The sequence below is a fragment of the Leopardus geoffroyi genome, chromosome D2, assembly GCF_018350155.1.
Source record: "Leopardus geoffroyi isolate Oge1 chromosome D2, O.geoffroyi_Oge1_pat1.0, whole genome shotgun sequence".
In the NCBI taxonomy this organism is placed as follows: Eukaryota; Metazoa; Chordata; class Mammalia; order Carnivora; family Felidae; genus Leopardus; species Leopardus geoffroyi.
The window spans coordinates 55,230,163-55,475,748 of record NC_059334.1 but is presented as its reverse complement, the minus strand read 5'-3'; the positions used below and the strand labels follow the sequence as shown (position 1 = coordinate 55,475,748).

Genomic DNA, 245,586 nt, shown 5'->3' with positions numbered 1-245,586 from the left:
TGCTCTGAGCTTGGGATGGAGCTCAGGCAGGCCAGTTCAGACCTTCCTAAGTCACAGTACTCCCATAGGTTTGCAGCCCCTCTCCTCACAGAGGCACCCTAGTGTCCATCTTCTGCCTTCGCTGCCCTCTCCAGCTCAAGTCCGACATTGCCACCTGCCTACTAGATAGTTCCATCTTCCTGTCCTAGTATGCCATCAAACTGAAATCAGAATTATTTCTTAGATGCCCACACTAGGTCTTTCTTGGGACTTCTCTATTTCTCTTAATGCCAACATGGTGATATCAGTCACCTAGGGGATCATCTTTGGCTACTTTGTGCCTAGCAGGGAGTCAGTTTCTGGCTCTCAGTGATTAATAAACATTTGTCGAATGAAGGAATGAGTAAATGAATGAAACGTCTCTTCCCTTCCATTCTCATAGTCACCTCCCTAGCGCTAGCTCTCATTACTTCATACCCAGACTATTACAGTCACTCCTCAACTGGTTCCTCTGCCTCTGGCCTTTGTTGGTGGTAATTCACCCTGCTGCTGCCACCAGACAGGTTGTTCTTACATGCCACCTCTGTCGTACCACTCCCTTATTTAAAAACTTTTGGTGACTCCTCACTGGCTAATCAAATTGAAAATCACGAGCTTGGCTTACAAAGCCACTGTGCTCTAGCTTTGTGCCTAAACTGAGCACATTCCCAGACCCTCTGTTCTCTTCTCACACGTCTCGTACTTGACAATCTCTGTGATGATCTTCAGGCTGCTGCCTCAGTCTGGACTGACATTGCCATTTTCACCTGTTCTCCAGAGGAGGGAATATCTAAGCTAACACCAGAAGCATGACTGGAAGGAGAACCATCACTCTCTTATTTAACAAATAGTTGCTGAATTTGCACTCTGGCGGCCACTGAGGCTGATGCATATTGATCCTGCCCTTGCTTCCAAGGAGAGAGTCAGGTACTTTGGACCGTCCACAGGTTCTCCGGAACCCTGGAATGGCCTCACCCTCAGCCTCCTTGGTCACACTGAGTTTTAGGTGTTAACCTGTATCCTCAGTTTTCTGGCCACCCTTGGGTTTAACCTGCTGACCCTGCAGGGGAAATGGGTTGTTTTTTATCCCTAGTGGTTGCCTTGGAGCTAGCTGACCGGCAAAGGCTATCGAATGCAGCTCCTTGTCTGGACCCCCCCTTCCTACAGGTCACCCCTGGTCTGGAATCAGACTTTGTGTTATCGATTTCCTTCCCCAGGTCCCTGACCCAAACCATTCCAGTCAGTCCTACCAAGGACTAAGTGGACTTCCAAACGAACAGGACAGCAGGGGGGCCTGGCCCTCCCAAGTGACATCATGACACTGTGGAAAAGGCCATTTTAGAGTAAGCAACTCCAATATATTATAATTTTTTAAGTTTATTTTTTTTTTTTAAGAGAGACAGAGATAGTGTGAGTGTGGGAGGGGCAGAGAGAGAATCCCAAGCAGGCTATGCGCTGCCCATACAGAGCCCAACACAGGGCTCAAACTAACGAAACTGCGAGATCATAACCTGAGCCGAAACAAAGAGCTGGACACTTAACTGACTGAGCCACCCACGTGCCCCATAAAATTTTTTAAAAAACAGTTATAGAACAGACATATGTCACCTGGTCTTATTTTTTTAATAATTCTGCGTGGAAGGAAATTTGGCAAGATATACATAAAATTATAATGGAGAGGTTTTATTTATTTTTAAAATTTTTTTAGTGTTTATTTTTGAGAAAAAGAGGGAGAGAGAGTGTGAGCATGGGAGGGGCAGAAAGAGAGAGAGTGAGACACAGAATCTGAAGCAGGCTCCAGGCTCTGAGCTGTCAGCCTGATGCGGGGCTCAAACCCACAAACCACGAGATCATGACCCGAGCCGAAGTCGGATGCTTAACCGACTGAGCCACCCAGGTGCCCCGGTTTTTAATTTTTAATTTTTGTTCATCAATAGTTTCTAAATTTTTCACAATGATCATATCTTTACAAAATTTTTTTTTTAATGTTTATTTGTTTTTGTGAGAGAGAGAGAGACTGAGACAGAGACAGAGTGTGAGCGGGGGGAGACAGAATCCAAAGCAGGCCCTGGGCTCTGAGCTGTCAGCACAGAGCTGATGCGGAGCTCAAACTCATGAACCATGAGATCATGACCTGAGCTGAAGTCAGACGATTAACCGACTGAGCTACCAGGGGCCCCCACAATGATCATATCTTACCAGGAGAATATTTAAGGAAAAATAAACTTGGTGGCACGAAATGCTGGGATATTAAAAACATCACTGTATAGTTTATGTTATATAAATGTGAATTACTAACACAATAGTTTTGTCATTTTCTCTTTCAGAGAGTTCATAATTATGTTCCTTGCTAATTATATCACCTGTTAGAGGGGGTGTCTTAGAAACACAGAGGTTAGTGTTTGCTTACAAAACTGGAAGTCCTCATTTCTCCCATGTTGTCTGCCCAGGCCTCTCTGTCATAGCCACCAGATCCTGGCATCTATCAACCCCTGCGCGCATGAAACCCCGGGTGAGGGAGCTCTCCTGGCCTGGCCTACAGAAGCTTAGACAAGAATTGCCACAGAAGCATCAAAACAATAGAATGTGATGTCGTGGGCATCCCAGGGGGAAATAACGGGAGGTTGAAATGCACTTTTGCATCATTGATTTTCCCTGCTGATTGAGCCCTGTTTATCTCATTTGGCAGATCAGCCTCAAAGTGCATGAACTATTTGTGCCTCATTAATTTCCAATAGATTGATTTTGCTAGGATTGCGAATTGGCCATCTTGAATTGCAGCCTGCAGAAGCCAGCCCAGGCTCAGCCTCAGGGGCAGGAACACATGAACAGCAGCCGTCGCTGTAGCCTTCACCACCAGAAGAAGAGACTAGAGAACTGGTCTGAGGCCACAAAGACAGCAGTGCCTTAAATTTTCTCTGCAACTGGGCAAGATAAAATATGGAGCCACAAGAAAGCAAACAAGGGTCATCCAGGCCCTTTTTTTTTTCTTTCTTGCCCATGTATCCACCTTGATATCTCCCTCCCCAAATGCCTCTCTCTGTCACCGCAGACCCCCTCTAAAGGTAAGAAGAATAAAGGTAACATTTTTAAAAGAAACACATAAAATAAATTTGAAGACTAGCTTATAAAACAATGAACGCTGAACTCCTTACAACATGAGGGTCAGAGACAAAAACAGAATATAAAATACAAAATACAGAATATACTAAAACTGAACATACAACATGACATTGCTTCCTAAAAAGTATACGGAGGGGAAAAAAAGATTCAAAGGAAAAAGGCTGAGTGGGGATAGTGGTAGCTTCAAGCAGTAAGGATATGGGTGGTTATCATTTTTTTCCTAAGGTTTTCTATATTTTCAACACTGTATGAAGTGATTAGTAGTATATTTACCCTGAGAAAAATTTTATAGAAATATATAAAGTAATAATACACACGTAAATAAAGGGGCCTGTGCCTTTCATTTGGCAGGGTATATTGGCCTCTGCCAGTTAAAATACCAGAAACCTAATTCAATTTAACCTGGAAGTCCTCAAAAAATTAAACAGGGGAGCACCTGGGTGGCTCAGTCAGTTGAGCGTCCGACTTCGGCTCAGGTCATGATCTCGCAGTTTGTGAGTTCCAGCCCCGTGTCGGGCTCTGTGCTGACAGCTCAGAGCCTGGAGCCGGCTTCAGATTCTGTGTCTCCCTCTCTCTCTGCCTCTCCCCTGCTCACACTCTCTCTCTCTCTCAAAAATAAATACACATTTAAAAAATGTTTTTTTAAATGTGACATCAAGGGGCACCTGGCTGGCTCAGTCAGTTAAGTGTCCGACTCTTGATTTCGGCTCAGATCATGATCTCACAGTCATGAGATGGAACCTTGCCACAAGCTCTTCGCTGAGTGTGGAGCCTGCATTGGGTTCTTTGTCTCCCTCTGTCTGCCCCTCCCTTACCCACGCACGTGCTCTCACTCTGTCTTTCTCTCTCTCAAAAATAAATAAACATTAAAATAAAAAAAGTTAAACACAGAGTTAACATATGGCCCAGCAATTCCACTCCTAGGTATATACCCAACAGAACTGAAAACATATGCCGACACAAAAAAAAACGTTCATAACGGCATTATTCATAATAAACAAAAAGTGGAAACAATCCAGATGTCTATCAACTGATGAAAGGATGAACAAATGGTGGTAATGTGTACAGTGGAAGGCTAGCCAGTCGTCAAAAGGAACACAAAATACTGACACACGCCAGAGCAAGGATGAACCTTGAAAACATGCTGAGTGACAGAAGCCAGACACAAAAGGCCATACATTGTATGATCCCATTTATATGAGATGTCCAGAATAGGCAAATCTACAGACAGAAAGTAGATTAGTGGTTGCCAGGGACTGAGGGGAGAAGGGAAATGCGGATAGATATAAGGTTTCTTTTTGTGGTGATGAAAATGTTCTGGAATTTGACTGTGGTGATGGTTGTACAACCTTATGAGTATACTGAAACCACTGGATCATATACTTTAAAAGGATAAATGTTCTGGTACATGAATTATATCTCAATTAAAAATGTTTATTTATCCATTTCAAGAGAGAGAGAGAGAGAGCAGAGGAGGGGCAGAGAGAGAGAGAGAGAGAGAGAGAGAGAGAATCCCAAGCAGTCTCCACACCACCAGCGCAGAACCTTATGCAAGGCTCAAACTCACAAACCGCGAGACATGAGTTGAAACCAAGAATCGGTCGCTTAACCGGCAGAGACACCCAGGCGCCCCTATATCTAAATTTTAAAAAAAATTTGTTCTGGAACACTGTCTTGTAATTGCCTGTATATGTATTCGTCTCTCCCAGGAGGTTGTGGGCATCTTGAGGATAAGGTGCTGTCATTGTTCTCTGGTTTTCCAACACTGAGTAGAGGACCTGGAACACAGTGGGCACATGATATTGGTTAACTGAATGATTTGAGAGTCCTCTTCCCACAATCCCAGGGCTACCTGGCTGGCTCTTCTCCCCACCCTCATTGAACCATCTGGGTGTTAGAAACTCTAATCCAGGTATAGTATATTCTGGAACCAAAGAGTGGCGTGGCTTATGGTTTGAATACCAACTGGTGGGATCACATTGTTTGACCCCATTGAGGCTTGTCTTGGAGGCATATTGAGTTCAGTAAAAGGGCTGCCACTGACCCCTCGGGGGTCCTTACTCTCCCCCTATTGCAGTATTCACCAGGAATAACCCTCCTTCTTTGGAGGTGGCAACAGATTCTGGGAACCTCATTTTAATAGGCTTTCTGGTTATTCCCTACTTCTAATTAGGGTCAAATGAAAAAGTCCTTGGTTCTTTTGACCAAGGGAAGAGATAGTTATCTCTGTCCGTGACTCTCTTGTATAAAGTCCAGTTGCCCTCAATTCCTTGGCTGTAGGACATGACTCTTTCAGATTTCCTCCTTCTTACAGGGCCAGATAGACAGGTAGGCCGTGTGAGCACTGCTGAAATTGCCAGTTTGAAGAGGGCTCCAAACATCGCAGGAAATAGGTGACTTTCCCAGACCTCCTGTCACAGAGAGCCACGTATGTCAGGATGAATTGCTTGGTTCGGCCTGGTGGGGATGCAGGTGGTAAGATCCCTAAGGTGATGGCATAGTGACTAGAGGTGGTCACTAAACCACTGTTCACAAAAGTGGGTCAAGGTTTAGGAGACAGGTTTAGGAGATAGGGAAGGCAAGTTTGGGGACAGAACAGATTTGCTGAGGTAACAGAGAAGGGGCTGACACCTGATAGGCACTCCTGCCATCTTCTCTTCTGCCCTTTCCCCACACAGCATTCGGCATCTCCTCTTGATAAATGCTGGCAAAGAGTTATTAACCTTCCCAGGGCACCCATGTGACTCAATTTGGCCCTGTGTAATGAGTTCCTTCAGTGAACTCTTCCAGTCACCCCTGACAAGCTTCCAACAGCTCCCAGAATGTCAGTTATTCCGTTAACACCATTGTTGTTGATTTTTTAACCTTGTTAAGGTTACAATAGTTTAGTGAGGCTAGTTGCCCTGTTTCTGAAGTTGTATACATTTTTTGTGCCTCAGGGCATTCCATGCTGTCTTTTCCCCTCACTTGCTGTCTCTCTCACTTTCTCTTGCTCTTCCCGTGTCACCCTCTTTTTCCTCCTCCTTCCTCACTCCTCCTTCCTGGCTTCCTCCTTTTCATTCTCAGAGAAATGTCTAAGAGTTGGCAACTGGGTTCCACCAACCCTAAAAATACTTCCCTCAGATAAACCCTTCATTAACGAAATTACTTCAGAGTAGTAAGACTTCTAAAGTAAACCCAGAGTATTCTAATCAGTGTATCCCCTGCCCAGTCAGGTGGCCCCCTCCTCTTGTCCTTCTCCCAAACTCCTGACCTAGTGCAGGCTCTTCCATTAATTCAGTGACAGTGGATTGAAGTGTGTTTCTGTACTTGTGATTTCTCTCAAAGGTCCACCCAGGTCAACATTTTAAATGTCTTTTTTTGACTAATAGCATAAAACAATCTCAAAACCAAACCTTATGCACTTGGTCAAATACAATTGTACAGAATTGGTATTCTATTACATACACGTGTTTTCATCCAAGCAACAACACCAGATATGTTGGAGCAAGTGGCTTTAGACTGATAAACAGAGGCCCGTCTCGAGACTCTTGGGGTTACTGGTTCAAACTCATCTCGGCCCTGCCTCTCAAGTACAGTGATCCCTACAGCTCCTCTCGTTTCCATCTGGTCCCATAGACTTTTCCTGACCAACCTCTACACATCTCACCAAACTTCCCTAACGTAGCATCTGCCAGTGCCGACCTCCAAAGAATATGGAATTCTTGGGTCTGGCATTCCACAATCTTCCAAGTCAGTTCTGTGCCCTGAGGCATGAAAGTATAGATTCATTTTTCTCAGTCATTAATCAGCAAGAAACAAGAGAAATCTATTCTTTAAGGATGTTTTGCTCTTTCCACTACTTGCTTCACTTTCTTCAAGATGTTACCAAAAAAATTAGGTGCAGGGGCACCTAGGTGGCTCAGTCAGTCAAGCATCCAACTCTTGATTTCAGCTCAGGTCATGATCTCATGGTTTGTGAGTTCGAGCCCCACATCGAGCTCTGCACTGACCATGCAGAGCCTGCTAGGGATTCTCTCTTTCCCCTCTCTCTCTGCCTTTCCCCCTGCTCACATGTGTGCTCCCCCCTTCTCTCAAAATAAATAAATAAACATTAAAAGAAAAGAAAGAAAGAAATTAGGTACAAATGGTCACCAGGGCTTTAGTGATGTATCAGCTAAACTCTTTGATACATAATTCCCTTTCCCTCATCCTATTTTGTTCTGCCTCCCCTCCTGGTGTTCTCCAGCTTATATGTCTGAAAATGATAATGGCCCCTCTTTTGTGTAACTGGGGAAACAAGTTAACAAAGCCAACGCATTTTAGGAAAGCATCTTTCACAACTTGGCTTCCTAGTTATATTAGTAAAAATATCCACTTACCAAGTACTCACTCGTCAGGCAGTGTGTAAGCACTTTATATGCATGCTTTCATCTACAGCTCACAAGTGACCCTTGGAGGGCTGTGTTTTCCTCACGTTGCAGATGAGGGATCCAAGAGCTTACATGAGAGTTCCATATTAGGTGTTGGGGCCAGGATTCTGTCCACAGGCTCAACCACCATGCTCACTGCCATCTCTAGATCGTGTTGTTTATTTCCCTCTCCTCCAGACTGCATGACTCTAAAGATGGAGGAAAGGCTGACAACTCTGGGCTATCCTCTGCAAAGTCCTCCTCCCTCATCCCCTAATTCCTCACACTACAGCCTGCTTGGGGGATGAGGGAATAAACATCCTACAGCATGTTTATGATCGACTCTCCTGCCTGATATTTTTATTTCTCTCCAGCAGTGGAAGGACTGCTGGGAATAATCTGATGCACATGAAGAGAAAGCGAGGAGTTACTAATAAGATTAAATTAAGTTTAAGTACATTTTTAACAGTGTGTAAAAGCACAGCGCTAAGCATTGTTAGAGATGAGCAGACACAAGCCAGAACCTCATGGAATTTATAATCTGGTGAGTAGAGAGGATGAGGAATAGGACTATACACATATGTATATGAGTTCATGCCAAATATGGTAAATTCCATGACAAAGGAAAAAGTGAAATGTTGTAGGGCTGGAAGGCAGAAGTGCCCCCATTTCCCTGGGAACCAGGAATGAGTGTATGACATAAGAGATGGGATGGAAAATGGAAAGCCCTGAGCTTTACTCCAGGCTTGGTCACTGATACACAGAGAAGGCCTTGGTGTTTCTCCCCCCAGAACAGGCCCCAGAACTTACAAGGCCCATACAAAATGAAACTGTGGGGCCCCTTGTTAAAAAATGAATTTCAAGATGGCAATAAACTGAGAGTGGGACTCTTCTCAGCACAGACTGTGCACCTGGCCTTCCCTATGCCTCGGACCTGGGCCTTTGCTTCCTCTGGGGTTACCTTTGGGAGGTAGGGAGCCAGGTCTCACCATCCCAGCACAGGGTCCGTGACTCAGGTAAATCAGTGAACCGGAGACAAGAATGAATTGACACATTTATGCCTGCTGATTTCTTGGGTGGCTTTCAGTGTTAAGATGTTATTAGACCATGACCTGAACACTTCTTGGAGGAGACATTTGAGATGAGTCTTGAAGGATAGTAGGATTTTTCTTTCTTTCTGTTCTCCCTCTTCACTCCTGTCCTTACACTATCTTTCCATTTGTCTCATAAACACACAGACTAGAGGGGTGCCTGGGTGGCTCAGTTAGTTAAGCATCCAACTTTGGCTTAGGTCATGATCTTGCAGTTCATGAGTTTGAGCCCCACGTCAGGCTTTGTGCTGTCAACGTAGAGCCTGGAGCCTGCTTTGGATTCTGTGTCTCCCTCTCTCTCTGCCCCTCCCCCCCCCCCACTTGCACACTCTCTTCTCTCTCTCTCTCTTTCTCTCTCAAAAAAATAAATAAATTTACACACACACACACACACACACACACACACACACACACACACACACAGACTGGAACCAGCAGAGTTCAATATCCGAGGGATGACTTGAAGACAGACCACAAGATTCCTCAAGACACTTTCCCACTTACAGGGATGGCCTTGCCTGTAGATAAAATTTCCACAGGTAGAATCTGGTTTTTCATTTTCAAATTATTTTATTGTATTTTATTTTTTTAGAGAGAGAGAACACATGTGCATGAGCAGGGAGGGGCAGAGGGAGAGAGAATCTTTTTTTCTGTTTTTGTTTTTGTTTTTTAGAGAGAGAGAGTAAGCACAAGTGGTAGAGGGAGAGAGAGAATCTTAAGCAGGCTCCACACTCAGTGCAGAGCCCAACATGGGGCTTGATTTCACAAGCCTGAGATCATGACCTGAGATCATGACCACCGAGGCACCCCTTGTTTCATTTGAATTAAACAATTTAGTAGATGTTTATGAAAAAAAATCAGAAAAATATAGACGAGCAAAAAAAAAAAAAAAAAAAACAACAACCAATTACTCATAATCCCATAAGAAATATTTCTAATGGGATTACAGTATTAAAGTAGTTTTCAACCTGGGGCGCCTGGGTGGCTCAGTCGGTTAAGCATCTGACTTTAGCTCAGGTCATGATCTCATGGTTCATGAGTTCGAGCCCGGTGTTGGGCTCTGTGCTGATGGCTCAGAGCCTGGAGCCTGCTTTGGATTCTGTGTCTCCCTCTCTCTCTGCCTCTCCCCTGCTCACGCTCTGTTTCTCTCTCAAAAATAAACATTAAAAATTAAAAAATGTTTATTTTTTAAAATTTATTTATTTTTTAACATTTATTTATTTTTGAGACAGAGAGAGACAGAGCATGAGCAGGGGAGGGTCAGAGAGAGAGGGAGACACAGAATCTGAAACAGGCTCCAGGCTCTGAGCTATCAGCCCAGAGCCCGACGTGGGGCTCGAACTCATGGACCGCGAGGTCATGACCTGAGCCGAAGTCGGACGCCCAACCAACTGAGCCACCCAGGCGCCCCAAAAAATGTTTAAAAAGTAGTTTTCAAGCTACTTTTCTATTTAGTCAAGTATTGTGTACATCTTCATGTGTCAGTGTCACTGTACTTTTTCATTTTTCATGGTTGTATGGTATTCTGCCATAAGGTTGTACTATAACTCTCTCCTGGGGTTGTTGTGTGGTGTGAGTTAATGCATGTAAAACTCTCAGCACAAATACAGAATAATGCATAGTGGACTAGATGTGCTCAATTAAAAGTCATTTTATTACTTTACAGGGTCAGAAGGAACTATCTTGCCTAGATCAGGGGGTAAGCTAATGTAGAGACTGGGAAGCCTGACTCCTAGTCTAGTCTTCTTTGCAAAGCAGCAGGATGAAGTGAAAGTGGAAGGAGACATGGGTTGAGAGCTCCCCAGATTGAGTGGTTTCCTGGCGGTGTCTTGTCTTCTCTTGTACAGTAGGCTCCCAGGTGGCTAGGAGTGTTCTGATATTTTTTTTTCTTTACACAGGATAGCCGGTGCTCAGCAAAAACTCGTCACTGTTCCTTGACATCTAAGAACCTTAGCAGATGTGTTTCCCATCAGCCTGTGCAATCATTAAGGCCTGTCTTTACCTCACCACACACAGCTTGTTAACTGGAAACGTGCTTTGGCTGAAGATTCTTGCCAAGGGCGGCTGGCAAAAGTCAGTTTTGTTCAGCCCAAACGATGACTGTTCTACCTTTAGGTATGTCCCAGGGATGTCGGCAGCTAGGCGTGGCTGCTTGCTGGCCCTGAGACCTTGGGCAAGCAGCTTCCTTTCTCTGATTCCTTTTCTGTAGCACTGGCGGGGGGCGGGGGGTACTGGAGGAGGACAGGATGGCATGGCCAGGGGTTAGCTCTGAACTCAATCTAACAAAGTACCCTTCTCTTCACTTGCACATTTCCCTGTTTTATTCTGTTCACTCTATGTTTCACATTGCTGGGGATTTTATTTTTTCACTTGTTTGTCTCCCTCAGTGAAATGGAAGCTTCATGAGGGGAAGCTTCACTGTTTTCTACGGTAACCCCAGGGCCCAGCACATGCCTGCCATGGAACCCCTGAATGTGTGTTTTATAAATGAAATCTCAGAGTCTGGGTTCAAATCCTGATTGCAATGCTTTCTGTGTGACCTTGAGCAAGGCACTTAAATGTTAACAGTTTTCCCATTTGTAAAAATAGGGATTAGTGACAGTGCCTCTTTTATGACTCTGAGGTTCAAATGAGAAAATATCCAGGAAGTATTAAACACTGGCTGGTACAGAGTATAATTATGATAGTAGCAAACATTCATGTAGCACGACGACTAGGCACTGATCTAAATGCTGACATATGTTAACTATGTTAACCTTCACTACATCCTACTGTTACAACCATTTTACAGATGAGCAAACTGGGCACAGGGGTTAAGCAACATATGCACTCAAAACATGTTAGCTGTTATTTTTATGCCTAGGTTCCTTCCCAGCTCCCCGCAGGCTAGCCCTCTGAAGGACCAAGAGGGCGCGCGGGGCCAGCCTCGGGCCCAGCCAGCGGCCAACCAGGACGTAAAGGGTTACTGGGACCGCGCACGCCGTGTTGCCGAAGACCCGCGGGCCCGCGCTCTCGGCTCACAATGCCGCGGGGCGGGGCGGCGGGGCCCTACTTCTCCTCCCATTGGCGCACACGCCCCTTCCTGTCACGGCCTGGCCGGGCCCCGCCCCCTGACCCCGCCCCCCGCCCCGGCGCTGCCGGAGTGGACGGTTCCAGACGCATGCTAATGAGGGGGCGGCCGCCTCAGCCCATTGGCCGGCCGCGAAGTGTCGGTGAAGTCAGCGGCGAGTCCCAGAAAAACAGAGCGGGGCCAACTGCAGCGTGTAGTGCGAGTGGGGCAGGACGCGCGCCGCCCGCCCGCCCGGAGACCCGCAAGGTAAGCCCGCGCCAGCCGCCCGCTCGCCCGCCCGCGCTCGCCCGACCGGCGGCGGCGGCGCCGGGGGCGTGCGGCGGCCCGGCCCCCGCGGGCGGCGCCTTTGTTCCGCGCTAGGAGGAGGCGCGTTTAAAGGGCCAGCTGTTGGAAGGACTTGGGGGACGCCCTCCCCCAGAGCATCCCCCGTGGTCACTGGGAAAACCGTGGTCCCCCTTGACCGAACCCTCCTTCCTTCCTGCTGGGTGGATCCTCAGTTTCTCAAGGAAAGTTCCCCAGGGTGCGGGGCTTCCCGGGATTCAGGTTTTGTTTTATTTTTTGTGGGTGGGGGTACGTGCGATCATGGCCTCTGCTAGGAGAGAACGTCCGCCTGCCTCAGGCTGGCTGCAATATGGGTGGGTGGAGGAGACATCAAAGCCCGGGTGGGTTTGCGCTGTAAAGTGAAACTACCGAGGAGGGGCTCCTCTGCAGCAGCCAGAGGAAGAAGGAGGGAGCGAGCGGCAGGATGGAGGCATCGCAGGTGTGTTCATTTATCAGCATCCCCCAGGAGGAGAAGGCGGCGGGAGGGGCGCTAGGACGATCCGTCTGGCCTAGGACCCGCCTGAATGAGTGGGTACGTGTGTGGGTCTGGGAACACCGTGCGTGCCCATCCGCCCATGCTCCTTCATTCCCCAGAGTGACTGGCAGCATCTTGCTAGGCAGCTTATCACCGACATGGACAGAAAGCCAACTCCTTTCTCCGAATTCCCCGGGCATCCCCGGCTCCCACCTGGCTGCTTTCCGAGGTGGCTTCCTTGATACGCGGCAGCGCCATTCAAGATAGAGGGGGAAAGAGGCTTGAAGTCATTATGTACCGTTCATGGGGGAATATGCTGTCGAATTCTGCATCCCCGTGCATCCGCTGTCGTAAGATGGCTTTGAAATTCACCAGTGCATGCTTTCTTCAGGCAGACAGAATTTATTACGCTATTACATTGCTACATAAAAGCAGAAGGGATCCCACTGAGCGTGGCTCCTTTTATCCAGACCCTGGGTTTTCCCAGCATGTTCTGGCTGAGCCTTTGGATTTTTGTTTTAAACTGAGCGCTGGGATGCTCCTGTTGTCACAGGGCCGACCTGCTGAAATTGCCAGAATTGATTTCGCTGTCAATAGGAGGGAGGTTCGTTTAGAGACATCATGGAACCTATCTAGCAGTCGGGCCTCTGACATCACCCCCCCCCCCCCCGCCCCCCGGCCACTTTTCTTCTCATAAGTGGAGGCCAGGGGATGGCTTGTCTGTCTCCACTCTCCTTGGTTTTCAAGCTCCTCTATTTAGATTCAATTGTGTGGTTTTGATTGGAGAGGTAGCTTGGTGGTGACTGAAGAGAAGGGGTGGATTAAAAGTGGGGTGGGCAGCAGATGGGGACAGCAGCTTCAATGACAGAAAGCACATGCTGGACATTTGGAGACTCCAGATCTACAGCCCCTAGAGACAGGTGAGCTAGATGGCTGTCTACCCACAAGAGGGTGTGTGTGTGTGTGTGTGTGTGTGTGTGTGTGTGTGTGTGTGTTGGCTTGAGGGAGGGGTGGGGGAAGAGGATGCTGCCAGCAGTTTTCTGCCCCACCCTCTTGATGCTGCCTTAAATAGCTCCTTGCCAGCCATGCTCTGCTGTCTCAGGCTCTTGGCCTAAGGGGATGGCAGGGAAGGGTGGGTCTGTTGGCACCTTTGCTCAGGGCACTGTTAGAGGGGACAGTTAGGAAAAGGGTAGTTGTCCTGGGGTTGCAGAGAGCTCATTTCTCAGCTGGAGGGCCCAGAGTTGAACTGTCACTGGTGGCTTCCCAGCAGGGAATTAGCAACTGAAAAGAAATGCTTTCTACCCTGTGGGGCAAAGAGATGGGAGGATATTGTCATCTTCCCTTCGACCCCACCCCCTGTTGGCCCCTTCCTCCTCTGACCTGCTTTCTTTCTTTCTAGTTGGAGAGCTCCTGTGAACTTTTCTGAAGGGATTGGGAATAATGGGGGGTGAGGTAGGAGTTCTGGGAAAGGCCGAGCAGATGCTTCTTACTGGCAGAACAAAGGACTGTTCAGCTCTCCTCTCTTTTCCCCTCCCTAAAATAGAGTTGAATATAGATAGCAGAGTCTGGGGTTTTCTTTGCAGTGTATGAATGGACAGGGTTCTGGAAAGAAGGCTTTTATTAGGTAGCATTGGTAATGGCCATTCAAACTTAGCTCTGGACCCTTCCTTGGACATGGACATAGATTTGCTGTAGAGGGCACTCACTGGTAATTTAGGATTTAATCTGTCTCTGTAAAAGGAAACAGAAGGTTCCAAAAAGCTTTGGTGGAGAAGGTCTGGGCCAGAGGCAGGACAGCTGGCTTTGATCCTGGCCACTAACCTGCTTTGGGCTTTGGGCTAGTGGCTTCCACTCTCTGGGCCTGTGTCCTTGTTGGAAAAAAGTGGAAACTCTGGAGAAGACCATTTCCAGGGGTTCCTGACAGCATTACTGTTCTTAGATTCACAAGTACAGTTTGTGAGGGCATTTTAAGATTCTATTCTGTTTGCTAAACTGATGTTAAACTCACAGTATTGCTCAATGGTATGAAAGAATATTCCACGACTTCGGTTTCTGATGGCTTCAGACTGGCCTTTTCCTTGATTAGTACAACTCAGAAGGTTTTTACTGTATGCAAATAATTAGGAGCTAGAACGGCCCTGAGTGAGAGGCACCCACTGAGTGAGAGGCACCCACCGTCTGAGTGGGTGTTTGGTTGGGGAGATTCGAATTGGCAGAATGCTAAGGAAGGGGAGTTTCTAGAATTCGTTCTCTTTTCCTGTGTGTGTTTCACTCACGGCTTTATTTATGGTTATACAGGTCAGTGTTCCAGATATTTAGAGCATGAGCTTTGGAAGAAAACTCTGTGATTGCCAGGTTTCACCCCCCTCACTGAGGAATTTGAGAGATTAGGAAAGTTTGGTGATTTGTCCAAAGTCATACAGGTAGCAAGATGCAAAGCCAGGGCAGGAACCCAGGTGGGGTAGATTCTAGGTCCTGTATTCTAGATTTATCTCTTAAAGTCCCTCCTCCTCTGAGATTCTAAAATGGGATAGCCAAAAGTAAGGAGGAAATAGGAGGTGAAGAAGGGAGAGGTTGGGGGCAGGTCAGGTGGGGAAGGGGAAAACACAGACCCCAAGCTTGGAGGAGAGAGGGATGATGCTGAAAAGGGAGCTGCCAGCTGTGATAACAGACTCCTGAGCCCCTGGAGTGAAGTAAGTGAGCAGAGGCTTGATGTAGACAGGGGTGGGAGTGGATGGACGAGAGGCCAGGCTGGGGTTAGGATCTCCTTTTGGCCCGTAGACTGCAGAGTGTAGTAGAGGCTGCTTTGTTTTAGGGTCAGCTGAGGCCTTTGGAGCCACTCGGGCAGGTAGAACTTGAACATGTGGGAAGTCAGGTGTGCTGGTGGTGATGCCGGAGAATGCTGAGGTGGGACCCAGTTCTGCTGAAGTCCCAGGTTTTTTTGTTTTTGTTTTTGTTTTTTACGTGCAAAACTAAGTTTTCCGTGGAATTTCTTTTCAACTCAAGCAGCATTTTATCCTCTTGCATTGGTGTTTTGTATGTTTTATGAGATAGTGTTTCATGTACTCCCTTTTCAGAGGCCAAACTTGGAGATGACTGATTCACTGAACTGTAGCTCACGTGAGGGGAGCTTCTGGCCTGGGATCTGAGCTAAGCCTCAGAATTTCAATGAGCAATTAAAGAGTTGTGAACAGTGGTTAACGGATCAGTAGCCGTTCAAAAGCAAGGATGAAAGGTGATAATAGCCCAAGCCAACAACTGGCCTGTATGGTGTAGTTTTCTTTGGCTGGTTCGTCGGGCCTACGAAGTGTCTCTGTAGATCCTTGGGTTGTTCCCTCTTCTGGTGTTTGGTTAGGTGTGTGGGTCTGCGTGTCTCTTTGTCGTCCCATTCTGCCTTCCCCACATCTTCTTCCTCTATACATTTCTTTCTGTCTCCTCCTGTTGTGTCTTCTTACCCTCCTCCCCCATTCTTTCTTTACTGTCAAAGATGTAGCTTTGTAGTGTATTTTAGTGTATTTACTGTTATTAAAATTTAATCTTCTCTGTTCTTAATTTAAAATCAGTTGAGTTCATTCTTTTTGAATGTGCGGGTATGTGTTTTACACACAAAACAAACAAACCAAACCCAATTAAATTGCTTTTTACTCCTTTCTGTGTGGCCTTTTATTGATTTCTGCCTCCCCTTTCCTCCCTGACCCCCCTCCCCCTTTCTTCTGTGGTTAGTAGTGGCTCTTTATAGAAAAAAAAATCCCCAGCTTAGTGTCATGTGGCTATTGTTTTTACAACAAAAACAGTTACAACAATAGAAAAAGTTTCCACCCCTGTGTTGTGGACACAAGGGACACCCTCTCCCAAGAGATGTGCCCTATTTCTTGACTTCCTTCCATGGAAAGAGTGTCTGCAATGTATTCTCCAATAGAGGCCTGTACTGTAAAGGTTGGGGGTGCTGATGACGAAGCTGGGGCTCTTGCCTGTGATTCTGGTAATGCTTAGAGTCGGAGAGGTGGGTGGGCTTATGGCCAAGAGAGTACATCTAAGAATTCAGTGTGATGGTTTTTCCTTGTTTCCCTCAGCTGACCTACCCCGTCAGTGGCAGGACCTAGACCTCTTTGGAAAAGAATGAGCTGCTTCTCAGCCTTCTGATTCATCTTGGTTGGGACCCAGGGGAGTGTAGGCACCCACTGACAGGTTGTGGGTATGAAGTCCCAGGTGCTTTGATGGATGCATGCGGTACAGCTTTAAAATTTTCTTCTGACTCAGATTAATTACAGAGAAGATGGAGTTTTAGCACTCAGTAGTCAGCAGGTAGTGTAGCGTCTAACGCCGGCCTTGCAAGCAAGAAGTTGCCTTGAAATCTCTAGTTAATATGTTAAAAATTCACATGCGTTTTGTATTCTACTCTGTAATATGTCTGTGTTGGTTTTAGTATAAAAGTATTTGAAATGCTTTACTGTTGAGTACAACTGATGGTCCAGGAAAATGCTGTTTTTCTTGGGCCTTCACTTGTCCGTGCCCACTTTATTTTTAGTATTATTTTTTTAAGTTTATTTATTTATTTTGAGAGAGAGAGAGAGGCAGGCAGAGAGAGAGAACCCCAAGCAGGCTCCTTGCTCAGCACCAAGAATGACATGGGGCTCGATCTCATGACTGTGAGATCGTGACCTGAGCCGATATCAAGCAAGAGTCAGATACTTAACCCACTGAGCCACCCAGATACGCACCCATGCACATTTTAATTATGCACAGCAGGTCCTGTACCCCAGCTGAAGAAGCCAGCAGTGGGGCGCAGGCATCAAACCTGTTGAGAGCTGCCCACCCCAGCCCTCCCTGCTGGCTCTGCCAGACCCACTGGATGTCCCAGTCGTTCAGACCTCATCCATGTCCCGAAAGACCAGGTTCTCTCTCACACCAGGGCGTGTTCCCTCACCAGAAGGCCTTTTTTTCCGTTTGCCTGCCTGACTCCTTGGTCTCCTTTCAGACTCTCCTCACATCTGAAAGAGGTGTTTTTTTTTTGTTTTGTTTTGTTTTCCCTGTGTTCAGCAGTAGCTGATTCCTGTCTGTCTTTTCTACCAGATTGTGAGATCTGGCAAGAAAGAATCTGTGTTTGGGGCGCCTGGGTGGTGCAGTCGGTTAAGCGTCCGACTTCAGCCAGGTCACGATCTCGCGGTCCGTGAGTTCGAGCCCCGCGTCAGGCTCTGGGCTGATGGCTCAGAGCCTGGAGCCTGTTTCCGATTCTGTGTCTCCCTCTCTCTCTGCCCCTCCCCCGTTCATGCTCTGTCTCTCTCTGTCTCAAAAATAAATAAACGTTGAAGAAAGAATCTGTGTTTTATCCCTCTTTAAATTCAGTTTTAATTTACATCAAAGTCGTATACATATTCACATATATAGTTTTAAAAGTCAAGTAACATTGCAATGTTAATGAAACGCTGTGTCACCCCTCCTCATACCAGGATTACTCTCCAGAGTCAGTCACTGAATGTGATTTCCTATTGCTGCAGTACCAAATTACCACCAACATAGTGGCTTGAAGCAAAGTAAATTTCTATTATGGTTGCATTCGTTAGAAGTCTGAAGAGGTTCTCACTGGGCTAAAGTAAAGGTGGTAGCAGGGCTGCATTACCTTCTGGGAAGAATCTGTTTCCTTGCTTGCGTCTTCCAGCTTCTAGAAGCTGCCTGCGTTCCTTGGCTCCTGGCCCCCTTCCTCTGCCCTCAGAGCCAGCAGTGGCTGGTTGAGTCCTTTTCCCGTTGTATCACTCTGAACACCTCACCATCTTCCTCGGCCTCCCTTCTTCCTCCCTCTTCCACTTTTAAGGACACTTGTGATTACTTTGGGCACACCTGGTGATCTAGGGTGATCTGGGGTGATCTCCTTTAAATTCACTTGATTAGCAACCTGAATTCCATTCCCCTTTGCCATGTAACGTGTTTATAGGCTTGGGGATTAGGATATGAACATCTTCATCTTTGAGGGGCCGTTATTCTGTCTACCGTAGTCACTTCCACCCCTTTTAACTGCTTCTCTTGATATTGCTATTATATTTGTAAGTTCCTGCTTACAGTGCTGTTTCCTGATTGTTCAGTTTGGATGTTATTCCTTGATGTCCTACCATGGATTAGAGGATCCTTTACTCCCCTCATCTCCCCTCCTGTCCCTTTCCCACATACATCCCTTCCCTTCCATCTTGTTTTCCTGATGTGGTTACATCACAGTTTGGGGTTACATTGATAGTGCTTCAGTTATTTTGGCCATGTAAATAGTGTTCATGGCTGAGTCATGTAGTTCTGCTATAATGATATTTCCTTTCTTGTACATCTTTTTTTTGTTGTTAATAATTGCCTTCTTTTTTCTACTTACTTAGTTTTCTGTGTACTTATTGCTAATTATCAAAGAGTCTCTGACAGCATTTCAGAGCATCTGTTTTTTTTTTTTTTTTTTTTATTACCTATGTTCCTTTTTCATTTTATTACAGTTTTTCCCCTTGGAGACCTCCCTCCCAGAGGCCTCCATCCCTTTCCTCTTTTCTGGGTTGATTGACCTCTAGGCCTGTGATATGACTCATTCTGGGGGCTCCTTCACCTTGTCCTGGGCAGGATCCTATGTTTCCTCTTTCTTGGTTTATTCCTCCAGGAGGCTCTAAGAGAGGGTCTGTGGAAGTTGATCACTTCAAACTTGCATGTCTGAAATACCCTTGTTCAATATTTACACTTGATTGGTGGTTTGATTTGTCTAGAATTTTAGGTTGAAAGCCATTGTCTCTTAGAGTTTTGAAAGCATTGCGCCTCTGTCTTCTAGGTTCCAATATTAATGGCAAGAATTCAGATGGCCATTCTGATTCTCGATTACTTATGAGCAACCTGCTTTTTTCTCACTGAAAGTTTTAAATGTAAATTTTCTTGCTTTAAAAATTATTGTGCTGGGTCCTTGGTGTGCTGTTTTGCTCTGAAGACTCACATTCTTCAGTCCTGGGAGATAGTCTTATATTTTTCTTTGATAATTTCCTTTCTTCTTTTGTCTTTGGAACTCTTCTATTAGTTGGATATGGGACGTCCTGGGTTGAGTTTACAATTTTTAAATCTTTTATTTCCTGTTTTTCATTTTATTTTTTACCTTTTTTTAAGTTTATTTATTTATTTTGAGAGAGAAAGCACGCATGCATGTGTGCATGTGGTGGGAGGAGGGGCAGAGGGAGAGAGAGCGAATCCCAAGAAGGCTCCATGCACAGCAGGGAGCCCAGCATGGGGCTTGATCCCACAAACTATGAGATCATGACCTGAGGTGAAATCAAGAGCCGGATGCTTAACTAACTGAGCCGCCCAGGTGCCCGTATTTTACTTTTTGAGAGACATCTTCAGCTTTTCCTTAACTCTTTTGAATTTTTAAATTTTGTTTTCGTGGTTTTGCATGAAACACACTTCCGTGTTTACTTTCTAGAACTCCCTAGTTACTTCTCTAGTGGTCTTTTTTTTTTTTTTAATAGCATCTTGTTTCATAGGTGCAATAAATTCATTTATGTTGGGTTTTGTGTGTTTTTTTTTTTTAAATTCTTTTTATGTTTATTTATTTTTGAGAGCTAGAGACACAGAGCACGAGCGGGGGTGGGATAGAGAGAGAGGGAGACACAGAATCCGAAGCGGGCTCCAGGCTCTGAGCTGTCAGCACAGAACCCAACGTGGGGCTTAAGCCCATGAACTGCGAGATCATGACCTGAGCCAAAGTCGGACACTTAACCGACTGAGCCACCCAGGTGCCCCAGGTTTTTTGTTTTTTGAGTTTGTTTTGTTTTGTTCTGTTTGGTGTTTTTCTGTTGTTTCCTGCTTTGTCTTTGTTTCCTCTAAGCCCCTTTTCCTGCTTGTTTTGGTTACTGAATTTCCCATAGGAGCCTTCCTTGTCCATTTATATTTTAAGAGTGAATACTAAAATGCTGATTGGGCATCTGTGTGACAAGGAAGGGGGCTTAACTTCCTTGTAGGGTTCCAGAAGAGAGCCTGCTTTTTTCCTGCTGGTGACACCTAAATGTCAGTGCCTATAGATCTTTTCCATGGGGATGTTGGGTTTTCCTGGAGAAGAATGTTGCCTGGGGGTTTAATAGCCTGGTTGTCCTGCATTCTGGGAGCCTTGATGGCAAAGGAGGCTGGGTACCCTGTTTGGTATGCAGACTTTCACTCCCTCTGTCCTTTTCTGAAGGTTGCCCCCTTCTCTGCCTTCCTCTCTCAGCTATTCCCCTCCCTCAGCTGTGTCTGAATCAGAGTCTCTCTTGTAGTTTGCCTAAACAGTGAATCTCTACCTTTTTCCTGAGGGAGGGAAACCAGACTGAGCTGATTGCAGGCAGGGAGACCCTGGGCTGGAATCGCTCCTTGAACAACTTTTAGCAGAGTCTCTTTTTAGCCCCTGTCCCCTCCCCTCTCAGTCCTTGGTGCCTCCAATTCCTGAGGCTTCTCCTGTTTCTGTGGCATTAGTCCCCTCTTGTTTAGTGGTTTCTTCCCCTGCTTGCACTTAGCAGAGCGGAAACCTGAATCAGCTACTGCATGGTGGTCAGCTCTCTGTCTTCCAGAGTTTTGTTGATGTATCTTGTCTGCTGTTGTTTCCTTTCCATTAAAAATCAAATTTTTCTGGTGGGGTTCTGGGAGACAACAGGGATAAATATGGGTGTTTTAATCCTCTGATTTGACCGGAAGTTTTATCTCTTTATCCAAGCCCTTAAACTGGTACCTGATATATCGTATATTCCCAAGAAATGTTTGTTAACTGATTGAACACGCATTTCTAAGATGGTATGGCTACAGTTAGTCATGAGATTTCAAGAGAGTCCCAAACATACAATCTTACAAAGATAAATCCGTTGTTTATTCTGAAGTAGACGTAGTAACTGGCAACAGATCCTGCCATTCTCCCTGTGCCGTGTAGGGTAGGGAGCACCATGAGACAGCGTTGTAGGCTTTTGGGCTAGAGAGCGACGAGACTCAGATGCCATCTCTAGGCTTATCACTAATGACCTGAGTCACCTTTAGAAGTCACTTAACCTGTCTGGGTCTTGGTTTCCCCAGCCTTAAAATGAGCTATTGGTCAAGATTTGATTCTATTCACTGCGGTGAATACCTGCTGTGTCAACGCATGGTGCTAAGATCCTTCCAGGTATGTCTTCTAAGGCAGCCAGGTCAGTGTTTTGTATATACATCCGTTATGACATTTGTCACACTGGATTGACTGTGTTTGGCTTATATGTCTTTATCCTGATGTCTTTATCCTGATGGTAGATCCTTGCGCAGTCCGTACTCTGCAAACTTGACCTCTCACTCTTTGTAGACTGGGCTCCTTGTGAGGGCCACATCATAGTCCTCTTTGTGTCTGATATCATCCTTGGTGCATAGCAGGTGTATGGTACACGTTAGGCTTTTCCACTTAGTGTACATCAAGGACATAAGAAAATGTGAGTCGCTCTGCCAGAGTTCCCAGACCCTGCTTGGAGAACGAGGCCTCACTTTTTGGGAGTCCAGCTGCACACTCCTTGACTCACTTTTGGAGCAGGGGGCTCAGATGTCAAGTGCAATGATGGTAGAGTCAGCAGCCATAGCAGTTCTGTACCACAGCCCTGACACTAGAGGATTGTTTCCTCCAAGTAGATCACAGTCACGTATTTGTTTAATCGGCCTCATACTGTTACGAGTTGAGATCTGATCCATCTTAACTAAGAAAGTGAATTACAGACCTAATCCTGTGTTTGTAGTGCTTACAAATACTTAAGTGCTTTTTCATCATTTATTTTGGTTTTCCTAAACCTGTGAGCTAATGTGCCAGGACTAGTAAGTTGAAATTTTAGGGAGATAAATTTGGCTTGATAGAAGCACTTTCTATCACGAGAGCCATTCCTTGCTGTACTGCATTTGGGAAGCCCTGGGCTCCTTATCAAGCCAAGGTTGGATGTCTGTTGACCAGGGAACCTGGAAAGTCAATCCCTGGGCAGGAGATGAAGTCGCATTAGAGCACCTAAAAAGTTCTTTGCTTTTGAGTTGTTCAACAAAGAATCACTGAGCACCAGCCACAGACCGGGGTCTGTGCTGGGCTCTGGAAATACAGCAGTGACCACAGAGAACCAGCAGCTGCCTTCGTAGAATTTATAGACTACAGCTGAACTGTCTAGCGTGGTAGCCACTAGCCATATATGGCTACCTATGTTTAAATTAATTAAAATAAAATACAGTTTAAAATTCAGTTTCTTGGGGCGCCTGGCTGGCTCAGTCAGTGGAGTACGCGACTCTTGATCTCAGGATTGTGAGTTTGAGCCCCATGCTGGGTGCAGAGATGACTTTAAAAAAAAAATCTTTAAAAATAAAAGAAAATTGGGGCGCCTGGGTGGCGCAGTCGGTTAAGCGTCCGACTTCAGCCAGGTCACGATCTCGCGGTCCGTGAGTTCGAGCCCCGCGTCGGGCTCTGGGCTGATGGCTCAGAGCCTGGAGCCTGTTTCCGATTCTGTGTCTCCCTCTCTCTCTGCCCCTCCCCCGTTCATGCTCTGTCTCTCTCTGTCCCAAAAATAAATAAACGTTCAAAAAAAAAAAAAAAGAAAAAAGAAAATTGAGTTTCTCATTCACAGAAGCCCCATTTCCAGTGCTCAGTAGACACACGTGACTAGTGGCTGCCTTGTGGACAGCACAGATACGGTATGTTCCCTTCACCTCAAGAAGTTCTCTTAGGCAGCCTGTGTTGGCCTGCAGAGCTAAGATTCTGTGTTTTTAGACCGTCTGCGATTAGCCTTGTTTCACAGTTGGGGCAGCTGATGCACAGAAAAGCTGTTTGTTTAAGGTCCTGTAGCGGGATGGGCCTGAGCTGGGAACAGATCTCTTCTCTTGGAGCGTGGCTCTTCTTGCTGGGAAGTGAGGTGGGGAGTGGACTGACTGAGGGCGTGGTCTCTGCGCTCAGGCTACCTGAGCTCACATCCTGGCTCTGTCGCTTCCTAGAGCAAGTTACTAATCTGTGCCTCAGGTGCCTTGCCTGTAAAATGGAGAAAGTACCTACCTCATGGCATTGTGGGTGATCCAATAATGCAAGTCTTTAGAATTGTGCCTGACACGTTCTGCTTGCTATGTTGAGAATGAGAAGGTGGATAGAAGCTATTGGCGGAGTCAAGGAAGCATTTTCTTTTTTTAAATTTATGTTGTTTTATTATTATTGTTATTTTTTAATGTTTATTTATTTTTGAGAGAGAGCACGCACATGTGAGCTGGGGAGGGGCAGAGAGAGAGAGGGGAAACAGAGGATCTGAAGCAGGTTCTGCACTGACAGCAGCGAGCCTGATGTGGGGCTCGATCTCACGAACCATGAGATCGTGACCTGAGCTGAAGTCGGACACTCAACTGACTGAGCCACCAAGACACCCCTCAAGGAGACATTTTCAAACCGGAGACCGAAAAGTGGAAAAAAGAACATTGGCAGGCGGGGCTGTGTTTGCAGAGTTGACCAACCACCTGGAGAGGGACACAGAACTGAATGTTTCTAAGCCACGAGCTGCTCTGGGCATGAGAGCTGATATAAAAATGCTAGCATGTTGACGAAGCCCTCTGAGTCCCAGTTCTCATCGCTGGCTTTTGAACAAGGATCCCTTTGATGTCCCTTTCCTCCTGGTCTGCTTCTACCCATGGCCCTTTCTCCTGTCCCCAAACATTGCTTCTCCCCCTACTGTATTTCTACCTCTGAGGGGTGAAGTTGCAGACATTTGCCATCATCCCCATGGAGCAGGGAGATGTGCCAGAGGCAGAGAGAAGGGACAGATCCTGGGTCATTTGGCGGTTGGATCCTGGCTTTTCTTTGAGGCTTCTGTCGCTTGGCGATTTGCTCACTCTTTCAAGCAGGTCCATCTGGTGTGGCATGGTGCGGCTCCAAGTGCCCTGTTTTGCTGAATGAGGAGAAAGAGAGCTCTGATGCTAGCCCCAGGGCTGGGAGGGTGTCCCATTTCATAGGTGCATCCCTGCTTGCACGTGGAACTTTAAATGCTTTAATAGCCACGGACTCATTTCATCCTTTGAACAGGTATTGGTGAACATGTAGACATGGCCCCTGCCCTCCTTGTGTGTGTGGGGGGTGGTTCCTCCTCAACACCAGGAGCTCGGGGCCCTTGTCTTCCCCAGCAGGTATTCGGCAGTTTGTTTCGGTTTTGAAGTAGGAAGGTTTTAGTGTGACGGAGTGCATGGGCGTGGGGGTTGTGACTGTGCTCTAGACGTGCATGTCCCACATGGCATCTCACTTCACCCAAGCGAGGCACATAGGGCAGGTAGTAGAGCAGGGCCGGTGACAGACCTGGAGTCAGGTGGCCAGTGATGGTGGACCCAGGACTGACCTGTGTGGAGACGGTTCCTGGCCACCTGGATTCTCAACGTGGCATTAACGTGCTGCCTGAGGACCAATGATCAGGGGTACTGAGTACTTGTGCCTTAACCTATAAGATTGGCTCTGCCAATCTCCTTCTCGCTTGTGCCTCGGCTTTCCACCATTCATGGATGATGTTCTAGCTCAGAGCCGCTGTGACAGGAATGGGTGCCTAGAAGATCCCGGAATTGTCCTCGTGTCAATGCGCAAACTCATACTCATTTTTATCATGCCTTATGCATCGATTATTAACAGCAGATTGTAGGCCAGCCTTGGAATTTTGTTTCCCAGTGTCAAGGGTCACAAGGACATATCTTTTGAAATCCAAACAGTTTCCCTTTGTGTGGAGCCTGGCGGCTGTGCCTAGGAGCAGTTTCCTAGGCTGACGCGTAAATAGATAATTCATTTGCAGATTGCTTTTCTCCATGTAGAGTTTGTCTTTAGTGGGGGCAGAGCCAGTGTTGGGTGACTGCTTCCTGTGAGCACAGAATGATGGTCAGGGGTTGTAGCTATTTATGATAAATCGAGGGGGACAATGTAAACATTTTCGTGTTATGTTGATGTTTGGGAGTCTTTCCCAGGCTGCTGTAACATATACACTGCCGCCCCTTCTGTGCTTGCGCCTCTTTTTATAGACGGTGCGCACAGCAGCCTGGAGATAGGAGAGGTTCCTGCAGCCAGTGGGGAGGTGAGACAGGCCAGAACTGGAGCTAGGAGATCTGTCACTGCCCCGGGGGTGTGGGCAGTGGGCTTGAGAGCAGGCCAGGGATCTGGATAGAGAAGCCAAGGCAAAAGTAGGAACTGGGCTGCTTTAAGCAGGACAAAATGAATAGTGTCTCCCGAGAAAGAAAACTCTCAACCAGGGATGGAAAGTAGAGTAGCTGGAGAGAGCTGGGACTCGGGAGGGCCGAGGGCCTAAGCAGGGCTAGATGGTGGCTGCTGACAGGTTGCCAGGCCTGCGAGCCTGGGCCAAGACAGTCTCAGGCCTTTTAAGATGGTTTTGTGTTTGCTTTGTGGGACCTTTATGTTGAATATGGTGCATTACTGAGCCAACACTGGCAGGTGTGAGGGGGCGAGGCCCCCCAGGAACTGGGAAATGTTAGTCATGTCTGAGCGCTGATAGAAGATACGGCTCCTCTTGAAGACAGCTGCAGGAGGAGGCCCCGCAGCCCGCCAGCCTACGTTACAATCTACGGTCTTGGTTTTGTCTTGAATTATTAAGGTCGTGGGCTATTTCAACACTCACCTGAAGCATCGTTGTGAATAATTTTCCCTTCCTGGGGTCAAAGGAGCTCCAGTAGAGAAGGGGTTTTGTGGCTGTGGTTCTGGATTCCCCAGGTTGTTCCCTCCAGGAAAATATACTGGGGCAGCCAGGAAATCCAGAGGTTACCCTTGATGGCAGTGTGTGCACCTCCTTGGGCTGTCTTGCAGATTGGTATTTTTTCTGGGTGTTCCTTTCCATTGTAGCAAGAAAGAAACAGTGCTGTTAGAAGATGTAAAATATTTAACACTCTCTTTAAAAAATTAAACTGCCTAGGAGTCTTTGATTGGTGGTGCCCATGGCAACATGCATGGTTTTCAAGAGTGTCTTTCTAGGGCTTTGGGGCTCCTCAGAAGGGGCGGGGACCCCACTGCTGGCAGGACCGACTGGGAGGCCTACACCACCTGCCTGCTTGGCCCAGAGGCTGGACAGTATTGGGACTGAGCAACCCCTTCAGAGATTGGTAGCTAGGGTCTGTTTTGATAAGTAGGGAGGAGTAATGGGGAAGAGAACTCGCCATCCTTTGGGGGCTCATTCATTCATTTTGTTTTATTAGCCTGTTAGTCCCTGGCACTTACGCTTCTCCATCCAGCCTTCGGACTTCTGCCTGTGCAATTTTCTTTGCCTGGAGTGTTCTTTCTTCCCTTTGCCTAGGTAGCTCTGGTCATCCTCAGATGTCACCTGCAGGAGCATGTTGCCGGGGAAGCCTTCTGCAGTCCTCTGGAGCAGGTTAAAGCTTCCTGTTGGAGGCTTTCATGATTCAGTGGTTCTGGACAGAACATTCTTCACAGCATCTGTCTCGGCTGCTTTGTTAGACTTGTTTGGAAAATCATTGTTTGTCTGCCCCCCCCCCCCACCCCAGAAGTCTGTAGGATCTATGATGACAGTGGCCAGGGCTGTTTCTCATCTACATTTTGTCCCCAGAGCCCAGCATGTGCCTGGCCCACAGAAGGGGCTCACTCTCTGAGTGTCAGTTAATTCATTTACGAAGTTTTGGGTTCTGTAGCAGATTCTGGGAATACAAAGAGAACAAAACACCCCTGCTGTCCTCACGTTGTTCCTAATCTAGAGCAGTGGGTGAGCTCTCAAGAGATCGATTGAGTGGCAGGAAGAAAACATCAGTTAAAGTTCTATTTATTCTTCAATTCAAATATAAGAAAGATGTAGCTTGCCTATTTATAGTAGTACAGATTTTATAATTAACTTATAAGTAAATATGCTCAAAGCTATTTTACTAACAGGAAAGTGTGATCAAAAAGCTTGGTGGCCACTGGTCTGAAGGGAGAGGTAGGCACATGAAAGGGTTTTTGTGCCCAGGTGTGATAAACACTAAATTAGGGCAAGTACCAGCTGCAGTGGAGGCCACCGTGGAGGTGGGGGGAGCTGGAAGAGAAGGGCATTCCTGATAAAGGCAGGGGCACCAGAACATGCAAAGGGTGGCATGAGAAGGCTTAGTGTAGTGGCAGAGGTCAATACTTTAATAAGGTGGGAATATAAGGTGGGGGGAGGGTCTGCTAGATGCCCCTACTGGTTTGGGGAGCGACTGAGGATTGCGAATACCAAGATGGAAGAGTTAGGGCCCCTACCTGCAGGGTGGACTTAGGGAGAGAAGTGTGCACACGTACCCCAAGGGAAGAGAGTCCAGTGAGAGCCTGGATTCAGAGTAGGTGGGTATTTGGGTCCAGGGGGATCATGCTTTCAAAGTCCACTGTGCCCAAACACGCACCCCCCTCTTCATTGCAGAAGGGCAGGGGGGAGGGCTGGCAACTGACTTCAAGCCCCTTTCAAAGCCCATCTCAGGGTTAGGCTCTCCATGAAGTTCTCCTTCATCTCCTCCTACCCAGTGAGATTTTTTACCTTAATGTGATTCAGACATCTCCATGGGCTATGTTTTCTGGGTTACAAAATTGTATATGAACAGAAAAATGATATATGGTATATATAAATATGCATATTTGATGTGTTTACTTACCTATGTAATCATACACACTTTCTTTCTTTCTTTCTTTCTTTCTTTCTTTCTTTCTTTCTTTCTTTCTTTCTTTCTTTCTTTCCTTCCTTCCTTCCTTCCTTCCTTCCTTCCTTCCTTCCTTCTTTCTTTCTTCCTTTCTTTCTTTCTTTCCTCTTCTGAAGTCCCAGAGCTTGAAGTAATTATGTAATTAGAATCCACATAGAATGTGGTTAGATAAGGTGTAATTAAAGAGGAAAACCTAATTTTAAAAGAATGATAAGAGGTCATTTGATTCAGTCTGGGCCCAAATCCAGTCTTGGAAGAACAGTAAGAGGTCACTTGGATGTACAGAGCTTGGGGCCACCCAGGAGCCCAGACTGGCCAGAGAATTGGGCAGATTTTGTTTCGTTCAGTTCACTGTGAAAGCTATTCATTGAGCATCTTCTTGGTATAGGATATTGTAGGAGGCCTAGCCATGGGTAAGGAAAAGAAGGTCTGGATCTAGGGAGGACATGGGGGAGGCAGGGAGATTGGCTGGAGGACGACCAGGAGGTCCTAAGGTGAGCAGAGAGATGAAGACTCCTTTGCAGGGGGAGGGGGGGCGGGCAACAGCGGGAGGTTGGGGAAGGATTCACAGAGCAGGTGGCATTTAAGATGTGCTTGAAGGGTAAGAAGGGTTTTAAGAACAAGGACAAGGACTCTCTGGCACATTAGAGTCACTCAGATAATATTTGTGGAATGAATGCCAGGCTGAGGTTGGAGGTGGAAGGAACATGGCCAAGTTGGGTGGCCATTTGTGGTTTGGTGATGAGGTAAAGCCCATACAGCTCAGGCAGTAAGTACAGTGACAACACGAGGCTAAGAGGACACCAGGCTTAGGCCTTTAACTGTGTAGTGGTGACTGTGTGCAGAGGAATCAGAGACTGCTGTGGGCTGTGGAGGTCTGGGGAAGTGTCCTCATGGATGGGTCTTGGGCAGAGCCTAGAAGGACCAATAGGATAGGGGAGAGGGGAGGAGGGAAGACTTGCTAAAGGAGGGGAGCAACGTGGTCAAAGGTCTAGGGAGGGAGCCAGGAGATCATCCGGGAGAGAGGGGAGGGTTGTATAAGGGAGCGGGGCAAAACCGGGTGGGCTGGAAGTGGGTGAACCAAGTTCCCAGGTGTGTTGGGCAGGAGAGCTTTGATCCAGTGGGACTAAGGAGCAGGTTGGTGGACAGGAGAGTGGCATGGAAAAGGCATGTTGAAGGAAGAGGAATCTGGCTCTTGTGTGTAGAATGGGCTTCTGAGGAGTTCAGCCTAGGTCCTTGTCATGAGGTGATCAGGACCAGGCAGTGAGCCTGGGAGGGTGGGGCTGTCTGCAGACCCTTATCACAAAGGGCTACCGGTCTTGGTGATAAGAGGATGAGAGAAATAAGGCAGGGGAGGAGGCAGAGGTGACTGCAAGCTTCCCAGCCTGGGAGAATCATGGTACCTAAGACAGGAGGAGGCACAGCTGGTGGGAAAGAGGGTGTGGGCAGAGGCCCGGTGTGTCCAGAGCCCAAAGACCCGTGTTCTAACCCAGCCCTGCCTCTGAACTGGGTGAGACCTTGGACCAATTCGTTCATCTCCTGAGCTCCAGTTTTTGGTCAGTAGGCGTTTCTGCCATGTGATTCAAGCTCATAGAGACTGTGGAGTCATCACAGTCCTAGGACTTGGGCAAAGAGAAGGTCTGGGCTGGAGATTTGTAAGGCCCTCCGATGGAGGGGAGAGAAGAAACCACATAATCTTCTTCCTTGTTTTGCTGGAGTGAGTAGGCAGAGAGCAATAGGGAGGGACTGTTGGTGGCCAAGTTGGATGAGGAGTTGCGGGGGAGAGAATGCTGTCCCGACTCATCCTGCCCATCTCAGGGTGGTTATGAGACTCTGTCATAATGAGTGTGTAAGCTTTAAGCCTACACAGATGTTGCGGTCAGTTCTCCGTTCTGGGGTGGAGCAGGGGAGGGGTTAATCTTCCTGAACTTGCAGAAAGGAAATTCTCAGGGCAGGGAACTTCTTCCCCTTCTCCCCTCCCCAAGCCAGTCTTTGGGAAACTTATGGCCTTGGACCTTTAGAAACAGAGTCCATGCAGAGAAGGCTTCCTGGCAGAGGAGGACTTGAACAGAGCCCTAGGCAAAGCAGAGAAGGAAGGACTTTCCAGAAGAGGGGAATGACATGGAATTACACAGTTGAAAATAGAGTCTAGAAGGGAAGGGATATGTGTTTTGAATACCTAGTGTGTATACCAGCTCTGCACCAGCTGCTTTCCTGACGTTTGTCTTTACATCATTTCTGCCTCTATTATTATCCCATTTTACAGATAAGGCAATGGTATTAAAGAGATGAGTTAATTTGCTCAAGGCCTCAGTAGTCTGGCAGGATTTCGTTTTATTCAGATCTGATTCCATTGGCAACAAATACCCACTTCTGTAGTCTGTAAATACTATATTCTGCTGGCTCTTGGGAGAACGCAGGGAAAAAGAGAATAATTTGTCTTTCTGACCCTTATTCCTAGTTAAGCACTTACTTAAAATGTGAACCCGGCTGCCATCCATGCACAGCATTCTGATACGGTATGGCATCTTGGAGAATGGGAACAGGGGACACTTAGAACTCCTCGGGGCCTAGAGCCCTTATTTATCAGATTGGGAGACTGAGGCCCCACAAAGAGAAGGGATATGCCAGGATCTGGGCAGGATGGGGATGAGAAGTAGAAGAATCTGGAGGCTTGGAGACTTGAGGCTCTTTTAAGGCCTCCCTGTGGAAAAGTTTGTTTTTAGACAACAATGGAAACCTTTGTCTAGAGAATTGGTCTGGGCAGGGGTTGGATCTGAAAGGTCCTCTGTGCGTGTGTGTGTGTGTGTGTGTGTGTGTGTGTGTGTGTGTGTGTTTTCTTTCCTCCACTTTAACCTCAGATGCCTTTGAACCAGCATGAAGGATTCTTTAAGACCAAAGGTTAAGACCAAAGGCATTTAACAGGTGGAAAGGGCATAGGAAGAAGGGGGAAGATCAGAAGCCACAGAAATAGAAGACTAAACTCTAGACTTGGCTAAAAGGAATTTCCCAGGCCCATAAATAACCACTAACATTTATTGAATGTTAAATTCATTTATTGTGCCAGGCAATCTTTACATGTCATTTTATAGAACTGCCAGGGCCTCCCCATGAGGTAGGTGCTATTTTATTGCTCCCATTTTAAAGATGAAGGAACCGAGGTTCAATGAAGCTAAGTGACCTACCTAAAGTCACAGAGTTAATAAGACATAGTGCCCAGACTCCAACCCAGGTCCACCCAATCCAAAGCTCCGCCTTCAACGCCCAAGCTATTTTGTAGGACTAGGAGCTCCGGGTACCTGAGTATTTGGAGGTGTATGGAATAGCACATTTAGGAGTCATCCCTTGGCAATGGTGCTCAGCAGAGGGCAGTTTTACCCCCACGGGACATTTGGCAATGTCTGGAGGAGACATTTTTGGTTATCACAACGTATAGGGGGTGCTACTGGCCTCTAGTGGGTGGAGGCCAGCATGTTCCTAAACTACTTACGATGCACAGGACAGCCCACATCAGAGAAGTATCCCGTGCCAAATGTCAATGTGCTGAGCTTGAGGAACCTTGCCCTTTGGGGACCTGGTTATGTTTTTACCCCAGAGCATAGGGCTGGTGGAAGGCCATTTGGAAAGCCCATCTGAAGAACTCGAGTGGTTCCCTTACCTTCAGGGACTTACTTTATACCTTAGTGGATGTTTGCAGTTTGGACCCCCCACTAACTGAACCCTGAGAGGCTGCCATGGTGGTTGTGATGAGTGGAGGCCAGGAAGAAAAATTCCAGTGAGGCGTGACAGGCCAGGGTGGCTCAGGGCTGCAGATGAGCTGCAGCAGGTGAGAGGGGGCCGGGGTCCAGTCTGGGCTGCCGAGAATTGATTCGGTTGTTTCTCTGTGTGTAACTGAAATAACTCAGGTCCGGTGAATTGTGTAATTCAAAATGCCTTTATTGGGGCGCCTGGGTGGCGCAGTCGGTTAAGCGTCCGACTTCAGCCAGGTCACGATCTCGCGGTCCGTGAGTTCGAGCCCCGCGTCGGGCTCTGGGCTGATGGCTCAGAGCCTGGAGCCTGTTTCCGATTCTGTGTCTCCCTCTCTCTCTGCCCCTCCCCCGTTCATGCTCTGTCTCTCTCTGTCCCAAAAATAAATAAACGTTGAAAAAAAAATTTAAAACAAAACAAAACAAAACAAAACAAAACAAAAAAAAACAAAATGCCTTTATTAAATTATTACTGTGACTACTCCCCATCGGAAAGGTCTGAGGACAGGGTATACATGTTGCAGATGCAACTTGGGCACTACTCTGCTGCTTGCCGGCCTCCTCTGTTACTGGTTACTCTTTAACTCTGGTCTGCCCCATGCCACGTAGGACAGAACAGCAAACAAATTTGGGGAAGCCCCAGGACCCTTGGCCTTTATGTGAGCTTCTCTGAGCAGCTCAGCTGAGCGTTGCGGGTGCCCGAGAGGTCTGACAGAGCAGCCCCCTCCCCTGGGAGGGCACCACTCGGGCAGTCCTGAGGAAAGTCTGCCTCTTCACCCCCATCTGCTCTCACTTCGGGCCCCTCTTCCAGGTTGGACACAGAGAATGTGTGTCTGTGCCCTGGTCCCGGATGGTGTACATCACCAGGTAAGATTTTCACCTCCCTTTGGAACCCTGGTTCCCAGCTAGTCCTCCCTGGCTGAGCTTCCTACTGCAGTGCCTTTCGCCTGCTGGCCTCGCTGACAGGAATGACCCCCTACTTCCATTCCATCCCCTGGCCCCACCCTCCAGCTAGCAGGGTCACCTCCCTCCTCCAGATGTCCTCAGCTCCAGTGAGTGCTTCTGTCATTTTTCCAGTCATTCAGTTCTAGGCTTCCTGCATCATCTTTCCAGTGGTTTAGTCACTAACTAGCTGTGTGACCTTGGATGAGTCACTTAACCTTTGGAGAAGCAGCGTAGGATTGAACCAGGTGACTTCACTTCCCCTCCAGCATCAGTGTCGAATGAGAGTCATAGCCGTAGGACCTGGGGTGTTTCTTTAAGGTTGTTGGCAAACCAGGTTTCCCTTTGATCCCATACAGATTCATGAAGGACTCAGAATTGGTTGTTAGGAAACTGTCTTCAAACCAACTAAGTAAACTTCTTTAATATTAATTCTTTACTCAGCAAGGGTGTACGGTAGGTTCAGTAGGGCTGTAAGATGGGGCCTCTTGGGCTTTGTCCTCAAGGAGCTCACAGCCTTGTGGGGGGCGGGTATGACTCTGCCATAACAGTAAACTTGGCAGCAAATCACCCGGTATCCGTCCTAGTACCAATGATCACAATTCTCCACACCCTCACATCCCCCTTGCCCAAGGGGTCTGTTTTTTTCAGCCTAGTTCACTATGTACCTCACAGAGTGAGCAGTCAGATTTATGTTGAATAAATGCAGGAAAGAATGGTACCAATTGACTTAGGTTTTGAAGGAAGGATAGGAGTTAGATCTACATAGATGGGGAAGGGGGACATTATGGACTGGTAGGGGATATGGGTGGGGTGGAGGCAGGAGGGAGAAATGTGTGAGCAAATGCATGGATGTAGTAAGGCCCAAGGCATGCTGGGTAACTGCAAGTCCATTATGATTGGACCCTGTGATATGGTCCGGATCAAAAAGTCTGGAAAGGTAAGTTGGGGCCAGATGTGGAGAGTCCTGAATTCAAGCTATGTTAAAGGGATTGGATTTATCCCACAGTAGGATGGCCTCACATTCCAGTTCCCCAGGGTGGCTTTGCCTGTTGTCCCCATGTGATTAATAGTGCTCCCTTCGCTCTCACGTGTCCCTGTTTGGATGATAAATTGCATGCCCTTGCAATCCTAAAGGCTACACAGAGCCCCTGAAGGGTTCATGATGGGACGTGGTCAGGCTGGCATCGGGAAGGTCAGTGCCTGGTGGTGCCTGGAGGCAGGAGGCACGATGTTCTCTAGTCCAGGTAGGGAGAAGGCCTGGGTCTGAGAAGTCGTTGTGACGTCTCAGATGTCTGAAAGGAGGAGATGGTTATAAAAGAGATTGAAGGCCAAAATGATACCACGCATGGTCTCTAAATGGCTCCAAAGTGGCTCTTCCAACGGAAGATGCATTCTGAAGTTCAGACATACTGGATAAGCTGTTTTCTAATTTGAAGTTATGGCTGATAAGAAAAACATCTACATTGTGCCTGTTTCCTGAGCAATTAAAAGTCGGAGAAGCTTCTCCCCAGCCTCCAAACGTTCTGGTGAAACACACTGGTATTCACTTTCCTAAACCCCAGCATTGTTCCTTGGAATTTAAAATAGGTTATGAATGTGCTTGATGTCAGGAAAGATAAATCTGTGAGGAGGACTGTAGTCAATACATTTCCTTTTTAAGTAGAAACAATATAAAGAGCTTCATTCAGTCCCGAATCAATCTCACTTTGTTGCCATGATTGTGTAAAACCTGAACTGCTTTATGTCCGTCTCACACTGTTTATATTCCCCTGATGTTCCCCATCTCAGCTGGCCCTGCACGGAGTCAAAGCCTTTTTAGGCCATGTACAGCTCACTTCTCTCAGGGCTGTTTTATTGCATGCTGCAGAAGGGCTGTGCTCTGAGCAGTGAGTTCATTTTGTATCTAGCGGTGCTCTTCAGGGTGGCTATCCCACATGAGCTTCCTATGTCGCAGAGTTGGAAGGCCAAATTCCTTAGCTTTTTAAATTCCCATGAAAAAGATGATTACATTTTAGGATAGTTGATACATACACATGGTTCAGAAATCAAAACACTATAAAAATGTATGCATTGAAAATTTTCATTCTTACCCCAGTGATGTCCACATCACCCCCTCCTCCAGCCTGGCCCCTATAGGCAGACTGAACATAATGTTCCAGTTTTCCCATGACAGTCTTCGTTTGTGTTCTCCATCCCAGTGAATGATCAGTAACACCCTCCTTCACCCCCAAAAATGTCCCATTGTCGGTGCTAAATGATATAATCCTTTATACACAGGTAATCCTTTTTATTAGTTTCTTAGGTATCCTTCCAGTATTTCTATATACAGATAACACATGTGGGGGGGGGGATGACATACATTGCCTTTGTCACTGAATATATCTTGGAAAACTACATATCTACCCCAAGTAGAATTGGGGTGTCCTCATTCTGCCAAAGTGCCTTTGTGTTTGTAGAGACTGGTTGGCAGTTAACTTTCCCTTAGTATGTCAGTTTAATTACTATTTAGGAGTTGCTTCTGTTTACCTAGGGAGAAACAAAAGACTGTGGGAAACAAACCCAGCTTCCTTCCCTTAGGAAAGCCCATTTGGGAATAAACTCATCCAGGTAGCTTTAAGGCACTAGCTTTCTGCCTAAGATGGTACTGGGCACTTTGGATGAAGTGGGTCCTGTCTTCATCTCCAGTTGTCTAGATGCTTCACGATCCAGCTCAGGTGCCTCAGCCTTTCAGGGAGCCCTCCCTGATTCCCTAGCCAGAATTCTTTGGCATCCCCATCCATCCACTCATCCATCCATTTACCCATGTCAGCAACCAGCATTCACTGCACGTGTCCTTGTCCCAGGACCTGTGCTAGAGATGAACAGATGATGGGCCCCTTACTGGAGAAGACAGAGACAGGTGCATGAGTGGGAAGTTACAATGCAGTGCTCAGGCTGTGGGGGAGCACAGAATGATGGGTGCCTAAGTGTAGTTGAACTTGGGGTAGAGCTAGGGAGGTTTTCTGAAGACACTTTCTCTGGTGGGACTTGCTTTTTAGTTCTGTAAATATTTGCCTTATCTTCACTGTTACATCGAGGTCCTTTCTATTATCCTCAGCTCTGGCCCCTTCCCTTGTCACCGCATACCTGGTGCATACCTCCATTAAATAGTCATTCAAATATTTTTCGAGTGAAAAAGTCCAAATTAATTAAGTAGACCCAGCTCAAGGATCTTAACATCAAAAAGAGCAGGTGAGATGTTCTTTGCTGCCTTTGGTCTTCATGGCTTATCTAGGTATCCTGCTGGTATCCTGCAGAGGCCCCTCTAGATTAGTGCTTGCCCCTCCCTTCATTCTCCTCTTCTGCAGGCTAAAGTGCTCCCCCTCCGTCTGTTACTATCGCCACAGTAAGGAACACCTTGACTCTGACTAATGCTGACAAGAAGTAGCTGGGTGAATGGGAGTCCCAGGTCCCATCCCCCTGGGTCTTGGCTTTCCCCTTGGAGTGAGGTGGGTAGCATATGACCCCGAAGGACACTGTGCCTCTGACATTTCAAGAACAATGATTTCAGGAGTCAGCTGTGGCTCAGCCAACTCCTTCTTTTATCTGCTTCTAATAAGTGCAGCTTCCCTTGCGTTTCCTGGTGCCACAGGGGGTGATCAGTCCAGGATAAGAAATAGCCAGGCCAGGAAAATGACCTTTTAATAAAGTTGAAAGGGCCGCTGGGAGAGCCGGGACAGCCAGACGTGTGGCCGCCAGCCACTGTGCTGTGGTCTGCACTGAAAGAGGTCCCAGGTAATGACTCCAGCTGCAGCTGCTGAGGAAGGAACAGAGTCAGGCCATCATGGAAGAGGGTTTCGGCCGAACGTTAGCAGATGTTTTCCTAAAACTGTGCAGAGCAGCATTTTGTGGGAAGAGGTGAGATTTGTTTGACAACTCACACTCCCTTCTCTGTTGCCCTCATCTGTTCTTTCTACAGTAGCTTTACACAGGAAATAGGAAGCTGGGATGGTGGTTCTCAGGTAAGTCCACTTGGGACTGACACGTAGAGTTGACTGTGTGCCTGGCACTGCACTGGGCGTCTTTACATTCCACTAAAGCAGTGGTTCTTAAACTTTGGGGAGCATCAGAATTCACCTGGGGTACTTGCTAAAAATACATAGTACTCCCTGGTGGGGCCCAAGGAGTTGAATTTTTTAATTTATTTTATTTGAGAGAGCAAGAGTGGGGGAAAGGGCAGAGGGAGGGGGGAGAGAGGGAGAGACAGAGAGAGAGAGAGAACCTTAAGCAGGCTCCACACTCAGCACAGAGCCCGATGCAGGGCCTGACGCCATGACCCTGGGATCATGACCTGAACTGAAGTCAAGTCAGATGCTCAACTGACTGAGCCACCCAGGTGTCCCCTAAGGATTTGGATTTTTAACATATTCTCTAGGTTATGCAAGTTATATCCAGATGATGTCAGCTGCAAATAACAAACTCCAGCCCAGATTGGCTAACTGGCAAAACTTGTTTCTCAAACAGGAGGGATGCATTGTAAAACTGCAAGGCCCATCAGTCCTGTGGGCCACAATGTGGGCCATTCCCCCTGGAGTTGGCAGTGGGATGATTCTGAATCTCAAGGTAGGGTGGGTTTTGGGGTAATCGCTTCAGTAGCTCAGTGAAGTCAGCAAGGCCCCGGTTTCTTCCCATCTCTGCTATCTTTGGTGGGATGATTCCCCTGCAGAGAATAAGAGGGCTGCAGCGTTTCCAAACATTTTAGTGAGACAAGCACAGCCAGAGGAAGAAGAGAGACTGGATGGACTTCAGGCTCTCTCAGCAGCCAGGAAGCTTCCTGAGGCCCCCCCAACACTCTCCCGAGATGCCTCCTCGGCTGGAGCTTGGCTGCAAGTCCATCCCTGAATCAATCACTGTTGACTGGAAGGCGGCCACACTTCTGGAGGGATCTGGAGGAGAGGCACGTATCCAAACAAAATGGAGGCTCTGTTAGGAAGGAAGGAGCAGGGACTAGGGGTTGGGAATGCAACTGCCAGGGCCCAGTGTGCAGGTGGCCCGAGCAGTACGCCTCATGTCATCCTGAGCAGCCGGGCTGTTGGCAAGGTTATCTCTGTCCTGCAGATGAGGAAATGAGACTCCCTGAGCTTCAGTGACTTGTAGATAACAGGCCCGTGGATGGTGTGTAGGGGGCGGGAGTGGGGGAACTGGGGTGTTTGTGAGGCCTTTTTAGCCCTAGGAGAGTAATCATACTTTTGTTTTTAACCTTTCTGAGGTGTCAGAGCAGACGCCTTCGTTTCTGATTTCTCCTTTTTGACTCCAGTTATTCATGGCGGAAGGCCTTCCTCTGTTTTTCCTATGGGCAGAATTCTCAAGGCGTGAGAAACAATACGCAACTTTGGTTGTACCTGAAAGCAGTTGAGATGATGATACCAGCTCCGATTTGGGGGGAGAGGGGGTGGCCACATCAGCCCCTGTGCTAGGTATAGTGCATGCATTATCTTAAATCCTGGCAACAACCTACCAAGTTAGGTTTTATTCTCCGTATTTTAAAGATGAGGAAACTGAGTCTCAGAAGGTGAAGCTGAGGGTGGTGGGTGGCACAGCTTGTGGGTGGTGGAGCCAAGCCTGCCGGCTCAAATTCGGTGCCGCTTCCCTACTCCACACTGGGGCTTATCAGTGGCCGCCAGCCTTGTTTATGCCCCTGAAGGAAGGTTCTCAGGGAACGGGCTCTTAGTGTCAAGAGTTCCAAAGGAGCTGAATGTTTCCTATGGGAATAATTCTCAGGGCACCAGGAAAAATATCCTGAGCATAATAAACACAAGAAAGAAACAGGAAATCTGGTTTGTTATATAGCAGCTAAAATACAACTAGGAAAACCCTTTAAAAAACCTAAAAGGTTTGCTGGATTTGAACAGGAAAGGTCCCGATGGAAAGGGGAGGGAAACCCCTGTGAGTTCGGGAGATAAATGTGGACAGTGTGGCAGCAATAATGGGTGCGGGGTGGAGAGTGAACACCTTGCTTTTTCCCCGGTTCTGCTTATGACTCTGTGATCTCCGGCAAGTCACTTAGCCTTTCAGAGCAGTGTCTGCACGTGTAACGGGTGGTCCTGGCTGGCAGCTCGGTGGGCAGAGGTCGCAGAGGCGTAAAGGGTGGAACAAGCCTTGCCAACTGTGCAGCGCTTTGCAAAGGTGAGGGAGTGTCCGGTCTGAGCCACAGAGTTGACCCCCCGGAGTTTTAAACCGAGTGCCCCTCTACCTGGTTGCGACCTGTTCGTTGCCTATCGGGGGCATGTCAGAACTGGTGGAGGGCAGCCCCTTCGCCTCCACTGGATGTCTGGCTTCGGCCTCATCACAGGAGAAATCAGCTTTGCCTGCAAACGTCCAGCTCTGGACGTTTGGAGTCCCTCCCTTGGCACATTGCCTGACCTGTGCCTCGGGGACTATTGCCTACAGATGCCCAGGGGGAGATAACAGTAATACAAAGTGGAGATAAGTGCCCCATGCACAGCATGGAAGGTACAGACCATGGCTGCCGTGGGAGGATTCTGGGGCTCAGGAAGCTCTGGGTAATCTGGCCGTGTATGTTGAGGATGGATCACAGGTGTGTGTGTGTGTGTGTGTGTGTGTGTGTGTGTGTGTGTGAGAGAGAGAGAGAGAGAGAGAGAGAGAGAGAGAGAGAGACAGGTGAGCCCCTTTGTGAGTGCCGCCAACATACCTCTCTGATGATGGTGGCGCTGGAGACACAGTGACCTGACTTTTCAAATATGAACAGAGGGAATAATAGGGAATTCACCCCCCCCCCCCCCCCCCGGTGAAGCATATCTGCAACTTTGTAGGGGTTTGAGTCTGCACTAAGATATTTAAGATTAGTTTCTTGCTCCTAGCTTTCCTACCGTACCCATTTATATTGAGCAACCTCTGCATAGCAAGCTGAGCTCAGTGCTGTGGTTTCAAAGACCAAAATCATTGTCCTTGGGTAGGAGTCTCCTAGATAAACAGGATCATCACAAAACTGTGTGATAAGTGTTAACAGGTATGTACAGGGTCCTCGGGGAGAAGTAGGAGGGAACACCTGGTTGGGTCAGGTGGAGGGAGGGACACTTGTTTCTCAGAGGAGGTGACACCTGAGCTGGGGCTAGAAGGCTGGGAGGAAATGTGCCAGGTGGACCAGCCTCTTGGAAGGGATTCTAGACAGAGGGCGGTAATAGCTTTCATCTGACAATAAAAACTGTTCCTGAAAGCCTGCTGTGTGACAGTGGTGAGGCAGAGATGGATGGGACTGTGTCCCAGCCCTGCAGGTGCTCACAGTCAGAGGTGAATAGGAAATGACAGTGAAGGTGACAGTGTGATTGGAATATGGACAGTCTGTGGAAACACAGGGCCCTGCTGAAGTCAGTTGTGATAATTTGCTTATCAGTCTTCCTCTGAGGGGGCCCCTTTGCGGGTCTTTCATTGGTGAGAGACTCTGTTGAAGAAGCTGGCTTGCTGTCTGCTGCCCTTGGGGTGGTCTATGCCCTTCAACAGTTTGGATTGTTCTGTGTATCACCTATTCGCACTTACAGATTTCTTCCTTGTGGAGGCTGCGCTGGGCTTAGCAAGTTGGGCTTGGGCAAAACACTTCACTAGTCTGGGCCTTTTTTTTCTTCCCACTTACAGAAGAAAGGCTGTTTGGATCAGGTCATTGTTTCTCAAATAGCAGTCTAGGGAGCAGCTCCTTTAGAATGGCAGGCGTGCTTGTGGACATGCAGAGTCCTCGTGGGGTGGCCTCTTGTCCTCATTTGTAGAGCCAGACGCTGGGGAGTGGGGCGTGGGATTTTGCCTTTAACAGGCAGTCCGGGTGATTCCTACACATCTTAGAGTTTGGAGACACCTGGGCCACGTGATGGCAACTTCTAATCCTGTCAGCCCTAATCTCCTCAGCCACATCTACGTTCACAGGAACTGGGAAGATAAAGAGTTAGCTTCCTTAATGTTTTATCCCTGCGGGACGCCTTCAGCAAACTGCTCATAGTTTAGGTGTCCTGGCTGGACCCGATCCGCAGTCTGGTTTTGATATTCCTTAAGGAAGAAAAGCCTTGTTAACATGCACCTGAATGTGACTGTCAGAATCTGTTTATGGATCATTATGAGAAACACCTGTCTTAGCTTTTCATCTTGGCTCTAGATGTTTGACAGGCTTCCCTGTTCTGGGTCCCTCCCCTTCGGTCTCCTGCATCCTGACAAGGTCATCTGCGACGTCTAACAGGGAGCCAAAGGTTTCCTCTTCTGTTCGACAAAAAGTGTCTCTGCTTTGGTTCCCCTTCCATCATCTTTGTGAGGTGATTAAGGGAGGCTCACCATAATTTTTTGTTTGTTTTTTTTTTTTGAAAGCACAAGCAGGGAAAGGGTAGAGAGAGGGGGACAGAAGATCCAAAGCAGGTTCTGTGCTGACAGCAGTGAGCTCGATGCGGGGCTTGAACTCATGAGCCGTGAGATCATGACCTGAACTGAAGTCAGACGCTTAACTGACTGAGGCACCTAGGTGCCCCGAGGCTCACCATATTTTAATAGCTGCCTCCTGTGTTCCCATTTTTTGATATTGTGTCTGAAAACACAGTTTAAAAAAAATTTTTTTAATGTTTACTTATTTTTGAGACAGAGAGAGACAGAGCATGAATGGGGGAGGGTCAGAGAGAGAGAGAGGGAGACACAGAATCCGAAGCAGGCTCCAGGCTCTGAGCTGTCAGCACAGAGCCCGATGCGGGGCTTGAACTCACAGACCGTAAGATCATGACTTGAGCCAAAGTCGGACGCCCAACCGACTGAGCCACCCAGGCGCCCCTGAAAACACAGTTTTTAATGTTCAAAGTAAATGAGGGCTGTATATAGCTGCGTGGAAATTTTCCCTAGCTTCCTATCTCCCCCAGGCCCCCAAATCTAATAGTCCCTAAGACACCACAGTGCTGGTGACTTTGAGAAGCCATTACCCAAGACCACTCTCAGTCTGACACCCTCATCGTATTCAGGTGTGAATGAAACAGTCTTTGGCGAGAGTTGGACCAGGCATAGCACTGTAGGCTGGCCCATGATAGAGATGAAACCTTGGCACCTGGTATCCCAGACCTCAAAAATTAAGAACTTTCCTCTGGATCAAATAATTTTGTTCTATTATTCTGTGTTTTGGTTTTTCTTGTCAAAATCAATCTGTAAACAAATTTCTATGCTAGTAAATTCTGATGAACCTTTCAACATTACCCAGGTGGGAGAAATGCAAAGCTGGCTTTAAACGATGAAAGCGGCAGGTGTAGGTATGTGCCCAAGCAGGCAGGGCCTGCGTGACCCATCTGCCTTGCCTAAGGGCCTTGCACAATTCTCTGCCCACAGTGTGCCCAATATGTAGCTGCTGGAAGGATGGATTTTTATTTTCATTAGTATTTTTTAAATAATTTATTGTCACGTTAGCTAACATGGGGTATACAGTGTAGTCTTGGCTTCGGGAGTAGATTCCTGTGATTCGTCACTTACATACCACACCCGGTGCTCATCCCAACAAGTGCCCTCCTCAGTGCCCATCTTCCATTTTTCCCATCCCATCAACTTTCAGTTCTCTGTATTTAAAGTCTTACTGTTTGTCTCCCTCTCTGTAACTTATTTTGGAAGGATGGTTTTTTAAAGAACAATGATAGGCTGGTGATTAAACTGGTGAAGGCATGGTATTCAAAGGGTGGACAGTATGATTTGGAACATGCCCTTGTTTTTCCTTAAGTTTAATTTTCCTGGACCTATCATTAGATGCAGGATTAGTTGCACTGCGGAATGGCAGGGAAGAGAAAAAGACATGCTATGCATGTTAAGTACTTTGGTACATCTGTTAGCTGTTTATTATTTGCCAGTCATTAGATAATCTCCAGAGACTGATTTTGACAAACCTCTTCATTTTGTGTTGGGGGAAACTGAGGCACGGGCATGCAGTGATTAGTGTAAATACATAGTGAAGCTGTTGGCAGGCTAGTTGACCAATAATCAACTGGAATACACAAGAATTAAAATTCAGCTTTGCAAAAGCTGTTAGAGGTTCAGGAGGTCACCTTGGAGTATATAGTTGCTTTGTGACATTGTTGTCACTTGGCTGGTTAGCTTTCACTGGTGTGTTTCCAAGGACAGGGAGCTCACTGTTCACTGAGGCAGTTCCATTTATTTTTTTAATGCTTCTGATTATTAGAATTGTTTAATATGAGCTATCATCAACTTGTCTGATAATTTTCTCCTTTAGGACATTTCTCACTATATTCACATGACATGATTCATTCATTCAGGCATACGCGTTGAGCACTGGCTTTTAGAATCAGGAGAAATAAGATAGTAAACAAGGTAGACAAGGTTTTTGCCTCCTGGAACTTAGAGTCCCGTGTTAGTACAGTGGAGGGAGCATTGAACTAGATGTCAGAAAGCAAAGACATTCATTTTAAAAAGAAGAAAGAAAGAAGCAAAGGTTTTGTACTACTTGCAACCTGTATGGACTGGGCTAAGACACTTGAGTATCACTTCATTTTACAGAGGACATTATCCCATTGGACCTTCTAAAGCAGTGAAAGTTCCTTGGGTTGATGGATCTTGAGGAGTATGAATTGTTGATTATTAGGAGCAGTAGTTCTCAAAGCACAGGTCTGGGCCAGCAGCATCAGCATCACCTGGGAACCTGCTAGAAGTGTAAATTCTGCAGCACCACCCCAAACCTGCTGGCTCAGAAACTCAGGGGGTGGAGCCTGCAAATTGTTTTTTCACAGGGTCCAGGTGATTCTGATACCTGCCTAGTTGGAGGATCCCTAGACTGAACTGCGCCTTGGATTCACCTGCGAGCTGGGCCTTTTTTTTTTTTTAACGTTTATTTTTTTTGAGAGAGAGAGAGAGTGTGTGAGAAGGGGAGAGGCAGAGAGAGAGAGAGAGAGGGAGAGAAACAGAGACAGAATGGGAAGCAGGCCCCAGGCTCCGAGCTGTCAGCACAGAGCCCTACATGGGGCTTACACCTACGAACTGCGAGATCATGACCTGAGCCGAAGACCACAACTGACTCAGCCCCAGAGCTGGGCTTTTCAACCTCTGCCTACTGTACCCTGAGGAGTTAGAGCAGGATCTGAAGGCGGGGCCTGTGCAGAAGCCGCCCAGGTGCTTCTTCTGAGCAGTCTGGGCTGGAAGAGCCAAGGGTTATGGGGTTAGGAGCACAGACAGTGGTTATTGGCTTTGGTTTGACTCCTGACTCTGCCCACTATCAGCTCTGTGGCTTTTGATAAGAAGACTCGGGCCTCATACCCGTCCTTCAGGGTTGTGGTATCAGTCGAGTGGGATGATGTCTGTGAGCCTCTGAGGCTGTGTGCGGCATGTTGGTAAGTAAAGGAGAACTGAAGTTATTGGTGGGTAGCCGTGGATCTTTGAAGTTGATGATGCTTGTCTTTTCTCCCAGCCTCCCTTTCTCTACATTAAGCCTCTACTTTTCCTTCTGGGACGTAATTCCCTGCCCCCTCTTTTGGGAAACTCCATTTTGTCCATAAGTCTCTTGAAAAGACAGTGTCCCATTTGACACAATTGTAGATGCACCTGCTGTTTATACTTGTAATTCCACTGCTCAGAATCTGTCTTACAGATATACCTGCAGAGGTGAGAAATGGCGGTGTTTGTTTATTTCTTACACACTGTAGTAGCAAAAGCCTGGGATCAATCTAGAATCTCCATGCAACTGAATCCTATGCAGCCCCAGAAGGAATGAGGCTGCTCTTCAAGTACTGTCTTGGAATTCTGTAGGATGGAGTTTTTAAGTGAAAAAAGCAGAACTGCATATATAGTGTGCTACCATTTGTGCAATAAAAGGGGAGAACAAGATACGTTTATTTGCTTACATATGTGTATAGTACATGTGGAAGGGAACATAAAAACGGGTAACCTTGTCTGCCTCTGAGGAGAAGACTGGGCGACCACAGGACCCGGTAGAAGGGGGACTTTTCACTATAAACTGTTGGGTGCCTCTTAAATTATGTGATTGTAACCCATTTAAAATAGTGTGGTATCCTGAGTGGAATCCTCTACTTGTGGCCTGAGTGCTATGGGGTGCGGTGGGAGTATTCCCATTTTCTTGTGAATTGGACACTGTCCTACTTTTGATGCCATTTAAGATTGCATTACTCTTGGTACTGTGGGCTCTGATGGACCTTGCAGTCAGCAACAGCACCCAGCTCCGTTTCACATGAATGGTTGGCAGGGCGGGTCTCTCAGATTGGAGGAAGTTTGGAACTGCCCCCAGCCTGCACTTGCACAACCGGCTTTGTATTTGGCCCAGGATGCTAGGCTGTTGGGGTCATTTGAATCTGGATTCGGTCATCTGTAGCATTAGCTCTTCTCCGCTTTGTGCCATCTGGGGGTTTGGTGAGTCTGCCTCCTGTGTCCATCTTTAGTCATCATTGTCAAGACAATGGACAGGGTGTGGCTGAGAATTGACTACTGCATCATGCTGTCAGTAACCTTTCTCTAGCTTGTCATCAAGCCATTAAAGATACTGGTGGACATAGTTACTCACCAGATGTTTAATGTGTGCCTGTTGTGTGCTAGACAGTGTGTTAGTGCTGAGGGTACACAGAGTTAAGACTACCTTCTTGCCCGAGAGGAGATCATCATTTGGTACAGAGGCTGGAGAACTTTCTTTCTTTATTATTTAAAACAATTTTTTTTTAATATTTATTTTTGAGAGAAGGAGAGAGCATGCACGCACGTGAGCAGGGGAGGGGCAGAGAGACAGGGAGATACAGAAGCCAAAGCAGGCTCCAGGCCCTAAGCTGTCAGCGTAGAGCCTGATTCGAGGCCCGAACTCTGGAGCCGCGAGATCATGACCTGAGCTGAAGTCAGAAGCTCAACCGACTGAGTCACCCAGGGGCCCCTGGAGGACTTTATTTCTAAAGGGCCAGATAGTAAATATTTTTGGCTTTGTGGACCATACAGTCGGTTGTAAACACTTAATTGCCCTTGTAGCACTGAAATAGCTATAGACAACGTGTGAGCAAGTAGCATGATTATTCCAATAAAATGTTACAAAAGCTGGTGACTGGCTGGATTTGACCCGTGGGCTATAGTGTACTGACCCCTGGTCTAGTAGGAAGACAGACTAATAGCTCAGTCAAGTTTAATAAGTGGTATGAGAGGGGCATGGGTATGTGCCAAGTACAGTATGGCCCAAAGCAGGAGGGAGTGATGTACGTTTTTGGGGGGTAGTTCAATGGGCTCCATAGTCCTACGCTAATACAAGCTGCTTGACTCTGTTTCCCTAACTTAAGTGAATCATGGGAGATTAAGATGTTTTGCTGAAATCATGATATATTTTAGCTCACATTTCATCTGGTCTGCCAATTTGGTCATCACAACAAAAGAACACTGGTTGCTTTTTGGCATGACTTGGTCATCATGTACCCACGTTCACATTGTTTTCTAAATGTCCTCAAGCCATTCATTGTGTAATTTCACCAGGAATCCTCATTGGTTTGTAGTTATCAGGGCTTATTTAGTTGTAGATGGCAGGTTTGCCCACATTCCTACTGTAAATGGGGACACTTGCCCATGTCTCCTGCCATCAGACCCTTTCCTCCTTTGTGTGATTTTGCAGTTGGTCAATTGCAGTTCTAAGAAACTTTTATAGTCCGTGAAGTATGCATGAAAGAAATGATATATTATGTAAAGAAAATTTGGAACCGTATAAAAAAAATGGAAGGGGTGCTAAAATAAATCAGTCATGGCACACCACTCCAACTTGGCCCCTGGTAATATTTTGGTTCATTTCTGCCAGCTATGTGAAAAATAATTGAAGCTTACAATCAGACTGCTTTGGAAGGCTATGGTTTATAGTGGGAGCCTGATGTATCAGCTAATGACTAAAATTTGGGGGGCACCTCGGTGGTTCAGTTAAGCGTCCGACTTTGGCTCAGGTCATGATCTTGTGGTTTGTGGGTTCGAGCCCCATGTCAGGCTCTGTGCTGACAGCTTAGATCCTGGAGCCTGCTTGGAATTCTGGGTCTCCCTCTTTCTCTGCCCCTCCCCTGCTAGCGCTTTGTTCCTCTCTCTCCCAAAAAAATAGACAGACATTAAAAAGTTTTTTTTTTAAATTTTAGAGGAGCATGATTCAAGTGTGTTAAGTGGGTAGTGGAAGCACAGAGGAGAAAAAGGTCTGTTTCACCTGGGTAGGGAGATGGCTAGGAAAAGCTCCACTGGACAGGTGACTCTTGATAATCAAGGTGAAGCAGTAGTTGGAGGAACAGGAAACTGAATTGTATAGAAGCTATAGTCACAATCACATGCTGAATGTATATAGGGGGGGAGGGGGAAACAACTGCAAGAAAATGTCCCAGAATAATAATACTGTGTTAGGAATGTTGGTGAATGTGGTTTTATTTTCTCTGGTTTTCCAAATGGCAGTATATTGCCTCTTGTTAGTTTTTTGTTTGTTTTTTGTTTTGTTTTGTTTTTTGTTTTTTAACACTGCACACATGTGCCCCAGTCCAGGGTTGCAGAGCTTGGCTGCAGGCCTGCTGTGGGGTCAGGAGCTCGAGCCAGGCTGGCAGGGTTCGTGCAGCCTGGTCATTTTCATCTGCAGTACCTGAGGATGAAGTCGAGAAACTGATAATCCTGCAATAGCCCCGATCCCTTGGAGTATTTGAGATTTGAAAGTTCTAGACAACTCTTGGATGTATCTTGAGTAAAACAATACAGACGGCTTCTTTGCAACCCAGACTGATTAGGTCAGACCTTGCTTCTCTGTGCTGAAGTCGTTTGCATACCAAAGAGTTATTTTCCAAATGTTCAAGTGCAAAAGCTTGAGATAATGGTTTGGGAATAAGTGACATTACTGGGGACATAAAATGTTTACATGTGGATTCCCCCCCCCCTCCTTAAAAATTATGAAAAATAAACAGGCATTTACTGCCACGATGCCCCATGGTATTTCTGGCACTAGATTTCCCATCTTTAGCATTCATTTCCACCAGTCATGTCCATACACAGAAAACTGGGCACCCAGAACTGGGGAGGGCCTTGCTGCATTAGCTGCAGACATTGAGTCCTGTCTCATCCCTCTCCCAAGAAAGAGTTGTTGGGCCGCCCTGGGTCCAGATTTGGCTTTGCCTCTTCCTTGCTATGTGACTGCAGGCAGGGTGTTTGAGTTCAGCTTTTTCTCTCCATTAAATTGGGATGATAAAATTGACCTCACAGCTGTTGTAAGGTCTGAACCAAGTAGTGTGTGTAAGCACTGGCTTAGTGCCGAACCTATGAGCAGGTGCTCAATACATCATGGCTGCTGTTATTCGTTATTACTATTTGATTGTTAGCACCAGCCTTGTAAATTGGCTGATGTGTGTACTAGAGGCGGTGTACAGAAAGCACTCTGGCCCTACCTTTATTATCAGTACTTTGCACCAGTGATTCCAAATATTGACATGAAGTTGGCTGGGTGTAGGGTACTGATGGGAGTCACGGTCCACGTACGTAAAATAACATTTGGCCAAATTTCACTTGGAGAGATCATGTGACACAAGACTTCCTACAGGCTCTCTGAAGGGCTGACATCAGAAAATGTCAGGTGCTATGTACAGTTCCATTATGTTCTTGATAAAGTGGGAAACACATATGTTAAGGGTTCAGATATGTGTTGATTGGCTAGAAAAACGAAAAGGGAATAATCAGCAACAGGTAAGAAGGGAGGAAAGGAGGCCCTTCTGGGTTGGGTTCTGGGACCGTGTAAAAGCTTCCCCACCCTTGTCCCTCTCTAATCTGTAACCACACTAGGAGCTGGCTCTGAGCTTTCTGAGTGCCTGGAAAACTTGTCTTCTTGAAGTTGGTGATGTAACTTCATACTTATTCCAGGACAGCCCCAGTTTTTACTTTTTTACTGCTCTGAGGTCCAGCTGAATCCTAAATTCAGTCTTATTCGTGACCAGAAACAAAGATAAAATTAGGGGAGAGAATTCTGCCCTCAATGAGGAGGTCCTGAGGGCAGGAGGATTGACTCAGAAGCCATTAGAGAAAGGGTTAATCAGTCTGCATTTGTCAGCCTCTTTGGATAAAAAAGTCATCTCTAAATTAGGGCTGACATATTCCTCAGTTACATGGAGCGCTGAGCTCCCTCTGTATGCTGCGCATCTCTGCCTGCTGTTAAATATCAGCTGTTTCTGAAGGCATGATCCGACCTTCAGTCGTTTTTCTCCGTGCTTACCCGGTCATGCCCATTTGGGGACTGGGAAGACCAGGAGTCAGGCAAGTGTGGGACCTTAGCTGTGAAGGCTGGCACACAATAGGTGTTTTATAAACACTCTTCTGTCTTGGCATCTGGTGCAGGACCCATTTGTGGCAGTTATGTTGAATCTAGGGCACGGATAGAACTGGAACCATCCTTTGTGTCTTTTTAACAGTAAAGGAGATGGTATTCAACATACTCAGGTCAATATACAAAACCACTTTATTTTTTATTTAAAAAAATGTTTATTTGAGAGAGAGTGCAAGCACATGGGGGAGGGGGAGAGAGAGAGAGAGAGAGAGAGAGAGAGAACCCCAAAACCCCAAGCAGGTTCCACACTGTCAGCACAGAGCCCAACATGGGGCTCAACCCCACGAACCGTGAGATCATGACCTGAGCCAAAATCAATAGTTGGATGCTTAACTGAGCCACCTGGGAGCCCCTAAAAACCACTTTAAATATCTTTGTAGAAATATCTGTTTGAACACATTTTATGGAAGGTGAAAATCTGTTGCCCTCAGTTTAGCTGCTCACTACCCTTTTCCCTGAGGCGTTGGAACCATAGCTTTGGATCTCACAGATGAAATCTGTCCTCGGTCTTCTGAGACCTCCCGGCATTTCGTGCACAGTCCCGGTAGTTCTTTGTGCTCTCTCAAGTACGCAAGCATAACACTTTATTTTTAAATACCTTAAAATTCTCAGTTTATAAATATATTTTATCATTTAAAGGGCTTGTCTAAGTATATTCAGGCATTTTGAGCTTATTTTAGAAGGTAGAAAATGTCTTCGTTCTGTGTCTGCCCTCTTGGTGGTGGGTCCACTCAACATATGTCCGTTTGCTTTTCTTCTTTTGCAGGGGATTGGGTGCTCATGTAGCACAATTGGTTTGCCAGGTTTGTTATGTCTTTGCTGTTTAGGGGAATTGCAGACCCCCCTCTCGAACAGCCTGGGCAGGTAGGGCCGAGGCGGCTTCAGGTGGGCTAACTTGATGCTGGGCGTCGTCTTTAGCCCCGTTCTCTCTTTTCCCTTCTCTTCTCCTCTTATTCAGTTTTCCTTGTTTCTCCTGACACCCCTGCCACTGAAGTGTGGCACTGCCACTGAAGTGTTCTGTATATGTTGCTGGATTCAGTACGTTGAGGCTTGTAAAGAAGGGGGATGTTTTCTACCCCCACCCTCCTAGCTCAGGCTTTACTTATTTATTTTAAAGTATATTTATTTTTTTAGTTATCTCCACAGCCAACGTGGAGAACTTATGACCCCGAGATCAGGAGTTGCATGCTCTTCCGACTGAGCCAGCCAAGTGCCCCGCTCAGGCTTTATTTTGATGAACATTTTACAAAATGGCTCTGGTCATTTCCCCATGCCTTGCTGTTTGTGTAAAAGTCTGTATGGCTTTTGCAAAGAGTGTGATGGCTCAGGGGTCGGCAACCTTCCCGAAAATGGATGTCCACTATTTGTGACTCCTATTTTGGTGCTGGGGGTGACGGTGCTCACCCTTGGCAGAGACCAGCAGGAGGTGGTGACTTTTACAGGGGCTGCTGGCCAGCACCAGGCTCGTCGGCTCCCGCTGTGCCCGTTGCTGACTCTGCTTTTCGGCTATTGTGTTTTGGCTTCTGAAGTGTCGTTTGTATTGGCCATCACGTCTGTGCTGTTCCACAGCCTTTTCAGCCTAGGAATTACACAACTTGAACATTTTTGACCTTGTAAGGCTTGGAAGAGAGACTGTAAATCCCAGATCACTCTGTACAGCAGTGCAGGGGCTGACACGAGGGAGAGATCATTGCTTGGATGGATGGCCTTGGCCTCTGAAGGCTGATCCTTCAGTTGGCCTTGGCTTATATATTGAACACGTACCAGAGGGAGCTGGTGCAGCATAGACTGCTGGTGAGCAGGAGCCCGAGGGAAACTTGGGACAAACACCTGCTTCCACAGCAAAGGGTATTTTTTCCTTTTCCTGCTATAGATGGGAGGTTTGTGTTTAATTAAACATATGGTACACAGGGTCTTTTCCCTTATTTCTTATCCTTGCTTCATTCCAAGCCAGTTTCAGGGAGCCTAGTAGAAAAGTCAGTGGCCACCTCTGCCCTTCCTTTCTTCCCTACCAGAAAGCGCAAGGTCTCTGGCTCTGGCTAACCTCCACTTGGGGTGAGGGAGGGCTGAGCAGCCTCACGGTGGGGTCCTGGGTGAAGGCCTGGAAGATGTGATGCGTTTTGACTGGCAGGTGTTTGTATGTGCCCAATGCACTGGGTCTCCTCTAGTAATGGGCATCTAGTCCCCTCTTTTACATTACTGGGAAGGAAGCCTCCTGGGATCCAGGGAGGTAAAATGATTTACTCTGGGCCACATGGTAGTAGAAGAACCCAGAGTAGAATTGTCTGCTTTCTGCATTTATACCATTACATTGGCTCACCGAGGCCTGTATGTCCTTCACGGTCTGGAGAAAATTACACCGCGTCAGCATGGGGATAGGTAGCTGAATATGGCTAAGAGCAAACACTCTGCGATCTAATTTGGGTTCCAATTCTGGCTTTGCTGCTTATTAGCTATATGATTGTGAGTGTGCTGCTAACTTCCCTGATTCTGTTTCCTCATCTCTAGGATGGGAGCCATACCCCCACCTCATTAGGTTTTGCAGATCACCCCAGACTGTTCCCTGGTACATATAGACCGTCATTACGTTGCAGCTAACAGCATTTTCCATGGCTTGCTTCAGAGTTGAGGCTGGGGTGAGTGTGGGGTCTTCCTTCCCTCCTCTTTAATGGAGTCTTACATAGGGAGAACTGCAGTAAATCCCAAACCTGCCTGCATTCCTGCACCATCTTCGTGCGGGACTTGCCCCGTGGGCAGACTGAGGCCCTGGGGGACATGCACCCATTGGAAGGGGACACCTGTGTTTAGTAATCCTCCCTTTACTGGCCGAGTGATATGGCAGAGGCAGATTGATTTTATTGGGGCGAGAGAAAAAGAGTTGCATGCTTCTCCAGGTAACCCTGAGTCTTAGACCACCAACTCGTGCATACAGCCAGCTGCACATAACCTCCTGTTTCCTTTACCCATCCCTGCCCAGCTGCCCTGGTAGGATTCATTCTCTAAATATTTGAGGACCCACTGTGTTCCAGGCACAGGGCAAGACACTTTTGTGAGCATAAGCAGACCTAGGCCTTGATTCCTTGGAGCTTATGGGGCTGTGGGGAAGATAGACATTAAGTGATTAAAGATAAAATTATAATGCTTGTAAGGTTGTGAAGAAGTACTTGGGGCCTTTGGAACATGCACTGGAGAAATTTGACCTGGTCTGGGAGGCCAAGGAAGGTTTCCAAAAAAGTCACAATTGAGCTAAGAACTGGAGGCAGACGAGAAGGGAGAATTATGAGTGACCAGCCACCCTCCTTCCTTTCCCTTGGTCTTTTAGGAGGCAGTCAATTCTCCTGCCCTCAATCCTTTTGTAATTTTATGTGTTTGCTGTTTTTTTTTTAACTTCATAGTTTTTAGGGCAAAAATATAGTATGACTGCTACTTTAGGAGTTCAACAAATGGTTATAGTTTATATTTTTTAATGTTTACTGTGTGGCGAGCACCGTATGTACAATGTCGTTTAATTTCTTCAGCAACCTTGCAAGGTGAGTATTACGATTTCCAGGTGAAGAAACTGAGGCTCAGAACGGCTAAGCGACTTGAGTTTTGTCTCATGTTGGTTAATGATGGGAAAGTTGGGATCTGAACCATTTGGGCCACTGCCAAACCTACCTGTACCCTTCTGCCTCTCCCTCTTGCAGATGGAGTTTTGTGGCTTGACCTGGGGATCCAACCACCATCTCCATGTTGTGTCCATGGGGAAAATGCAATCTGAGTCCCAGCCCTCCAACTTATAAATGAACTTTTGGAACATGGCCCACTTACCGTTGAGGATTGTTGTCTCTGTCAGGTCAGCATTGAGACTAAGTGAATCTGTCTCACAGTGGTTTTAAAATTGTTTTTTCAGTTCCAATCCAGCATTAATGGAGGATGGTCTTAGAAATAGTCACTTGAGGTGAGTAAGAGTGGGCCAGATAGAAAGAAAGAATGCCAGTTTCATTCCTGCTGCCTGCAGTCTCCCTGTGGGCCATGGGGAAAGAATTTGAGGTAGACTGGTAACTTTTAATTACTTAGAGTTAGGTCTCTGTCACTCTTCTGTGGTTAGTCAGTGAGTGAGCTCTAGATGGGGGCAACGTGTCAGTCACTTCATTTCTCTGAGCCTTAATCTCTTTACCTGTAAAATGGCGTGATAATGCGGCTTTATTTCCTCAGCGTTGGTGTGAGATTCAATTGAATTATAGGACCTTAGGACTAGAAGAGGGTATCCATGAGATAATGTTTAAAAATGTTTTGTAGGCCTATGTGAAGGGATGCCACTTTTGTTGATTTACTGTTATGGTTCACATTATTAATAGCATGCCACTTCTCAAACTTCAGCTGTATCAGAATCGCCTGGAGGGCTCATTAAGCCACACATTGTTGGGCAGCTCCTCCAGATTTTCTGATCCAGTAGTGCTAGAGTGGGGCCAGAGGATTTGTATTTTTAAATCTTTCCTGTGTGATGCTAATGCTGTTGGGTTGGTGGCCACACTTTTAGAACCACTGACAGATACCACTTAGATCTGGAGCCCCTCGGCCCTGCCACTGCCTCAGGCCTAGAGAGTGATAGCTGAAACCCAAGGACCGTTGGGGGATAGTGCGTGTGGTGGTCTGTGCAGGCCATGTTGTAGCCACATAGAGCTGAGTGGGCACTGGTGACCCTAGGTCAGTGTCTATGATGTCTGGAATTGGGTGGGAGCATCCTCTCTGTTTCTTTGGATCCCTTAGGACTTAGGATGGCTTTTGGAAGTCTCCACTACTCAGGGGCAGAGGGTATCTCTTGCAGGTTGCTTTGGGCCAAACTTAGTCCCATCGACATCGGTGAACTCTCTCACCAATGGATCTTGGCTCAGATCCACCCAAACTGAAGCCCTCTTTGGTTCCTGTAAAGAAATCATCTTTCTTGTGATCGTTCAAGGTTGTAGTAGAGGGAGAATCTCCCTATGGGGCTGGGTGGCTCATCTTTATGTTCTCTCTCTCTTACCCTAAGAGATTTCCCACTAATTGCTTTAACACTTTACTCTCTGTCTCCGTGACATGTGTGGTTTCTGCTTAAATCTCTTTCCTAATTGAGATACCCAACTTTTCCCTTAATTACCCCCATTTCAGAAGAAGGCAGGCTGGAACAGGCTAGCAGCAGTTCTCACACTTTTGCATATTGAGTAGCTTGTTTAAAACACAGATTCCCTGGCTACACCCTCAAAGACTGATTTCTCAGGTCTGGAGAGATTTTTAGGGATCTGAGACCTAGACTTAGGGAAACAATTAAAGAGAATTTGACTTGCTTTTCAGTCTGCCAACATGTGGTGGGCACTTGTACTCCAGTCACCCAGGAGCCCCTGCTTGGATGTCTGTTTTCCTTCGAGTCTATATTTCCATACCTAAGACAAAGCTGTGGGGCTGGGGGGTGGTTTGTTTAATGTTGGCTTTCTTGGCCAACAGATGACCCGGCCATTGGTTCTTTGAGGAGAAGAAAGCCTCGGGATTTCTGTTTTGGCCACTAAAGAGATCTTTTACCTTCTATCATATTCCATTTAAACTATGCCTACCCCAAGGTCTAGTGCAAAGTCTGGGTGACCTTTGTGGCCAACACTTGATCCATTCTCTCAACTTCTTATGACTGATAATGAGTTTTTAACTTCTTTTGCTTTATATGGCTGTCTGACTAGCTTTCACTGGGCTGATTTTTATCTCTGTGTTTTTGTTGTAAGCATCATGGAAGTTGTGTCTAGATGACACTGGGCCTATAGATATCTAATCAGTGGCGGGATAGGTAGGTTCACTATGATGTTTCTGGGCTGGCTACTGCTTGATGCCTGCACAGATCTCAAGACCATGGCAATAAGGTCTAGAACTGGCTTGACATCCAGTGTTTTACATGGAGAGTCGTGTGTGTGTGTGTGTGTGTGTGTGTGTGTGTGTGTGTGTGTGTTTTCTTTTTAGTACAGGCCCTTGAGGATTACTGTCAGATAGTACTTCCAAGGAGGGAGCTCCAGGCAAGTCTGGACCCTAACTGAAGTTTGAGGTTTTCACCAAAAATGGGCCAGCATCAGGAAGGGACCTGGTCAGATAACTATTCCACTGCCTCAGTGGTTGGCAGAAGCTTCTGGCTACAACAGAGTTAGCTGGGTATCAGCTGTGGCAGCAGATTACTCCTAAGGCTAGTTGAGTGTGTGTGTATGAGAAAGAAAGAAAAGGCCCTTACTTCAAACAGCATTTTTCCTGTGTCTCCCAAGGATCTATTTTGTCCCTTTAAATGTTTCTTTTTCTTTTTTCTACATAATAGTCAATGTTCAGGATTGTGGGGAAAAAATTCAGGAAACAACCCAAAAACCCAGTTTTCAAAAGGGCCTGGGCAAACCCTCAGCATTTTGTAAATGGCTCTTTCTAGCCGGATCATTTCTATGGTGGCATGCCAGGTCCCTGCGGCAAGATTGCCGAGTGCTTTGCCCATTCTGCTCGGTCTAAAGTAACTTCTCAGTTCATTCTATTCCTTTTTAATTTTCGTGGTTTCTTGCGTTTGGGTAACTAAATTTAAAGTAAGAGCATGAAATCCGTATAGTACAACCACAGACCCAAAGACCATTGGAGCGACAAGAGTCCTCCCCAGATGGTCCTAGATGGCCCACAGAGATCTTGCAGCTGCTTGGGACCATGGTTGTAAGCCCAGGTGGCCTGCCTCTGAATCTAATACTCTTTTCCTGCCCGTGCTGCCATTGCGGAGGTCCTACTTCCCTTTACCCCGCTGCTTGGCCAAACTCAGGTGTGGCCAGTAGAGACCAAAGGGCTTCCAGGGCCAATGGAACCACTTAAGTTCAAGGAGACTCATGAGGAAAGGGGTGTTGTTCAGATTGCATTTTAAAACGGGTTGGGAATAACACTGGCTGTAAAAACATGATCAGAAATCTGCAAAATCAACACTCTTTCTTCCTGGTAAACATGAAAGCCCAGCAGCTGCACCTCCCTCACACGTGTTTGGCCAACTGTTGTTCAGGACATCACGCCTCCCGTGGTGGCGTATGATTGCTGACTGAAGCCAGGATTGGCATTCCATCTCTTTGCTGGGTGGAACAGGGCATGTCCGTGCTCTCAAAGCTGTTCAGGTTGTCTTTGAACTTAAACTGGAGCACGTATGCATCCATCTGGGGTTACATGGACACTTGGATATGGTACCACATCCCTTGTCTGGCTTTGCCGACTCCAGACCCAGTGCGGGTAGAACTGATCTTATTTAGTCAGAGGTGGGGATTTGTGGGTGACTTCTTTTCCGTCAGAATCCTCACTCTCTTAGTCACCCCTAACCTCTGTTATACAAGAGAATTTTGTTTATTTCAGAGAATCAGCCCACACACAGGTTTGAAGCAAGTCCAAAAGGAACATTTGCCACTGTGTAAAAACACGTCTCATCTTGCTGCTCTTTGATGAGAACCGGTCCATCCCTTCTATTCACCCCTCCACCAATCCCCCCACCCAACCCCGTTGCCTACATCATTTGTAGCAAACTTACTGTATGGGAATTTACCGGTTTATTTCTCAGAACTGAAGCTAGTGCCTGACTTTCTTAAGGAAATACTTGGGGAAAGCAAAACTGCTTTATTTGTGCTGTCATTTTTTCCCCCTGTAAGTTTTCATGTATCTTCATAAGGAGATGGCTTGGGAACAGTTACTGAGAAGAGTGCAGAGGTCATTAAGAACCAGTATTCATTCCTGGAGTATTCATTCCTGGAGATACAAGCCTGTCAAACAGACCTTATTCCTTTTTAGACATGGGCTCTGGGACGTGCAGGAGATACAGCGCCCTGCGTGCTCGTGTCTGGGAAGCATCTAACGGGAAGAAGTGCATTAAGAGCATAGGGCTAAAATGAGAAGTGAGGGCTGGGTGATAAGGCTGCAGGTGGATTCGCTGCTGGCTGGATTACCAGAACAGATCCACATTCTCTATGTGGGAGGCCTCTTGTTGCAGACCTAGGATTGTGCCTGGGTCTGTCCTGGTCAATATTTTTTTCTCAGATACTTGGAGCTGTAAAGGGCAGCCATATGAAATGCACAGATCTGTTAGGGCCAGGGGAGAGAGAGCTTACATTTCAAAGAGTAAACAGAACCCAAAAATCTCTTTTAAGATATGTCCAGCATCTGGATTATAAAAAAAATCTTCTACGTGTAGGATGGGGGCGACCTGATTTTAAAAGAAGCTTTCATGGGGAAAAAAAAGACTCATTTTGGAAGCTGAGAAAAAGAGGCAGGTCCCTCTCAGAAGGATGGAGAGAGGAGTAGGTGGTTCTTTAGCTGGATACCCTGATAGTTTCAGGCTTGCCTTCTGGAGCTACTACTTACCCTCCCACCCCCAGGTGAAGCGGGACTGGATACGTGCCCCTTCCACCTGCAGGTGACCCAGGTACAGTGTGAGTTGACTTTGACGTTAGTCCTTCTACCTGGTCTCCCTGAGAAACCACAGGTTTCTCCCCGAGAAACTCCCTTGCCCACACAAGGAGTCTTACAGATCTGCACTGGCTTTTCCAGGCAGGGGTCTGAGCTCTTTTTCTTTCTGAGGGTTTCCCGGTCAGGTCCTAGGCACTGGGGCTCACGGCTGCCTTTGTTTAAAAAAAGGGAGGGGAGGGGTGCCTGGGTGGCTCCATTGGTTAAGCGTCGACTTCAGCTCAGGTCGTAATCTCACACTCCATGAGTTCGAGCCCTGCGTTGGGCTCTGTGCTGACAGCTTAGCTCAGAGCCTGGAGCCTGCTTCCGATTCTGTGTCTCCCTCTCTCTGCTCCTCCTCTGCTCTCTCTCTCAAAAATAAACAAACATTAAAAAAATTTTTTTTTTAATCTTCAAAATGGTCTTTAGAAAATGGCTAAATGGAACACTTTGTGTTCCTGTTTTAAACTTAAAGACCGATATATTCTGCAAATGCAAAAAATAGCTAGAAGATGAGTTCAGTTCCATAGTGCTTCAGGTTGAGCAAAGGCAGCCCGAAGAAGGTACAGGTGTGAGAGAGGGGACTAAAACAGGAGACGGGGGTGGAGTGGGGAGGGAAGCTAGGGACCGGTGGGCAGGAAGACAGAAAAGCAAAGAGACTTGCACAGGAAGAAAGAAGACACAAAGAGAAAACAGCACAATTTGAGGTGAAACCAATTTGCAGTAAGGAAGGCCTCTGCCCCAGTGCTGCAGTCTTAGGTCTAAGAATTCTGAGGAAATCCCAACCACTAGCAAAAAAGGATTTGTTTTTTCTTTGTAAATATGTCATGTAGTTAAAATATGACAACCTGATCTGCCTATCCTTACAGAAAGAAATCTTTATTGATAAGTAAGAAGCTAAGGCCCAATTTAATACCTTTGAAAAGATTCCTTCTCCCCTTATGATCGTTGGATGAATCCAAAGAAAGAAAATTCTGTTTTTATTGATCTATGTATATACATATGCACATATATAAAAAGAAACTACCTCCAAGTCATCCAGTGGTTACCTCTGGATGGTGATTAGGATTTTTCCTTTTTCTCCCTGTTTTGGAGGGGTGTTATTTTCTAACTTTTTCTTTTTTTCAATGAACAGTATGACTTTAATCAGGACAAAATTATTAAAACATCTGGAAATAATATTATTTACCTAAAGTAGTATTTTTCCCTCCCCAACCCTAATGTATTATTTTTTTAAATGAAAATTTAAGTTGGGAAATAGATGCATCCAAGGTACCCTAGCCCCTCCCCACTCCTTCCTTTTAAAATTTGTAGTTGTTATCAAAGTTACACACCCATATAGTTTTAAGAATCCGTCTTACAGGACCATGATTTCCTGCCTCCTCACCTCTACCCCCATTCCCCAGTGGCAGTCACTTACAATTCTTAATGGATTCATCTAGTATTTACTTTCACATTTCTCAATAACTTGCGTGTTTTGCTGCTTTGGGGCATTATCTGTTGACTCCTCACCATATAAGATGAGCATTTAGCTCTCTTCTCCCTCCCTGTGCACTATCCCCTATTATCTCTGGAGGAAGAAAAATCCTGTCCTCTCTAAAAGTCATGAGTATCATGCCTTATTCTAGAGGGACAAAGGTTCTTTATGTGGCATGACATTCACATCTTCTGGCTTTTTGTCATCTTGCCAATAAGACTTTTGAAATCTCTCCAAAATTCTATGTTCTAGGTTTGAATTGGGCCATGCATTGTTACTAGCTCCATGGGCCAACCAAAACTAAGAGCCTGCTGGAATCTGAACTGAATTAGGGCATCTCCTGGATGTTGCTTTTTTAGACCAAATATCAACTTCTTTTGTTTTCCTTTGCTTTTCCATAAAAGTCGAGTATGGAGAAAAGCCACTATCCTAGTTAATGGTGAGGGCCACTGTTTGCCAGACTTGGGCGTCTTGGGAGTCCTAGAAGGTACCTTCCTTGAGCTCTCCATTCTGGGATAGCCGTCAAAGGGAGGCTTCTGTCTGCATTTGACTGGTGATATTGAAAGTTTGCAAGGCTGTGGTAGAGATGCCTGTGTTCTGGGGACCCTGAGGAATTTGTATGAAGTCTTAAAAAGTGTCACCTTTTTCAGAAAAGCTGCTACAGTCGTCTCTGGGTAAGGCATGTAGACCCTACTCTGAGCCTCAAGAGTTTTACTTTGCTCCTAGAGCCACGCACAGACACCTCTGAATTCTCTGTCCAATTCTAGATGTCGTTCCAATCGCCTTGCCTGTTTTTTGTTGTTTTTTTTTTTTTTTTTTTATTTAGAGAGAGAGAAAGAGAAAGAAAGAGAAATTCCCAAGCAGGGCTCAATCTCACAAATCATGAGATCATGACCTGAGATGAAATCAAGAGCCAGACGCTCAACCAACTGAGTCACCCAGGTGCCCCTGACCTTACCTATTTTCTCTTGGCTTGTGAGTGGCTCCTACCTTCTGCCCTTTGCCACTATTTATGGCCCTTCTGAAATCTTGAGAAGACTTCGCTGGTCTTACAGCAGGGATTTTACAGTCTTGCTCATTCATGAAGAATGAGGGGAGGCAACATGGCAGGACTTCCACTGTGAGAAATGAAGACTCGGAATGTTAAAGTTAAAGGGACCTTAGAAACTACATTGTACAGCTGTCCTTGCACACCTCCAGCGGCGGGGGGAGGGGGGGCACTCTTTCAAGAGGCCACCCCTTTCAGTGTTGGGTGGCTCATCTCATTGGAAAGTTCTTTCCTACTGAACTGATGCCCTTGTCTGGAACTCCATTAAATAGGTGAGGGCAACCTTGAAGGTAGAGTTTGTTGAAACTAGTCAACAACTCCCCCCATTACTCTTGCGTAAGCAGTATTAAAAATGATTTTAAGAGGCAACTGTAAAAGATGCTGGTAAAAGTTAATGTTTTCTAAGCACTGAGTGTGTTGCCAGAGAGGTTCAGTTTTATTTTTATTTTTCATTATGATTTTGATTTATTTGAGTCTGATAGAATGGTATCAGTGACATGAGGAATAATTACAGTATCTTTTGAAATTCTATCCTGGAACCCCACCAGGAACCAACCCAGATTCATGCCAAGGAACACATCATAGGTTTTGGGTTTTTAAAAAAATGTGTTTTTAAAAATGCTTGTTTGAAATGCTAGACTTTTTGATACTTACAGAGCATTGTTTTAGTGGGTGGACTTCCTTTTTGATCCTCTAAGTTTAAGTTTTTAGTTCAGTTATGGCCATAGTGACCAATCCTGTATTGTGAGTTTAAGAGGCCTCTGAGAAGCGAGACCTGTGTGTGTGTGCATGCATACACACACATGCATGATTGTCTCCCTTTTGTCAACCAGGTCTAAAGTTCCCTTGATTCTTACTACTGCTTTTATTGATTCTTTAGAGATGCTTGCCATCTTAGGAAAGCTGTGTATAATCATTCTTTAAATAAAAATGACTTGCCGTAAAGAGAGAAACTGGCAGCAAGAAATCAACATGTTAACATTGGTAGTTGGATTATTGTGTTTTCTTTGAGAACTTCCTTTGTTTTCCCAGCTTTCTATGATGAACATGTGTTTTTTAAGTTTATTTATTTATTTTTGAGAGAGAGAGAGAGAGAGACAGAGAGCGAGCGAGCAGGGGAAGGGCAGAGAGAGAGAGAGAGAGAGAGGGAGAGAGAGAGAATCTTATGTCTGTGAGATCATGACCTGAGCTGATATCAAGAGTCGGATGTTTAACTAACTGAGCTGCCCAGGTAGCTCCTATGATGACCTTGTATTAATCAGGTGCCCCTGTGATGAACATGTATTCATCTGTATTGGAGAAAATTATTTGGGGAAAAAGAAAAGCATGGTTGCTTTCAAACTCATTCCTAGTCTGCCAATGAGGTAACAAGGTGGAAAATACAGGAGGGATGACAGAGTGGACCCAGGGACACTGAGCACCAGTACTGCCTTGGGAACTGTAGGCCCCAGTCTTTTTAACCATCAAAGATGCCTGTCTTTTATTTTTTCTTTTATGCTTATTTTTCTTATAAATGTCCCTGCTTTGAAATATTTCATCTAACCCAACACTGTGGTTATTAAGTAGTAATTCCCCTCTAGTTGATCCATCAAAGATAGACTGCCTCTAATTGTTGCCTGGGTTACTTTATGGAGTTGATGCTGTTCCAGCTGGGGTTGAAGGTGTGATGTTTGAGTTGGCTCTACTGTTAGGCACATCTATGTTCTCCACCTTTATTGCTGCCTGTGTGAAACTTTTTGAGCCAAGGACCCACAGTTGGGGTTCTGCAGTTAGAGCTCTTCTGTGTTTGGGGCCCAGGACCCTGTATTCCCTCTAGTACTGATATCTCTTCCCATAAATTTGCCTTGATTTTATTTTTAAATTTTTTTTTTCAACGTTTATTTATTTTTGGGACAGGGAGAGACAGAGCATGAACGGGGGAGGGGCAGAGAGAGAGGGAGACACAGAATCGGAAACAGGCTCCAGGCTCTGAGCCATCAACCCAGAGCCCGACGTGGGGCTCGAACTCACGGACCGCGAGATCGTGACCTGGCTGAAGTCGGACGCTTAACTTAAGACTGTGCCACCCAGGCGCCCCGCCTTGATTTTATTTTTAATGCAACAACATCTAAACAGCCCCAAACCAATAATGATACAGTAAGGCTTCGTGACTATGCTAAGCTTTGTCTACCTCCTCATTATCCTCATCATGGCAGTGATAATTGGCATCAGCCGAGTGAGCACACATGGAGTGCCAGATACTGTGTTAAATGTCTATACAGATCTTGTTTGATATTCACAACTCCTCTGCAAAGCAAAGACTGTTAAATAGCCCCCATTTTATTGATGGGGAAATAGGCTCTGAGAGGTTGAGTAATTTGTCCAAGGTCATGAGGCCAAAGAGCCACAAAGCCAGGATTTAAGTTGCTTCCTATCTCTTACACTTTCCATACCCTTTCTCTTTAAAAAAAAAAAAAAAAAAAAAAAAAAAAAAATTAACATTTATTTATTTTTTGAGAGAGACAGCATGAGCGGGGGAAGGGCAGAGAGAGAGAGAGAGAGGGAGTCACAGATTCCAAAGCAGGCTCCAGGCTCTGAGCTGTCAGTACAGAGTCCAACATGGGGCTCAAACTCACAAGCTATGAGATACTGACCTGAGCCCGAAGTCAGATGCTTAACCAACTGAGCCACCCAGGCGCCCCGTACCCTTTCTCTTTAATCCCTTTCCTCTTTAGTCGGCTCTTTCCAGACCAGGACCTCAGCTTCAGGTGTTCTTCACATCCCAACACATCACCTGCTCGTGGGCCCTGTGTTCACAGGTCCTCAGGAGGAGGTGTGGGGAAGGTGGCCAGACCCTGGCAATGGAGGCAGCGGGCAGGGTGCCATGGCTGCTGTCCTTGCACACTGGCAGGCCAGGTCGCAGGGGGCTTATCCCCAGGTCTGAAACTGGAGTTGGGATTTGGTCTCTCCTTCTAATTTCCCACCTTTCGAGTGGGGCCTTAAGGGGAGTGCGGACGCATTGCCCAGCCCCAGATATGATGAGTTTGTGCCTTCGGTGCCATTCGTCAGCGTTTTTAACATTTTTCTTTCCTCCAAGAGAGAGGGCATAGAAAGCATCAAATCCCTCTCTCCTGGAAGGATGAGGAAGCTGGGGAAGGTACCTCTCTTCCCACAGGGTGACCTCAGTTCCATTCCAAGGAGACCGTGTGGAACAGGGGTTCTTATTTTTTTGGGTCATAGACCCCTTTGAGAATCTGATGAAAACTTTGGACTCCTCCCTAGAAAAATTATAATAATAACTAACATTGTGTTGTAAGCACTTAAACATGTATTACCTCTTTTAATCCTCCTCCTAACCCTATGAGGGTAGGTACTCTTGTTTTTCCTATTCTACAGACAAGGAAACTGAGGCATTGAGATGTTAAATGGCTTGCCCTTGGGCACTTGTTTACAGAGTGGTAGGACCTTTGTATGTGGTTTCCACTGGACCCCAGGAGCTAGAGAACCTCAGTTCTAGAGTACCAGCCAACTCCTGCATTGCTTAAATATGGAAATGTGTATGTGTAATAAGATAGCAGGTGGATACCACCCCCCTACAGCTGGCGATCGACCTGCTGTCAAGGTGGTGGGGGAAGGAAACGCTGCTGTTGGCTCCCCTTTGCAGAATCTTCCCCCATCCTCTTGGACCAGTAAGGTGCATCTGCGTGGGGTTTCTAAGTGTCCAAGCCTTGCGGGGATCCCACACAGTTATCTAATTGGCATTTAATGGTGGGCGGGGAATCAGGAGTCAGACAATCTGGGCTTCTTCCCTGGTTTTGCCCCTCCAAGCTGTGTGGCTCAGGGAGTCATTCAGCCTCTTCTGAGCCTGTCTGCTCATCTGCCAACCAGAGCGGATGAACTCGGGCCTTCATTAGGATAAGGAAGGTCTCCCCCGTGTGGGAGGAAGGCACTGCCCTTAAGCAAATGGCCTGCGCCAAGTACAGCGTGCACATAGCTCTGTTCGGCTTAATGAGCCCATAGACTGATCTGTGGCTGCCGACCATGCTTGACAACTGCAGCTTTAGAAAGTACAGAGAGCATTTTCATAGTGATGGTCAGTGATCCTAATGAGATTTTGGAATAGTTTGTACTCCGCACTCCTCTTCTTGTCTGCCTTTCTCTTCCCCACCTGTTTGTTCATGACCCCCCACAGCAGGTATCCTTAAAATCATAGATACCTAGAATGTTACTGGGGGAAAGGAACTCTGATCACCTATGGCCAGCCTTCTCATTTTGCAGGAATGGAAGTACCTCAGAGAGGTGTAGGAACTTGCCCAAGGCCACACAGCTAATCCAAAACAGAGCCAGAACTTAGGTTAGCATTTTTTCATTTGTGCCACGCGGTTGTCCCTGTGTCAGCCAGACACCACTCTTATCAGTTTTTACCTTGTATGGCTTGTCCTCTCTGCTTCCTTCCTTGAAAGTAGAGGCTGGGCCATCCTCATCATACTGTCTCCCTGTTTTTCCTCACCGCCTCAGTGCGGGGCGAATGAAGGAACAAAGCCATCCGCGGAAGCAGAGCCAATCTCGGAAGACCTTCGGGGCGCTCAGCCCACAGTTCCACACATTCAGATCAGTGTAACCTCTCCATGCACCAGGATGAGTTTCTGCTGTTGACAGATCTGCGAAATACCCCTCTCCGTATACTCCTTTATCCCCATTAATGGAGTGGTGGATAAACCCAGCTTTTGGAAGCTGAGCCAATGTGGCTTATGAATGGCTGTGCTGGCGCTCTGTATCCAGCAGAGGTCTAACCTGGGTATAAAGAGTATCTTTTCTGAAGCTGGTGACATAGCACCACTGGGCATCAGCTTAGCACTCACTGTCCCTTGCCACAGGCCACTGTGAACGTCCAGGGGCTTTCTCTTCTCTCTGCTAAACAGAATTCTATTGTCCGTTACTCAACTTGTTACCCCACCTTCTTAGGAGAATTTTTCCTGGTTAATTCAGCTTCTGGGCCTTTTTAATATGGAATTAGGGCAACAAATAGAAGCAAAGTTGGAGGACCAGGTGCTAGGGGTGGTCAGTGTGTGTGTGTGTGTAAGGAGGGGCTGTGTTTGTATCTGAGAAGACCCAATGGTCATGTGACAGAAGAAGAAATGCCAGAGAAGGGAAAGGAGAGGGAGGAAGAAGTGTCTATGGGCTGGGGGTTGAGAAGAGTGAGGAGAAGGAGAGGAGCCAACTTAGAAGAATGGCTACTGTGTGTCTAAAGGATACAAGCAGTAGAGAAGGAGGAGGGCTTTTAAAGATAGCTCCCCATGCATTATTGTCTCTTGTTGGTGTTCAGCAAAGATCCAATAACATTTAAAATTTTTATTCTGTTTAGACTGGCTTGTTTGCTTACATGGCTACCAAGTGGAGACTGTACTGCGTGGTGACCCAGTTGTATTGATGTTCATCTGGTGTGTTCTATCTGGGAGGCAGGCTGGCCGAGGGGCAGAAGGACATGAGAAGCAGATTCTAGAGGGTGGGTGATCTGGAGGAAATGCCCCCGTGGTGGGGTTTGTGACTGGTGTGCCAGAGTCAGCATGCAGGTGGTATTCCTACCCTCTGAACAAACTCTAGATAATTTTCCTGCACTAAATATAAATATATCAGAGTTCTCAGATTCAGTGCCTAATCACTTTGTACCCATTGGCAGAAAAAATACGAGGCAGTTCAGTAGTGGGGAGAAATGCAGTGATTCATTTATGTTGTATTTTTTCCATAATTAATTTGCCATGAGAAAAAGGACAAGGTTGAGTTTACTGGCTGTCTTACTGATGGAACTCTTATTGGGGAAGAATATTTAAATTTTTGTTCTCCAAGAAATTGTTCTTTTGTACTGGTTTGAGATGGAGGTGACTTAGCACAGAGAGGGTTTTTAAACCAAGGGAAGGAGCGGTGCCTGGTTTAGATAGACAGAGTTCTTTCTTCTGCCAGTGTGCCTCCAGGGGTCCATTGCATGTGCTCTGCCCATTCAGCATTCACATTCAGTAAGAGGACTTCTTCCAGCGGCTGACGGCCCTGAAATAAGCAGGCTGCTGGAACGTGCAGGTCTGTGCATGGAGGGAGTCCTGGCCCATTTCTGGGCTCCTCGGAGGGCAGGAGAGATGCTTCTGCAGAAGAACCCAAATCTTTGGCCTGAGCATTGAGAAAGTTCAGGCAAGCATCGGTGCTTTTGGGTACTAGGCAAGGGCGGAAAGGGGACCTGCCCTGGTTCCTACCCTGTTGTTAGTGGGATAGTTTTTTGTTTTGTTTTGTTTTAAGCCCAATTGCCAAGCTATTGGGCACCTTAAAATTACCTGTAATTTTTGATCCTCTTAAGGGGCCTTGTGTGAGGACAGGAAGTGTCAGCTGCCTTCTGGTGTTTGAAACAATGTCCAGGGCAGATGGTTGTTTCCCACCTAGCTTTAAAAGATGTCAGGAAAGCAGCCCTCTGCAGGTGAAAGGCCTTGGTCAGCCCCTGGCCTCTCCTTGGGCCACACCTGCCTTGTTCGGGCTGGCCCCACTCACTGACGGTGGCCTCAGAAATCTCAAGGCAGCCCTCATGGTGTTGGTCACACTTCTCAGCCATGTAAGTGTTTCTGGGGGACTCCTAGACCACGGGCATCAGGATGCTCCAAGGTTCTCGTAAGTAATGAATATACCAAGTGGACAATCAGAGTCTCTGGGGGATGGGGTGATTCCTTTGTACCCTCTGGATGGAGAACCACTATGCCACCTGCAGCCACTGTGGAGAAGTGGGCATTGCGGTTAGTAAGTTTGATGCCAGGAGATCTTGGGCTCAGGTTTTAGGGTTAAGGAAGTTGGGAGAAGGGAGGAAAGTGCACAGGTGTGGAGTACCAGCTGTTGGAAGATGCCGTGCCTTTTTCATTTATACTCAGCCCAGTGTGCTGTATGTTATGATGCTATGCACAGGGGAAGAAGCAGTGTCAGAGAGATTAATAGCTTGCTTAGGATCATGCATTTGGTAGGTGGAGACCAGGCTTGACTGAAGTCCTCATTTTTTCTGTTATGGCTGTAATCCCCATGCTAGAATGTTGAGTGTCTCCCCGACCATGACTGTATGTGTTAAGATTTTCTAGTAGCCACAGTGAAAAGGTAAAGAGAAATGAATGAAATTAATTTTAAACATTTTCTTTAACTTAGTATGTCTAAAATACTTCAGTATTTAATCAGTATAAAATATGTCAATGAGATATTTTACATTCTTTTTTTTCCATACCAAGTCTTCAAAATCCAGTATGTTTGCTACCTTCAGAGAACACTTCATCATACTAGCTACATTTCAAGGGCTCAGTGGCCAGGAGTGGCTAGTGACTACCTTACAGGACAGCCCAGCTCTAGCATCTGTGTACTGGAGAGGCGTGTCCTGCCCGGCTGCCCAGAGTAGCAAGGGATTTCTACATTCGTGGTTTACAAAGGCCGCGGGATGAATCAATACTGGGCAGTCTTCGTGTCACCTGAGGAGGGGGTATTATAAGTCCTCAGTCTAGGGTCCCAGGTGATTCTTCTGTGTAACCTGATTGGAAACAACTGCACTCAAAGCATTCACTGGGCAATTTACCTGGGTTCTGTGGCTTTGCCCTGCCCCCTCGTCAGGGACACTTGCATTCCAAGCACGTTCTCTGGGGGTGGGGTGGTGGTGTGATGGGAAAGGTGGGGGAATGTGTGCCCTGAGGGCTCTTTCCCTCCCCTACTGAATAGAACTGCAGTTTCAATGGAAAAAAGGACTGCTTATTTATCTGGATGTGATCATGCATAAGGGGTGGGACCTTTCCTTTCGGTGGCTGAGAGCGGAGTCCTGTGTTCTCAGGAAAGGTAAGATGAAAAGAGTAAAAATATTTAGGGAAGAATGGGATACTGTGTATACTTAAGCTGTGTTTTTTTTTTCCCCAGTGGTGTGGTTTTGAAATTTATTTGCTGACTTAGTGCAAGAAATCTGGTCCTAAAGAGTTACAGTCCAGGGGTCCAAGCCTCAAATGCCTCCGAAGTCCGGCAGGTAACAAGCCATGAAGGGTAGGAGATGTCAACTCCAATCTTAAGAATGTTCTTCACTTTCACAGATCTTGCAGTCTCCCTTTTTATCTGGAAATATAAGATCTTCTTAGTCTGTCATTTTCTTACTGTTGATAGAGAAATATTTCTCTAAGAGAAGAAGCAGTCCAAGCATGGTAAATGGCAGTGACACTTGTGCTTGGTCTTTAGGGAGACCAATCTGAGAGCCATGCCCCTCTAAGGGGGGGGAGCTACTACCCAGCTCCATCCAGCTGTTGTCCTTGAGGCCCAGTGTTACCAGATCTTGTTATTTTAAGGAGTGCAAAGGTAAAATCTTGGCTTTCGTCCTTTTAATTTAGAACGACAGTTAAATCTTGAAAAACACAGATTTGAACTGCACAGGTTCACTTATGCCCAGATTATTTACAGTACTATAAATGTATTTTTTTCTTCCATAATGATTTTATTGACATTTTCCTTTCTCTAGCTTTATTGTAAGAATACAGCATACAGGGGCACCTCTGTATTTCAGTCAATTGAGTGTCCAACTCCTGATTTTTTGGCTCAGGTCATGATCTTGGGTTGTGGGATTCTCTCTCTCTGCCCCTCTCCTCAACTTGCATGCATGTTCTTTCTGTTTCTCTAAAAGAGAAAAGAATACAGTATATAATACATATAAAATATGTGTTAACTGGTTATGCTATTGGTAAGGCTTCTGGTCAACAAGAGGCTCTTGGTAGTTCAGTTTTAGGGAAGTGAAAAGTTATACGGAGAGTTTTGACTGAGTGGCAGGTAGGCACCCCTAACCCATGTTGTTCAAGGGTCTACTGTAGTTCTAGATTCACAGGAAGTGAAAAAGGCTGTAGGTCCTGTATGTCCTTCTCCCTGGGTAGCGCCTTACATAATTACAGCTCAGCATCAAGACCAGGAAATGGGCACTGTTGCAATCTACTGTCCTTACAGGGGGTTTGCTAGTTCAGTTTATGTTCGTGCTCATTTGTGTGTACACATGCATGTGCGTGTGTTCTGTGCAATTTTATCAAGTGCAGATTTGTGTGACCACCTCTACAGACAAAGTCTTTGGCTTTTAAATTGTGCAGATATATCAAAAACTCTTTGGGTCTAAAATACATGCGGTAGGCCAGGTGTGGCCTTCTGAGCCTTCAGTTTTCAGCCTCTGTTCTAGTCTCGCACTTTCATTTTTTTTTTTTTTTATTCACATAAAATTCATGTAACACAGAATTCACTACTTTAACCCTTTTAAAGTATTCAGTGTTTTTTAGTATATCCACAGTGTTGTACAACTATTTCCACTACCTAATCCAGAACGTTTTCATCACCCCGAGAAGAAACCTGTATCAATTAGCATTCACTCCTTCCGTCCTTCCCCTTAGTCCCTGACAACCACGTATCTACTTTCTGTTTTTATGGATTTCTTCTTCTGGACATTTCATGCAAATGGAATCATACTACTCTATATACTGGTCTTTTGTGTCTGATGAGCCCTTTCATTTTATAGAGAATGAGACTTGGGGCCAGAGGGCAAAAGTGATGTGCCCACTAATATACAGCTAGTGAGTGGCCAAGTCTTTACTTGAACCCAGAACCACTACTCTTGGTACCATATCTTTGTGCCTCTCACCATTCAGGTGTTTGTTTTTATAATATGACGATAAAACTGCCACCCCAGCTATTTTCACTTGGTTTTAATTAACATGCTACTAACAGAATGTCTTCTGTTACTTGTGCTGAGTGTTAAGATTCTTTAGGGAATCACTGTGGAAATGAAAACTGTCAAAGAGAAAATAGAACAATTCAATTTAGTATGCTTTTTAAAAAAAGTTTATTTATTTTGAGAGAGAGAAAGAGAGCAGAAGAGGGTCAGAGAGAGCAGGGGGAGAGAGAGAATCCCAAGCAGGCTCCATGCTGTCAGCACAGAGCCCGATGCAGGACTCAATCTCACGAACCATGAGATCATGACCTGATCCTAAACCAAGAGTCAGTGCTTAGCCGGCTGAGCCACCCAGGCACCCCAATTTAGTATGCTTTTACTGAGTACCTCTTGTGTGCTAGGTTCAGGACCAACAGGGATGAGTTAGACTGGACCCTAACCATCAAGGAATAGTCAGTTGAGAGAAACAGAAGAAAGAATTTCAGGATATTAGGGTAAATATCATGACTGTAGGGTAGAGGGAAAGGGCACCAGGTCCAATGTGGGGAGCTTTGAGAAATGAGAGGAAGTTAACAGGTACTGAGACAGGAGATGCCTGAGCAAAGGTTGAGACTTTAGGAGTTGTAGGTCTGCACACTTGAGCTGTGAGCTGATTGGTAGTGATGGAGCAGGAAATGGGGAGCTGGGGTATTGCAAACACAGCTGGAAGAGTGTGCTTGGGTCAAAGTCCTGAAGGTCAGCTACCCTTGTGGATGTCTGAAATTTTAAATCTTTTTTTTTTTTCAACGTTTATTTATTTTTGGGACAGAGAGAGACAGAGCATGAACGGGGGAGGGGCAGAGAGAGAGGGAGACACAGAATCGGAAACAGGCTCCAGGCTCTGAGCCATCAGCCCAGAGCCTGACGCGGGGCTCGAACTCACAGACCGCGAGATCGTGACCTGGCCGAAGTCGGACGCCCAACCGACTGCGCCACCCAGGCGCCCCTGTCTGAAATTTTAAAGCTCGGGATGGCTGAATAGAAGCAGAGTAGGAGAAGCCAAAGTTGGGAATTGAGTCTCCAGGGGAATACCCAAGTCTGAGCAGTTGGGGTAGGGAGTGGGATATAGGGTGGTGGACCTAGTACCCAAGTATCAACAAGATTGAGAAGAATCAAGGCAAGGGGGAAGCCAGGAGACCATTCCAGAAGCCATGCCATGATGAAGTCATGTCATAGGACATGTTTGAAGAGCTCTCAGTCCTGTTTCCAATGGCCTGCCTCCACCTCCTTGTTCACCCACTTAGCAGTGATTTATTGAGCACTTGCTTTGTGCTGGGGTTACAGCAGTGAACAAGTCAGGCAAGATTCCTGCTCCCTGGAGGGGAGCATGGATAAATGAGGTAATTACGGATTGTGATAGTCCTACCGAAAAAGTAGCTTTTGCTGGTAGGACTAAGGTTAGGCAGTCTGGGCTGGCCTGAGTCAAGAGGTGATAGTGGATCTGAGTTCCCAATGGTGAGAATACCCCAGCCATGGCAAGAGCCAGGGAAAGAGCCTTGCAGGCAGAGAGAACAGCAATTGCAAAGACCCTAGAGGGAGGGAGTCCCTGGCCATCTGCAGGAGTACTCTGGGCTTTGTCAAGGTTTCCTTGGGTGGCAGGGGGGTGGGGGGAGGACAGTGGGGCAAATCAGAACAGGTATTTTGTGGAGGGTATCCTGTCTCAGGAGGGGAGGAGGGAGGGAACCTTCCTGAGGAAGAAAAACATATCCCAGTGGAAGAAAGTATGAAATCACTCATACTTAAATGATTCATTTAAAGTAGGCGTGCTTTTTTTTTAAGGGGGAGCTAAAAATTATTTTGCTATTTTTCAACTAATTTTATTCTATTTTATGAGCTTTGTGTCGTTCACAGAACTTGGAAACCTTCATTCTGCTTCCTACTGAAACTGGAGTAGGTGGGAGGGCTTTATAAAGTGTCCCAAACCCACTTTCCTCTGCCAGTGGGTGTGGAGGGAGGACAACTGGGCAGTGGGACCAGGGACAAGACTTGGTTGAGGTACCTTGGCACTGAGCATTTTGGAAGCTTCAGTGGTGCTGGATGTGGCACTGTTTACTGTGCCAGCGGGGATTTGTTCTGGGAAATAGGGAAACGCTTTCTGGGCCAGTAAAGGGGTTCATTTTGCATATATTAGAAAATCATCTTGAATAAAATGATTAAAAAAAACACTGCACAAAAGAAATAAAGATAATTGTTCTGATTTGTTTCCTTCCCGAGTTGGTCAGCCTCAAGGCCAGTTGGGGATTTTTCCAATTCTAGACTAGCTTTCTGAGCAGAGTTCTTCCGAGTCCACTAAATTAGTGGGCTAATTAGTGGGTGCCTAGATTTCAGAGGCTAGTGGCAGGCCTGAGTAGTTAAGAGATGGGTTGGCTTGATTATCCTTCAGCTGAGAGATACAAAATTTGAGGTATATCATGAAGGAACATGGAGGGTTTGAAGGCGTTATATTGGCATACAGTGATTAGCCAGGCAAACAAGCTAAAAGACTCCTTAAAGGGTAAACAACAGAAGAGGTAAGCGCAAATCAGTGCTTAGTACTATGAAGGAGAGGTACATGGTGTTCTGGGGGACCAGAACTGTTTGGATGGTCCAGGTGTTTGGTAGGAATGAAAGTGTCTAACGTGACTTTCACAACATCTAGCATTATTCTATATTCGAGGGATAGAGTAGAGAGGAGGATGTAAATGAGAGAGGTGATGGTTCAAAGGCAACTTGTGTGATTTCTTTTGGAAGGATGGGTCAGAGAAATGTCTTGTTTTAGGCAAGGACGTAATAATACTGCAGGGAAACAATGGATTGCCTAAAAATTAAAGACTGCAGAAGGGACAGATTAGTATCTTGAGCTTTTCCTAGACTTTCTGTCCCACCTTTGTTCTTCCTAATTTGCAATATGGCTCAAGGTGGGGGGGGGGGGACCCTTAGGTTGAAGGGGATGTGTAAGAGTGTCCTTGTTCTGGTGAAGGATACTATGGGTTGCTGCTGGGCCTTGCAATCAGGAGGGCTGATGTTGGTCAGCTGTGGGTTTCTCTGGTGCTGGGCTGTGAAGGTCACCTGGTAGCATCTGGTGATGTCAAGAAAGAGATCTTTCTAGGCTGGCCCATTCATGGAACTAGCTTACTCCCATCTGTCATCTTTGTGGCACACAGCATTTACTTTGCCATTCTTGACTTGAGATGCCTCAGGCCGTTACTTAACCACAAAGTGGGAATCTGGAAAGAGAAATGCTCAGCTGGCTTGGCAGGTTTCTAGGCATTGCAGTGATCTTCAGCATTCTGCTGTTTGGTGGGCAGTAAGGACTCGAGGCAGAGTACTTTGTGCCTTGGAGCCATTCCTTGAAGACCACCGTGATGACTGGATGCTTCCAGACCCTGTGCCCTGGCAGGGTGAGCCTACATAGGTGTGAGGGCTCAGATATGCTGAGGCTGGACAACTCCACTGAGTTTATCTGGAGGCACTGGCATTAGGTCATGGTATACAGGGACTGAGGCAGAGGGGGCCCCCTTCACTGGCTGCTGGCATTCTATGTTTTTATTTTTTAAACATTTTTTAAGTTTGTTTATTTTGAGAGAGAGAGAGCGCGCACACAAGCAGTGGCGAAGGGCAAAGAGAGAGAATCCCAAGTAGGCTCCGCGTTGTCAGTGCAGAGCTCCATGTGGGGCTCAATCTCAAAAAATGTGAGATTGTGATCTACGCTGAAATCAAGAGTTGGATGCTCAACTGCTCAACCGCTCAACTGACCGAGCCATCCAGGTGCCCCTCTATGTTTATTTAATAGAGTAAAAGGAGTTAAGGTGTGCCTGGGTGACTCAGTCAGTTGAGCACCCAACTCTTGATTTCGGCTCAGGTCATGATCTCAGGGTCATGAGATGGAACCCTGCGTGGGGCTCTTCACTGACAACGTAGACCTTGCTTGGGATTCTTTCTCCCTCTCTCTCTGTCTCTCTCCCACTTCCCTGCTTGCATGCACGCTCTCTTTCTCTCTCTCTCTCTCTCTCAAAATAAATAAACATAAAAAAAAGAATAAAAGGAGTTAAGTGTTGTTTCACATAATGTGATGTAGGGAGTAGGTAAACATACTGAGAGTATACAACTCCCCCAAAGCCTGAGTCCTTGCATCCTGCCCAGAGGATGCTGAATTAATGACCTCGCGGAGATTGTTCTGGAGCTTCCGAGTGAAAGATACTTTTTTCCAAATGAGTAGGAGTCTGGGTGTCAGAGTCACCTGAACAAAGCCTGGGCCTCCAAATCAGAGATTCTGATTTAATAGGTCTGCGGCCCAGTATTTTTTTTTTTCCTGGTGATTCTAATTTTCAGCCAGATTTGGGAACCTTCCCACCAGTTACAGATCCAGGGAAGCTCTTCCCACTCCTGAGGTGACTTTTGCCTCCTTGCTTGCCCATACTGGCCTTGAACCCTGAGCCCTAACCATGGGCACATGTTTGGTCTTCATTCCTCTTTATGTCCCTTTCCAAAATGTGTCTTTTGGGGTGCTACCCCTGGCTTTGCTTCAGCCTAGATTGGGGCTGGTGACTCATCTCTTTCTTACCCATGAAGAACAGGAGAACTGCATCTGGAGATTTTGATGAGCAGATATTCTGGGACATTTTCTTAACAAAACTTCCTGCTTGAGGCTTGACTGTGTAGTAGATTCTGGCCATAGAAATCCGGGCCCTGAGGTAGAGGCGGGATGGTTTGTGACTGGCACAGGGAAAAAAAAAAAAAACTATCAGCTGTCTTCTCAGAGACACGTTGGAAGTACTGTCAGTATTTCTGCCACCATGTTTTCGGCCCTGCTGACTCTGGGACAGCATTGATTATCCTGAGGGAGTCCTAGGTGGGCATTGTCAGGGAATAGGGCTGATTTGGTGGCATTCTTGAAATGGGTGCTTGGCGAGACAAACATCCAAGAGTACACATGACATCTCAGCAGTTGTTGGGTCAGGTGGCAGGAGTTTTTAAGACCAGCAAGATAACATGAGATCTGGACAAGACCAAGTTGGAGGGGCTGTTCACTCCTTGCTCTTGCTCCTCTTGTCCCATGGCCTGTGATTCCTACCTTCCCCTCTTTTCGCCCCCCTGCCTGTTCCCCTCCCTTCCCTGCTTTAGGATTTCCTGAGTGTCTGCCCATGAAGGAAGTGTCCGTTCACCTTGGCTGCACCAGGAAACCCAACTCAGTGCTCCCAGAATGCCTGTGCCCACCCCGATCTTCGGGTTTACCCATTGTGTTAGAACTCTTCTTGAGTGTCAGATCGTTTACCTTGACAGAGCAACTTAAGGGCAAGGACTGGGTCTGGTTTGTCTTTGCGTTTTCATCACCTTGCACGCTGCCCGGTGTGTAATAGGGTTGGTAAATAATCTGTCGCGTGATCAACGAATCCATACATTCTTTGAGGGATGATATAAATAACTCTTACCAAGATCTTATAGTTGAACATTGTTCGTCTATTACAGTCTAGTAACTATATATAAGCTAATTGATAGCCTTGTATTCAAAATGCATTTTAAGGGACATTTTTCTAGCATATAGAGTATTTCAGACAGCTTGGGACGTTAACTGAGCACTTTTGAGGTAGTAGATGCATTGTATTTATGAGAATTCTTTTTTTTTTTTTTTGTAATTAAAGGAGCAATGTTACTGAAAATGTCACATTAGGAAGTGAACCCTTAGGGCACCTGATGGAACTTACCTTCATTTGTCAAAGGAGAGTATGACAGGCCTTTCAGTAGAGTGAGTTGGATAATTCAACTGTATCTCCTTGAATTTAATATTGGCTTTAAAAGACCCACATGTACACACATGTGTATGTGTGTGTGTGTATATATTTAAAATATTTTTTGTTTTATAATATAAGGCAGGGGCACCTGGGTGGCTCAGTCAGTTAAGCGTCTGACTCTTGATTTTGGCTCAGGTCATGATCTCACAGCTCATGAGATGGAGCCCTGCATTCAGCTCTGCACTGACAGTGTGGAACCTGTTAGGGTTTCTCTTGCTCCCCCTCTCTCTGCCCCTCCCTTGCTTGCCCCCCAATAAATAAATAAACATTAAAAATATATGTAAGATAACTATGCGGCTTGGGGCTCCTGGATGGCTCAGTCGGTTAAGCGTCCAACTTTGGCTCAGGTCATGATCTTACTGCTCGTGAGTTCAAGCCCCGTGTCCGGCTCTGTGCTGACAGCTTGGGCTCCAGGCTCCAAGCCTGCTTCAGATTCTGTGTCTGTCTCTCTGCCCTTCCCCTGCTTGCACTCTGATTCTCTCTCTCTCTAAAATATAAAATAAAACATTTTAAAAATTAAAAAAAAAGATAACTATGCAGTGGGACATAGTCAAAGAGTTCTGGATTGGCAATCAAGAGACCTAGGTTCTAGAATTAGCTCTGCTTCTGTGGGAGTAGGCAAGTCAGTTTCCTGCTTAGGCTTTTATAATATGAAAGTGTTGTGCTTGTTCAGGGATTGCAAATGTCTGCAAGAATGGGGTTACTAACTTAAGTTGCTGTATGTGCTATACCATTTTTTTTTCTCTTAGAACCCTGTCTCCTTTTTCTTTTATGTTCCCACTTCTGTTAAGTTGAGGGAAATATTTCTGTATCACACACACAAGAAGACCAAGAAACCCAGTAATATAAGGGCAATGATGATCACAGCTCTCTCCGTGGTGAGACATTAGGGAGTGGTAGGGACTGTGGCATATTGGAGTAGCCAAGCCTGCTTATGAAGGGCAGCTATTACTTAGCACACCCGATCATTTTTAGATGTATATGTGGACCATGTTGACTGTTTCCCCCCCCCCCCCCCCCCCCTCCTAAGAGAACTCATAAGTCTGGGTTTTATGTGACCTCTCTGATGTTTAAGTTTTGGCTTAAATTTTCTAAGCCCATCCTTCAGATCAATGTAATACTACTATAGGCTAGGTGTAGCCCACTGGGCTTTCAGTTTGGGATCCCTGTCATAGATGATCTCTAAAGCTTCTTTCTGCCCAAGCAAGGCCCATCTGATTCTAATGGGGACCATTTCAGCTGGAGAACTAAAGATTGTTGTTCTAGTTGGGGAAGATAGTGGGGCTAGAAGAGGAGTATGGGGGCTTAGGCCTAACCAGGATGCCTGCCAACTGGTGTTTTGGCTGGCCCCCTCCCCTTGTGGAGAGACCACAGGGTGCCTGATTCATACCAGATGTTTTGTTTGTCATTGCAGGAGTTGGCATTTGTTGGAAGAGTTTGTGAAACCTTCTCTCTGCCCAGAGCTCCGGGACCAATGCATCTTCCCACCACCTTAAACCACTGGTAAATATGTTCTGTTTTGCTTCTTCTTTTGCAGCAAAGGGAACTATTTTTGGTGCACTATAGAATGTGATTTTGGGAGAACCACACTGTCCTTACTGTTCTAGAAGGAAGAACACTGGGCTGGGCCTAGGCATATCTGGGTTCTGGCACCTACTTGGTTGTGCCATTTTTACTGTGGGATCTTAGGTGAATTGTTTGACCTCTCTGGGCCCTAGACAGAGAAATGAATCTTACCCTGCTAAAAGAGATATGTATGGGAGATTGCTTCCAAGGGAGTAAAGTGCTGGGCAAGTATAAAGTAATCCTATCTAGCTGTGAGATGTAGAGCTGGGTAATTCTAAGCGAACAAATTAAAATGTGAACACGTATGTTGGAAACATGGACTTAAATACCTATTTTCTGAGTCTTCCAGAGTGGTGTTTCAAGACATTTGCATTTTCCATTTTTCCCCCTTCCTACCACTGCTGCAGCTGCCGTTTTCTTGAAAGGTTGAATTAACTGCACTTCACAATTACCTTCATTTTGGAGATCAGATAATTTCAGTTAACAAATGTTTTTCTTTCCAAAAGAAACTTAATTACTCCTCACAGCAGGTAAGCGCCTTGCTTCTGTGGCAGTTGAAAGAGGCAAAAATATATCCTTCACAAGAGCGTGTCCGTGCCGAGAAGAGGGTGCTTCAAGGTATGCTAGCTAGCTGAAGGTCACGTGAAGGACTCCCATGAACTGTTTGAGGGGAAGGACCACCATGAGCCAGGGAGACAGTATGACCCTGTGTGTCTTGATTCCCGCCACACTATTGAGAAAAGCCCGTGTGTTTTCTCACTGGCTGGTCAGCTTGCCACCATGTGGACCAGGTGCTGGGATGACCCGGTGAGACAAGTTCCGGGGGCCTGGCCACATGGGGAGCTTGCTGAATGCTGGGGGTTGGTGCAGGAAGGACAGGCGGTTAGGACAGACAGGCCCGGGGTTGGGGACCCCAGTCGGGCATGAGAGGCTGACCAGATTGCTATGTCTAAAGGGACACAATGGACATTCTGCGTCCCACAGCCAGAGTCCCATCTGGCGGGCAAGAAAAGCTCCATGGTGGGGGTCCTCAGAGAAGCGTTTGGTCTCAGGTGGGTGGGACACTACCCATTCAGCAAATATGTGTTAATGCCTACTCTGTGCCAAGGCACTGCTCTGGGCACCGGAGATTCACTGGTCTAAAGGCAGACTTTGTCCACAGCTCTGAAGCTTAGATTCGAATAGGGTGGCAAACAAGAATGTGAGCTCCATGACGGCAGAGATCTTTGCTTATCTTATTCACTGGATATCCCCAGCTCTTAGAAGAGCACCTTGCATGCAAACATGATGGGTACTCATTAAAAATTATTTTATGAACAAAGTAGATCACTAAATAGATAATATCAGGTGGTAATAGGTGCCATGGAGGAAAAAAAAAGTGAGAGCCACCCCACTTTGTGTTTTTTGTTTTGTTTTGTTTTGAGGGGCTGGAGGGACTATTTTTGAAAGAGTGGCCTGAGAAGACTTCTGTGCATGAGAGAGAGAGGGAGAAAATTCTGTGCAAAAAATCTGAATGGAGTGAAGGAATCTAGGGGGAAGTGTGTAGGCAGAGGGAACAGTGAGCGAAAAAGAAAAGCCTTTGACGTAAACTGAGCTTGGCATGATAGGAGAACAGGAGGGCAGCCAGTTTGGCTAGCCTTGAACTGGGAGGTAGGTATGGGGAGGGAGAGTGATATGAAATGAGATCAGTGGCAGGTGGGAGCCAGATCTTGTAGGCCACGATAAGGAGAGTGTGATTAGACACCACTGGAGAGTTTGAACGGAATTATTTGTGCTTTACAATTATTTTCCTGGGTCCTGAGTGGAGAATAGACTTTGGGGTCAAGAGGAGAATCATAACCTGAAGGGGTCCAGGCAGGAGATAAGGGCATGGCTTGGATTAGTGTGGTGAACTCAGGATATATTTTGAAGGTCATGCCTGCTGGATTGGTGTGGGGTGTAAGCACAAAGAGTCCAGGATAAGCCCAGTGTTTTTGGCTGGGTGAATGATGTTGCTGTTTACCGAGATGGAGAACAAAGAGGGATATATGTGACGGTGTTTGGGGGCGGGGGACCTGAGGGTTCAGTTCGGGCATGTTAAATTTGAGATGCCCATTTGCTATTCTCATGGAGATCTAGAATTGGCTGGGGCTGGAGATGGTCCCTTTGAGAGTCATCAGCATGTAGATGGTATTTAAAAGCTATGAGGCTGAATGAGATTACTTAGGTAGAGAAAGCAGTGCGAGGTAGGATTTGGACAGAGAAAGAGGCAAAGGGTGGATTTTCCATATAAAACCCCTAAGAAGTAAATGGAGACACATGCTAATGAATATGGTGTGATTTCACGTAATACAAATATAAATTATTCAAATGAGTTAATGATATAAAAGTAGTAAGGTCTCACCTTATATTAAAAAAAAAACTTGAAGTACTGTGACTCCCCAAACCAAGAAAATGAGTTTTAGAGTTGTGTAATTTTAAATCGGGTCAGCTGAGAGAATTATAAACTGCATTTATGCAACTGGCACGTGGCTGTGCTTTCGGCTGGCAGGCAGAAGGTTCCAGCATCCTTTGCCATTAATAGCATGTAAACTACACTGTTCTTTATCTGTACTGCCACTTCTGCAAGCCATTTTGATGACTAAGTTTAATTCACTGTTAATATGTTTCAGGTTTTTCATCCTGTAATCATACCATCCAAAAGTTCATTAAACGAAGGCTCGCGAGCGTGTAAAACCACGCACGAAGATCAGTACTTCTGCAATCAAAGTTAGATGTGATTCTATTAAAAGGTCAAAGAGGCCTTTCTTTGTTTGCAGAACCACAATTTAGGAAATATTTAGAATATTGCTGAAATATTAAGATAAACTATATCGCGGCAAAAATATACCCTGATGCTTGTAGTAGACGTATGCGTTTCAGGTACCGCCCATATCCCTCAACTGCCATTGACTGACAGGAGAAAATCAGTTCTGAATCATATACATTTTTATCTATTTGTGGGCTCTGGGCACAAAATGCACCTGCTACATACAGTTTTTGTCTGTTTCTTAGAGAATTCGCTCCATTGAGCTTCCTGCACATTCTCATTGGGCTCTTTAGTTTTTCCATTTTCACACTGCCTGGTGAGTTTCTTTAGTCTTGTTATCTCTGGTCCCCATAGAAATTTTTGCCCTCTTCTTGAAGTTGCTGCCCAAAGTTGGCCTGCCTCCTCCCTCTTGCCCTGGGCTTCGGGCCCCACCCATCTTTGACTGCTGCCCTAATAAGCCTCCCAGCTTAGCCCTCCCAAGAGGCTTTTCAGGATTCTTTATGAATCCCTTCTTTGGGGAGACTTTCACCTTTTTCCCCCAGGCCTGGTCTTTACATGCTTTTTGTGGACTTGACAAAAAAATAGGAAACCAGGGTCCTGTTGAGGGCAATGTGATAAACAACTGTTCTAGAATGTACTGTTTCAAATTGCTTGGGCAATGGGCCGCCCTAACTTGTGTTTTCATGTATTTCAAAACCCTTGTATCTCAGTGAAAATATTCTCAATGGGACCTCTGGAGCATCTTATAGTAATATGCGTTGGTTATGTACAATTCTATATCTATAGCAAATGATTTATGGTGAAATGAAGGTTTCAGTTGAAGGGTATTTATTCATGACAACTGACATCAATCCTGGTTTTAATTTGTCTTTTCTTATAGAGTAGAACCTAAATATGATTAAAAAGAACAAAATTTACTGACAATCATGGGAGGATTTCTCTTCCCTACTTACTTCTTAGTAAGTGCTTTTAGGAATTAAAAAAAAAAAAAAAGGCTGATACCTTCTCCTGCCCCTGGAGACTGAGTGGTCAGGCATTAAAAAATGGTGGTATCCTTGCGGCGCCTGGGTGGATCAGTCAGTTAAGCATCCAACTTCAGCTCAGGTCATGATCTCAAGGCTCATGAGTTTGATCTCAAGGCTCTGCATCGGGCTCTGTGCTGACAGCTCCGATACTGTGTTTCCCTGTTTCTCTGCCCCTCCCCTGCTCATGCTCTGTCTGTCTGTCTGTCTCTCTCTCTCTCTCTCTCAAAAAAAAAATAATAATAAAAACATTAAGAAAAATAAAAAAAAAAAGATATTTAAAAATGGTGATATCCTCCTTAAGGTGAAAAGCAAAACAGTGCTTCAGTGCCTGTATGCATGTAGACCATCTCAGGAGGAGATGCTAGAGAGGGGTAGCTTTTTGGGGAGGGCCATGGTATAAGAAAGAGACTTCTTTTCACTCTATACCCCTTTTATACTAAGGAAAAAAAAAAAAAAGAGCTGCCGAAAGTGGAGTCACTCGTGCTAAGACTCACATCAATAAACCAAGACTTAATACCTAACCTAATTATGTAACTTTTAATAGTCAATCAGGAATTACCTGCTCTGCAGTAATGAGAAGGTAATCTGCCTGATAGATACCCCCCTCCCCCTCCCCGCCTCCCCCCAAAAGAAGGTGACCTTGCCTGGGACAACCTACTCTTTGCTAGAACAGCTTTGCACCACGTCCTTCTGCCTATAAAAATCTTCCATTTTGTATAGTTTCTCAGAGCTCCTTTCTGCTAGAGGGGATGTTGACTGATTTGTGAATCATTGGATAAAATCTATAAGATCTTTAAATGTACTCCATTGTTTTGCTTTTTAACAACTTCTGAATTTTTTTATATCATGTTTATGTATTAACTTTAAAAAGCATGATAGTATCCCTTTTAACCTTTAATACATGATCCTGAAAACTTACAGTTCCTTCGTTAACTTGGTTTTCTAAGTGCCCTTGCTCGATGTATATTTAGATTGAAAACGTTGCCTGTTCAGTGTCTATTGCCTTTATTTGTTCTGAGCCTCTGTGTTCATCAGCAGGTTGAGACTAGGCTTCTTTAACTTGAATTTCAAATTTTTTGCATATATTTTGCATATGTCAGCCCCATTGCTTTCTTTCCTCCTTCTTTCCCTTCTTTCAGAAAGGATTTAATAAGGCTGTTTCTGGCCAATATTTTATTCCACAGCTTTAGACAAATATGAATTTGAAATGAGGTGACCTTGCCATGAATTGAACCACAAATTATGTTGTTTAAACCGACATCTCTCTGCTGCCCTTTGGAGCAAAATATTGTTGCGTTGTGGAACAGGACGTGGAATTTGGAATCCGGTGGTTGAGAGTTTCTAACCCCAGAGCTGAGTCAAATTTAAAAGCAACCCTAACTCATTTTCCTTAAGAATCTCAGCTACTGGAGGGAAATGCTCAACATGGATTTTACGTGAGTTGTCACCTTTCCTTAAGTGAAGGCTGGAATTCAGGGTCGAATACCAATGTTGCCAGTCACTACGCTGTTGTTGGGCAGCTGTGTGTGCTGTTGGGGACAGCTTCTGCAGAGGTCATTGTCTAAAAAAGTATCTCCCTGGACTTGCTGTATTGGTTTGTGTCACCAGAGTTTCAAACAGGCACTTTCTGGCCAAAGTTACTTTGTCCTGTAAAGAGATGATACCCATTTCAAGCAGCAGCGACATTTTTGAGGTGTTGCTCTTTCTCCAGAAGATTTACACCTTTGATTTTGTACTTTTTAAACAGGAAGTTTTATCACATTTGCTGGCCACGTGTATAAACAAGATATTTTCTCCTTTTCCATCCAGTGACTACAACTAGAAAGTGAGAAACCTCTTTTGCCTTTCTTTTTCCTCCCTGGTTTGGGGAAGTAAACATTAGATCATACGTGGGGCTGTCACAAAAACAGGGAGCTCATCATCATCTCCTGTGATTCTTGAACATCATGGGAAGAAGTCCCTCTGAGTGCTCCACTGACTAAATTAGACAAGGCACCATCTGATACCTGCTTCGCAGCAGTGCCCTCATCCTGCAGTCTCCTTATCAACGTGGAGATGACTCACTCTGTTTTCCTCACTCAGAGAGATTTGCTCTGGTTTGCTGATTATGGCAGTGATTAAATAAAAAATGGCTCCTGCAGAAGTATGCTTGAAAAATAACTGCATTATTTTTGCTTGAACTTGCACAATTGAACTTTCGTATTACAGTCAGTTAGGTATTGGTTCTTAGGCTTTTTTGGGAGAGGGGTCAAGACCCCTCTAAGGCACATATGCACATTGCCTAATTTGCATATATAATGGATTCGCACCCCTCCACCCAGTTATCATGCCTTCTAACTTAGTCACACAAACCATTAGCATATTATTATAAGAGTGATTCTGAGCAGCAGGTTACCTGCTCTGGATGGCATTTCTGTTAGAGAAAGATTAAGGAAGATAGCTATGTTCAAAGCAGCCTAAGTTTATTGAAATTTGCGACTGCCAGAATTGGCTCGATATGGACTCAAAAGCTGGAAATACTCTTCTGTGAATTGCTTTTTTTTTTTAGTTTATTTATTATTTCGAGAGAGAAAGTGAGCATGAGTAGAGTAGGGGCAGAGAGAGAGAGGGAGAGAGAATCCCAAGCAAGCTCTGTGCTGTCAACACAGAGCCCAACACGGGGCTCAGTCCCACGAACCACAGAGATCATGACCTGAGCCGAAATCAGGAGTCAGACACTCAACCACCTGAGCCACCCAGGTGCCTCAAATTGCTATTATTTTAATAAAAAAGGGAAAGTGGTACTTTTACCCTTTTTGCTTTCCAACAGCTAATCTCATGTTTTTCTCAAATTCATTTATTCCCTCTTCTCACCTCCCTGTTCAAGAGAAAAGTTATTATGGAGAAATATAGGTTAAAAAAAAAAGTGTATAGAGCTCAGTCTTCATTTTCCAACCAAGTTTGTGTTTCTAGATGTTGCATTTGTTCCCTGAGTTAATTACGTTTATAAGCATCCCGTCTGTTGTGGCAGGTTACAAACTAGCTGCCCAGGAAACACCAGTTTTAAGTATTTGAAGTAAGTGGCCAGAATTTTAAAAGTGAGGCAATTTCATGTAATTTTATTTCTAACTCCTCTTGACCAAGTTTCTTGCAGTATCAGGCCGTATCCTTGCGTGGAGCAGAGTGGGCTAAACGGAGGACCAACGGTTGTCCCTCTTGTGGGGGCCTTCAGGGCCCAGTTTGTTGCAGTCCCCTCATACCCACTTGTCACCTGCTTAGCCCGCTCAGGCTTTTGGTTTTGTAACCTGTGACTTATGGTTTCAGTTTCAAATCTTACCTCAAAGAATCAGCGGATCTGGAGGCTCAACAAAACATTGTTTTGGTATCCTCCTTTGTAAATTACAGAAACTAAATTCAAAATGATAAGGAGAGGGGTGCCTGGGTGGCTCAATCAGTTAAGTGTCCGACTTTGGCTCAGGTCATGATCTCACAGTTCATGGGTTTGAGCCCTACATCAGGCTCTCTGTGTCACCTCAGAGCCCCCTTCGGATTCTCTGTCCCCCTTTCTCTCTGCCCCTCCCCAACTTGTGCTCCCTCTCTCCCTCTCTCAAAAATAAATAAACATTAAAAAATTTTTAAATAAAATGATTGGGAGAAAAACGTTTGGGGCAGTGGAGTAGTGAAACAAATATTTTTTCCTTCAAGAGATTTGTGTGTTTTTTAATAAGAGGAAGGAAAGAAAGCAATAATGTAATTTTTAGAGTATTCTTTACAAATACCAAATGATTAGATTAGTTTTGAAACATATCATGTATTCTACATAATGTGGTTTGCTCATAAAATTACCATATTGGGAACATTTATATAAATCTAATTAGATTTTTTTCTCTTAAATATTTTCCTTTTTCTTTCTTCAAATGGAACTGAATTACTGAATTTGAAGGAGCTGAACATTTCTTAAGTTTTTTTTATAATAAGATCAAAATATAAAACTGGATGACAGAAGTCACCATTTTCACGAAACAGTTGTTAGTTTTTGAGCCCTGGTACCTTCCAAAGTAATGAGTAGATTACAGGAAAGGAACTTCACACAAATGAGACCAAGCCAACAAACCAACCATCAGATTTTAATAACCATGTGAACTAACCATTACCATTTTATGAACTTTGTGATAGGCAGTTTCTGTTTTTTTCTAAGAATTCCTTTTTTTCCCCCTCTTAAAATCATTCTTGTAACCTTCTGAAAATGGGATGCTAGCCAGGATGCTGACAACATCTCCGTCCTTTAGCTTTCTGGTTTTAGAGTGCAAGCCCATCACAGAGGAGTCTGGGCTCCTCACCCTGGCCACCCTGACTTGCCACCTACCTTAGAACAACATACCCTCTCTGGGCTTTATTTTTTTCTTATATAAAATGAGATCATATTTGGGTTAGCTGTGAAGAATTCTCTGACATGTAGCAAACCCTTCGTTCTGGGCATAAGTTTTGGGAAACTCTGGTGTCCTGGCCAGACAAGTTCTGTGGGGCTAGAAGGGCAGAGTCTCAGTGGAGACGGGTTCCTCATGGTTGCCTCGAATAGACATGGAAGAGCTAAGTACAATGAGGTTTGTACTCAACAAGCTCACGGCATGACCCTCAACCCACCATTCTGGGAGAGGACTCTGGACCTCTGCTTAGTAGACAGGACAGAAGTGAATTAGGAAGAATTTTATCTTCTTGGCATTGTGTAGAATATTTCCAACCTTTGGTGCTCCCAGGTCTATGAGTGGACTCATGTTCGCTGTTCAGATTATCTTTACACTTGAATTATACGATCCTGGGTCATACTTTTCCTTTCTTTGTGGCAGTCCGACACCAGTTACATACCATCTCTTGGCCATTACGTGGCAAAACTGTTGACCGGAACAAAAAGTAAATGGCAAGTGGAGAGGTTTTAGCTGAGTAAACGATACATGTTATAGAACATGGTCAACACAGGACGGTGCCATAGAGGTTGCTGCGGGTGTTTTGTGGTGGGCCTGGGTCTGCAGTTGGCGGAGAGTGTGGTGTTCTGCTTGTCATTGGTTGGCAGCTTCTAATGGCACTTGGAGCATGGAAATATAAATATATGCACATACGCTATAACATATGTAATATATATTAAATGTATTGTGTGTGTTTTATATCAAATATATTGTGTTTTTTAGGAAATTTATGTCAGGAATAAATGACACTGCAATGATTTCAGTGCTGCTTGGGTTATCATTAAAGGGGCTGTGTGTGTAGGAGCCCATTAGGGACCAGAGACTAAGCTTGCAAAGGCCTTGCGATTGTTTTAAAAGGCTTTTGACATATTCTAGGCTGCATTCTTGGCTCACATACCTAAAGATACTGTGGATTTTGCAACTCATTAGATCGGCTCTTCAACATTAAGTCAGTGATTTGTTTTGTTTACTCGTTTGTTCAGACAACAGCTATGGAGTAGCTAATACCTTACATAGTGCCTTTTGGCATTTGGAACATATCCACGTACCTCAGCCACTCAGGTGTGCTGGTTTCAGAGGCCAGTCAGATGCGCAGGCAACAGCCTGCATTGGTCAGTGACCGTCTTTTGTGCTTGTGAGCAGATATACCCACAGCTTGGCCTGGGCTATTTAGGAAGGAACTCGGGACAGGTGGACAGAAGGGTTGCTATGGGGGCTGGGCTTGGACAGTCATGCCCAGGAACAGAGGGGGTGGGAGTCCTCTGCTGAGCATGAGTGGGGTGGGTGGGATGCGGTTGTGGCTCTGAGGAAGATGGAAACTATTTGGAACAGCTGCCGTGGGTTGGGCACTAGGAGCTGAGCGAGAGCTGAAAGCTAGGCCTGCTGAGTAACTAGGAGGAAGCCGTAGTGGACAGCAGGTGTGGCCTGGCTGTGTGACTCTGGGACAAATGGAGAGGCTGGGGTGCGGGGTGGCGGTAGGGATTGGCCTGTTGCTTGATGATTGACCTAGCGTAGGCATACGCCAGCCGTGTGAGTGTGGCCGGACAGGGAGCTGTCGAGGGCGTCTGAGGGTACTGGGCAATACGTCTACTTAGCATGGCTTATAAGGCCCTTTGTGTCTGAGCTCCTCCCACCTTGCATGCCCTCTTGGGCCATTCCTGTGTGCTTTTATACATATTATTCCCTTGGTCAAATTATTTCCTCCTCCAAGTGCTGGCCCAGGCATCAGTGCTGGGAAGCTGTTCCTGCTTGCACTCTGCTCCAGTCTCTGCTGGAGCAGCTGACCCTTCGCCCCGTCCACATGTCTCTCCCGTGGTACCGTAGAGGCTTGTTCACAGGCCGCTGGCATATGTGGAGCGATGGGTTCATTGAGTAGAGGACTGTCCTAGTACCTAGACGTACAGAATGTGTTCGGTAAATGTTTGCTGAATGGAGGCATAACTGCTGTGTTGCAGTATTAGTTTGTAATATTGGGTACCTATCTATCTATCCATCTATTGGTTGATAGAGTAAACAATACATGTTATAGAACATGGTCAACACAGGACGGTGCCATAGAGGCTGCTGCGGGTGTTTTGTGGTGGGCCTGGGTCTGCAGTTGGCACAGAGTGTGGTGTTCTGCTTGTCATTGGTTGGCAGCTTCTAATGGCACTTGGAGCATGGAAATATAAATATATGCACATACACTGCAACATATGTAATATACATGAAATGTATTGTGTGTGTGTATACATATCTTAACTGATAGGTAGATAATATATGTATTAGATATATATTAGATAGATAATATATATGTATAAATATTAGAGCTAGAAGAAAACTGTAAGATCAGCTAGTTCAACTTACTCATTTTATAGTTCACGGAGAACTGAAACTCAGAGAGATTGAGTGCCTAACCTGATGTCACGCAGCTTGCTCGAGGCAGAGCTAGGACTCAAAATCACCTCCCCTGTCTCCAAATGCCATATTCCTTCCACTGTGCCACAGCAGTCTCCGGATGTGTCTGTGCATGACTTAAGTGTGTGAAGACAGCAAGCCTCTGCCTCCGCTAAGTGCGTGGTTGCAGCCTAATGTCACTATTCATGGTGGTATGTTATCTCATTTTTCTCCTAGGGAGGAAAACTGTGTCCTGACAACCCGAGGACCTTTTCCTCCGCATTGTGCCAGGTTTACAACAGCCCTTACCTCACTGCTTCCCCTTCCCTTTCCGGGTTTGTCCTAGTTTATCTTTGGTTAGGGCGAGCATCAGCAACTGTTTCTAAGTAAATAGAGGAATTGCAGATTCAGGGTTTGTGGTTTCCAACATTCAGTGCTTTGGGCTTCAGCCTGTCCCCTTCTGACTGCTGTCATTGCTACTCCTGTCTCCAGATTGCCCTGATTTAGCATGTGTTCAAGACTGGTAGTGTACAATGGAAGTTTCCTTCTTGGAGCAAGCAGAAGAACTGACAGCACTGAAAAAGGGAAGCCTTAGGAGAACGAGAGTGGGCATATGTCCGAACTGTTCTGTATCAGTAAAAAAAACAAACAAAAAAAACCAGGGTATCTGTTGGTTTCCAGACCCATCCTTGGAGAATGAGATACATTTTGGGTTGTCTAGAAATGCTTGTTGTGTATTTTCCATCTCCAAACTTGTCTCTGTGCTTTTGGATAATATTTGATGCTTAGAATGTTCTGTCTAGGGTTAAAGTCTCAGTGTGACAGAGGGTGGGGTGTGGCTGGTTCCCTTACCGCCTATTCACGGATGACGCAGTTTTGTGAGGTTGGTTCCAGGTCACTGCAGATCTTCTTAACTCCCTGCCCATTACCCTTGGTCTGAAGTACCTTAGGGTCAGTTCCAGGACTAGAAGATCTGGACATGAGTTCTGGGGGTGGGGGTGACTGGTTTGAACCTTTGGGCTCATCTGTTAATTAACCAAACAGTACATGGCAAACAAATGCCCATTTTGAAAAAAAATGCTTTGGAGACCAGGGTCTTCAGAGTTTTTATTACTTCAGGGAGCTCTTCAACACTGCTCCCTCTTAGCACTTCCATACTCCCCTCACTTTTTTTTTTTTTTTTTAAGTAGGATGATGCCCAGTGCCCCCGTTAGCTCAGAAATCCTGTGGCTTGGAACAAGGCCAGTGTCTTTGGTTTTACAGGGTTTCTGAAGCCACTTTGGACCTTCTTGGCTCCCAGGCACTTGGGAGCCTGTTTCTGATTCTCCCTGGGCTGGTTTTGAGTTCCAGGTATTGAGCTGAAAGTACATCAGCCAGGGAGTTGGACTGCATCAGGAAGTATTTTGATTTGCTATATTCTCTGCTTGGCATCTACTCATTTCCTTCAGGGACATCCCCTTCCTTGGAAAAAATAACTCCAAAGATGCTTGTCTGACCTATGAGCTAATAAGAAGGCACTCCAACCAGGCACTTCCCTTTAAGGATCTTGGTTTGTCAGTCACAGGTCACCGGGTGAGAAGGGCATCACCAAATTTAAACTGTTCCTGCATCCACTCCTCCTTGACCCACCTGCCAGCAGTGGTCCTTATGCTGGCTCATTTTAGAATGACAATCTTGGGACAGAACCAGCATTGACGATAGCAGATGTTGGCCAGAGAGCTTTTTTTTTTTTTTTTAAGTTCATTTATTTCCAGAGAGAGAGAGAGAGAGACAGCACGAGCAGGGGAGGGGCAGAGAGAGAGAGAGAGAGAGAGAGAGAGAGGGAGAGACAGAATCCCAAGCAGGCTCTGAGCTGTCAGCACAGAGCCTGACACGGGGCTCGATCATGACCTGAACTGAAACCAAGAGTTGGATGCCTAACCAACTAAGCCACCCAAGTGCCCCTAGAAAGTGTTTCTAAGGTGTCAGCCATCACACTGCTGGTGTACCCTAAGAGGTACCGTAACTAGTGGCCTCTCTGAGTCCCAACCCTGAGCTCTGCCCCAGGTGTGTGTAATCTTCCTCTGTGATGCCATAACTTCTCTGTAATTAGGAACGAGAGCATTAGAAGGGGCTCTGCTGGGATCCCAGAGCTGTGTTGGGACCTCATCTGGAAGCTCTCTGAGGAGCATCATAAGGACTCTCACATAGCTAAACTTGACTGCTCTTTTCAGTAACCACTTTGGGCTCTTGGTCTGTGTGAAGCATGTGGCCAGGGATAGGTAGATTTCACGTGTATTCACCTTAAATTTCATCTTGTTAGATTTGATTCATCTTACAACCTCCAAAGAACTTTAAATACCCAGCTTTTGTCATCTAACATGGTGATGAGCCCTCCCTCCTGTATGTCACCTCTAGATACAAGTTGTAGATCAAATGTACAGGACAGGCCTAAGTCCCCGAGCCTGCAGGCTGGTGGCTCAGTCATCTCTATGTAAATCTGCCTAATTGCTCATATTCATATTCACAAGAATATCATAGAACTGTTAAAGCCTGGCTCGAGTGAAGTTATGCTCATCTGAACTATCAGTCTTCTAAATCTAACAAAAAAGAGAATAGGTTCATTTGATACTTGATTATGGCGAACCTCTATCAGTTTTTGGCAGTCATCACTCTTGAATATTCATCTATGTAATACTCCAGGCTAGAATTTTTCTGGACGTTAGTGCCAAGCCTGTTGGCATATACTTCTAGAATCTTCCTTTTGTTAATTATTTAGTTCCTTATCTTTGAACGCCATTCCTTTCTTTGAGGTTTCTGAAGGACTGCTGACGGTGATTCATCTGCGGCCTGTGTCCATACTTTGGCTGTCTGTGGGTGTGATTCATCTGAGCCTAAAAACCTGACTGGACTTAAAATGGCAGTAGCCCCCCCGGCTCCACACCTGTCTTAGTTACCAGAGTCGCCTCTTCCAGTCAGTAGTTACCAGAGTCGCCTCATCTGGTTTGAAGAACGTTCCCTTAGTGCAGGCGCAGGCGAGGAACTATTTCTCTTCTCCTCCGCTGGCTGCAGTGTCCCACTGGCTTCCCCAAACAGGCCTATGCTTCTTTGCTTTTCTTCTCACTCTGATGCTAATTTGACAAACAAATGACAAACAAAAACCTACCCCTGATCGTTATTCACATTTCTCACCTGTTGTAATTCATCCCAGATACTAGCCTTTTGGACTTTCTTCTGACTGATAAATGCTGCTGTCCTTTGTTTAGCTTCATCTCTATTCTATCCTCCTGCAGCCCAGACATGCAAATAGAGCATTCCATGCTAGGAGTGCAGCCCTTTAAAGGACTTTGCAGGGCCTTCCTGGCTGTGGTCCTCCCCGGGCTCTTCGGACCACAGGAGGATTTCTCCAAGCTCAGATAACCTCTGCCTCCCTGTTTGCCTTTCTGATACTTAGCTTCTCACCATCATATTCTCTCTCATTTTAAGCTCTGACTGGCTCTCTGGGCTGCCTGGCATAACCCTGTGGGGCTGAGTTAATGACTCAGGACAGGAGTCGGCCATGCTGACCGCCCAGAACTTTCATTCCCACCCTGACTCCCCGAGAGACCAGCTCTTCAAACCTCCCACCCAGGGCAGGGCAGGGCTGGGGCCACCGATACCTCTGCCAGAGTTGAATTCTCAAGGAGCATCTGGGCCTCTCCCTGAGCTGAGGCAAAAGACCAAGGCCGCCCAGCCCCAGGTCAGAGAGCCAAAGGAAGGGAATAGGCCAGGGATGGGCCAGCAGAGGGAACGGGCTGGCCGAACTCAAAGCAGGACATCTGGGGGAGGCTGGAAAGTTTGCTTTCGATAACTCTGAGGACTCTAATCCAGGGGGCCAGGCAGCGGGGCATTCCACTTTTCTGCAAGAGGAACTCAGTACTGGGAAACTGCCTTCTGAGTCGCCATACTATTTTGGGATGAGTAAGTCAAGGAGCAACCCTCTCCTGGCGCCTGGAAGTGCCTCACATTTCCTCATTTTAGACTTGCCGTTCCTATAAAGAAAAGCGTCAACTCCGTTACAGATGCTGGATCATTAAGGCTCAGGCTGGATGGAATTTTATCTCCCCACTGTCTGTGGACAAGGATTTACTGAGAAAAATCTCAGTAAGGGATGTTGATTTAGGGAAGGCTTTTTAGAGGACCCACTTTAGGAATGTGCATTTGCATACAAACAATGAAAGTGCTAATTAAAATGATTCTCACATAGTCATTTTAGCCATGCAGGGACTGCAGCTCGGCAACACTTGTATAGTGGAAATGAGTGTACTTGGAAATAATAAAGTATTGCTCCTTTCATCCATCTAACCAACTAAGACTTATTGAACGCCTTCTGTTTTCAAGGCACTGTGCTAGAACCAGGGGGTTGGGCATTGAAAGGTCAAGTACAAAACCTGATGTTTGCCCTCTAGGGTAACCAACTGAGGGGGGTTCCTGGGACATGAGACTACCAGGAAAGTCCAGGGAGAACCAGGGTGATTGGTCACCCTACCTCAAGAGTTGAAAGTTAGTAGGAATTAACCAAGTACCTAAAGTGCTCTGCCTGTGGATGGAGACCACATCCACTCACATTGTTTTAAAAACTCTCTGTATTTTGGGGCGCCTGGGTGGCTCAGTTGGTTAGGCGGCCGACTTCGGCTCAGGTCATGATCTCGCGGTCTGTGAGTTCGGGCCCCACGTCGGGCTCTGTGCTGACAGCTCGGAGCCTGGAGCCTGTTTCGGATTCTGTGTCTCCCTCTCTCTGACCCTCCCCCATTCATGCTCTGTCTCTCTCTGTCTCAAAAATAAATAAACGTTAAAAAAAAATTTTTTAAACTCTCTGTATTCTGCCCTTAGAGTTTTTCCTCCTCCATGTTGAATAGTCAAATACCCTTTTGAAGCTATATACCAACACTTAGAGTATTTCTGTTGCCATCATCCACCATACCGGCATCACCTGTCACGGGGCACCTGCTGTGTGCAGGACTTTGGACTTTGTCGTGGGGAGTGTAGGTGGGGCCAGTTCAGCACTGAGGTGGTATGAAAGCCTTTCCTGCTCCTGACGGAACACCACCACCAACTCCTTACCTTTTTCAGAAAGTGTGTTAGGGCACAGTAGGTGCAGAATAAATATTTGTGGATTGGAGGTTATTAACTTTGCAGTTAAGAGTACAGGTTCTGGAGTCCCGTAGACTCGGTTTCAAATTCTCTTCCATATACTTGCTTCGTGATCTTGGCTTGCTGTAACTTAACCTCTGAGCCTCATTTTCCTTTTTTGTGGAATTGAGATTAATACAAGGGATTTATTGTAATATGCCATAATAGTAATAACAACTATGATAGGCTGCATGGTATAGTGTATAATTGAACGTACTTTGGACTCAGACTGTTAAAGTTCAGATCCCATTTCCTAGTTATGTAACCACAGGCAAGTTATTGAGCCTTTCTGGGTCTTAGTTTTCTTATTGGTACAACAGAGATAGTAATAGTACCTCTAACAGAGGATCATTAAAAGTGAGAATTGTACGTGAATCTCTGAATTTTCCAAGGGTGATGAGGGTAAAGTTAGTATGACAACATTCCAGGCAGCTCCTGCCTGCGGTTTTGGCAAAGTAAAACCATTGTTTGGGTCTCGGCTTTCAGTTAAAATTCCGATGTAATCTCAGACCTTATTTTTAACCCTGCCCACCCTCATTTCCCCTTTTCTGATATATATTCATGTATATCTAAATGCTATCTTTACTTGTATATCGAAAAATATGTAAGAATTATACAACACCTTGTGCTTGGCATGTAATGTCATATAAATGCTAAACTGTAAAAACTATACAGCATTTCATTTTGGTTATTTTAAAATTTCTGTGAGATTAGACAAGTCAAGTATTAGTCTCTTGCCACCTGTTTATTGTTGTTATATTTGAGGGGCAAAAATGAGATTCTGATGGGTTAAAATGGCTTGCCGAAGGGAACCTCGTTAGTAAATGTTAACTGGGCCTAGAACCCATGGTATTTGCAATAAAAGGTACAGGTGTACCTATACTCGTTTATCAAAGGCACATGGGTATGCACAAAAACATTAAGCCTTTGATATAATAAATCTGGAGACAAGCGAATAGTGTATTTACCCCCTTCTATATCCACTGCTCTCACTCAAATGTGCGGTGATCCCCTAGAGTACTGCTAACTGATGTTCTCTGTGAATTGCAGCACTGAACTTGTACACTCCAGTTGGTTCTCTGAAACTTATTAAGGTTGCCAGTTTAAACCTCTTCCAGATTCTGTCTACTATCTGGCTGGACTCCCTTTGGAGACCAAAAGATGCTACTGTGTTTATATACCTGATTTCAGAGCCTCTTAGAGGAGCCATTTCATTCAAGGGGATCCCAGGCTACATAGGAACACTCCCTCTCCCCCTGCCTTTATATGTGGTGTTGAAACACTTCATTTCTTGTAAGAAAGTTAATTATGAAATGGGTGTATCCAGGAATGTGAATATAGGTTTAAAATGTTTGTGTTTACCAATCTGCCACTCACTCAGATACCTTTAGATTAAAACATGTTCATGTTTGTTCATTAACGTGAGCACTTAAAAAATGCTGCTGTGTAAGGTGTTAAAATATGAATATCATTCTATATGAGCAGTGAAAGGTGGTTTAGTACTTAAGTCCTATTTTTGAGCTCTGGAATTCAATTCCTTCCTGTTACCAGCTGAACCTGGGACTGATGTATTAGATGAAAATATAGTCCTATCTTCAAACGTGGACAACAGGACATTCTGTCCTCCAAATTTCAGTGTTTGAATCGGGCGTTGCAGGAAACTTGGCTCCCTCTCTTTCTTTTCAAAATAATAAACAGAGATGATGTTGCCTCAGGTTTCATCTGATGGGGCTTAGATGCTGTTGCCTCATAAAGGCTGATTCATAGACAAATGGGAACTAATTATAGTAACGTAAAAATAACGTCCCCGTTTAAATTTGGCAAGGCAAGATGCCTTGCATGTTTTGTAGGACATGAGAGACTGTTTCTTTAGTGGCATGGGGGTGACATACCCATTCCTATTTTAGCCACACAGTGGTTGTGCTGGGTCACTACCTGCCCTCTTTTATCTTATTTTTTAAAGGATTTCTCATGCTCTCTCATGCACACGCCATGCACAAACGTTAAAACACCTCTTACTACCTTCTACACAGGGAATTCTCTCTTGTTATTTATCCACTGCATTTTTAAGAAGCAAGTGTCGGAGTAGTAGAAAGCGGATGGCATTTTATTCATATATATATATGTGTGTGTGTATATATATGTGTGTGTGTATGTATATGTATACATATATATGTGTGTATATATATATATATACATATACGTATACATATATATATATATATATATATATTTAAAGTTAATTTATTTTGCACGAGAGAGAGAGAGAACACATGCCTGGGTGTGTGCAAGCATGCTTGCAGGGGAGGGGCAAGTGAGAGGGAGAGAATCCCAAGCAGGCTGCACACTGTCAGTGCAGACCCCGACCCAGGGCTTGATCCCACAAACCGTGAGATCATGACCTAGGCTAAAATCAAGAGCTCAACTAACTGAGCCACCCAGGTGCCCCAGAAAGTGGATGGCATTTTCAATTTATTTTTTAGTTCTAATTATTTTGGAATATCTACTATGAAAAAGTATTTGATGAAATGAATGGAAAAGTGTCACAGGGTATTCTGATCACTTCTTACCTTCCCTACTTGGAATTAGGTTGGAAAACATTCCACCATGATTTTCTTCAAATAATTTTGGTCTTTGAATTTGCTTTATATAAATAGGTGATACATGAACCATGTTCTTAATTCAAAAATTAGAAAAATATTTCTCATGAAGATTAAATCTTCCATCTTTTTTTCTGTCAAATTCTAGTACCTAGCTTTCTCCTCAGAAGCACCAGTTTCTTGTGAACTATTCTGGAGGTTTTTTCTGCATCTGTAAATATGTATGTTTGTCTGTTTTCTTTACACAAATGACTTCATACTATCCATGGTGTGTTTGGACCCATGGTATTATCCATGGTTATTTAACCATAATTTTGGAAATCATTCCATCTTACAGTTTGAGCTACCTCATGGTCTTTAATAGTTTTGTTGTTTCTGTTGAATAGATGTGTCATAACACATAAACAATAGTTTATGAATGGTATTTAGGCTACTAAATCTTTTGCTACTAAAATCATGGAACAATGATGACCCCATACATCTGCTATGTGATAGGCTCTCCATCTTGGTGGTCATCAGTGTGGGCTCTAGAGCCTAAGGGCCTGGGTTTAAATCTCAGTTTCTCCATTTACTGTTGAACTCTATGGTATTGGCTAGTTACTTATTCTTTCTGTGCTTCAGTTTCATCATTTCTAAGATGGTATTCATCTTGTAGGTAGGATGTGATGATTAAAAGCCTTAGTCTAAAATGCCATATGATTTTACCCATATGTGGAATGTAAGAAACAAAACAGATGAACATATGGGAGAGGGGGAAGAGAGAGTGAAACAAACCATGAGAGACTCTTAAAGATAGAGAATAAAATGAGGGTTGATGGAGGGGAAGTGGGTGGGGGATGGGCTAGATGGGTGATGAGCATTAAGGAAGGTACTTGTTATGATGAGCACTGGGAGTTGTATGTAAGTGACGAGTCGTTGAATTCTACTCCTGAAACCAATATTGTACCGTATGTTAACTGACTAAAATTTAAATAAAAGTTTGAAAAAAAACCCAACAACAACCTTAGTCTGTAGAAAGCTTATAGACCGTGCCAGGCATGTAGACCGGTCTGTACGTATTTATTAATAGTGTCATTTGGCGTGATGTGGAAACATCAGAATTTTAAGATTCACTTATCTCTGTGTGTTTCTGACCCACTACTAGTAGTAAACAATTTTTGTGTATAGGTTGTAGCTCCTAAATTTACTGAAATGTCATGCTCATCCACCCCTCCCCCATTTCCTCGTTGCTTTTGTGTAGCATCTGGAGGAGAAAAGGAAACATTTTATTTCTGGCCACTCTAATCAGGTGTTCAGACCCCTTCAAAGGCATAAAATGTATTGCCTATGGTGATAATTTGTTTTGAAGTTTATTTATTTTGAGGGAGGCAGGGAGGGGGAGAGAGAGAGAGAGAGAGAGAGAGAGAGAGAGAGAGAGAATCTGAAGTAGGCTTCATGCTGAGAGTGCTGATGTGGGGCCCAATCTCATGACCATGAGATCATGACCTGAACTGAAATCCGGAGTGGGATGTTTAACTGATTGAGCCACCCAGGTGCCCCGCCCATGGTGATAATTTTTAACAAATGGTTCAAAATCTTCCCCCATCCATAACTAACTTAGAACTTTATGATACTTAAATGTCTTACATTTAGGTAAATACATTGTATATGTGTGTGTATATAACTCAAATTTATTTAATGATTTCACTACATTTGAAATGATAAATTAAAACTTAGGAAAAGACTGGAGAGTGCACTTACCCTGATTTAACTTCGGTGGAAGTTACAGGGTCTCCTGTCATCTGTGAATCTTACATCATTGAAGACCATCACTTTTGGATTCAGATAAACCAAAGCTGAAGTCCCCATATTGGTGTTGGCCAGCTGTTTGAGCTTTCACTTCCTGGGCGTTGGTTCCCCATCTATAAATGAAGACATCAATCCAGCTCATAGGACTTTGCGGATGACAGGAAAGAGTAAGTGAAGGACCCAACGGCATATGGCGCAGAGCAGGTGCCCATGAACTATCAATTTTCCTACCTTTCCCGTCCTGCATCCTGCTTCCTCCTGCCATCCGCACAATCGCCTGAGAGTAACCTCTTCCGCCTGACTCCAGTGTTCTTCATCTCCACGCTCCTGACTCACCCCGTGATTAACCGATGTGCTTTCACTGCTTCAGCCGGGAGGGCAGTAGATGTCTCATGTGTCACCTGCCTCTTACCTTGTGGTAACCAGTTTTCAGTGAATGCCAGCGAGTGAGTGAGAGTCACGCTTGCCATGACCCTAGTGAGGTCATTCCTGGCTCTTTGAAAGCAGTAGCTAGTACCAGCATTGCAAGATTGCAGTTCGGGGCCACAGTGAGATATAGTAGCTCCTGGAGTGTCACGGAGAATGGTGTTTTCATTCTTGGCTATTCCTTTTGAGATAATTTGCTATAGCTAACTTATAAAAACGATTTTCCCAGATAATTCTTTTTGGGGGAGGAGATAGGTGTGGGGGAGGGATGTCTTGAAAATGTTTCATTTCATCAAACTCCATTAGCAGGGACTTGCAGGCTTTGACTGTTTTACCCCCCACTTCCAAAGACAGAACTTAAGCCAGCTGGCTTATAGACTCCATGGCCAGCTTTGCTTGTCCCTTGGTTTAATGTGTTGGAGGTGGGCTGCTGGGCGCCCAAGCAGAGAGGGCGAACAGGGGAAGTGAAGCTACAGCTGGAAAGGGAGCAGGAAGACCTTTGCTCCATCCTCCAAATCACTTTGGAGAGGAGCTACTCTATTTTGCATTAAGTGTTTTGCTGTGAATTTTTGAAATAGCAGTCACACCCATATTCAAATTAAGAACCAGGGTGCTCTCCAAAGACATGCACAGCCAGGCCTCCACCATTCTGCAAACAAATATTTGGATAATAGGAACCATTGTTACCACTTGGAATGTTCTTCCCAATTATTCTCTCTCTCTCTCTCTCTCTCTCTCTCTCTCTCTCTCTCTCTTTCTCTCTCTCTCTCTCTCTTTTAATTTTAGAGAACATGAGTGGGGGAGAGGGGCAGAGGGAGAGAGAGAAAGTCTCAAGCATGCTTCATGCTCAGCACAGAGCCTGGTGTGTGGTTCAGTCCCACAACCCTGGGATCATGACCTGAACTGAAATCAAGAGTCAGACACTCAACCGACTGAGCCACCAAGGCACCCCATTCTCTCTCTCTCTCTCTCTCTCTCTCTCTCTCTCTCTCTCCCTCTCCCTTTCTCTCTCTCTTTCCAGACTTTCCTATCATTTCACACCGAGTAATTCCCACTGTCCAGTTTTGGTAGTTTTTTAACTCTGGGCCGTTTGGTCATTGGTTAGATACAGCCTCGTGTGTTGAACCGTTAGTTATTAACCCTGTTGTCCTGTAGGCATTTTCCCGTGTTGACGCCTTGGCTTCCCCACCAGGTCTTCCCTCTGGGATGAGGCACACCCCAGCCTCTGCTGCTGCAGGCGGGTGTAGGACAGTGCTTCTCAAAGTGTGATTCTTCTGGCAGCAGCAGCACCCAAGAAGTGTTGGAAATACACACCAGATCCACTGACTTAGACAGTTTAGGGTCAGACGCAGCAGCCTACAGTTAACCAGCGCTCCTGGCCATCCCTCTGTGTGATGAAGTTAGAGACCCTCTGGTATGGCCAGAAGAACTGGGGCTTGGGGGTTGGAGAGGTCTGGGCCTGAAGCTACCTCCGTCATTGACAAACTGACCTTAGGGAAGGGTTTTTTCTGTTTCTGCTCTCCCATTCCACTGGGACTATGTAGAAGTTTGTTCTGCATGGTGTTAACAGGTGCCCTAAAGGGAGGGAGGAGGAAATGGTTCTGTGGGCAAATAAATTAACAGAATGCTGCTTGAGTGCATTTCAGTGGGATTCCTTATGGCTAGACTTCTCAGATACCTAAACGTATCACTGAAGGTCACTGAGAGTTGCCATGGAAAGACATTGCAAATTTGTTAGATTCTAGAACACCTTTTTTGCCACATGCTAGCTTTTCTGGCAGCACTGTTCTGTGGAACATGTTTCGGGAGATGCTGGCCTAGGTGATGTGATAGGGTCCTGTTAGCCTTGTGATTTTACAGCCCGGTAAACCAGTGTGAAATTCAGAAACTTCAAATGCAGGTAAATCAGACATAATGCCAGAATTTATAATTTGGGTAAACCAGACTTAACAACTTGAGCACTGGAACAAAATGGAAGTAACGAAACATTGAAGAATATAAGGTTATATATTTTTAAAGCAGCAAGTTTTTCTTCGGTAGAAAACCATACACTAGGAGAGAAGTGGGAAAGATAGGGAAAATGTCACTTACTGAGTGTATTGGGAGTCCTGGCAGGAATCCTATGGCACATTCAAATCAGGTAATTTAAGGAGATTTAAATAAAGGAACTATTTATAAAAGGTGTAGGCAGAGTTTGGGAAAAGCAACAATGGTTGACGCAGGACTTAATGCTCTCTGTATATGCAGGGTTTTTCACGTAGCCGGTACAGTCCTCATAATCACCCCAAAGATAGGTTTTATTATTTCTTACTTTGCAGAAGAGGAATGTGAGCTTGAAAGAGGCAAAGGAAGTTACCTTCGATGCTAGCTGGAGAATGGAGGCGAAGTTCCAACTGCGATGTCAGACTCGCAACCCCACGCTTTCTCCGCATATTTCTTTAGGGGAGCATCCTCTTTTCCCTCAGTCTTTCTCCGCGTGATAAGGCTGAAAACACTGCTCTCCAGAAGCTCATGTTCTGAGCTAGATGTGTTGCTCTGAACAATCAGTAGACTGGAGAAAATAGCACATTAGGCAAATAATGTAAATTAACAAAAGAATATAGATTCCATATATATGGGGGAGAGAGAAAGGCAGTAAGTTGGAGCTGTGGAAATCCATCATCCGTCCTTTTTTTAGGGTTGGTCCCATTCTAGAAAATAGGCTTGGAGGATACGGGAGCCATTTGAAGGACACAAATGAGGCAGCATAGCTTGTTGGGGGTAGGACAAGGTAGAGGGAAACTTTTGAGACATATGGCGCAGCTTGGGAAGGCTTGCTGTGGGCATAGCATGGAAGAGTGCTCTATGCCCAGGTGCCTCCACCAAACGGAGACAGTGCTGGTGGTGGGAGGTGGGCAGGCATGTGGGAGAAGAAAGAAAGCATGGTGGGACCCTTGGGTGCTTCTGACTCCAGTTTTTACATTGGGGCCATGCTCGCCCAGTGAAGTCAACATAGCTTAACACCTTTGTTAGAAAGTGGTAAAGGTAGGGGCGCCTGGGTGGCTCAGTTGGGTAAGCGTTCGACTTCAGCTCAGGTCATGATCTCACGGTTTGTGAGTTCGAGCCCCGCTTCGGGTTTGTGTCTTCGAGCTCAGGGCCTGGAGCCTGCTTCGGATTCTGTCTCTCTCTCTCTCTGTCCCTTCCCTGCTCACTCTCTGCCTGTCTCTCTCTCTCTCTCAAAAACAAATAAACATTAAATTTTTTAATAAAAAAATGTGGTAAAGGTTGAATTTTTTAAGAACTGATTTTACCTTCTTTAGGAAGTTTCAGATATGAATGCTTCATTTCTCTTATACCCTAAGAAAATTTACAAGTCGTGTCTCTGAGGAGGCTACTTTTCCCATATCCTTTTGAATTTGGATTGGCTTTTCCTGCTCCATTAAAATACATCTTATGGTTAAGCCCTCTTGATTCTAGAAAACAAAAATACCTCTCAAGTACTGTGCACAAGCCCTGCCTTTGAAAACATCTGGTAAAAATAACAAGTCGCTTGGAAAACCCTGATTCTCAGATGCGACCCCTGCCTCTTTATTAGCAGGGAGTCACTGGAGTAAACCTTTATTTCCTGTTGCTTCCACACAGCGGTGCTTCACGGAAATATTTTGCATGTTTCCTTAGGCAGCAGGGAACCTTGAAGGGCAAACACAGTGCCGAGGCCCCAAATAGGAACAGAGATGCCGTCTCTGCCTGGCCTGGTCGCGCCTCCGGGGGCTTGGAGAGCCCGCCTGGGCCTCGGAGCTTTGAAGCTGTGCCGGGTCTCTGCCCCAAACCGCAAAAAACTTCAGCTCTCCCCAGGCATGAGCAAGGCCCGACCTGCCACACCTCCAGCTCTTTGTACAAGAGAGGTGTTTTAAAATAGTCTTAAATGTCAGACGTATTTTTTTTTCACAGCATTCCTCAGACATCTCATAAATTATTCTGCAGTGAAACTTTAATAGGGCCGCTTAAAAGATGAAGAGTTCTAGTCAGTGGAGTTTTTGGTAACTTAAGCAACTAACTGTTAACCTCAGCCCCTCCTGCTTTCTCCACCCCAGAACTCATTGAAGAAAACCATTATGAATTAGAGATAATCTTCCTGAAACCATGCTCGAGGCTGTCTTCGATGACAGCGGTCTTCTGTTCCCTCATAATGTTGTGTGTTAATTTGAGTAATGTGATATTCTAATATTTGATGGTTTTTGACTTAAAGGCCATTTGATAGGGTTCAACCTGGTAATGGTAAAGAAAGTAAGGAGTTTGAGCTCAGAATTTTCTGACTTCATAGTATATCACAAAAAAAAAATTTTTTTTTTAAAGTCTGAGTTACCCACCTTTCTTGCCAATTTGCTTCCTAGGGACACAGGTAATTAAAGACTCTGGTTTCAGAATTTGTGTTGCTGCCCAGTCTGTGTCTGCTGTCATATTGGCTCCACGTTGAGCCTTTTACAAATACGCATCACATCTACAGCTATAGACCTATTGGGTTCTGGAGGTAAGCGTGTGAGCCTTCTTTTTGCGGGTTTTTAGTCTGTTGTGATTTACTGTTATGTTTACTTACAATGCTTACTGACTTGATTTATTTGGTTACTGGTTTCTGGAAAACTGGAATTTGGAGAGAAGTGAAATTATTTATTGGTAAAAGAGATAGAAAATTTGAATTTGGATCTGCCCTAATAGTCTGAGATATGTGGTACAACACAGAATTGTTGTCACTTGATGCCTAGAGTGATGCTCTCTAGACACTGTTTAGTCCATAGAAAGAGAAACCGTATTAAGGATGCTAGTGTACCTCATTTCATGGTATTTTTCATTCTTCAAAAATTGGACTTTGTAATTCATCAATGTCTTAGTCTTTTCAGGCCACCATACCAAATACCACGACTGGGCTTAAAAACAACAGAAATTTATTTCTCACAGTTTAGGGACATTCAAGGTCAAAGCACCAGCATGATCATGTTTTGGTGAGGGCCCTCTTCCACATTACAGACTTCTTGTCATAGCCTCACATGGTGGAAGGGTTATGACTCTGGGGACTCTTTTATAAGGACACCAATTCGACTTATGAGGGCTCTGCCCTCATGACCTAAGCACCTCCCAAAGGCTCCTAGTACCATCTACCTTGGATGTGAGGTTTTCAGCATATGAATTTGGGAAATAAACCTTTAGACCATGGCAACATTTTATTATCTAGAACATTCTATTATTTCTTTGTATATGGATATGGAAATTTAGTATCTGGAAGAATTTTTCATAGTGACGGTATATTTCTCAGTGTCATTTGCCTTTTTATATAAAATCAAAATATTTATTGCTCCTTTACTACATCCAAGGCACTGTGTGAAAATTCAGAAAGAATATTTGTAGCGAATAAAGAATTTTGTTCCTCTTGAAATATGATGTTAGCATGACATTCTCCTTACCATTTGGTCTACAGAAAGATAAGGCCAGTTATCTGTGTTTTGACTCAGGGCAACATCCTGTGGGGGAAACAGTGCTGAATAGGGAGCCCTTGTTTTACTTTTGGCCAGGTCACAATCTCACTCCAACCATGTGGGTGGGCTTCTCCTTCCTCACCTGGACTGTTTTCTCAGCTATACAGTGAAGGTGTCAAACATTCACAGTGTATACATTATTTCTGTGGTCCCTCATAACAAAATAAACCCAACATTGATTTTTACTGAATGTTTTTCACTACGTAGGTCACTGAGATAGGTCCAAATAAGTGTAAGAGAATCTCTTGTGTGAGTTTTTAAAGGTTCCTCAGAGCTAAACAAAAACAAACCCCCAAAACATTTATTGACCATCCTGTAAGAGTAGGTCACTGCAAAGAGTAGAGTGAACGTGTACTCAGCCACCCTTCAGAGAATCATCCCTGGCTTACAGAAGAATGACCAATACAACAGCCAACACATAAGTGGGAAAAAGTAGACTAGCCAGTGAGTGCCCTGAGTCAAAGAAGTCGTTTATCAAGCACTGCACTGTGTCCAGCTTTGTGGCAGGTGCTCCTGAGTGCTTTACCAGTGTTGCTGCAACCAGATCTTGTAGTAGCCACATGAGAGGGATTGCTGTAATACTCCATTTTATGGATGTGGAAACTGAGGTAACTTGCCCAAGATCACACAGCTAGTAAGGGATGGAGCTGATAATTTATACCGAACCTACATTCTTTTTTTTTTTCCTTTTAATGTTTACTTATTTATTTTTGAGAGAGAGAGAAAGGGAGCACAAGCAGGGGAGGGGCAGAGAGAGAAAAGGAGACACAGAATCTGAAGCAGGCTCCAGGCTCTGAGCTGTCAGCACAGAGCCTGACTCGGGGCTCAAACCCATGAACCATGAGATCTTGACCTGAGCCAAAGTTGGGCATTTAACTGCCCGAGCCACCCAGGTGCCCCCAAACCTACGTTCTTAATCACCATGTCTCTGAAGGAAGGCAGTAGGCCTCTCTCATTAAAGGAAAGCATGGGAATCACCAAGGGTTAGTGATGGAAGGAGAAGAGGACATTCATGATCACGGGCCACCTACATCGGCCCGTTTCCCGAGGCTCTCTCACCTTGATCCCCGTCACTGCCTTGCTGGATCCCGGGGAACACTGCCTCTCTGTTAAGGCTGTAGCCCACGCCTGGCCAGAACCAGGCCTTCCAGCTTCCCCCTAGCGCGCCTGCCAGAGCTAAAAAGAGCTGTGTGTGTTTACTGGAACTTGGGATATCTCTGCCACTTGAGTTGACAAGAGTCAAATCGAGGGAGTAAACAGCTGGACTCCCAACAACTATGTGGAATTGGAGAGTGACGCCAACAGCATAACTATACAAAAGTTTGTAAAAATTTTTCAAAATTCAGTTTTACTTCAAACTAATGTTCCCCTTGTAACATCTCCATTTATAGAACCAAAACATTCTAGTTTGAGAATTTGCTGTGAAAGGCTTATAGTCCTTAACTAGCTCTCCGTTCATTCCTTGGGCCGAAGGGGTCACTTGTATCCACTCCCAGCTCTCAGCCCAAGCTTCTGTTCACTTCCACTCTCTCGGCAGCCAGCAGTGGACTGTCTAGGCATCGCGTGGCTTTCACAGAAGAAAAGACACCATTATCTTGCTTTGAAGCCCCCTCCACAGTTTGGACTATAGGCCTCTCGAGGGCAATGGTGGTGTTCATCTCTGTGGCCAGCCCTGAGCACAGTGTCTGACACTAAGCTGACACTTCATAAAGGCTGGATATGTCTGTGGGAAGGTCTGTTGAGCTCATTCTCTTAATCACCAGAAAACAAATGCAGTGGAAAGGTGTTTACAAAACGAGGTGGGAGGAGTGGAAGGAAGGGAAATGCAATGCAGTGCCACGCTAGTACGAGGTGATCTTTAAGAGCCTGGGATTTAAGGTCAGATCAGGTTTCTGTCACAATCGCACAGCATACTGGTCATGTGACCCTGGGGGAGACACTGAACCATCTCCTCCTTTCGAAGTTGGTAGCAACAGTACATATGCTGTAAGGTTATTAGGGTTAACTGAGATCTTGTATGTCACATGCTAAGCATAGAGCTCTTGATGACACAAATAATTGTATTTTATTTATTGCTAGGGAGACAAATCAGATTTGGCTACCTCTCAAAAGAAACGGGAAGCAGACTTGAGTATCTGGCTCCCCAACTCACCAAATTAAAAAAATGTACGTGTTGCAGAGTGGTGTAATCCTGAATGCTTTGCAGTCACCTGTATCAGAAGCGAGTTCACCAGGGTTTGAGTGCTGTTTGTCAAAGTTCGGTCCTACAGATGAAGAAAGAGGTTGTATTAGAGTGGTGACAATATGGATCTTTTTCTTTAATTTTCAGACGTTTAATTCTGTGCTTACAATTTCCTTGGTACTTGAAAAGATAAAAAATAAAACCTGTTAGATCTAAAAAGAACAATACTCTTGAAATGAGAGGAAACTCTTTTTCTTCTAAAAAAGAGCTTAATACTTGAACAACTGCTTTTGAATTTCTTTGGTTGTAACTGCTTTCCCAGTTGCTTTTTATAGGAAACTATTTTCTGTTGCTGAATAGTTAATAGAACTGTCTGGTGGAAACACGTTGAGAAGTTAGCAGTTTGAGTTTGATATAAAATGTAAACGTTGCTGTTACAGTAATATGATAGGATAAAGTATTAATGGACTTTTAGAAATCAAAGTCTGTTTAATTAAAAACATTTTCTTTACATGGCATCAACGGATATATCAAATATATATCTTTTTTTTTTAGGGTATAGTCATTTTATGGGTGATGATATGAAACAGTCTGAAATTTTGGGCACATTTGATTTCTTGGCTTTCTCAATTATCCAGTTTAGGAATATTTAAGCTGATAGATGAATGTGCTCCTAGTAGATTTCTCATTTGGAAACCCTGTGCCAGACAATGTGCAGATGGGGCAGCAGTCATGCCTGGCAGGCCTAAGTGCAATTATATTTGCACGTTGTTTTACTCACTGTGAACAGTTTGTAGGGGAAAAAGGAAAAACTGTCTCCCTGCTGAAATGAAATTCTGACACAGTCAGTGCAAATTATAAATTCTATTTAATTTGATGCAACAAATTCATACTAATCTCCAGCTTTGTGTCAAGTGTTGGAGCTGTGGGCATTTAATACTTGGAACTGCCGTAACTTGGTCATATTGACCAGTATTTCTCAAAGCATGGCCTTAAACCACATCCTCCAGAAATGCAGATTTTAGGGCCCCCCCCCCCCCCCCCCCCCCCCGCCTTGGAACTTCTCAATCCACATGTCTGGGAGCAGAAACTGTAATCTGCATTTGAGACAAGTGTCCCCTCCCTGTGACCAACATACAGCAGTTTTTGAGGCCCTCTGATACAGCGGGAGCATTTTTTACGAAGATTATTTTAGTTGTGCTTTGAATTGAAAAAATATTTTTAAATCCATAGAATTCAAATTTATAATGAAAATTGAAGTCCAAGTTAAGAATTTAGTTGAAGGGCACATGTAAAATGCTCCTGTTCTTTTCTGAATTCTCTGATTCATCAGAGTTGACTAGGAGCAGGGTTACAAGCAGTACTTTAACTTTTTCAGCATCCATGATGAAACATACATTTGGGGAAATCATTAATGATTAAGTCATGTTTGAATTTATAAAATAGGGAATTACTAAGTTTGGAGGAAAAGGGATGAAGAGAAAGACCCAGTGTTACCTCCTATCAAGGGTTAAGACCAATATTTATTTACTCGGGGGCAAAAGTAAAGACAATAGCCAGTTCTCCAGAAAAAGACAATGATGGTTTTATTGGGCTCTTCCCATCACATAGCAGCATTTTTGGCCTTTAAAGTAATGAAATTAGAGGTCAGTTTGTGGCTTGCCATATTCTGTATTGCAGATGCATCTTTTAAGGAAAAAAAATCAGGACGTGAGAAAAAAAATCACTTTATCTTAAAGTTTCTTTGACTTAAAAAAATGATTTCATATAACATATCTATATTTAAATACAATTTCTTAATGTCATTTGTGTAGATTTCAGTGATAGAAGAAATGAATAAGATTTAACCTTTTTAGTGAAGTATTTTATATGTACTTATTTAACTGTAATAATTCTTGTAAAGAATTGCTATTTTTTAATATTATTTAATATTTAATATGTTTAAATTAAAATTATTTTATTTATTTATTTTATTTTATATTATTTATTTATTTATTTTATTTTATATTATTTATTTTATATTATTATATTTTATATTATTTACGTATTTATTTATTTTATTTATATATTTTATTTAAATTAAATTAAAAATATTTAATATGTTTTAATATTATTTGTATTGGTCTACTATTCACTGACACCGTTTTACTGATCTTTGGGGACTCACTGCCCCACTGCCTGTGTCTTCCTCCATCTGTTCTGTCTCCCTGATGATAATGGACCCAGCACGTTCTGAGAGAAACCACACTATATTTTCAGCAGGAGCAGAGCACCACTCTAAGGATGATTTCCTTATCTTCCATACCGTTGCCTGAAAACTGCCTTCTAGCACTGTGATCTGTGAGCTACCACGACCCAGGCGTTCAGTCTGTTTTCTTTGCTAGGAATTTCCAGAGCCACGGCTGGGTCACCCTTTGCCGTTTCTGGCAGCTGGTTTCACTCTGAATTTAATGAGGGAGCTGAACGGCCAGAGGAGGGTTTCCCTGTCTGGCCCCTCATTGGAAGAACTCGGCCGCTTGTCCACGTTCAATGAGTCAATGCCCGCTGCTGGGCACTTCCAAGAATAGGCTCTTCCAAGCCGGTGTTCATCTGGTTGGCGTCTAGGGCGCCTTCCTGAACTCACCCACTTCTCCCTCCCTCCTCTTTCAGCTTTGGTGTAAACCAGCAATGAAGCCGGAGCATAAGTATTTTAAATTACACCTATATGTAAAATTTGGCATCTCTGGGATTTTCTGTTCACTGGTTGGACTTTAGCAAAGTATGTGGGCACACTTCATGTAGTCCTCTTGGATTTCATGCTCCCCAGGGCACCACTACCTGATTCGCTGCACTTAAGTTTTTTAGTTACTTTTTATTATTTTTTTTTATTTTAGTGAGCAAGCTGGAGACAGGGGTGGAGTGGGGGAAGAGAGAGAATCTTAACCGGGCTCTAAGCTCAGCACGGAGCCCAGTGTGGGAGTTGATCCAGCGACCCTGGGATCACGACATGAGCCGAAATCAAGAGTTGGATGCTCGACGCATTGAGCCACCTAGGCGCTCTGCCAGTTTGTTTTTAGAGCTGTGATATTAGCACGTGGGAATTTGAAATGCTTCATCACCATGCTGAGAGGTCAAGTGTTTTTCTTGTCTGTTTTTAAGAATTTTGAGCTCATATTTTAGTTTCTTCTCCCCTTATAACCCAGTATATTTACTTAGGCTTTACATTTTTACATAAGGAAAAACCTATTTTTGCACTTTTATTATTAAACAGGTAGGAAGAAAGTCTATGAATGTGTGTAATATATTCACCAAACTCCGCAAATACTGCAGCTCCCTGTAAGAAGATTGGGAACCAACCCAAGAGTTCTAAAGTTACATTTTTATGACGGGTTTTTGTTGCACACTTCAAGGGCAGGAGAGATTTTTGTGTGGGACCCTTATTTTTCCCTATCTCTGCAGTCTTCTTAAAATGCTCTCTGTTAGAATCCTGGTGGTTTGACTTCCAGATCTATACAACATACTATACATTAAAATAGAAGAACCACTGTTCATTCCTCACATTTAGTGAACTTTTATTGCATGAATTAATGGGTTTAGCAGCACCAAAGGGCATTTGATTGTGGGCTTGCCTTAAATTAATGATTTATTTTTAAAAAGGAGAAAGCCATTTATTCCCCAACTTTGTACCTGTGTGTAAGATTTTAGAATTTAATTTTAAAGACATTTGGGTTTACTATAAATGTTATGAAAACTTAGATTTTAGTTTTCTACTACTGCTTTTTTTTTTTTTTTTTGACGAAAGAGAATGCCACAATGAAATTTTTCAAAGCCATTTAGAATATTTTAGTACTCTCATGACTTACAAACTCATATGATCATAGATGCTTGTCGTCAGGGAGATTAACTTCAGGAAAGCACAGCAGGACCCCAAACCTAGGAGCTGTCACCTCTATTGCTGACACGGTTGGCTTTCCCCACTGTGTCCTGTTGGACTTCAGGGCTTCTAATATTTGGAAATTGTGGTCCTTTCCAGCCCTGACGTATTATGATACTCTGAGAGTCCTTTGGCCACATGAAACCTTCTTAAAGACAGACCGCATTGCATTTCTTCCCCATCCCCTTTTTCTTTGATTGAACTCAATTACTGACCTTCTTACAGACAGCCAAAGGCACTGCTGTTCTATAACCTGCAAAGTTCTATACAAATGCAGGGTGCTGGGTGGAGCTACCTCAAGTTTTGTGTGTTCTCTGTCCAAGGCAGAAAGCCTTCATTCCTGGCAGTGTCCCTGCCTCCTTCCAGCAGAATCCCGGTAAACTGTTGTTATAGTAAAACAGTGACTAACTCGAGGCTTTTATTAACCAGCATTTCCACCCACCTACTACTATGCTCATTTTTGGAGTTAGAACAAGACAAATGGGAAATAAACCAATTATATCAACACGTGACCATTTATTGAATTCTTACCGTGTGCAGGCACTGCTACACGGGCAATGCTTGGTCCCATTAATCCTTACAGCAGCAGGGAAATTAGTGCTATTATTAATCCAGGGGGAAACTGAGTTTCAAAGCGGTAGGATCACTGCCTCAACACCTGGAACTATTTGCTGATAGAGCTCAATGTGAAGCATTTAATATTCTCTTAATCAGGCTCCTTAATCTAGATCTCAGGATCATCACATTAACTATAATTGAATACATAGTTGTCTTCCAACATTTTTTGTCATATTTACATGAGTGGTGAATTGTGAAGACAGGGTCATTTTATGTCGAGAACTATTCTCTTTAACATTAGTTTGAAAATGATCCCTCATTCGTCATGTTTTAGTCTATGGTAGTGGTTGTTAATTGTAATGTCTCCAGTTAGTAAGCTTCGTGAGTAATAAAGGATTTTTGACACCTTTTGTTTTCTGATAATTTCATGTCAGCCACCAAGGCAAATGGGGCAAAAAATAAGACTAGCCATGGGCAAAAGTGGCAGAGTGAGATTTAAGGAGTAAGCTCCAAAAATCAGATTCTCTCTGAGCAGCAGTTTTTGCTGCAAATAAGCAAGATAAGACAAATGTAGAAATTGTCAGCTGTGGTTGCTGTAATCAACGCTTTTGTGGAGCTTTTCACAGCCAAATGGGCAAAACAAGTTTGCTGGGAGCTGCTTTCCTGGGCAGAGAGGGTATATGTGGTTGAGGGAGATTGGAGGAGGAAGTCACAAAAAGCAGTAGATGTCCATGCATTCTCCTTTGGCCTGGCCTCAGCTCATGTACTCTCCCTGCTCCAGTGTCCCCAGCCCCCCTAGTTCATCCTGTGTGCCTCAGTCAGATTGATTTTGGATTAGGAAATGTCTAAAGAACTCACCTTGGGTTCTGTGGTCTGATAGAGGCAAGTACAGATGCCTTTCCTGGATTCAAGGCCAGTTGGTGACCATGTATACCATCTACCCAATGTTATTTCCATATGCTCTTCAGTAAAAGTCCTTCCCATCAACTGGATTGGACTTGGGTCTATTCTGTGTATATGCTGTGCTGTGGACTAAATACCACCTTTGTGGAACCCACCTCAGAAACCCCAGCTTAGGCGCTTTGTGAGAGCAGCTCGTGACTAGCAAAGGACACAGAAGACAATAAATTTTACGTGGAGTCAAGTGATACCCAGTAACATAACATCCATGAGAATGAACTGTGCTGTGAAAGAGCACACCAGTTACTTTGCTTCTCATGGGGAGCTGAGTTAGAAGAGGGGATTGTATGGTTGGGGAAAGACAGACCATGTGACTTAGGAGGGACAGGAAGTTGGTACAGTCCCCTCTTAAGAGGGGAGCGGAGACTGTTTTGTTAGCCCAAAGACTCCAGCCTCCCTGTTGTTGGACACCTACTCAGAGAAACCAGCTGCGGAGAAAGTGGGCAGGAACCTTCCTGTCAAATGCTATTGATGATGATGATGATGAGAACAGCTGACATTTATGGAGCACCTTCTAGTCCTGTGTTAGGCATTTGAAGTGCTCGCTTTCTGCACTTAATGCTCAGTGTAACACTCTGAGACTGCTGGCTGCTGGTCCCATTTTACAGATGAGGACACTGAGGCTTGGCAGGGTTAACTGACCGCATATCATGCCTCTGATAAGTGGCAGAGCAGTAACTGAAATCCAAGTTATTTTTACTTTAGAGTTTCTCTACACATTTTTTTAAGGTGTGTGTGAGTAACAGGGTGATGGTGGATGTCATTGATTCGTAAAGGCTACTAGAACGTGCTGTGTGTAATTCTATTCAGTTTAGTCTCCCCCAATGAACACTTTCTGTAGAGAAGTCATTATCCTAAGAACTGCAGTGTATTTTGCACATTCAGAAAAGGGTGCTTTGGTCAGCACATCCTGGTCTTTCCCACTAAGTCCTGAAGTGTTCTCTTAGCTGGCATAGTCTTACACTGGAGGGTGGGTGATTTGTAGATGCTTTTCCGTGCTGTCTTTAGTGATCATCAAGGTTTCAAAGCTCTTCGTCTTCTCCCTCCAAGTAGGATGTAAGGTCTTGGAGGCAGGCACCATCTCTTGTTTTGGCTGATAAGCTGATTAAAAATGTTCCTTGAGATTATCATCTCTCTTTTTTAGGTCTGTATATTCTCTGAATAGCCTACATGTAGTAATATCTTTCTTCAGGCAGGGACTGTGTCATGCCTCTTTGAGGCCACATTGTGGAATGGAAAGAGCCCAGACTTGGGAGCCAGCACCAGGATCTGTATTCAGCTTTCTTAGTGCTTCTGCAAGACTTTTTAACAAGTCTTCTAACTTTCATTGAGCCTGAGTTTCTCCATTCGCCGTGTGGGTATAGAAACCTTACAAGGTGTTCTCAAAATGAGAAATGACACATGCAAAGTTGCTGGTTCATCTGTCTGAAGCATGAGCACAGGCTCTTGTCTAGAATGCATGCACAGTAAATGGGTCTAGATCATCATGACTTGGTTCCTTGAGACCTGACTTCTTTTTTTTTTTTTTTTTTTAATTTTTTTTTCAACATTTATTTATTTTTGGAACAGAGAGAGACAGAGCATGAACGGGGGAGGGGCAGAGAGAGAGGGAGACACAGAATCGGAAACAGGCTCCAGGCTCTGAGCCATCAGCCCAGAGCCCGACGCGGGGCTCGAACTCACGGACGGTGAGATCGTGACCTGGCTGAAGTCGGACGCTTAACCGACTGCGCCACCCAGGCGCCCCGAGACCTGACTTCTAAGAGAGAGCAACCGTGAAGTGTCTTAAAAAACATGATGCCTTTGTTGAAAGTGTCCTTCATTGCCTGACTTTACATAGGAAGAAAGATCTAGAAATGGATTTCTTGGTTCTTAGATGCTCCTCTAGTTCGTAAAGCTTAACGTTTTGTACAGATGAGTATTGGTACAGGTAATATCAGCTTCATGATGAGATATACAGTGACCCTATTCATCAGTCTGTTAAAACAATAAACAAAGGGTAACAGGACTAGACAGCACCTTCTTTGCTAGAACCATTTTTCCCTTTAGCAGTTTTTTTTTTTCAACGTTTATTTATTTTTGGGACAGAGAGAGACAGAGCATGAACGGGGGAGGGGCAGAGAGAGAGGGAGACACAGAATCGGAAACAGGCTCTAGGCTCTGAGCCATCAGCCCAGAGCCTGACGCGGGGCTCGAACTCACGGACCACGAGATCGTGACCTGGCTGAAGTCGGACGCTTAACCGACTGCGCCACCCAGGCGCCCCCATTTTTCCTTTTATAACACAATTTACGACGTTTCATATCTATTTTTAAATTTAATTAGACACACCTTATGAAATTAGATATTATTAATTTCCTTGGATAGGTGAGTAAACTGAGACTGAGCAAACTAAGGCACTTCCCAGTTTGCGCAACCCTGGCAGTTTGGATTCAAACCCTGTTCTTCTCACCCTGGATTTTTGTTGTTTTCTGCAGACAGTAAGCACATGTAGCAACTGTTAGCATGGTTTCTTTTTCTGCATGCATTTAATTTTTATCTATATGTGTCTTTGTAGTTGATGTGGGCTTCTTAGAGACAGCATACAGTTGAGTCTTGTTTTTTTAATCTACTCTGACAATCTGTCTTTTAATTGGTGCATGTAGACCATTTGCATTCAAAGTGATGATTGATATAGTTGGGTATACATAGGGCAGCTGAAGTCATAAATATGTGTATATATACATGCATAAATATAAAATTTCTATTTATATAAAATATATACTAGATGCCAACCTGTTTCCAAGCAGTCTGGTCTGAGAGTTGTCATGGATTTTTTAAAAAAATATTGAATGTTTGCTATGAGTTTGCTACTATATTTTAGTGATGTCAGCTTAGCTTGAAGAAAACCCATTTCAGAAATTTGCACTATGTTCTCGAATGCTTGGATGCAGCTTTTATACCTGATACATTGAAAAATTGCCTAAAACCAGCACAAAATGAGATTATGAGAATAGAGAAAAAGTAGCTAATATATAATTCACTGATTATTTAGTGACTAATGGAAGTTGGGGTCTCATGTTTATTACTGGTAGGGACCCAGGGTCTGATGAAGTCCTTGGCCTCCAAGACCTGAGTTAAAGGATCATTGATTTTGGGTCTATATGTGTTCCACCTCAGTTATTAAGCAGATACCACTAAGAAGAGAGATTTTCTCAGAAGAAATAATGTTTTCAGTGTTCCATATTGGCTCTTTGCTAGGCTAATATACATTCAGTAAAAATTTCAAAACTCCTTAAGGAAAACAAGCAATTCCTGAATAAGCCAGTATTATGAATTGAAGTATTTAAGTTATGTATTTGCAAAAGACCCAGAGTCTTTTTACTGAATGGAACTTCTGTTCCCTCATTCCTGAGCGTGGTATGGGCCTGTGCTGCAGACGTCTGTGATAGATGATGTGGTGAATAGCCTTAGGAGTTTTGTGGTTCAAAAGCCAAGATGAGAGGGAACTATGGATTGTCTATAAGAGTGGACACCTCTCCTGCCAGTATCAAACCCACGCTTCTTTCCCATTCTCAGGCTCCAACCGACCCCCTTTTTAGGAATTTTTTTTTTCAGCCACACTTAGTAACTTCTTAGTTACTAAGACTAGACCACTAGACTCTGGCCCAACCTTGACTCTTCTGAGAATTCAAAATGCCCTTGTCTATCCTTTCCCTACAAGGAGGCATCATGTAGTGACTGTGGAGACGAAAGGCATCATCTGTTTCCTGGGCTTGCCTTTATTAGTTTGAGGTTATATGTTCACAATGGAAACAGAGCTAAGATGTTTTCCTTTTATCTCATGAATTTGGGAATCTGCCCTGGTTTGAATTATCTAGATTGTCTCAATGGAGGGTTCCAAATGTGCGGGATGCTACAATTAGACACCTTTGTTTTAGTTCTGTAGACACAGCCATATTTGGGAAACACAAATGGGCCAGTTTTGTATTTAAGACTTGTCGTGGTTAACAATGCATGTTTGAGAAACCGTGTGTGCCCAGAGTTGTACATATAAAGAGTTTGAGAAGGAGCTCAGGGCTCTGGAATGCCATGAAGTCGGGTTTGGAGCAGGGAATTGGCAGCGAGCAGGCGTGGGGAGCAGTGGGGTACTGGGTGTGTGTTGTCACCAGGCAGCCCCTGCTGACTATTTTAAGATGAAATGTTTTGGTGCGATTGCTTCTTTAGGAAATCTGGCTGAACATCTTAGTCTTTTTATCGCCCCCCTTGTCCTCATAAGGAACTACAGGGGGGTAGTTTGGCTTCATTAAACAAAAGCAATCACTGGAGATTAATGTTGGAATCCCACATTTGGGGCATTCGCTATTAGTTCTGTGGAAGATTGCATCATGTGGGACTGTGTTCAAACAGACAGGGTTGTTAGTGGCGCGTTTTCTAGCTTGTCGCCTAGAACTTTCTGTCCAAAGTTCTGAAGATGACACAATTGCATAACAAATGCTAGGTATGAGCTAAAAAACATTACTTTTTTTTGTTAAAAAAAGAAATGTAGTATAAACAGTCTGGAAAATAGAAATGAAATTTAAAAGTTACCTGTAATTCCATGCTACCAAATCATTATTAGCATTTGGGCATGTTTCCTTTCCAATATATGAAATAGGTTTTATTTTTTACATAACTAGAATCACAGATGTCCTACAAACCTACACACTGCTTTCTTCACCTAATCTTATAAGAAGTGTTTTCCCATGTTGTGTGGTCTACATAACCATTATCTGTGTAACTGTCCAACAGTCCACCCAGAGGGGTGTGTGGCCGTGTAATTGGTTTCCTGTTACTGAACACCAGAGAGTGCCCAGGTTCTCACTATTATTAGTAAAGCTGTGGTAAACATCGCTGTGTAGCTTTGTTGTCATTTGGGATTCTTTCTTTGGGCTAGATTCCCCGAAAGCACAAAGGGATTGAGGTGGATAGCTCTGGATGTGTTACGTTCAAAACAGTGATAACCGTTTACAGTGTTACTGGTGGGAAAATGTCAGTGCCTTTGCCTCAGCTGAGTGTTGGTGTTTTTAAATTTGTGGACTAATTTAAGAAGTTAAAAAAAAAAAAGACATTATTTGAATCTTTTTTTTTTTTTTTTTTAAAGCTAATCAGGTTAAGTGAGCATTTTCTTATAGGTTTGTTTGTTTGCCTTTTTTCTTCTGGGGATTATTTCTTCATGCTTTTTAAATTTTTTTTCCTGGCAGTGAGTATGAGTATACTATAAGATAAGGATATTAACCCTCTCTATTATGTTTGCTGCAAATCATGCATTTTTAAAGACATAATGTAACATATGATTACAAGTTGTCACCCAAATTCTATTATCTGAAGCTCAAATAATATTGCATTTTTAAGACTTGAAACTATTTAGGGGCTGTATTTCGCTTATTGGCAATTTTGTTGGCAGCATCAACTTTTTATGTTTGCTTAAAGGCTCCATTTAAGTATAAAAGGTAAAACGTGATTGCAGATGTATTGCAATCTTTTATAATTAGTCTTCTAGCTTCAAATCTGACCCATCTCTGGGAGAGGCCTGGGATGAGAGTGTGATGATTTTAGTGGGCACTTGGGCATGGGATTCCTGAATTCTGTGATTATAAATTGGTCTTGTTAAAATGAGTTCCTTATCATCACAACTTTTTGTGGCGATTAAAAACAAAACTAAGGGGCGCCTGGGTGGCTCAGTCGGTTAAGCATCCAACTTTGGCTCAGGTCATGATCTCAAGGTTCGTGGGTTCAAACCCCGCATCGGGCTCTATGCTCACAGCTCGGAGCCTGGAGCCTGCTTCGGATTCGGTGGCGCTCTCTCCCTCTCTCTCTCTCTCAAAAATAAACATAATAAAATAAAATTAAATTAAAACTAAAGCAAAATCCAAACCCTTTCATTTTTGTTGGGCCAGTGCATCTGGCATTAAAGGTTGAGGAGGTAAGGGAAAGGGTCTTAGTGGTGGGAAGAAACAATGACATGAACGACTTGGAGACTCTTCTTTGGGATTCATAAGGAGTGACAAATCTGGTACAGTGGAGTTTAGGGTTTATTGAATATATGGAGATGAGCCTGGGAGGCTCATCAGGACCTTGTCTTCATGGCCGTATGGTATATTCAGGAATCTGGACTTAAATTTTTAGACCTGCATTTCCCAAAGTGTAACATCTGAGGTGAGTTGAGAAGTATATCTTTGAACATTTGAAGATGTTAGCATTCATTTCTTGATTCTCTCTCCTGTGCAGAAATTATTCCTTTCTGTGGTCCCATAACACTTAGCTCAGATTGCTAGCAGAAGGGTTACCCATCACATTGTATTTCAGTGGGACATGTGTGTCACCCTAAAATTCCGTGGTGGCCTCAAAGACTGCAGCTGTCTGATTCATGCTGGTCTCCTCTGGGCTAAGCACCATCCTGGGTGCATAGCAGGCATGAAAGAAATACTGTTTGAACAGTGTCACCAGGCCAGTGTTTTAGGCACATTGTTCTTTCCTAGGAAGTTTGCTGTCTTTTTTCTGTTTTCTCTGTACTGCCCAAGCCAGCCCCTCTGAGTTCACAGGAGCTCTGTGGATCATTTTTCCTGTGGGAATTTGACACAAAAGAAGTCGTCTTCCCCTGCTGAAGCCACAGTGTGGCACTATATGGGCTGTATAGGGTGGTTCTGAGGCTGATCAGGCCATTGTAACGGTCAAGGAATAAGGAGGTGGAACACAGTGGTGAGTATGAGGATGGAAGCACAGAGGTGGCTGAGGTTATGACTCACGAAGAAGGAAGAATTGATCAGACCAGGCAGCTTGTCAGGTGTGGGGTGGGAAGGGAGTGACAAGGAAAAGAGGAGAAAACAGTGTGTGAGGGACAATGCACCGTACCAGATGTTGGGGTACGGAGAAGAGGGGGACCCTGCCTTACCAGAAGGTGCTCACTGTCTAGCGGGTTCCATGAATGAGGCCTGATTGGAGGAGCAGACACAGATGGGAAGGCAAAGTGGGGCAAGATGAGTGAAGGACTCAGCTGGCTCTTGCAGCTGGTTATCAGGACTCGGTGTTCAGTGAGTAATGGAGTGCTATTGAAAGGTTCTAATGAGGGAAACGGCACTTCCAGTCTGTGCATCGACTGTGGAGGGCTGATTCTCATCTGGAATTCGCCAAGGGGCCAAAGGCTGAAGATGGCCTGAGGAGGAAGAAGAGGGATAGGGGACTTAGTAGAAGGGGTAAAAAGACCAAGAGAAACTTTATCTGAATCCGTTTTTGCACCCCAGTAAGGATATGGATTAGATTTCTGGTTTAGGAACCTTTGTTTTGTAGCCACAGAACCCAACCATCCCAGGAAAACTCAGGAAATTATAAATGAGTGAAATCAGTAAAAGCACAGCCACCATGGTTGGAGTGAAAGGTGGGGAACTGGTGGGTGGGTTACGTGCACTGTGGCATGAGCGTCCTTCCAAAACAGGCAAGAAACCAGGGAAATGGGCTACGTAACCTGGCATGGATCCTTCCAGCTCTCCCATTCCAGATGAAATCCTCAAGGAAAAGAGCATGAAGAAGGAGAGGGATGAGGACCCAGTGCAGGGTCTGCTAGGTCTTTAAACTCCTGGAAGAACTATGGAGGCCCTGTTCTAGAAAGAAGATCCTCATGGGCTGACGTAAACCAATCCATGGTGACACTTAGAAATCAGGACCTGGAAGTTTTATGGGAGGAAGAAGGAGTTAAGTGTTTTAAATTCAGTGGAAAGGTCAGCGAGGCCCCGACCAGTGCAGAAGCCAGTGTTGGGCTTGGCCGTGTGTGCACTGGAAACCTTTCTGAAGGCCATTTCAGATAATTGGTTAGAGCGGAAACCAGTTGGAGAGACTCCAGGAGGAAATGAGAGGATGTGGGGGATGGCCTTTCTGATGTGTTTTCCTATAGTTCCCTCTCCAGAAGCATGGCTCTTTTCACAAAAACTGTGTGTTTGTTGTGTTTTGAGCCCCCAGCTGTGTCATGGGATTCCAGACTGAAGTTAATGTCAGGGTCGAGTTTATCCTATCTTTCTCCCCTTGAAAGGAAGTGTTAGCGACTCAATGTTTATCCTTTCTGGCTTTCTGAAGAACCTTCTGCACCCTCTCCAGCAATGTAGAGTGTGCATTTGAAGAGACATGACCATTAATAGAGATTAAGAAGAGGATGAACTGTCAAAAAATTGGAGAAATTTGGCTTTGCTGGTGGGTCAGCAAAGTATAAAAAGCAATAAGGCTAAGCATTTATTCTGGGGCTTTGTGAGCCATCACTGTTCTTTTCAAGCCATTGGAAGGAAGTAGCTGCAAATATATCAAATCAAGTCCCAGATGGGGTTCAAAGCCAGAGTATGGTTTGGTTGGGATGGGGAGCTAGCTTGCTTTTAGGCAGCTACTGTGGATTTAAGGAGGATCCTGGTTATCTTGAAGTGAAGACTCCAAAATTAGGTTCTAAAGGCTGACTAGAGACAGGGACAAAGTTCATGACTGAACGCCATGAGGGTGACACAGTGTCTCTCCTATGGAAACTTAAAAGTGTGTGTGTGTGTGTGTGTGTGTGTGTGTGTGTGTGTACACATGTCCTTATGTACATACGTGGAGAGAAACAATAGAAGCCAAACACCGTGGGCACAGGAGAAGCTGGAGCACCCTGTGTGAGAGGTCAACCCGAAACTCATTCTTTTCCCAGAATCTTTGCTGGACCTTGAGTTCATTTTTACAAACTCAATTCTTCCCTTGTTATATGTCCCCGAACCATCCATATAAGGAAGGACCTTCTTTCCTTCTCCAATAAACAAGCCATATTTAGTTATTGGATCCTATTTGAGCTGGAAGCATGAGTATAATTTTTGCTTTTTAGTAATTATTCACTCTGTGTCATCAAGACTTATGTCAGAATTACAGGGTCATGGAATTAGGGAGGGACCATGCGGAACCATTAATTATCCAGTTGTATTCTTAACAAGTCTGGCTACTTCACATCTTGTTCTTCTGTTGGAATGTCTGTGTTGATGCTGTGGCCCTTTAACCAAGTACTGTAGGTCCTGACTGCCCAAGGCATGGAATGGCCACTTGACCTTCGCTGGCCCACCCAAGCTGTGACACTGTGTAGGTTCCTGCAACTCACAGTGGGATCGCTGTCCGCCGGCAGCTGTATGGTTTTGTCACTAGGTGGCACTGTTCATCTTTTTGGCTTTTACCCAAAGGTGCCTGCTTCTTTTGGAGGGGCTTGTGAGAGAAATTCCAAAGACATGCCATCATGTTCTCAACCACATCAAACTCTTTACAGCTTAGTTTTTAAGTAAATATTAAGTGTCAGGGGGTTTTATGTAAAATAAATTCTCACATTCTACATATGATTTTAATAGCTTGCATTATTTCTAAATAAACTGCAGGGACTAGACTATGACTTTCAAGACTATGACTTTCAGACTCCGTTTGTGCACCTTCCTGGTCACATCCTCACCACCCTGACTCAGAGCTGTTCAAGTTGTAGAGACAAAACCCTTTACTGAGCCACATGGGATTCAGATCCAGTTGGCCTTACTTCAGGGGAGAGGAATGAAGATCCTCCTCTCAGAATGAAACCTTGGGACCCGCCCCCCCCCCCCCCTTCTTGTTCCGGTCAAGATTCTCGGGTTGCAGATGACCAGAAACTGCCTCTGGCTAACTCCAACTGAAGAGGGGGTTTGTTGGTAAGATCTTGGGTCGTTCAGATTTGTGGAGGCTGGAGAACTGCGCCCAGAACAGGGGCAGGAATTCAAGGAGGCTGAGTCGGATGGAATGAGAGCTGAAATCAGGCCCTGACACGGTCTGGATGGGATGTTGCTACAGTCGCTGCCGCCACTGATGAGGACTGGACACTGGGTGCCCTCCTTGGCACAGCTGCCACCGCCACCCTTGCTGCGGATTTTATTTTACTTTAAGTTACCCCCTCCATGTGTCACCTGCTGCAGATTCAGTCACCAAATGAGAGCCTGCAACAGAATCTCCTACCCAAAAAGTCTGTGTCCGGAGCCGCTGCTCACCTGTGCATGGTCGTTGTCACCTATTACTGTCATTCTAGTTCTTAAAATGTTCAAATAGTGTCCTGCCACTCTGGGCCCATTCTCCTTCCATCTTACAGTCCAACCACTAAATGGTTAACCCCTGGCATGGGGTTGGGGCGCAGCTCCCAGAGAGTGCTGAAGTGGTATCTTCTGTGGTTGCTGGGCACTTGTGGCAAAATGATGGTATTTGGGATATTTTTCCTGACCGTATGTACTTTAGATCAGTTTGTAAGCAAGTGTGGGGCTGACACTTAGAAATTTCTAGTATCTGTATTGAAAAGTATTAAGTGTGCAAAGGGCTACCTGTGTATGACAGTGATTTTCATCATGTGTGAGTTGCGGCATCTTTTTTGCTTGATTCAGAAGACATCTCCATTCATCTCTTTCCCAGCCCGAGAATGCTGTTGTGCCATGTACTTATTTTTAAGTTAAGATGAATTAAACTAAACTATACAGAGGGAATCAGTGCGTGAATTATGGACGGTGATTACAAAAAAAATATGATATAGCCATTAAATAATGGATATGATAACTGTGTAAAAATCAAGAGAAATGTTCAGGAAATCTTTAGTTTAAAAATTAAAACACAAAGCCGCCAGACATTAAGTTTACAACTACAAAAATGCTACTTGTTGAAGATAAAGGTTAGGAAGGACTATAAAGAAAGAAAATACATTTGATTAAGGTAGCTTCATGGCTGAATCAAAAACATGTCTTCAATCACTTTAAAAGTTGAACAAAACCTTAATGAAATTATTAAAGTTATTTTATAAATAAAAATGTTTGGGTGCCATGATGACAGCCTTTTTGGTTTTGGGAGGCAAACTGGGGTATCCTAAAACTGGGCTTGGGCACCACTGGGGTGTACAGAACACAGAAGGTTGTGTTCCTTAACTGAAAGAGCAAATGTTTCCACAGGTGGGGGGGAGGGGCGGCTGTTGAAGGTCACAGATAGTCTCAGGCGTATTTGACAGTGTCAGAGACAAGCTACCGCTTTTTCGGGCCGCAGAGGACTTAGAATGATTTCCTTTTTGCCCCTAGCATCCTACTCAGCTCCAAGGACAGTAAGCAAGGCAGCGGCCCAAGGCAGCGGTCCGTGTGTTACAAAGGAAACTAACACAGGTCTCCTTGTGCAGACCCTCAGACCATACGGTGGCCTTCTTATTACAGGAGTCATGAACTAGAGAGTTGATGTCCTCTCCCTCATTGCTTCTCACATTTTAAAGTGCAAAGAGACCAGCTGGGGATCTTGTTAAAATGCAGATTCTGATTCAGTTGGTGTAGGGTCAAGCCTGAGTTTCTGCGTTTTTAATAAGCTCCCAGCTGATGCCAGAACTGCTGGTCTGTGGACCACACTTTAAATAGCAAGGTTCCGTATATCCTGAAGGCTCGCTTTTCAGATCTCTTTCCAATATGTTCAGCTAGACCTTTTTATTCAAAATGTGTGCTTTGAAAAGTCTAGAATGTTGTTGAGAGATGAAAGACTTGCACAAAGGGACGGAGAGTCTATTCTCATGAATTGAAAAATCCAGTTTTGTTAAAATGTTAATTTTCCTTCAGCTGTATAGATTCAACATGATCCCAATCAAAAGGCCAGCACCGTTTCTATTTTGTTTTGTTTTTGGTAGAAATCGGTAAGATTCTAAACTGTGTGAAAATGTGAAGGATCTAGAAGGGCCAAAAATGATTTTGAGAAAAAATGAAGTTGGAAGACTGACACTACCTGATTTCAAGACTTAGGCTAAAGCTAGGGCAGTCAGATAATTAGTTATGGGTTAAAGTCAGATCAGTGGAACAGAAGAAAGTCCAGAAATAGACCCCCACATACGTGACTAATTCCCAAATTGTGGTATGCTAAGTGAGAGAAGCCAGCTGCAAAAGATTACATACACTGTGATGCCATGTGTAAAATGTTCTAGAAAAAAGGGTTAAACTATAGTGATAGAAAGCAGATCAGTGGTTACTGAAGACTTGGGAGGAGACCATAGTGTGTGAGTGAGTAGAATGCATTCCCACCTTGGGGCCCAGAGTGCACAACCTTCAGGTCAGTCTGTTTAGGTTCCACTCCCAATCTGTGCCCCTCTCTGTACCCCGGTCTCCTCATCTGTGCAAACTAATACAGTGTCAGTGCTTACCTTGTAGGGTCATTGGGAAGATCAAATGAATATATTTGATGCATCAAGAACATTTCCTTGTTCATAATAAGCTACGTATATATAGCTCATTATATATACGTAGCTTATTATTCTTTGATAATCAGTTTTTGTTGTGATTTTACCTCTTTCTCACAAAATTTGGTTCTTTCCTTCACCCTCTCCTTGATCCATGTGCATTCATGGAACTTGGGGTTTTTAATAGAATCTTAGAACTGGAAGAGGTCTTGGATAGTATCTTAACAAAGTACGGGTGACAAAATGGAGGCCAAGGAGGTTGAGTGACGTGCCCAATGTCATGTTCCCACGTAGCCAACCAAGAACTAAAGGCATGGCCAGGAGACTCCTCGTTCCGCTCTGTTTTATCAAGGATTATGTATGGTGTTTGCATTCTTAATGTAAACCATTGGGACTTCTTGTGAACCCACCATTCCTCAATTCTGTTGTGTCGGTGTTTGTTTTTCTGCAGAACAGTTCAGAGCCCCAGTTGCAGAAGACTTGTCCTGTTACCACCATGAGCTCTGGTAAGTCACTTTAAATCCTGTCTTTCTCTTCTGAACATATCTACAAAACTGGGTGGTTTACCCAGATTTCCCATCGACTCTTAAGGCCCCAAATGCATTTCATTTTTTATTTTTTGAGACCTGGGTAAGCGTCAAAGCTTTGTCGTAAGTCGTCATTGCTACCATCACCTTCGTTATTAATGATTTAATGAGCACCTGTTATGTCTTAAGAACTATGATCTACATTTCACATGCGCTATGTCCTAATTTTTATATATTTCTAATTTTTAAACAACTTTATTGAGATACAATTGGCATAAAATGAACTGCAGATATTTCGAGTGTACAACTTGATAAATGTTGACATATGTGTACACAGTGGCATTATTTAATCCCAGTGACTACAGCAAAAGTAAACAGATTGACCATAACTGCTCCAAGGAGTGAGCTGTTCTAACGTTTTCTTCATCGAGGCTGGAACAGCAGTTTGCTTACGTTTTTGCTATGCCTTTGGTAGTAACAATCAAGACCTAAGGAAATGAACAGTTTTTAGTATTTTTATTATTTATTTATGAGAGAGGGAGAGTGCACATGGGGGCACAGGGGAGGGGTGGAGGTGGGGAGAGAGAGAGAGAGAGAGAGGGAGAGAAAGAACGAGAATGAGAATCTTAAGCAGGCTCCACGCCCAGCATTGGACACAGGGCTCCATCTCATGACTATGAGATCATGACCTGATCTGAAATCAAGAGTTGGACGCTTAACCTACTGAGCCACCCAGGCGCCAGCCCGAGTTTTGAGTATTTTTAGTTTAAAGCGGGGATAGAAAGCACGGGCAAGGGAAGACAGAGAAGGGAACAGGTCCCCACTCGTTGTATAGCCAAGTACTGTCAGCTTTCCAGCCCAGAATTCAGGGCAGAGAAGTTTCCATCTGGAGACTAAGGCCCACCTTGGCTTCTGAGCATGCCCTACAGCCTCCTGAGACCTGTAGGCTGAGGGGGAGTTGGGCAGATGACCAAGTCGTAGCTCATTCAAAAAGGTCTCCTGGGGGTGCCTGGGTGGCTCAGTCGGTTAAGTGTCCAACTCTTGATTTCTGCTCAGGTCATGATCTCACGGTTCATGAGTTCGAGCCCCACGTCGGTCTCTGTGCTGACAGCACAGAGCTGGTTTGGGATTTTCTCTCTCTGCCCCTCCCCCGCTCGCCTGTGCGCATGTGCTCTCTCTCTCAAAATAAATAAATCTTTAAAAGAAAAAAGGTCTCCTAATTCTGCATTCTCTCTGGAGTGTTAATCTAATCTCTGTCCATTAAAAACAAGCCTTTCTCGGGAGCCTGGGTAGCTCAGTCAGTTGAGTGTCCCAACTTTGGCTCAGTTCATGATCTCATAGTTAGTAGGTTCGAGCCCTGTGCCGGGCTCTGTGCTGACAGCTCAGAACCTGGAGCCTGCTTCAGGTTCTGTGTCTCCCTCTCCCCGCCACCCCCCACTCCCCGCACTCTGTCTCTCTCTCTCTCTAAAATAAATAAACATGAAGAAAAAATAAAAATAAAAAGCCTTTCCATTTATTGACACACAGTGCCCTGTTAGCCAAATCCTAAATTGTGCAGGACAGCATGTGCTTAGGACAGAGGATGGCTCCAGGTGGAACAGTGCAGGGCCTCAACTTGGCTTCCTCACACACCAACTGTATGGCCTCTGGCCCGTGGGGGCCATGTCAGCATTCTCCTCTGTGAAATGGACATCATGAAAGCACTGGCCCGCCCGGACTTTGTGAGGATGAAGTGAGGCAGTGCTTCTCAAGTACTGTGCCCGCAGCATCAGCAGGGTTGGGTCCTCCGTTGTCAGTTCAGCTCACGTGTCCTCCTTGAGAGGAGGGGAATTCGACTTGTCTCTGATTCCCTGAGCGCTTTTGCTGCACATGCAGATGCCACACACTTTCTTTTTCCCTCCACGTGGACTTGGGTACCTCCAGGAGCTCCTGCTTTGTAACTCATTTTTTTTCTTTTTGTTTGCTTGGCTTTTTGGTTTTGTTGTCATTTAAAACAGGCCAGGGCTTTTATTTTTTATGTATTTTTTACTTTTCTTTCTTTCTTTTTTTTTTTTAACTTTTGCCCTAAAATTTCTGGCTCTATCAGAGTTCACCTAAGCTGGCATTGCCGCTCCTGGCACGCTTGACGGTAGAAGGAGGAAGAAGGGAGGGGCCCGGCAGGAAGGTGAGGGTGAGGATGGGCCTGCGGGACTTCTCCCAGGTTCGCCGTCAGGCGTGGTGCGAGAAGGCATTTCATAGAAAGAGTCCAAAAAATCCGGACCTTTTGGCCTGATAATCTCACTCTTGGGAATTTCCATCTTAATTCAGAGGAAACAAAAACATCACCCGCACGAAGGTGGGGAGTGAGCAGGTTCCTGATGTGCATTTGTTTGATGGAATATTATGCCACTATTGAAAGTGATCATGAAGGGCACCGGGGTGGCTCAGTCGGTTAAGCATCGGGCTTCGGCTCTGGTCATGATCTCACTGTTCGTAAGTTCGAGCCCCGCATCTGGGGCTCTGTGCTGACAGCTCAGAGCCTGGAGCCCTCTTCAGAGTCTGTATCTCCCTCTCTCTGACCCTCCCCTGCTCACACTCTCTCTCTCTCTCTCTCTCTCAAAAATAAATAAACATTAACAAGAAATAGATCGTTAGGAAGAAAGCAGCTGTGTAGAAAACATTAGTTTTAACCTTTGAAAAGAGAAGCATGAAAATGATGGCACTTTTTTAAAAAAATATTTTTATTTATTTAGTTTACATCCAAGTTAGCATATAGTGCACCAATGATTTCTGGAGTAGATTCCTTAGTGCCCCTTACCCATTTAGCCCATCCCGCCTCCCACAACCCCTCCAGGGGTTGTTCTCCCTGGAGAACCCTCCGTTTGTTCTCCAAATTTATGAGTCTCTTCTGTTTTGTCCCCCTCCCTGTTTTTATATGATTTTTGCTTCCCTTCCCTTTTGTTCATCTGTTTTGTCTCTTAAAGTCCTCATATGAGTGAAGTCGTATGATATTTGTCTTTCTCTAATTTCACTTAGCAAAATACCCTCCAGTTCCATCCATGTAGTTGCAAATGGCAAGATATCATTCTTTTTGATTGCCGAGGAATACTCCATTGTATATATATGCCATATCTTCTCTATCCATTCAGTAATGCATTCTTTTTATTCCGAGTTTGGAGGGGGCTGCCAGTCACTGAGGGAAGTGCTTTGCTCGTGTCATCTCCTTGCATCCTCCTGGCAAACCCACAAACATGAGCATGAGGTACCAGCCCCATTCTGTAGATGGGGAAACTGAGACCCTGAGAGATTCATGATTTACCTGTGATAACCAGCTAGTGTGTAGTGTGAAGTTTAGGCAAACCCAGGCTGTGGACACCAACACACGATGTCGCAGAGGTCTGAATCTGAGGCGATGGAACTATTTTGCATATTTTCTTCAAGTCTAGCTATATTTAATGAAAAGAAAGAAAGGAAAGGAAATACGTGGGGCCTGGCCTGGTGGCAGCTCAGAGGCTGCCCCAGTGCTAGCGTAGGGAGGCCTGAAGCAAGGCCTACGGCCCCAGAAAGGAAACAGTGAAGACGAACTGGGGCAGGTGCACGGGGAAGGGAGAGTTACAGAAAGAACAAGTCGGGTAATGCAGCTTCGGTTTCTGGCCTTCTTGCCAATGCCCTCCTTCCACCCATCCCTGAAATGTAGGTGCGAGGGAGATAATGGCATCTGGGAGAATTAGCCTTCATCTGTAGGTGGACAGGGCAGTGAGCAGGACAGAACCTAAGGGCCAGAGTCAGGAGGTCTAGGCTGCCAGCGGGGAGGGGTGGTGGCCCTGCTTGGGTCTGGATCCAGGAGCATCCAGGCTGGCCTGTCAGTGAGGCTGATTGTTGAGAGCCTAGGTAGGTGACCCAGTCTCAGCCAGATGAGCTACTGGGATTTGGGACAGGGCTTCAGGCCCAGCATTTGGGGAAATAGCATATAAGCTATTTCATATAGAATATATTTAGTTTGTATTTATAGAATATGTAGGAGACATTTTTTATTTTAAAAAATCAAAAATGTTTATCCCTGCTGGGGTCAAGAAGATGCCCTGTGGGATGGAGCAGACCCGAATTCAAACCGCAGCTTAGTGATCTTGGGCAGGCCTGGCATCCTCTGTGGACTTCAAATTTCTTACCTATAAGATAGGAGTCCCTAACTCCTAGCTCCAAGGGACTGGGTCTGAATTATAAAAATGAGATGCTAATTATGGAATGCTTAGCATGGAACCTCAGATCCAAGCAAATAGATATTTAAAAAGCCATAGCTGGGCGCCTGGGTGGCTCAGTTGGTTAAACGTCTGACTTCAGCTCAGGTCATGATCTCTCAGTTCATGAGTTTGAGCCCCACATCAGGCTCTCTGCTGTCAGTGCAGAGCCCGCTTTGGACCCTCTGTGTCCGTTCTTCTCTGCCTCTTGCTTATGTGCATTCTCTCCCTCCCTCCCTCCCTCCCTCCCTCCCTCTCTTTCTCTCTCTCTCTCTCTCTCAAAAATATTAAAGGAACACCTGGGTGGCCCAGTCGGTTAAGTGTCTGAGTCTTGGTTTTGGCTCAGATCATGATCTCACGGTTTCTTGGGTTTGGGCCCCACATTAGGCTCTGCACTGACAATACAGACCCTGCTTGGGATTCTCTCTCCCTGTCTCTCTGCCCATTCCCCACTCGTGCTGTCTCTGTCTCTCTCAAAATAAATAAATAAACTTTAAAAATATATTCAAAAATAAATAAAAAGCCATAGCTGTTATGATTCTACTTGTGGCTTGGTGGCTCCTTTGCTGTCGGGGGGCGGGGGTGGGGTCACTCCAAGCGCGCTGGTCACAGGTCTCAGGGTGGCGGGTTCTGTCTGCCCACCTGCTTGCCTTCTTGGGCCTGCCTCTGTCAATTCAGGAAGGGGGGACTTGGTGGGGGCTTAGGCTGCCGGTGGGTAGCTGGGGTCTCTCAGTGCCTCCAGCTGGGCAGAACTCAGAAACGTCTTAGCTGACCTAGAGGAAGTGACGTTTGAGGTGAGCCTCAAGGATGCATGGGATTTCCCCAAGGTAAGGAAAGAGGAGGAGGCATTCCTGGCGTGGGCCTTGCCGGTCTGGAAGTATTTGACATGCTGGTGGTGGGAGGTGCGGGGGGGTGGGGGGGGATGTTGTGAGGAGACGGGGGTGGCAGCAGCTGAGGAGGGAAATGTAGCAGGGAAAGGCTGGGACCAGTGGCTGGAGAGCCCAGAATCCAAGCTGAGCTGCCCAGGCTTTGTCCCTTGAGGTAGCTGCTGGCCACTGTGGCTTGTGGGTTTGCTTGCTTTTAATTATCAGAAAGGTCAGTTAATTTAAATATAATCAGGTAGGCCAAGGTACACGTCATCCAACTTACTAAAAAATTAGGTTCTTAACAATCATTTGTGCATTTGGGGGAATTTGGAATACATTTTTTTTCCTCATGGAAATAACTTAAATGAATGAATTCCCAGACTAAATCCCAATATTTTCATTTTCAAAACAGAGGTGAAATGCCCTCTACTTACAGTAGAGGGGTTTAAGAAGATACTATTGCATTGAGCCATTTTGCTTTCATCTGTCCTGCACCCTGAGGCTCTTTAACCCGGAAAGGGTCATGGTTAGATCAGGAGCTAGACGGTTCTCTCCAGACGTAGATTGGCAGTGGGCATAGAGAAGGGACAGAATGGAGGTGGGGCGTGGGGAGGCGGTGGTTGGGGAACCGTGTCATCTCCGGGACAGAAACCCAAGAGCCTCAATGGGGGATAGTGGGCAGGTGAGGAGGAGCAGTGTCCAGAGACATTGCAGGGGAGGGATAGCATGCCTTTGGTGACCGGGGATGTGGGTGTGGGGTGAAGGAAGGTGTCAAAGAACCTGAGGTCTCTGTCTGCTGACAGCTCTCACTCTGGATGCCCAGGGATGCGTTTGAGCTAGTCTTCGAGCCGGCTTGCCAGTGAGCAGCTAAGCTTTTGTCATTCGGGAGATACCATTTTGAGGGAATTAAGCAGATTTTTATTTTATTTTATTTTATTTTATTTTATTTTATTTTATTTTACTTTTTAAAAATTTATTTATTTTTGAGAGAGACAGAGCAAGTGGGGGAGGGGCAGAGAGAGAGGGAGAGAGAATCCCCAGCAGGCTCTGCACTGTCAGCACAGAACCCGATACGGGACTCAAACTCACAAACCATGAGATCATGACCTGAGCTGAAACCAAGAGTCGGACTCTTAAATGACTGAGCCACTCAGGTCCCCCAGGCAGATTTTTTTTTTCTAATGTCAGAAATGAAGCCACAGCAGGGAGGCAAGAGAGTTTGTCATCTTCCCATCCCCAAACAGCTTTTGTGTTCTCTCCTGGTTCGAGCCACACCACATGCTCAGAGTTCTCCCATGGTGCCCAAGGGGGCCCTCCTCAGGCCCCGAGAAAGCCTGCCTGTCCCAGCATATGTCACATCAGCAGGACTCAATAAATGTTGCGGGTACATAATCCCAAGCCTGTGCTCTTTGTGTCTCTTTCAGAATGTGATGTTGGTGTTTCTAAAGCCGTGGTGAACGGGTTGGCGCCAGGCAGCAATGGGCAGGACAAAGGTAAGGTCTTGAGGGGAAGCCCGACTGGTACCACAAAGCAGTTCTACGTGGAGCAGAGTATGTTGGGCCTGGGCCACTGGCCTGCCATGAGCAGTCACTGGTCGAATCAGGTCGTGAACTGGAGACCTGTTTCTCACGCCAACTTTGAGCATGTTCTTGCATCTCGTGGGTCCAAGGTCGCTCTTTTCCACTGTGAGGTGACATGTTAAAACCTCTCCCCCACTCATAAGATGTGAGTAACAACAGGTCAAGTACACCGACTGAGGCCTGTGTCACGCCTGGTGTGAATGGCATTTATCAGCCTGAAGTCTCTCTCACCCAACATTTTACTTTCACCTACAGTAAATAGTGACACGCTCACAGTCCTGACCCTGAGGCAAGACCCTCTAATGCTGAAATAAGTTATTTCAGTGGCATTAGTTTCCTGTGCATCTTCGATTTTCAGGTTTTAAACATTTTCGGACAAAAGATTTAAGTGTGAAGTGAATTATGGGTGAGATGACCTTTGAGGTCCCGTTTGCCCTGTGGTCTCTCATGGTCAGTGTCTCAACGTGGCTGCCCAAGTAGCCGGGCAGCAAGGCTCCCATGTCACTTCTGCAGTGTGTTGTGAGCAGAGTGGTGAAGTACCTTGCTTCTGCTGCTCACAGACAGACATCTCAGGAGGTCCATCGTCTTTATGGATGTGAGTGCCCTTATCTAGAAAATGAGGGAATTAGATGTTATGCAGTGTTTATTCCTGCTTCAAATTCGGGGTTTTAGTGATTCCATCTGTGCTCGTCCCAATACATTTTGTGGTATCAATGAGAGGGGGCAAAAGTCCTGTCATTGAGCATTCAAGTCAAAATGCACCATCTCTCAAAGAATAATTTCAGAAAGTGACACGTTTAGCCTTCGTAATTTCCTTCTGGTTCAGCCGAATATTCCTCTTGAGACCAGGCAAAGTGTAAAGTCAGGAGGAGCAGCCGGGAAGGGAAGGCATAGAGCACAGGAGGAGATGGGGAATGGGGGGGCCCAGTTGGTTTGGGGGTCATCTCCTCTGCTGCTCTATGCTCCTTGCCTCCCTGCTTCCCTCCCTGACCACCCCTCTCTCATGGTGTGGGTCCATGTTCTCAGGGCCTTGGACAATCTTAGTAAGATTTCATCCGAGTTACGCTTGGGAGCGTTGAGGGGCAGTGCCTGTGGCATGGCTCCAGGGGTGTGTTTAAGCATCCAGTGAGCATGGGGAGGGGTTGGGCCCTGATGCTTAGAAAACCTGTGGGGCCACCAACCCCATCCCCATGAATTCATCAGTAGAGGAGACTTCAGGGGTGTGGGAGAGGGTGGCAGGTGGATTCCACTCTCGACTCGGTAAGACTCAACCTTCATTTGGAAAGGAGGCAGCAGATGTCACCTGAAGGTGGTCATGGCGGCCTGGGGGAACTGAACAGGTCACTGAACCAGGTGCCAGGACATCTAAGCTCCAGCCTCTTCACCTAAAAGCTGGATGACTCTGAGCAGCTCCGAGCCTCTTGCTTTTTCCTCTGAAAATGGTAACAAAAATCCCAGGTGGTCATAAGGAGCAGGCAGTAGGATTGCTGTGAAAGCATCTTAATACATGTAATATTGCTATTATCTACTTAGTTGTTGATGGCCGTATGCTATGTGACTGCCTTATGAAGCAGCAGCATGATGGACTGGAAGGTGAACTCTCCGAGGTTGAGGTGCCTACATCCCTCCTGTCCCCAGGCAGGCTCACCTGCATGATACTGATGCATTAGTGACCATCTTGCTTCCCAAACAGCCTCACCCCCAGTTATTATGTAGATCTGGGGCCATAAGACCTCGGAGTGCTGCTCATTGGGGTGACATTGGTGCCATGACACGTGAGCTCCCATCTCTATTTGCTGCCATTAGGGCGAGAGGGTGAGGGGAGGCCCCCCAACAGACTTGTGAGGAGGAAGGTTTGGGGATGTGCCCACCATCGAGACTCCAGAATTTGGGGACACAGGGGGTGCAGGGCAGCCTGCAGATGGAGAAGTATGAGCACCCAGGATATAAGGACACATCCCTGGCCACATCCCAGGCAGCCATCCTAGTTCTCTTACCCACATGCTGGCTGTCAGGATCCTGGGCTGCGTCCGTGGGTGCTTCCCAGAGCCTTGAGCATGCACTGGACACCTGGCAACCTCTTGTCCAGGAAAGGCCGGTTTGAGCAAGACCATCTGCTGCCCAACAGATGGAGGTTCTGATTTGCTCGGGGACAGAGGACCATGGTTGTGAGAGCAGACACAGGACCCCGGAAGTTGTGATGGTGGGGAAGCAGCTGTGGTGTCTGAGAGGACCAGGCAGCTCAGCAGCTTGTTCCCTTCCCTCCTCCGCTCATCTGGGGCCTGAGCCAGAGCTCTCCTCCTCACGGCCCTGCCCCCAGCACAGACACCCCGGCATTATTCTCCCAGGGGCCCCTTGGATGCTGGGTGCTCTCCCTTCCTCTGTGTGCCAGGCCATCTGTGTGTCTGGAAATCTCTTTGTCCAGAGCCTTGGCACATTCCTGCTGTGGCACGAGGCACAGATGAACACTGACCAACTGCGTATGGGTGACGGTGGGAGGGTTCTGCCATATTGGCATGGAACCCTGGAGAGGGAAAGCAGGTTATTTTAAATTACCGCATCTACTGCTCTTCATATTGTTCTTTTCGTGTGTTCTTTTCCTCCTATTGTCCCTGCCCAGTTCCTCAACTGCCTGAGTGTTTCCCAAATGTTCTTTCTGGATACACCATTTACCCTTTTGTGTTTTCAGCAACTGCCGACCCTTTACGTGCACGCTCTATTTCTGCTGTTAAAATAATTCCCGTGAAGACAGTGAAAAGCTCTTCAGGCCTGGTACTCCCTCCAGGTATCTTTTCTTGGGTTTCTTTCTTTCTTTCTTTCTTTCTTTCTTTCTTTCTTTCTTTCTTTCTTTCTTTCATTAGCTTATCATGCATGTTTTTCCTTTCTTTCCTTCTAACAAAGACTCAAAGGCTTAATCCTTATTCCCTCTCACATCCTTGGCTGGTTTCCTTTCTTTGTGTGTGTGTGTGGGTGTGGGTGTGGGTGTGGGTGTGTGTGGGTGTGTGTGTGTGTGTCTGTGAGCCAGCAAGTCAGGAGAAGAACTGACAGGTGCCTTGCCCCTCCTCTCTTTAGTAGAAGGGTCAGTCCAGAGGCTAATCATTTACTCTGCCCTGGGTCTTTGGTACATGAGGTATGTGATACATGGAGGTACATGAGGCACGTGGCTTTGCAGAGGGGCTTCCAGCTCCCAGTATTTTATTTAAAACTTCAGTCTCCCCGAGAATGAATGTATCCCCAGAAGGAACCACTGAGTTGGGCTGAACTTGAAGCAGCTGCCTTAGATACCTAACCTAGATGCACCCCTGTGAGGCTTGCTGGGCTATTTTCCTCGTCAACCCCCGACTGCACCTCCTCTCCAAGGAGAGGGTGCCCTTCAGCTCTCTGCTCTGGCATGTAGGTTCCTTCTGTGCCAAACGGGACAAGTGAGGCTGAGGTGGCGCTTTATCCCAGTGGGGCTTTCGGGAGTTGGGCAGATCTGGTTATGGACCTGGGAACCTAGGATGGCTGGATTTGTCAGTTTGCTGCTCATCCTTTTTGAAAAGACCATGAATCAGTTTTCCCAGTAGTTTTGCGACATCAGTCACTCATCCTCTTGACAGGGTTGGACAAGTCGCATGCTCCCCAAGGCTGCCACCTGCTCTGCCATACTTTGTGTTTTTGTGCTTCACTCTCACTGGGAAGAGGTGCTGACGGGGCTCTCTCCTGTCTGCTCTCTCCTGTCACGCAGTGGTCGTTCATCTGAGCTGTTGGAAAGAGGCTGCTGGACTTGGAAAGAAGGAGGGAAGAGGCTTCTCCCTGCCCTGGCATGGGAATGGGGTGGGGTTGATGTCTGAGCCTACATCCTGCCCATCACCCACCTTCAGCCTTACCACATGATCGCAGTCTTGACAATTTTAGGTCAGAGGTCCAGGCCGTGCTGTGAGCAATTTGAAAAAATGAACTGTGGAATTCAGTTCAGCTCTAGCTGCACAGAAGGAAACACGTGCTTTCTAGCACTGTGTGATTGATCTACGTCAGTTTCTGGCCTCCCCATCACTGGTTTTCCTAGGGATGCACATCCAGATCTTCTGAGGTCTGTTTTAAAATCCTTCTCAATGGAATTTTGAAAGATGGCCTGGGTCTGCTGTTAGGCCATTGTGAACTGTAGGAGAGGTCGGGACCCAGGGAAGGCTCAGTGGGGGGTGCGGTGAACACTGTTCACTGAAAGATTTAGCACTTCTTGTCGTTTTCTTTGGTGTGAATTCATGAAGTTTGGAATGTGAGGCTCTTACCCATGGTCTTTCTCCACAGGCAGCATATCCTGTCATCATTTCAAGGGTCTGGACTTGCTGATAGAAGATTTTCTTTTCCTTTTCCTTTTTCTTTTTCCAATGGGGAACTGCAGGGAGCGGTGATTCTCCCCAGAACAACTTGATTCCCAATGTTTCCAGCTTGCTCTTTTATAAGAAGAATGGTCTGGAAGCTTGAGAAATTTCTCATCAGCTCTTGCTTGAATTGTGCCTTACTAATTGGTCAGAAGTCTACTCACCAGCCCAAGCCTCATCTAATAAAAGGAATTAACCTGCATTCATTTTGAAATGTTTTCAGCTGATAATTATAACTTACACAGAACTCATTGTTGCCTCCATTTTCCCCGAACCTCATGACGTGTGGTAAACCTCCGAAAATGGGATTCGTCTTTCTCCTCCACCCACAAATTAATTTTCATTGACCACCACACTGACCATAAGGCTTTCCATGGCTATAAGCAAGTTCATCTCATTCTCTGGCTGTAATGAGTTGCTAGCTGACTACTGGCTTTAATCCTTCAAGAGCCTTGGATTCAGGCTTCTCTTTTGTGCCTTTCCTTTTCAGACATGGATCCAACGAAAATCTGCACTGGGAAGGGAGCGGTGACTCTCCGGGCCTCGTCTTCCTACAGGGAAGTCCCAAGCAGCAGCCCCACGAGCCCTCAGGAAACCCCACAACATGAAAGCAAACCAGGTGTGTGACCCCTGTGCTGGGGGGAACTGTTCAAAGTCATACTGGGAGGGAGGGAGGCCCGCCTGCTTTTGCTCAGAAAGGTACGAATTCATCTGCTGCCTCCTAACTCTCCCAGGGGTCCCTAGAACGGTCAACACCTCACTCCATGTGTGGTGGGTGGTGATCAGTGGCCTGAACTAATGGGTATTCACTTGCTTCAGGCAGACGCATAGCAGCGGCCACCACTTTGTTAGCTTTTGACCAGAGATGAGGAGAAACCTCATTAGGGAGCCGATGGCTCTGCAGAGGACAGAGGTGGCTTAGGGGCATGGGAGGGAGTGGTGAGATGGGCTAGAGGGGAGGTTTTGCAAGGCCATCCCCGCTTTTGAGAGCTGGGTGTAACTGGCCAGGCAGGGCTGGGGCAGTAGGAGGGGAGAATCCAAGGGGGGCTGAGAAGTGCAGGTGCCTGACTGGCCAGGCTCCCAGGAAAACGGTGGAGCAGGGCTTAAGCCTGGTGGGAGTGACCTGGCGGCCAAAGCAGCAGGAACAGAAGAGCAATTCCGAGGCCCCTGCACACTAGGAGCCAAGGGAAACAAAAGAAGCTCCCATATGCAGCCCACCTCCCATCTGATCCATTGTTCAGGGTGTCTAGAGAGTGGTGTTGAGAACTGGGACCTGGGAACCCAATAGATCGGCATTCTACCACCTGTGGCTGTGCAACTGTGAACGGGACATTTCACTGTCTCAACCCTAGCGATCTCATCTGTAGAATGGGCTTGATAATTGCACCTGCCTCATAGCATTCCTGTGAGCATGGAGGATGTAAAGTTTTTGCACCTGCCTAGTGACATGGAACAAGCCCTTAGCTGCTATTCGTAGGTTATGATTGTGATTATTTTGACCTCTCTAGAGAGGGTGCTCCAGAGGGCCCCTCCCCACTCACCCCCCCACCCCCACCCCACAAAGTGTTCTGGGCACTGAGAAACACTGAGGTTTCACAGGGACAGCTGGCTTTGTGGCCCCCTGCCCTCCACATGGCACTGGTTCTCACATTGGAGCTGCATCAGAATCACTGGAGTAAAATGACAGGGTGCTGCATCCCAGTCCAGAGCTTTAGGATTTATGATTCCCACTTGTAGGTTTGAGGTGGGGTTGGAGGGTTTACATTTCTGACAAGTTCCCGGTCATGCTGTTGCTGCTGCTCCAAGGACCACATTTGAAAACTGCTGTAGGGAAAGGGGATTTCTTCCTTTCTGGATGGAAATGAAGGGAGTAAAGGAATTAGGATAATGTCCACTTCCTTGGGACTGGAGACAAAAGGAAGTGGGACACACAAACTTTTTGGTGCAGTGGGGAGCAGTGTGTTGTGATGAGATGGAATTCTGTAGGATGGGGATGGTTGATGCCCAGCATCCCGGGTCATGCCCAGGAAACTGACTTCCTGTCCCAGCCACCTATAACCAGCGCCAAGGCAGATGCCCAAGGATTAGGCCAGGCTAGGGTTTGAGCACAAACCCTGTTCTGATAATGTTGCCTCCCTATGGAGGGCTTCTTTTTCCCTGGTCTCAGGGCAGGCATAAGTGGCTGCCAGCACTATTGGTTGAAAGAAGCTTCTTGGCCTCATATTCCTGAACCCGTACCTGAAAAGGTAGGGCCAAGCAATGAAGGCAAAATAATTCCTTCCTAAGGCTAGCTTAATCCAGCCTCTCCAGGCCTAACTGGGAAGATCTAGCTCCCAAGAATGTTTGAGGAAGAGACAATCCTAAGGGATAATTTAAAGAAAAAGACAATACCTACAGCTCATGGCCCAATAAAATGACCTTATCAAGCTCAGGGCCCTTTCTCTGGTGGTAAAAGGTAGAGCGAATGGGAGGAGGAGAGGGTCCTTGAGCTCCCCCTGGTGGTTATAGAGTGGCACTAACATAGAACACCTGCTACTCTTTTGCCCAGTAGTCTTGGGCTTGGGCTTACAGTGCTGTGCAGTGATTTGAGCACTTTAAGAAGCTCTCTAGTCTCCAAATAATTCTATATCCTACGAATTCTGACAACTCACTTGGGTGAAAAAAGATCTTGTTTGAAAACGCAAATACATTGAAGAATTAGGGGATAGCCCAGTCGTGCACACTTCCAAGGTAAAAATCAGTTTTAGTAGATTATTTTCCTCCTGGTAAGTGGAGTTCATTGGCTCCAAGCCAACAGACATTTAGTTAGCATCATCTGTGTGCCAGGCACTAAGTAGTCACTGGGAATTGTGGTGAGAAATGGGGAGAAGGGAAGGAAAAGGAGAGTAATTCTAGGTGCATTAGGTGAGGACAGAAGTCCTTTTGCTGCAACAGAGGAGTCTGGCGTGGGCCGCTAGTCCACTTCTGCGCTTTCCGACTGGGGAAGCCACACCTTTGAAGACCATGTAAAGTATGAGGGACCTGTGCAAGCTGCTTTCCAAGCTTCCTAGCTCCAAAATGCTCTATGACCTTGGGAAGTTTGGGGATTAACCTGACACAAACAGAATCCCATTCACTGAGGTCAGATTCGAGATTACACACCAGGGCAGTTTGGGGTGGAAGGAAGAAGCTGGGTTTGAGTAAGGGGAAGAGTAAGTACCAAAGAGGCAGGGATGAGTTAACACTGGGGTGAGGTTAAAAAAGGATGTGAGTCCAAGGATGGGACCTCCCAGCTGGAGACCTTTCCTCTTACTGTACTGCTCACGGACCAGCATCCTGCGGACTCTTGACTGGCTGTGTCCAGGCGGCTCCTCAGCCCTCCCCTCATCCCTGCCTGCTCCCTCCGCTTGGGTCTCTGGCTGATGACCTGCCTACCCCGCAGCGGCCTCTAGTCCTGTCACAGGGCCTGGGAGTCCATGGGCCTCGACAAGCCTCAGGCAAACCATTTTCTGCACCATCTGCAGGCAGCCACGTTCAGCCCGGACCAGCAGCGCACATATGAGGCAGCGAGTGTCTCTTGCCAACGACAGGGCATGCTTCCTACTCGCAGTGCCTTCACAGATAGCTGATGTCCAGTAGCGTCCAGCTCCCCCCCTTATCACCAGGGCCAGCATCTGTGCCCCAGCTGCTCTGTCTGCCTTTCTCTGCCTGCTCCCTGGCTTCACCACCTCCTTCCATCCCTGTATATCTACAAGTTGCTGATCATTTGCCCAGACTGGAAGCTCCAGTCTTGTGCTACTGCCCAGCACCTGTGTCCTGGTTTCTTTCCTTACGTGACCCTTTGACACCCGCATTTCAGAGGTGGCTCCTGTTTCCAGTCCTTGCTTCAGCTCCCTCATCCTATGAGACCTGGTCTAGTTCTGCAGTGACACAGCCCTCTGTTGAGGCTCAGCTCTGCCACTTATCATCTTCGTGATGTGGGCAACTCATTCAGCCTTGGCGAGCTTCGGTTTCCTCATCTATAAAATGGGGATGACCTGAGTAGAGTTGCTGGGATTCAGTGAGCTCTTTCACACCAAGATCGAGCATGAGCCAGACACACAACAGGTGCTCTTTGATGACAACCATCCTAGTTATGCACATCCGGAGGCCTGTCACAGCCTTCCAGTAATTGCAGTTGGTGGCCTTGAGGGCAGCGGGAATGAAGAACCAGGGCCAGGGGGAAAGTGCATTTGGAAGAGTGAAGTGGCAGGGCTTGGTACAGTGTGTTTGAGGAGCTTGGAGATGTGAACCTGCTGAGAAGGAAGTGCCTCCCCTGGTTGACTAGGAGGATGGCTGAGGCGCTCATGGAAGCAGTGGCTTTATGAAGGGAGAGAAAGGGATGTTGAATTCCATAGTTTGACATACTAAGTTTTGGGGAAAGGGCAGGACCTCTAGGAAGGAGTTTCTAAAAGATATTTGGAAACTTGGAGTTCAGAGTGTGGGTTTAGGAGCCGTGTGCATCCAAGATTGGGAGGATGGAGGTGCTGTCTGAGGTGGAGAGTGGTAGAGTCCTAGGAGTTGCCCGGTTTAAGCCCACCCTCCAGACTCCTGTCCTCAAGAGGTAGCTCGACTCTGGATTGTCAACCGTGGCTTCCTGACCAGCCTCCTAATCTGTGAATGTGGACCTAGGTTTTTGGATCAGAACCTTCTAGAAAGAACTGCAATAATTTTAGTGCTGACTCCCTGACTCTGGGAGAGGTATTACCTTATCCCTGCTTCCTTGCCTGGCCATCATTGCCTGGCCAGGTCTGGGTATTGACCTGGTTGGTTCAGGGAGTCTACACCTGTGTCCCCAGGTCAGAGTGTTACTCCAGAAGAGACAGGGAGCCTGATGAACCGGTGAGTGTGATACCAAGCTTCCTGTCTGGTGTAGCCAGAAGGCCATCAATCCCTATGTTCTGACCCACAAGCCAAAATCCAGTTCAACCCCTGCATTTTGTTAATTCTGTGCCGGTTGCCTCCAGTCTTTCCTGCCTGATTCTTGACTACCACATTAGCTTTGGGTGTAAATCAACTCATTTCCTCTGGTTTGACTCTTGTGTTTGTGCTCCAGAAATGGCAGTAGCAAAAAGATATCATGAGAAAATTGACGTGGAAGCAGTTAAAGACTGCTAAAGACCGTTAAAGTGAGTTAGAGTCCTCTTCTATGCATACCTGTACAAGAATTGGGGCCAAACAAAGAAGTTGGAAGGAAAAGACTCCACCAGAGAACACCGTGATTTCTGACACCAAATGCTCATTGAAGGGGTTCCAAAAAGTACCCTCAGGTTTCATATTTTGCTAGGACTCAACTCATTGAAAGCTGCTATACTCATATACTCACGGTTATGGTGGATTACAGGGAGAGGATACAGATTAATATCAGCCAAGAGAAGAAGTCCAAAGTGAGCTCTAGGGAAGAAGCAAGCACAGAGACTTTTGTTGACCTCTCCTAGGAAGTCAGGATGCATTAGTTCCTGTCTGATGTAGCCTAAAGACCATCAATCCCCGTGTTCTGACCCACAAGCCAAAATTCAGTTCAACCCCTACGTTTTGTTAATTGGGACAAGGACAGGACCTCTAGAAAGAAGTTTCTAAAAGACATTTGGAAATTTGCAGTTCAGAGTGTGGATTGAGGTGTGACAGTATGTTCAGGGGACTGTCAATCAGGAAGTTCTCCTGAGCTGTTGTGCCCAGAGTTTTTATCCACTGCTCATGTGGCCAGTCTCACTCTCCAGCCCGAGGGTGAGCTCTTGATGGCTCAAAGTCCCCAGGCTGAATCACATTATTGATCTGGCACAAAGATGCTCCCATTGGGATGACATTATGGATTCAGAGATTAATTCCCAGAAGGCAGATGGCAAAGGCCAGATCTCTTTCTGGGTAAGGTTAAATTATTTACCACAGAGCTGGAATAAAGAAATAAACATAAATGAGATTTGGAACACTATTAGATCCACTGGTGACAATTCTTGGGATACCCTCCTAGAATACATCGAATCTGACTCGGTAAAAGTTATCCTGAGATCCTAAGAACTGATCAGCAGAACAGCTTCAGAGCAGACCAAAATGAAATTAGCACAGAATGAGATAAAAGAAAATATCAAGAGGTTGTGGCCACAGGCCAGCGAAGATCATGTATAAAAAACAGATAGAGGAAAAGATAAGACAAAATAAACTGTACTTCTCCTGGAAAGGCTCGGTCTCAGCAGGGCTGCAAAACCTACCTAGAATCCAACTTTCCTAAGCCCTCCTCCCCGCTCAGGGGCTCTGAGGTAACGTTTATCGAAAGAAGCATTTTGACAGTCTCCTCAACCACGAGCTAATAATTGATGGTTATGTATATAAAATTTCACCTGCCGCACTTGGATACAAATGGCTGTGGGCTGGTGCCGACCTTCAAGGTTCAGAAGACTAGGTAACAGAGGATGACATACATTGGAAATTCAGCCTTCCTTTAGTGAGGAAGAGAGGAATGCCTAGAGAGGTCCTGGAAATTGCCTTTTCTGGGGCAAGGTGAGGGGAACAGTTTTTGTGACTTGAAATGAGAAGAAAAAGTGGGTTGATTTCCATGGATATTACCTTCTCAAAGCTGTTTATCAGATGGCAGATGTCAACAACTCTCATTTCTATGTGTGGGGAAACTTTTTTCCCTTACGTTTTGGATTCCAATTTTACTAATAAGCACATACTTTCTGCCAGGTATTTCCATTAAGTCCTCATGACTCAAAAGAGGTAGATAATACTTCATTTCACAGATGAGGCTGTCCTGTGCTGTGGGATGTGCAGTTAGCAAGGACTCCAGCTAGACAGTTGGATGCCAAAATGATAGTCCCCTTATGACTAGTGCTTTGGAGGGACAGACTCATCTCCGCTGTCCATGACGCATCTGCTTGTCAGTGTCACCTGAATAGAAGCAACTCAACCAAGAACAAAAGAGCAGGCAAAGTAATGTGCCCCCATGTCCGTGTAGAAAGCTCACGTCCTTCATCAGATAGCCCCTCACTCAGAACCTATTGATATTCAGTGTATGTGTAAATCTAATACATTTGACAGAATGGCTCGACAAAGGTGGGCTAGAAATAACTTAGGAAGGTGGGACAGTATAAGTTGATGGATACAGGGTTGGGGGGAACCATTATCATATTGTGTTACTTCGTGCTTGAGGGCCTGCCATGTGCAAATAAATCTCTGGGCCAGGAATCTGGATGGATGCAACAGTGAGTGTTAAAAATGGTCGCTTTTAGGATCCTTCATATGCCTGATCTCTGGATCTTCAGCAACCCTGTGGTGTCCATGGAGTAAGGATCCTATTTTATAGACGAGAAAAAGAAAGTTCAGAGTGATTGGCAGCCTGCCCTTGGTCACAGAAGCCAGAACATTGCAATAATGTGCATAAAACTCAAATCCTATAAATTCCCCAGCTATGTGGTTGGGAAGAGAAGACAAATACCTGTGAATTATGCATAAGGGAGTAGCAGAAATGTACCCAGCAACCCACTAAAAGAATACATGACAGAAACGTTATAAAAACCTGTTTGGGGGGCCCCTGGGTGGCTCAGTCCATTAAGCATTTTGGTTCAGGTCATATCCACAGTTCATGAGCTCAAGCCCTGCATCAGACTCCATGCTGAGGTTGGAGCCTGCTTAGGATTCTCTCCCTCTGTCTCTGCCCCTTCCCCATTCTCTTTCTCTCTGTCTCTCAATAATAAACTTAAAAAACCCTCTATTTTAGAGGGGAAAAGAAAGCAAAAATGGGTACAAAATAGTTAACAGTTAATGGGAAACAGTTTTCCAGAAAAACGATGTGTTTCAAATGTTCCTTGTATCGTGGTTTTCAAAGTATGGACTGTGGACCGGCAGCCTCAGCATCACCTGGGAAACATGGTAGAAATGTAAGGCTTCACCTCCCATCCACTGAGTCAGAAGCGCTGGGGGTCGGGCCCTCCACTCTGTGCTAACAAGCACGCGGGTGATTCTGCTGCAGTTGAACTGCTGTGCAGGGGTGCAAACCATTCGAAACCTTTACCTGACGCTTTGCCTTTTGTTCCCACACCTTTTCTCCCACCTCCTCCCTGGAATGTAGGTGGTTGTTTGTTGGGGGGGGGGGTTGGTGGCTGTGGGTGGTGGGCAGAGTGCTGCACTAGCTTCGGGATACCCAGGCTGGCTGCTTTGCATTTCCAAGCTGTGTGATGTGGGGCAAGCTGGCCTCTCTTGTCCTCGTCCGTGAAGTAGAGTGATCACCCACCTCACAGACTTGCTGTGTACACTAAATGAAGTACTAGATAGGACAAAAGTGACTAACAGTGTCTGGCCCTTCGATGGTGTTCAGTAACACTGGTAAATCTCCACTTGACATCTGGAAAGCCCACCTCTAGTCCTTGAGGTGGGGCTTGGATTGTGACAGCTGCTGTATTAGTCCCTCTTTATACCCCTAGAGGGTAAGAGAAGAGTAGGCAGGACACGGGGCACCTGGGTGGCTCAGTGGGTTGAGCATCCGACTTCGGCTCAGGTCATGATCTCACAGCTCGTGGGCTCAAGCCCTGCGTCGGGCTCTGTGCCGACAGCTCGGAGCCTGGAGCCTGCTTCAGATTCTGTATCTCCTTCCCTGCCCCTCCCCCGCTCGTGCTCTGTCTCTCTCAAAAAATAAATTTTTAAAAGTTATTAAAAAAAAAAAAGAGTAGGCAGGACATGAAGAAGGAAGTTAAGGGTTTGGCTAGTTCAGGGGGTTGGCACACTATGGCCTGCAGGCCACATCTGGTCCATGCCTATTTTTGTACAAAAAATAGTACAATGAGAAAATGGTTCAAAGGAAAGCACAAGAGGAATAGTATTATATGCATATGAAAATTCTATGAAATTCAAATTTCAGTGTCCACAAATAAAAGTTCTTTGGAATACATCCACACTCATTCATGTACATGTTATCTGTGGCCACTTTTGTGCTAGGATAGCAGGGTTGAATAGCTGCGACTGAGACCGTATGGCCCGCAATCCCTAAAATACTTACTGTCTGGCCCTTGATAGAAAAAGGTTGCTGACCTCTGGGCTAGGTGGAGGGTAGAGCATAGAGACGAGGTGATGCAGAAGGTGATGATGATAGCTAGCAAACATTTACTGAGCCCTGGCAGGCACTGTGCTAAGCATTTCTCCTGCATTATGTCATTTAATCCTTATAGCAACACTTAGGAAGCAAGCATATCATTATCCCCACTTTTCAGATGGGAAAATAGGCTTAGAACTTGCTCAGGGTCACAGAGCCCATCGGTGGTGGATCCAGGATTTGAGTTGAGGTCAGGGTGGTAGCCAGCCACAAGGGGACATGGGTGGCTTGTCACGTGATGAAAACTCAGGGTGATTAGATTTTGAAATGTTTATGTGGCTCATTTAAATGGAAAGAAGGAAAGCAGGCAGAGGAGGAAAAAACAAAGTCCTTATCACAGCAGATACCTCTGGGCTTAAATCATGCTTTCCCCCTAGCCCCCGCTGCCAGTAGCCACAGAAAAAGTGCTTATCTACTTCTCCCTCTCTGGAGTCAGTTAATTAAGCCCAGCCTGCTAATGAGGAGAGGTCATTCAGAGCCCACATCAGGGATGGAGAAGGGGAATGGGAGTTACTAGGGACAGGGCAGGGGAGAGTTCTGTTGCCTTTTTGTCTGTAAAATAAGAATGTCAAGGAACAATTGTTTCTTCATTACTGTGAATGTGAGCCTTGTGTTTTCAAAGGTCAGCGCCTGTGAGCACATCATGGTTTAGAGTGGGTTCCTATGGTAATTAGGCCATCGTGACTAAGGGCATTTTGTGTCAGGCCACGGGGTGCTGGGTTTTCCTCTTTCTCTGCAGTACATGCTTGTTTCCTGCGAGTGTAACCATTTCTGTTTGCCCCTTTCTCTTGTTTTCATCCTTTCTGCACCACACGTAGTTCTGGACTCAGAGAATCCCTCAGCAGGTATGGTTTCTCTTGCATTCTTTCTGCCCCTGCCTTCCACCAGGGACTTATATGAGAGGGGAATCGGGGAGTGTTCCCTGTGAGTGAGGGGTTTCTTTCTTTTTTTCCCCCCATCTCTCAGATGAGTGGAGGCTCTCTTCCAATGCTGATGCCAATGGAAATGCCCAGCCTTCCTCACTTGCTGCCAAGGGCTACAGAAGTGTGCATCCCAACCTTTCTTCCGACAAGCCCCAGGTAGGCCTGTGCCCACGGGTGGGGTGGGGACTGGTGAGTGGCACCTGTTCTTGAGTCTTTTAGCCTGCACTCATGATTTCCTGCTTGCCCAGCTGAATAATGGACTGGGATCTGAGCCACACTTTTGGCTAACTGGAAAAGTTCTGCAAGGACCAGAGATAGGGAAAAGTTGGGGCTCAAGGACAGCAGAGGATGAGGATGATCTATACCAGGGGATAGGAAGTGTGAGCCCAATGTTTCTAGGTTTGAAATGTATGTGGAAATGTTCTGAAAGAGGGAATGCATTTAGCCCTGAGTAAGGCGGGGAAGAGTCTGAGCCTGGTGGGTTAAAAACTCTGGAATCAAAGAGTACGCTCTCGTGTTTATTGCATTTATTTGCCGTAAGAGTTCCAGCAACTCTAGGCTTACAGATCATGGTCGGGTAGCTGTGGCCAGCCCCAAACCCAGTGGCCCAGAGCAGGCAGACAGACGTCTGAATGGCCGGAACAGCACAGCCTCAACTGCCTCGTGCTGATCTGCTAAAGAACACACCAACCCCCGCCCCAGGCCCCGCACAACTTGGAGAAGGGATCATTTTGCCTTAAGTCTTTCCCCTAAGTTGTTTTCCTGATCTTTCTTCCTTCCTCTCCCTGTCACTACTCTGCCATTTTGATGAAAGAATAGATCCTGTTTTAGTTTAGTTTAGTGAAGAGTGTTTTTTACAGAGGAGTAACATCCATGGGATGGAGCCATCCTTTCTCTTAAAGGACACTGTACTGCTCCAAAAAATATGCTCCTGAGGGCATAAAGTTGCACTGGCCCCTGAAATGGAACCAAGTCAGAGAGGACGTCTTCCTTCCTCTCTGCAGACCCTGGCTTTCCGGGCTTAGAGGTGTCGCTGAGCAGCCCCGCTAAACCTTCCCGCCATGCTCGCCTCCCGTAGGCACAGCCACGTGCAGGCAAGGCCACTGGCTAGAACCCAAGCTGCAGGTGTGCCTCATGATGCCCTTATAGGACACAGCTGTCCAGTAAATGACTTGCCATCGATGTTCCATTTCCGAGACCTTCCCCGGTGTGTGAGTGCGCTGCCTGTCTCTCAGAGACAGGCTTCTGTCTCTGCAGTCTCAGGCGTGAATAGAGCTGGCTCTGAGTTAGGAGATGGTGCTGATTAATTCAAGGCAAATGTGGAAGCACATCTTCCTCCCCTATCAGTGATGTAGTTCAAAGGCTAACTCGCTCCTTCCTTTGGCTTCTTAGAGAGCTCTTCTGAAGAGATAATTTTGAGAATGTGAAGTAAATAAAAATTCTTCTTAAATACATTTATTTACTACAGCTTTACTGAGCATTCACTGTGTTCAGATCAAGATGTTAAACATTGCCCTCAAGGAGTTTATAAGGGTGAACTTTATCATAATGGTGAATTTCCTATCATATCGCCTACAGATAGCATATTTTCTTATTTGTCACTCTCCAAGAATTTTTTTTTAACTGGGGTGTCTTAAAGAGAACCTGGCAAATTGCTGATACAGAGGTTTTGTTCTGTATATTCAGTGTACAATTGGCCACCCAACTTTCAAGAACCTTTAGGTCATACATTATTTCTTGGATTTGTTTTCTGAATGCAAGAATGACTTCTTGTCCATAGAGCCATTGCCAGACCTGTAAGTACTATGCTGGCTTAGACAGAACCAAGTTGGGCTGGGCTGGGGACTGCCCTGGCTTAGTTTCAGATGAAGATAGCTCTTAGAGCCCCACAGGCCTGGCATCTCCTTATAAGGAATGAGTTGGGGTCCAGGAGACCCCGGGGCCAGAGGGGAATCCTGTTTTCTGGTGCTCCCAGATGCTGCCTTTCTTTCTGCTGTCCGGAACCTGCTGCTCTCCTCGCCTCTCGTAACGAGGAACCCGGGCTCCCCTCTCTCTGGCAGCATCATCACGGTGGTCTTCAGTGGAGGCGGAAATGGGCAGTTTCTGGAACTGTATAAGCTAGGAACATATCTGATTCTTCAAGCAGCTCCATTTCTTCACTGCCCCCACCTTCTACAGGGATGAAGGGAATTTCATTACTAGCCAGCTAGGCAGGAATGGAAGCTGCCTCTGTAGTTCGTACAGTGTTTACAATAAATCAGAAAGTAGTTCCTTCCATGTAAAATGACAATGCCTATCTCCCTCCTTCTTTGGGACAGGAAGGCCTTTGGCTCAGGGTGAACTGTCTACACTCTGGGGAGGCATCTTCTCTACAGGGTCAAAGCCCTGGAAAGCCTTGTGCCTGATGTCATGCAGCCCTGGCACCTTATATGGCCAAAAGCAGATTAAGTTAAAAACTCACTGAAACCTACTTCTATCTTTGGACAAGAAGAATCACATGTGGGACACTGGAGCTCAAAGTAAAAGTAACTCTGAGCTGAAGTCAAAATTGGCTTTTGCTTCTCTCCCTGACAACCACCACTCCACTCACCCCCAGTCCCTTTGGTGTGTGATGGTTCAAGTGCTTTATTTGTAAAGAGCATTGTTCGGTTTGAAACATGCCCCAACCTCCCCAACCTCCGGTGTAAGTTCACTGGAACCAAGTATGTCCCAACTGGAGGGTTTTACTCCTGCTAACTACTGAAGAGGGGTCATTCGTTTTGTACTTTTGACTGGTCCACATGGCCTCATTCCACTGGCACTGTCTTGGGCACCCTGTGGAAAGGATAGGCATCAAGTTAACCTAGGATATCCAAATTGTTTCTCCTCAATCCAGGTTATCTGTAGCTTGAAAACTGAGTTTGTTATGAGTTGCTTACTGTTTCTGGGGTTGATCTTCTAATCCAGACTCAAAAAACTTGATTTCTTACCTAGTCACCCTTGTTAGTATCCCTTCCTCTTGCTACCTGCACTCCACAAAAAATAAAAAACAACCCCCAGATAGACCCACAGCCTTGCACTCTCCCGGCTTTTGGTCATAACCCATTTGCTAAGTATTGACCAAACTTACTATACTTCGCCGGTGCAATTTAGATGATGTTCTGGTTTTCTAGTACTGGGCTGTCTTTGAAGATAGGAACCCGTGAGGAAAATCTAGGTGTCTTAGCTTAGTCTGCTGTAACAAAATCCCATAATCAGGTGTCTTAGACAACAGATATTTATTTCTCACAGATCTTGAGGCTGGGAAGTCCAAAACCAAGGTGCCAGCTGATGTGGTTCCTAGTTAGGGCTCTCTTCCTCGCACATAGACAGCCACCTTCTTGCTGTGTCCTAACCTGGTGGGGCAAGAGTGAACTCTAGTCTCTTTTTATAAGGACACTGATCCCATCATGGGGACCCCATCTTCATAACCCCATCTCCTCTCCTACTCACTCCACTTCCAAACACCATCACTTGGGGCTATGGGTTCATTATATGAACTTTGGGGGACATACATTTAATCCATAACACAAGGAAAATAAACTTTCCTCATTTTATGGTCTAATTTCCACTGATTGCCAGATGGTTCTCATTGACATGAGGGTCATTCTGGAGATTTACTCCATTTCCTCTGCCCCACTGAGACCCAAGGAGGAGCTAGGAGCTGTATTGAGGGAAAGGGAATGAGATGTGACCTATACCTTCCTCTCAGCCTGGAACCAGAGCTTTGGGCTTAAGCCAGGAGTGTGAGGCTGGGCACCCACTGTGGGATTGTCTGTGCCCGGTGGTGGGCTGGATGGGAGTGGGGAAGGGGCTGGAATTTGAGGAACCAGGCACAGTCCAACTCATTAGGCAAATCAAGTGCTTCATTGCCTGGTCCCTTTGTTCTGTGTGCATCAAAAATGGGAGACTACATGCTTTTAATCTCATGCCTGTCTTCCTTCTAATAATTAGTTCCATCAGATTGTTTCCTCTGAGAAAAGAGCACATGTGGATTCTAAATCCTGAGCATTCTCTTCTTGGTGAGCTTTAATTGGTTATGCTTATGGAATTGAGCACTAAATCTCAGTGATTCAATTAAGACATCTGTCTCCTGTGAACACAAATAAGGATGATTCTTCCAATTCCCTATTTCCTAAGGGAAGAGAATGAAAGACATTCGAGTGTTTCAGTGAACTTAAACTTTTAGAGCTAAGGGCATGGAGAGAAAGATCTTTGAGGAAAGGTGTGGGGGCTCTGGGGCCTCTTGCCCTGGCCGTGAGCCCTCAGGCACCCTTCAGTCCGGAGGGCTAACAAGGGGTGCGGTCAGCCAAGGATGGCTGTCAAAGTGGCTTAGCACGTGGCCGCTCCTGGGCTGAGATGTAAGAGAAGCAGGCCTGCCTGTCCAGGTGAGTATGATTTAGTCCTTGACTTTACCCGGAGGAGAAATGTAGGGATCATGAGGACTCTAAGCTCAGGATTTGCTTAAAGACATGTCAAGAATTGTTTTTCTTCGGATCATGTTATGCTATTTCTAATGGTCATCCTTCTTTCCATTTCCCATCCTCTTTCTTTCTTTGTTCCCCATTTTGATACTTTCTCTTGAAAATCATGCTGAAGGTTCTCTCTCCCCCTCGGCCTCCTCTCCCTAAAGGGGACCGCTTTGCATGGCAGCCCCCCACCATCCACAGTACCTCCAAGGACTCCCTCTACCTGAGCTCACCCAAGCCTTACGTCCCCCTCAGCACCCCCAGCCAACAGAGCCCCTCACGACCCCAGCCCGTCTCCATCTCCCTGGCAGCCAGATCCGCTGCCAAAGGCTTGGTGCGTCCTGGGCCCTTGCTTCCTGGTTCCACGTTCCCCAGTGCTTCCTCCCAACCCCGGCACCACTGTGTGGCCACCAGGACAGTTTACAGTGAGAATGTGAGCTCTAACCCACGTCATAAGGCAGTTGGGAATAAAAAGGTCAGCAGCTTATATGTACCTTGTTTATCCAATAACATTTGCCGGGTGGCAGCGCAAAGCTCCTCTTGTGTTGCACCTGACCCAGCCACGGGCACTCCCTTGGAAACTGCAGGCGCTCGCGCACAGGCTCCCAGCCTTGTCTCCCACGCGGCCGGCACGGGAAAGCCACCCTCTGCTCCTCCTGGCCCTCCCAAGCTATTCTTTGACATCTGTAAAGATGCCACCGTCCGGGGCGAGAGTCCTTCCCTGTGCACTCGGCCTCCGTTCCCGGACGCGGTGAGACCACCTGTGCTAGGCCCCCAGCTTTCCTCTGCTCCCGAAAACCGGAAGAGAAAAGAACCTTACCTTTTGCAGCCGTGTTATCCAGCCAAGGCAAGGAATTAGACATGTGTGTGTGTCTTCTACACCATCTCTTTCGAAACTCCTGCAAAGCAGCTCCCTTGTTTTCTGGGCTGCCCTCCCCTCCCTTTCCTCGTCTACACCGCTGCAGCTTGAATCCCGAATTCTTCTCTCTAAACACCTCGGCACAGTCCTCTCTGTCCCCCTCTCTCTTTTCTGGTAATATGTAAGTATGCTGGAGTGTGGGATCCATAGACTAACAACATGGTGAGTTATGGAATGTTTATATCTTTTCACAAGGTGCCAAAGAAATTGTATTGACTCCCAAACTTTCGGGCTCTGCAAGCAGTTTGGGGGCTAAACACAGCCTGCCTGCCTGTTCTGTTGTTCTCTGTCTCTGTCTCTGTCTCTCTCTCTCTGTCTCTCTCTCAAGTGTTAAAAGGATTCAAAAATAGAAGGATGGAGAGTAAACTTGGATGGGGTTCCCTCTGTGTCACGGAGTGTCAGGAGGCCAGCTGGCTAGCACGGACGGTCTCATGTACTCTGGAGACGGGCACCGATTAAATATTTCTCAGAGTACATCACTGCATGTCCAGTCTCAACTGTTTAAATATGGAATTCCTTCTTCCCTGCCGTGCCCCTTTACGTAACGACCCCCTTATTTCCTACAGGATGCCACTCTCTCCAGTTCAGCCCAGCCTGAGATAATAGTTGTCCCTCTCTACCTGGTTAATACTGACAGAGGGCAAGAAGGCACTGCCAGAACTCCAGCATCTCTGGGGCCTCTTGGCCCCCCAAGCCCGGCGACCGCCCCTGCCGGCTCACCTCTGACCTTCCCGACCCTAGATGATTTCATTCCCCCTCGTCTGCAGAGGCGACCCCACCACAGCCAGCCGGCCAGCGCTTCTGGCCCCCACCCCCCCGTTAGCCAGACCCCGCCATCCTTCTCACCACCTCCTCCGCTGGTCCCTCCGGTACCGGAGGACCTCCGCAGAGCCTCGGAGCCTGACCTCACGGGAGCTGTTTCAAGTACCGTAAGCTTGCTGGAACCCCCTCCTCAAAGCCTTCCTGAATGTCTGCTCCTGGCAGCGAAAAACCCCTTTCTCACTGAAGTGCTAAGTTCTGAGGGAAGTGTCCACCGCCACTGTGCTTGTGTGGTGACTGTTTGCTTTCCCCGGAGTGCATGCCTCCCGTGCGTGTTCATGGTTCTCCTGCAGCTGCTCACAGACCCCTCACGTCCCTCTTCCTGTCTGTCTTATTCGGAATGCACATCTTCCTAAAAGAACTCTGTTTCCCTCAGAGAACCTCTGTGGCCTTTCCTTTGGCTCGCGATGCTCTTGAGAGGCCAAGCAGATGTGGTGTTGGAGAGCTGAGGAGCCATGTGGGAAAGCCGATGGCCTGGCTGGCAGGTTCCCCACCAGGGAACAGTGAGCCTCCAGGGCCTTTGTTGATTTAGCAAGTAAACAAACTCTTTTATATGCAGCAATGGCAGAGAATGGTTAAAAAAGAGAGAGGGGATGGAGTTTAATGGAGCAAATGGATCTAAAAGCCTTGCACAAACGTTGGGACTGTTTTCTCCAAAGGCGCATAATTGCTGGGGCCCCTGACTGGAGGCTCCCAGGGGCCTTTGTGACACAACGTTGCTCCAGGAGTCGTGTGAAGGTAAAGAGCCCCGATACCTCAGGCCCCATCCTGTGAGGGACGAGTCCCCATTGTAGGTAGGAAAGCCCAAGTGGAAAAGCTGAATCAGGGTACCCAGTCTTTTCTCTCCTCAGGAGCTCTGGGAATCAAGAGAATCTGTGAGAACCTCAGAGTGAATCGTGAGATGGGGATGCATGGATCTACTCACAGGCCTGTGGGGTACAGTAGGACCAAGTATGTTAAACTTCTGTTATAGTGCTTCCCATGGAGAGTGCACTCAACTGTCAGCTACGTTGCCGAGGACTTGCCCTAGCAAGTGGGGGCCAGAGTTCTTAAAAGTAAGCTAGTGGCTAATTAGTTAACAGTTAATGAGCTCCTGCCGTGTCCTAGGCATCCTGCTAGATTCCATAGGTACAACTATGAACAGCGTGCAGCCCTTGCTTTCAAAGGGGTTTTTTGTGGATAGCATATTGGTTCTCAAGCTTAGCACACATGAGATTTAGATTATCTAAGAGGCAAGGAAGCTGGTTTAAATTGTCAATTCTAGATGATACTCCTAGAGTCCTGGAATAGGTCTGCAGAGGGGCCTAGGGCTCTGATTTGATCAGGCACATCCCAGGGGTTCTGTTGCTGAGGGTCCTCGGACCACAGTGGGTCCTGTAATTGGCTGATGAAGGTAAATGTTCAGTAACATCCCTGTGGCTCATTGAAGCCCTGTGGCTTCAGTCTACATGACTGAAGCCAGTCATGTAGAAAGCAGGAGAACTTTTTGGCTTAGAGGAGAATTTATAGCCAGATATCAGGCGCCCCAAAGCTGGGAATGGCTTCATCCTGGTCTAGGACTTCTTCTCAGATCTCTAGATGCAACACAATGCAGTTAGGTCAGGACTCAACTGAACATGGCCCAGGGGCTTTAGATGTCCTTCTAGCTTTGAGCTTTGCAACTCAAACCTGTTGGAGGAAACTGCTAGACTGTTCCTAATGCACTCCCCTCACCCCAGTGCAGCTTACAGGTGAATTGAGAAGCTGCTCTTGTTATAGGTGGTATCGATATTCTTCCCTCTGGCACAGAATATTTCTCTTGAGCAGCATATAAAGTGAGATATTTTTAGTGTCCTGGTATATACAATTGTGAGTAGTTTTGTTGTATACTCTCAAATTTATCACCTTTATAGATCTAGATTTTCGTACTGAATTTTGTTTCAGGTATGCCAGGACAGATTAGTTAGGACAGTTTCCTCGATTTCTCAAACCTGAGTGATCAGCCTGATAAAGACTTGCAGGGGAGACTTCAGTTGGCCTGAGAACTTCTGGTTTGGCCCCAGGTAACAGGTGAAAAAGGAAACCGCCTGGGATCCTCCACTGAATGAGAATTGTCGAGAAGAACAGGAGCCCCTAGGGATGGTGGCCAAGCCACAGGTTGATATTTGCTCCGTTCCTGCAGCTATTTAAGAGTAAGAGGGAAGAAGAAAATTCATGTTAATTGATCCACATTCTTTTAGTCAATAGCCATTTTTGTGATGTTCCAGAAACAAGCCTCGTGGCACAGAATATTTGTGTAATACTTAATGTTCACGTGATCCATCCAGACACCACAGTAGGCATTTATACTTTAAAAAGCCATATGCATGATTTTTTTGGTGTGTTTCTTGGGTGCATTATGGCCGAATTTTCATGAGTGTGTCATTTATCTTTATTAAATCATTTAGGAAGCAAATTAAGAGCAGAGTAATTTTTTTCTATTTTACAAATGAAAAAAAAATGGAGATGAAGCACTTTTGAACAAGATCATATTGTGCCTCTCGAGTCTTGGAAAGATTTTATTCACTAAACTGAGCTGTTGCTCATAATTAACAGCTGCAACGTCAGGGCACTTTCCGAAGATTTGGAATGACCAAGCCAGTGTGGTCCAGGAAGCCCCTACTGTGTGTCAGGAGCTGTCCCTGGTCCTGACACACTCTCTCTTGATGCTCACATGTTCTCTTGCTGCAGAAGTTGTTCAGAAACACTTTTGCTAATGGATGGCTCCAGTCATTCAGGTGGCATTTACCGAGCACCTACTGTCTGCAGGGTGTTGTGCTAGGTGCAGGGTGGGTGGGGCAAAAAAGAGGAAGGGAGGCATGGCTTTTGTCCTATGGGCACTTACAGAGAAGCTGATCTCTGGAGCATACTAATTGCTTTGAGCCATACTTTCATCTGGAGAGTAACGATCAAAGTCTTGTTTTTCGAACCCTTTTAAGAATGACGTTCTGGCTAGAGGTCTGCAAATTCCAAAATAGAAACTTGGCAAGATTTATAGATGTGATAGAGGAAACTGCCTACATATCCTTACTGCATTTCGAGGTCTTATTTTCCTGTCTTTAAGAAAGACTGGCATTATTCCCATCATGCAAATTATAACGTTAGTAGTAATGGTTTTATTGGTTTTTAGACCTCAGGTTTTTGAAGTCAGGATTTTCATAAGTCTTTACGACTTCAGAGATCTCTGTCACTCAATACTGCAATGAAAAACAATGTCAGGATAGGACCGGAAAATATCCAAATCTCAGAAACAAATGCTAGTGAAGTTGTTGAGTGATACAAATAATAAGAGTAGCTTTCTAGGAGTACCGATACTTAACTCCTCCTCATTCTTACATCGATGGCTCCTTGTGCTCGCATTGTCTCATGTTTCTTTAGACAAGTGTACTAAACTTTCCTGATTTTTCCCTTAAACCAGCTCTTGTTCTCGGATCACATTTGGAATTGCATGAGTCTTGCATGTTGTTCTACTTTGTTTTGAATTTCCTTTTTCAGTAACCGGATTGATCCACAGTTATTACCAGGTGAAAATAATAAATGATGTGGCTGAGAATTCCAGTAACACTCACCTTCCCTCTCTACCCTTACTAACACCAACAAAGAGACTAAGCATTCCAGCTTATACTTCTAACTGGAATTAGTGATGTCTCATTGATTACATTTCTTTCTGTAATTAAGTTCCTTGCAAAGCTTTAAATTTCTGCTTTTTAAAAAGCATCAACATTAGGTTTCATGTACTTACAGTTGGTTACAGTGTTTGTTTTCTTTTCAGGATTCAGGCCCTCTACTGAATGAAGTGTCTTCATCCCATGCTGGAACGGATTCCCAAATCTCTGCACCAGTTAGCAAACCATCATCTGCCTACCCCTCTACGACAATTGTCAATCCTACTATTGTGCTCTTGCAACACAATCGAGGTAAGAGAGCTTCAGAGAACCCCTCCCCCAGCTCACTGGCATCAACATAGCTGTTCTGTGACTTCAGGGGCAAGAATATTCTGCCATTCCACAGAAATTTTCATAAACCCCATCCTTCTCCCAGGTCATCTGCCCCAGTCTTCTCCCTCCTGTGACCCACAGAGTAGACCACAGCAGGGAGGTAGGCCCCTGGTTTGGCATGATGTTGGGCATCTGCATAAGTAAGCTGGTGTAGTATGTGTTCCACACGTTGGGTGTTCACAGTTGCCTTCAGATGATTCCACCAAAAAGAAAGAAAAGACAGAAGGGAAAAAGTCTGTGCGCCTTAACTCTTCATCATGAGATACCAAATCAGAGCTTTGCCTAGAAAATCTGGGTACAGTAATACTTCTTGTAATAAGTCATGTAGTTCTTTGACATCATGAATTTTCTAGAAAGCAAAATTTTGAGTACCAAAACTTAAAAACAAAAGAAAGCATAATGGGTGGAAACCTTTCTAAAATGTCAAACATGTTTTGGGGCCTCTAAAACAGGCTACTGGACTTTCTCTTTGTGACTCACCGGCCTTGATTCTTGCCAGCAGTTAATGCTCTTGGCTGTCATTCAGTGCACCCTCTGGGGACATGAGGCTCACGTGGCCCCTTAGAGCTCTGCTGAGGGTTTCCATGTGTGTTTTCTATAGTTTCTCTTACTGCTTCTGGTTGGCCCTTCCCCTTCTCTGAAGGGGCATCTTAGGTGAAGCCGAAGTGCTCTGAGGTAATAATTGTATATGTCGACCTTTCTGCTTTAAAACTTCAGAAGATGATGCTAAGTAAAGTCCCAAGTTTTAACTTGTTGGAATTCAATAGAGGAATAAGCTTCCCCTTCACAAAAATCCTTTGCAGTGTGAAGTTGTGAAGCTGTTTCCTAGTGCAGAAAGGGCTGTCTAGTCTGAGTTTCATAGAACATGGAATGTTAATTATTTTATTCAGAGCTCAAAGCTGGGCACCCAGTCTTCCTTTTCTCAACTCCCTACTTGCCTGCTGCTCGCCCCATCCCCCACATAACTTGGATGAGAATGGAACTGGAGTCTATTTTTAATTGTTTTCCATGTTAAATGGAGTTTTCTGTTTCCTGCTTCTAACTTGTAAAACAGATGAATGAAACATTTTTTCTCACTTAAAATCTTCCCACTTGAATCTTAAGTAGTTATTTTAGTAATTTTAGTTTTTTTTTCATTATGTGTGGCCTCCAAATTAACTGTCCTCCATGAATCTGTGTTCTTCCAAAGGTGATAAGGGTCCCAACCCCCACCCTAAACTATATAAAAGACCCCATTCTCCTTTCAGCAGGGTCATACCCCCTACTGGCAATGGCTTTCTCTGCCCAGACACTGTCCATCATGCAGGACAAAGTGAAATTTTGATTCTCTGTGAACTTCTTTATGATTCATCTTTAAAAAAAAAAAAAAACCCAGTCAAACAGAAGTAAGTTTGTTCCCAGAAGGAGAGGCAGTTTCTCTAAAAATGGGATTTATTCCCAAGGCAACTTGGTTTTTGGGAAATGCCAAAAGTAATATCAGCCGCTTCCACGACGTCCCTCTGATGACACCTAGTGAGACATCTTTGGGCACAGAAATGCCCAATTCTTTTTTGTTTCTTTGAGCAAACAGATTCCTCTTATTTGCCCAAATGTCTTTGCTTCTTGCCTTTCTCTTTTGTCCAGTCTTGCCCTTTGGGTTTAGAGATCAGATTCGTGCTGCCTAAATCACACATCCTTCAGAAAAAGGATACAAGTACGTTAGGGGTGTTTTTTTGGAATAAAAAGTAGCCTGTCATGAAGAGCAAACCATATGTTCCCTAAGGAGGTGGAGCACCAAGAGCGGAGGAGAATGGAAACACCTAGCTTCGGATTTCTGATTGTCCATGGGGAGTAGGTCGCGCGTTTCAGGCCTTGCTTTGCAATTTACCCAGCCTGGCAGCAGTGCTGGTAGACGGTAGCCATGAAAACAGTTTCTTCACTATTGCAGAGTCTCCCGAGGGAATGATAACTTTACTCTACTTCTGGAATTCTAGTTTAGTCATCCTAAAAAAGGCTTGCTTTTTTCTTGCCTAGACAGCCCCAGGGCACAGTGTGACAATAACCCTCTCTCTCCAAACCAGGCCCCCCTTGCAGACAAAAGGGGGGCAGGGGGCACTGCACGTCTAGCCCAGCGCTAACGGCCACGCACAACACGGCTCCTCGCCCCTCTCCTCGGCTTTCACACCACACATCTGAGGGCAGATCACTTAAAATCAGTCTGGAGGGAGAATTCGAACCAGAAAACTCAGGACTGAAGAGGCGCGTGGATCTCCTAGCTCAGAACTTCTCGGTCTTTAATGTGTACCGTCTTGAGAGGACACACTTGCGGATCCGGATTCAGGAGGTCTGAGGCAGGGCTGAGATTCTGCATTTTTTTCAGCAACTTGCAAGGCACATTGATGCCGCTGGTCCACGGACCACATCGGAGAGCAAGAGTTGCCGTGGTTCCCAGACTCTGGATCTCATGATCACATGAAGCGGTCTGGGAACTAGCCCAGGGTTGCTAATTTCTAACTTTGGTAAATAACACCCCTGAAGAACAACTGCTGTTATCCGTATCACATGTCATTCTCTAAAAGAAAGGCCATTTCATATCTCAGAAGTAGCGACGACATAGTCTTGGAAGTTGAATAAATTTGATTTTGCGTAGTAAGAAAGGCCTTGCCTCTCGCTGGCAGACTGGAGCTTGAGAGCCATAGATCCAGTGGGCACTTTGATGTGACAGATGAGGAAACAGGCTGAGAGCTGACATGATTGGCCAGTAGCCTCCAGCAAGCTGCTGGCAGTCCTGAGCCTGGAGCTCTGTTGGGCTCCTGTTGTCCAGCTGATGTGAACTATGTCCACATCCAGAGGTGGACAGGCTGTTCCACAGGCTGAGCGAGGCCCTGCTGCTCTGTTTACTTCTTGCCCACATGGATTCTGGAGGGAGGGTGAGGCCGTAGCCAAGGCGGATGATGACAGCACCCAGGGGCTGGCAGGCGCTCTATTTTTATCTGTGTGGCTGCTTATATTTAGCAGCTTTGGAAGGTAAAGGTCATTTTTGTGCTTATCCCATAGCACGTACACACAGAACTCTCCAGAGGAGATATTGGCCTCCCCTCCTCACAAGTGCCCGGGAGGGTGAGGAACAGATAGACCTTCCATGTTAGGGAACAGCGATGGCCCGGCCATCGTGGTTGGAAAGAACCCTGGACTAGGAGTTGGGGGTCAAGGTTCTAGGCCCTGCTCTGATTTTCAGTGTCATCATGGGTAGTTTGTGCTGATTTTCTGAGACGTCTCAACCCACCTGACCTACCTGCTGGAGTTGTTGCAAAGATTAAAAGTGTTAACATGTGTGAAAGCTCTTAACACAATGTCTGGCATTTGGCAAAGCTCTCAGGAGACGGTAGATTGTAATCTTGGTTATGATTACAATTACATTTCCCTCCAAACGTAGTAAGACTGGGCTCTTTATAGGGTCCTGGTCCCTTGAAACCAGAGGAGTTGGGAGGGTCTCTTTCCATGATCAGATCACCTTGAAACCAGACATAACAACCAGAAGGCAGTGACTGTTCCCTGAATCTTGGTGCAAATGTAGGAGGGTGGGCTGGGGGGGTGAGGAGGGGGGACTAGGACACACCACGCCTGGATAAGAAAGCTGTGTTAATGCCCCTGCATTCAGCTGGATGTGGTGACTATGCAACATTTGACATCTAAGCCCAGGGACAGTTAGGGTGCCAATTTGGGGATGCTCACGAATTCTGGCGTGACTTCCGGTCTTGCCTTGTCTGTGTAAATCTCATGATGTGTGTCCTTTCTCTTACCACAGAACAACAGAAACGACTCAGTAGCCTTTCAGGTAGGTACCAAGTACTTATTTACATGCTAACACCTTTGATGTGTGCGCAGCAAAGTCTGAGGAGCCCCTCTGCTATGCTGGGGACTCTGCTGCTGGACCACAAGGATGGTAAAAGCAGGCATGGTCCTGCAGCCTGCGGGCTAGTGGGAGGACACCCAACGGGTGACCCTAACCAGTACACCTGTGCTGCGCAGCTGTGATATGTGTCTTGTTGGTAAGAACAGGGTACTCTGAATAAAAAGAACAAGGAGTTGTACCTTAGCACATTCATTAGAGCATTCATGGCAGGACTTGCTGAAGAAGTCACCTTTCTGTTTGCTTCTATTCCTCTTCTAGGATGTGACAGGTCAGGGTTAGGAAATGTGGGCAAGTTCTTTTATTTGGGGGCAGCAAGCCCAGGTGCCAGTAAATGACCCTGCATGATGGACCTGGGCGAGAAACTCCAGACCAGCAGTGCCTGGAAGAGGGTGTGAGGACTGCTTCCTGAACTTGGGCAGGCATCAGAATCTCCTGGAGAGCTAGTCAAAACCCCAATTCCAGGCCACAGCTCCAGAGATTTGGATCTAATGCATATGGGTGAGAACTTACATTTTAACAGGCTCCCCAGTGATGCTGATGCTGCCCTGTGTACTGACCACACTTGGGTATCGCATTTCATCAGGAACTGACAGTGCTGGGCGTGTATCTGACAGATCATCAGATGTCAGGGCTCGTCCCGATAAAGTATGCAGCACTGAGGCAAGGCCAGGTGTGGAGGGAACAAACGCACAGCCAAACCTGTGAGGAAACCCAGGAATGGAAAGGTTTTACCATCTCCTTGTAGCTTTCTGCTTTGAGTCCTGGTTCTACTGCTTCCCGTTGGCGGAGCCTTAGGTTCCTAATGATCTAAGATGTGAGTTACTGTTATCAGTAGGCACCTCCATTGATTCATTCGTCATTTTATTGAGTGCCTGCTTTGTATCAGGCCCTAAGCCAGGCTCGGTGGCCATGACTGGGCCCTTGAGCAGCCCGTGGTGTGCTGTGATGGTTCATAACCTTATTTTTGGTGATGGACTCATTTGGAGAATCTAATAAAGGCAGTAGATGCATTTCTAGAAAAAGCCACACGTGTCAAACGTGCGTGTGGTGGATTGGTAGATACTTGTGAATCGGGGCGGGAATCCCTGATCTGGTGGGCACACACAAGCCACCGTTTTCTTTTTTTTTTTTTTTAATTTTTTTTTTCAACCTTTATTTATTTTTGGGACAGAGAGAGACAGAGCATGAACGGGGGAGGGGCAGAGAGAGAGGGAGACACAGAATCGGAAACAGGCTCCAGGCTCTGAGCCATCAGCCCAGAGCCCGACGCGGGGCTCGAACTCACGGACCGCGAGATCGTGACCTGGCTGAAGTCGGACGCTTAACCGACTGCGCCACCCAGGCGCCCCACAAGCCACCGTTTTCTGAGCGGCTGCGTCACGATTTCTGTGTTCTTTCATGCTACTGCTGCCCTTGTGATCCGTGGAGAGCCTGGTGGGGAGAACATGGGCTTCTCACACCCTCTCAGCTTTATCAGGACTTGGCCCCAGGACCAGGACAGGTCATGGTTGAGCACAAGGTGCCCTTCACTGCCCCCTCCTGACTTGCCACACCGACTCACTTCACTCCCTGGCCCCAGCCCAGGTTGCTGAGAACAGGGTGGCTCTGAAACAAAGGTAGCTCCTGTGAAGGAACGCCTTCTTGCCTTTGGGATTGGAAAGGAGCATGGAGGAGATGAAAAAGGTGCTCAGACACAAGTTAGGAGACCCAGAGTTTGGTCCTGGCTCTTTCCTCTTACAACTGTGTGTCCCTGGGTAAATGACTTTACCTCTCTGAGCCACAGCTTCCTCATGTGGGAAATGGGGATGATAATCCTTGTCCTTGCCTCAAAGAGATGTAAGGATCACGTGTGACAGGAAGGGGGGTACGCCTTGCACACTGGAAAGTGCTCTGTAATGTTAGGGCTTCTCCACCAGGCTGGCAGGCTCAGGCCACTTCCTTGGCTCCAAAATGAGCCTAATGTTTCCATCTTCCTTGAGTTTTGGGACAGAGCCACTAATGGTATTTGATAGAGTGGGACATAAAGTAAGTGCACACTAAATGTTCGTTTTTGTTTTAAAAAAAAAAAAAAGGCACCCTTTTGTTCAGAAGCCCTTGATGGAGAGAAGGCTGGCTGGGCTGACTCCAGTCACTGACTCCATCAGTGAGGCTTTGCCCATCATACCTGTGGTGATGGCACATGGAGGGCCGCCCACCTCTCCCACTGTCCTTAATGGGCTTTTATTGAGCCTTTATGGGGCTTCTTGTTCAGTGAGATGCACTCGGAATTGAGTCCCACGTGGTGTTTAGCCACCTCAAGTTCGTGGTCCTCTTGGGCAGATGGAGAGGAAAACAGGTCAGGGCTGGAGCACAGGGGCTGATATACGTTCTCAGGGAGATGTCAGCATTGCTGTGGCTCTCACTCAAAATCTGTGGGTGTGAAGAAAAGGGAAGCTGCCCACAAACACAGAGGCCCTGTCCCAGGTTGTCAGCATTGTCACTTATTTAACGACCCTTTGCAGCACCTTCCTTTTGAAATCGGTATAAAACTAGAAAGAAATGCTCCTGGATGTCCTGTCGAGGGGTCAGTATTTGCCTATTAAGAAATAGCAGCAAACCCTCATTGTAGATGTCAAAGGGTGGTCCTGTCACCTGCATGGTACAATGAAGTGTCACTTTGGGCTTTTACTATATATATTTAAAAAAAATTTTTTTTTTGAGGCTGCAGTTCATCTCTCTGTACACTGAAATTCACTCAATCATGAATTGCATGATCACAAGCTTCTGAAGTGAAATAATTCAGGGCTCATTTCTGTAGATCTGAAGAACTCTGACAGCCTTGGAACAAGTCCATGAACTGTCAGCCTGAGTTTTGCAGTTAAGTGATTGCTGTTAGAGCCACCTGCCCTAACAATTAAAAAAAATTCTCTGGGCCTGAAAACCCTGAGAATGGCAAGTCTGTGCTCTGCTTCTGAAGAGAGGACATTGGAGCAAGGATTGGGAGCATCTCCAAGCACCAGGTGAGATGGCTCAAAATCAGCCTCACCTGCTGCTTGGTGGTGACACTTAGGAAGGCCTTTCCAGGTGGGAGGAAAATGCTCAGCAGAGCCATTTCAGGGGTAGACTTTGGTAACTTGCAATCCCCCCTACACTGCCAGGCTTCCTGCCAAATCCTTGTCCCTCCCTTCTGGGAGCCTGAGAACTCACCCCATAAAGCCAGTCTGGTCATAACATCCTTTAAAGCTCATGGTGATGATGTCAGGGATCAGGTTTTCTGAAGCATTCACTAAGCTGAGTCTTGCACAGAAAGTTTAGAAACCGTTCTGTGGTCACAGAATGAGTACTTGGTTCAGAAGTTGGTTTATATACAAAATGGAATACTACTTGGCAGTGAGAAAGAATGAAATCTGACCTTTTGTAGCAACGTGGATGGAACTGGAGAGTGTGATGCTAAGTGAAATAAGCCATGCAGAGAAAGACAGATACCATATGTTTTCACTCTTATGTGGATCCTGAGAAACTTAACAGAAGACCGTGGGGGAGGGGAAGGGAAAAAAAAAAAAAGAGAGAGAGGGAGAGAGCCAAGCCATAAGAGACTCTTAAAAACTGAGAATAAACTGAGGGTTGATGCGGAGTGGGGGGGGGTGGGGGGTGGGTGATGGGCATTGAGGAGGGCACCTGTTGGGATGAGCCCTGGGTGTTGTATGGAAACCAATTTGACAATAAATTTCATATTTAAAAGAAAAAAAAAAAGAAAAATCCAGGCAGTGTCGCTTTGTCGGGCAGGCAGGCTGTGAAGGTTGTAGAACCTGAGCCCAGCTGAAGCAATGTCACCCCACTTCCCCGCCCCTCCTCCACACCCCCCCCCCCCACCTCCTCCACACACGGTCATCTCTGACTTGGCTACAACTTTGCCTCTGCTCTCGGGTCCCTCCTTTTTACTGGATTTTAGTCTCGAGCCAGCACTCTGCACCTTTTCCTTTTCTAAAGATGAAAACCTCTCAGTCAGTAAACAGATCCTGACTCAGCATTTCCTAATGCCAGGGCACATCTCTGTCCCCATCAGTCTCACCTCATGGGTGTCACTGCTAGGACTTAGACACCAACCCCCCCCCCACCCCCCCCACCCCACCCCCCGGCCCAGCTTAAACCTTTTTCTCCCTTAACCTCCTGACCTGTCTGGTTGCCACCTGCCACAGTCCATGCCTGTGTGCTGACTCCCTCACTAGCTACTTCCCTACTTCCTGCTTGCGTGTTCATCGCTTTTCCTGCAACCTGGCATCTACCACCGCTGCCCTCTGAAACTTGCTCCCACCGGGGATCCTGTGACTCTTCTGCTTTGTTGAACCCCCTTTCTATGCTCTGGTTTTTCTTCCTTCCTTTATGGGTTGAAGCCCTCACATCTCTGGCTTCAGCAACACCTCACTATTCCTTTCTGATTCATCTCCTCTCCGTCCGATAACTCCTGCATCCTTTGGGGGGTCCTTTTTGCTCTTCAGCACGTGATGTCAGCCCTTAACTCTGCCCGCACTTACCCCTCCATCTCCTTGACCTCAGCCATTGCTTTTATGCCGATGGCTTGGGAATTGCACTCCTGCCAGGGCCCCTCACCGGGGCCCCGCTCCTCTATTTCTGCTTGGATGTCTCACTGTCAAAGTTACCATGCCTGAATGGAAACAGCCATCTCTCCCTGCCTTCCCCACCCCAGTCCCTTTACTAACTTCTGTTTGGATCAGTCCAGGCTTGAAACCTTGGTGCCATCTTTGAGGGAGGCAAGATAGGATATGGTTCAGAGAGAACTGCCGGAGTCAGGTGTCCCTAGTCCAAATCCCAACTTGGCCACATGCCAGCTGTGTGACCTCGGGAAGGGTACTTTAACCTCTCTGTGCTTTGGCCCACTTAACTTTTTAAAAAATGGAGGGATAACAGGTTCTTCCTCATATAGTTATTGGGAGGATGAACTGAGGTAATGTATTTGAAGAATTTAGCACAGTACCTGGCACCTAATAAACTCAGAGTAGTTCAGAGTCCCCTTGCATTTCCTGATGGTGTTCCCTCTGCCTGGAACACCCTTCACTTCCCATCTGGCTGACTCCCTCTGAGAGGTCAGTCCAGAATCTCAGTTCCTCAGCTAAGTTGGATGCTGACTCTCAACCCTGGTCATCCTGCATTCTCGTCCCTGGCTCCTTTGCCCTCTCTGCCCACGGGCCATCAGCTCCTTGAAGGCCCGCGCTCTGAGAGGTTCACCCTCATGGCCACAGGACATGTGCACGCATATCCATAGTGCCTTCCTATGACAAGTGACGTGGCTTGGAATAACAGTATCAAAAGTAATTTTATAATCTGTAGACCACACGTGGTATGTTTATTAGCACTCTGTAACCTCTAGTCCTGAATCAAACTCTAATGTGCACTTAGCAATTTAAAAGCCAGATGGTAGATATTTCCATCTTCGCAGGCCATGCAGTTTCTGTTCGAGCTACTCAGCTCTGCCGTTGTAACTCAAAAGCATTCATAGATAATACATAATGAATGGGTGTGGCTATGTCCCAGTAGAACTTTACAAAAGCAGGTGACCAGGCCATAGTTTGCTGACCCATGCTTTAAGTGAAACTGCTTCTGATTGGGAATTTGCAAATACACCCCTCCCCTCCCCCCAGCTGGATCGTTTGGGAGATTTTTGCTTCAGAGCCAGCAGAAGAGCTTCAGCTGACAGCTGTTTCTCACTTCCAGATCCTGTCTCAGAAAGAAGAGTGGGAGAGCAGGACTTGGCACCAGCCCAGGAAAAACCCAGCTCACCTGGAAGGGCTCCTGAAAAAAAGGCAAAGGATGACAGTAGACGGGTGGCCAAGAGCGCTCAGGACCTAAGCGATGTTTCCATGGATGAAGTGGGCATCCCACTCCGGGTACGAGCACTGACCCAGATGTCTTCCGTAGGCTTCCTCTTACACCAGTGACCAGTGTGCACCTGGGTGCGTGTGAGCCCCCCTGTGGTTTGCAAAGGCCTCATAAGGAAGTCCTCGCCACTGCCTGCCCTCCAAGCCTGCTGAGGGCCACAGAGCCTCCCAGAGCTGTGTGCCAGCCTCCTGCCCCACCTCAGTCCTAAGTGCATGACCTCAGAGTGCAGTAGCTTTTCCCCAAAACATGTTAGTGTTAGTAAGTCTCATGAGAAAAGGGTTTTGGGTTCATGTGACTATAGGTAAAGGAGAGTGGGGCAAAGCCAGAGCGGTTTTTCTGCAGCTGAACTTCTGAGAAGCTCCGGGCACATGCGTGTTCAAGGGGAGATGTTGTGGGCATTGTTTCCAAGTCTCTCCCTTCTTTTGTCCATTGGAGCACACTCAGAAATTGTAGATCCGGGATTACAGAACCCTGAAGAGAGTGTGGGGCTCAGGGTCCCTGGTTATGGGTTCAGGAAGACATTTCCCTGGATGAGAGATACCCCATCATCGGGGGTGAGCAAGAAACTAATGGAACCACAGAATGAATACAGGCTGCCCCAGATCTCCCCCTCTGTACTGGGGGGTGCCAGCCTTATGCAGGCCCTAAGGGATTCAATGGAAGCCTGACTTCTGAAGCTGGATTAGAGGGAATCCCATTTTTTGCCATGGGCCCTTCAGAACACTGGCTGCGATGTTTCTCTACAGTTTCCATGTAATGAACGGACTGGATTTTGTTTCCCTTTGGGGGAAGCCAGTAGAAATGGCAGTGGGCTAAGCCTCAGAAGAGCTGTTGTCTGGCCCTAAGTAATGATAAGTATATAATAAATAATAATAGGTCGAAAGGGAATTGTGACAGACAGTAATTGTGGCTACCGCTTGCTGAGTGCACCATCTCATCATTCACCCTACGAGGTGAACGCTGATATAATTCCCATTTTATAGATGAGGAAACAGGACTCAGAGTGATTACGGTCCTGGCCAGGATTGCACATCCTGTGGGGGAAGGAGCAGTCTCTCTGAATCCCATACCCATGCCCCCTAACCATCATGTGGGGCAGCCCTCCCACTCACCTTCTCACCAGCCCTGTGACCTTGGGCATCGTTTCGACTTTGTACCTCATTTCCTCATCTGTAAAGTAGTAGTGAAAATATCTGACCTAACTACCTATCCGTCCCCTTCCTTGTTTTATATTTGTCTCAAAAACAGCCCAGCTTTGTGGTTAAGATGAAAACTCTCTGGCATTGGCTGCTAGAATTGGTTACATTTTAATGTATGTGTTCTAAATCTGGCCCTCTCCAAGGTGACTTAGCTTACTCTGCTACAGAATAACCTGAAATGGGTGGGGGCTTGGCCTGATACGGAAATATCCTTTGTCTTTTATGTTTCTGGGAGGCTTTACTGTGTTTTAGTTGTCTATAAATGAAGACAGATTCTAAGAAATGAAATTTTAAAAAATTGAATGGACACATTTCAAGAGGATCTTTGTTTATTCTTTTCAAAATCTGCATTCTTTTTGGCCACCTATTCAGGTTGGAATCTCTTGGTTTATTCTTAAAAGTTTTGCATTTTTAATAAAGATTTAAATGTAGGCTCACCAAGATGTATAGAGTTACGTGAGTTTTGACGTCAGATGTCACTTTCCATTGTGCTTTCATAATCATGGAGGTTCTGAAACGTGCTGACATTTTCCATTTTATTTTACCCTTTGCCTTTGTTTTTCTCTAGAACACCGAGCGATCAAAAGACTGGTACAAGACCATGTTTAAACAGATCCACAAGCTAAACAGAGGTACTGATTTTCATTTGTAGAAGCTGTGCTGTATTCCTATGTTGACTGATGTGGTGAGGACTTAGACTTGCTTTGCTAGGATGCCAGAAGACTGGGCCCTACGCTCGACCCATTGGGCACCAGCCTGCCTGAGCCCAGCCATGCACCTGCAGAGCAGAGTGGGGAGGGAGCGCTTGTGCCCTGCCTCACATGTGGGATTTTAGGTCAGCTCGCAAGTCCTCCCTCCTGGTTGTCGTGGGCTGCAGCAGGCTGAGCCCAGCATCTGCCTGCCCAGGATGTGAGCAGCGCTGACTCCCACCCGCTTCCAGCTTTCAGCGCAGCTCCCTGTGTCAGCCCGTGACTGCCTTGTAGGCAGAGCAAGTTGAGAAAGCACTGAACCTGGGAGTGAAGAAAACTGGTCTCACCTGGATTCAGTCCCACAAGCACTCATGTGACCTTGGGCCGGTCACATGCCTCTCTGCATTTGTCCCTCTTCCTTTCCTCCAAAGGATGTTGCAGGGTCCAAATGAGCTCGAATTCTTCTAATGAAGGAGAATGTGTGGTGCACCTGTAAGGTGTTAACATGAAAAATAATCTTCCCCGGCTGGGAGCCAGCACTTGGCAGGTAGCCCTGAGAGTCAGTCAAGAGCTGACACACCAAAGCCCGCTGAAGCTCGAAGAGAAGCGCTTCCAAAGCAGGGGTCCCCTGGGCTATCAGCAGGGGATCCAGCATGGTGGGAGAACCCAGGCCAGTGCTCAGGCGGCTCATGACCCCTCCAGCTCCCATGCGCCTGTGCCACCAGTCAGCTGACAGGCAGGGATGCAGCTGAGCTGTGGGGAGGGTGCCCCTCCTCCCAGAGGCAGAGCATCCTGTCATTCCCTGTGGCCAAATCCAGTCTGGCCGCCTGGCAGATGACACATGAAGGCAAAGAGAAAGCATTCTGGTCGATGTTGGCCTGAGCCGCAGCAAATAACCAGTCTCTCTGATTAGCTGCGGCTGCCAGCTAAAGCCACTGTTAATTAGCTCCTGCAGCGTTCACAACGAAGTTGGCCATGCCTCTCTCCAAACCGTTTCAAAATTCCAAGATGCTCAATGTTTCTAAACCAAGGGTAAATCCACTTTGGTTGGGTAGCCGAGCTCAGTCATGGTGGTGATGCCTGAGGCTGGGTCTCCAATTGGGTGACATCAGTTCTGCTGGTCACTTCCTAAAGCTGCTGTCCATTTCCCCCAGCAATCTGTGTTTCTCTCACCTTGAGACCTGGCTTCGGCAGCCCAAATGCCAAGACACAGGTGCATATGTGAACAGTATGTTGTTCTGCCCCACAGGCAGCATCTCTCCTGTTAGAGGGATTAACTCAACCCAAATTACAGGTTCTAAACAAAACTACCTGCCCTAATGGTAGACAGAGATGTGTGAAAAATTAAGAATCCACTTGTTTGTTTGGAAACTTGAAGCTTTGTACTAAATCCCTCTTGCTTACCAGATCCTCTGTATATGTAATTCTTGGTCCAAGAGGAAAAAGGGTGTTGTCTCTTTAGATGTGTCTCAGTAATTCAGGCGAAAGGACTGGATTTTTCAAAGCAATTTGAGTTTCTTTCCTATCACTCGTGAAGCCTAGTACATTCCAGAATTCAAGGGGCCTAAATTGTGCGCGGGTCCCTGTTCGTTCATTCTCTCCATTTGTATCTTCCTCTATTCTCTCTCCCAAACCTGCTCCTCTGCCTAGACACTCCTGAAGAAAACCCTTATTTCCCTACGTACCAATTCCCTGAACTTCCTGAAATCCAGCAAAATTCTGAAGGTACCATAAACTTAGACAGTGTATCTGTTGTCCTAGCCTTAAATTAATTCTTATAGTTCCATTATAGGAATAAGATTTGGCTTTTAGATTTTGTTTTTTATAGTCATTTTCGGTTGGTGAAAGTCTCATTTGCATGATGTGCTATATTAAAATAACTAAGGCCTTTCTAATTCATTAATCTCGTTTTAAGTGTGATGCTGTGTGCTTTAATAACACTAAAATAGGTAATCGTTCAAAAGAGCCAATTGGGGATTTGTCAGTTCCTCCACTTCATGGTGGGTGGTTTCAAAATCCACTGCTTTTCTCTGCTACAGAGGACAATCCCTACACTCCTACCTACCAGTTTCCAGCATCTACTCCTAGTCCTAAATCTGAAGGTAATTAAAGGAAAATCACGTGCCTCTCTTTGTACTGGTGCTGTTACTTTCTTCTTCACCTTGGGGTTTTTTCTGGTGGCTAACGGGCTGTCTCCCAATCTTTTGCTTCCCCCAACCTTGTGTTTTGTGGTATTGCTTCACTCCTCGCTGACTGTATGACCTGAGTCTATCCGGATGGATTTTCATACTGTTCCCTTGGAGTTTACATGATTAATTGGGTAACCGATGTAGCTTAGTTATAATGCTTTGAACGTGTGGGGCTCTGGGAAAAGCTGCCAGTGTTTGGGGTGGTCACATGGTGCTGGTGGCTGGGCAGTGACTCAGGGAGGCTGTTGTGATGCTGATGGGAGCGGGTAGACAGGCCCCCTGTCAACAACAGAAAAATTACCCACTTCCTACGTGTGCAACAACTTGTCGCCGGCCCCCACTTGTCATGGACCCTCAGGGTGCGTCTCCTTGGTAAGGAATTCCCAAAGAGGTTTCCAGGTATGAGGTTCAGCCATGGTGGGAGATGACATCTCTCAAAAATAAGGGTTTTGGCCAAGTGAGAAAATGTTTCGTGAAAGAGCTGGCTAGGAATTTGGACCTGCTGGGAAGGATGGCCACACTTGTATCTAAGACTTTTTTCTGGGGCAAGAAGTCTTGGTGTCAAAGAAGGTTCTAAAAGGTAAGATAAAGGCACCATCCTGAGAATTATCCCGTCCTGGGGATTGTCTGATCTCTGGGTGAGTGACCCAGAGAGCGGGAAATGGAGGGGTACACAGAGGACATTTTATTAAATGCTCTTCTAGGATGAGATGTTGCATGCTCTGAACGTCACTTATTCAACTAGTACCGAGCACTTGCATTGTCCTTGGAACCGAAAATAGTACCACGAATAAGATAAGTCCTCTGTTTTCAGAAGTGCACGTCTGGCAGAGAGGTAGACGCGGCCCCTTCATTGCACTATGTCTGTAGGGGGGCAGCTGCAAGAGCATATGCCCCGAAGGCTGGAGGAAAGCTTGCTGGTGGAAAGGGGGCCCTCCGTACATACCTGGAGAATGTTGATGAGTGAGGCTTTGGTACCAACATTCCTTTTTAGGGACGAAGCCCAGTTCACCCCCCCCCCCCCCCCCCCCCCCCCGTATTTCTGTGCTCTGATTAGCCGAGAAGCCATCCCGCACAGCCCTTCTCATCACTGGTAGATTCGTCCATTCACTCATTCACCAAACTCTCATTGACTACTTAACATGCATGAAATGACACTCTGGGAAGCGTTAGATACAGTTTTAGCTAAAATACCGTATTCCCTTCTGGCTCTGCCCTTGATGTGCTAGTCAGTGGTTTCCAACCTTTTCATGTCTGGATCTGAACGAAAAGAAGTCTACCAAACAAACCCAGGCTTCACATCAGATGCTGATGATTTCATTATAATCAGCAACCTCCCCACTTCCAACAAGAACCTATTTGGTGTGGGGTAACCTCATCTTTTGATCTTGGGGTGCTGATTCCAGCCAAAAGCATTGCTTAAGAAACAGCTGAATGAGGGAGAAATTTTTTTAGGGTAATTTTGACTGTGCAGTGTTTAGTTGGTGCCTCATTTGGACTTGAGAGCCCAGCGCACTCCTAGGGTAGGGGTCCCTTCTGGGGAAGGTGACAAGGGCACTGCAAGCCTGAAGGCACAGTGTTCTGTGGGCAGAGGAAGGCCACCTGGAGAAGTCCTGGGAAGAAATACAGTGACTCCGTCCCACTGGAGGAATGCTGGGGGCCTGCCACAGGCAGGTCAGCCTGGCTGTCTGTCTGAAGCCAGGGTTTCGTGGCCTCACGCCCAGAGCTGCCGTGTCATCGGCTGCCACACCTTAGCAACCCCAGCTGACAATGACGTCTGCTGTTTGGGACACATCAAGTCAGGCGCAAGAGGGAATTGAGGTTATTTTTCCTTGAGGCATAAACAGTAAGGGACGATATGATAGCTTTTCACCCGTAAAGTGGGAAGCGAACCTTAATATTTTTTATTTTCAAAGACCAAAAAGGATGAAATTGTCTTGAAGGATAAAAAGGGAAAAAAATTAGATTGAACATAAAAGATTCATAACAACCAAGATGATTAGGTTTTCACACGAGTTTCTAAGAAGTCTTTTTCCCTGGAGACCTTTTTAAAAATAGGGTAGATTCCATATCGCCCCTGCTCCCTGCTCAAGATGACAGATCCAGACATAGACCACAGACGGATTCAACTAGATGAAGGGCTTTTTACAAATGAGTGAAATGTTTGAGCTAAATCACTTTAAAGAATTGGTATTTTTTAACTTTTTTTTTTTTAAGGTATTAAGAGATTCTCTGGCTTGTGGTTTTGAGGTCGGTAAGCTCTGGCAGGTCCCCCTCAGCCCTGTCGTTGGTACCTGTCGTTGCTACTTCCAACAGGTGGCCCTGAGCTCTGCACACCTTAACGTGGGAGATATTTATGCCTTTCAAAGAAAGGTGTTAAGGACAAATCAGCACCTAACCAGGGTTCTACCCATAGATTTTAATGAGCATGAAAAAATAGCCAGCTTTAATGAGGAAGGCGAGCCATCATTCCAGAGTCTCTCCTTTACGAAGAGCAGGCTGCCGTTGCTGCTGGGTTTTTTGTTTTGCTTGAACTCAGAATCTGAAACTAGAATTACTTTCAGTAAATCTATCAAAACCTAGCCTCAGGGATGCTGCCTCTGCCTAAATTCTAGTTGTTTAGAGGATATAAAAAAAGACTAAGTGTCTGAAAGCTGATTCTCCTAAGTAGTAAAGGACTATGTGAAAGTTTGTTTATGCCAGCTTAGCAACCCTTTCCCCACCCCGCCCAAGTACTACCATGAAAGAGTAAACTTCTATCCAGACTTTCAGAAGATACATAGAATTATGTCTTAATCAGTGAAGTTTAAAATGTACTTTAAAAGAAACCTATAAATTCCAACAGGGCGCGGTCACTTCTAATCATTTTATAATCTTTGAGACCACTCTGTGGGACAGGAGGTCTTTGTTTCATGAGGTAGTTGGGAGTAATTGGGGCTAGGGAATTAACAGAATGGATTCAGGAGACGTATTTCTTGAAATTTCCCTGTATACTCTGGTCACTAGAAAGCTTATCAAAAATAACAATTCCTTTGGGAATAACTCTCAAGTAAGGCTAAGCAAATGAGTTTTACTTCCTTTTTTTTTTTTTTTAAGCCTTCACTTGACCCGCCCTCTCCTCCCCATCATTCCTTCCTCTGTGACCCAAAGCTGCTTGTCTGTGAATTCCATTCTCTTCTCTCTCTCAAAGGCAGATAGATGTCTTTTCGTAGCATCTGGGATGTCACTGGGACAGAAAGATTGTTGGGGTGGGGTGAGAGAGCATAGATGGCCACAAGAGCCAGCCCCACCCACTGCTGCACCCAGATGTGGAGGGGCTGCTATGGAGGGTCTTCAGATGCCCTGCCCCTGGTTTCCTCCTGGAGTAGGAGCCAGAGGAACAAGCTGTGGAGGAGAAGCCTCAGAAATGCTGCCGCTGCCTCTTCCCCTGTCTCCTGCTTTGGGAAACAGCGGTGTGGTGGCTCAAACCTCAGCGGCTCACAAGTCTAATTCTATTAATAATAACAATAACAGCAACAACAATAATGGCATAACCACTGCAGCGACTGTCACGACCACCGTTTATTGAGCCCCTACCGAATACAGGGCCCCACATCCTGAGTGCATCACAACTGTCACCTTGTTTCATCCCTACAGGGACCCCCTGAGGTAAGTCCTCATTTCGTAAATAAAGGGTGTGAGACTCGGGAAACTTATGTAATTGTTCAAGATCACCCAATAAGTAGCAGAGCTAGGTTTCAAACCCAGATCTATAGGACCCCCACACATGGGCTCTTTCTTACTGTTCTACTGCACTGCTGATTCCTCTACCTCTCCTGCTGCACCCTGTGTTCTTGGCTGACCCCTCTTGCCAAGGGCTTTCTGACACCTAACTCCAGACATCCAGCCTGCCTTGCTTCTGAATAGGCTGAGCCAGTGTCTCCCGGGATGATTTCTGGGAGTATGTAAAGAAAGGTCCCCAAGATATTTGATTTGACGTATGGCGAGGACTGGGAACCACTGGCGTGAAGGAATACCACCCTTCCCACCCTCCAAGAAAGAGAAGATACTCGCCAGTGCAATCTGGGGTGTTTGGATATAGAATTCAAGCAGGGAATACAGATCCAAAAGAGTTAGCCTTCCCACTCTAAACATGCCAAATGATGTTGGCTCTCTTGACCCGCTTTATGTCCACAAAATGGCAGAGCTTTTCAAATAATGCCTCCAAGTCAGCATAAAACTGAATATCTGGTGTGTTTTTCCATGGTCCGTGGCCTCTGAGAATACGTTTGGCCATGTCAGGGTAGAGGGCTGTCCTCTTAGCCAAGGGGTAAAGTCCCAGAGACCAGCTTTTCCTCTTGCTTTTGGATGCTTCTTCCACCAGTCAGGCTGATGGTGACCACTGCCACCTCCTGGCGAAGTGTCTCAAGACACCACCCCAAGGCATCCTCAAGTTATGGTGACATATGCAGTAGTGGTCTGTCTCACTGAGCTTTCTCCTTGTTCCTAGATGAGGATGTGCCAGAATAAGGGTTTAGGAGGCTGATTTTTTCCCAGGCACCGAATTAAAGTAATCCTCTACTGGCCTTTCAAGATTTCTAAGAATAGCTTTACTTTGCTGGAGTTCAAGCAAATAGTTCTATTGTGAAAATGCCTGGCCAGGATCTGCACCCCATGCCCCAAGCTCCAGCTAGCTAGCACTGCCCAGAGGAGGCGGACCGAGCTGCCCGGTCACCTTTGCTCTCCTAACGGGAGCTGCGCAGGACAGCTCCGCCCAGCCAGTGCGGAGTCTTGGACGGGCCTGCAAGATAGTTGAGAGGCACTAGCAGCTACTCCCTTTCCACCTCCAAGGGCCAGGAATGCCACTGGAGATGAGGACGGTGAGTCTTTTTCCAGCCCTCTGGTCCTCCCCAGGTCTTCCTCCTTCCCCTTTTTCCCTTCTACACATCATTCTTTCCTTCAGGTTTTTTTTTTTTTTTTTTTTTTTTTTTTTTATGAATTTGTTTTCTGTAGCTACTCTACACCCTATCGGGATCTTTTTTTTTTTAATCCCCTAAAATTTGCCTTTAACCAGAACACAGAAGACAGTTTGGAGAATCTCTCCCTGAGCTCCCTGGACTGTGCCTGACCACCTTACCCCATTTCTCCTTGTGCTCATTCTGCTCTCCCATCCCACCCAGACTTTGTACCCACTTCTGCTTGTATCTTTTTCTTTGAATATTTTTGGTTGTGGGGTGAGTATGTGTCTATCTTGACTCTTTTATCCCTCCTCTTCCTAAGTGTGTGGGGTAAAGCAGGAGAAGGAATTAATTTGTGCAGTAGATAAAGGTTGTGTCAGAAATCAGCCCCTGATGTTAGAAAAATAATTGTAAATTTAGGGGAGCTTGGGTGGCTCAGTGGGTTGTGTGTCCAAATCTTGATTTCAGCTCAGGTCATGATCTCACAGTTTGTGGGATTGAGCTCCATGTGGGGCTCTGTGCTGGTGGTGCGGAGCCGGGCTTGGGATTCTCTCTCCTCTCTCTGCCCCTCCCCTACTCGCTCTCTCTCGAAATAAATGAGTAAACTTTATTTTAAAAAAAAGAGAAAGAGGGGCGCCTGGGTAGTCAGTTGGTTAAGTGTCCGACTTTGGCTCAGGTCATGATCTCGCGGTTTGTGGGTTTGAGCCCCGCGTCGGGCTCTGTGCTGACATCTCAGAGCCTGGAGCCTGCTTTGGATTCTGTGTCTCTCTCTCTCTCTCTCTCTCTGCTCTTCCCCCACTCATGCTCTGTCTCTCAAAAATGAATAAACATTAAAAAAAAAATTTTAAGAAGAGAAAGAAATAGTTGTAAGTCTAAAGGCCTAAGAAATGCATAAAATGAAAATTTGATAAAGGCAAGTGATTATGTAAATACTCCTTTTTGCTCATTATCTCATTTTAGTTACATAATTTTTTATAAAATAATCATTCTCAACCAGCACTTGTTCCAATGTTTTTAAGATTGTTATAAATTCTCAAAAAAGAAACCCAGAAAACCCAGAAAAAAAGTCTTTTTTAGAAGTTCATTTAAAGTCACTGTGGTTGAAAAGGCAATTATGTGCTTCCTGGCAGTTTTAGGAGAGTAGCTGTCCCCAAATCGAGCCTCCAAGGACAGATTGCCAAAGCCTAGAGGGCAATCACTGGTGTGTAAACATCGGAGCCCAGCAGGGGCCTTTGGGTTCCAGAAGTGGATTTTTCACTCTGAGTAAATCCTACTTAGTGTCAGAGCTTCCTGGAAGTCACTGGCACCGGAAGTTCTGGGTGTTGCTGCCGAAGCTTAGTGTTTGCTGCTTGGGGCTCTGGGGCATGGTCAGCATGTGGCTCCACCACAAACAGGAATCACAAGATCCCGGCTCAGCTGAGCCCCCTAAGGCACAGCTTTAAAGAACCCTTGGAGAAACCGTAAAGGCAGGATTTCAGACACAGACAATGTCTGTGTTCACAGACAACTAGAGAAATGTTTCATTTGCTATGTCTTAACCGTGCTTAAAAATACACTCCCTTTGGCTAACTCTAGTGTACAGAAACGCAGAAGAGCGACCCTTGCACCCAGTTTTCCCATTCCTCGGTATTTCTAACTTCTTATCCATCTACCCCAGCGTGGACTCAGTCTGCCAGGAGAAGGTAACAAGAGAAGCAGCAAGTGGATGATGGATGTAGCAAGAGTGACTCAGTTTTACCCTTGTCCCTGGAGACCAGGAGAGAACTAGAAGTGGATGACTCAGAAAACTTGCTTAAGCATCACCAGCAAGGGGATGATGCAGAAAAATGGAGCAAAGGCTCCAAGGGTTGGAAGTCAGTCTGGCCAACACTGTAGTGCGTGACTTGAGTGTCAAAACAGCACCCTCCCCTGCCTCTTCCACAACAACAATTACAAGGGAATAGCCACAGTGTTCCCCACGATTGGGTAGATGAGACTGGGGTGAACCGGAGCACGGAGCACCCATCCCTGTCACAGGGCTGAGAGGCGGCACAGGGAGGTGGAGTCGGAAAGACCTTGAATCCATTCCTGCTTTGTCTTTTTGTCACAGTGAGGCTAAGAGCAAATTTTCTTAACTTCCCTGGACCTAATTTCCTTGTCTATGAGATGAGAGATTTTTATACCTCCAGGAGTTTTTGCAAGAATTAAGTGAGATGATAGTAAATTATCAGCCACTGTTAGGCACTTAATGGAAGCAGCTATTATTTTTATTCACACACATAGGTAAAATTTTCTTACACTAGATTTGTAAGACAAACATAAAAAATTTAAATAAATTTTACATTCCCTGCAACTTGCCCTAATTGCTAGTGTTCAACGGAATCCATGGAACTTCGGTTTGCCCTCTTAAAAGTCAAACTGAAATCCACATGTCAGAGTCGGATCCGATGGACACTGAGAAAGAAACGAAAAGCTCAGAGGCACTCCTGCCCTATGTTGGCCTTGGATGGGTGACAAATAAGAGGTAGCTTTTTGTTTGTTTGTTTTTGTTTTGGGGTTCTTTTTTTTTTTTTTTTTTGGTAAGTTTATTTATTTGAGAGAGCAGGGTAGGGTCAGAGAGAGAATCCCAAGCAGGTTCAGTGCAGAGCCCAACTTGGGGCTCAGTCTCATGAACTGTGAGATCATGACCTGAGCAGAAATCAAGAGTTGGCTGCTTAACCCACTGAGCCACCCAGGCACCCCTAAGAAGTAGCTTTAAGAGTGTTCAGTCACTCAGACGTCTCTTTTGCCTTCACCCCCATTTTTCTCCTTCTGTTCAATACACATACTCTCCAAGCTGTGCTATTTTTTTTTCCCATCTTATAAGAACTATTTGTCGTTTCCTTCTAGCAAATATTTCAGAATTCTACATAAGGAAGCTCTAAGAAGAAGAAAAATTTTTTTTTTAATTTTTTTTTCAACGTTTTTTTAATTTATTTTTGGGACAGAGAGAGACAGAGCATGAACGGGGGAGGGGCAGAGAGAGAGGGAGACACAGAATCGGAAACAGGCTCCAGGCTCTGAGCCATCAGTCCAGAGCCTGACGTGGGGCTCGAACTCACGGACCGCGAGATTGTGACCTGGCTGAAGTCGGACGCTTAACCGACTGCGCCACCCAGGCGCCCCAGAAGAAAATTTTTAAAGAGCTTGGGCTTTGAAACAAGTTGAATATTTAATATTTTGAATGTTTAAATACCATTTTGCCCCCATGAAAATTTTGCTTCTTGCCCCAAGAACCAGGTAATAGTTATACATTAACACTGACCTTACCATCTATGGATAAGCTGTTGCTTCATGATTCAGAGAGAGACAGGGTTTTGAGCTAAAATGCTAGGCTGGATTTTAAGCAGTATGTACTGCTGGTGTTCCTAAGTAAGCTAATTTCTCATTTGGCAGACGCCGTTGTTCCGATCACATCTTTGTAGTCAGAGCTGATGTTTAGTTTTCTCTGACATCGTGTCATTTCAGTACGATAATCAGACATTCTGTGAAAAAACAAAAACAGGCAAGACAAAATACTTCGTAACAGTACCCCACAAATATGTCTGGATATCATTTTATCTCTTCCTTCTGCCCTGTTTTCAAAAGCTAACATAAATAAGCTTGAACCCTCCAAGTCTTGTTCCACTTTGATGTTGACTAGTTCTTACCCTCGAAGCAGAAGGAGGAAAGGAGGGAAAGATTACTTGGTACCTGATACCTTTCCTTTATTTGGGCTGGGAGAGACCTGGGGCAGATGAAAATCAGGAGAGGAAACGGGATAAGAAGCGGTGATAGAGAAACTGTCTTTGAATAATACTCAAAATAATATTTATCTCATGAAACATCCTGGACTTCACTGCTCTGAAACTCAAAGTGATTTGCAGAGAGACAGAACTTGGTTAGCACTTTGTCAACACATTACATTGGATTCTTTGGCTTGTCTTTGTGGGTTACTGTGTGTTCTTTGTTAAAGCTCTTCTGGATTTTAAGGGAAGGAGTTGGGTCTTCATTTCATATTCATGAATTCTTAATTCGGGTTAGCAAGATATTAGAAAATGGGAACAGCCGACTGATTCAGCCTAACTCTTGTTGGAGAAGTGCTTTGGAGGGATTATCGTGGATGTGGTGACTAAATGTCCTACATTTTCAGGACAGTTCCAGTTTAAAAATCTGTTTCCATAAATGTACGTGTGGTCTCATTTTTAGTTCAGGGCGACCACTAACGTGAGTGGCTCAGATCTGGTCTCAGTTCTACAAGTGTCCGTGTCCCAGTGTTCCCCTTACCTAGGGACGTGTGTCTCTCCCCTGGAGAGCAGTCTCACAAAACCATGTGAGTTTGATTTGGTCCAGAGTCATGGTTTAGACACTTAGCCTGAGCAGTACCTTTGCAAAGCAAACCTGCCAGGGTGTGCCATGTTCCAAGACAAGCGAGCTACTCAAGCAACTAGATGGACGTGGAATCAAAACAAATGATTATGAGGGGCTTGTCGAACTGTGTTCTCAGCTGCAGCACCTCTTTAAGTGATACTTAAATGGGACCTCAGAGTATAAATCGGGTCACAGCTGAGGTGGGCAGTTGAACCCACATCACTGGGCCTCTTCATTCCATCTAGTGGTGGTCCTGGGGGACTCTGTGGAACTCAGCAGGCTAGAGCAGAGACTTTCAGCGTGAGCATTCTGGGACCTATCTCCGCCCTTGCGTCCAGCCCAGGCTGGGGACCCTGCATTCTAGCTTTGCTTGTGGAAATTGTCTTGAGGAGGACCTTTGGCTATTTGTCCCCATGCTTCCTTGGTGGCAGGTGGCAATCAGCCCGCAGGGGTCATGAATGTACCTTCCAGCCTCCAGGTCTGCAGACCCTCTTTGGTTGGGTGGGCTCTCAAATGGGGTTTGCGATGGTGTGGCTTCCGGCCCTGGGCCCCTCCTCTGTCTCTCGGGCCCCCGGTGTGGCTGGATGCTGGTGCAGGATGGTGTGAGTGGGGGACATGTCACCTGGTTCTCTTACCTTAGCCAGATTCCTCCTGATTGTGTTTTGTTTTGTTCACTAGATGATGATTCAGATCTGTACTCGCCTCGGTACTCCTTTTCTGAAGACAGTAAGTGACGCAGAATTTTCTGGTCGCGGGGGAGGAAGAGAGGGTGGTGGATGGGGGAGGATATCTTCCTGTTTTTGGTTTCCCCCAGGTTTGAAAGTCTTTTGTACCCACTTTTCTTCTCTAGCAAAATCTCCCCTTTCTGTGCCTCGCTCAAAAAGTGAGATGAGCTACATTGACGGTGAGAAGGTGGTTAAGCGGTCGGCCACACTCCCCCTCCCAACCCGCTCTTCCTCACTCAAATCAAGCCCAGAAAGGTAAGAGCTCTCCCACCCATCATCAGCTGAGATTTAGGGCACTCGCACCCAAGCTAGCAGTGAAGTATTGTCTCTCTCCGCTGGGGCAGGCAGCCTTGGAGGCAAGAGTCAAGCAGACCTGACTTTGAATTCCTGTGCCGTCACTCATGAGCAGTGACTTATTCTGAGTCTCAATGTCCTCATCCGTTAAATGGGCATACGTTTTACACTTATAGGGATGTTGTGAAGATAAAACAATGCATATGATATTTGTAGTAGTACCTGACTAATGGTAATGGCTCAATTAATGTTGCCTGTAATTATCATGTCTTTTTACCCTTCTCACAAGAGAAATCTTAGCTGTAAGATTTGTCATGTGTTTCTATACTCTTTGTGCATACTGAAGGGGCCCATAATTTTAAAATGAAGCCACACATATTAGTATCTATTTGTTTATGTAACGCGTATCACTGAAAGATAAGGCTCGGACTGGTTACGCTGATGGCGTTCATCATCTCCCAATGGCTGTAGTGAATGACCCGCTTTTCTTTGTTGAGTTCTTATGCCTGATGGAGTAACCTTTTTATGCTTTGATAATTAATTTGAAAGGAAAGCTGAGGATGCCCTTACGTCCTGTGGGTAAACACGCAAGTGCATTTATCTTGAGGTTCAGGATATACCTCAAGCACCTACTGGGTACCTTCTGTGTACAGGTTGAGCCGGATACTGTGGGGGAATAGAAGCATATATAAATCATTGTCCCTGCCTTCGAGAAGTTTATAGCTTTGCAGGAAAAAAATAAATATAATCACAGTGCAAAATGCAATAATGTACATGCACTAAAAATTTGCAATTTTTAAGGATTCACATTTCACCTGGAACCCATCCTTGGCTCAGGTTAATTAAGTAGCTGTGCCAAAGGCTGCAGTATTGGTGACTACTGGGGCAGGGTGTGAAACAGGCAAGAACATAGTTGTTAATAGCCAATAACATTTGTTGAGTGGTCACCATGGGCCCGGTGCTCTGCAAAGGGACTTACATGCACTGTCTCATTTAACCCCTACAACATCCCCCTTTTTCAGATGAGGAAACTAAAGTAGCCGTAGGTAAGGTACTTGGCTCAGATCACCACGCCAGCAGCACTGTAGCAGGGACTGGAACCAGAGCCGCCCGGCTCCAGGACCCACGTTCTCTTGCACTGCACTAGCAGGAGTGGGAGGTACAGGCATGCTTGGGGAATGATAAGCTCGAGAGACGAGAGCAAGTGTGGCTGAGGCTGCTTCCCACCCTTCTTCTCGTTCTCTTCTCTCTGCTTCCTGGTGCCTGGTTTTGAGCACAGGACACCTCAAGCCTTTTGTGAAGCGAACGCAGAGACGTAACTGGTTATTTTGAGAAGGAACCCAGCACAACTAAATGCTTCGCGTCCGGTCCGATTTTATGCTTCGGATATAAAAATTCCTTGATTAGACTACAGTCAGCCAAAGCCAGACCGTGTCGGATGCCAATTTTCATGAAAATAGCTCTAATAGGATTTTTTTTCTACAGAAACGACTGGGAGCCCCCAGATAAGAAAGTGGATACAAGGAAATACCGTGCAGAGCCCAAAAGCATTTACGATTATCAGCCGGGCAAGTCTTCCGTTCTGACCAACGAAAAGATGGTAATGTGTATATTAAAGTTCTTTTGTCTCCCCTGCCACGTTCTTTAATCCCGATGCATTGTGCATCTGGGTTACGTTCTTTCTCCCCTGAGGTAGACTCGCTATGTTTCAAAGACCATGAAAACATGAAGCATTTTTACCCTTTTCAGTTTTGCAGGTGTTTATAAATTAAGTCCTGGGAGTCTGCTTTGAAAGAAACCTTATTGTTCTTTGTTGTTCTTTTTGTGCATGATTTGAACTAATTTAAAATCCCCTACTAATGTAAAGATTGATTTTGCTGCTGTCTTTTTAAAAACCTCTAACCATTAATTTATCAGGCTTATTGCTAACTGGACCAGAGTCAGGTTTTTGGTTTTTTTTTTTAAGCGGCTCTTATTTGAACACACATAAATTTTGTAGAAGCTACCGGCACGTCATTAAGAGGTAAATAATGAATCTGATGTTGTGACTTGGGAAAAAAAGACCCAGGCTGTTAGAATATGTCTTGTAGGTCTTCCCCTTCTGCCGAGTGCAGTATTGAGGACGAATCTCCTATTCAATCTGGTTTCTGATTCTCTACACAAGTTCACATCGCCAAGTGATTATAAGTGGGGAAAATGGCCTGTATAGGCATAGAAGACCACCCTGGAAACGAGGCTTCTTCTGCGAAGTGGGAAAGAATTTTTACAAACTGATTAGTTTTGTATCTGCCACTCACGCTTCCCTTTTGTTCACCCTTCGTTAGAAAAGCTGGTTCAGAATTCTGATCATGGTTAAAGGGATTCTCCAAAGCTCTATAAAGATTGCAGCCCTCCAGCCGTGCCAGCAGGATGGAATGATCATGCTGGGGTTTGGTTTTTATTAAAATGCAGTTACCACACTGCGAACAGATTAAGTAGGCCTCTGAAATGCAGGTTCAGATTCTTTTCCCTCCACCTCTTCCACTCTACATGCTTTAAGTAATAATTGATTTGACTTTTACTAAAATAAAAATGTGACATCTTTAAAAGCACAAAAGGATAAGTAATTTTAATTGGGAAGAAAGGTCAACAGTGCACAGAAATGCTTTAGAGCTGTCATTCTTTAGCATCACTGTGCACCAAAGTTATTTTAAGCAAAAAGTTCAGAGATGAGCAGAGAATTTTGCCTCTGGCCCCACAGTGCCCTGGGGGTCCTCTTCCTGTTAGAAGTAGAAGAAAATACATGGCAGAAGTTCACCTTCCACGCCGCTGTTCCTAGAAAGACAGTCATGTGCTTTGGCACATTCATGACACTTGAATCACCAGCCCGGGACGCACCGTCACATATCTACATTTAAATGACTTCAGAGATTCCATAGCCCTAGATTCTATAGGGTGCTTTCGTTTGGGCAATATTATGGTTCATAGGTGATCATCGCTTTCAGGGAAAGCTTGCCCGTTTTCTGAATTTCTTTTTCGTTTCCCCCTCCTTTCCTTGGTTCCTAGTCATTTGACCACCATCCAGAAATAAGAAAAAAACAACATTTTGTTTTTGTGCTTCTCATTGATCCCACAATGGTTACAAACCCTGGAAAGTGACAGTAGTGCCCCTCAGGGGCCTCTGGAGAGTTGTGGTGGCCGCAAACACAGTTGGTGAAGCCCCGCCCGGCGGTCCTACACAGGAAGCTCCCCTGTGTGGTAAACGACCGGGGCCGGCCCGGCGACCGGACGTGAAGGCCCCAGGCGGGCCTGGGAGGAGCACCATGGACAGCCGTTTCATTCAGTGCTGTTCACTCTTTAGCTCTGTTCTTCCTCAGAGAAGTCTTGCAGTTGAGAGAAAAATTTCAGATCTCCTTCATTTCACAGTCTACTCCTCACAGTAGTTGAATTAGTCCTTTATTTTTGAAAATTTTCTCCCTGCTATTTTTGCCACATGAACAGAAAAGTTGGCACGTAAGTGTCCGTGTGTCTTTCCTTTTGGCATCTAGTATCTGGTTTGCCAGAATTTCAGGACACCTCCCACCCCCACCCCTATCAACACACACGCGCGCGCGCGCACACACACACACACACACACACACACACACACACTTTTGTATTGTCGTTAACTGTGGATCAGTATGCTAACTCGTGACAGATGTAGAATCTAAATTTGCTCACAGAAATGTACAACTCCTATTGAGGAGAAAAATGTGTGGTTTTTTTTCCCAATTTGAGGTACTCCTGTCTGCTGACGCTTGCCAATTTCAGTAGCGACCTCACAGGCACATCTACCACAGGGAGGGTGGCAATAGATTGTAGAGGCCGCCTAAGAGCTTGTCTTGTCCCAGGTGCGAAGCTGGACCATCCCCGGCCAGTGAAACACTGTGCTGCCTTCCGAATCCCACACAGTACATTTACAGCCTTCTGGCCTCTTCAGTCATTTAGCCAACTGCTGCGACGTTCTTCATAACTCCTCAGCCCCGCTCATCATAGTCTGAGACCACTGTCTTGCCTTGCGGCCTTGGGATTGGAGGTCTGTTGGTCAGGCCTTGCTTTGTCACAAATGGCCTTTTTCTGGCTTTGTTCCTTTAACTTTCCTCTAAAGTCCCTTAAGAGCTTCAGCTCAATTCAACAAATATATATAGAATAACTTTTATGTGCCAAGCCCTGGCTTAGAGGTTGGGGTCCCTGCCCCCACAGGCATATATTGGGAAGGACAGGAATTAAAATAGTAATTATAGACACGATATAGATTTGGATGTGTAAAACAAGGGGGTTGACCCACCTTGGTTTCTTCCGGTGTACGGTCACTTTGAGTTTCTTCCTGGCTTTTCAAGTTTGTCATTTACCCCTGTTTTAGCTTGGTATCCCCTGCAAACGTAGAGGGTCTGCCTCCTTCTCAGGAACGTGAGAAGGGGATGTCCCTATACTATAAAGAGCGCTGGACCTAGGAGTTGGAAGATCTGAGTTCAAATTCTGAGTCTGCCCTAAGGTATCTTGGGGCAAGTCATTTAACTTTCTGGAACCTCAGTGCTTTCATCTGTAAAATGGGAAGTATTATTTGGCCTGCCAACATTACCGAAGCACTGAGTATTCAAATGAGTATTGAGTGGTATTCCATACTCACTGAAGTGTCGAATGAGAGGATGAAGTGTGGTCATGTGTAAAAGAACTATGAACATTATAAAGTGCTATGGAAATGAACGTACCACATTAAGATTGTTTAATTAAAAATTGAAGCTAGGCTCTGGCTCCTTTCCAAGAAGCAATACCATCCTTGAGGAGAATCAGACATTTTTCTGGCAGGTCATCTGCCTTTTCCAAGGATTTTGCCGAGCTGGGAAAATAGCCCACGGTAGCAGAGAACCAAGCCTGGCGCTGTGGAACCCACCCTGCCTGCCGGTACAGAGCTCACATTCTGCATCCAAAAGGACGTTTTCTATTTGTCCATTCCATAATTGGATCCACAGCTGAGTTACAAATGACAAAATCAAACACAGATGTCAGTGCTGTGTGGTATTCCCTCTTTAACTCTCTCTCTGGGCACCTGCTCTGGGCCTAAGCAGTTGACATGCCTCCTGATTCAGTTCTCAGCACCGTGTTAACCTCCGCAGTTAACAACACTCTGCAAGCAACCTTCGGCAATAAAATGGGTTAATTCTTTCAGGACCTAGTACCAGAACATTCAGGCCATTTCCTGAAAGAGCTGGTACATTTTATTTAAAACAACAACAACCAAAACCTAACCTATTCCTGGGGAGCAGTTTATAAATAGTGTTTAAAAATAATAAACATGACATAGGTTTCATGAAACCCCATCCTGGAAGGGTCTAGGATGCCCCAGGGTCCGAACGGTCCCTCCTGAATAGTTGTGTCCTTAGAGATCTTGTGCCTCATTTCACTGAATACATAAAGAATCCATTTGGAATCCACTATCTTACATCATTTCACAATCCAGTGAGAAGGAACACACCTTCTCCTTCAGGATTTAAGCCCTAAGTCCCTAAAGCCAGTTGGAGGAGGTTTTAATCTGGGTGCAAGAGGACAGACGCCATTTCAGTAGACATTTCCCTCTGATCCCAACTAACTTACATTCAACGAATTTCAGTTAAAGAAAAGTTCTCTGCCTTATCTTCCTCCATTTAAAACAAAAGTAGAAATCATGGTAAAAATTCTTCTAAGGATTTTAGAAGAAGGGTCTGGTCAAGATCACCAAGTTTACAGCCATTTCTACAAACTGCAAAAGGCCTGTTAACAGAATGTTAAGAAAAACGTGTCTGAAGGGGCTACTCTGTGAAGCAGTGTCGTCCAATTTCCTTCACGCGTCATTGCCCCGAGGGAGTGAAGTTTATTTTATATTGTTTTCAATCTTGGTGCAAAATGTATATTTTATATTTCATATTGTTGTCAGAAAATCATCATATCTCTGTCATTTAGTGACTGCCGAGGTTTTCTGAAACATATATACACATATATGAATTTAATGAAGCCATGAGCCTCTGATGCTTTTGTCTGATGTGAACGTACATCTCCAGTTTATTAAGGGGAAACCTGATTTGCTTGTCAGGCATTCATTTGCCGACTAATTATTTCCAGAAACACAAGTGATGCCACAGAGCAAGGAAAACTTTATAAATATCTGACTCCATATGGAATCCCATGGAATCAAATTATCAGTCTGTGTGAACTGCCTCTTAGAGTTATATAAGGTTGAGATATCTAACTAATTTTTGTAACATAACCCAGAAGTTTTTTCCCCCCCTGCTCTGTTGTCTGTCTCGTTCAGCTTTTCCCTCACTTTATTTTTTCCCAGTTCTTTAACATTTATCTGTGAAAACACGAAGTATATTCTGTCTGTATTCATCCCCCATGGATGCTCATTTAAAATGTTTTTACACTTGTGTTCTGTTTTTACCTATATCATCTTTCACTTTACTGTTTATGGGACATGATTTCTCACCTACTCATGTGCCATTAAAGATGCAGTATTAACAAATTGGCTTTTATGAAGTGTTGGTATTTGCATTTCTTTTGAAAACCTTAAGGCAGCTTTGCAAATAAGTACTAAAACTATATACTAGCCAATAAAAATTATTTGCTCTACTCATCTGGCATAGATGGCTAAATGTTTGGTGTGCTCACCAGATTGTTTGCTCCTAACTAACAGCTCTTTGTAAAGAGGAAATAAGGGCTTTCTCTTCTCCCACGATAAAGTTATTGAGGAATATGCTCATATTCCGATCTGTCGTGGAGGTCAGCAGTATGGTGTAAAATTCTCCACCCGTAGTCCATTTGCCTTCTGCCTTAGGGCTGAGAATGATTCACTCACTGCTCTCTACCACCATTTCTCTGTTTTTATAAACCCATCCTCTCCCACCTGTTTTAGCTCCTTGTTTTTGCTGATGTCTGTAAAAATGGATGATTGCTGCTGTTGAATACAGTTGCTATAGATACCCGGAAACCACTGCATCTCTACTGGCCTGTTCCTATGTAATCTTTGCATAATGTTATCCTTCTCTCTCTTCCATTTCCCTATCACCAACCCCTATAGAGTCGGGATATAAGCCCAGAAGAGATAGATTTAAAGAATGAACCTTGGTATAAATTCTTTTCGGAATTGGAGTTTGGGAAACCGGTAAGTTTAATAGCTTCAGTGGTTATAGACACCTTTTTAAATGATGCTGTTGATGCATTGTTGCCGCTAAACAGTCAGATCTATTTGTAAGGAATGCAGGAAGCAGGGAACAGCCATTTCACTTGTCAATAGTGGGACTGTCTATTCTCACTACAACCTGTAAGCTTTTGCCGAGAAAGGACAGTGAGCTCTGGAATTATTTCTTGCCAGAAAATCACAGAGAAACACGACTAAATCATTGCTCAGGACCCCCCACCTTTAGCAACAAATATCACACGCCTTGTGGACAGCGTTATTTCAGCCACTGGTTTGATTACTTAACCAAAGTCTTTATGGCAAACTGAAGATAAGCAGGAAAATGCATTACACACTGGGAAGACCAGCATTGTCAGTGCTTTAAAAAGAAAAAAAAAAATTTTTAAGTACATGTGCAAGGGAAGTGCCCAAAAGGGCCTTTGTGTGTAGATGTGATCCACAAATACATCCCTGTTATAGGTGACTCAGGGAATGATCTACAAGTTAGGGTAATATTTCCCAAAATTTGAAATGGGAGTTAGGCTCAACACTAAATGTGCTACAGTTCCTAATGTTTTGCAGCTTCCCTGTGATGTCTCTGAGTTGGCCTTGGTGCAAACTGATTTTTGGCACTGACAGGAGGATTTTCTTAGCCCTGCACCCAGAGGGGTATCAAACAGAAGGGAGAATTGAGTCATTTTTCCACTGGAGATGGCTAGAAACTGACCCTAAACCTCCAGTTACTTTAAAGTCTTACTACAGCTGCAAAAAGAATTTATGGGTGGAGGAATTAAGTGTATATATATGTAAAAAAACCATTTTGTCAGATGCTTGTATGAAACTTTAAACATTGAAGCCAGCACTGGAATCACTGGGGCTTGGAATGATAGTTTTATTTGCAGACAGGAATTTATAGCTCAATAAAATGTTACATTCCATGGTGTACATTTTTCATTAAGATGAAGCCAAAGACAGATGCAGCGGCTGCTGTGGAACTGCTAATTTGATTCAGCGATGCTGAGCTTTGTTAGGAAGTTGAGGCATCTTCTGAGTTAGGAGCGCCTGACTTACAAACATCCTGCTGGTGGGAACAAGTTTCCTTCCTGCTCACCCTGTCCTGGATGCCTCTTAGCGGCTAAGCTGTCCTGAGTGAACAGCGCCACCTAGTGCAGTATAGAGGGATGTGTCTAACCTGGAGTCTGCACCCTCTTCTCTCCCTAGCTGTGGTGCACGCCTCATTTCTCCTTTCTCTCCCTTTTTCCTTTGCTGTTCACCATTCAGACTTCACTGAAGTCCACCTCAGGCAACCTTCTCCACCCTCAAAAATTTAACCGTATCTTAACCCTTTTCTTTTTCTTAAAACTTGTTCAAACATCTCACACGAAAAGCTACTTCTGAATCGTGTGGTCCCTTCCCCCTCTGCCAAAGGAACAAAACAAAACAAAAAAAAAGACCATGATCGGTATATGTAATAACAATGCCATACCTTCATCAGGGTAAGCAAAAGCTATTAGCTTTAAATTCTGTGTAATGGAGAGTCCATGTCATAGATTTTGGAAGCTCCTCTCAGAATTCACAAATTGCTAGCCATTTCTCATTTGCCAAATAACTAAATTAGTTTTATCTGAAATGTTAACTTTTAGAGAAAGATGCGAAACAATTTTTATCATGTGATTGGTTTGTTTTACTGAATCTGTAATTGCAAATAATTCTGTTTTTGTTAGCAAAGGGCAGTATTTGAGTCCCAGCATACATTAAATAGGCTCTGTGAATAGCTTGGTAGACAAACACTGTTTCTGCTGGAAAGTGTGGTCTGAGAATCACACAACCAATCCAAATAAATGTTGAGGACACCGTCCATTTGTGTAGTGAGACCTTCCTAGAATTTGTATTGCTACTGTTGTTCTAGCTGCCTCTTAATTATTTAAAGACTTAGTGATCCTTTTCCAAAACGTCATTTCCTCTGAAGCCATGATGTTCCTTGCACAGATCTTAGAGCCCTTCTAAAATGGGACTTTTTGTGTGGGTTTTTTAAAGTAATAAAAGATAATACTGTTGAAGACTTGCCAAAATAACTTAATGCCCATATCCTGAGGAACAGTTTTGAGACGAGTGGCTCCTTATGTTCTAGAAAGAAGCATCTGAAGGGTGGGCTTGTCATCCAGTGGAACCAACTTGATGACTGGCTCTTGCTCCAAGTTTGGGAAGAAGGTGTTGTCGGGAGAAATTTTTTCTTCAGTCCTACTTTAATTGCTCTAGGCTATAATAAGAGCTATAAATAAAAGTGGTGTAAATCATGGAAATTGTTTCAGCAGGTTTTTCAGTCATTCAGAAGCAGAATGAAATTAAAACTCTTACCAAATAATATGAATCATCATTTCTATTTTTTTTTTTTTTCCATACCAACTCCGGACCCACTTCCCCTGAGTGAAAAGCCTGCCAGAACTTGGACACTAGACATTGACCCTGAACTCCTTTCTTCCTCAACTCTTGCACTTAAAGCCAGCCACCCAGATGAGCTGAAATCTTAGCAAGATGCTGGCTTGTAGTACCTTTTAGCTTGGATACGTTGTTGTAGAATATCAAATAATTCAAGACGCCAGGCACCCTTTTTGTAAGACTTTTAAAACCAATTTAATTTGTAAGCACTGCCTTAACATTTTGCAGTTATGAAAGAAATGACTAGGTAAGATCATAAGTGACTTTAAAAAGCTTACTTCTCCAGGTGAACAGTCCAAGTGTATTAAATGCTTAAAGATGAATGGTAACTTTTAATGGCACTTACTTTACACATTGCAGAGTATATACATGCACAGAGATTGCATTATTGACCTATTAGCTGTCAGTGATGAAAGCACCTTGGATTCAGATTGCTTTTCATTTGCAGGTTCATTACTAACAGTCTGGATGTTAGTTCTCCCCTCCCGCCCCCCCGCAATTTCTGCAGGAATCAACGTGATTTCTAGGAGTAAGCTCAAGGCAAAATGTCACAAAGTAAACCAATTTGCATGCTTCCACATAGTTATAATATTTGCTCAAAATTCCAAGAGCTATTAATGATCTCCTCTGTTCAGGAGTCATTGTGTAAGACATCTCAGGTCTAAATAGGCAAAACAAGGTCTACTTGGTGGGGGAGAGGTTCCACAGTTACAAGTGGCTTGTAACTTCCAGATGTCCTACCCTCTGAACCTCTCCTTCATTAAACTTACAGTTCTCTTGGCAGAGTTCTGTTTTAGGAATGCAGCTCTAATTCTAACCTGAAGAGTTAAAGGAGAAAATGAAAATAACCCGATAGTCTGCTGTTCAAATTCAAGTTATGGACTGTTCTGTAAGGCACATGAAAGGCATGGCTGTACTACCAGCAATGTTATCAAAGTCTAGTTAAGCTTTAAAAGGAGATTTTAAGTGTTGTCCACTGGAATTATCTAGTTACACAGTGCATTATAGAACACCCATTTTGTACATGGATTTCATTGCCACAAACCACAGAAAGCACATTTGGTTCAATTTACCCTCCCCTGGCCAAATCTCCAAATTCACAACACTTATTAAGGTATAATGAATTCTACCGTGGAGAAGACTGCTTCAAAAACATAGAATCTCAGTGTCCATCTTAATTTGAAAACAATAGTGAGGATGTATGTCAGCCGTCTCAACTAAAAAAGAAAAAAAAAGAATGGTGAGGAATTTCAGAGTTTTGATTTTTGTTCAAATTGGTGTTAATGCTTTTTTTTTCTTCTGTTTTCTTTTTTTATGTTTTCAATGTTTAGAATCCAACAATGATTTACTCTTGAGATGTAGACCTAGAAAAAAATTCCCAGTTAATGTTTCCAGCTCCTAAATCCTGCAGAACCCTTCCCTGGGCGGCCCCCTCAGGAGGCAGAGTGCCTGCTCCCTGTGTTTTGAGTTCACTTCTCTGTGTTGATACAGTTCTCCTAGTGTGCCCCTCTTCGTTTGAGCCGGTCTCCATGTTTGTCTTTATGTCTTTATGCTCATTTCTTCATTTCCTCCTCTGCTTCCCGTCAGCCTCCCAAAAAGATATGGGATTATACTCCTGGAGACTGCTCTATCCTTCCTAGAGAGGATAGAAAGGTAATTCCGCTGTGCCTCCTCCGTGGGCTGTGTGTGTGTTCTCTAGCCTGGTTAGTGTGAGTGTGTTGTGGGGTTTTTGGTTGTTGTTGTTTTGTTTTGTTTTAATTATGATTATTTTCTCAAATCACTTTTTTTTAACTTGATAACTTTTTTTTTTTTTTTTTGGCTTGGTGATAGAACTATTTAACAAAGTCTGTAAGACGTCTACTAATGTTTAGAGGTTTATAAAGCAATGCCTTAGTCTCCTGACATATCCTGCTTGTCACAGTCACTAGACTCTGAAAAGAGCAAAAATAGGTCTTTCGCAAAAGGTAGGTTTTTGTGGTATTTGTAGTTCTCTCTAGCGAGTAGAATAGCCTTTTGGAGCTCTGATGACTTGAGGATTTATATTTTCTCTGCCTAATGTTGCATTCTGTTTTCACGTCTGCACCTGATTTCTAGTGAGCTCTTGTGTTCATTCATGCCATCTTTGCCTTATTAAAGTATAGCACTAAACCAGCTCATTTTTCAAACTTAACCTTCCATTCTTTCTGCCTCTCCTCTAAACTAAAACATGCTTTCCCATCTTTTCTTTCTCAAACCAGACTAATCTAGAAACAGATCTCAACCTCTGCCCAGCAGAGTTAGAGGCAGATTTAGAAAACACGGAGACGCTTAATAAAGCACCCGGGGCAAACTTGTCACAGGTATTTCCTAGTTTTTCTCACGCTGTCGGTTCCTCTTCCAGCTCGGTTTTGTTTCCTCCTCTGCTCTCTGGTTTCGATACAGGCAAGGCAATGAGTGGTAATGCTGCTTCTTTTTAAGCTGCATGGCTTTCTGACTCCTGTTTTCCTCTCCCATCAACCTAATTTTTGCCTGGATTTCTTTTGAGCTTGGCATCTTCCTTAAAGGAGACTTTTCAAATATACACAGGGTGGCTGGTGATTTAAATGACCCCACTCCCTTACCCTTCTCTTTCTGTGCTCTCAGAAGGTGACCCTTTCCTTCCCTTGCCTCCATATACCTTCTCCAGATTTTCAGGGAGCCATTTTTGGGGGGCACTTTCCTTGTTTTTTTGCAGCCTTGGGAGATGCCAACCTCAGAGATCATTTTCAAAAACACAGTGGCAGTGATTTGAGTGCCTCTTACGTGCCTGGCACCATCAGAGCGGTCCTATTTGTCATTTGGATGGTTAGAAAGTTCTCCATGAAAAAATGCACTCCAGAGGCCAGACAGCCTGGCCACAAACAAGCATCGAAACTTAACCTGCATGGATATTTTTAAAGAGGGCTATGTCAAAATGTGGTTTATTAAAGGATATGTCAGAGAGAGAGAGAGAGTCCAAGGTAAATGGGTTGCCAAGGGAAGAAACATACCAACTATTTGGATAACCACCCCCAGGGCTCCCTGACAAAATAACAAAGACTGTTACAAGGAAAGGGTATCTTTACAGAAAATAAAGAAGGAATACAGTCACTGCTGGAGAGGCTAGAAAGGTCCACAGACCATGGCAGGAAAAGTGGGAAATGCTGTGGGTCATGTTCTGTTTAAGCAGAACTAAGACAAGGAGGGTCTTGAGAGACTTGGGTTATGAAGTCTTGTGAGTGCCGGACCCTAAGCCAGGGAAGGAGTAGGGAGCCCACGGGATTATGGCAGCAGCCAAGGCAGGCTGAAATAAGGTCAGAAGCTGAAGAACTGAAAGCAGATCAGGAGAGCTGGGGTTCGGGAATCCAGAATCACAAAAGGGTGAATGCACCCAGGCCCCTCTTCAGAACTTGGGTGAGGCACAAAGGTGAGCCACAGTGCACACAATCAAGGCAGATATATCATGGAGCAGGGAGAAGGGGGTGGGGGTTTCCAGCCAGGGTGGAGACTGGAACCGGTTGTAGCCTCTGTGGGATGGAAGGTCTGAGCTAGTTTGAGAGTGAGAACCTCAGGTAAGTCCTAGAGTGCTCTGGGGCAGGACGGGAGCATGAAGATTCCAGGTCCTAAAACAAATCAGGGGTCACTTTTCAAAATAGTCTAATAAGAGTGGTTCTATTATACATACAAGGAGGGAAGGCAGCAGGAGAATTACTGAACTCGCTGAGGCCTCCCTGAAGTTAGATGGCTTCCAGTACATGGACCACTACCCAGGCAAGGTGGGCACAGAGAAGGGTCTGATGTGTGAACTTTGCCTTCAGAAACATGACAGCTTAGTCCCACTCATGCGTAAGGCTCTCCAATAATGCACAGCAGTGCCTGCGAAGAGCTAAAAGAACGGTATGGGCTCTGAGTGCCAGGAGAAACTGACCTTGTGGAAGACTTCTCCAAGGAGTTAGCCAGGATCTTAAAGGATGGGTGCAACCTAGGTACATGGTAGAAATAAGGGGCATCCATGTGAGGCATGGTCAAGAGCACAGAAGTGAACACATTTAGCATGTATGCAGGGAATAAAGTAGAAAATTCAGCTGTAATGGAAAACTCGGTAGTAGTGGAAGGTAGGTATGGGAAAGAGGGTTGACCCTGGATTACAGAGGCTCAGAAAATATGGCTAAGGGGATGATTTTGTCTACAGACCAATGTTGTGATTCTGGAATTGTTTTTGGAAAGTCTGTGTCCTCACTCTAGAGAGGTGAAGTTGAAGGGAGAACCCCCAGTTGGAGGTGCAGAAGGCATGGAGGCTACTGCAGTGGTCCCAGCATGGAAGGGTGAGGGCCCCCACTCCAGCACCAGCATGAAAGGAGGCGAGGGGTGGATGTGACAGCACTCACAGAGGAAGTTGCAACAGGACATTTTAACTGGTGTGTAGAACAAAGAATTGGGGGATGGATGGGGACAGAGGCAACTCTAGGGTTTTGGCTAGGAAGCCAGAGGGGTGAGGACCTTCATACATCACATAAGATTGATGGGGAGAAAATCAGCACAGTGGTAAGATGGAGTTAGTTCTACGTGATTTATTTTTGAAGCATTGGTTGGGTATCATGTAGGGAATATCCAGTAGGCAGCTGGAAATCTAAGACGAGGTGTCCTAAAAGAGGCAGGGGCTTATAAAGTCAATTGGAGCCACCTGAAGAGAGTGATGGGCGAAGCCCTGGGAGCAGATGAAAGATGGAAGGAGACTCATGTGAACGGAAAGGATGAGAGAACAACAGCTACCCCCTGGGATGTTGGATGACATGGAACAGGAGAAGAAGGGGAGAGTCAGAGGGTGAACAGTTCAGAGAAGTTGAAGAAAGTACAACTACCCAGTGCTCCAGAGAGGTCAGCAAAAGAAGACTGAGGAAAGGTCAATGGACTTGATAAACTGGAGGTTTCTAAAAAAATCTTGGGAGGTTGCTGGGTGAGTAGTTGCTGGGAGCCAGAGTGGAGAAGAATCCGGGGGTCCCCCAGGGGTACAGCACTGATTGAAAATATGCGATTGTGGAAGGAAGGAAGATGTTCCCAGAGGGCTCCACAAGGTCACGCAAAAGTTTTTCCAAGATGGAGACCAGGGCATCATCCTCAAAGTGGATGAACACCCAGAATGGGACAGGTGCCAAAGTGGGAGATGGGCAGGAGGGCTGGAAGGATGAACGTGGAGGTAAGAGCCGCACCTTCTCTGAGGAGTAAGGACGGGCAGCTGGGGTGGGGGAGGGCCGTGTTCTCATCCTGGGGCAGAGGTGTCCTCCCAAGTGAAAGGACCCAGCAGGTGAGGGTGGGTGTTCGGCAGGCAGAGGACCAGGCGGGTGAGCCCTGATGAAGGTTGCTTCCTGTCCAGTCTTCTCCCTCTTGGTCACTCTTCCCTTTCTTTATCCTGGTGTTTCTCTCCTTCCCCCTAGTATCTCCTTCCCTCCAGATAGGGTATTTCCCTTGAAATAATCACCATTGGGGTTAGGAGTATCTTTAAAAGTTAACTTTTTCATCAATTTATTCAACTATCACATTATTTTTAAAAAATAAATTAAGCCCTTTGCCTTTTTTCCTCCAAGACAACAGAAACCCTCAACTATGTAATTATGTTGCCTTTTCTCTGCATGTAGCTCTTGGTTGTTTTCTTTCTATTGGGTAGTGGCCTGTAATTTTATAAAATGCTCCCCCACTCAGACTGAAGTGGTCATTCATGGGTTTTGTGAAACTGCATTTCTCCCCCATTTCCACATTCTAAACCTGCAGTGGTGAACAAATGATCTAAATACAGTGTGGTCTTTTCAAATGCATTTTTGTACTTTCTGTACCTAAGATGTCAGGTGATCCTCTCTCTGGATGTGGCATTGGGTGCATGAAGGAGTCTCTCTCTGGTGGGCTTGGCCAGGGGCTCTGAGGGCTGGGGATAAGCCGGTAAAGGCTGTGTTGTCCTCGTCACTAATGCATGTTGGCCAAATGGTGGGCTATCTGCTCTGCGGGTCTATATTTAAGCATAAGCCAGGGGGCCATCTTCCAGCGCACACAGAGAGCGAGAGTGCCCGCTGGCCCAGAAAGCTTCCAGCACCTAGACCTTTCTGGCCAAGCTCCCCATCTCCCAAAGGTCCTTGGTTGGCTACATTGGGAAAGGAAAGGGGCTGCTCTCTTTCCCCTTGGCTTGGAGTATCTGAGGTAAAATAAATGATCTACATTCTTTTTTTTTTTTTTTTTTTTTTTGACCTTTACAGAGCTCGACGGTCAGCCCCACTCCAGAAATTTCTTCAGAGCTTCCTGGATAGTAAGTTGCCACCATTTACATGGCTTACTGTATTGATGTCAGAAATGGGAAGAGGCTATGTTTTGGACCCAGGTGTTTTGTTGGCATCAGTCTAGTGGCTTTGGTGATAAGCAGCAATTTGATAATGTTCTTCAAATTATTTTTCTGTTTTCTCTTCCTCTTCTAAATTAATTTTGTGATGACTTGTAGTATTTTTGTAAGCTTTTTCCTATATGGGCACCTTTGCCTGTAGGATGTGAGTCTGTCTGAGTTTGGAATCAAAGTTCACTCATTTGCTGGTTGTTGGTTGGGGTGTGTGACTGAGACGGGCCACACTGGATATAAAGGGGAAGGGGCGGGGAGTTGGGTCCTCGGGCAGCACCTCTCACGGGGAAAGGTGGAGCCAAGAGGGGGCTAACTTGCGAGATGTGGATTTATTTCCTCATACCAGTCCAGATTCTGCCTGGGTGATGCGTGCACACTCCACTCCACGGAGTAGCCGCCAGTCTCCTTTCCGCCTCCCTAGACCATCCTGAACCCTGTGCCAGATTACTTGCCACACGGCTGACACGTTCCAGTGCCGTCCCCTACCCCTCACCTACACGGCACATGGCAAGCACTGAGCTGGTACAAATCGGCCCGGAGCCTCCCTGTCCCCAATGTTGACACCTCTTAGGGCCCTTGTTCTGTTGCTGAATACCTGAATCATGCTCTTGAGTTAAGAACACAAGATAATTTATCTGTTGATAAATTATCAGCTCCCTGAGGGCAAGGACCGCATCTCCGTAGTACCCGATGCACCCAGTGCATTTGGGAGCTTGTGGTGGGAGCTGCTTCTCGTCGCCATCGTATCCATATCTCATTCTTTGAAACATGATGAGAAAAAGCACAACTGGTACCTGTTCCATTGGCATCAGGTAAACCCCACAGTGAGCAAAGTTCACCCCTTCAAATAGAAGCCTGGCTTAATCTGAAAGCTGAGTCCATGGATTCTGGCATATGTTGTGGTCACTTGGGAATGAATGTCCTACCTCCCTTGCCAAAGAAGGCATGCTACAAGAGTAGTTTCATTTGAAAATCAATCAGCTGGGTTTAGGGTATTTCAGTGGAAAATTGGGAAAAAATCTTAATTCTTTTAGTATAGTCACCAAATCTCTGGCTAGATCCATTCTGTTCATTTTTTCCCTATAAATACGGGTTAATGATTATGATTAAATTTACCCCAGAGCGTAAGAAATTGAGAAGCTACATTAGGACAGCAGCTAGAAGGGAAGTTACCTGCTTTCTTAGAAAAGTCCAGGCATAAAGTCTGTCACACCTAATTTGGGTTTGGTCATCAGACCAGCAGTGCGATAGACCTTAGAGCTCAGATATGGTGTCGGGACCCCCTTCCTGAGCTCCCTCCACTCGGGGCTCTGAGGCTCACTGTCATTAAGGAGCTAGTTGGGCTGTGCCTTCGGCTGTAAGGATGACAAGTCCCAGGCTGTCTAGGTCCCCAGAGATGTTCTTTCAGAGGTGACATCCACCAGATGACCTTAGGCTGCCTGCAGGTAAAGGGCATCTTCGAGGCCACAGCTCCCTGCAAACTCTCCTTGGTCCCTGGGGCCACCTATTTGTCCCCTTGACAGTCCTGACACAGCCCAGTGATTGCTGGGCTGATTGCTCCAGATCTCTCCCTGCCCCTACTGTTTTCAGGATTGCCCAGTGTTAACCCTTCTGCCTGGACTCCCCCCCCCCCCCAAACCTCCTTTCCTTCCCCCATCTCCCCAGAGTACACGGCACAGAAGAGGCTGCTTCTGGTGGCCGGGTGAATAAATTGTCAATGTGCCTTAGTTAATGGGTGAATTCTTACTGGATCTAACGCACGATGTTTAGTGTTAAAATAAGAGCATAAGATACAGTCCCTTAGTAGTTTGTGGGCAAAACACATACCCGGAAGGATGTTGGTAGCTGAAAAGGCAAAGTGGCAAATGAATGAAGGAGGTTAAAGGATTAAAAGTATTCAGGTTTGGGCCCCCTAGGGTACAATCAATCAATATAATAACTTAATAAAATAAATCGTAAGTAAAAGTTTTCAGAAGAAAAAGCAGTGCCCACAGGCTGTCAAAGTTAAGAGCACAGGTCTTGAATGAAATAATTTTAGTGACTTAATTGAACATGTACTATGAGCCAGGCCGTATGGTTAACATCTTATGTACATTCCCTCACTTAGTCCTTTCACCATTCCAGGGTCAAGTGTTATTTTTGATGCCCATTTTATAGGCGAGGAAACAAGCACATAAGGCCATGTGATGCCCACAATTCCACAGCTGGTACCCAGCCGAGCTATAGCCAGAAGAGGAATAATGAAGTTCTAGGAGAGTGGATGATATTGGCCGTAAACTCTCATCTGCACCGTACTGACTCAGAACTGGGCAGTAAATTCACAGAAAGCAAGCTACAATTGACTGGTTCTGAGGGATTAAAAAAACAACGTAGGCAACTATTTGTAATACTGTGTTAGCAGGATTGAAGAGGGCTAACGCAACTGCTTAAAAGAGCACATCGCTTTCAGATGTTCTGAGTGTTTGTGTACCTAAAGATATTTGCTGTGTTCATTTATCAAGCACTCTTATTTATGTCACTGAGATAGGTCTCCAAAGACCTCTGTTTCAGCCATAGTCTGGCTCCCATGAACTACTTGGCAGGAATACGTGAGTTTTATCTTCCTGCTATCCTACCAGTTGGGGATTTTTCAATAAGTCAGGCTAGGTTTCCTTCCAGTTTGTTTCAAATGAGTAAGGTTTTTCTGTATTTGGAATTGGTGGGGAGCCAGCCTCAGCACACTGCCTGACACTCGGGGAAGTGCACAGCAAATGTTTGCTGAATCAATGAATGTGCCTGGGAGTCTTTATTAACTAGCATCCAACTTGCTCAGCACTGAGGCCAGCAACTTTTGCAGACTGAATCTGGCCCCTCTGACTGGATAGTTAGGAAGGACGTGTTGAAAGAAACATTGGCAAGACTTGACTTAACCCCAAAGATTGAAGGAGGAGTCACAGGACAGCTCAGGTTCAAAAACATTGGGATTAAAAAAAAAAAAAATTCTAGATTGATAGAATGAGTCACTAGAGAAGTGATGATGTTGTTTTAAATCTACGTTCTTATCATATCTTGGACAGTTTAGAATTCCATTAATTAACGTGACTACATATCACAGTGTTAAAAGAATGTGCATACAGAGAGGAAGAAATTCACCCATAGCCCCAATATCCCAGCATAACTACCAGTCCTTACTTTCAAAATATATATATATGTTTGTTTGTTTTATTTTATTTTTGAGGGTGGGGAGGGGCAGAGAGAGAGGGAGACACAGAATCTGAAGCAGGCTCCAGGCTCTGAGCTGTCAGCATAGAGGCCAACATGGGGCTCGAACCCATGAACCATGAGATCATGACCCGAGACGAAGTCAGATGCCTAAACCAACTGAGCCACCCAGGCACCCCCAAAAATATATTTTTTATGCTTGCAATCACAATGTCCAATTTTGTATTTTATTTCCCTAGAGTTATCAGATCTTAAGTCAGCCCTGACTTAAGATCTGATGATTTTCATTATTGTTATTTCTCTTTTTATTTGAGAGAGAGAGAGAGAGAGCGCGCTCACATGCGCACACAAGTGGGGCGCACGCACGAGCGGGGAGGGGCAGAGAGAGACACAGAATCACAAGCAGGCTGCGGGCTCTGAACTGGCAGCACAGAGCTTGATACAGGGCTTGAACCCACAAACTGTGAGATCATGACCTGAGCCAAAGTTGGATGCTCAACTGACTGAGCCACCCAGGCGCCCCTCAACGTTGACATGGATTAGCACTCATTCTTTAGCAGTAATTCATTTTTTGCTTAGCTAAAGAGGCTTTCTCTATTTGGCCAGCAAGTGGCACTCAAGAGCACGCTGCTTTTTCCTCAGAAAACACTTTCTTTTAACCTAAGATCAAAACACAAATTTTCACCTGAAGAACTATATGAAACTCTCCTGGGCCTTGAAAATGTTTCAGAAATCTGCATGTAAGCATTTAATTTTATAGAATCATTTATTCCACTGGTATTTATTGAAAAGCAGTGCTAGGCACTGGGCATGCAAAGATTAGTAAGATGAACTGCCTGCCCTCAAGGGGCTCAGAGTGTGATGGGGACACAGGCTGGTAAATCACAATTAGAATCTGGCGTGGTAAACGCAGTGCTGGGACCCAGAAAGAGTAACAATCACATACTCTAAATATAAAAGGTAATTTTTTTCATGCAGTACAAAGGCTAAAGATTTTCTAGACTTCCTCCTCCAAAGCCACAGTTAAAAAGTTGCTTTTTTTTTTCTTGCTAAAAACAACAAATGGTTCTGAACAGTGAATTCCGTGAGGCTGGAATTTGTCGCCTGTTTTGTTCCCTGTTGAAGCTCCACCTGGAAGAGTGATTCACACTTAATAGATGCTCAAGAAATACTTGAGTGTATAAAATAAGTAGTGGAATGAACTACTGAGAGCTTTTCTAGAAATATCATTGACAATGATTTGCAGAGATGACTGGAGGGAGTCAGGGCAGAGGAGGCAGAAGTGGTGGTGGTGAGGCGGTGGCCAGGGAGGTCAAGGGAAGGGACTGAAGTGAGCTGTATAGGACAGGGAGGAAGCAGGACTTGGTAACTGGTTAGATTTGGGGAGCAAGGAGAGGGAGAAAGGGGTTGATTCCCTGGGCTTTTTGACTTGGGCGATAGGAGACAGAAGAACAAAGCTGGGCTTGTTTTGGAGCATGTAGGGTTAAGATGCCTGAGGTGGAACTCTCCAGAAGGCAGTTCAATGTATGTGTCTGGAGCTCAGAAGAAAGGTCTATATGATAACAGGTTTGACGGTGGATTTCTTGGACAGTCTTACCATACTTAACAGTTTTACAGGTGAAAGAACTTGAGAAACAGCTTGCTTCCCAGCAGGTTAGCCTTAGCTGCTGCACGTTGCCTACTGGAGTCAGGCTGGGGTCCCCCAGAGCCCACCTGGTCATACAGTTGCAAGTAGTTGGCCCTAAGAGGATTACTCCATTCTCTCACTTTATTCTTCCAGCGAGTGTTTTCGTTGAATCCCCTTGAAACTCAGCCCCCTTTGCATCTTAGCCAGAGGGCGAATTGTCTGGCCTGTCTCCTCCTGGCCTGCTGCTCTCTTTGAACTGAAAACTGGCTCAGCCCAAGCTGCTGAGAGCTGAGCTCCAGTGCTGAACTTGGCTTGTTTTGTTCTGTGGTCGGTAGCTGCCAATGCTGATTGGGCCTTTCTCATCAGTTCGGGCTTTTCTCATCCTCTCTGATCTCTTTGAACGCAGTAAAGACCCAACAACTCTGTGACCCTCAACAATTGCCTTCACCACTCTGGCCCTCAGTTTCCCTTTGGTGCAATGGGACAAATGATGTCTGTCTTTCCAATAATTAGGAGATCTGATGGACAGCTTACATTTTAAAGCATTGTTCCAGAACTTATAGGAGACCCCAGTTGGGAAATTTTACACATCTGGAAAAAGCATGTTGGCTTTGGTATCAGAAAGAAAACAATTAGCTATAGCAAATCCATTCTGAGAGGTTTCCTGAGTTGCTGGTTTGTCATTCTGGTGGGGAAGCAGGACAAAATGGTGATAATGGATGGAATGAAGCCAGAAAGTGGAGTGGCTGCAGGCAGGAGGGGATTTCTGACAAGTAGTGAGGCTGAGAGGTATGAAGTCATGGCAGAGTGATGACCAGATGAAGCTGGGCAGACCTGGAGAAGACCGTGTTGGAAATTCTGACCGAGGCTGAGGCACTTCAGAAGACAGCAGGGTAGAAACCTCCTTCAGTCCCTCCCCAGTGCTGAGGGAGGTCTGTGAACCCCAAACCAAGGCCAGCAGGGCTTAAGAGACTGTCCCATCACCACAGCTGAAGGAAAAGTCAGAAAATGCAACCAAAAAGAGGGTAGGCTCTAAAAGGGAAATTGAGATTTATGTTTAAGGGGCAGATTTATGTTTAATTATGAAATTCAAAGTTAAAGCCAGTAGTTTGGGGCTCCTGAGTGGCCCAGTTGTTAAGCATTTGACTTTGGCTCAGGTCACGATCTCACTGTTTGTGAGCTCGAGTCTCGTATCTGGTGAGCTGGAGCCCTGCATCAGGTGAGCTCAAACCCCAGTTCAGGTGAGCCCCGCTTGTCTGTCTTTCTCCCCCCATCTCTCTGCCCCTTGCTCGCTTGTACCCTCTCTTAATTAATTAATTAATTAATTAGCTAATTAATTAATTAAAGCCTGAAACTTAGATGAGCTTGCATTTATTTAAAGTGGCACATAGTGCCACCAGCTGGTAAGTGACCTTCATGGGTCGTCCTGCCCTCTAACTGGAGTTGACGCCGTGTCAATCAGAGGGTGGGGAGGAGGGTTGGGACACTGTTGAGCACCCCTGCAGGTAGAAACAGGAGAGCCAGAAGCTGTGTGGGTGGCAGCCCTTGTCTTCAGGCCTCTGAGCCTGGCAGAGCCATGCCTCTGTCTCCGGGGGTGGGAGTGGGCACCTCCAATCAGGGACCAGGGTGCCAGTAAGGACAGCCAGCCTAGGCCTGGGCCGTGCCAAGTCCCTGCAGTCTTACTGTTGCCACCATTCTGATGACTCCATGGTCCCTGATGTCAGGAGCCTAAGTAGATGTGATGAAATTCTTATACTTGTGAAAGAATTTCTAAAAACATGATTGCATAAATCGAAGCAAATCCTTAATCAGATCATGCGTACCAATTTTACCATCAGAGAATTTGACCTCGTACTCATTCAACAAATATTATTTATTGAGTGTATTCATGGACCCGCTTGCAGGCCCCCTGCCAGTAAGGGCACAGCCTGGGAGAAAGAGGTTTGTTGTATCGTGCCCCTTCCAGAGGTTTCTTCTCTTGGAGACACACCCTGGAGGCTGCTCTGTAGACCCAGTTCACTCGCACGCTTTTAAGTTCTCAGCTTTGAGAGTTGGTTTTCTTTCCCCTTAAGTGTTCAGTAATGTTCTCCTGTCTTGGCTGAGAAAAGGGGAAAAGCATTTGATCCCCTGACATGGGACCAGAGAGAGTGAGGAGAAGGACCTCGGGGAATCCTGACTCCCCTGGGCAGTCTCCTGAAATAGAGCATGGAAAGCTCTGGAAGCCAGTGGTGGGCACATGGTAAGGAGCTAGGAAGTGGTGGCTACCATGAGGGATGTCACCAGTGCTAGAAGCAATGGGATTGCTCAGCGGAACTTATGTACCCTGAGGTGCAGACATGGCCTATTCTACCAGAGTCTCCACCTCTTTTCCATTTCTGACTCCTGGGCTCCAGGGCCACTTGTCCCAGGGGTACATTCATGGCAGGTGACACTTGACAGTGACACGGAGCTCAAGCATCCTCAGGACTCCTGTGCTGTGCAAGCCTGGGCTCTTGGAAGGCACTGCCTCCTCGGTTGTAGGGAAACGTTACGTATAAAAGTACAGTTGAGGGTGCCATGTGGTGCCCAACGACAAGGCTCAAGTTCCAACGCTGCCATTGCACGGACGGTGGCTGCTTGGACAAGTGCTGATCTCTCAGTGCCTCCTTTCCCCATCCAAAAATGGGAAAAGTTGGATTGTTTGTGAGGATTAAAGAGAGAATGACCGTCAAGCCTCCCCCATACACAACTCTCACCACATTGTGTAGAGTCATCGTTGTCATTATCTGTGACCACGGGGACCCAGAGGCTGTGTCGTATGTAAGAATAATCCCATCATCGATGGATGGGTAGAGGGAAAGAGATGGATAGGTATGTGATAAGCAAATGCAGTCCAGTGTTCTGTGTAGAATCTGGGGGTCCAGAAGATACGAGGGTTCACTATATAATTCCTTACGTTTTTCTATACACTTGATAATATTCATCATAAAATATTGGGACAAGCAATTCCATCTTCAGAGCTAAAAAATCCATACGGATACTAGTAAACCGAATTCAGTAGGACTAAAAAGCAGCCTAGCAGAAGCCTGAGTACTTTTGTGGGAAGGAGGTCATTCACTATCTGAGTGAGTGTATATGTGTGTCTCCGTGTGTCAGTGGGTGAGGGCGTAGAAAACAAGGATTAGGGGAAGGGAAGGGCTCAGTGAGTAAGTGCTCTTAATTTTTTCTGTACCCCACCTCATTCCTAAAAGGATTTGTGGTAACTTGCAAAAATACCGAGAATTTCAACAAGATAAAAATAAACAGAAGATGCAAATGAGCAAGAGTTTATACTCCTATTATATTTCAAAAGGTTCTGACTACAAATTTTGAAAGAAGCTGGTGCAAAATGTGGCTGGGATAGTAATGGCATATAGAATCCCAGGTTCCCCTTTGGTGACCGGTTTTCCTGGAGACCCAGGATAATTGTTGACTTCAGTGCTCCATCAGCCAAAGTGCTTGTGAAGAATAACCCAGAGAAATAATCCAAGTGGTGAACTTGAAGTCACCAACTTTGGCTGGCAACATGTCAGAGGAGGCTCCGCTCATGTCTTCAGCTGTGCCATCTTGTCCCCCAGTACCCACCCTGCCCTCCCCGCCCCCTTCTCCCAGCCCTCCCTCCCCAGACAGAGCTTCTCAGAGTTACTCTTTTAAAGCACAGATGCCATCATTTCTTTTCTTTCCTTTTCCTTTGTTTTTTAACACGTATTTATTTTTGAGAGACAGAGGACAGAGAACTTGAATGGAGAAGGGGCAGAGAGAGAGAGGGAGACACAGAATCTGAAGCAGGTTCCAGGCTCTGAGCTGCCAGCACAGAGACCAACGAGGGGCTCAAACTCACAAACTGCGAGATCATGACCCGAGCCTAAGTCGGCCACTCAACCCAATGAGCCACTGGGATGCCCCCAAATGCCATCATTTCAGTTAGAGCACTTTGCTGTTCCAGCACGATTCCTGAGTATTCAGGGGCACCCTTGGGCTTGTGTTGTCTGAAGAGCTCTAAGTAAGACTGCCATTTAGAAAGGACAGTGCTTGATCAGGATGCCAAGAAGTGTGATTCTTGCCCTCAGGTGGTAATGTGCTTTATAGAAAAATGTTAAAAATTCTAACTTCCATTCTTTTTTTTCTCTCTCTTAAAATTCCACTGTCTTTAGTATATATTCTTCCAACTTCCATGCAGTGAAGAGGGAATCCGATGGGGCTCCCGGGGATCTTGCTAGTTTGGAGAATGAGAGGCAGATCTATAAAAGCGTCCTGGAAGGTGGAGACATCCCTCTCCAGGGTCTGAGTGGGCTCAAGCGACCCTCCAGCTCGGCCTCCACTAAAGGTAACTGGGGGAAGCCTGCAGGGCTCTGGCTCATCCGCACGGTTATCTGGGTGTCTGTCACCCATCCACACCCGTTATCAGGATGTCGGCAGTGGGTGACTTCCAGCTACGAGGATATCCTTTGCCTGCGCAGGTCCATTTCCAGGCCTTGGAGGCCTCTTAGTCCCCTCCCCTAGTTTCTCACCGGCCATTTTTCTTTCTGGTATTAGTGGTTTCCCTTCCTTTGAACCCCAACCTTGCTCTCCCTAAAGCATCTCTCTCTCTCTCTCTTGTTCTGATTCCCTTTTCTGAGAACGGAGCTGAGCCTTAGCTCCCATAACTCCAGCAGGGTGGCCGTTTTCCGTTGCATCTTTGCACCTGCTTTGCAGCACAGATTATTTTGCTTCCGGACATCGACTGGAAACTAAAAAAAAAAAAAAACAAAAAAAAAAACACAAAACCCTTATGACAAATGAGCATGTGACCTTTTTTTTTTTTTTTTTAAGCGGCTTTCAGCTTTAACCTAATGGGTCTGTTTATTTTATTCTGCATGCTTTCCAGTGGATCGTAAAGGTGGGAATGCTCACATGATTTCTTCATCTTCAGTTCCTAGCCGAACGGTTAGCACTAGCAATGCGTTAGGCCCCTTGTGTAAGCACAAGAAACCCCTGTCCGCTGCGAAAGCCTGCATTTCGGAAATCCTTCCCTCTAAATTCAAACCCAGGCTCTCTGCTCCCAGCGCTCTTTTGCAGGAACAGAAGAGCGTCTTACTGCCAGCAGAAAAGGCTCAGAGCTGTGAGAACCTTTGTGTTTCACTGTCTTTGAATGATTCCAAAAGAGGTCTCCCCCTCCGAGTGGGCGGGAGCATCGAGAACCTGCTCACGCGCTCCCGGCGGGACTGGGACAGCAAGTCGAGCAGCACCGTGAGCCTGCAGGAGTGTGGCACCAGCGCCAGGAGGCCCTGCCCTCTCTCCAGAAGGGCCGGGTTGCAGTTCACTATGTTCTATCGGGACATGCACCAGATCAACCGAGCTGGCCTCTTCCTGGGTTCCATCTCCTCCTCGAGCGTGCGAGATCTTGCCTCCCACTTTGAAAGGAGCAGCCTGACATTGGCCAGGGGTGAGCTGGGCCCCAGCCAGGAGGGCTCAGAGCACATCCCCAAGCACACCGTCTCCTCCCGCATCACAGCTTTTGAGCAGCTGATCCAGCGGTCCCGGTCCATGCCGTCCCTGGACCTGTCCGGAAGGCTGAGCAAGTCCCCCACGCCTGTACTGTCCCGGAGGGGCCTGATCTCGGCCCGCTCGGCTGAGTCCCTCCTGGAGTCAACCAAGCTCCGTCCCAGGGAGATGGACGGGATGAACCCCGGGGGGCTCTACGCCTCCCCGACGTGTGGCAATATGGCCGAGCCCACCTTGGGCTTCAGGGGCCTCGTGCCTTCTGAGCCCCTCTCTGCCTGCTCTGACGAGCTCGACCACTGTTCAAACGTCTCCAGCGACAGCAGAGAGGGCAGCAGCGGCAGCGTCCACGGAGACTTCCCCAAGCACCGCCTCACCAAGTGCAAGGGCACCTGCCCGGCCTCGTATACCCGCTTCACCACCATCCGGAAGCACGAGCAGCAGCAGACCTCCAGGCAGCCTGACTGGCGCCCAGATCTCAGAGGGGACAGGAGCACACTCCTCAGGAACATCTACCTAATGAGCCCCCTCCCTTTCCGGTTGAAAAAGCCCCTCCAGTACCACCCCAGGCAGCCTCCCTCTGGTGACTTCTCAGCCCCTCTGGCAGGCCAGAAGCCAGACTTCCCCAGCCAGCCCCATCAGGACGAGACCCCCTCTAGGGGGAAGCCCTCGGTTCCCAAACGCCTGTCTTCCCGACACACCATGGCGAGGCTGAGCCGGATCTTGGAGCCCCCTCAGGGAAGACCTGTGGTCCCAGAGGACTGCCTGAGGGCCTTTAATAATGGCAACTCCATGCCGTCCTCAGACCATGGCCTGGACAGGAACAACAACCCACAAAGTGAACTGGGAACATCCCTTGGAGGTGGCCTTTGTGTATTTGCCCAGTCTCCCCTCACCCGTCTCTCCACTTTGCTTGCTTTGTCCCCTCCTCCCGTGTGCCCTTGGTGCTCATTTTCTGGTCTGTCCTTTGTTTTCTGTTTGTTTTGCTTGGCAATTAATCATGGCTCGTAGTGGCTGCACTTCTTTAAAAACAAAGCCCCCCCCCCCCATGTCATTTAGACTAACCACCAAACTCTGTTTCGAAAGAAAAATTGGCCGTTTAGCTCATCTGAGAAATTCGTCCATGTGAGCTCTTGAACCCCTTGCAGTTCACACCAATCCTCAGTCCCCCTGCGGTTTTTTGAGAGGCAGCCTCTCTCAGTGGCCCTGTGTGTGTGTGAGTGTATGGTGTGTCCCTGTAAGGTCCTGCACGCCTCTTAGTAGGGACACTTTTCAAAGAAGGTCCTCTCTCTGCTCACTTTTTGCCTTCTGATTCGTTTTCTTTGTATTAAGCTAGTTTACAAGGAAATCCAAAAAGTGGGGCTGAGGGGGAAGGAACTTGGTTTTTCTTGTCCTTCAGAATTTGATTATTGGTCAATAATCCATGATTGTAAAAACTTGGTATTTATAACGGATGAAAGGTAAAATCTTATCCCAGTCTGGTTTCCCACTAAATCTTTGCCTGTTTTAATTCTACTTTGTTGTTTTGAAGATTCAGAATCACCAAGACATTTTATACCTGCTGATTATTTGGAATCCACGGAAGAATTTATTCGAAGGCGCCATGATGATAAAGAGGTAAATGCCATCTCTAAAATCTCTTAGCTCTTATGCAGATAAAAAATAGGAAGGAAGCAAACATTCTAGTCATCTGTCACAGAGGTGACCTGACCTAGCAATGGGAAGCAAAAATTGGCATTTTCACAAATGGGTGTTTATGTGACTTAAGCTCAATTGTTCCGCTTCTCCAAAAAGTAGGACTTATTTCGCCACAGGCACTAGGTTCCAAATGCCAAGTCGCACTAGCGCCCCTGCAGGAGAGGTTCAGAAAGAGGCTGCCTACCACTACATGAGGGGATCTGGGGTCCACTCCTCTCATCCCCTCCCCATACCCACTTTGGTATTCTCTAGGGAAACCCACCCACGTGTTTTCCCATACTGCCCACCCCTCTTTGGCACAAAGCACAACTCATACTGGGAAGGGTGCAGCAGGAGAAAGAGGAAACAGAAATAATAACCACCATGATACATTTTATAAAACAATTTGACGAAGTTGCCTTTAACTCAGGAGGAGGAGAGATGCCCTAGTAAATGTTGAGAACCACCCCCCCCCCCTGAGAAATTCAGGACGCACACATCTTCTCGCAGCTGCTGAAATGTCTGTACTGCAGTGGAATGACTGACAAGGCAGGGAAAGGATTTCGGAAGAGGTAGTTCTGCATATCGGCTAAATGGGCAAAAATCCCAAGCTTCTTTTGTGATAAAGTGGTGTTATAAGGCATGCTTTCTGGCCTTTGCATGCCCAGGGGAAGGGTCCTGTAGATTAAACCATCTCCGATGACCATTTTCCTGTATCAAGTTAAGAAGTGGAAGAATGGCTTTGAACCTGGTGACAGTAGGGGACAGTGTTCACGTGTATACAACTCTGGCCCCTTCCCTATAACGTCTGAAGCCCTTTTCCTATTTTCTGTTTTGCTGAGCGGTTTCAGAGTTAAGGCGGGTTTTCCTTAAGGATTTAAGGTAAGGCTGACCTTGAAGGGGGAGGGGTCCTGGATGATGATAGTCATTGCGGCTGAGACAAAAAGACCATAGTGCTCCCCCTCTCCAGGCATAACACCATATTCATGAAGATATTTACACCTGTCCAGGGGGGAGAAAACAAGGAATCATTTGATGTACAGACTTACAGTGAGTGTCCGTCAGGCCACTGTTTCATTTCTAGTCACTGTCACTGAGATACAAGGGTCCCACCTATGTAAAGTGAAAGAAGGTGACATTCCATTTTATTAGTATAAACACTAGTATCCAACATGGAAAGCTTTGTGAATAGAATCGTGCCTGCCACACGGGGGGCATATTTTACTCGGTCGGTTTACCAATTGTTATAAGGCGCGTTCACAAGGCGACCAGCTTGTTTGCTGAATAAGGCTGGCTCACAAATCCTTAAGAATGTCGTGTCTTTATTCACGGTATTTGCCTTCTGTGGTTAATCTGTGGGAATGATGGATTTGTTGAGGTCAGACTCAAGCACTGGGTTGGGAGCTTTGCTCCATTGCTGTCCACTTTCACTGATTTTATATAACCGTGGCCCAAGCACCAGGGACGTGGCAGCCTCAAACCTCGGTCCATTACCATTGATACAGAAACAACTCACACTTCTAGCTAATGGAGTGTCGGTCTTGACGTTTTTCTGTGCAAATGCTTTATTCCTAATATTGATGATAGTGGCATTTCTGAAAGTGAGAACATGTCAGTCCTAGAAGGGATATTAGTAGTCCTCTGGCCAAGCCCTTGTTTTAGCCAGGAAAGGACTCCAGTGGGGTAGAGACTTGCCCAAGGTCACGTAGCAAGTTAACTGACACTAGAGGCACAGCTGGAAACCAGGGCTCCAGATTCCTGGACCGGTCCATTTTCAACAGCACCGGGCTTTGCAAAGCACTTTCTCACGTGTTTTCTCATTTAATCTTTACAACAACTTATCTGAGCACTGGACATCCCACAGCCATTTAATGAGTTGTTACTTGATTATTTGCAGACCCTAGAGAAAAATGGATAAATCAGGCCCACCATCCTGTGGGGCTGGATATCCCTTGAGGCATTTAATTGCCTGCTGGAAGATGACTAATGTCTTATGAAAATGCTAAGAATGACCATTTCTAATTAATGCCTTTCTATAAGGAATGTTAATCCCAGGAATGCGCAACTGGTAGGGAATAAGAAAACACATTAAAATTCTATTCCAGAGAATTTTCAATAGGAAATGAGAACATTTGGTAAAATGCAACATTGTTGAATTATTTGAAAAAGCCTTTAAAAATAGAAATAGATGACCATTTCCTTAACCGAGCAGAGTGTATTTCTTCTAAACCCAGGTACCTTATTCTTCATCTTCTATGTTTATATTCTACATCACTCCTTTAAACTCAGCTTCACTTCACCTAATGAAGAACAGTTAAGTAAAAAGTACAGTAAGAAAGTAATTGATGTTGTCTGCCAGTCACATAAATAGCTTTTAGTTCACATGCAAAGGCCTCCTAAAAATTGTGCCCGGAGGAAGCGTTGGCCAGCCGTTAAGGGGTGCCATATTTTCTGAAGTGGGCATCTCTACAGATGCCTACAGATGCTCTACAGAGCATATTAGAATAACAGACTAAGGAAGCACAAAAATGACCTAGTTGTCGTAGGTCCTGCATTGTAAGGGCCCAGATTTGGGTATCAGGAATCAGCTAGCCCTGGCCCCACCATGGGAATACACTGGGAACTCATCACTGCCTAAACGAGGTGAGGCTCGCACTCCCAGCCCCCCACCTCCAGCCCAGCATGCCTGTGAATGCTCCAGGCACCTCCCCCTGGGGGACCTGGGCTTTGTTGCCATGTACTGGGGACAGGAGGCTTTTGGCTGAGCCAGAGGATGGTTTTCCAAGCAGTGTAACCGTCTGGAACTCGTCCTTCCCCCATGTCCCAGTGCTCCCCATGTTTCCCGTGCAGTGCTGTCTCCCTACTACACAGGGCGCGTGGAGTGTGGTTACACCAAGGATGTAGTAGTTGTGGCCATAAAGCCCGTCTGACGCCTGCCCCTCAGAACTTCCTCCCTATTGATCCAGCACCTGTCTCCTCAGTTGTGTCGTTGGCAGTTTTCCAATACCCTGGACCAGATGATTCACTGCCCATTTTATGCAATTTCATGGCAGAAACTTTTAGCGGACCAGAGACGACTTAAGCGTGAGCAAGAAGAGGCCGATATTGCAGCTCGTCGCCACACGGGCGTCATTCCGACGCACCATCAGTTTATCACTAATGAGCGCTTTGGGGACCTCCTCAATATAGACGATACGGCAAAAAGGAAATCTGGGTCAGAGGTCTGTTTTGGTCGCCTCAGTCTGCTGCTTGACCCAAAGCGATGCTTGCCTCCCCTCAGCATCGCCTTCTGTAGGCCAAATTAGTTCTCCAAACGGCATCTGTCATCCTGGCTCCCCCATAGGCTTGCTTTGGCTCTTCTGCGGCTGGTCATGGACATGAGTCCCATTATGTCCTTGCTCTGTATGTTCAAGCATGCCTGGCTGTGGGACCGGGATCCACTGGCACACCCCCCCCCCGCCCCCCACTGCATGCCTTAGAGCGTCGCCTGCCTTCGTGAACCCAGTCCTCTACATCCTGCATTTTATCATGACACTGTGCTGCCTGTGCATTCTGCCTAGAAACTTTATATTTTAGTGCGTGTGCATTAGTAACTGCAGTGTGGTCAGTTATGAGTCTTCTTTGAAGAGATGGTGTTGTGAAACTTACTACAAAAGTTAGCAAGCGTTGTGTTACTTACGCCATTTACACAGGTCCCGAAATCTCAGAGAATGAAATTGCCGCTCAGTATTAACCGATGAATTAATTGTAAAGGGTGTTTAGCAGTGCTACAGCCTCACTGAAAAACTTTGAAACCCAAAGAGTTTTGCAGTTAGGACAAGCCCACACAGAGTGAGAGAGCCCTCTGAGAGACATTGCGTTTGTTCCCTTAATTTTGACATTTCTCAGCTGAGATTATAAAACTTAATATTACAAAAGGCACAAAGAAAGCATAAACCTTTGAAGTGATTTTATCTGGGCCTTGGCCTCCTGCACTAAGATCAACATGTTGAAATTATTTTTTTTAATAATTTTTTAATGTTTTGTTTATTTTTGAGGCAGAGTGCAAGTAGCGGGGGCGGGGCAGAAGATCCAAAATGGGCTCTGTGCTGACAGCAGAGAGCCCGATATGGAACTCGAACTCACAAACCGTGAGATCATGACCTGAGCCAAAGTCAGGCTCAACCAACTGAGCCACCCAGGCATCCCGACAACATGTTGAAATTCTTATGCTGGCCAAGTGCTGTGTCTTGTGTCAGGGTATGTTTTGCCATGTAGCCCTCAGTGGCTCCCTAAGGATTAGCTCCTTTTGGGGAAGTGTGTGTGTCTGGGGCTTGGGAGGCAGGGAACTGGGCAAGTGACCCCAAACCATATATAGTTTTATAATCTTTAAATTTTTTTTTTTTCAACGTTTATTCATTTTTGGGACAGAGAGAGACAGAGCATGAACGGGGGAGGGGCAGAGAGAGAGGGAGACACAGAATCGGAAACAGGCTCCAGGCTCTGAGCCATCAGCCCAGAGCCCGATGCGGGGCTCGAACTCACGGACCGCGAGATCGTGACCTGGCTGAAGTCGGACGCCTAACCGACTGCGCCACCCAGGCGTCCCTATAATCTTTAGATGTAATAGATTAATATTCACATTTCTGCCTTTTGAGTGACAGAGGCACTGGCTATTCATCAAATGGTTTTTGTTTTGTTTTTCAAAGAAGTGGAAGGTTTCTATGACAAAGAAAAGAACCAGAATGAAGGAAGGAGAGCAGGGAAGGGGAAAGGAGGCTCTAAGGTGATGGAGAAAAAGAAAATGTAACAAGGAAGAGGCAGAAGTTGGCAGGAGTCACTCGGACGCCAGGGAGAGACAGCCCCCAGTATTCCAGCTCCACAAAACCACCCTGTTCCGAAGGCTCTGGTGACAGATTATCCGCATTCACAGGCCCACCTGCTTGCAAGTGATGGAGAGGAGGGCAACCTGGAAGGCACCAGAGGGCTGCATGGTTACAGGTGTAGGTAATACAGGCATGTGAAAATGCAGCTGGGGCAGCACAACCACGGAAAGAAGCAGGCCAACTGCCTAACCCATCCTGCCTCCCTTCCAGATCAGTGATTGTCAAACTTGAGCGCTCATCAGAATCTCCTAGGGGCCCATCCGCAAAGGTTCTAATTCTAGGGTGGGCCCCAAGGATTGCATTTCTAACCACTTCCCAGGTGATGCTGATGATGCCAGTTTAGGGACCACGCCCCGAGAATCACTACCCTAGATGTTGACTGACAGACACGGGAAAATAGGGACCAGCAAGTCCCGGGTGCACAGGGTTGTGTAGATGGACATCAGCCCCACTGAGGAGAACCCGAGTGACCACCAGTTCTGTGCGAGACCCTGTGCAGAGGCAGAAATAGAACTCAGGCTGTGTCCTTGGGAAGCTGGGAGTGTAGTGGAAGAGGCATCCTCCTGGCAGTTGTGTCTGTTGTAGCAAGTGACAACGTTGTGCAAGCCGAGAGAGGGAGGAATGGATTAGGCCTCAGGGAGACAGAGACAGATAAAACAGGGCAGTGATGCTCTGTATAGGCAACAATGACTCATGACACGTCTTAGCAGCTCAATGGAATCAGTGTTTCTCAACCTGGAGTAATGTGTGGATTCTGTTGAATGGGCAAAAAATTTTTTTGTTTTCACCAATCCCCAGTATTGGCCTAAGCCAGTTTACAAATTAAGTAGTAAATTGCACACCTGTAGAACTCAATTTAACCAACAGGTGATATCATTTTGCCTGAACTCAGTTGCCACTCAAAGTGTGAATATGGTGCTATTTGGCATACATTTTTTAAAGTTCACACAGCTCTACAGCTGGCTGTCCTGGGGTAACCACCACGTTTGTTTTTTGTTTTTGTTTTTTAATTGGAATCCCTGAAATTTTTTCCTTACAGTGTTGGTCATCTGGCCTTCTCTTGCGAACTTGTCATTTATCATTCATTCCACGTCTTTCTTATTTGCTTGCAACTATTAAATTGTGCTCTTTGGTCACAGACAGATACAAATTTGGGCACTGAAATTGTGTGGCATTGATTATAAAGTAGTCATTTAGTTGACCTGTACTATATATGTGAACAGATAGAAACATCGATGTGAAAATGCAAAAATAAATTCCTGTGGGGAATTCATCACCCTAAAGAAAATTCCTACAAGATCCCAGCTTTGGGGGCCTTCACATAAGGGACATATCACTGAGGGGTTTCGGACCTAACCCTAAGCTTGATGGAGCTTTTAAATACCATTTTATGTTCCTCACTGAGTCTCCCATTTCCCACCCCCCACCCCCACTTTGTCCTCTAATATTGAAGAGGAAGTGTGTGAAATTGGGGAAGACCTTAACTTACCACGTTAGGAATTGAGAGTTGATCTGAGGGACACTTGAGAGGCTCAGCCAACTTCAAAGCAAGGAAGTGACAGACGGAAATATTTGAGAATGTTATTTGTGCTCTTGAGTGACCGTAGATGGAAGCGTAAAGAACACAAAGTCAAAGGAAGCTTTGTACGTGTAGGAACTAGAGGTCAGACCTGAGCGTGGTTTTGGAGGGAGGGCTGGCGTGACTTAGCGACAGACTTGAGGAACTGGAATCTGAGGAGGACTTCCAGGCCTGGGGGATCCACAGGGAGAGGAATACCCAAAAGGGAGGGAAGCCTTGGAGAAAGAGAATGAACTCAAGGCTTGCTCTGTCTGGCTTTTGAGGTGATCTCACAGAACATGAGTAATATATGGAGTCAAAGATGACATGAGAGGTGAATCAGGGTTTCATCCACTTGCAAATCATAATTTTAAGTCAGACAAATAGAATATGTCCCCCAAAGATGGAGACAGCAGATAAGGAATGTCTGAGGACTTCTGAGTGGTGTGTGTGTGTGTGTGTGTGTGTGTGTGGCTATTGTTGTTGTTGTTTTTAATAGTCATGGTCAGCTTTGGGGAAACAGCTCTTCAGCTATGGGACTTTTCAAAGCATCTCTTCCCCAAATCTGGCCCTCCTTGGGGAGATTCTCATGCATGACATAGTTGATGAAACATTCATCTAATGTTCTACTGAGGTCAGATAAGTGGAATTTGGCCCAGATTTCTACACCAGAATGAACTAGTTAGAGTGAATTTTTCTGCTTTGCTTTCTGGAAACTTCTGAAAATGTGTCCTTTCCATTGTGCATAAATTGTGATTTTAAATTGTGACTGTTTCTTGTGTTTAGATGAGACCTGCCAGAGCCAAATTTGACTTTAAAGCTCAGACCCTAAAGTAAGTACCACCACTTTGTTGTTATTTTTAACTGCCTCTTTGAAACACAGCTCACTTGTAGAGAAGAGATAGAGGAAAAACAGCAATGATTCAAAACAGTAATTTATAGAGTTTGCTACGTGCCAAAGACTATTCAAGTTACATATGTTAACTGATTCAGCCCTCACCAGAACCCTCTGGGGTTGGTGCTGTTATTACCCCCTTATAGTAATGGAGAAACCAAGAGGCTGTGAGGGTAAGGAACTCGCCCCAGCTGGTCAGTGCTAGAGGCAAGGGATTCAAATCCAGGTAGCCTGGGCTCCTACCACCATATGCATGCCACCCTGCTGCCTCCTATACAGGGATTCAGTTTCCTTGATGAAGCAGAGGCCAAATCTGACCCAATCTTTCTCTGGAAGAACCAGAACCAGTTTCTAGGAAGATAACTTTTTTTAGGTCTTGCTACAACATCTTACAACATTCAAAGCTTATGGGAACCCACAGAAAACCAACATTTCTCTAAGTATGTTCCTCAAAGTGCTAGCTGTGTAAAAGATTTCTTGAAAAGAGTATTCCATGCTAGAAATGAATCCGGGAACCACTGCTTCCATATCTCCCATGCCCCTTTCTCCCCAGAGACTTTGCTATTGACGTAGTAATAGCTCTGGAAGGCTTTCAATGAAGAAACCTGATGAGCTCATTTAACCCAGTGTTACCTAAATTCACATGACCAGGAAGCCTTTCTATCTCCATGGAATGAAATTTGGCAAATGCTACTAAAGACTGGATTCCACGAGGAACTTACTCAGTTCCTATCTAATTATGGGTTAAAATGGGCCATGAGTTTCCACTGGTGGCAATACCAGCAGCCATCCCATCGTCCTGCTGATAGAGGCCCCACGTCTCCATCCTCGGTGATGAGAGGGAGAGTTCTCCATCACTGGACGCTAGGAAATGCCATGCAGAGCCCACGCAACCATAATTCTGATCTTCTCCTAACACTAAACGTGACCAGGCCACAGTTCCCGGACCTACGTACGAATCTGCTGTGTTGGGTTTGCTTGTAATTATTCTAGTCCTTTAGCTTATCGGCTCATGAGAAGTGGCAGCCTAGTGTGCTGGGAAGATGGGCTCTAGAGTCAGGAAGCCCCGTGCGTGAGTCATGACTGTGCCACTTACTGTCTCTGTGACCATGAACAGGGTCACCAAGCTCCACCTCAAATTTCTTCATTTATAAAATGGGCATGAAAACGCCACTCTCGCGGGGCAGCTGAGGCAATGCTTATAAAACATTTTGCAGAATGTAGCAAAAGTCAGCATCTCCCCTGCCCCTTCTTTTTAACCAGAGAGAAGATAACAGAGGTATATAAATTGATTTTTAGTTTAATCAAGCAATACCTTTTCCCCTTTTTTCTTTGAATTGAGTGAGACCCACATAATCTTTGAATGGTATTGTGATGATTATATTTGTGTAGATTTCATTAAAATGTCTTAGAACAATTTTGTCCTCAGAGCGACCTTGTCAGAAGAGAGGAAGAGGGCTGATGGAGACAGAATTGTCACTATTTATCAGTATTGCTAATGCTGGAGAGAGGGCTCCTTCCTCCTGACTCAGTGCTATTATCACACCAAGTTCACTCCTAGAACAGTTAACAAAACTTTTTTTTCTTTTTAATTTACATCCAAATTAGTTAGCATATAGTGCACCAATGATTTCAGGAGTAGATTCCTTAGTGCCCCTTACCCATTTAGCCCATCCCCCCTCCCACAGCCCCTGCAGGGGTTGTTCTCCCTGGAGAACCCTCCGTTTGTTCTCCATATTTATGAGTCTCTTCTGTTTTGTCCCCCTCCCTGTTTTTATATGATTTTTGTTTCCTTTCCCTTATGTTCATCTGTTTTGTCTCTTAAAGTCCTCATATGAGTGAAGTCATACAAAACTTTTTTTTTTTTAAAGAGTAAATGACAGGGGCCACCTGGGTGTCTCAGTCGGTTAAGCATCCGACTTTGGCTCAGGTCATGATCTCACAGTTCGTGAGTTCAAACCCCGCATCAGGCTCGCTGCTGTCAACACAGAATCTGCTTCGGATCCTCTGTTGCCCTCTCTCTCTGCCCCTCTTCTCTCTCTCTCTCAAAAATAAACATTAAAAAAAATAAAAAAAAAAATAGAAGAGCAAGTGACAGATCCATTGACTTGAGTCTTCTAAACATCTTTAATCACTGGGTTCTACTTTTCTCCACAGTATGTTACTTGAAAAAGTGTTCTGTAGGAGTGCTCAACTCAACGAAGTTAAACAGGTTTCTTACCCACAGGACTTCTCTGAGCCTCTACTGTACTAATACATGTGGTGACACTCTGGAAAAGATCTGAAGTATATCATATTACTGTTTCTCAAGCCTTGTTACCACCAGACCTTGCCATGTGGTTCTTTGGGACATGGGCATGTAGTCCCCAATGCAGGAAGGATGGCAGCCCCAAGCACCCCATGGTACATCACCTTTGGCCATGACTGCAGACCTCTCAGCCCTCCGCAAGCTATCCTCCTCCTTGTTTACCAGTGGGGCCGTCTCCAGCTGCAAATCACTTAGGGAGGCCAAGCAGGGGACATAGAGATCTCCAGCAGGAGTGGATATGCTGAGCGTGTTGCACACCCATGTGTCCATGATTGGGGAGTGAAGAGAGGAGGGAATTCAGAGCACTGGCAAGGAGAGCTATAGCAAAAAATTGGCCAAAGACATTCTTTCTTACGGAGACAAATGCCCCAGGTCCCCTTCACGGGCCTCCTCAGGATTAGAATCTTGTCTACCAGTGCGAGACCCACAAAGTCTGCCTTGTTCCTGCATTCAGCACACTGCTGACTTTGTGTAAAGTCTTCCAGATGTGCCCTCGTTGTTGAGCCAGCACCCGTCGCATAACCGTGGGACTTCCTGGCACACTGCAGAGTAGGCACCCCCCCTCCAAACTGCAGTCAGAGACTTTCTTCCCACGCTGTTGGTTTGATGCAAATGGAAAAAGATCGAAGTCCTTTTTTTTCTTAATTCAAAAAACCTTTCAGGGTGCCTGGCTGGTTCAGTCGGTAGAGCATGCAACTCTTGATCTCGGAGTTATGAGTTCGAGCCTCACGTTGGGGGTAGAGATTTACTTAAAAATAAAGTCTTAAAAAAAAAAAAAAGTTTACATCCGTCCCACAGAAAACTGGAAAGATGCCAAAAGAGATGTAATTTCCCGAAGAGCGGGGTTCTCACTTCCAAATATGGAGCCCCCTCTTCTATCATCTGTCTCCTTTGACCTCACTCGAAGTCTCCTTTTGCTAAAAACTGGAGTGTCTTCATCTTCCACATTTTGAAACATCTGCTAAAATGCCATGACCCTCTGTCGACAGGGAGCTTCCTCTGCAGAAGGGGGACATTGTTTACATCTATAAGCAGATTGATCAGAACTGGTACGAAGGAGAGCATCACGGCCGGGTGGGGATCTTCCCGCGCACCTACATCGAGGTACTGTAGCTCCTCTTTCCGGGGAAGGGCCCCGTCGTGCCCAAACCACCACTTACTTACCAAGACCTTGTGTTTTGTTTCCTCCCTTCCTCTCCTCCCCCTGCTTTCTGCTCTTTTCCTTCTTCTCTGCCTCTCTCCCTTTCTCAGCTTCTTCCTCCTGCTGAGAAGGCACAGCCCAAGAAGTTGGCACCAGTGCAGGTTTTGGAATACGGAGAAGCCATTGCTAAGTTCAACTTTAATGGTGATACACAAGTAGAAATGTCCTTCAGAAAGGTAGGCGCCCTCTCCTCTCGGCTCTGGGGCTCTGTTGGATGGCCGGGTTTTGGTGGGGAAGTGGCGTCACAGCCAAATATAGCCTGGTGGTGCCATCGCTATGCCTAGGAGATGTGCCCCATCAAGGATTGCATTAAAGGCAACTGGAGAATTTTCTGAGGCGAGGAATTTAAAAAATAAACCCCAGTCTCTGTCACGGGTTAATTACATTAAGTTCATTGACTAACGGCAGTATTTCTGGAATCTTAGACCTCTTCAATCAATATTTATTGAGCACCGAATGACATGGTAAGTGTTGGTGACTAGGTTTCACACTATATTAACATCGCCCTCGTAGAGAAGAGCAAGTCCTTTGACACCAAGAGAAGTTTGAAATACTTTGAAGCCAAAAGTTAACGGGTTATCAGCCGTGCAACTTTTGGGGAGTTAAAGAATCTTTCCAAGCTGCCATTTGCTCATATGTAGAATGAAGATAGAGGGGCCTCTTCTGTAGCTGTTTTAAAAGGCTCTGTGAAGCCCCCGGAGCGGCACACAGTAGCTGGTCAGTGCTCAATGAATAGGAGATGGCGGGGTTCTCCTCACTGCCCTCGAGGAGCTCGGCACGCTCATTTTCAGACAAGTAAGCTATGCATGGATGCCGTCTTTCCCAAGGATCAGATGCTCTCTTCACGTGTCAGAACTCTCTGGATTGCTACAGTTACTAGTTACGGATTTTATTGAGTATAGAGGGAAATCAACACACGCCTTAGAAAAAGATGAACTAAGGGTGCCTGGATGTCTCTGTCACTGAAGCGTCTGACTCTTGGTCTCAGCTCAGGTCTTAATCCCATACTTGTGAGTTCAAGCCCCGCACTGGGCTCTGTGCTGGGCTTCAAGTGTACTTAAAAAATAAAACAAACAAACAAACAAAGCAGTAACAACAAAAGAGATGAGCTGCCTTGTGGAAAAGAGAGGCACTGGAAGCAGCCTAAATGCCCAATATGGGGGAACCAGTAATTAGGTCGTCATATGTGTGTACAACAGGATAGCCTGCAGTGGGCCCTTCAGCTGCTGCTGCAAAACCATTAAAAATGTAGAATTATATTCCTTGAGAAAGGAGGTTTACTGTATGTAGAAGGTTGGGAAAGGGAAATACAGCGCAGACTCCATTTTTGTAACAACAGCAAAAGATATGTGCAAGTCTAATTCACACGCATGGAATTAAATCTCTGAAATACATCATCTATCAAAATATGAACAGTGGTTTTCCCTGAGTGATCATTTTATGGGCAACAATTATGTTCTGCTTAATGTTTGTGTTTTAACTTTTCTATAATGATACAGGGGAAATTAAAGTTCTAAAAAAGAAGGAAAAAGATAACCCTCCAAAACCTTTGCCTTAGAGAAAGTTGGGTATCGATTTTGTGTTAAATGAGGCAAAAACCATACATTTGGCTATTCGCTTGGGGGAATGAATCTGAAATATTTCAAGACCGAGCTTGACTTCCCAGCCTCCAGGTAGCTCTCCTGCTGTTAAGCATCCCCATCTCGATGATCCTGGTTTCGTCCGGGTCTAGCAAGGAAGGTTTCTCTGAACAAAGTCTGTGATAACTGATGAAGCATGGCCCAGGGTGCAGGCGGGGGCCTCAGGCATGCCAAGGCATGCTGGGACAAGGACCCTTGCCTCGCCGTGTCTTACAGGGTGAGAGGATTGCACTGCTCCGACAGGTGGACGAGAACTGGTACGAAGGGAGGATCCCAGGGACATCCCGGCAAGGCATCTTCCCCATCACCTATGTGGACGTGATCAAGCGGCCACTGGTGAAAAACCCCGTGGATTACATCGACCTGCCTTTCTCCTCCTCCCCAAGTCGTAGTGCCACCGCGAGCCCGCAGGTACCTAAGCCTCTCGTCACTGGTTTTCACACTCATGACAGATACAGTGCCGATGGCACACAGCCTCCCGGCGTGGTTCTTCCACGCTGTGATTAAGAACCGTGTGCGGTAATGCAGAGAACACACACCAGGGTTTGTTTCCATGCATACAAATGACATTTTTCAAGAACTTGGAGGGAGTACGCTTATTTGGGAGAAAAGAAAGAGCTTAAGGTGATTGCCCTGAGAGTAAGATGATTGGGGCAAGAGACATAAAAGTCTTTATCAGTTGGTCCAAAACTCTGTATGGGAGCATCCTACCCTGGGTGAAGCTGGCTGTCTGGGGACCACCAGTGTCCCATACATACCATGACCCAGCATGCTTCTCTTCATCATCTTACTGGCCAAGGCTGGCCTGCAGAAGACAAAGATTCAAAGAGAGAATTGCATGTTCTCATCCTCAGACATAAAGACTAGATCCAGAGTATTCTTTGCAAGCAAGAACCAGGCTGGGAAAGGAACATATAGCACCACTACACTGGGCTGAAAGGAAGTAGGTTTCTAGGCGTAATAAGATGTTTGCATCCCTAAACGTTATGAACAAACTTGTTTTAAAAAACATGAAGTGTCCCAAATCCATCCCTACTTTCCCAAAGCCAAGAAAGAATGAGGGCCTTGGGTTCAGAAGAGGCAAGGTAGAGTGACTTCCTGTGGAGGGCACTGACCACACCACCGTGGTCAGTTGTAAGGAGGGTGGCAGAGGCGTGACTGGACCTGGGATGACGATTGGATGGTGCCTCTTTTCTGTCATCCTCTCATTATTTCCTCCTCTTCCACCTGCCCGTCACTGACCCCAGGGATGGTTCTTGGCAGAAAGAATGAGATGGGCTGACCCAGGGCTTTCTGCACCACGAGATCCATATCCTGAGATCTCGTGGAGAGAGGGTGTGGGGTTGGCACAGGCCATTCTGCTTTGTGATAATATGAGGAGCTCGGCGAGATTTTTCACTGGGGTGTAGCCAAGCAGGACTATAGAACGAGACAACTCCACTACTCATCCTCCTCTCTGGAAGGCTCTTTGCTGAGAACTCTGGAGAGAATAAAAGCCCAAAGAAGTGGCAGGGCACCTTTTTTGCCCTTTGTGGTGTTGTGGGTCAGTTGTAGAAGGGGTGGGGCGGTGCGGGGTGGGGTGGGAAGCTTCGAATGTGTCCCTTTGAAAGTCTGACTCTGCAAACCAGGCCAGCACCATCTGTAAGTGCCCTGACAGGCCCCTTTCTCCCACGTCCATACCACTCGCTTCACCTCTCCTCCACTACCTGCACACACCATGCACACACACGCGTGCACCCACATTCTGCTTTCTCTCCAGTCGCGCCAAACGATTCCATTGGGGGGACACCAGAGTGTCCTCATCCTCTCCATTTCATTCCTCTTTTGTATATCCCTTGTGATTGTTTTCCTTTCTTCTTTATGCTGACACTTGTACCTTTTGCTTCTTTCCTTTGTTTCTCCTCTCTCTCCTTTTCTTTTCAAGTCCCCCGGTCACAGCCAACTCCTCATGCCGGCCCCCTCATCTCTGCCCCACCCCCACCGAGCCCTGTCCCCTGAGATGCACGCCGTCACCTCTGAATGGATTTCGCTGACTGTAGGCGTCCCAGGCAGGCGGTCTCTGGCCCTGACCCCACCCTTGCCTCCTCTGCCGGAGACTTCTGTCTACAACACTGACCACCTCGCCTCGTGGGCAAGGCCCGGGCCCTCCCTGTCTCTCAGCCTGCCCCGTTCGAGCTGGGCAGATCGTTCCACCCCACGCTCCCTGACGTCCCCACTGGCCCTGCCTCCCCCCCACAAAGCCTCCTCCCTGGTGCCCGGTGCCCCGGCCTCCCTGCACATCAACGGGGACAGTGGTATCCACGTGCCACCCTCGGGTGTCCGCCCGGAAAGCTTCTCACGGCCGCTGCCGGGGAGCTCTGATAGGGTCATCTCCGAGCTCAGCGATGCCTTTAGCAGCCAGGGTAAGCGGCAGCTGAGGCGAGAAGAGCGTGGACAGTGTGAGAGGAGAGCAGAGCGGGAGGCAGGTGACAGATGCCCTGGAGCACCCAAGATCTCTAAGAAGAGCTGCTTGCGACCTTCAGACGTGGTCAGGTGCCTGAGCGCGGAACAGAGACTCTCAGATCTCCACGTCCCCGAGGAGAGCCGGCCCAGCAAGCCCCTGGGTAGCCCTTTTCCGGGAAGGGAGGCTGAGCAGACAGAGCCGCGTAGAGGTGGCGAGCAGGCTGAGAGGAGGGCTGCTGGGAGTGCTGTGAGCCAGGTAGGCCTGCAGCATGACCGTGTGTGCCTTGGCGTCTCAGGTGCAAGGGGGGCTGGACGTCTCCCCCGCGGCCCAGTGGATGCCGGTGAGAGCCCTGTGCTTGCCTTGGGAGCAAAAGTATTACCCAGGAGGGAACACAGGGGTCATCGACTAAGGTGTCAGGCTGGGGACAGTTGGAGGCGAAGGACGGTCTGCACTCTGGCCTCTTGAGGTGACTTAGAAGTTGCTCCCATCTTGGGCGACTCTGGGCCCGGTGCAAAAGCCCGTGAGAAGGAAGACCTTCCTCACGCCCATTCAGGCCTTGGAGACTTTCCTCGATTTGCTCTAACACAGCTGAGAACACCAGGCTTCAGTTTGGCTCCGTGTGGTTTGGTTTTGTGTGAGACGCACTTTGTTTCCATAACCCGTGGCGCTCTGCCAGTGCTCGGCTGCGTCAGGTCTGCGTCCTGTCTCGTGTTTGTGTGGGAGCACAGGGCTTTTGTGTCCTGGTGCACAAGTGCGTTTTGGTTCTGGGGACCAGAGCAGGGGCCCTGGGAGGCAGATATAGGGTCCTTGAACGGACACACCAGGTTTTTATGGGACTGGCCCAGTTTCTCTCTGGGTCAGCTGCAAAGATTTCAAGGACCACAGTGGCCTTAGGGTGTTTGAGGGCTGAAAAATGGGAGGGTGGGGCTGGGGGTAAACTTGGCAATTAGAGCATGATTCTAGTTTTGGCTATGCTGTTCAATACCCCAGAAGTCAAAGACTTTGGACAACTTCTCCAAAGTAGCTGGGGTTGAATGCCCATTCACCTCTTACCGTCTATGCCTGGGAGTCCCTTGCCCTCTCTGAGCCTCACCTATAAAATGGAGATGATGCTCTATCTCCTAGTGTGGCTGAGAGGGCACTTCATGAAGTAATGAGTGTGAAGTGCCAAGTGCATGGGGTGGGAACAGAATGCGGTCAGCTATCCATTTTGGGTGGTCTAGAGCTGCTTCTGGAATTGAGAACATTCTAGAATGCCTTTAGTATCAAATGGAATTCTTAAGTCCCATTTATTATTTACCATGTACAGTGCCCACAGTAGACCATGCTTGATCCTCAGACCCGCCACCCTAGTTTTTCTCTAAAGTTTCATTTATTCACTCAACAAATATTTATTCGAGACCTGTAGACACCACCCTGTACTAGGGCAGGGTTCAGGGGTCAGTGCCTTCCTGCTTTGGAGGAACCTGTGTTCCAGTGAGATTGGCAGACACAGCCGCATCATGACCGCAGTAACAGAGGTAGGCTCAGAGGCCACAGGAGGACAGAGGCCTGAGACACAGACCAGGCCAGACCTCCAGCTCCAGCCTGCTGGTTAGGAGTGGAAGATCTTGCCACGGGAAGAGCAGTGTGGAATAGTGATGAATAATCAGGCTTAGCCTCTCACCAGCGAGCCACTGTTTTCTCATGTGCGAAGCAGGAGCGAAAGTAGTCCCTCCCTCATAGGGTAGTTGTAAGGATTAGATGAGGTAAGCGAGGTGCCTGGTATGTGGGAAGGCTCCATAAAGTAGATTGTTTTTCCACCTCTGAGCATGGGGCCCAGGGAAAATAGCAATACCCGAGGAAGGCCTTGCCTGATAGAGCAGGGGCTCCTGGAATGTGTTCTAGGAGGGAGAAAAGGGTGTGTCCTGTTAAGGAAAGAATAGTTGGTTAGGGAGAGATAGTGAAGGGACTAGTTGGGAAGAATTTAATGTCTCTGACACGGTAACAATTCTGTAAACGTTCTAAGTCAGCCCACAGTGCCTAGAGACCTCGTTGTTGTCAGCCTGAGTCACCAGCACAGCCCAATTCCAGGACTCAGCGCGTCCAGGAAGTGCACGTAGTGCCGGGGCTCTGGGCGAGTTTAGGGATGCATACTTCCCACTTCCTAATGGAGGATGGGAGTTGGGGGTGGTAGCTGGCAACATGGAAAGACGGGCCTGTTGAAAATTGGTTTTCCTTTCTTGGTGGGCCTCCAGACCCCAAGTGTACCACTTCCTGTCCCCTCCCTTCCTCCTGCTCTTCCAGGGCCAGCCCCTTCCCCACGGGTGTGCACAGCCCCGGGCCCTGGCCTTGTTCCCTCTGAGAGTTGGAGGAGTTGTGTGAAAAGGGCTCCTGCCCACACACCTCCCACCCAACCCCTGTGCTGTCCCCTCATATGACTGGGACCTGGAGCCAGCCACTCGGGAAAGGGGGACCTGCAGAAGCTCCCTGCCCCTTGAGGCCCTCTTTGCATGACAGAGCTAAAGATGGAAAGGACTTCAGGGACAACTGTTCGTTGGTGGCCTGCCAGCTTGCTGTGGCCTCAGGCTGTGTCACTTATTGGGATAAATGCATTGCAGGCCAGTGTGTGTGATCAGGAAAATTGTCAGTCGCTGTTCTCCTTGGGGAACTGAACCAAAAGTTCACTTTTATTATAGTTGTTAGGAAGCTTGGTTGAGTATGTGGCCAATAAGTGAGGGGGTTTAGCTGAGTAACTTAAGTGAAAAGACATTCCGAAATGCTATGATCATTTATTCTTTCACTCAAGTATCTAGGATGTTCCAGGCACTTTGCTAATGCTGCAGGAAACGGAGAGGGATAACCGTCATCAAGTGCTTCCCGTTGCTCTCAGGAAAGTGTCCTCCTTCACAGGCTTTCAAGGCCTCATGTGATCTGGCCATTTAGACAGCAAGCCAGCTTCACCTTCCAAAACCTTCCTGCTTGTTTGTGTGGATAATTCCCACCTGTCCTTCACTTCTCCACTTAGATGTTACTTCTTCCAGGAAATCTTTCCTAACAACTTCTCCCAGCCCCTGTAAAACTGGATTAAGTGCTCTGACTTTCTGCTTCCATAGCCCCTGCACCAGACTTTAGGGGGCACTTCTCAGCTCTGTTGTATTCTTACCTTTGCTTGTCTGTGTCACCATTAGAGTGTTAGTGCCCTAAGGTCAGGGATCATGGTTCCTGATATGTGGAAGGTATTCAATAAATATTTGTTGAGTGAAAGAAAAGATTAACAAGTGACTGACTCCAGTGAAAGGAATGTAGGATCTCCATTGGTGGGGGATAAGACATGTTCACAAATAATTATGATGCAGACAGGAAAGGAGAGTCAAGTAGTTCACCCTGAAAATTCAAGATGAGGAGAAATAGTAAGCAACTGGAGAGGGAAGGTGCCAGTCTGATAGACTTTGTAAGAAATGTGGCATTTCATCTGGGGCTTAAAACACAGGGAGGTTTATAATAGGCAAACAGCAAGAGGGTGTCATTCGAAGCAAGCAGATAGCCCAACCAAGACCCACAGGTGGGAACGTGAACAGGGGTATGGAGCTTTGGGTGAGGCTTAGTGTGTCCACAGGTACATAGGAGGGGGTTCTGAGGAAGGGGCCGGGAGCAGAGCTTGCAGGGGCTCCTGTACAGCACGTAGGTTTTCATCCGTACCTCCTAACACTGTGTCCGGTCCCCTTCCTCACCATGACGTGCCCCTTGTGAATCAGTTGTCAGACTTCCCTGTTTGGTGCTAAGTCCCTGCATTGCTGCTTCCTTCCCCTGAGTCACCTGTCCAGCCCCACCCCTGCTGCCCCCCAGCCGTGCAGATGTGTGAACACTTGTGTAAGGTTTGGCTTTTCACTCCTTTGTAGACTCCCAAGCTGAAATCACATTGAGTCAGTTGCTCGTTATTAGGTGTGTGTTCTCTGGACAGCGGAAGGTGTGGATGAAGTGCAGGGGGTGTTTAGGAGAACCCCAATCTAGAAAGGAGAGCGCTGTGTCGAAAGTCAGGATCCCCGGGCTCTGGGCCAGCTCTGCTGTTGGCCTGCTGTGTGTCTTCGGATGAATCACTTCCCTTCTCTGGGAGCTTCCTTATCCATAAACAAAAGATTTAGACGAGAACTGAAGTTGTTTTTGGCACTGATATTCTATGATTAGCTAAAACTCCTGTATAAATGAAAGGGAAAAAAAGAACAAATCCAAAATTTTAAGGAGGGGTTTATTATAGACCTGCAGATGTTCACAACTGAAAAATGAAAAGGTTTTCCCTTTGGCGGGGGGGGGGGGGGGGGGGGGGGGGGGGCGACAATGACATAGATACAAAGAAAATGCCCAAGAGTTCAGAATCATCAACCAAATTCTTGGATTTTATCGGGCATCATTTTGGCCAGGAGGTTTGGGGTGATCAAGACAGTGAAAGAGAAGAGCATCTTGGAAATCTGTCATTAGCATCATCAAATATTTATTGAGCCTTCCCAAGATAGAGACGCTGTTTGCTGACTGGCATCCAGCTGTGGTTTTTAAGAGTTCCTACAATTGGTGTGAGAGATCCTCATAGAATTTCTGAATTAAAAAGAACCTTTACAGATCATCTACTCCAGTGACTCTTAACCTTTTCTGGGTCACAGAACCTTTGAGAATCTGAGGTCAGCTGAGGACTCTGGGACAGTAGTTTGGGGACGAGGGGAGTGAGCACACACAGTTTTGCATCAAGTTTCAGGAGATCCACACCTGAGTCGTCCGAAGGCTCCCTGGGAGTCCGTGCCCCCCCCCCGCCCCCCGCCCAGGCTAAGAGCCCCCCATCTGTTCTCCTTTTATGATGAGATGAGAAAACTGAGGGCTGAGAAAAGTGACAAAGTTTCTGTGATATTTGTTTGGGTCCCAAAGAGAAGGAAGCCAGTCAACAGTAAAAGCAGCATTCAGGAAAGCCGTGTGGATCCTCAAAGCATCTGAGAAGCACAGGAACAGCCTTGGAGAAAGGAGAGGAGAGAGAGCTACTCAGCTGATGGCAGAAAGATGCTTTGGTGGATTCCCTCGGAATCCATGGAAGCTAGCTGCATTCCCAGAAAGATCAGAACAAAGACCTAGGCCTGCTCTGAACATGGAAATTAGAAATAGAAGGGAAAGCATGTAATGCAATTTGCGAGAACACAAAGGAAATAAAAAGTGGTAAGATACCCAACTAAAATTGGAAACATTTTCCTTTTGCTCAGAAGGGAAATCTCTAAATATGTACAGAGGGTTTTTTACAATTTACAGGAAGGGGAGAGGCATTGGCCACAGTTATAAAAATAATCAGGTGTTATCTCAACACCTGAAGGTAGGGAACTAAGACCCAAAGTTGAAGAGTCCACCCCTAAAAAGGTGTTAGGAGAGATGGTAAGTATCCATAGCAACCCTCATGCCTGTGTAGCTACACAGTACCTCCCGAGGTACCTCCTCAAGGAGTACCTCCTTGATCACTGACCTCTCCAGCTATTCTGATGTGTCCCTCAGGCAGAGCACAAGTGCAGAGAATCAGGGTGTCGTAGAATGCACAGGACTTGGTGTCTGAGAGACCGGGGTTCACGTCCTGGTTCCTCAGTTACCAACTCAGGCATGTTGGGTCTTAGTTTTGTAAGATGAGGTAAATGTTGACCGCCTTGTTAAGAGTATGAAATGAGATAGCATGGAGATGATCACGCCCCGCACAGAGCATGTCACTGCGACTCAATAAATACCTGTTGGATGATACCAGGCCACAGGGAAAAGGAACAAAAGTTTGCTTTATCCTCCTTCTCCCATTCCACCTAAGAGCGGAAGATGGAGGTGGGGGAAGAGAGGAAGGTAGAAAATGGAAGAATCCTTCTACTTTGTGTGAACAAACCCAGAGTTTAGAAAATTGAGAATTTGCACTCTAACTTAGTGCTTCTCCCTGCTGTCTCGTACCTGGAGTATGAAGGCATCCTCTTGGAAAGCTTTTGATTTCTTCATCTTCGGACACACATTTGCTATTACTCCTCAGATCACTTTAGGAGAGAAACAGACCACATTACAGACCATGAGGACAAGGCTGAGTGTCTGGGTTTAGTGTTGTAATCAGATCCAGATTACAACGAAGTAATGTGTCCTCTGTGGACTAGTCTGCAAGAGGGTTGTGTTTAGGTGGTAAATAGTTGAACCAGTTGATTGTAATTTGTTTTATGTTTAAGCTGGGGTATTTTTCTTTTCTTTTTTTCTTTTTTTTAATGTTTATTTTTGAGAGAGAGACAGAGCGTGAGCAGGGGAGGGGCAGAGAGAGAGGGAAACACAGAAACAGAAGCAGGCTCCAGGCTCTGAGCTGTCAGCACAGAGCCTGACACAGGGCTCGAACTCATGAACGGTCAGATCATGACCTGAGCCAAAGTCCAACGCTCAACTGACTGAGCCACCCAGGCGCCCCTAAGCTGGGATATTTTTCTTAATAAACTCAAGGAGAACTTGGTGGGGTCCCATTTTGAGGGTCCTATGGGGGTTTTCTAGAGCTGAAAACCAGAAGCCCAAAGCATTCAGGCCTCTGACACCTCAGGCCCAAGTTGCCTGTGGTGTTCTGGGAGCTGCAAATCTACCGCCGTCCAGGGCAACCCCTCACCTCCCATGCTGCCAGAAGGAAGCTCTCCATGTACATCTGGAGGCTGCAGTCACAAGCCCTCCACCCAGTCCTCAGTGGGCCTTGAGTGGGGTGCATCTGTTCTTAAGGCAGGTCAGCCCTGCCCAGCCCTGGTTCTCAATTCACAGGATGCATGTACTCTTATGTTAGAAACTTAGAGCCAAGAAGAATGTTTATGTAAATCATGTCCAATCCTCTTATTTTACTAAGAACTTGAAATTCAAAGACACTAAGCATTTTGCTCAAAAGATAGCAAGTTAGTGTCGTAGCCTGGAACCCAGATTTCCTCATACCCAGTCAGGTCTCCTCCTAGGAGGCCAGTGTGGGTCACCAGAAAGAGAGGTGGGGTGGGGTCTGGGCAGGCGAGAAGATAGGTGTGTGTGGTGAATTGAGGAATGCCGTCTCTGAGCCACTCAGGGGTATTAGGAGGGCAGAAGGGGCCTGAGATGCTTCCAGGGGGGTAAGGCCACACTGAGGTTGAGTTCCTTACTCTCGTTCACATCTCCAGGACTTTCTGCTGTTCTGTACCCTGTGGACAGTTTATTTGGGGCTTCAGGGCTTGGGCACATACCCAAAGCTGGAAGAGAATGCTTGCTAACTCCCGTGTTAGTGCCAGGTGTTCTGTGGATCCAGAGGGATTAATAGCCCCAGGGAGGCCAGGGTCAGATTCCTGGGGCACTTCTGTGCACTGCAGATAGAAGGGAAACAGAGCACAGGTCCATGCAGGATTGCTCACTCTGGGAGAATAAAGTGAGCCCTCCAGACCAAGGCAGGGGGCAGTGTGTGAGTGCGTGTGCAAATATGGAAGAAAAGCAGTTTCTGGATCAGTAACTAACTCCTGCTTACGGATGGGGGTGTGGGGAATGCCTCTGTGTGTGTGTGTGTGTGTGTGTGTGTGTGTGTGTGTGTGTGTGTGTGTGTCTATTGGGCTGATGGCTGTTTTTCTAAACGTGAAAAACTGGGGCGCATCTCCAAGAGTCTGAAATGTACTTGGCGTAAGATAATACTCCCTTTATTCTTAACCCCGGATGAGGTCCTTGTTAGAACTTTGTCTACTTTTAGGCTTAAATAAGTAGGGGGAGGGTGCAGAACAGCACTGCCCAGGAGACCTATAACATGAGTCATGTATGTAATTTAAACTTTTCTGGTAGTACAATGGAATGAATGAAATTAATTTGAACAACATCTTTTATTTAACCCAACATATCTAAAATAGTAATAAACTGATAAAATTACTAATTGATATAATAGTATATAATCAATATAGTAATTATGAATGATAATAGTTTGCATTCTATATTTTGTGCTAAGTTTTTGAAATCCAGTATTTCAAAAGTGTAAGTATTTTTACACTTACAGCACATTTCATACTGGCCACATCTCAAGTGTTATGGGCTATCATAGTGGACAGCATAGGTTCAGAGAAAGAGATACATAAAGCTGTATACAGTTAGAAAATGGGGCCAGGGAAAGAAAAATCTATACCTAAAGGAAAAAAAATCTGAGGGTCAACAGCCTTCAAAGTAAAGGACAAATCCCTACAATGAATATCAGTGGTCTCTACTGCCCCTGAGGATTCACATGCCACACGACACCCCCCAGAAAAATGGTTTACATCTCAACTACCTGAAATGTTTGATTTAAATATAAGGAATCCATTTCAACCAGGGAGAAATTGAATCTTAGCTAATAGGATAAATGTTTATCTTGCCTTTGTCCCTCATCCCACGCACTATGAGTAAGGAACCAAACTATCCTTACCTCTCGGGGACAACTTCAGTTTGTACTAGATGTTAACTTTGTCTCAATGCGAAGGCTATGATAATGATTATCCTCTGATTTGGATACGACCTGAGACCAAGGAAGGTATTAGTTATGTCAATATCCATCCAGTACTGTGGATCCTTGAGTTAATGACTGGACCATATCAATTACCGTACCCTGTACCTTTTACATGCAGAGAAAGTATTCAGGAAGAGACAGGACAGTGTCTACTTTCACAAAGGGCAGAAGCTGGGTGTTGGTTGCTATCATCATAGACATCCCAACGTGGCTCAAGAGGAGGTGGTGAATGTCAGTTAGACACCGAGGACTCAGTCCTCAGTGGCTTTGCCACATTGTGCAAACTTTCACACTTCCCTGAGCCTTAAAATGTCCTTTTCCACCCTCTCCAAGTCAAAAGGTTAGTATAAAAGTCAGATGAGGTGATGGACCTCCGTGTGCTTTTAAAGCTTTTGTTTGTTTTTAAGTGCTTTACCAAAAAAAAGGGCTAATAAAATATCAGGTTCTTTTTACTGTATGTGATTCACCAAGCCTTTCTTAAGCACCAAATATTTGCTTGACGATCAGTGCCCGTCCCTCATTTGAGATTAAGTTGATTGTAAGATGCTACAGGGCTTCTGTAAGCTGTGGACATCATGTGAAGAGATTGTCCACATCCTCTCTTTGTTCTCCATTTGACCTGAGGTCATTAGGCCACCAGCTGAAGTTTGGGTTTTTATGACAACTTTTATTTTCATGAGGTGTGATCCAGACTGATCAGTCTTGCCACACTGTAGCCAAAGAACTTCAGTGAAGGATAATTAAGGTCCTCTTCAGCCTTGCTCCCCAAAGTTTATCTGTGGGCCAGCATCGTGGGCATCGCCAGTAGACAGACAGAGTCTCAGGATGCACCCCAGACGTGTCAAGTCAGAGTCTGCATTTTAACAGGATTCCCAGGTGATACAGGCATATGCTAGAGGTTGAGAAGCAGCGCCCAACAGCATCCCATCAAGTGACAGCCTTGGCTTCCGTGTCCTCTGGGATAGGCAGCTTCCCTCTGTCAAAATCTGCCCGTGGGTGTCACCTAGTCACCCAGAATACACTTCATTCTTCTGACACCTGAAAACCCACGTAACAAGTGCTTGGAAATGTCATTACTTTCCTTTGTTACACAAAAGCCTTGATCCAGAGGCTGGATGGGTAGTAAGTAGAGCCACACAAGGTCACCTGGCAAAGGTCTGTGGGTCCTGAGACATGGGAGAAGGAACGTGAAAAGGCCCCTGGCAGTTCTGTCTCTTCCTTTACTCCTGTCAGAGTCCAAGGTTTAAAAGATGGCAGTTTTGAAGAAGTTAGAGAACTTGAAGAGGTTTTCCAGAAGGACAGGAGTATAGAAATGATGTCTGGAGTAGAAGTTGGTCCTGCAAGACACGCTAGAGAATGAGGCCATTTACAGTGGAGACGAGCAGGAGGGGGCGGTGTGGTGGCGTGCCCGGGGCAGCCCGGCAGCTCGACTTCTCGCTCACTGTGGGACATTGGGGCGTGCGCTGACCACCCTGAGCATCAGCTTCCTGGCTTTTAAAAGCAAACAAGATGACAAAACCTGTTCTGCCTATCTCCAGGGTTTCTGTGGGACTCATGGAAAGTAGTGTCAGTGAGCACTCTTAATAACATGGGAAACGGTCCAAGGATGAAAGAGAAGGTCCAGTAGATGAATCCAGAACACAAGTCAACCACTAATTCACTGTGTGACCTCAAGGGAGGCCCTGGGCCTCTCTGAATCAAGTGAGCCATATGTAAAAGATCTCTGAGTGCCCTTCGAGAAGGCCCTGGAGCTGCTGTGGCTCATTGCTATTAGCGCACATTACCAGGAGCGTTTCTCCAAGAAAGATGGCTTTTCAAATATTTATTTAGGGAAAGTTCTGAGAGTTTGGAATTGAATGCTTTCTAGGGGAAATGATTCCAAACACTCTTCCTGGCCTATACTCTGGGAGACCCATTTACAAAAACAGGTCTGCTTGGCCATCATTGCACCTGTGTTTTCATGTCAGCATGTGGTACCTGAGCTGGAGAGTGAAGAGCGATGGTTTCATTTCTACAGCTGTGTCAGGACACACAGTCCTATTTCTGGAAGCAGGCCCTGCCCTGTGAGATATCTGAACTCATCTCATACCTGACTAGAGTGTGTCATGTGCAGACTTTTCCAGGGGAACAGTCTTGTTTGAGACTTCAGATACTCCTGGGGAGTTTTTCAGAAGCATTTCTCTCTGTTTTCATAAGTACCCCAATATGGCATACCTGTTAGTTTAATGAGCCTCCTTTGCCAGATGAGGCTTCTAGTCAACGGCTTTCGGCACAGCAGCCCTTCCATAGATGCCTGCCAGCTGAGAGCAAAAGGACCAATGTGTGTTTTTATGGAAGGTCATAACTGTTCCATAAGACAGCCCTTCTGTGTCTCTTTCCTGCCCATCTGGGGACCCTGTGTTGTCGATGCTCACCTCACTGCACTCATGCTCCGAACTTCCCATTCCGTTGCCTGGATGCTTGCTTCTAACTCTGTACATTGCATTTCCTCCTGTGCGCCCACCGTGTTGTCATGGAAACTCGAGCGCCATAGGCCACGAGTATCCGGTGTCATCGAGTGTGATGGTGTGGTACGTGTATTTGCTCACACTTTTATTTTGAATCCGTTCCAATGTGACATCTGCTAAAATGTCTCCCTTATAATTTGCTTGGTGATCACAGCCTTCTCATCATTCATTGAGAGCAGGACCTGATCTCACAGAATCTGAAAAGAGCTATGTGGTAAGATGCCTGTTGAATAAGAACTGTAGCGTTTCTGAAGAGAATCCTTACTGACTTCTAGAGTCTCAACTGGAGTAATGCCTGGCTAACTCACAGAGCCATGATTTACATGGCTATTGTCCTAGAGGGAAATATTAGGCCACCCCCTTCCCTCTCAGAAAGCAGAGGTATTTCGAGACCTTATTTGTACTCTGCCTCCATGTGGGATTAAGTTAATGGTTAGTGCATGATCGGGAATACATACTTGCATTTCTATCTTGAAGTTATTCACTAATTACAGGCTTTTATGCTGCTGCCTTTGTTTTTTTTTTAATAGTCATACTAAATCCCAAATTCTTCTGTATCTTACCTGTTTTTTCCATGCTTACGCCTGGATCCCTCCTGCACTTCACTACTGGAATATCTATTTTTTTAACCTGGATCTTCAACTCTGTTGTTTCCCTGGACTTATGTGCTTCGTCTGGAATGTTACATCTCTTCCTCTCTTTCTTTTTCTTTTTTTTTCTTTTGTTGTTTTTTTGTCCCCATGTTGACTGTTATATGGGGGTTTCTGGATATCTCGGGGCCACTCACAGGAAGCAGTTTGCAATGAGATCATAAACATTGCCGAAAAATCTGTTCATTACTGCAGCACTGTTTCTCATCCCCTTGACTTTCATCACAAGGTATCCCCTTCTGACAATAAATCATCTTTAATCATTTCTCAGCAACCTCAAGCCCAACAGCGAAGAGTCACCCCCGACAGGAGTCACACCTCACAAGATTTGTAAGTATACTTGGCAAACTTCCTTTCTCACATCACATGCTTGGTGGACTCCTGGCTTTGGAGAGTGGTTCATTGACCAAGTCTGGGGCAGCCATTTGGGGGAATGAACAAATCGCCCCTAGCTTCTCTGAGGATTTCTAGTTGGGGCCATATTTCCCATCAGCCAACATGAAACAGGTGGTGGGTGGATGAATAAAGGGGGCCATAGACTGCTGAGAGATAGAGACCGGCGAAGAGTGAACTGCCATTCAGGGGCAAAGGAGGGCTGTGCTGACTAGAGTCAATCCTAGTGTTGTGGGAATATAGGGGAAGGAGTCATTGGTTCTGCCTGGAGATAAATGAATAGAGTTGATCCACTCATAAAAAAAAATCATTGGATGTCTCCTGTGTTTTAAACATATAGGGGTAAACTCCATTCCCAGAAGAAGGGAGATTTGGAATGGGCATTGAAAGGCAAATTGGAGGGGCACCTGGCTGGCTCAGTCAGTAGAGCACACAACTTTTGATCCTTGAAGTCATGAGTTCAAGTCCCATGTTGAGTGCAGAGATTACTTTAAAAGAAAAAAGAAAGACAATTGGTTTTGAGAGCTACAACAGGGAGGTAAAAGGTCTTCCCAGCTGAGGAAAACAACATGCAAAGACTCAGGGTAGACGATGCAAAGACTCAGAGAAGACCCACATGGAGAAAGGACTCAAAGGAACAGTGCCCTGAGCAGCATGAGGCCCATCCAAAATTAGAGCTGATTGGGGGACCCAAGCAGCAAGGGTGTGGGACCTTGGCCAGCCAGTCTCCACTGTCTGGGGGTGATGATAGAGAAGCAGATATCTGGAGTTATTTCCCAGAGCTGAGGCTAGCAAGGCAGCCACAGTGGAAGTTAAGAGGAGGATAAGGAATTCTAAGGAGTCCAAGTTGGATGGAGACAGGAGGCAAATATGGAAACATCAAAAATATATGTGCTTACCAACTGGAAATCATTCTGCGTCTCTTAATTCCTCGTTCGAGACCTTCCTCTGGCAGACAGATCCACCTACCAAATTATCAAAACATTTGGATAAGTGCACAAAATTAAATAGTCCCTTTGGTTTAGCAAAGAGGAAAACGAACCTATCGTTCCTGGGGACTGTGTCCTCTTGTCTCTAGTCTCGCCTGCCCTCTCACGGGCATTTGCTGGCAGGTGCTGGAAATGGTAGATGGTTGGCTCGTTTGCACAGTTGTGCCCGGTACTCTTGTGTTTCAGAATAGCGAGCACACAGAATTGCGAACTGGTGCGTAGTAGATGCTTCTTAAGTATTTGTCAAAGGAATAAATGAAACCAAACTTTTCCCTGTTGCCAAAGCAGTTACAGGATTTCATCACAAATAGTCCAGCCTTCTCCCGCGAGCTGTTAGGACAGACACAACAGCACACACCAAATGGCCTTAGGCCAACTAACAATAAATAAAAATCTTAACCACAAACATCACTGGGACAGAAAGAAAGCAAAAAGTGTTCAAGAATTTCAGAAAAATGACATCACATTTAAAAACAATTGACGAGAGGCACCTGGCTGGCTCAATCAGAAAAGCATGCGACTCTTGATCTTGGGGACATGAGTTCGAGCTCTACTTAGTGTGTAGACATTATTTAATGAATAAATACAACTTTCTGTGGGGGAGCACCTGGGTGGCTCAGGCGGTTAAGCGTCTTTCTTCGGCTCAGGTCATGATCTTACGGTTTGTGACTTCGATCCCCGCATCATGCTCTGTGCTGACAGCTCAGAGCCTGGAGCCTGCCTCGGATTCTGTGTCTCTCTCTCTCTCTCTCTCTCTCTCTCTCTCTCTCTGTCCCTCCCCTACTTGCATGCTCACTCTCTCTCTCTCTGTCTCTCTGTCTCTCTCTCTTTCAAAAATAAACAAACATTAAAAAAAAAAACTTTTTTTGTTTTAATGTTTGTGTATCCATTTTGAGAGAATATGTGCGAGCAGATAAGAGGCAGAGAGAATGGGAGAGAGTTGTAGAGCCTGGCACAGGGCTCAAATTCACAAACCGTGAGATCATGACCTGAGCCAAAATCAAGTCCGATGCTTAACCAACTGAGCCACCCAGGTGCCACAATAAATTAAAACTTTAAAAAAAATAAAAACAACTAACAAAATATGTATCAGCATATTAAGGAACTCAAGATAGTGAGGCCATTGGAATGTACTTTTTATATCCTTGTATCAGTACAACAATTTTATACATATACAACAATTGCCTTACACTTTCCAATGTATATGAGCAGAATATAGTGTCTATCTCTGGAGTAAGAAACTTCTGATTATCTTTGATAATCTACATACATTCTCCTGTGTTAAGAAAAGGCCTTGGTTAATTTTAAAGAGGGGGCATCTAGACAAAATACTTGGTAACCAAATGAAACTAAATAAAAGGACTGATCACAGCCTTGCTTGTCAGAGGCTCCCCCCATCCCTATCAGTCTTCATTTACTTATATGCTGAATGGATCTCCCCATAAGCTCCACTGTTAGAGAAATAGCCAGTAAAATACTTTCATCTGCATTGATGTGTGTGAAACACTACCAAAGTGCTGATTTAACTTACATGGGCTTTAAAAAACTCATTATTTAATCCTATCACTGTTTGAGTGAATGTTTTTCATTTTTAGATTTAGCTACCAAGCATTGTATAGCTATATACCACAGAATGATGATGAATTGGAACTCCGAGATGGAGATATTGTTGATGTCATGGAAAAATGCGATGATGGATGGTTTGTTGGTAAGTGATCTCCTCATGTTTTTCTCACTAGCTGTATATTGAAGGAGTAGCTATGAGTGATGAGCCATGCAAAAGGCAATGTTCTCTGCACAGAAAAAAGCCTTCTCAGATCCTGTATCTCCATCAGGAATGCTGGGCCACCCAGTTTATGCTTGCTCTGGAGGCAGTGTGGATGACACTAATGGTATTGGACCCAAAAACTAAATACACCTAAGTGACTGCACAGAAGGGCAATTTCAAATTGGTTGAGTTCTGTATGTCTTTGTATTCTGTGTATGTCTGTACTACATGTGCAGATTTTATTCTCTTAAAACTCTTAAGAAACAACACAAGAAAATTTGAGCCTAGGTCTCAGCCATGAAACTCAACCATATGTGTAGATGTTCCAGAGACCTTATTTACTTCAGGCTTCTGAAAACTTTTTTTTTTAATATTTATTTATTTATTTTAAGAGATTTAGAGTACAAGTAGCGGGGAGTGCAGAGAGAGAGAATCCCAAGCAGGCTGTGTGCTATCAGCACAGAGTCCAACACGGGGCTTGAACTCACATACCGTGAGATCACGAGATGAAATCAAGAGTTAGATGGCTCACCGGGTGTCTGGGTGGCTTAGTCAGTTAAGCATCCGACTTCGGCTCAGGTCATGATCTCGCGGTTCGTGAGTTTGAGCCCCGCGTTGGGCTCTGTGCTGACAGCTCAGAGCCTGAAGCCTGCTTTGGATTCTGTGTCTCCCTCTGTCTCTCTCTCTCTCTCTCTCTCTGCCCCTCCCCTGCTCACGCTCTGTCTCTCTCTCTCAAAAATGAATAAACTTAAAAAAATATATTAAAAAAAAAAAAGAGAGAGGGAGAGAGAGAGAGATGGCTAGGGAACTGAGCCAGCCAGGTGCCCCCAGGCTTTTAATAACTTCAGTCAAAGCAACCTACTTAGTTAAGGTCCTATTCTTGATTTCAGCTCAGGTCTTGATCTCACGTTTCTCAGATAGAACCCTGCATTGGTCTCCCCGCTGACACATGGAGCCTGCTTGGGATCCTCTTTCCCCTCTCTCTCTGCTTCTCCCCAACTCGTACGCATGTGCTCTCTCTCTGCCCCCCCCCCCAATAAATAAATACATAAAACCTTTTTTAAAAAGCAGCTTGCTCAGAGCGCCTGGGTGGCACAGTCGGTTGAGCATCCGACTTCAGCCAGGTCACGATCTCGCGGTCCGTGAGTTCGAGCCCCGCGTCAGGCTCTGGGCTGATGGCTCGGAGCCTGGAGCCTGTTTCCGATTCTGTGTCTCCCTCTCTCTCTGCCCCTCCCCCGTTCATGCTCTGTCTCTCTCTGTCCCAAAAATAAATAAACGTTGAAAAAAAAAAATTTTAAAATAAATAAATAAATAAATAAAAAGCAGCTTGCTTAATTAAAACAAAAGATTCACCATTACAGGAGAAGGATCAACAGTTTTTAAGATTTTGCTACAAAGCAGATACTTGCTTCATGTAATTTCTTATTGAAGATCTCAACAAACAACAAGATAAGAATTACCTCCATTTCACAGACTCAAAAACTGAGGCCCAAAGATGTTATATAACTAGACCAGGTCACCCAGGTAGCCAGTGGTGGGGACAGTACTTGAATTAGGCCTCTCTCTCCCATAGCCTTTGTTGTTTCTGCGCAGGCACAAACATGCTGCTGGGGACCACTGGCTCACTTTTTGCCTCTGTTTTACACTTACTTGTACAAAGGGTTTACCTTTATCCTCTTCCCAAGACCAGCTCTTTCCTGATCTCTCTGGAAAATCTTTGCTAAAGTGAAGTCAGTCAGGGCTTGAGGTAGTGAGAATGGCAAGGCCTCGGCATATGTGAGAAGCCAGAAAGATTTGCCTGGGCCTCACCAGCCTCTTAGAAAGCTGCCCCTCCCTCCCCAGGCTCCCCACTACCTTGAACTATTCTGTTCAGATGGAAGCCCCATCTGAGAAGCCACCAGCACTCCCGTGGAGTGCAATCCAATGGAAACAGAACACAAGCCATGTATGGAATTTAAAATTTTCTGGAAGCCATATTGGAAGAAGTAAAACGAAACCGAAAATTAATTTTAGCGATATATTTTATTAAAACCAATGCATTCAAAATATTATTTGAACATGTAATCAGTATAAAAAATCGTTAGTGCCAAAGGAGAATGTAAAATATCTAAGTCTTAGGAGTCTGATGTGTATATTATACCGTCACAGCGTAGCTCAGTTCAGAATAGCCCGTTTTCAAGTGCTCAGCCGCCTGTGGCTGTCCTATCAGAGAGTGTGACTCTCGTATGTCTTAGCTGTTAAACTCTTCCAGGAGTGCTTATGTCTTTTATGGGAACACAGGGCACTGTTGGGGGGCACCAATTCTCTCCTGGGGGCGTCCCTGGCAGCTGGGTAAAGGAATGTTGCTCAGTCCCTCAGGTGCTTTAGAACGTAGCCTGGTGCTCAGAGTGGAAGCCTATTTTCTCATCCGTAAGGAGAGGTCGAACCAGGTGTAGGAGCACATCTCTGGGCTTTGTACTCTCGGTTCTTTGCAGCCTCCTTGGCCGTCCTCCCTAGGGGTTCAACTAGTTATTTTAGAGGTCTTTAGTTTTGACGCCCTTTTTTTAGCTTGAGGTTTCACTTTGGGCAACAGCCCCGACCTACTGGTGGTGGCTGCTTGAAATGCTGTGTTCACCAGGGTTCTGAAGCTATATCCAAGCCGATTGGGGAAAGGATGCAATCGTCCCTATTGTGATATCTGCCAGCGAGAGGGGAATAATGACCCGGCATGTATCCGCCACCATCCCCACCCCCACCCCTGCCCGGGTCCCCACCCCCCACCCATCCCAAGGGAAGGGACTAGGTTAGGGATCCAGCAGTTCCGGATGTAGAGCAGTTGGGGAAGGGCTTTGCGCCCAGGTAGCTCAGTGTTCCTGGCTCAGCGGGAACCGTGAAGAGGTTGGAAGCAAAGACAGGGAGTCAATCTGGGGCTTAGGCACAGGCTTCTGGGAGGAATTTCCTTTTGATGTGTGGCCATATCCAGTGGACTTTTAGAAATCTTACAGTTTAGAAATTAGATAAATGTGCTCCTTTTTCCAAAAAGAAGTATCGGAAAGAGCAGAGGGCTGGGAGTTAGAAGTCCTAGGTTCAAAGCCTGCTTCTGATGCTTGCTAAACTGTGGGACCTCACTAATGTCACTTAAGCTCTCTGAGCTTCAGTTTCCTCATCTGAAAGAGGGGAGTACTGAGAATACCTTCCTGGCTTACCACCAGGCATTATTTGATAGCCTAAATGAGATAAGATGGAAAAATGTGCTTTGGAAACCATATGCTGCATTGTTATCAGGGGGCCCCCTCTGAACTCACATAGTAAGTCTTCTGATTTTGCGTGTGTGTGTGTTTTTTTTACAGGTACTTCAAGAAGGACAAGGCAATTTGGTACTTTTCCAGGCAACTATGTAAAGCCTTTGTATCTATAAGAAGATTGAAAACCACAGAGATTATTTTTATTGGAGGATGAAGCATAATTCACGAACTGGTCTCTTTATTTAAACATTGAGTCAGTAGGAAAACTAACGCAGTGGATAAAGTAAGAAGCAAAAGAGAGGGACAGAGAAGTGTTGTGTCTGAAGCCTGAGCCTGTGTGAACGTACAGTGTCAGGCAGGCTGAACTGAGAAAAAAGGAATGAGGCAAATCTGTATTTACTTAGCTGCTTCTGGGAGCCACTCCAAGCCTTCCCTGCCTCTCCCCCTCTTGGGTAATCTGACCTGTAACACGGGCCAGGATCAGTGAGGTCAGAAATGCCTCTTGCTGCCCCAGCCTTGACCAGCTTTTGCTCAAAGGGGTCATTTAGCCGGAAGCAGCCCTCAGAGCATCAGGCAGACCCCTAGCCATTCTCCAAAGGCTCTGCACCCCAGCCACCCAGAGCCCCATTTCCAAACACTGCTGGGGATCAGCTCGGGCTGCCGAGGCCATCCCTGGAGGCCCCCAGGCTACCCAAGACCACGTCCCTCACTCCTGGGGTACGTGGGGAAATGGAGGCAGGACACAGAATGCCCTGTGCATTCAGCCCGCATGCAGCATTGCTCTTGATGCCCCTGGTGTTCAGACAGAAAAGAACATGAGGTTTGCCCGTGGGAGCGGGGTGCCCGGGTCAGATAGTTATATTTGTATTTCCAGGTGATTAAGTTAAGAAGCTCTGTAGTTATCGAGGTCACTTGCGGTGTGCTCTTTCCCACATCTCTGACTTTTGTAAGTGGTCACCTTTAGCACAGTTTCATTTAGCAGAATGCCATTGCTAACCTTTCTTTTCTGGATTGTTTTTGGTCAGGGCAGTTTGGGGTTGGTGGGCCTATTCTGACAAGGATGGCATCCAGTGAATCATTTCACATACGCCGGATGCTGGGGCCACTGATGAGCAGGATGTGCTCCACACCTTAGCACAGACTCCCTGCAGCAGTTCAGGCACCACCCACGGTGCAGTAGCCCAGGGTCGTGAGCCCCGATGCACCCTGGTGAGGCTTCTCTTCGAGCAGAAGGTGCCCATGCCCCGGCCCGAAGTGCGAGGCAGTGGTTCGCCACTCCCAGGACGTCTGTGCTTTGCGGGGCTACATCTGAGGAGGGAGGGCCCTGTGACACCCGGGGTGCTCCAGTCACATCTCCATCCAGTTCAAGGATGTTTCTCAGCCTCTCTGCTAGACCCCTTAGAAAACTAGAGAAATGACCCACTCCCTGCCCGCCAGGAACTCAGAGGTGATTGGAGAGGTACACACACACAAATACGGAATCAAGAGAGACTGTGATATGTGCGAAGAAGGGTATGAGAGAGGAGGAGGAGATTACCTTTCCCTGGAGAGACCCTAGGAAGCATTGTCGTATTTCTGTCTCCATGAGCTCACTCTTGAACAGCTAGGCTGCTTAGAAGAACCTTCCTCTGAGGGTAGTTTATGGCTGGAAATTCTTGGAACTGTTTCCAGAGTTTTCACACTCTTATCCTCCCCACAAATACGCATCCAAGGTCACAAACAGGAGTAGCAATTCTAGGTGGTAGGGTGTATACAGGAATCCTGGCTCTCTGCATGTAGCTCAGAATTGCCCCAGGACCATTGTCCCAAAACCTGGAGTCTTTACAGGTAGGCAGAGTTTGTCTTCAGTGCCTCTGTCCCACCTTCTTGTCTGCCATTCATCTACCCATCACCTGTCCACCCCCATACCCCCATCAGAGAGCCTCATTCTCTTCCTGTCCTCCTTTCAAATCTTGGCCTCAGGAAAGAACCTGCCACTGACTCCTTCACACTGGAGTGTAAATGACCGGTAAGAGGAATGTGTTACTTCTTCCTGGAGACACTTGTTTTTAGCTAGGACAGAGCAGAGCCTTAACCCCAAGGGATGAGGCAGTGGAACTAATGGTGGTGGTAGGGGGTGGGGGTGGGGTGGAGGAGCTTCCTGGGTAGAAAGAGCCTTTTTGATATTCTTTAACACTCATTGCTTTGGAAGGTCAACTTGAGCATCCAAGGGCACTGTCTGACTCTCTGAGGGACTATAGTACAAGTGCATATGCACGTGCATTTTGCACAACAGCATTTCACTCATTTTTGGAACGTAACTCTCGTATTGGCTAATGTGTTTCCTGGTCTTTCTTAGATGCAAACCATTAATAATGACCTTATTCTAATAGCTTTTTGAGGGGTGCTTCTTAAGTAGGTAATTTTGAACACCTCTTTCAATACAGCTAGAAAATAAAACCAATTTGTAAAGCCACATTTGCATATGATGCCAGCCTCACGCATTTGTATATCTTCAGAAACCCAGGTATGCCTCACCAATTTGCCCGTCTTTAATAAAATCATGTTAAAATTTGCATCAAACTTCAGCTTCCTATGTATGACAGAACAAGGAACAAAGTTTCCAACTGCTCTTTTGTCCTCAAACATTTAGTAATATAAAATACCTATTTTTATGCTGAAATATTTATACAGGTTTATTAATAGCAAGTGCAACTAACTGGCGCCATGCCTTGCAACACATTTTGATATATTAGCCATGCTTCTGGGTAAAGGCAAGCCCCCAACTACTTATCTTTTGCAGTCTCTCTGGGATCAGTTAAAGAAAAAAATCATATGCGTAAGAAGTAGGACTGTAAATATGTATATTTAACTTTGTATAGCCCATGTACCTACTTTGTATAGAAAAATAATTTTAAAAATTTGAACTGAAGGGGGGGTGAAATAAGGAAGTCATGAAGTTTTTCGCATTTTTATTTAAATGAAGGAATTCCAAATAACTCACCTGCAGATTTTTAGCACAAAGATAGCCATTGTAAAGTGTTAAAATTTTAAATAATCATTCTTTCTGGGAGAGAAGGTAATTGTGATCTCAGTTATAGGTTTTTTATTTTGTTTTTGATTTTTTTGTTTTTTTTTTTTTGTTTTTGTTTTTTGGCTGTCTTATTTATCTACAGTAGTATTAAGTTCTTTTGCTAGAATAAGTTACTACAAAGAAGATTATATTCTGAAAGAAAAATAACTGACATTATATATAACCAGTTAATTTAAAGTGTTGCCATTTACACACCAAGAGCATGTACTATGCAGACACAGATTTTTCCATTCATTTATTTTTCTTTATTGCGGTGGATTGATTTGATAAATGGATGTGTTGAATTACTACATTTGCTGTACATATTATTTAATAAACTTTATTCAGAATTGCGTGGCATATGTTCTTACCATTCATTATTTCTTTCCTTTGCCAACTCTCTCAGGAGGCTTATATTCACTGCTTCGATTTCACGTACTCTCCTTTTCCATTCTTTTCTTTTTTTTTTTTAATCTTTATTTTTGAGAGAGAGAGAGAGAGAGAGAGGGAGAGGGAGAGGGAGAAAGGGCGGGGGGCAACAGAGAGACAAGGAGGCACAGGATCCAAAGCAGGCTCCAGGCTCTGAGCTGTCAGCACAGAGCCTGACGCAGGGCTCGAACTCACATTCGTGAGTTCACGACCTGAGCTGAAGTCAGACGCTCAACTGACTGAGCCACCCAGGTGCCCCTTTTTTTATTTTAATTTTTTTCTTAACATTTATTCATTTTTGATACAGAGTGCAAGTGGGGGAGGGGCAGAGAGAGAGGGAGACAGAATCTGAAGCAGGCTCCAGGCTCTGAGCTGTCAGCACAGAGCCCGACGCAGGACTTGAACTCATGAACCACGATTTAGTGACCTGAGCCGAAGTCGGACACTTAATCGACTGAGCCTCCCAGGCGCCCCCTCCTTTTCCATTCTTAATCACGTACCATTTGGCTTCCATCCTGCCCTTTGAAGACACCACTTCTTACCTTACTCTTTTCTCAATAAGCTAACTCCATGACCTTCTCTGAATTGACTGCTGCTGACCATCTCACCATTCTTTCTACAATATTTTTATAGTGATTATAAAAATAATGCATATATCTTTAAAAGCAAAAGTGAAACATTATAAAATAAATGTAATGGGTCATGATTTGCTCCTCAAGACATAGGTACAGAAAATGATACAGCACTTTTTCCAAATCGAGTTAAATCAGCTATGAGTCCTCTCTTTGTGGCGGGTGAAAATGCAGGCTCTCCTTTTATTCCCTCCCAAACCAAGTGTGTCAAGATGATGGCATAGGCATCTAACCTCCCCTGGCATCCCATGGCTGGGACCACCCCCATCTCAGTTTGGGGCAGGGCCTGACTGCCCAAACCAAACCTCCACCCTCCCTGGTTCTGTTCTTTTCCACCTCTTTTTTTTGTTTTAATTTTTTTAACGTTTATTTATTTTTGAGACAGAGAGAGACAGAGCATGAACGGGAGAGGGTCAGAGAGAGGGAGACACAGAATCGGAAACAGGCTCCAGGCTCTGAGCGGTCAGCACAGAGCCCGACGCGGGGCTTGAACTCACAGACCGTGAGATCATGACCTGAGCCGAAGTCGGACGCTTAACCGACCGAGCCACCCAGGCGCCCCTCCACCTCTTTTAACTCAAAGGACTAGTTGGCACTTCCGCCTCTTTGGGGTGACTCAGTGGAATCCTTTTCAGTAGGCTTGGGCGTCAGTCATGGGAGAAGGGTGGTCTCCCAGGGGTCTGAACCCCGGTACTGAGCCCTGTTTCACAGGAACTCCTTCCATGGCCTCCATCCCATTCAACAAATCCATCAGCTGTACTTTCAAAGTAGGTTTAGAACCCAACCACTCCCATCACCAGAGTCCAAGCCGTTTTCTCTCTGGATCATTGTGCTCACTTTCTAACTTGGCTCCCTGCTTCCACCCTTACTTCCTCTACTTTGTCTTAACAGAGCAACCAGAGTGATCATTTTAAAGTTGGCTCACAACCCTCTAGAGGCTTCTCATGCCGCTGAGTGGAACCATGCCTCACATCCATTGGTACACTGTCCCTTCCCTCTCCCTTACCTCTGACTTCACTTCTCCTTGCTCTTTCCACCCACATGATCCTTATGGCCTCAAAGTCATCAAGCACACTTCAGGTTCAAGGTCTTACATTCTATCCCCTGTGCCCAGAAGACCCTTTCTGCTGGAGCTGCATGGCTTTCTTCCGCCCTTCTTTTACATCTTTAATGTTGCTTTCTCAATGAGGCTCTCTTGGACCACTTTATATATAACAGGACCTTACTGTTTCCACCGAGCATCCTATCCCCCTTCTCTTCCTCCGTGCTTCATAATTCATCAGCATCTGATAGATACTTGTTTTCACAATCATACAAAATCCGTGAGGTTAACGATTCCATTTGGCTTTGGTATGTATGCCCAGCACCAAGAAGAGTCCCTAACACAGTTGGCAGTCACAGTTACTTGGTCAGGTAAATGAGTACATAAATGAATGAACTCCTGGGGCCAGAGATCCTAGAACTCAGAATATAATAATGAAAGAAGGGAAGCATTGTCCAT

At 45.8% G+C, this 245,586-nt stretch overlaps 1 protein-coding gene and 2 long non-coding RNA genes across 52 annotated transcripts; 1 reads left to right on the top strand and 2 right to left on the bottom strand.

Moving 5' to 3' along the window:
* The first annotated feature begins 11,842 nt into the window (after positions 1-11,842).
* SORBS1 (sorbin and SH3 domain containing 1) lies at positions 11,843-243,384 on the top strand. Of its 50 annotated transcripts, none has more exons than XM_045438301.1 (36): positions 11,843-11,939; positions 76,984-77,072; positions 123,520-123,574; positions 130,103-130,171; positions 132,948-133,043; positions 135,113-135,241; positions 144,544-144,570; positions 144,692-144,804; positions 149,266-149,982; positions 150,621-150,983; positions 154,664-154,808; positions 158,677-158,706; positions 164,497-164,669; positions 166,429-166,492; positions 168,200-168,274; positions 168,589-168,651; positions 178,722-178,769; positions 178,894-179,023; positions 180,548-180,662; positions 186,135-186,218; positions 190,260-190,325; positions 190,910-191,011; positions 194,915-194,964; positions 204,049-204,221; positions 204,762-206,237; positions 206,907-206,992; positions 210,106-210,273; positions 214,262-214,308; positions 217,668-217,782; positions 217,930-218,055; positions 219,736-219,930; positions 221,444-222,217; positions 233,103-233,162; positions 233,870-233,928; positions 236,576-236,688; positions 240,078-243,384. In XM_045438301.1, the coding sequence occupies exons 3-36, from the start codon at positions 123,565-123,567 to the stop codon at positions 240,143-240,145; spliced, it is 6,129 nt and encodes a 2,042-aa protein (XP_045294257.1). In that variant the 5' UTR covers positions 11,843-11,939; positions 76,984-77,072; positions 123,520-123,564; the 3' UTR covers positions 240,146-243,384. The 50 variants fall into 50 exon arrangements, with proteins under 50 accessions (XP_045294257.1, XP_045294245.1, XP_045294253.1 ...); XM_045438289.1 differs by having other exon boundaries at positions 233,738-233,928; XM_045438291.1 differs by lacking the exon at positions 11,843-11,939 and adding an exon at positions 32,516-32,738 and having other exon boundaries at positions 233,738-233,928.
* On the bottom strand, positions 147,258-147,872 carry LOC123576863. The gene is made up of 2 exons (XR_006701613.1): positions 147,758-147,872; positions 147,258-147,462 (listed from the first exon to the last, which is right to left on the bottom strand). It is a non-coding gene; the product is annotated as an uncharacterized LOC123576863 (long non-coding RNA).
* Positions 147,887-150,063, bottom strand: LOC123576862. The gene is made up of 2 exons (XR_006701612.1): positions 149,956-150,063; positions 147,887-148,022 (listed from the first exon to the last, which is right to left on the bottom strand). It is a non-coding gene; the product is annotated as an uncharacterized LOC123576862 (long non-coding RNA).
* Positions 243,385-245,586: the final 2,202 nt, after the last annotated feature.

Bases quoted from the DNA above. Each gene is read 5' to 3' on its own strand.
- SORBS1 (XM_045438289.1), top strand. The intron at 194,965-204,048 runs GTAAGTTGCCAC...CACTGTCTTTAG, and splicing joins TCTTCAGAGCTTCCTGGATA to TATATATTCTTCCAACTTCC. The intron at 214,309-217,667 runs GTAAGTACCACC...CTCTGTCGACAG, and splicing joins TTTAAAGCTCAGACCCTAAA to GGAGCTTCCTCTGCAGAAGG.